At 41.0% G+C, this 287,113-nt stretch overlaps 13 protein-coding genes across 30 annotated transcripts; 6 read left to right on the top strand and 7 right to left on the bottom strand.

Moving 5' to 3' along the window:
- Positions 1 to 61,265: 61,265 nt before the first annotated feature.
- On the bottom strand, positions 61,266 to 71,802 carry LOC107392141 (microtubule-associated protein 1S). The gene is made up of 10 exons (XM_015969750.3): positions 71,617 to 71,802; positions 69,904 to 69,999; positions 68,419 to 68,501; positions 68,134 to 68,271; positions 66,917 to 67,427; positions 66,748 to 66,834; positions 64,117 to 66,593; positions 63,873 to 64,014; positions 63,576 to 63,793; positions 61,266 to 63,074 (listed from the first exon to the last, which is right to left on the bottom strand). Exons 1-10 carry the CDS (start codon positions 71,759 to 71,761, stop codon positions 62,919 to 62,921), a joined length of 4,053 nt encoding a protein of 1,350 aa, XP_015825236.3. The 5' UTR covers positions 71,762 to 71,802; the 3' UTR covers positions 61,266 to 62,918.
- Positions 71,803 to 71,992: 190 nt separating this feature from the next.
- On the bottom strand, positions 71,993 to 73,303 carry LOC107392142 (cocaine- and amphetamine-regulated transcript protein). The gene is made up of 3 exons (XM_015969751.3): positions 73,032 to 73,303; positions 72,763 to 72,843; positions 71,993 to 72,322 (listed from the first exon to the last, which is right to left on the bottom strand). Exons 1-3 carry the CDS (start codon positions 73,167 to 73,169, stop codon positions 72,215 to 72,217), a joined length of 327 nt encoding a protein of 108 aa, XP_015825237.1. The 5' UTR covers positions 73,170 to 73,303; the 3' UTR covers positions 71,993 to 72,214.
- A 1,657-nt stretch (positions 73,304 to 74,960) lies between these two features.
- Positions 74,961 to 77,957, top strand: yju2 (YJU2 splicing factor homolog). The gene is made up of 8 exons (XM_015969749.3): positions 74,961 to 75,115; positions 75,363 to 75,463; positions 76,123 to 76,267; positions 76,368 to 76,502; positions 76,583 to 76,764; positions 76,853 to 77,000; positions 77,276 to 77,441; positions 77,529 to 77,957. The coding sequence occupies exons 1-8, from the start codon at positions 75,092 to 75,094 to the stop codon at positions 77,648 to 77,650; spliced, it is 1,023 nt and encodes a 340-aa protein (XP_015825235.3). The 5' UTR covers positions 74,961 to 75,091; the 3' UTR covers positions 77,651 to 77,957.
- Positions 77,958 to 78,241: 284 nt separating this feature from the next.
- On the top strand, positions 78,242 to 86,949 carry shda (Src homology 2 domain containing transforming protein D, a). Of its 5 annotated transcripts, none has more exons than XM_015969745.3 (9): positions 78,242 to 78,463; positions 79,082 to 79,168; positions 79,246 to 79,441; positions 79,671 to 79,772; positions 79,937 to 80,099; positions 80,180 to 80,431; positions 80,517 to 80,682; positions 81,688 to 81,807; positions 86,011 to 86,949. In XM_015969745.3, exons 2-9 carry the CDS (start codon positions 79,086 to 79,088, stop codon positions 86,195 to 86,197), a joined length of 1,269 nt encoding a protein of 422 aa, XP_015825231.3. In that variant the 5' UTR covers positions 78,242 to 78,463; positions 79,082 to 79,085; the 3' UTR covers positions 86,198 to 86,949. The 5 variants fall into 5 exon arrangements, with proteins under 5 accessions (XP_015825231.3, XP_015825230.3, XP_015825232.3 ...); XM_015969744.3 differs by having other exon boundaries at positions 79,246 to 79,495; XM_015969746.3 differs by lacking the exon at positions 79,082 to 79,168 and having other exon boundaries at positions 79,246 to 79,495.
- A 7,664-nt stretch (positions 86,950 to 94,613) lies between these two features.
- spmap2 (sperm microtubule associated protein 2) lies at positions 94,614 to 98,854 on the top strand. The gene is made up of 7 exons (XM_054741716.2): positions 94,614 to 94,854; positions 95,123 to 95,193; positions 95,278 to 95,339; positions 95,418 to 95,475; positions 97,629 to 97,755; positions 98,303 to 98,462; positions 98,531 to 98,854. The coding sequence occupies exons 1-7, from the start codon at positions 94,777 to 94,779 to the stop codon at positions 98,785 to 98,787; spliced, it is 813 nt and encodes a 270-aa protein (XP_054597691.2). The 5' UTR covers positions 94,614 to 94,776; the 3' UTR covers positions 98,788 to 98,854.
- Positions 98,855 to 99,321: 467 nt separating this feature from the next.
- Positions 99,322 to 122,775, top strand: LOC107392137 (interleukin-6 receptor subunit beta). 10 transcript variants are annotated; one of them, XM_070546852.1, is made up of 16 exons: positions 99,322 to 99,432; positions 100,791 to 100,857; positions 101,393 to 101,522; positions 102,856 to 102,991; positions 109,240 to 109,397; positions 109,485 to 109,648; positions 109,807 to 109,972; positions 114,667 to 114,749; positions 115,057 to 115,288; positions 115,520 to 115,708; positions 116,252 to 116,353; positions 119,473 to 119,619; positions 119,731 to 119,862; positions 119,939 to 120,035; positions 120,136 to 120,217; positions 120,454 to 122,775. In XM_070546852.1, exons 3-16 carry the CDS (start codon positions 101,465 to 101,467, stop codon positions 120,973 to 120,975), a joined length of 2,268 nt encoding a protein of 755 aa, XP_070402953.1. In that variant the 5' UTR covers positions 99,322 to 99,432; positions 100,791 to 100,857; positions 101,393 to 101,464; the 3' UTR covers positions 120,976 to 122,775. The 10 variants fall into 10 exon arrangements, with proteins under 10 accessions (XP_070402953.1, XP_015825226.3, XP_015825225.3 ...); XM_015969740.3 differs by having other exon boundaries at positions 100,791 to 100,944; XM_015969739.3 differs by having other exon boundaries at positions 100,791 to 100,944; positions 101,383 to 101,522.
- A 1,895-nt stretch (positions 122,776 to 124,670) lies between these two features.
- plpp2a (phospholipid phosphatase 2a) lies at positions 124,671 to 144,772 on the top strand. Of its 2 annotated transcripts, XM_015969738.3 has the most exons (7): positions 124,671 to 124,770; positions 124,880 to 124,958; positions 140,876 to 141,027; positions 141,118 to 141,380; positions 141,501 to 141,558; positions 141,887 to 142,063; positions 143,916 to 144,772. In XM_015969738.3, exons 2-7 carry the CDS (start codon positions 124,901 to 124,903, stop codon positions 144,066 to 144,068), a joined length of 861 nt encoding a protein of 286 aa, XP_015825224.1. In that variant the 5' UTR covers positions 124,671 to 124,770; positions 124,880 to 124,900; the 3' UTR covers positions 144,069 to 144,772. The 2 variants fall into 2 exon arrangements, with proteins under 2 accessions (XP_015825224.1, XP_015825223.1); XM_015969737.3 differs by having other exon boundaries at positions 124,726 to 124,958.
- A 5,988-nt stretch (positions 144,773 to 150,760) lies between these two features.
- On the bottom strand, positions 150,761 to 161,003 carry LOC107392135 (TLE family member 5). Its single transcript, XM_015969736.3, has 7 exons — positions 160,631 to 161,003; positions 158,343 to 158,440; positions 157,547 to 157,610; positions 157,281 to 157,325; positions 157,133 to 157,195; positions 155,355 to 155,429; positions 150,761 to 155,164 (listed from the first exon to the last, which is right to left on the bottom strand). The coding sequence occupies exons 1-7, from the start codon at positions 160,655 to 160,657 to the stop codon at positions 154,925 to 154,927; spliced, it is 612 nt and encodes a 203-aa protein (XP_015825222.1). The 5' UTR covers positions 160,658 to 161,003; the 3' UTR covers positions 150,761 to 154,924.
- A 4,031-nt stretch (positions 161,004 to 165,034) lies between these two features.
- Positions 165,035 to 213,609, bottom strand: gna11b (guanine nucleotide binding protein (G protein), alpha 11b (Gq class)). Of its 3 annotated transcripts, XM_015969732.3 has the most exons (8): positions 212,745 to 213,609; positions 177,164 to 177,348; positions 176,692 to 176,846; positions 174,145 to 174,273; positions 173,197 to 173,325; positions 171,617 to 171,746; positions 171,341 to 171,494; positions 165,035 to 169,331 (listed from the first exon to the last, which is right to left on the bottom strand). In XM_015969732.3, exons 1-8 carry the CDS (start codon positions 212,878 to 212,880, stop codon positions 169,141 to 169,143), a joined length of 1,209 nt encoding a protein of 402 aa, XP_015825218.1. In that variant the 5' UTR covers positions 212,881 to 213,609; the 3' UTR covers positions 165,035 to 169,140. The 3 variants fall into 3 exon arrangements, with proteins under 3 accessions (XP_015825218.1, XP_015825221.1, XP_015825220.1); XM_015969735.3 differs by lacking the exon at positions 173,197 to 173,325; XM_015969734.3 differs by lacking the exon at positions 174,145 to 174,273 and having other exon boundaries at positions 212,745 to 213,602.
- A 1,462-nt stretch (positions 213,610 to 215,071) lies between these two features.
- On the bottom strand, positions 215,072 to 221,447 carry LOC107392133 (uncharacterized). The gene is made up of 4 exons (XM_015969731.3): positions 221,161 to 221,447; positions 219,925 to 220,473; positions 219,694 to 219,854; positions 215,072 to 219,431 (listed from the first exon to the last, which is right to left on the bottom strand). Exons 1-4 carry the CDS (start codon positions 221,323 to 221,325, stop codon positions 218,999 to 219,001), a joined length of 1,308 nt encoding a protein of 435 aa, XP_015825217.3. The 5' UTR covers positions 221,326 to 221,447; the 3' UTR covers positions 215,072 to 218,998.
- A 9,460-nt stretch (positions 221,448 to 230,907) lies between these two features.
- On the bottom strand, positions 230,908 to 234,796 carry tpgs1 (tubulin polyglutamylase complex subunit 1). Of its 2 annotated transcripts, XM_054741717.2 has the most exons (3): positions 234,428 to 234,796; positions 232,601 to 232,705; positions 230,908 to 231,663 (listed from the first exon to the last, which is right to left on the bottom strand). In XM_054741717.2, the coding sequence occupies exons 1-3, from the start codon at positions 234,766 to 234,768 to the stop codon at positions 231,012 to 231,014; spliced, it is 1,098 nt and encodes a 365-aa protein (XP_054597692.2). In that variant the 5' UTR covers positions 234,769 to 234,796; the 3' UTR covers positions 230,908 to 231,011. The 2 variants fall into 2 exon arrangements, with proteins under 2 accessions (XP_054597692.2, XP_015825216.3); XM_015969730.3 differs by lacking the exon at positions 232,601 to 232,705.
- A 5,996-nt stretch (positions 234,797 to 240,792) lies between these two features.
- On the bottom strand, positions 240,793 to 246,045 carry LOC107392131 (inositol-3-phosphate synthase 1-A). The gene is made up of 11 exons (XM_015969729.3): positions 245,887 to 246,045; positions 245,668 to 245,792; positions 245,421 to 245,582; positions 244,006 to 244,135; positions 243,717 to 243,910; positions 243,484 to 243,633; positions 243,176 to 243,391; positions 242,922 to 243,086; positions 242,732 to 242,845; positions 241,769 to 241,986; positions 240,793 to 241,696 (listed from the first exon to the last, which is right to left on the bottom strand). Exons 2-11 carry the CDS (start codon positions 245,779 to 245,781, stop codon positions 241,516 to 241,518), a joined length of 1,644 nt encoding a protein of 547 aa, XP_015825215.1. The 5' UTR covers positions 245,782 to 245,792; positions 245,887 to 246,045; the 3' UTR covers positions 240,793 to 241,515.
- A 2,664-nt stretch (positions 246,046 to 248,709) lies between these two features.
- On the top strand, positions 248,710 to 276,720 carry LOC107392130 (programmed cell death protein 10-B). Its single transcript, XM_015969728.3, has 8 exons — positions 248,710 to 249,147; positions 250,455 to 250,681; positions 263,356 to 263,409; positions 268,896 to 269,013; positions 269,114 to 269,240; positions 270,137 to 270,215; positions 270,299 to 270,381; positions 275,846 to 276,720. The coding sequence occupies exons 2-8, from the start codon at positions 250,592 to 250,594 to the stop codon at positions 275,925 to 275,927; spliced, it is 633 nt and encodes a 210-aa protein (XP_015825214.1). The 5' UTR covers positions 248,710 to 249,147; positions 250,455 to 250,591; the 3' UTR covers positions 275,928 to 276,720.
- Positions 276,721 to 287,113: the final 10,393 nt, after the last annotated feature.

Raw genomic sequence — 287,113 nt, 5'->3', positions numbered from 1 at the left:
ACCTCCAAACCTCTTGGCAAATGTTCACAACACAATTTCATTTCTCATTCATTTTATCAAATGGCAAATGCCTCAGTACATGTCTCAATTGTCTCAGTGCATCTTTGCAAATGATTAAGTACATGTAGCCTACAGTTATACAGTTAGCCCACATTTAGCACGTTTTCCAAATGAATAGATCTTGTGGAACTAAACTGATTAGTTTATTCTCAGTCTAATGATCATTCTCTCCAAAACATGTCAGCATGATTTCATTGTTTGAGTACTTGCATCCACAACTGTCTGTTCAATTGTCGGAATTAGTCAAGAGCATAATACCATGAATACCATATATGAATTTCTTTGAATATTTGATACATTGATGACAGTCATTGACAGTCAGGTGAAACTAGACTAACGAAGAGGGAGTGTCACACACAGGTGTTTTCCATGATCATGTGCTGCCAAATACAGATATGTAGAACTTGACCAACGCCAGTCCGATCTCTGAACATGGATAGACAAGGCCAAGCAAACGGACAAGAGAAAGTAATCCGCTGTGATGTGGACGAGAATCTGTGGCCAGACGGACAACAGCGTGTAAATAATCAGGAGGGTGAAGGCAGTGGACAACAGCGGGAGAATGCGTACAGCGACCACTGAATGCATCCTCGTTTTTTGATTTTGTGTTCATACAATTTACTGTATTACTGTAATGTACATTTTCTTTTTAAATATGTATGAAACTTTCTTTGCATGTGAATAAAAAATTGTTATAATTTCCTTGGTAGTATGAGTGCTATCTGTGATGTCAAACCTTGGAGGCTACTCTTTTCAGTTGTATATTGTTGGCCCTCTGCCATAGTGACAAAACATCTAAACATTTTGTATGGCAGCACTCACACAATGCTAAAGCGATGATGCATTTTGGGGGCACTGACTATTCAGATTAGAAAGAAATGTCGTTTTGACACGAGTGAACTGTTTTAGGAGAGATGTGAGCTTTTGCAGGTAAACCACGATGTTGTGATCAACCATCCAGGTTTATTTTGACAAAAGCACCAAGAATGATGACAATGTCCGATCTGTGTCAAGAAATGAGCCAAACCTATTGAGAAGGATCTTTGCCATTTTGGAGGCACTGACTGTTTAAATGAAAAAGGGATTTAGATTGAAGGCTGGGTGAACAGTTTTGGAAGAGACGTGAGCTTTTGCAGGTGAGCTGTAGTGTTGCGCTAAACTGTAAGAGTGTTTTGCCAAATGATCTTAGAGGTTTGAGAATGTAATTTCTGTTTCAAGAAATGAGCCAAACCAATGAAGGAAAAACTGTAACATCTGAAACGCTTGTTTTTGTTCTGGTCCAAATCAGAACTCTGTTCCTTTTCTGGTTACGCACCTCAATGGTTCTGATAACGTCGCAAACCGTGAACCTGCTGCTGAAACCCACCAAACCAAGAAAGCTTCTTACTTCTCCTGCATTGTTTGGTTCTCTTACTCTCTCCTCTGTAGGTCCAGTGCCTTTCTGTGTTAACAGTATGCCCATGAACACAAGCTTGTCCATGTTAAACTGACACTTCTCTGAGTTTAACGTTAGTCCACATTCAGACAGCCTCTTTATGACCGCACACAGACTTGTATCATGCATTTCCTGGTCAGGGCCGTGAATTATGACATCATCTGAGATGTTTGCAACTCCTTCAATGCCCGCCAGCGCGTTTGCTATTTCATGTTGATATTGCTCGCTAGCCGATGATACACCAAATATTAGCCTTTTGTATCTGTACACTTCGTTGTGAGCTGCACATGTAGTAATTTCTCTAGACTCTGGCGTCAGTTCTAGCTGATGATATCCGCATTTTAAGTGTAGCTTACTGAACACAGCAGAACCATTCATGTCTTGCAATATTTCATCCACGGTGGGGATTGGATATCGCTCCCTTATGATAGCTTAGTTAGCTTTTCTCATGTCCAGACGCAGTCTGGTGTCTTTGTCTCGCTTTGGTAGCATAACTACAGGATTTACCCATGGAGTGGGACCTTCCACTTGTTCTACAATATCTTTATCTATTAGTTCCTGAATCTTTCTCTCAACTGATTCTCTCAAATGGAATGGTATGCACCTGAGTGGTTGAGCCAATGGTTTCACGTTTGGATTAATGTACAAGCTGAACTGTTTTGTATTTAATTTTCCGATTCCCTGGAAAACTTCTGGGTACTGCGCCTGCAGTGAATGCTTAATCTCTGTGATGGCTGTCACGTTTTCACCTATTTTCAGCTCCCCTAGCTTTGTGGCTGTCTGTTTTCCTAGTAGTGGTTCTCCATTTCCTTTTATCACGATGAACTCTGCCTGTTCTGTTTTGTTGCCTATTTTGATTTCACACTTGAATGCACCTTTAACCTTTAGCGATTGGTTTGAAGAATATGCATATAAGTTTCTCTGCTCTTTGGGTACATAAGAAACACAACTTATGTTATTTTCTTTTAGTTTTTCCCAGACGTTTTCTCCCATCACATTACTTGTTGCCCCGGAGTCTACTAATATTTTTAGCTCCACTCCCCCTACACAGAATGTTAGTCTCTCTGGTGTGTCATCTTCTTTGATAATAAAGAAATAATCTGGCCTTTATTCTTTTACCACGTTCATATTTTTCTGTCTTGGTGCTTTCGTGCGACACACTTTTGCAAAGCGGTCTCTCCCTTGACATTTGTGGCATGTCTGTCCTCTGGCTGGACATTTGGGGTCTTTTCCTATATGATCCATGTACCCACATCTGTAGCATTTCTTTTCATTTTTCATATCTTCTCCCTGTTTCTTTCTAATTTTTGGTTTCACTGATTTTCCTTCATCTCTAGTGATGCGACTGATATTCTCCTCTTCTTTCTTCACAACGCCTGCACCTGCGTGCATAACTGACATCTGTTCCTCCACTCTTTCACACTGCGATGCCAACTCTAACGTGCGAGCAAGGGTTAGCCCCATGCCTTCCTCCAATAGTTTTCTCCGAACAGAAGCAGAAGTGCACTTACTCAGGGTAGCGTCCCTTATCTGTTTGTCTGTGTCCATCCGCTTCCGGCCGGTAACAAGATGGCGCCTGTGCTTGGCTTGGCCACAGTCACCGGCCACTTTTTCAAACTTTTCTCCACTAACCTCCTCTTTTCCACCTTGCTCCTGTCTGCGATCCTCTTCAGTAGTGTCCCTGCTACCATCTCCTATGATCGCCAGACTCTTTTGTCCTTCCGTTCATTCATGATCTCCCAAGATGCACCGAGGACATACCTCCCTGTTTGTTTATCTGAGTGGCGCACTGGCCCAGAGCCAAACGACGATTCCAAACAGGATGCCTCCAGCGATGTTTATCCGGTCCCGGGAAAACGTTGGAGGAAAAGAGGTAAACTATAGCAGAAATCCAGGTGAGAATAAGACTTCTCTTAAAGCGTGGTTTATCTAGTAAACATCGACGTGATCTTCTAGCTTCTTGTCCTTTGTTTGGCAACTTGAGCGCCACTTCCGCATTCCCGCCAGGCCGCGTTGTGGTTTCTCCGTCCTAGTTTTTTATGGTCGGTTTATCCTCATTCCTCAGTGGTTTCTCCTCCTGTTCCGTCCATAAGTGTTTTTTTAAACACCGTGGATCTAACCCTGCTAATTTACGTCCACTAACTCCAGCTGTTTCTGTAGTTTCTGATTCCTCCACCTCACTCAGCATGGCTCTATTGAACACCCGCTCTATTAACAATAAGTCCTTCCTGCTAAATGATCTAATTCTCTCTAAAAACCTGGATTTTCTGTTTCTGGCTGAAGTTTGGCAGGAAACATCTGATTATTCTGGTCTGGTTGAACTCTGCCCGAGTGGTTATTCTTTTCTTAGCCAGCCCCGGGGTTCTGGTCGTGGTGGAGGCCTAGCTGTTGTTTTCAGAGACCATCTTCCATGTAGCTCTACGACCTCTGGTCACTTTGCTTCCTTTGAACTGCAGCTGATTAAAGTTGGGCGTAAGGACCCGTTCTACTGTGCTGTGGTCTATCGTCCACCTGGTCCAAACGGTTCTTTCCTTCAGGAGTTTAGTGACTTTCTATCCTCCACTGTGAAGCTGTCCAGACTGGTGATTGTTGGTGACTTTAAAATCCACGTTGATGATCCCTCTGATCACTTTGCCATAAATTTTTCCAGCCTTATGGACTCCTTCAGCTTTACCCAGCATGTTTCTGGCCCCACACACACCAGGGGGCACACTCGGGACCTTGTTTTTACCCTGGATCTAAATGCTGACAGTGTTTGTCCTGAGGACGTTTATATTTCAGACCACCATTGCATTTTCTTTAACTTGTCAGTTTCTGCGTCCCTACCTCCTGCTCGCCGTATGGTTAGTTCTCGTTTTCTTAATGAGAGCACAGCTAGCAATTTTTCTGCTGCTTTTGATCCACCCTGTTCTTCTGATAACGACCCAGATTCCTTAACTTCTCAGTTTAACGAGCACTGCCTCTCCATTCTGGACAACATCTGTCCTGTCAGAACCAGATCAGTTCCTGCAGTGAACCCTACTCCCTGGTTTAATGACAGCCTTCGCAGCCTGAAGCGCCAATGCAGAAAAATGGAGCGCTTGTGGAAGAAAACCCATCTCCACATCCACCTGCTGCACCTAAAAGATCTTCTGACATCCTTTAACTCTGCAGTCAGAGACACGAGAGTTTCCTATTTTTCCAACCTGGTGTCCCAGAGCAAAGGGAACCCCAACCCAGCTAACAGGGAACGTTCCCATAACTTTCGCTAACATTCTTTAAAAGTTTTTTTAATGTTAGTACATAACGTTGTTAAAGTAATGTTTTCAAAATGTTCTTTGAACGTTATTAATGTTGCTGTAACGTTGACAGAAAATGTTCTTAGAAGATTGTTATAAGAACGTTGTAACAACATTATTTCTGCATGATGAAAGTTCTCATAACGGTGATAGGAAACGTTTTTATAACAACGTTCTTTGAACGTGTATATAATGTTTTTGTGATGATCAAAGTTCTCAACATGCTGAAAGAAAACATTCCTAGAACCATGTTCTTGTAACGTCTTTACAATGTTATTTATGGTTGATGAAAGTTCTAACAATGTTTGTAAGACAACATTCTTTGAACCACATTATTGGAACGTCGTAACAACGTTATTCATGACTGATGAAAGTTCTAACAATGTTTGTAAGAAAACATTCTTTGAACCACATTATTGGAACGTCGTAACAACGTTATTCATGACTGATGAAAGTTCTCATTATGTTGTTTGAAAACATTCATAGAACCTTATACTCGGAACGTTTTCACAACATTATCTGTGATAGATGAAAGTTCTCACAATGTTGCTGGAAAACATTCTTAGAACCACGTTCTTATAATGTATTTACAACGTTATTCATGATTGATGAAAGTTCTCATAATGTTGATAGAGAACATTTTTAGAACCACATTCTCGGAACATGGTAACAACGTTATTTATGACTGATTAAAGTTCTCTTAGTGTTGTTAGAAAACATTCTTAGAACCACGTTCTTATAATGTCTTTACAACGTTATTCATGATTGACGAAAGTTCTAATAATGTTGATAGAGAACATTTTTAGAACCAGGTTCTCGGAACATGGTAAAAACGTTATTTATGATTGATTAAAGTTCTCTTAGTGTTGTTAGAAAACATTCTTAGAACCACGTTCTTATAATGTCTGTACAATGTTATTCATGATTGATGAAAGTTCTCATAACTTTGTTAGAGAACATTTTTAGAACAAGATTCTCGGAACATGGTAACAACGTTATTTATGATTGATGAAAGTTCTCTTAGTGTTGTTAGAAAACATTCTTAGAACCACGTTCTTATAATGTATTTACAACGTTATTCATGATTGACGAAAGTTATAATAATGTTGATAGAGAACATTTTTAGAACCACATTCTCGGAACATGGTAACAACGTTATTTATGATTGATTAAAGTTCTCTTAGTGTTGTTAGAAAACATTCTTAGAACCACGTTCTTATAATGTCTGTACAACGTTATTCATGATTGATGAAAGTTCTCATAACGTTGTTAGAGAATATTTTTAGAACAGGATTCTCGGAACATGGTAACAACGTTATTTATGATTGCTGAAAGTTCTCTTAGTGTTGTTAGAAAACATTCTTAGAACCACGTTCTTATAATGTATTTACAACGTTATTCATGATTGACGAAAGTTCTAATAATGTTGATAGAGAACAATTTTAGAACCACATTCTCGGAACATGGTAACAACGTTATTTATGATTGATTAAAGTTCTCTTAGTGTTGTTAGAAAACATTCTTAGAACCACGTTCTTATAATGTCTGTACAACGTTATTCATGATTGATGAAAGTTCTCATAATGTTGATAGAGAACATTTTTAGAACCACATTCTCGGAACATGGTAAAAACGTTATTTATGATTGATTAAAGTTCTCTTAGTGTTGTTAGAAAACATTCTTAGAACCACGTTCTTATAATGTCTGTACAACGTTATTCATGATTGATGAAAGTTCTCATAACGTTGTTAGAGAGTATTTTTAGAACAAGATTCTCGGAACATGATAACAACGTTATTTATGATTGATGAAAGTTCTCTTAGTGTTGTTAGAAAACATTCTTAGAACCACGTTCTTATAATGTATTTTCAACGTTATTCATGATTGACGAAAGTTCTAATAATGTTGATAGAGAACATTTTTAGAACCACATTCTCGGAACATGGTAACAACGTTATTTATGATTGATTAAAGTTCTCTTAGTGTTGTTAGAAAACATTCTTAGAACCACATTCTTATAATGTCTGTACAACGTTATTCATGATTGATGAAAGTTCTCATAACGTTTTTAGAGAACATTTTTAGAACAAGATTCTCGGAACATGGTAACAACGTTATTTATGATTGCTAAAAGTTCTCTTAGTGTTGTTAGAAAACATTCTTAGAACCACGTTCTTATAATATCTGTACAACGTTATTCATGATTGATGAAAGTTCTCATAATGTTGATAGAGAACATTTTTAGAACCACATTTTCGGAACATGGTAACAACGTTATTTATGACTTATTAAAGTTCTCTTAGTGTTGTTAGAAAACATTCTTAGAACCACGTTCTTATAATGTCTTTACAACGTTATTCATGATTGACGAAAGTTCTAATAATGTTGATAGAGAACATTTTTAGAACCACATTCTCGGAACATGGTAACAACGTTATTTATGATTGATTAAAGTTCTCTTAGTGTTGTTAGAAAACATTCTTAGAACCACGTTCTTATAATGTCTGTACAACGTTATTCATGACTGATGAAAGTTCTCATAACGTTGTAAGAGAACATTTTTACAACCAGACTCTCGGAACATGGTAACAACGTTATTTATGAATGATTAAAGTTCTCTTAGTGTTGTTAGAAAACATTCTTAGAACCACGTTCTTATAATGTCTGTACAACGTTATTCATGATTGACGAAAGTTCTCATAACGTTGTTAGAGAACATTTTTAGAACCAGATCCTCGGAACATGGTAACAACGTTATTTATGATTAATTAAAGTTCTCTTAGTTTTGCTAGAAAACATTCTTAGAACCACGTTCTTATAATGTCTTTACAACGTTATTCATGATTGATGAAAGTTCTCATAACGTTGTTAGAGAACATATTTAGAACCAGATTCTCGGAACATGGTAACAACGTTATTTATGATTGATTAAAGTTCTCTTAGTGTTGTTAGAAAACATTCTTAGAACCACATACTTATAATGTCTGTACAACCTTATTATTGATTGATGAAAGTTCTCATTACGTTGTTAGAGAACATTTTTAGAACCAGATTCTCGGAACATGGTAACAACGTTATTTATGACTGAGGAAAGTTCTCTTAGTGTTGTTAGAAAACATTTTTAGAACCACGTTCTTATAATGTCTTTACAACGTTATTCATGATTGACGAAAGTTCTAATAATGTTGATAGAGAACATTTTTAGAACCAGATTCTCGGAACATGGTAAAAACGTTATTTATGATTGATTAAAGTTCTCTTAGTGTTGTTAGAAAACATTCTTAGAACCACGTTCTTATAATGTCTGTACAACGTTATTCATGATTGATGAAAGTTCTCATAACGTTGTTAGAGAACATTTTTAGAACCAGATTCTCGGAACATGGTAAGAACTTTATTTATGATTGATTAAAGTTCTCTTAGTGTTGTTAGAAAACATTCTTAGAACCACATTCTTATAATGTCTGTACAACGTTATTATTGATTGATGAAAGTTCTCATTACGTTGTTAGAGAACATTTTTAGAACCAGATTCTCGGAACATGGTAACAACGTTATTTATGATTGATTAAAGTTCTCTTAGTGTTGTTAGAAAACATTTTTTGAACCACGTTCTTATAATGTCTTTACAACGTTATTCATGATTGACGAAAGTTCTAATAATATTGATAGAGAACATTTTTAGAAACACATTCTCGGAACATGGTAACAACGTTATTTATGATTGATTAAATTTCTCTTAGTGTTGTTCGAAAACATTCTTAGAACCATGTTCTTATAATGTCTTTACAACTTTATTCATGATTGATGAAAGTTCTCATTACGTTGTTAGAGAACATTTTAAGAACCATATTCTCGGAACATGGTAACAACGTTATTTATGATTGATGAAAATTCTCATAACGTTGATAGAGAACATTTTTAGAACCAGATCCTTGGAACATGGTAACAACGTTATTTATGATTGATTAAAGTTCTCTTAGTGTTGTTAGAAAACATTCTTAGAACCACGTTCTTATAATGTCTGTACAACATTATTCATGATTGATGAAAGTTCTCATTACGTTGTTAAAAAACATTTTAAGAACCACATTCTCGGAACATGGTAACAACGTTATTTATGATTAATTAAAGTTCTCTTAGTGTTGTTAGAAAACATTCTTAGAACCACGTTCTTATAATGTCTGTACAATGTTATTCATGATTGATGAAAGTTCTCATAACGTTGTTATAGAACATTTTTAGAACCAGATTATCGGAACATGGTAACAACGTTGTTTATGATTGATTAAAGTTATCTTAGTGTTGTTAGAAAACATTCTTAGAACCATGTTCTTATAATGTCTGTACAACGTTATTCATGATTGATGAAAGTTCTCATAACGTTGTTAGAGAACATTTTTAGAACCACATTCTCGGAACATGGTAACAACGTTATTTATGATTGATTAAAGTTCTCTTAGTGTTGTTAGAAAACATTCTTAGAACCATGTTCTTATAATGTCTGTACAACGTTATTCATGATTGATGAAAGTTCTCATAACGTTGATAGAAAACATTTTTAGAACCAGATTCTCGGAACATGGTCACAACGTTATTTATGATTGATGAAAGTTCTCTTAGTGTTGTTAGAAAACATTCTTAGAACCACAATCTTATAATGTCTGTACAACGTTATTCATGATTGATGAAAGTTCTCATAACGTTGTTAGAGAACATTTTTAGAACCACATTCTCGGAACATGGTAACAACGTTATTTATAATTGATTAAAGTTATATTAGTGTTGTTAGAAAACATTCTTAGAACCACTTTCTTATAATGTCTGTACAACGTTAATCATGATTGATGAAAGTTCTCATAACGTTGTTAGAGAACATTTTTAGAACCACATTCTCGGAACATGGTAACAACGTTATTTATGATTGATTAAAGTTCTCTTAGTGTTGTTATATATATATATATATATATATATATATATATATATATATATATATATATATATATAATATATTATATATATATATCTATATATATCTATATATAGATATATATATATATATTTGGAACTTTTTATTTTTGAATTAGAACGACAACATTTACATGGAGATGCATTTGAGTTTCTTCTTCCCCTCTCCAGGGCAGTGTTTCCCTGAACAAAGTTCGAATTTCCTTGTGGCCATAAGATCTATCCAACTTAACCAAATCACCAATCAGTACATATAGTTCTGACAAGCTTTCTCTGTATTCATCTTATCTGCTCTCTAATACATTCTACATTTTACTTTGATCTAGCTAAATAACTCACCCAAAAGACAAAAATACATTAAAAAATTTATAATAATAATTTTCACATGAGAGTACTATCTTTCTAACATTTGTTTTATTGGTTCCCACATTTTTTCTAATTTCACTAGTCCCAGTCATAGTCTTGCATTAATTTGTTCCATTTTGTAGACCTGTCTAACTCTCTCTCTCCACTGTGCCACCCTTGGGGGTTCTGTGTCCAGCCATAAAACCTTAATTTACTTCTTGGCAGTCATAAGCAGAATTCTGATTATGTATGTCTCCATTATGTGTGTAAGAATTTTGGTATAGCATTCCCAGTACAAACCATTTTAACTTAAATTGTAATTTCACCTTCAAGGTTCTTTCAATTTCTCCCTAACACCTTCCCAGAATGGTATGAATTTAGGGCAGAACAAAAGTATATGTGAAAAGTCTCCCACTAGCCCGCATTTTCTCCAGCATAAATTTTAAACGTCGTCGTCGTCGTCTTCCTCCGCTTATCCGGGTCCGGGTCGCGGGGGCAGCATCCCAACTAGGGAGCTCCAGGCCGTCCTCTCCCCGGCCTTGTCCACCAGCTCCTCCGGCAGGACCCCAAGGCGTTCCCGGACCAGATTGGAGATGTAACCTCTCCAACGTGTCCTGGGTCGACCCGGGGGCCTTCTGCCGGCAGGACATGCCCGAAACACCTCCCCGGGGAGGCGTCCAGGAGGCATCCTGACCAGATGCCCAAACCACCTCAACTGGCTCCTTTCGATCCGGAGGAGCAGCGGTTCTACTCCAAGTCCCTCCCGAATGTCCGAGCTCCTCACCCTATCTCTAAGGCTGAGCCCGGCCACCCTACGGAGGAAACTCATTTCGGCCGCTTGTATCCGCGATCTTGTTCTTTCGGTCATTACCCAAAGCTCATGACCATAGGTGAGGATTGGGACGTAGATCGACCGGTAAATCGAGAGCCTGACTTTCTGGCTCAGCTCCCTCTTCCCCACGACAGATCGGCTCAGCGTCCGCATCACTGCAGACGCCGAACCAATCCGCCTGTCGATCTCCCGATCCCTCCTACCCTCACTCGTGAACAAGACCCCGAGATACTTAAACTCCTCCACTTGAGGTAGGACCTCTCCCCCGACCCGGAGTTGGCAAGCCACCCTTTCCCGGTCGAGAACCATGGTCTCAGATTTGGAGGTGCTGATCCTCATCCCAGCCGCTTCACACTCGGCCGCGAACCTACCCAGCAAGAGCTGAAGGTCAGAGCTGGATGAAGCTAGGAGGACCACATCATCCGCAAAAAGCAGAGACGAGATTCTCCTGCCACCAAACTCGACACACTCCACACCACGGCTGCGTCTAGAAATTCTGTCCATAAAAGTGATGAACAGAACCGGTGACAAAGGGCAGCCCTGGCGGAGTCCAACCCTCACTGGGAACAGGTCCGACTTACTACCGGCTATGCGGACCAAACTCACGCTCCTCTGGTAAAGGGACTGAATGGCCCTTAACAGAAAGCCACCCACCCCATACTCCTGGAGCGTCCCCCACAGGGTGCCCCTGGGGACACGGTCATGAGCCTTCTCCAAATCCACAAAACACATGTGGATTGGTTGGGCAAACTCCCATGCCCCCTCCATCACCCTTGCAAGGGTATAGAGCTGGTCCACAGTTCCACGGCCAGGACGAAAACCACATTGCTCCTCCTCTATCTGAGATTCAACTATCGATCGGACCCTCCTCTCCAGTACCTTGGAGTAGACTTTTCCAGGGAGGCTGAGGAGTGTGATCCCCCTATAGTTGGAACACACCCTCAGGTCACCCTTCTTAAAGATGGGGACCACCACCCCGGTCTGCCACTCCCTAGGAACTGCCCCCGATGACCACGAAATGTTGTAGAGACGTGTCAACCATGACAGCCCTACAACATCCATAGCCTTGAGATACCCAGGACAAACCTCATCCGCCCCCGGGGCTCCGCCGCTGTGTAGTTGTTTGACTACCTCAGCAACTTCTGCCCCCGAGATCGGACAGTCCATCCCCAGGCCTCGCCTTAAATTTTAAACGTTACTATTTAAATCAAATCACTTTTTTTGTCACGTCACATGTGCAGGTACACTGGTACAGTACATGTGCTTCACAGCAACAGAGTTATGCAAAAATACAGTAATGTAAAAACAAGTAAAATATAAAAATGGCTAATCTAAGTAATAATATGTATAAGTTGTAATGTATATACATTACTAAATGTTTATGCAAGTATATTATTATTATTTTTTTAATATATTGTTCTACGTGTGTGCGTGTGAGTGTGTGTATAGTGTGTATATACGTGTTTTACAAACGAATAAAGTAAACAATAAGATAAGAGATATAAAATATACAGAGGTTGGTATGTGCAAAACAGTGGCATTAATGTACAGTATGGAGTGTGTAATGTTGGAGTTTCAGTAGTGAGGGTGAGGTGTCTGCGCCGTGTTCAGCAGTCTGATGGCCTGATGGAAAAAGCTGTCTCTCAGTCTGCTGGTTCTGGACCGGATGCTGCAGAACCTCCTTCCTGATGGAAGTAGTCTGAACAGTTTATGGCTGGGGTGACTTGAGTCCTTGATGATCCTCCCCGCTTTCCTCAGGCACCGCTTCCTGTAGATGTCCTGGAGGGAGGGAAGCTCACCTCCAATAATCCTTTCTGCACACCGCACTACTCTCTGGAGAGCTTTGCGGTTGTAAGCGGTGCTGTTGCCATACCAGGTGGAGATGCATCCAGTGAGGATGCTCTCAATGGCACAGCGATAGAAGGTCCTGAGGATGCGGCGGCTCATGTCAAATCTTTTCAGTCTCCTGAGAAAGAAGAGGCACTGCTGTGCACTCTTCACCGTATTTTCCATGTGCACTGACCACGTAAGATCCTCTGCCAGATGCACTCCAATGAAACGGAAGCTGCTCACCCTCTCCACAGCGTCGCCGTTGATGGTGATGGGGGTGTGTACTCCTCTGCTCCTCCGGAAGTCCATTATCAACTCCTTTGTCTTTGTGACGTTGAGGGTGAGACGGTTGTCCTGACACCAGTGGGTCAGGGCGCTGATCTCCTCCCTGTAGGCCGTCTCATCGTCGTTGGTGATGAGACCTACCACTGTGGTGTCGTCCGCATACTTCACAATGATGTTGGAGTTTCTCGTGGCCGTGCAGTCGTAGGTGTAGAGTGAGTACAGGAGAGGGCTCAGCACACACCCCTGCGGAGCACCAGTGTTCAGTGTGACGGGGGATGAGGTGGTGCCGTCCAGTCTGACCACCTGGCATCTGTCAGACAGAAAGTTAAGGATCCAGCTGCAGAGGGAGCTGCTCAGTCCTAGATCCTGCAGTTTCCTGTCCAGCTTAAAGGGAACAATGGTGTTGAATGCTGAGCTGTAATCTACAAACAGCATTCTCACATTCGTGACATGATAAGTGGAGTTTTAAAGTATGCGCCTTCACCTTCCATTCAAATTCCCTCCAAGACAGACTATTAGTTAGTTTATGGCCTGCTTCAAGTGTTTCCTCCCATTCCTCGTCTGTCATCATTATGTTCACTTCCAGTTCCCATTTTTCTTTAATATCTGTATTCTTAACAGTCAAATCCTGTTGTAAAGCTTTATATATTTTGAAATCAGTCCTTTTTTTTGACATGTCCTTTCTGTTTAACATATTCACTTCCTCCATATTAAGTTTATCCTTGCTTGAATCTTTGCCTTATTTCGAAATAACTAGTCAATTAAGTGTGAGTATTGAGTGGTACTGGACTTCTGTAAAAATAATTTTCATAGGGATGAAGAAAGTACTCTGTCTGTCTGTCCTAAATAACATATTAAGCATGAAATTACGAATTATTGTGAAATTACACGCACAGGAAGTGCTTTTATTTTGTAGCATTTGCTCAGTCGGCTCTCGAAGCTTCTGGGCAGACCGAGAAGAAGAGCAGGGTCAGAGGTGCATTAACCGTCGGAGGTCACGCTTCTGTTCTGCACTTGACAGTCGCTGCTTCTGCACCACTGAGCTAAATGTAAGTAGCCACCATAAAAGTTGCTTAAATGTTTTTAAGACGGACATGGTGAGTAATGTTGGCCACGTAGCAAGCTAATATGCTAAGTCATCGTGTAAGTTAGCTGTGTTATTAACGTTGTGTGCGACTAAAGTCCGTTTATTAAATGAAACGAGCAGCGCTTTCTCATTATTGAAGGTTAGCATTACTTTAGATACTTTTTTATTAGACTTCTAGAGACTTATTCCCTCCATTTTTGTCCCCTCCATTGTATTTTTTTTTAAACGTGACGTTCTGAGAAAAAAATGAAAGCGGGAGCTCAGCACCACCAAGTCAAACTTAAACGTCCATTTATTAAAAGTAAATGAGCAGTGGTCTCTTGTTCAGCGATGAAAAATCAGTCTGTGTTGTAAACTATTTTCCCCGTAGCACCTGTGCCATAGCTTTGCAAGCAGCCTGCTTTTTTAACCGTAGAAGAGGATTGAGACCGCAAGAGACGAAGCGGTGCTGTATCTCGATGCTATATGTTCCCTCCTTCCCTCCATTTTTGTCCCCTCCATAGTTTTTTAAAACGTGATGTTCTGAGGACAAAAAAAAAAACTGGAAGTTCAGTTCGCTCGCGGGAGTTTGTCAGTTTTTGTGAAAAGTTTTATTTAATACACACATATACATCGAAATTTTGTTAATGTTTTTATCATCAAATTAACTAGTGCTCAGTTGCACATATCTTGAACCGCAGAACGCTGTTTCTGTTAATTTCACAGTATTTTTGTGTTGTAATTTTGTCCTTACTGTACGCTGTTGCTCCAGATTCTTTTCTTTAAATGTTATGTTTTAGCTTTGTGTGGATAAGTCAAATTACACTTGAATCTCCTCACATAGCTTCATATATAGTGGAGGACTGCCTAAATTTTGCTGACTAACACAGATCTACCTTGTGATTACCAAAGTTTTTTTTCTCTACTGATTATGCTTCCTGGTGTAGATGTGTAAATGTAGAGTATCTGCGTTCCTATGAGCTGTCGGCCACACCGGGAAGCCTGTCTATGAATCTGCAGTCAGACTTCAATGATCCAACCCCACTCTCTGCACACAAGATTGATGGCATGCTGCTGTTGACCCCCAAGAGGTTCATACAAGTGAGACAGAAGTAAGAACACTGGTGAGTAATTCTCACAATCTGTATTTTTGATGGCACATTCTAAATAACATGACTATATATGTATGTATGTATATATGTATACAGATTTGTCTTTTAAAACTGTCGCTTTGGCACAGAGGTTGTTATTCATGATTGTTAACATTCAAAAAACTTATGAAAGCCCTATGTTTTCTGTATTAAGGTGCTTTTAACTTAAATATCTCTTCATTTCTTTATTACAGTGATGGCGGCTGAAGCCCCACGAAACATGATCCTACTTGCTGTCGAATGTAATTAAATTAAAACTTGACTCCCGTCCGGCCTCTTTTGATGAACTGATTAAGATTTTAAAAGAAAAACTGGAACTTGACTGTGATTTCAATTTGAAATACGAAGATCCAGACTTTGATGGAAGGCTCACTTGCCTTGTTGACATAGAGGAGTTACCACAAAAATCCTGTGTTCATATTTCCCTTACACAGGATTCCCGTTCTGTTGCATCAACTGATACCTTTTCAGATGTGTCATCCCCAGAGCGTCTAAGCAGATGGCCCCCAGGTCCTTTTCAGATTCCCAAATTTCCATTTGACATTGAGCTGACACTTAGAGATGGGAATACTGAATTTGAAAAGAATGAAAGACTTCAGTTGTCAAGAGACCAAAAACATTGTATTTTAGAGAATCTGGCATCTACCATATATACAGTAGGTTCAAGGCTTACCCTAGTGACAAAGAAATAGCAATGGTCTTGTGAGCAAACATCATGTTTAAAAGAAGCAGGATCTGACAGTGGTTGGAATGGATGGAAAAACAGCATCAAGTTCAAAAAGGAAAATTACAGGACTAAGAAGAGAAGAGCTGGATGTCAGGAGGTCTCCATAAATGCTGGGAAAAGAAGCCAAAGAAACCCAGAGAATGAACCTTCCCATTCAAACATCCAAGCGTGCAGAACTTCCTGCCTAACTTTCCTCAAGGAGAAGACCCCTCTAGTCTGGGCTGTATGAGGCAGGCTGTTGTTGAGGAAGTAAAGAAGACTGAGAGAAACATATGTGTTATTAGCCGGATGATGCAGACAACATTTGCCTTGAGACGACAGACGAGTCATGTCCTGCCCTCCTGTGAAAGAGCTGATGGACCTCTGGCCTGCTCTTCATATGCCAGCTGAGGTAATGTGGATCAGCTCTTTCATCTGGTTTTATCTTTGACCATGCTATTTCACATTGCGTGTAGCGTTGCTGTATTTCATTCATCATAAATTAATAATTGTTTTTATTGTACTGTTCTTTCATTAATGCAGGTGTATGCAGAGTTTCAACGAATCACAAACCAGAACCGTCCTAACACCTTTTATGCGCAGCTAGATCAACACACTCCTCATTTGATGGCCTTATTCATACAGAAAGCTTCCAAAACTGGAAAGACTGCAAATGCTTTGGCTGACATTGTCAAAGCCCATGATGCACAGGTGAATATACAATTTACAGGCAATGTCTTTATGCTATGAGTATTGGAGCCACTGAAGAAAAAAAATAGAATTCTGAGAAAATAAGTCATAAATCTGAGTTTAATCTCAGAGTTCTGACTGGTACCTAAAACAAAAAAAAAAAAAGGAAATTGGGGAAGATTATGAGGGGGGATCAGAATTCTGACTTAAATCTTAAAATTCAGGCTTTTATTTTTTTGTTTGTTTTGATTTGGGTTTTTTTAACAAAAAATTCCTAAATAGTTTTTTGTTTGTTTTGTTTTAGGTTTATGAAAAAAGTCAGAATTCTGACTTAAATCCCAGAATTTTGAAAATATCTGAATCTTTTTCTCAATTCTTTTTTTCTTCTTCAGTGACTCTAATACTCTTAGGCAATAAGGCAGTATTAGGGCCACTGAAGGAAACAATTGAATACTGAGATAAATGTCAGAATTCTGACTTTATTAATTTTATTTATTTTCAGAATTTTTTCTTCTTCAGTGGCCCTAATACCCCTCCGTATTATGTAATGTTAAACAATTCAAGTTAACTTTTGAATTCAGCAGTTTATCATTGGATTTAGATGCAGATAATACTGTCTTGGAAAATTGGTCAGAGCAGTTTGGCATTGAGTTTGATTAGTAAACTTGACAGTATTTACACTCTTAATCTTCTTAGGAATTACATGATGTCCACACAAGGCGTACCACTGTTCTCCATGCCCTTCCTGTCTATCTACGTGAGGAATCCTCTGGATTTTTGAGGACATGTGTGGTAAGTCCCAGTATTGTAAATTTGAACAATTCATTCTATTTATTTATGCATAAGGACAACACAAGGACAACGCACATGAACATTTTGGAAAATGTGCCATTGTTTCAACTACAAACCTTTGACAAGATGTTTAAGCCTGCCACACACGAGAGCAATGAGCTGAGCAAACGGCCTCGAAGGACTGTTTGCTCAGCAGATTGCTCGCTGTGTGCGCCTGATTTTCACTGAGTTTTCTGCCTCACGAGACGTTGAGGTGAATATCTGACCAGTTAGATATTTTCCGCCTCACAGGGGTAAAAACTCGCTGTGTGCGCACTACTGAGCTGCTGGTTGAGCTGAAATATTCTAGTGGCCAACCAAAGCACGTTTTCCACTCACATGACCCCAAGATGTATTCAGATACAGCCCCTTACCCTGTCTGCGTGTCTGAAAAATAAACAAAACGGTACCTTGCGGATCGATGGGCCCACTGTTTCCATTACCCTTTCGGAAGGATTCTGGGTCTTCCAGGTGTGTCTTGGAGTAAATTGGCATAAACTCCTTGCCTGGTCCATCTTTCCAGCTACTGTACCCATATTTTCCTAACCTTGAAATGCCGGTGGCAGCGACGTTTCGTCAACAAAAAAAGGATAGGCATTTCCTCTGTTTCCAGCTCTTGTCTGTTTTGTTTCTTTTCTGACATGCAGACAGGGGGCTGCCATCTTGGGGTCATGTGAGCGGAGAACGTGCTTTGGTTGGCCACTAGAATATTTCAGCTCAACCAGCAGCTCGGTAATGCGCACACGGCAAGTTTTTACCCCTTTGAGGCGGAAAATATCTTAACTGGTCAGATATTCACCTCAGCGTCTCATGAGGCAGAAAACTCAGTGAAAATCAGGCGCACATGGCGAGGTATCTGCTGAGCAAGCGGTCATTCGAGGCTGTTTGCTCAGCAGATGGCACTCGTGTGTGGCAGGCTTGAAGGCACTGAGAAAAATCAACAATCACTGCAAAGAATTCAAGCAGCTTTCATTAGCATAACGCTGGCACACACGGAAGCCATCTCACTTTATTCATAAATGAGAGCACAAAGCAACATAATGAACAGGAGTAGGGCTGGGCGATACGGCCTAAAATCAATATCAACTTATATTGAAGATCTCACCTCGATAACGATAAGTAGGCGATAACTACAGGAATACGTAGCAACAATATTTGTCCACTAGATGGGGCTGTCTCATGTATTACATTGACTAAAATTTTACATGACTCAAGGTGCTACAGCTTCTTAAAGGGACATAAATGTGGTCAACTTACACATCTTTTCATTTTTTTATTATCAAATTTATTGACATGGGAAAAATTATCTGGATGAGAGACAAGAACTTGGATAACGATAAATCTTTGACATGTTGCCCAGCCCTAAACAGGAGTCTATCAGACTGCATTTATTGTTATTTACATGAAAATCTACTGAAATAAAAATGGCCACAGTCAGAGTTTCAGTTCAGATGTGATTAGTGTATGATCTCCCTTTCATTTTTGTAAGGATGATACCAATGAGCCGGACCTCGGATGCAGCAGTTGTCCTCCTGACAACCATCACCGATGATGCCGAGAGTCCAGTTACGTACGACCCAGTGAGAATCTGTTATCCTAGAGCAGTGGTTCCCAAACTTATTTAACCGCGCACCCCCTTCTATGTCCCGACCATGTCCTGGTAATGTTCGGCCTCATCTATGCCTACATTTAGATTATCCGAAGGGACTGACCAACACATTTGAGTCCATGCAGAAAATCTTACTTGGTCTTGATGAGTCTAAACTATCACCCAAGCTGCAGAGTCAAAAATGACCTGATGTTACATGTGTAACTCAAAATCTGAAAGAGTGATGGATTCAGATGGCTCACTCTGTTAGAGCATTGTCCACATCCACAATGTAATTTACTATTTGTCTGCTCTTTAATTGTTGATGTTAAAGTAACACACCACCATTTGGGCAAATATGTTCATTTTCCACTTCTCATTGAGTTAACCCTCCCACTGTCCTAATGGGTAGGACCCCACGAGGAAAGTTGACCATTGAGCAGGGTTGATGGTTCATCCCTTGGGTCCATATGGCAGAGGTGAGGAGTGAGCACCACCTCACCCCTGTCACGTGGACCTCAAGGGATAAACCATCAACCCTGCTCAATGGTCAACTTTCCTCGCGGGGTCACCCATAAAGACAGTGGGAGGAACAGTTGAGTTTTACCTTTTCTCTGTTCGTCCAGCCGTTCTGAGTCTGGCAATTCCATTTGTGTCTTTAGTTTAGCATGAATAATTGAATCGGATTAGCCCATTAGCATCTAATGCTAATAGGCTAATCTGATTCAATACTCAACTGGTTTTATGCCAAATGGCATAAAGTACTCACTGACTTACTTGATAGTGGTTAGTGTAATTCATATTTTGTTAATGTTGAATTGATGTGCATCCTGATGTTGCTTTAAACCAGGGATTCCCAAAGTGTGGTGCGCCAGGGTAACCGCGGGTCCTTAAAAAGTCTTAAAATGTCTTAAATTAGCTTTTCCAAATTTAAGGCCTTAAAAATCCTTAAAAATGACAAATAATCCTTAAATACAGTTTCCAAAGGTCTTAAACCTGTTTAGACCCAATAAACAAGATTATTTTATTTCTATGAAATTTTCATGAATTCCTAGTTAGTCTTCAGCATTTTTTGTGTGTGATATTGGCGTAAGTGGAACCGTACACATTCAGTTGCTTGTGAAAGGGGGCTATTTTTAGATGAGCACATTAGCTGGTTAAACTAGTGGGAGCTTGCGCCATGGGGAAGTGCAAGTTCGATGGTAACTGGGTGGCTAATGCCATGTTCGCAACGCGGTTAGCACCGGTTCCAGGCAATAGCTGGAAAATAAAGCTTAAATTTAATTATAAAAATAGCTTAAATTTGGTCTAAGTGGCCTTAAAAAAGGTCTTAAAAAGTCTTAAATTTGGCTCCCTTAAACCTGCAGATACCCTGTTGCGCGAGCTGCCGCTAGGGGGTGCGCGAGGTGAAAAGTGTAATGGCTGCGGAGCTCAGAGAAGTCTGTCATATGTCACCATTAGCGTAGAAACTCATTTGTGGGTGGGCCAAAGAAAAAGTAAGTGGGCACAATAAATGTAATTGAAAACAAGTATATGTTTGCGCGCGCGCGTGTCCTCCACATGTGCCCTAGCTTCATAATAACAATGCGCCGAGCTTCAGCACTCTGGCCTGCGCACGCCGATATGTTCCGTATTTGATCATTTTTAACGGTGTTGGAGGAATCTGAAGGTGGTGAGTCATTCTGCCAGATTGTAATTAACACCTGTCTCATGCAGGTGTTCTGACATTGTAAACCTCACACACAGAACATTGTGGATGTAACAAAATAACAAGAAATGATTCCCATTCAGGCTATTAACAGCGCGCTGAAGATCTGAAGTTCAGAGTGCGTCTGTCAGAGGTCAGACGCGTTCCGGCTGAACCACGGCTCACGGGTGCACAAGTGCGCACATCTGGGCTGGGCAGAAGTCATTTTACAACATTGGTTTAAATAGCGCGAGACGCGGTGACTTGAGCGGCTGTGCCGCACGCGCGCGCACACACACACACACACGCACACAGATGCAATAAGCACGCACGCTGATTTAACTCCGGCGCGCCGTCAGACTGAAGGCAGAAATGAACGCTGCCTCCACCGTGATAAAAACTTTTAAGAGGTTATTTTTCATTCAAGGTCAAATTAAGATCTTAGCTTCTGGGATGAGTCGGGTCCGTTCCAGCCAGTGACTCCGAACCTGACCACAACGCCTGTTACTGCAGCATTTGTTATTCCAGTCCGCGTGGCAGCGGATCGCAGATTCAGCCACACCATAAAACAGCAATAAGTCGGTCTGAGGCAAAAGTGAACATCATGGCTATATCTTGTCCCCTATAGACATGTGATTAATACGCACAAGTAGGTGATCAGTTCAGGTTTACGCAGAGCAGAAGGAAGGAGAGCGCTCTGGCCGCACAGGTTAAACGTTCCTATTTTAAGAAAACCGTTAAATTGCATTCTTTATGTGCTACCTGGGCACTCTAAATATTTATTTAAAATGAAATCAAAGGAAATTGTAATGGTATTGAATGTTTATTAATTACTATTTAAAAAATGAAAGTGATGGGGAATTTTTTTAACCCTGTCTGTTTAGCTTGACATCTGATATATATATACATACATATATATATGTATGGATATATAGAGCCATGCCCCGATGTGGGGGGGGGGGGGGGGGCGTCGACATGGTCGGGACATAGAAGGGGGTGCGCGGCTAAATAAGTTTGGGAACCACTGCTTTAAACCACCTACTCAAAGAAAGACTACACACTGCTGTTGTCCAGTTTTCAAAAGTGTTCGTTTGTAATTGTTTCTTTCAAATTTTGTTTTATTTTCTGTTTGAGTTGGCTTAATCGGTAACTTTAATTTGATTATAATTTGAAAATTTATTTAATATAAACTCCAAATATTTAAGTTTATTTATGTTCTGATATACTCAAATATCTGAGTTTATAAACTCAGAAAATATGAGGAAACTGATTGCCTTACATTTTTTGAGTTCTTCCTACTTATTCGGGTTTACAGTGTATGAACTGTAAAGATTTTGTTGTGTTAGAGTTCACCTAACAGTTCAAGTGTTCATTTATTTGCTTTGTGTGTTCACAGGGCATGCTCAGTTGAAGTTTCCCTCTCTGCGCGTTCAAGATGTAAGAAAAATAATACGAAAGAAATGCAACAATGAAAACTTCAAAAAGGCATCAACAACCAAGCAAGTGGATCCATAAAATGGACTGATTTTTTTAAAGGCATTTTTTAAAAAGTCTTTCAAAATGGACAGAATTAATGTGTTAAACATGTTCAGAACAGTTTGCGTTCTCATCTTTGATTAATCCTGGTAAACAGGTCTGTTTTTGTTCTGTTCTAATTCTCTCTGTTTAATACATTTAAACAAAATTACTTAGCTACTTTATTAACTTTTTTCTCTGCATAAAGACGAAGTATCAGTAAATAGTGGAAATTAAATGTATTGGTAGTAAGCAAATAGCAGATGTTAAATGTTACTTGCAGTATGTGTTTATAGAGAAAATAGAGATACTTAAATGTACTAAAAGAATATTACGTCAAGTTTACTGTAAAGTGTACTTTCAAAACTGTAAGTATACTCAATTATATAAGAAGTACACTACAAGTAAACATATATTATTACTTTAAGTATAATTTTAAGTATACATTCAAAGAGAAAAGTATACTCAATTATTTCAAAAGTACACTGCAAGTAAACGTATAATGTTAAAGTTTATTTTTAAGTATACTTTCAAGGGCAAAAGTACTCAATTTTATTAGAAGTAAACTTATACTGTTACTTTTAAGTATACTTTCAAGGAGAAAAGTATACTCAATTATATCTGAAGTACTCTATAAGTAAACTTATATTATTACTTAAAGTATATTTTAAGTATACATTCAAGAAGAAAAGTATACTCAATTGTATGAAAAGTAAACTTATATTGTTACTTTAAGTATACTTTCAAGGACAAAAGTATACTTAATTATATCAGAAGTACACTCCAAGTACACTTGTGATGTTACTTTAAGTATACTTTCAAAGAGAAAAGTGTACTCAATTATATCAGAAGTACACTACAAATAAACTTAAATTATTACTTTGAAGTATACTTGTAGTATACTTCAAGTATACTTTTAGTGGCCCAATTTAGACCCAAGGAGTATAATTCTAAGTAAACTTTAAGAACAAGTATGCAAATAAACTTATGTACACTTAAGTATACTTGAAATTAGATACTTAAAGTATACTTCTTTTTCGTAAGGGTTTCAGAAACTAAAGTTTTTGCAATGTTATACTAATGTTACTGCAAAGTAATATTAACCTTAAGATAACATTTCAGAAACATTAATCTTCTGTTCCATTATTGTTTTGCTAACCTTAAGATAACGTTCCAGAATCATTATGCTGATGTTCAAGCGTTGTTTTGCTAACCTTAAGATAACGTTCCAAATACATTATACTTGTCATGTTCTGTGTCCCTTTGTTCCCCATCCCCTCCAATTCCCACTCCAGGTTCTCCTTTTGTGTTTCATATCGCCCTCATATGTCCTTTGTCTGCATCTCATTTATGTGTCTCCTGTGTTCCTTTAGTCTTCTCCAGTCACCCCTCTGCAGCCAGTCGTCCCTCTGCAGTGTTTATAGTTTCAGCTTTTCATTTTTATTAGTCTCTTTAATATGTTTTGTCCCACCGGTTTTTGTAGTTCTCCTTCCCTTTAGAATTTTAGTTATATGGTTGCTTTTGTGTTTTTAGGTTCACTCTTAGGTCATGTTAGTTTCTTCCCTGATTAGTCATTGCTTTCACCTGGTCCTCGCCCCACACTCCACACACCTGCAGCTCATCTGCCTCCCATTATGCCCCAGTGTATTTAAGCCCTGTCTTGTCTCTGTGTCTTGTCGGTCCATTGTTGTTTGTTGTAATTCTGTCAAGTTCTTCTCGTGCCTCTAGTGCTTGGATCTAGTCTTCTCGTGCCTCTTGTATTTTTGGATCTCCAGATCTCTATCTGGATTTTTGGACTGTTGGCTCCCAGCCTTTTGGATTACTTTTGTTTTTTGGTTACTCCTAAAATAAAGGATTTCACTTTACATCTTCCCCAGCCTCGTGTCATCCTGGGTTTCAGCATATTTGGGTCCTAAACATCCCCAGATCGTGACAATACTGATGTTCCAGCGTTGTTTTGCTAACCTTAAGATAATGTTCCAGATACATTATGCCGATGTTCCAGCAATGTTTTGCTAACCTTAAGATAACGTTCCAGATACATTATGCCGATGTTCCAGCAATGTTTTGCTAACCTTAAGATAACGTTCCAGATACATTATGCCGATGTTCCAGCAATGTTTTGCTAACCTTAAGATAATGTTCCAGAAACATTATGCTGATGTTCCAGCAATGTTTTGCTAACCTTAAGATAACGTTCCAGATACATTATGCTGATGTTCCAGCAATGTTTTGCTAACCCTAACCCTAACATTCCAGAAACATTATGCCAATGTTCCAGCAATGTTATGCTAACCTTAAGATAACATTCCAGAAACATTATGCTGATATTCCAGCAATGTTTTGCTAACCTTAACATAACGTTGCAGAAACATTTTTCTAGCCTTTAGATAACGTTCTGGTAATGTCAGGCTAACGTTTTAGCAATGTTTTGCTAATGTTGCAACAATGTTGTTCCAAACATTAACAAAATGTTCCGGTAACATTGTAGCAGTATTGCAGCCATGTTATGAAAATATTCCGGGAACGTTATGCTAATAATCAAATAACGTTTCAGTAACCGTTCCAGTAATGTTATGCTAATGTTCTGTTAACATCACGCTAACCGTAAAATAACGTTCAAACACCTTTAAGCAAACATTCCAGCAATGTTTTTGTATCGTTAACACACCATTCCAGTAACGTTAAAAAAACTGGACATTTCTACGTTTTTACAACATTCAAAGTAAACATTCCCATAACGTTCTGTTAACATCATGCTAACCGTAAAATAACATCCAAACAACTTTAAGCAAACATTCCAGCAATGTTTTTGTAACGTTAACACACCATTCCAGTAACATTAAAAAAACTGGACATTTCTACGTTTTTAAAACATTCAAAGTAAACATTCCCATAACGTTCTGTTAACGTCATGCTAACCGTAAAATAACATTCAAACAACTTTAAGCAAACATTCCAGCAATGTTTTTGTAACGTTAACACACCGTTCCAGTAACATTAAAAAAACTGGACATTTCTACGTTTTTACAACATTCAAAGTAAACATTCCCATAACGTTCTGTTAATGTCATGCTAACCGTAAAATAACATTCAAACAACTTTAAGCAAACATTCCAGCAATGTTTTTGTAACGTTAACACACCGTTCCAGTAACATTAAAAAAACTGGACATTTCTACGTTTTTACAACATTCAAAGTAAACATTCCCATAACGTTCTGTTAATGTCATGCTAACCGTAAAATAACATTCAAACAACTTTAAGCAAACATTCCAGCAATGTTTTTGTAACGTTAACACACCGTTCCAGTAACATTAAAAAAACTGGACATTTCTACGTTTTTACAACATTCAAAATAAACATTCCCATAACGTTCTGTTAACGTCATGCTAACCGTAAAATGACATTCAAACAACTTTAAGCAAACATTCCAGCAATGTTTTTGTAACGTTAACACACCGTTCCAGTAACATTAAAAAAACTGGACATTTCTACGTTTTTACAACATTCAAAATAAACATTCCCATAACGTTCTGTTAACGTCATGCTAACCGTAAAATAACATTCAAACAACTTTAAGCAAACATTCCAGCAATGTTTTTGTAACGTTAACACACCGTTCCAGTAACATTAAAAAAACTGGACATTTCTACGTTTTTACAACATTCAAAATAAACATTCCCATAACGTTCTGTTAACGTCATGCTAACCGTAAAATAACATTCAAACAACTTTAAGCAAACATTCCAGCAATGTTTTTGTAACGTTAACACACCATTCCAGTAACGTTAAAAAAACTGGACATTTCTACGTTTTTAAAACTTTCAAAGTAAACATTCCCATAATGTTCTGTTAACGTCATGCTAACCGTAAAATAACATTCAAACAACTTTAAGCAAACATTCCAGCAATGTTTTTGTAACGTTAACACACCGTTCCAGTAACATTAAAAAAACTGGACATTTCTACGTTTTTACAACATTCAAAATAAACATTCCCATAACGTTCTTACAACAAATTTTTGTTAGCTGGGAAGGTGCTGTTTAACACCATCAGCAGCATTGTCTCTCCTGCCTCTTCTACAGCCTCCATCCACTCTGTTGCAGACTGTGAGAACTTTCTGTCTTTCTTTGTGGACAAAGTCAATAAGGTTAAATCTAGCATCTCTCCTTCAGCCTTATCGCTGCCTCTCCCGACTCCAACCAGGCCCATCATCCTATATAGCTTTGCTCCTGCTTCTTTGGCCTGAGTTAACCAAACTAGTTAACTCTATGAAGACCTCTGCATGCCCCCTCGACATCTTACCCCCATCTTTGTTTATAAGTGCTTTTCAGTCCATCGGTCCCAGCGTGCTCTCTATAATTAATGCTTCTCTGGTTTCTGGTCAGGTCCCTGCTTACTTTAAGAATGCTGTAATCTTAAAAAAACGAGTCTTGACCCCTCTCTCCATAGCAGCTTCAGACCCATCTCTAAACTTCCGTTCATCTCCAACATCTTGGAAAAGTTGTGGCTAAACAACTCACAGCTGCTCTTGATGAACATAACATGTATGATAGCTTCCAGTCAGGTTTTCGTGGAGCTCATTCTACTGAAACAGCTCTTCTTAGTGTCTCTAATGACCTTCTGACTCACAGTGATGCAGGGGACTGTCCTGTTCTGGTCCTGCTGGACCTGACTGCGGCCTTTAACACTGTTGACCATCACCTGCTACTGGAGAGGCTGAGAGACTGGGTAGGCCTATCAGGAACTGCTCTGGAGTGGTTCTCTTCTTATCTCTCTGAGCATTCCTTTTCTGTGGCTGTCTCCAAGTTTAGGTCCTCCACTACCTCTCTTACCCATGGTGTCCCACAAGGTTCTGTGCTGGGGCCTCTGCTCTTCCTCCTCTATCTGCTTCCTCTTCAGCACATCCTGAGCTCCTTCAAAGGAATCTCCTACCATCTTTATGCAGATGACATCCAACTGTACATCTCCTTTAAGCCCCATGAGATGTCTAAGCTGCAGCTGTTACACACCTGCTTAGACTCTATTGAAACCTGGATGGCTGGGAGCTTTCTTCAGCTGAATGAAGATACGACTGAGATCCTCATCTGTGCTCCAGACAAGCTGGTTCCCAAAGTCAGAGACTCTCTTGGTCAGCTTGCTTCTCACACCAAACCCTCTGTCAGGAATCTTGGCTTGACCTTTGACCCAGCTCTCACCCTGGATTCTCATGTCAGTTCTCTTGTTCGCTCTTCCTTCTTCTATCTCAGGAACATTGCTAAGCTGAGTCCCATTCTGTCCCGCCCTGAACTTGAGACTGTTATCCACACCTTCATCTCCTCACGCTTAGACTACTATAACTCTCTTTTCACGTGTCTGAGCCAAGCCCCCACAATGCGTCTCTAAAAATGGTCCCAACCCGGAAGTAAGAGAAATTGCAGTTCCACCCTCATCCGCTGGGGGCTGGTACCAGAAGCGAGCAAATCCTCATTGACTCCCATGTTAAAAAAGCCAATTTCACAGCAGAAATAAACATGTTTAACAGCCTGGTACCAGAACATGTTTTTTGTCTAAATTATCTAGTTTATACTCATGACAACTCTGAGGGGGGTGAATTTTTTTCTCACTCTTCTGTTTAAGTGTATTGAAAGCCTAAAATTCTGTATAATTAATGAGCATCCAACACACGTGACCGCCGCCTCAGACCCACGTGACCACAGAGCTAGCTCCGTGGAAAGGCCTCAGTACAGCCTCGGTCTCTCCTGTAAACTGTTACGGGATTTTGAGTCTCTGTGCTTGTGAATTCTGTTTTGGACATTATTGGTGCAATTGTTGGACAAAATGTCTTGCAGTGGTATTAATTGCACTAATAGAGCGTCCAAGGAGTCTCCACTTCATTTTTTTCGGTAAGTTAAAATCTATATTCGTATTTTATGTCACTGGCGCCTTTAAACTAGCTGAGTTTACCGAAGTAGCTAGCTAACTATCAGTTTAACATGTAGCATGTACTGTTTAACCATGAAATTTAAATGTAAAATAATTAATAGGGCATATTTTGATGGGTAAAAGGGTAAAACCCAGTGCATTTAAGATAAAAATGGGTTGAAATATGACGGAGCGCGCCGCTTGGAGGGACACTTCTGTGCTCCATTCTTTCATCCGGTAATCCCCAGCGGTCAGGCCGGGCAGCCTGACTGATGCGGCGCCTAGCTGCTGCGGGCTGACTGCTCGTGGAGCTCTCGAACTCGGAGACAGATCTGACCGGAGAAATACTGCAGCTCGGTGAGAAGTCTATAGGGCATACAGCGTTTCCCTTAAATCCCACCGCCACGCCGACAAGATCCCAAGTTTCTTTGTTTTTGTTGGCGCTGTTTACCGAAGAAGCAGCGGGAACACCAGCAAGTTTCATCAGACTCGTAAAGTTTGTTTTTGCTGGGGACCCCCTGTATTTTACCGCTCCCTCCTGCAGTCTTCCCCTATTAAAATTTAAAATGTGTAACTTTATGTATTGGGATGAATGACTAACATTCATGTTAAACTAAAACGTTAGGTATTTAGGGGGAAAAAAACAAAATAATAAACAATATACAGATGTCAAATAAATCAAACTGTAATTAAACTATATATTTTCAAAGTCTCGAATCTGGATAAAATCCAACAACATATGCTTTATAAATAAACACTACACATGGCTTTTACACACACACACACACACACACACACACACACATATGCATGCACACAAGCACATTCACTCACACACACACACACACACACACACACACACACACACACACACACACACACACACACACACACACAGTGATCTGGTGTACCAGTGTGTTCATGAAACCAAAGAAGTTCAATTGCCTTCTTTAAAAATCCATTTGATGTCATACTGAACAACTGTTGTATTTGACTCTAATTTTAATGATTCTGTTTCAGGTGGAAATGCTGTGTGATTCCTGTGCCATGTGGCCCATGACCTGTGTCAGCCTTGGTGAGTTCTCTGTAGCAAGGTTTTCTGGTGCTTGTGGCCGTTCCAGAGTGCACCTGATCCGGTCTAACACTTCACATCCCAGCACACGCACGAACACATGCTTGTTGATGTTTGTTGTTCATGATGTTTGTGGTTCATGGTTTACATGTTTATAGTTGTTCATCCCACGTTTTCTTGATGACTCTTAGAAATGTTTCTTCACAGGTGCAGCTGCTGGTTGCTGTTTTTATGTTGGTTTGCTAGTTGTATTAATTTTTCTCTTATTTACTTGTTTATCCTCTATCAGCAGTATTTATTCCAGATTGGTTCAGCATTTACATGCTGATGTGGCGATACATAACCCAAACCAATATTACTCAAGGGGAACCTCGTACACATTAAGGCTCCTTGTCATGAGGCGGGGTGAGTACTCCTGTTCTCTTAACCATCTGTGAGTCTCTTGCCAGGAGAGGGAGTGGCCCAGCTGTTCCTGATCAACAATCAGCGGGGTGCTTTCCTATTTGAGGTGGATGGTGGACACAATTTGACGCTGGAAGATTGCCTCAGTTTTGGTAGTAACCAGCCACTCATGTTACCTCTAGTGTTCCTAGGATTAATGTTATTTCGTTGTGTTTTTGCTCTTATATTGGATTTACCATTCTTTGGGATTCCTGTCGACCTCATTGGATACTGACCTCTACTCCAGGATTCTGATATTCAACACACGGACCAGGATTCTGATATTCAACACACGGACCTTATCACCAGCCTCCATAACCCACCTCTCATCTCACCCAGTGCCCCATCCACCAGGACGTCCCGCTTCTCTCCACCTCTACTCCCTCTCCTGCGCTTCCCCCGGCTCTCTACCTCTCTCTCCTCCAGCCAGCACATACACCCACCACAGGAAGTCTGCTGAACACCTCTGCCTGCCTACAATGGATTTTGAAACCAGAACCTATACTCACCTGTGTTCTCCCTCCTCCAGACGCTGAGCTGTTGTTGCAGTTCCAACCACAGACTTATCTGTGCACCTTTAAGTTCCTCCTTATAAATAAATCATTTTTTCCATCAGTTTTTGGTCAGTGTTGTATTCTGCATGTCTTGGGTTAAGTACCTTCCTCCAAACATGACACTCCTCTTCAAAGAGCAAATCTGTTCAGCACATTCTGACAGACAGACCACCATTCTTCTGTCATGTTGCTGTACAGGACATTTTTAGAGTTTTTCTTTTTAAAGATAAATAGGATTACATTTATAGTGCAATACTTTAACATTATCATTTTCCCACACTTTCTGTATACCTGTATTTTGTTTTTTTCAATAAAGAATGACAAATTAAGTTTTTTTGTTGCACACAAATTTATATCTGTAAGAAATATCTACAAAGCTAATGTTTACATAACAAGTATGATTGGGTTTTGCAATACGGCACTCTGTTTTATTTTAGTAAGATTTTTAAACCAAGTAAAGTTAGTAAGTAAAGAACACATTTCTATTGTCTGCTAAGAAACTGTAGGGATTTAAAATGGGCCTGTTGTACAACTAACTTGTAAATGATTATTCCTCACTTTTTTGTCACCAAAGAAATTCCAGTAATTGAGCAAAAACATTTATTTTTAACACTACATTTTATAAAACAGGGCGCAAAGTGTCGGCGTATGTATGTCGATGGTCCGCCCCAACCAAACCAGGAGACAGACGTCAGGGAGGCCAAGGTTGTCTCCGACGGTCTCTGCAGCTCTCTGGGCACCACGCCTCACGTAGCTGTCACCAATGATCCAAATGGCTATGGAGAAAAAATAATAGGTTTGTCATAATTGTTTAAAGTACAAAACCATACATGAAGTGGTCAAGACAGGTATTTGGAACTTACACTTGCTGCGTTGTGTAGCTGATGTTGGAGACACACAAGCTGCCATGGTGACCTTTTAACAGATCTAAGAAAAAAATGTAATAAAAGAATGAAACTTAAAAACTCCCAGACCTAATGTCATATTTACTAATCAGCTATGGCTGATTTATTGTTTGGATCACAGTGAGTTACACTAATTCTAATATATTTTTATTTCTATTACACATACATACTTTTTAACTGTTATTTTCACATGACTGTTATCAGGCTCTCTTGTTCTGGTTCTCATGATAATTCCGTGTCTTCCAGTAAGTTATCTTGTGCTTACTTCATCTGTAGAATGTCTCTTTACTTTTGGTAAATTGTAATGAGTCCAGAATAAAGGCTAGTTGGCTGTAAAAGATACAAACAAGTATTACGTTTTGGAAATATATGAAATGTATTTAGGCTGCTAATTTAGCTCGAATACTAATAACTGCCATATTTTCCGGACTATAACTCACACTTTTTTACATATTCTGGCTGGTCCTGCTACTTATACTCCGGAGCGACTTAAATAACAAAATATGTAGGCTACGGCTACACCGCGCTGCTGCAGGCCGACTCCGACCCGCCCAAGAATGAGTTCCCCTGTCCCGCTGCAAGGGTTTCAAAAACAGCCTTCCTCGACTGGAGAACGTGGCGCGCTGCTGCGAGCAGACTCCGACCCAAGAATGACTTCCCCTGTCCCGCTGGGAGGGTTTCAAACACCACCAGCATCTGTTGGAGCCTGTGGCGGGGTGCTGAGGGCCAGCTCCAGCCCAGGAATGAGCTCTCCTCGCCGGCCGGGAGGGTTTGAAACACCGCCATCATCTCCTCTGCTGGCTGAAGACCATGGCGCGCTGTTGTTCATTCTGTTATGGTTAAATTATAACTTACCGATTTAATACTTTTTAAATCCAGGTACTTTTCACGAACAGGCGCCGAAAATCTCCACCTAAACTTCGTGTGAGATTCAGGTCGATGGGTGTTCCACAGTTAGCTCTGGTTGGGTTGAAGCTAGGTGGCTACATCCGTTAGCTCGGCTCCCACCTCCGCGTTAGCTTTGGGTTAGCCAGGGTTAGCTTCAGGTTAGCTTGTAGCTAGATCGTCCGTCGATCCCAGCCTTACAGCCCCACCCTCAGCTCCTCCTCTCTTCCCTTTTATGGAATTGTCTGGGCTGGACGGAACCTGTGACACGGTCAAAATGGCGGTGGTGGCCACCTCCCATTATAGACAAAAAATGTGTTATTGGAGCCTATGGAATCGTTTTGTCCAGTATGTACAGTCTATTATCCAAACATCCGGTGATAGAACATGAAGTTAGTTGGTCACATGTATTCTGTAAATCATGTTATGTTGATGACAACTATATAGGTCATAAAGAGAAATATGTTTTGTGTTCTTTTGTCACGTTTTCAATGAGCACACAAAAATTACAGCAGCTAACCTTTACTTATGTAGCAGGATGAGGTAATCTGCTCCTGACTTTAATACCAGGTGTTATTTATTAAAATCAGGAGCAGATTACCTCATCCTGCTACACTTATTATTACAGTCATGTCTTCATATATAATATTTGATATCCACAAGCACGTGATGATGTTAACAGGCACCAGAATTAAAATAGAAAATTAAACAAGTGTGAACGCTAACGAGATATCTTCAGCCATCGTCACCCCCGAGATGCACATGCAGGAAATTTGTATCCGACTTATGCGCACAGCAGATCTGTTCCGTAACATAAGGAGCCATATGATTGGCTGAAAGCGAACAACCCTGGCAGAATCATATATTTGATTGACAGATTCATTAGCCAATGGTGACGTTTGTTGATCTGCGACATTAGGAGAGTCTCAAAATTCAGCGCACAGATTTCACTCACAAACGCAGAAAGGTTCACAAATGAGAAGCTGTTCGTAAATGCACGTTCAGCAATTCGAATGATCTGTGAGTTTATATTACAAGTGTTCTTACAAATAATATTTGCGAACCACAGAGTGTGAACTTCAGAATTAGCGTGTGCATTTGTGGAAAATGTTGCGTGACTTATTTTTTCACATTATATTTATGAGTCAAAGAGTGTGAATTTCCGCATGAGCGTGTGCATTTGTGTTCCTCCGAATTATATTTGTGAAACACAGAGTGTGGATTTCCGAATGAACGTGTGCATTTGTGGAAAACGTTGTGTGACTTAATTCTTATGTCACTGCTTCCGCTCCAGTCGGGGTTCTTCCCCCCTCTCTCTCTCTCTCTCCTCTTGCTGAGGAGGATCCACTCCCTCTTTCCTATTCACTCTCTCTCTCTTTCTTTACATTTTTAATCACAATTGTCTATTTTTTGCTCATTTTAATTTAATCATTTTCTAAATTCTTTTTTCTATTTTACATGTTTTGTTTTTGTGAAGCACCCTGTGATTTTTATCTTGAGAGGCGCTATAGAAAATATCTTTTCTTCTCTCTCTCTCTTAATTCATGCACTTAAATATTAATGTTCTGATTTTATTGAAAAACTTGTTCTGTAATAGTTCCTTTACTATTGTGATCAAAAACATTTAATCTCAACTCTGAGGCTGCTCTGTAAATAGTTTTCAAATAAACAACATAGCAACTTCTGATCAAACTTAAAATAACGTATTGATGTAAACCACACCCACTTCCGCTTAAATTACACCCACTTCCGGGTTAGGCCACGCCCACTCCGAGTACAGATACAGATAATTTAGATGGTTGAACAGATACAGATACAGATAGTGGTGTACTCGCGCATCCCTAATTGCCCCCCAAGGTGCTTCACATAACTATCTTTCGTTCATCCATTCACACGCTGGTGGTGATGATTAGCCACAGCTGGCCTGGGGCGCGCTGGCAGGCACCACCACCACTACCACTAGGAGGCAAGGTGGGTTTAGTGTCTTGCCCAAAGACACAACAGCAGTCTCTGGAGGGAACCGGTATTTAACCTGCAACCTTCTGATTACTGGACAACCCGCTCTACCTCCTGCTGCCGACCACAAACCCTTCAGATTATTTTGGGTTCAAATCCCAGTAAACCAGCAGGTTCTGAAATACTCAACCAGTACTAAGTTACTGAAGTGTCACGTTTTTCTCCATCTGATGTTCAGTTTGGAGTCCAGTAAAGCACCTACCTAGACGACTAAAGGCATTGACTCGCTGCCCTGTGATTGGCTGAGCAGACATGCTCACCTGATCAGTATATTTAGACCTTTAACTAAAACTCTTGTTTTGTGTCTGTGTCTCTAAGCCAAGCAGTGGTGATTGATCTGAGCATGTATGTATCAGGACAGCTGGGGATGGATCCGGTCAGCAGCCAGCTGGTGGGAGGCGGTGTTCAGGCCCAAACCAGACAGGTGTCATCGTCCATCTGCTGATTTCACACCCGCACACCTGAGATGTGGCTATAGTTACTTTAGTATTCTGGAAAGTAACTTTTTTAGCATGACTTTACTTTAATAACCAGTGTTAACCAGCAGCTGTGTGGGAAAACATTCTTTACAGTAAACCAATGAATGATGAGTGAATGAATGATCTAAAACAACACAACAGCTGCTCTGCACAGATGTAAAACTATCCAAACATTCAGCTGTATTAACAAAATAATCTGCTAAGTACGTAGCAGCTGCTCTGACTGTGCTTTGGCTTTAAAGTGTCACCAGGATCATGTTAGCTCTTCATGGGACAAAGTTCAGGTCCATGTGTTGCAACAGTCTGTTGTGTTTTATTCCTAGGCTCTCGTGAACATGGGGGAGATCCTCCGAATGGCTGGATGCACTTATGAGAACGGTGAGGCGATCCTCTGTGTAGAAGCCATTGTTCTGCAGATGTTCTTCATGCAGTTTACTTTTATTTCTGGCAGTTGTTAAAACCACCTTGCTTCTCGCTGACATCAATGATTTCTCAAATGTCAATGAAGTTTACAAGCAGTGTGAGTATGTTGGCTTCCCCTCTATAGATAAGAGCTGTTGTACAACCCTGACCGCTGGGTGTCAGCACAAACCAGCTATACCACAAGTCTCATTTATTTAGCATAAGGAGCCTTTAGATCTGCCCGCTTTGCCCATCTTTCCTTAGTTTACTCCATATATGTTTTTATATTCCCTACTTCTAAATAAAGTGATGTTATGTCTGGAAGAGTTTTTATGGCTCCATGCTGATGTGAGGAGAGAGCACCACATGTTGCATAAGCCAGTTAAACACAGAAACCAGAGATGATTCAATGTTACTGTAGGGTTACTGACCTAAACATAGGAATTAAAGGCTGTTGCTATCAGCTTATATTTTAATTCCTAAAATCAAACAAACTGACAAATGAGATTATATATGGATATATAAATATAATAGATATAAATTCATACACCAACTTGCTTGGTCTATGTTTAATCAAAAGATTATAATATTTATTTTTAAAGATTTAATTTAATAGCAAAGATTATTTGTTAATTCAGAAGATCTAAAGATCTTTGCCTGTTCAGTGATCAATGTACACCCACTCTGTGTTTATTTCAAGAAAGAGTCAAGTTTAAGAAGGTTAAGAAATTTATTACTAAACAATTATAAAACATGACAATTTATAAAAGACTTTGATATTAAAAAGACTTTGGTATTAAAAAAGCAACCCTGTGTTTGGATGAATCTAATATGAAGTGTTTGTTTGCGGGTGAATGCAATGTCTCAGAACGTGTCTGGCGCAGGTGTGTTCTCTGGAGGGCCCTCGGTCGACGCTGTAGCGTAATGGTTTATTGCTCGTTACAACTCGCAGGTGCAGTCAGAGATCAGGGTCAGCCAGTGTGGTACAAGGGTGGCATTCAACCTTCCCCCTGTGGTAGGCGAGTCACCAACGTCAGGTCTAGAGGTCACTAGTACCAGCTGTAGGAGTAGGGTCAGTGATGTTGTCAGCCCCCCACTTCGGCAGGTGGCATCCCCACCGCAAGGTACTGGGCTTCAGCTGGAGTCTCGGCGCCACCATCAACTCCCCCTTCGGCAGGTGGTGTTCCCACTCCAGTGTGCGGAGTCTCAGGTGCAGTGCCACTGCAAACTCCCCTAGGTTAATGTTGGTTCATGCTTGACGCATCTGCGAGGTTGCGTCATTTTAACAACCACGCCCCTCCACAGCGCCTCCGCACGGCCCAAAATTTCCGCACCGCGCACCTAAAAATTTTTCTAACCATGCGGACGGTCGGACGCGGAAAAACATGGCGGACTGGCAAGAACTAGTATGGAAGAGGTTCGTAAATACAGACATTTGTATGATTCAGCTCTCAAAGATCACCGCGATCAACACGTTGTTAATAATTCTTGGAGAGAAATAACTCGCACTGTCGGAAAAGACGAGGACGCTGTTAAAACATGCTGGAATGACATGTTGTGAACAACAGTAATTTTTACTTCTACTATGGTTTAGTGTTGGATGCATGCCGTAGAGCTCTATGCTGCCCCCTACAGTTTGGGAGAATATTAGCTCACCGCAGAGACAAGCCGCATGAACCTATAAACGCTGCAAGTTGTGAAGCGCGTTCCATCCGCGAGCCGCATCACCAAGCGGAAAGTGAATGCGTCAAGCATAAACCAAGCTTTAGGTGGTTTTCCCACCCCCGAGTGAAGCAATCTTGCTGCAGAGACGACACAGACTCTGTGGGTGTCACTGACCTTGGAGGCTGTGGATCGACTGGTCACTCTGACAGCGCCGTTGTAGTTAACAACACCTAGAGACGGAATGACACGAACACGAAAGAGAGCCCAAAGCTCAGGAACGGAGTCAAGCTTGACAGGAGAAGGCAGATGAGCTGTCGGATCAGAAAGGTACAGGATCATCCTGCTAATATCAGGGTCCTGGGACTGAAGACTGACAAGGTTGTTTTCAGAAAAGACAGGACTCAAAACCATCGGACGGTCGAGAGGTGGACGCGTTAACGGCCTGAGCTCAAGTCACGACACACACACGGGGTGGGTTTGACCGAGAAGACACACTGTCAGGGAGCCACAAGGGGTTAAAGGACCATGGGGTACCAACAGCTGCACCTTGTTTGGCAAGAGAGTCTGCAATCAGATCCTTATCAGTTCCGGGTACACGAGAAAGACCTTTGACTTCACGCCAATAGATCTGCATGTCATGTGATGTCGCTAGGGTTATCACAAGCCATGAAGAGGTCTTGATGTTTAACGGGCTTCCGGTTAGAGGTTAAGAACCTGTTAATTTTCCAAGAAGGTAAGGGAGGTGGTGGAGGACCTAAACTTGGAGACGGCCACAGAAAAGGAACACTCAGAAAGATAGGAGGAGAACCACTCCAGAGCAGTTCCTGATAGAACTGCCCAGTCTCTCAGCCTCTCCAGTAGCAGGTGATGGTCAACAGTGTCAAAAGCTGCAGTCAGGTCCAGCAGGACCAGAACAGAACAGTCCCCTGCATCACTGTGTCAGAAGGTCATTAGAGACCCTAAGAAGAGCTGTTTCAGTAGAATGAGCTCTACGAAAAACTGACTGGAAGCAATCATAGATGTTGTGTTCATCAAGAGCAGCTGTGAATTGTTTAGCCACAACCTTTTCTAAGATCTTGGAGATGAACGGAAGTTTAGAGATGGGTCTGAAGCTGCTATGGAGAGAGGGGTCAAGACTCATTTTTTTAAGAAGCGGGTGGATTACAGCATTCTAAAAGTAAGCAGGGACCTGACCAGAAACCAGAGAAGCATTAATTATAGAGAGCACGCTGGAACTGATGGACTGAAAAGCACTTTTAAACAAAGATGAGGGTAAGATGTCGAGGGGGCATGCAGAGGTCTTCATAGAGTTAACTAGTTTGGTTAACTCAGGCAAAGAAACAGGAGCAAGGCTATCTAGGATGATGGGCCTGGTTGGAGTCGGGAGAGGCAGTGATGAGGCTGAAGGAGAGATGCTAGATCTAACCTTATTGACTTTGTCCACAAAGAAAGACAGAACGTTCTCACAGTCTGTAACAGAGTGGATGGAGGCTGTAGGAGTGGCAGGGGAGACAATGCTGCTGATGGTGTTAAACAACACCTTGGGGTTCCCTTTGCTCTGGGACGTCAGGTTGGAAAAATAGGAAACCCTTGCATCTCTGACTGCAGAGTTAAAGGATGTCAGAAGATCTTTAAGGTGCAGCAGATGGAGGTGGAGATAGGTTTTCTTCCACAAACGCTCAGTTTTTCTGCATTGGCGCTTCAGGCTGTCATGAAACCAGGGAGTAGGGTTCACTGCAGGAACTGATCTGGTTCTGACAAGACAGATATGGTCCAGAATGGAGAGGCAGTGATCATTAGACTGAGAAGGTAAGGAATCTGGGTCGTTATCAGAAGAACAGGGTGGATCAAAAGCAGCAGAAAATTTTCTAGCTGTGCTCTCATTAAGAAAACGAGAACTAACCATACAGCGAGCAGGAGGTGGGGACGCAGAAACTGACAAGTTAAAGAAAATGCAATGGTGATCAGAAGTAAAAACAAGGTCCAGAGTGTGCCCCCTGGTGTGTGTGGGGCCAGAAACATGATGGGTAAAGCTGAAGGAGTCCATAAGGCTGGAGAAATTCATGGCAAAGTGATGGGAGGGATCATCAACGTGGATGTTAAAGTCACCAACAATCACCAGTCTGGACAGCTTCACAGTGGAGGATAGAAAGTTACTAAACTCCTGAAGAAAAGAACTGTTTGGACCAGGTGGACGATAGACCACAGCACAGTAGAATGGGTCCTTACGCCCGACTTTAATCAGCTGCAGTTCAAAGGAAGCAAAGTGACCAGAGGTTGTAGAGCTACGTGGAAGATGGTCTCTGAAAACGACAGCTAGGCCTCCCCCACGACCAGAACCCCGGGGCTGGCTAAGAAAAGAATTACCACTCGGGCAGAGTTCAACCAGACCAGAATATCGTGGGCGATCGTGAACAAACGGAAGGACAAAAGAGTCTGGCGATCATAGGAGATGGTAGCAGGGACACTACTGAAGAGTATCGCAGACAGGAGCAAGGTGGAAAAGAGGAGGTTAGTGGAGAAAAGTTTGAAAAAGTGGCCGGTGACTGCGGCTAAGCCAAGCACAGGCGCCATCTTGTTACCGACCGGAAGCGGAAAGAAGGTCACTGGCCGATGTTGTGTTTCAATGACGATGATTTTCTGTCCACCAATGTAGCTGGAAAAGTGTTTAACTGCCCACATGGTGGAAAGCAAAGCTTTTCACAGTCAAGAGTATTTAAACTCAGGACCGGACAAGATCTTACTAGCATATGCTACGACACGCCTGTCACAGTCATATACTTGATAAAGACCGACACTGAAGCAGTTAGATGAGAACACGACCTCAAGGTGGAACTCTTTGTCACAATCAGGAAGCGCCAGGCACGGAGCTGAGCATAATGCGACCTTCAGGTCGTACATGGCCTGTCGTTGCTGCTCAGTCTGAGGATGTGCCTTTCGAGTAGACTGAGCCATGCACCCGTGGCCTGTTGCTGCATGTCATTCCCTCTTTGGGTGTTGTTAACTACAACGGCGCCGCCAGGGTGACCAGTCTGTCCAATACCTCCAAGGTCAATGACACCCACAGAGTCTGTGTCGTCTCTGCAGCAGGATTATTTCACCCAGGGGTGGGAAACCCACCTGCCCTAGGGGAGGGAGGTTGACAATTGCAGTGGCACTGCACCTGAAGCCTGACTCATGCTTCTCCGTCTGCGTCAGTGCGGAGACACGCAACGTCCTTGCGGGCCCGCCGGAGAGCTCCGCAAGGACGGACGAAGTCGAGCTCTCTTTTCTAAACATCCGTCAGTCGAGACGGACAACGCAAGCTTGTGATTGGTCAGGACGCCGCTGTTGTCTACACCGCTACCATTGCGCCCTCAAAAGCATAAACAGAGCCGAGGATAACTAGCGGCAGACACGGAAAAGCTTGAAGAATACATTGCGACTTAACTCTAAAACATGAATGTTTAATTCCCCCGTGACTGGAGGAGTGAAAAGATACGCAGCAAGCGTTTTATTTGTGGACGGAAATGACAGGAAACGTGGGTTTAGAGGTGGCGAGCGCATGAAGAGGTGGAGGAGGATGAGAGACAAATTTGTCTGTTAAAAAGTCTCTTATATACAAAAAAACACAATATAAACGCACTATCTTGGACCGGATACATGACAGGATACCACAGAACAGCGCTACGCCCTCTGTTGTCCTGCCGGGCAATTGCTTTGCAACACTCCCCAGGAGACGGAGAAGTATGAGGGCAAAACGCTTCCATCAATACGTGCACGTCTGTCCCTTGCGGAGCTGACAGAGAAGCATGAATCAGGCTTGAGACTCTGCACCCTGGAGTGGGAACACCACCTGCCGAAGGGGGAGTTGATGGTGGCGCTGAGACTCCAACCGAAGCCCAGTACCTTGCGGCGGGGACGCCACCCGCCGAAAGGGGGGGGGGGGGGGGGGGGGGGACAACATCACCGACCCCACTCCACTACAGCCGGCGCCCGTGACCCCCAGCCGAGCCGGCGAGTCACCCACCGATGGGGTGGCCGAACGCCCCCCGCACCACCACCGGCCTACCCCGATCTCTATGACTGCACCTGCGCGTCAACTGAGGGCCCTCTGGAGCGCACATGTATCGCCCTGAATCAGTTCTTCCTCTAAAAAAACAGATGTGTCACTGTCTATTTCCTCTAATTTTTCATCAGTAGGAGACATTTCCTCCTTTTCTTCTAAAGAAAGTGATATTTCATCATTCTCCCCAAAGTTCTCCTCCATAATTGTGGAAAGACCAGCCTGATTCCCCCAAATATCCCTCTCTGTAGTCAGAGACAGACCAGAGTCCTCCCCCCATTGAGTCAAACACATCCAAATCTGACGTAGTTACTTCATCTGATGTAAAACCAGAAAGATGCTCCACCTGAGACTAAATCTGTAAGGCTTGTTACCAGCATTCAGACATCAGTTCTGTTTGCTTCACAGCCAGACAGGACACGGTAAATAAAATAAAATAAAAATAAAGAAAAGAAAAAGAAAGATTTTTCAGTCAGTGGTTCTGCGTCTTCATGGGCCACAGAGAGACTTGTTTGGGATCCAGAATCCTCTTCATGGAAAACCGATTGTTCGACGTCTCTGAGTAGACTAGTTGCTATCTCCAGGCCAATCTTCCGCTGAAACCAGAGATGTTTTCGCTTCTCCTTCCATAAAGCCTCTAAGTCTTTCAGCTCACTGGGAGCTTTAGAGCCAGAGTCTCTTAAGTCAAACACATCCAAATCTGACGTAGTTACTTCATCTGATGTAAAATCAGAAAGATGCTCCACCTGAGAGTAAATCTGTAAGGCTTGTTACCAGCATTCAGACATCAATTCTGTTTGCTTCACAGCCAGACAGGACACGGTACAAAAAAAAGAAAAAAAAAGAAAAAGAAAGATTTTTCAGTCAGTGGTTCTGCGTTTTCATTGGCCACAGAGAGACTTGTTTGGGATCCAGAATCCTCTTCATAGAAAACCGATTGTTCGACGTCTCTGAGTAGACTAGTTGCTATCTCCAGGCCAAAACCATGCATATACATACAAAAATGGACGAAGCTCATAATATTTATGTGCAATAAGCCTACATCAGTAGTCAGAATCAGCCTATCAGGGGACTCCTTGAAGTGAGCCATCAAAAGCTGGACAACAAAGAATGTTAGATCATCAGTTTCTTCTTGTGCCAGGATTGTCTGGACATTAGCAGTCTTGACTTTAGTGCGGAAGTACTCCACAATGGCATTAACAGACTCCTCAATTGACAGTTCCAAGGCACGGAGGATGGCAACATCAGTCAGCAACTCAAAGTGAGAAAAAATTCTACGTTGTGTAAACAGGTATGGCCAGCTGGTTTGCAGATCAGTTAAGGAGGGAGCAGGGATCCTGTTTATATGTTTGCGCTGAAGGCTAAATGTGGTGTTCATCAAATCAGTCACTTCGGGCCTATCCTGTCTGTTAATGCCATACTTGCTGTGAGTGCTCTGTAATCTTTGATGTTTCTCTTCCACTGTGTCATCAGTTTCCTCTGGAGGAAGTTCTGGCTGGAATCTTGTACATCCATACATATCAGTTGGTCCCCGCTTGCAAGTGATTCGGACACAATCACGCTGCCATCTTTTTATTATTTTTACAAAATGCAGGACCAGATCGAATATGGTTTGGTTAGAAAAATGAGACAGTCCAAATGTTACAGTTTTTTTCGATTGCTAAAACACGTTTTTCAAAACTGTACGTTTCTTTCAAAACTGCACACACAAAACCCCAAACATAACACACAAATTCCTAAACCGTGGCTTCCCTTTGCAACAAAACCCTGCCATCACATATCTTAACATGTTCCCAAAATGGAACACATGTTTTCATTGGTAAACACAGCCACATTTTCACATGACACATACATACCATTCATTGCTAAAACACAAGTAGCCTTTGGGTGAACACTACCAAGCATGGAAAGAACACTGAAGAGCAAAACTGAAAACACAATTGTCTAAATGGAACACAATGAATTACACACTGAATGTATGACAGTGCCCACTTTTCTCTGAGGCCTAGTCCACACATAGCCGGGTTTTTTTTAAACGAATATCCGCCCCTCCAAAAACTTGCATCCACACCACCTCGTTTAAAAAAAAACCTCTGTCCACACGTACCCGGATAAATATGTTGTTAAGCACATGCCAGACCTGTAGGCGGCAGTACTTCCCCCGTTCTTAACCTCGTCCTTCGTCTGTGGTCTTCCGCAAGGAGCAGTAATTCCGCTTGCAAAAACAAGCAAGCAAAAAGCGCTTGGACAATTGATAAAGCGAGCGCAGTTCTGAGGGCATCCATGCTGTCGGCTAGTGTAAACACAGGTCGCACACATGATGTCAGCATTTTTCTGTCACGGAAAGTGACGTTGCGGACCTTAAAACTCCGGTTTTGTCTGTCCACACGCAGACACCCAAAACGGAGAAAACACAGATCTTCACTTTGCCCGGAGTTTTTAAAAAGATCCATTTTCGTGTGAAAAAACTCCATTTTCGTGTGGATGACAGGCCAAAACGTAGAAAAATATCTACGTTTTGGCAGATCCCCGGCTACGTGTGGACAGGGCCTAAGACAAACATTAGACATCACACAAATTTTGAAACAAAACATTTTATTTTTACAGTTAACCCCCCACCCCCACCCCCTCTCCCATTCAAGCATAATCATGGGCATCATGCCTCCTGTCTCTGTCTGGCCAGAGGGCCTCATCAACATCACAGGCGATGTCCTCCTGGTCCAAATAGCGCTGGAAGTACTGCCTCGAGTGCCTCATGAAGCCCTGACAGGCCTCAAAGGCCACATCTCTACAAGCCTCCTCCATGGCTTGAAGCAGTGGGACCTTGCCCGGTGGATTCCTTTCGTACACCTTCCACCTCCAGGCTGATAAAAACTCCCCAGTGGGATTGAGGAAGGGGGAATAAGGTGGAAGGTATAAAATGGAAAACCGTGGGTGGTCCTGAAACCACTCATACACCTGGGTAGCCTTATGGAAACTTACTTTTATGCTGCAGTCCCTGATTGCAAATTGCTCGCCAGACCAGACAGTTTAGAGATTTGAATATTTGTGTGTTGTTGATCGAAGCTTTGAGAAATTATGTGAGAAGTGTGTGTAAACCTGAAAATTGTGTGTTGTGTTTTGACAGCAAGGTAATGTGAAATTGACATCAGAGTTTAAAGGAGGAAAATCAGAGTTCAAATATGATAAGGAAATCTTAAGTAGTGATAAACTGAGTCAAGCGATTGGGAACAGAAGTAGAGGTTGTGAAAACTGTGCCTCATTTTTGCTTTTTGAGTTTTAGCAATAGAAAAAACTGTAATAGGGCCACTAATAGCTTACTGCTATTATAGACCAGTCCGAAGTCGGCATAAAAAGCGTTGGTACCAAGCCCCCACAATGCGGCTCAAAAATTGAGGCCAACCTGGAAGTACCAAAAATTGCAGTTCCACCCTCATCCGCTGGGGGCTGGTGTCAGAAGCGAGCAAATCCTCATTGACTCCCATGTTAAAAATACCAATTTCACAGCAGAAACAAACATGCTTACAGCCTGGTACCAAAACAAGTTTTTGGTTTAAATGATCTAGTTTACACTCATGACAACTCTGAGGGGGGTGAATTTTTTTCTCACTCTTCTGTTTAAGTGTATTAAAAGACTAAAATTCTGTATAATTAATGAGCATCAGACCCACGTGACCACAGAGCTAGCTCCATGGAAAGGCCTCAGTAGAGCCTCGGTCTGGCCTGGAAACTGTTCTGGGATTTTGAGTCTCTGTGTTTGTGCGTTCTTTTTTGGATATTTTTTGTGCAATTGTTGGACAAAATGACTTGCTGTGGCATTAATTGCACTAATAGAGCGTCCAAGGAGTCTCCACTTCATTTTTTTCGGTAAGTAAAATTATATTTATGTATTTTAGGTCACTGCTGAGCTGAGCTTAGATTTTAACATGTACTGTTTAACCATGAAATTTAAATGTAATAGGGCAAAACCCAGTGCATTTAACATAATGCTGCACTTTAGAAAATGGGTTGAAATATAACAAGTTGGTGGAGCTGGGTTCCGACTATCGGCTTGTGGAGCTCTCGGGTATGGCAAGCCAAATGAGCATTTATTCTGATATCAGGATATCAGCCAGAATTGTCATGAACATGTAAGCCATTTCTGTCCACTAGTTAACTAGTTAGACATGTTTGTGTCAACTAGTTAAATAGTGACAGCCTAAATGTCAACTAGTTAACTAGTAAGGCCTAAATTCTCTCTAGTTAACTAGTTAAAATGTTTCATATCTTACTAGTTAACTAGTATTGCTCAGTGTGTTCACTAGTTAACTAGTGGACAGATCAATGTCCACTAGTTAACTAGTTAAAACACATTTAGTTTTTACTAGTCAACTAGTAAGGTACAAAAACTCGTACTAGCTGACTACTGAATGTAAAAATCCCACTTGTTAACTTTGCCCAATTTGGCCAGCCGCTTGAGCATTAATTCTGATATCTTGTCAACAGGTCAACTAGTTAACTAGTGAGGGTCAAACTGTACACGCTAGTTAACTAGTGAACACATTTTGACCTTCACTAGTTAACTAGTTGACACAAAAATGGCTCATTAGTTAACTAGTAAAGGCCAAAATGCATACCAGTCAGCTAGTTGAAGGTATTTGTGTCTCACTAGTTAACTAGTCAGGGTCAAAATGAGCCCACCAGTTAACTAGTGGGAGACGGAAATGTTCACTAGTTAACTAGTGAACACATTTTGGCTTCACTAGTTAACTAGGTGACACAAAATGGCTCACTAGTTAACTAGTAAAGGCCAAAATGCATACCAGTCAGCTAGTTGAAGGTTTTTGTGTCTCACTAGTTAACTAGTGATGGCCAAAATGTGCACACCAGTTAACTAGTGACAGAAGAAATGCCCACTAGTTGACTAGTGAACACATTTTGGCTTCCTAGTTAACTAGGTGACACAAAAATGGCTCACTAGTTAACTAGTAAGGGCTAAAATGCATACCAGTCAGCTAGTTGAAGGTTTTTGTGTCTCACTAGTTAACTAGTGACAGTTCAAAGTGTCCACATGTTCACTAGTGAAGGCAAAACTCCTAACTAGTTAAGTAGTTGGAGTAGGGCAGTGCCACTAGTTAACTAGTGAACCATTAATGACTCACTAGCTAGCTAGTTGATTGTAGCAGGCTCACTAGTTACCTAGTTGATGCATCCATTGTCCAAACTAGTTAACTAGTGAGGACATAAATGTATACTAGTAAACTAGTTCAAGCCTACATTCACACTAGCTAGCTAGTTGCACAGAAGTCTAATTAGGAGGCAGAGAATTTCTCAAATTGAGGCTTTCTATTGGCTCACTATGTTAAAATAAAATATGACAACCAATCACAGTGCGGAATTTTGCAAAATCCCACCCCAAACATTTGCATGCGGCACACAAGTTAACATGCTGGCCAGAGGAACCTCAGCTAGTAAACTAGTAGTGGCTTCAGTGTGACACTTACATGTAAACTTGTGAAGGCGGAACTGCTCACTAGTTAACTAGAGAGGGTACAAATGTCCACTAGTTAACTAGTGAGGTGCAAAATAAGTGTCACTAGTTCACTAGTGGGCCCCAAAACGCCCACAAGTTAACTAGTAAGGTGTGGATATGCTCACTAGTTAACTAGTGAGGTGCAGATTTGCTCACTAGTTAACTAGTGCACCCTTAAGCGCCCACTAGTTAACTAGTAAGGTGCAACAAAGCATCACTAGTTAACTAGTAAGGTGCAGATATGCTCACTAGTTAACTAGTGGGCCCCAAAACGCCAACTAGTTAACTAGTAGGGTGCAGATTTGCTCACTAGTTAACTAGTGAGGCGCAGATATGCTCACTAGTTAACTAGTGACGTGCAGATTTGCTTACTAGTTAACTAGTGAGGCGCAGATATGCTCACTAGTTAACTAGTGAGGTGCGGATTTGCTCACTAGTTAACTAGTGAGGCGCGGATTTGCTCACTAGTTAACTAGTGAGGTGCAGATTTGCTCACTAGTTAACTAGTGAGGTGCGGATTTGCTCACTAGTTAACTAGTGAGGTGCGGATTTGCTCACTAGTTAACTAGTGAGGTGCAGATATGCTCACTAGTTAACTAGTGAGCATATCTGCACCTCACTAGTACCTCACTAGTTAACTAGTGAGCATATCTGCACCTCACTAGTTAACTAGTGAGGTGCGGATTTGCTCACTAGTTAACTAGTTGCATCTAAAAACACATACAAGCTGACCATTTTTGTCCACTTGTTAACTAGTGGAACAATAGAAATTTCACCAGTTTACATGTGTGGCAGTGCAGCAGCTCACTAGTTAACTAGTGCCTGAAACACAAATTATGCATATTCTAATGAGAAGGCGGGCAGAAGACTCCTGTTGGGTATAAGAATCCCACCCAGTCTAAAACGTATGTGCTGTGGCCTCACAATCTGATGGGTGTCCCTGAGCGCCAAGGCTTGCACTCATTAGTCATGGTTTGACACCTACTGGTTGGTCGTTGCGGCGGGTTCGAATCCCGCAGATGGCATTCCGCAATTGCTGTAACATTATTTATTTTCTCTTTGTGTTGTAATGTTCAAAGTTTTATTGTTTTACTGCTTTTATTCCCCCCTCCCAAATCAAGTAAAGCACCTCGTTTGGTGTCGTGTAAGGGAGATCAGTTGGCGAGTTCAAGTCCCATTGAGGAGAATTGGAATTTAGTGTGCCAGTAATTTTATTGTAGTTCATTTTTGTTTGGTATTGAAAGTTTGGTATTGAAAAAGGCTATATTAAAAATAATTATTGATATATATATATATATATATATATATATCCATCCATCCATCCATCCATCTTCCCAAGAAATAGATCAAATGACACTGAGGGAAAAAAACTGTGGTTATTTTGGAGAGGGTGCTGGCTGCAAAACCACAAAGGCGGAGCTGCACCCCGCCCATTCACGCAAACTCAGCCTAGCCCACTGACTTCCGTTTTTGTTTTCAACTTTATCGCAAACTGACCTGACCCACATGAATTACGGCTGTTACTAGTTTACAGTCGTTAATGCTATGTTCTATACTCCAATTAAACAAGATAAATATAACTTGCTACATGACAAAGACTGAATATATCTCGAAATGAAAAGGTTTCTTTTAGCGAATATCTGCCTACAGCTGGTCTAATAAAAGTGGTTTACAACAGCACTTCAATCTATTGAACGGCCTCTGGTAGTCTAGTGGTAAAATTGTCTGAGTTGGTTTTTGCTTTCCCCTCAGCTGATGCTGGTTCGATTCTCGGTGGGGTCATCAGCAGTCTATTTAGCCACATTCAATTTGTTTATATTTTAGTTGTAATGTTTCTTTTCAGCAAAATATTTATGTCGCTAAAAGTTCTTTGAATTTGGTCGTTCCTAAACAGCATTTTAGTTGAAACTCTGCTCACAAATGGACTCACACTGGCTAAATAAACGAATAAATAAATAAATAAACACATTATATGTTAAACGGTATACCAGTAAATTGTTGTAAACATAGTACTGGCAAGTGTAGCTAGAAATGAAGAAAAGAGGTTGTAAACTACCTAAAACTTACACTACTGGGAGGCGAAACAGCATGTCAACCTGACTCCATAACCACTACACCACCACATCTGTTATAAATCAAGTGGCGTTACATGTAATTGTGCTGCCCAGTGTGTCTCTGAGATGGGATGTATGGTTTATTGGCGGTGTCTCAGTAGAAGTCATTTCAGAAATAATTTGTCAGAAAATTCACAGAATATCCAGATTTGAGAACCAAGACCAGACCCGCTTCGGGGGAGGAGACCAAATTGAAGCTGAGATGGGAGGAAAATGCATGAATGAGGCTAAAAATGGCTTTGGCGTGTTTCTTATGAGGAAATGACAATATAACATGATTAAAAGTTCCAAAAGTTAGATTTTTAATTATATGGAACCTTTACAAAAACTGTTCAATTAACTTCTCAACTCCGTCCTCAATCTCGCATTTTTTAGCTACAACACCCTCTTTGGTTCCAGAATGCTATCAAGTCTGACAACTGGAAGGAATTAGACTGACTCTAATGGAATGGGCGGGGCTGATTCTGGAATGGGCGGGGCTGACTCTGGTGCAGCTCCACCTTCTGGTGCAGCTCCGCCTTTGTGGTTCTGCAGCAAGCACCACTTGTTATTTTGAGCTAGTACCAGAAGACAGTGTAACCTTTTTTAGTTCTCTCCAGTCAAAACAAAACTTTAGACTTTTTTCTTTTTTAAATTTAACAGGGAACAGCAATCAATTGAACAGGGAACTGCAACCAGTAGTCACACAACAAAATAAAATCACACAAACAAAATAAAGTTACTCTCCTTTTTTCTTGGTGTCTGAAAAGGGCAGGGAAAACCATCAGACTCCAGTCACCCATCGAATGGACTCTTCACCCTCCTGCCCTCTGGGAAGCGCTACAGGAGCCTATGGACTAAGACTACCAGGTCCCGAAACAGTTTCTTCCCCACAGCTGTCAGACTCCTAAACTCTGCCTGCTGACATAACACCCCAAACCAGCAGCACCCTACATAAACTCTGTAGAAACAAGAAAGCCCTGGAAATTGATGCAGAGCGTCGCGGGATATGCCTGACTGGTCATATATATTACCTCTCATGACACTGACCTCTGACCCTATGAACTTGTGTATGTGATGAGTTTATTTACCTTTGATAGGGAGTTATGACCTCTGATTTTGTCAAAATCCTTCAACCCGTTCAGGAGATATTGCACACAAAAGCCAAATTTTCATATATACGGCCTCACACAACCTTGACCTTTGACCCTATGAGGTTTTGTACCTCATGAGTTTATTTACCTTAGATAGGGAGTTCTCACCTGCGATTTGGTCAAAGTATTTCAACCTGTTCAGAAGATATTGCACACAAAAACCAATTTTTCATATATACGGCCTCACACGACCTTTACCTTTGACCCTATGAGGTTGTGACCTGATCAGTTTATCTACCTTTGATAGGGAGCTATCACCTCTGATTTGGTCAAAATCATTCAACCCGTTCAGGCAATTTTTGATATATATATGACCTCACACAACCTTGACCTTTGACCCTATGACATTGTGTTCCTAATCAGTTCATGTACCCTTCATAGTAATAAAATACACAGGCGAGGGTCCGACTCTCTGGAGGACGCCATGTTGGATTCTATGTTTATTTAGCTGTATTTATGGTTTTGCTGGTGGTTTTTGACTCCTTTGAAAACTGTGCAACAACACTCTTCTTCTTCTTTTTCTCGTGTGTTATTTGGCGGATGGCACTCAACATAAAAAGATGCATTTCTCAAACAATTAATGTATTGGAGCGTGAACCTGAGTCATTAATCTCATATCCTAATTTGAGAGTTACAGCTAGAGTCCAGAGGGTTTTGTTGGCTTTATGAGCATTAGTTAGTAAGGTCCTCACTTGAACAAAAAATACAGCTTGTTTGCAGTGACTTTGGTATTTACTACCCCCTATTGCCAGAAATCTACACACTTTCCCTTTAAGCGCGTTGTCTCTTTAAGACTGGTCCTGGGTGACATTGGAGTTTACAGCGAGGCCGTAGAAATTCTCTGTCTGGATATTTATTGTGGAGATTAATGGACTAAAATGGGTTGCTGCACCGTGACTGTCTTCTCCTTTTTTTGGAGAGTAAAAACTATATTTTGGTTTTTAAATGCTGCCGCTGCACCGTGTTAAGAAATCATATTACTGGTTGGTTCGAAATGGGTTGAAATGTTCACATTTCTTCTTTGCTTTACATGCTGATCACTAAAGCGTGCTTTAATTAATATTGCGTTTTCGTAAAACGTAAGAGCAAACAAGGGGGATTTTAATTGACAAAAATAATAAAATCAGCACATTTCCAAGCCAACTGCGGTTAACATTGGCACGTCGGCTTGAAAAATATCTCCTTTTTGCCGTAAATAACACACATTTCATAGCTGTTGTGGGTTATGTATGTGTTCATCAGTGCTTGAGAACTGTAACTTTGGGGAGCGGGTCGTAATTGTGGGCTTTTAATGCGGTGCTGTCTGTGGCGAGGTGTTGGTAGGGTCTGATCGGAGCTGCAGCCAGAGCGTTTCTCCCGACCAGCGGCTGCTGGGAGCTGGTCCACGGTGAAGCAGCCCACGCAGCCGAACGAGGGCTTCCCGGCTAAGAGCTGACCGCAGCGGCCCCGACGACCGCGGGCCAGCGACCCGAGAAATAACATGGGGAGTCCTGCTGCTGCCTGCTGTTGTTTGTTTTCCGTAGTAAATACCTGAATATGCAGAGACTCAACAGGTCATTCAGTTGTGTGGTATCATTCAGATGATCAAATGAAATGTTGCAACATTAATATCAGTTTACCTGATCTTGATCAATAATCACATTGATGAATTGGTGCATGAATAACTACAGACCCTGCTTCCTGCAGCAGCTTTTTCTGCTCTAGATTTATGATCTGCTATTTGTATATTTCAACGAAAAAGACGGAAATGGCATTAATTATTTAGATTTATTTGTGGATTTTTTTGTCGATGTTAACCCTGTTGTGTCTCAGTTCATGAAGCTGTTTTCAATGTTTCCCGCGATGCGAGCAGCTGATTGTGCAGCAGATGGCCGCGGACATGATCAATTTCGAAGTGCTAGTTCTGGATCAAGAGAAAGCCTGCTGTGCTGTGCCGATGATTTTATTTTGCGAGGATGGATTGAGGAAGGGGGACACACATGCTTAAATATCGACTGTCGGCAATAATCAGATTCATACTCATAAAATACTTGTTTACATGTTTGTGTGTGTGAGTGTGTGTGTGTGTGTGTGTGTGTGTGTGTGTGTGTGTGTGTGTGTGTGTGACTCTGCCCACTAATCCGTTACGTATTTTGTTTCTTGTTGACATAAATACAAAAATTATGCAAAAGAAAAGAAGTGAAATAATGTACAAAACTAAAGTGTATGATCGAGTATCGAACCCGCGACCTTCACCATTGCAGGCGAACGCGTTAGTCACTAGACCACCAACACTAGGTGCTACATCTCCTCGCAAATTTATACCTTTAAAACACTATGAGTGCTGGCAGGCTTTACAGCAACGTATGTAAAATAGAGCCTTTTTTATTATTATAAACTTGTCGCTTCCGTACAAATGTGAAACAATATATCTGACGGAGATTTCTGCGGAGTTTCTGCACTTTCCTGTCAACAGAAACAGACATGCTGTCTGCCGCTGCCTTCCGCCTCCAGGCTTTTTCAGACTAATAACTGAAAACTAAAGACTGCACACGTTAACTGAACAAAGATTACAGCAATACACCACAACTTTCTCGCTACAAATATCGTCAAAACATATTTATGTGCTCAAACGATCTTAGTTTATCAAATTTTCTCTTAGAACAGCCTGAACAGAGTCCGCCATACTTTCTCTGTTTCTCAGTCCTACATGGACCAATCACATAGCTGTTCTGCATTTCTTCATTTGCATGTAAAGGCCGGATTTGCTCACTAGCTAACTAGTGAGCAGTACAGCGGTCGAACTAGTTAACATGTTACACAGAATGCCAGCCAAGTGTGTATTTATTCAAATTCCACAAATTTACTAGTTTTAGGGGCATTTTTCTGCAGCTAGTTAACTAGTGACAGTGTTTTGTGTTCACTACTTAACATGTAAGGCTCAGTTTGCCCTCTATAAGCTAGTGAGAAAAAATTATAATGCAGATATGCTCACTAGTTAACTAGTGAGTGCTTCCTGTCCCATTACAAGTGAACTAGAAAGGCCAAATATGTCAACTAGTTAACTAGTGAAGGTAAATTTGTCACTAGTTAACTAGTAAGAACACATTTTTACATAACAAGTAAACTAGATTGCTCCAAAAACAGCAACTAGTGTGCGTCTTGTGCGCACTAGTTAACTAGTGAGCATATCTGCACCTCACTAGTTAACTAGTGAGCATATCTGCACCTCACTAGTTAACTAGTGAGCAAATCCGCACCTCACTAGTTAACTAGTGAGCAAATCCGCACCTCACTAGTTAACTAGTGAGCAAATCCGCACCTCACTAGTTAACTAGTTGGCGTTTTGGGGCCCACTAGTTAACTAGTGAGCATATCTGCACTTTACAAGTTAACTAGTGATGCTTTTTTGCACCTTACTAGTTAACTAGTGGGTGCTTTAGGGCACACTAGTTAACTAGTGAGCAAATCTGCACCTCACTAGTTAACTAGTGAGCAAATCCGCACATCACTAGTTAACTAGTGAGCATATCTGTGCCTCACTAGTTAACTAGTGAGCAAATCCGCACCCTACTAGTTAACTTGTTGACATTTTGGGGCCCACTAGTTAACTAGTGAGCATATCTGCACTTTACAAGTTAACTAGTGATGCTTTTTTGCACCTTACTAGTTAACTAGTGGGCGCTTTAGGGCGCACTAGTTAACTAGTGAGCAAATCTGCACCTCACTTGTTAACTAGTGAGCATATCCGCACCTTACTAGTTAACTTGTGGGCGATTTGGGGCCCACTAGTGAACTAGTGACACTTATTTTGCACCTCACTAGTTAACTAGTGGACATTTGTACCCTCTCTAGTTAACTAGTGAGCAGTTCTGCCTTCACAAGTTTACATGTAAGTGTCACACTGAAGCCACTACTAGTTCACTAGCTGAGGTTCCTCTGGCCAGCATGTTAACTTGTGTGCCGCATGCAAATGTTTGGGGTGGGATTTTACGAAATTCCGCACTGTGATTGGTTGTCATATTTTATTTTGACACAGGGAGCCAATAGAGAGTCTTAATTTGAGAAATTCTCCACCTCCTAATTAGAATTCTGCGCAACTAGCTAGCTAGTGTGAATGTAGACTTGAACTAGTTTACTAGTATACATTTATGTCCTCACTAGTTAACTAGTTTGGACAATGGATGCATCAACTAGGTAACTAGTGAGCCTGCTGCCATCAACTAGCTAGCTAGTGAGCCATTAATGGTTCACTAGTTAACTAGTGGCACTGACCTACTCCAACTAGTTAACTAGTTAGGAGTTAAGCCTTCACTAGTTAACTAGTGTGCACATTTTGGCCATCAATAGTTAACTAGTGAGACACAAAAAACCTTCAACTAGCTGACTGGTATGCACTTTGGCCTTTACTAGTTAACTAGTGAGCCATTTATGTGACAACTAGTTAACTAGTGAAGCCAAAATGTGTTCACTAGTTAACTAGTGCACATTTATGTCTACCACAAGTTAACTAGTGTGCACATTTTGGCCATCACTAGTTAACTAGTGAGACACAAAAACCTTCAACTAGCTGACTGGTATGCATTTTGGTCTTTACTAGTTAACTAGTGAGCCATTTATGTGTCAACTAGTTAACTAGTGAAGCCAAAATATGTTCACTAGTTAACTAGTGCGCATTTATGTCTACCACAAGTTAACTAGTGTGCACATTTTGACCCTCACTAGTTAACTAGTGAGACAAATACCTTCAAGTAGCTGACTGCTATGCATTTCTGCTTTTACTAGTTAACTAGTGAGCAGTTTTTGTGTCAACTAGTTAACTACTGAAGCCTAAATGTGTTCACTAGTTAACTAGTGCGCATTTCTGCTGTCACTAGTTAACTAGTGGGCACATTTTCACCCTCGATATTTAACTAGTTGACACAAACATGTCTAACTAGTTAACTAGTGGACAGAAATGGCTTACATGTTCATGACAATTCTGGCTGATATCCTGATATCAGAATAAATGCTCATTTGGCTTGCCATACTCGGGAGACCGATGTTTTCCACCCGTCCTCCCCTCCCCGCAGCTCCGCGCATCTTTGATCGCGGCTTCTGTCTGCTGCGCGGTAGAGCCCTGCACGGGCCTAAAATCTGAGCCCGTGTTCGGCCCGGCCCGAGGGGGTGGAGCCCCAGCCTGACCCGGCCCGAAAAGGTTTTCAGGAGTCTCTGGCCTGACCCGAGCCCGACTTTTTTTAACCAACTAAATGAAAATAAAGTGCGTCAATCCTGACCAATGTGTTAAAAGACGTGCAGGATCCGATCAATTTGTTTTTCCCTCATTTACCGACACGTAGATAACAGCGCAGGCTCTGGTGGTAATCAAGTTAAATTTGATCTCTTTCCAACAATTTTCACAAGAAAACAGAACAGTTAAAGCAGGGCTTGTGTTGACCGGACAGTTTCCGTATTTGACCATTTATTTTGACGGAGAAAGAATAGAAAGAATTACCCCGACGCATGCAAGACGAACTGACATTTTATTCTACGCACATCGCAGATGCAGCTAAATCACCCAAGAAAAGATTCCCATCTGAACATCTGAGCTGGACACTGCTCAGCGCAGCTCGCTGTCAGCGCATATGTGCACAGCGAGCTGAAGTTGTGGAGATTGGCTTGGAGCGCGTTGCAGAACCAGAGCGCATGCGGGAAGCTTCCTCCCACTGAAGCGAGTGTTTTCCAAACCCCGTCTCTCAGAGAGACTTGTCACTTAGAAAATGTTCCCTGATTATGAAACTTTGGCTGAATAGTGCTTGTTCCTGTCTCCAATGTGGCGACACATCCATGAGCCGTCTGAGGAGAAGCCCAGAATCTCACATCCTCTTCAGCTATGATTATGCACAAGCATGACTCCTCAACCCGGTCTCACAGTAAGACTGGGTTGGACCTGTTCAGGTTTACGCAGACAATCTTTACATAGAATCATAGGCATCATTTTAACCGGGGACGCCGGGGACATGTCCCCGGCAAAATTTGTGATTGGCAGCTGTGTCCCCCCCACTTTCAAAAAAGCCTGCTGATGAGGATTTTTGTTTTACCAGCTCAGATCTTGTACCAGGGGTCAGCAACCTGTTCCCATCAAAGAGCCATTATTACCCATTTCCCACGGTAATTTTGGACGGACCTTAATAAGCAGTGACTTAATTGAAGCAGGCAGGTCGCGCTAGAAAATTTCGTTTAAAAAGACGTCATAAATGTTTTCCCCCGTCATTTTTACTTCTAAAATATGAAGTAAAAACTCACAGTTTAATTTTCATTCATTTGTCATTAATATGTAGTCTACACCTGTGCGTTAAGTGGACCATCAGAGAGAGAATTATAAGATACCTTTCGTCAAACTTTTTGACAGGTCTATTGTTCTTTGACCTTTCTGACCTTTCAGTCCTATTGTTCATTTGACCCTTGACCTTGCCCCCCCTTCCTATCATTAATCAAATGGACAGGTGTATTGTTCAATCTTTGCCCCCCCTTCCGTATCATTAATCAAATGGACATGTGTATTGTTGATCGTCCAGATGGCCTAGACCCCCCACGCCGCATCATCAATGGCGTATTGTTGAACGTGTCCAGATGTCCATGATTCCCCACGTCATAGGCTAATGTGTGTAATGGCGTGTGAAGTTTCTTATTGTGTTATCCAGCGGTTCCCACAGCCCCCCTCCCTTCTCAGTGTAATCCTATTGTGTATAACTCTTTAAAAGCTCAGATCTGTCCGAATGGTGAAAAGCCGAGCTCTAAGAAAAAATGAGTTATATCTAACATGACATGGCTCACTGACAGTGGATGAGTGCGGCCTAACTGCTGTGAATGACAGCCCCACACGCTGGTCAAGTACTTATGAAATGGTTGTACGTCTCCTCAAAGTTAAAGAATCTGTTTGTGAAGTAGCAAACAAGATGGGATGGTCTGCTTGCTCTCGAGTGAGTGGCATAAGCTGAAGTCAATGCAAGAACTTTTGCAGCCTTTTGCTGAACACACACAAACTCTTCAGAGTGACACATTGTCTATGTCATTAATACTCTCTTTGATTTACTCAGCCATCTGGCATATGTTCACGTTGGATTTCGTATGTTCAGTCTTAAACTTTGTGTTTAAATGTGTTATTTACATGCAGCTCACTGACACTTTTTGACCAGAACTAAAACTATTGTGTAAAACTTTCTGTCTAGCAGCACCTCAAATAATGGATGAATCATCAGAGGCTGTAAACACACACACACACACACACACACACACACACACACACACACACACACACACACACACACACACTTACACACACATTTAAAGCACTTTCCCCTTTCAGAAAATGTCTGACTCTCTCTGTTACCAACTCTAAACACCATTCATACATTTCTCTCACTTCAGAAAAGCAATGGTTTGCCATCCTAAACCATTTATGGTTCTGTTGTAAACCACCCTGCATACTCAAGCCTATAAGAATAAAAGTTGATCCTTACCTCAGCGTGAGCTTTTAGTCGACAACTCACAAAGCAAATTACTCTGTATTGTTCTGCAGGTGGATTTGTTTGAAAGAGTGTCTGGAAGTTGGTTCAACAAAGATCTGTTGAGCTTTCTTAAAGCTCATTCTAAACAATTTTACACGGCCAGCGACTTCTGACAAAGCAAATGACTTCCTTTTTTTTTTTGCAGGTGGCGGGGAAGTTTTAAAACAAAGATTTGGTTCATTCTAACCTAGTCGGCATGGAAACAATTCACAAAAGCAAATGACTTGCTATTGTTTCAAAGAGCTATTTAGGTGAACAGCATCTTTGGTTCGTCATCATCAGCAGTGAAAGCTTAACCATCGCCTCCTGCCTTTAGTGTCACATTTTGTTTTCACTGTCACACACACACACACACACACACACACACACACACACACACACACACACACACACACACACACACATTGCTTCCTGCCTCAAAGAAAAGATTTGATCCTTTTTGTAGGACCTATAACAGCTGAAATAAATAAAAAGCTGTTTATGAGGTTTGTTTTTTGGGAGGGGTGGATTAGTAAAGTCTCAGAGCAGACGTACCTCTGGTCAAACCTTTAATGTCATACCTCTCAGAATAGTTAAACTAAGGCACATGCATGTCGTAAACGGATTTACACACGAGCGAAGAAGAAGAACCGATGGATACGTGTTTTGAATATAGCCTTCCTCTGCTAAAAACAACGTTCGAATTGAGACATGATGAGATTGGCTTGACAACGCAACAGATTTTTCATAAGCGATTTCAGGAAGAAATGTCCGGTACAAAACCGGTCCGGTATTATTTTTTTGGATCTGCACGCACACACACACACACACACACACACACACACACACACACACACACACACACACACACACACGCACACACACACGCACACGCACACACACACACACACACAGTAAAAAGTAAAAAGAGTAAATAAAAATTGAGAGTAACGAGTGATGTGTTTTATTTAAAATGTACTTGCTCGTGTGTAATTTGGTCATATCAGATTCTGTGTTCAGATGCAAAAATAAGTTTCTTTCCAATTGAATAACAAGACATCTGTAAATAAACTTTTCAACAAATATTGAGTTTGGCCCGCAATTTTGTCCCAGTTTTTAATTTTGTCCCATTGTGAATTTGAGTTTGACACCCCTGCTTTAGGCTGTGCGTGCAGTAATAAGGAGACAGACACTGGCTGAGCCGGTGCATAAATGTTAGATTTTCTGGTGGTGTGCGATAGTTAAAGAAATATTATTATTTTTTTAAATAAAATACATCTTTAAATTTTGGCCAATGAGCTCTGGCACATAATAAACAGAAATACTGCTTCATCATTTCATGTACCTTTGAATCTACAGTTGGTCTTATTTAAAAATGTTTTTTTATTAAAACTATCATAGCTGGAGTGTTAAAAAAATAAAAGTGCCATAAGATATTTGGAAGTTGTTATTTTATTTCTATTACCCAACAGTTATCCAATTCATAATTGTTCTGTTTTTTTTTGTTTTTTTTCCTCTAGGAATCCTTGAGGCATGACATCCTTCAGAGGTTTCACGATCGACTGTCAAGCATCTTGGAGAGGCAACCTGTTGATGTGGGAGGGAGAGGATATACTTTCTGCTCTTTCCTATCTGAATACTATTATCCAGCAGGAAAGAGATAATCAAAAGACATTAATAACAGTACACGTTGAAAGAGGTTCTCGTGGCCGTCAACGATTGGCGGTGTCGCGAGAGGCTCTCGAACACCTTGTGGAAATGGGTCTGCCAACAAGTGTCATTACCAAACTCCTTGGTGTATCCAGAGCAACTCTATTTAGACGGATGTCTGAAGATAATATATTTATTTATATATTTGTATCTGCCACATACAGTAAATGCAGTGATGAGGAACTAGATTATTTTATCACAGTAATTAAGAGCAACATGCCAGATGCTGGGTACAGGGTAGTCCGAGGTGCTCTACTTGCCCAGGGACATAGAGTACAGTGGGACCGACTGTATGCATCCATGCATCGTGTGGACAGTGCGGGTGTACTTGCTCGAATGACACATCTGGGATGTGTAGTGAGAAGGACGTACACAGTTCCTTGCCCAAAGTATATGGTGCACATTGACACCAATCACAAGCTCATCAGGTAATGTCTGTGTGTAATTGGAGATGTTATTTTTTGTTTTGGGAGTTACATTTTTAATTGTCTGTGTTTTAACCAGAACCTCCCTGAACCGTCTACAGGTGGTTCAGAATGCCTGTGCTCGGCTTCTGACCAAGTCCTCCAAACACACCCACATCATCCCACTTCAGCTTCATTGGCTGCCAGTCAACTTCAGGGTTCATTTCAAGATCCTAGTTCTGGTCTATAGGACCTTACATGGACAAGCACTATCTTGCATTGGTGATCTTCTTAGTCCCTACACCCACAGCAGGTCCCTGAGGTCCAGTGATCAAAGCCTACTGGTTGTGCAGCGCACCAGGCTAAAGACCAAAGGTGACAGATCATTTGCTGCTGTGGCCCCCAGACTCCGGAACTCTCTCCCCCTGAGATCAGTGGACTCAGTGGTCTCCTTTAAAAAGCAGCTGAAAACTCACCAGTTCAGGCTGGCTTTTGTATTACCTTCTTCACCACTCCCTCTTTATTCTGCTCTCCCCACCTATTCCACCTTCCTCAGGATCCACTGATTTCCCTCTTTCCTATTCACTCTCTTTTTCTTAACATTTTTTTAATCACAATTGTCTACTTTTTGCTCATTTTAAATATATTTTAACCATTTTCTGAAATCTTTTTTATATTTGTACACTTTGTTTTTGTGAAGTGCCATCATTATTTTTATCTTGAGAGGCGCTATAGAAATTATATTTCCTTCTTCTTCATCCGGAAATCACAGCCCTTCGCAGCTTGTCTCAGCTGAGTACAAAACTGCTGCACGTTCTCCCCTTGTTTCTGGACCAACTTGTGGAAAGAATGACGAGAATACGGTGGGTTTACTTGGGGAACAAAATATGCATTAAGTGCATCCACTGCCGTGTTGTAGTCCTCCGCTCCTCCCGTGTTCAGTAGCGTGAAGAACACATCCTGAACGTCCAGTCCGGCCAGGTGCAGTAAAAGAGCATGTCTACGCTGCACCATCACATCAGACGTTCCGTCGGCGATGATAAGGCCTTTCCCGTCCGCATACAACTCGAACGACGCCAGCCACCACGTCCATCTTGATCCGAGAGTTGCGGGTTCTGTGTAGCATGCAAATGGATGGATCCGCGTCTTCTCCATCATGACCGCACCTTTTTTTTTTTTCAAAAAAATTCCTGTTTTCACACACTCATCTCCATTATCCTCGTTGCCATTGTTGTGTGTCTATCTTACTTCATTAATCAGATAGGACACTGAATTGAAACAATACTTGCTTTAATGAACAACTCCTGCTTTGTTACATGTTGCTTCCCGCCAGCCTCATCTCATTCCACCGCTTCCTTGTTCTTCTTCCTATGTCCCGTTACGTCATCACGTTCCCAAGACATGACAGACACGTCAAATGTCATCATGATGCCCCGTTTTATTTATTTATTTTTTTGTTTTTTGTTTTTTTTTTGTGTGTGCGACCCACTCCTTCACTGGGGTAGAAAAGCTGCTTGTATTCTAATATTACCATTTAATGGCATGGATAAAAGCATGAAGGACAACAATCATACTTTGTTCTGAATTTGGAAATGACCTCTGAATTCATCAAAGATATTTTTTCTTTTAAATCAGGAGTCACAAAAACACTTCTACTTTCATTTGACTTAAAAACACATAGAAACACATTTTTATCTTCTACAAATTTTACCATTATGTTAACAGAAAAAAAATGTCATTTCATCTATGAAAAATGTTAGTTTCTGTTTCAAATGATCAAAGTAAAGATTTAAACAACTCAAATAAATTCTGGATTGCTAGAGAGATTCATGTTTTCATTTTATATGAACATAATTCTAAAAGTTTATTATAAATACTAAAATTACCTTCAGTAAGAGTTTAGACATGAATTTCTGAGAGCGGTCTGGTGCATGTTCCTTGGGAATGAAACAAAAGTTGGTTTCACTTTTTATATGACAAACCGTTTTTTTTTTTTTTGTCTTGTCTTGCTAATGAAACAGCTTTTATAGAGATGCTATTCAGTTTTACATTTCAGCAGGAGAGCTGCAGGAATTTTACATTATGAAGCCTTACTTAAGTAATAACTGTTCATTTTTCCTTTAATTATTCAAAAGAAACGTCTTTACCCTAATATTTTACACCTGATAGCAAAATGAAATGTTTATAGTTTCACTTAACTTCAGTTTCATTGGTTAAGAATTTGCACTGAAGAATTTTCCACAACATTTGTGATACACATTCTTTTTTATTCTTGCATTACTCCTGTTTGTTTGTTTGCTTTTTACTCACAGTTTGATATTTTTATTAGAAATTAGAAAGTGAAAACATCTCAATAATCCACCTCTGTTCCCATTTCCCCACAATGTTTTTCTCTGTTTCTTTATGAATATCATGAATAAAAAAATTACAGGAAGTGTTTTAAAAATGAGTTTCACAGACTGGATGTTTAAATAGTTCTTACCCCAGATGTTTAGTTCAACCCTCAACTGTCTGTTCAAATGGAGATCAGAATAAAATAAAAACTTTTTTGGTTAAATTTAAACAGTTTTTATGACTTATACACATTGTGGTTTGCATCGGTACAAAAAGCTTTTGGGATTTTTCAGATTTTTGAAGCAGCACGTGTCCTCAGAGGAACCTGAGCAAATAATATATTTATGACTTTTTATGCTTCAGTAATGGGAAAAATGTGCATAGGTGTCAAAAACGGAAAGTTATGGATAAAACGGAAACTACTTTTTACAATCACATATTTTCATGAATATCCAAATAAAAATAAATCATCTGGATGTGATAAAACTCAACAGAGGATGAGGATGACAAACATAATAAACATGGGTAAATTGGATGCTCGCATGTTCAATCCAGCAAATGATCTGACCACTAAATTCGTTTAACTTAAATAATTCAGACAAAAAAAACATCAATACTATAAAAATGCAGACATGACTAATCACAAACCTGAATGATAACGTTTGATGTATCCCACTGACCTTTTGATCTCAGCACCTCTTTCACTTTCAGCTGAATTACTCTGTCACGTATAACAATCAGTTTGTTTATGATTTACAGCTTGTAAAGCTTACAATGACAAATCTGGGGTGCAAAACAAAAATTCTAATACACACTTTGTGATTTATTTTTGCATATTTACACCTAAAATTTGTTCGATCTTTAGTAAAGCATTTAAAGCATAATTCCTGGTTTGCATGACTATAAGCACTATTATCAGATTACAATTGCAGGACTATTCCCAGTAACACAATTGCTGTAATGCTGTTAAATGTTGCCCCTCTGATTAAGTGATATATCACTTGCTGGTGGCTAACAGGAAGTCACAAAGTCAGTTTTTCCAGCGTAACATAAAGGCCACAGTGACACAAAACCATGTAAAGCAGCTACAACACACAGCAACACCTTTTCTCACATCTGCTTACATCTGTACGCACTGTGGATGTGAATTTGTTAAAGGTAAATTGTTTTATTCAGTTTTCTTTAGCCGTGTCAAGTTTGGGAATCAAACTAAAGTGCAAAACTTGAATTTCTTTTTCATATTCATTAATACATTTTGCATCAGAGGAGACAAACTCCCACAACGCCTCAGTGAAAACCATCCTCAACCTATGATATTCTGAGTAGTTTGCAGCAGCATGTTTGTAGGCTGACATGCTTCCGTTTGCATTCAGTGTCATCCCCTCTCCTGTTCAGTACAGGGTCACCGGTGAAAGCATGCAATTCTCCTACTGTCTACAAAAGAAGCCCGAGTCATGGTAGTTTACCAGTAGGTGGCGTTAAACACTTCACAATCATCCACTACATCATTTACATGCAGAAAAAAAAGTCCAACAACTCTCTGTGTCAAACTCCCAAGCCCATCTTCAGAATTCAATCTTGCAGGCAGGGAAGGTCTCATCCTGCATGGCGACCGTGCTGTTGGATCCCAGGACCGAGATGCTGAGCTCCCGCTGCCTGCCCAGCGTGTGCTGGTACCACTCCTGCATCAGCATCGACTCAAAAGTGGGGATCACTGTCACCTGGACACAGAAAAGAACAGAAACCGCTCAAGGGTGCTCAATGTTTCTTAATGTATTACACACCATGTTAGTTTTTTATTACAAATTTTAAAGAGGGCATAAAGTATGAATGAATGCCCTGTGAGTCGTTCTCTGTAGAGATAAAGCTCTGGCAATTCTGTTACAGGAAGTAGGAGTTGGTAATAATCATTATATGCAAACATCTTGCCTCTGATTGCTTAACAGCAACGTGACTACCACCGAGTCTGTTTGCTTTGCAATGTTGATGTTTTATTGCCACAAATAACAAAGAGTTGAAAGAGTTCTGCCATCTTGTGGAGTCGCTAGCGGTTAGCTTCTACTAGCCGAGACATGCTCTGCTCTCTCCTGGCTGCAAGATAAAACCCACAGCCTTCCCTGTCAGGAGCCAAGATGGGGAAGTACATGAATCAGTCTGCATGTGAAACTCAAGAGTGACTGATCATATTTTAAGAAGTAACAAGGACTACACTGTGCTTCTACCTGCATTGGATCCGGCCAGGATGTCTTGCCTTCCAGCAGTGCATCCAGAGTTTGCTTCATCAGCTCCTCCCGCTCTGGGCTGTAGCCGCTGACAATGTAGCAGGAGGAGCGAATGCACCTGAAGAAGTCAACAGTGACTGTAGGAGATGAGGCTCCAGAGGGAATGTAGGCCAGGTCAACATACACACCCACCTCCCCAGCAGATGTCGTCTTGGAGCCTGAGGCAGAGACAAATGTCTTAGGAATGACACGTGTCTGGTTAACACCAACAAAGGTGAAACAGGATCAGAATACTACCAGGAGTGGGTGAGGTTTTTGCTGGTGCCGGTTTACTGCTGGAGGAAGAAGTACGAGCTGTGGAGATATTACCTTTTATTACTCCACTTTGGCTCCCCATTCGATTTTTCCCTGCGCTTGATTTTTGGGGACCATCTACAATCTGGTGGAACAAGGAGTACTTAGTGTATAAAGTGATCCTATAAAATAATGGTTGACTGGTTCTGAGGCACCACATGCAGCTAACTTTTGAATGGATACTCACAGCCGAGATTTTTTTGCCATTGTTTCCAGTGGTTTTTGTTCTCTTCAGGTGAGCTTCAGAGTCAAACTGAGGAACGGGCATCGAGGTGTCAGGTTGGGGAGGAAGGGGCGGACTGTCCCTGAGAGGAGCTGGGAGAGGGTCTGGGGGCAGAGGCTGACTGCCGCTGCGGTCACACGGGGAGTTGGACGGGTCGCTACACGACTCATCCGAGTCCGAGTCCAGAACTCCGTCTGCTGTGGTGGACGGGCAGTCCTCTGTGCAAGCAGGGGCATTTGACTCACTTGGTGACCTGTCTTTGGAGTTGTTGTTGTTGCCATGGTAATTTGGAGCTCCTCTGGACGAGTCGCTGGCGCCGGAGCTTGAATCAGGCTGTTTGAAATGCTTAAACTCACATGGAGAAACCAAACACAGATCCACGTCATGAGCCAATGCCTCAAAGTGCAGCGAGTTGGGTGCAAAAGGTCTGCCCATCTCTGAACTTTGACCTAAAGATCGGGGAGGCTGTTTCATTGGTAAAGGCATTCCCACAAAATATCCACCATTGGAGTGAGAGTGATAAACGCTGTCATCTCCTTCTCTCTGGCTCGCTGTGGTTGGGCCTTGCTCAAAGGACATGGACAGGGACTCATCTACTTCAGTGGACTGAGGCGAGCTCACCTCTGCTGGTAGTGAGTGAGTGGTGGTGGTTGTCACAGACGGAGAGGGCTCTGAAGATCCCTCTTTAAATGCACCCAAAGACAGGAAACTTAGATGTTTCTCTTTGGAGATTGAGCATTTTTCTGGAGTGCTTTTGGTTTGACAGGACGGGCCCTCACTTGGTCTGGCGCCACTTGGCTCAGAGCCATCGGCCACATCAAGGTTACTCATCTGGGCCTGTAGCCGGCTCAGAGCAGCCCTGTTGCACCAAACATCATCCGGGGACAGGCAATAAGGGGTGTGGCCTGCGCTGTTGGGACGCGAGTCAGGAGAAACTGGCTCCACTGTCTCCTCATCAGGGCTGTTAGGGGCTTGGTTCTCTGGAGATGAATGTGAGGGAGGGGTGTTTCTCAAAGCCCCATCCAGAAGCGTGTACTCCGTCGGGGTTATGTCCAGCTGGACTGTACGCTCTGCCTTTGCCGTCTTGTTCAAAGGAGAGGGAAATCCTACCACCATTGCAGGTTTGTTAGCTTTAACAAGCTCTTCTGGAAGTTTTTTCTTCAAATCTACTTCTCCTTTTGTACTTGTCCCAGGTTGCACCACATTGTCACCCTCTACTTTAAATATTCCTGAACAACCCGCTGCCTCCCCCTCTGGTCTTTCAGATGTTTTATTACACCCGTCTCCACTTAAGGCTCCAAAGCTCTTCTCACTTTTGAACGCACAGCTTTTCTGTTTTTCTTCATCGGCTCTTTCTACCTGCACCTCTTCCCGTTCATTTTCCTCTTGGAGCCTGAGAAAGTCCTCGGTCATTTCCTCAGGGGTAGACATCTTGGAGCCACGGAGGTCTTTTGTCTCCATCTTTTGATTCTGTTCGTCAGCAACAGAAGACCCTGAGTCTGAGATCTCCAACCTAACCCCAGTTTTCTGTTTCGTCATCGTATTTAGTTCAGTGTTAGAAGATCCTTTCTTACTGTTGTTTGCTTCATTCCCTGATAGTTTTTGTGTTTTCTTCTCTCCTGTTTTGGAATCACGTTTTACATCCTTCTTGGTCTTTGTTTTATTTTCGCCCTTCGGTTTTAAGGGATCCCTTTTCATCTGCTCAGGCTTTTTAATGTTGTTCTCCTCTTTCTTTCCACTCTTCCCTGCTCCTTTCTTTGAACTACTCTTTTCTGAAAAGGATGCTTTGTGTTTTAAACTCGTCTCTTTGATCTTGGCTTTATCCGTATCTCTACCACCAACTCCGCTTAACATCTTTCCTTTCTCCTTCAGCGGTACATCCTTTCCCTCTTCCTTTACTCCTCGTTCTTTCCCTTGCTTGGGCATTCTCTCCTTCCCTTGAGATCTTCCACTCTCCAAACTATCAGTCCTCTTTGCCTTTCTGTCTTCTTCAATCTTTTCAAGGTCTCCAGTGGTGACTGTGGGTTTCTGGAGGAAGTCCAAGCCTTTGAGCTTCTCCAGCCCCTGGAGGAGCTTCGCCTGTGGAGTTATGCCCGGTAAAAGCACCCGGACCACCTTCTCTTGAGGACACGCTGGATGCCACACAAGCAGGACAGAAACAGAGACTAGGGCGGTAAGAGGGAGACTTTGGGACTTAGACAATGAAGACGAGGAAGTCCTATCAGGCCAGTTCTGCATGAATGTCTCATATTCCTGGCTGCCTTTTCCTGGGCTGAGGATGTATAAGTCCAGCTGTCCCACTCCCATCTTCTGGAACAGGGTTAGAGGTTTTATGGGAACTCCTTGTGGGCGAAACATTGGTTGTGGTCTGATGTCCAACTTCTTCAACAGCTGCAGGCTTACAGCAGCCTGCTGCATGCCCGTCAGTACATTGTCCTCGCCTAAAAGAAGAGACTGAACTCAAATAATTTTTCTTCCTGCTGGTAAAAATCTACTTTTTGCATAAAGGATAAAAGTTGCTGTGATTGTATGACTTACGTCTAACTAACGAGGATACATGATGAGAGTGTGTGCATACTTTTTTGTAAAACTCACAAGAGTGTTGCTGCTCCTGTAGTGCGCCAGGAGCATTAAAGAATACAACTCCGAGTTCTGGAGAGATAAGCCTCTTAGACGAGTCATCTGTTCAGACAAAATGAGAACATTCAATCATGAGTTATATAATAGCGAAGACATTTGTTAGAGTTAAGATGTTTAATTCTACCTTTGACATCCGAGCTCAGCTCCTTCTCAGCAACCTTCCTCTCCAGGAAAGAGACGACCCCAGGAAGGTTCTCTGGGCCGATGTGCGTCAACAAAACTGCATCGATTCTGTCGAGGTGGCGAACCAGCTTCCAGAAACAGGCCTGAGAGTCCGAGCCGCCGTCCACTAGCACCGTAAACCCATTGACGGCGAAGAAGGTGCAGTCGCCACGGCCGGCGGGGAACACGTAGCAGCAAGGACGGGACAGCTTGAGGAAACCCACAGTGGTGGGAGGAGGCAGAAGGTCAAAGGGAGATGCAGGGGAAATGGTCCCAGAAATGAGGGAAGTAAATTCCCCCAGAGACTCCATAGCTGGCAGCACTTCTGGGGGGTTGATTTGGAGAGTGAAAGGACCCTGCAGGGGCGGGTTCCTCAAGAGGATCGTTCTCCACTGTCCAGTGTTGGGACAACTGAGGGTCAGACTGGTTTTGGTGGTGGGGGGACAGGATGCAGAGCTCTTGTGATCTAGAAACTGAAGACAAAGTTGTCCTTACTGTACAGAACAGGTTTCATTTTGACAAGAGGCTCTTCTGTCAATGATAAACTTAAATCAGTTCTTTCCATTTTTGCGACAACTTTCTTGGTTTACATTTACATGAACGCAAACAGAAACATTTAGACTGGTGTGCCGGGTAAAAAAAATGCAGATTTTCATTTGGACTCACGCTGAATTGACACTTAATATGAAGTTTTATATAAATCCGGTCAGGCATGACTTCATTTGCAAACAAAATGTTTTATTAATGTTTTTTTATTTATTTACCTAATTTTATCTACATTTTAGCAATGAAAGTTCATTTTATTTGCTGTGTGTTTGCCCACCCTTCTGACAGCCACAATTCTCTTACTGTCAGACAATCAGAGCTCAAGTAAAATGGGTTGGAAATGGATGTTTGATAATAATTTTGGGAAAAATTTCTATGGCTCATTCAAGAAAATTGATACAATTAGTAAAACACTCCAATGGCTAGAAAAGCGTGGGACACAGTTTTCAAAAGAAAGACAAAATAAGCCAAAATTGTAATAAAAATAAATAAATATAAAAATTAATAAATATCAACATAAATAATTGCTGCTTTAAGCTAAACCACACCACTTTCAATTCAGGAATGTTTTTAACAATAAATCTGAAAAAGTTAGAGCAGCAACAGAACATTTACAGTTGTGGATAATTATACCTGCTCTGTTATTATTTGTCTCAGATGATCTGGTGAAAAGAGTCCTCTGTGAAACAGCAGGTCTCCACTCTCCTCCACACTCAGCCCAGCCAAGATCAGCAGCTTATGAGCCGAATCCCTGGACAGCAGCGCAAACACCTGACGGTGACGCAGAGGAGGAAAATAATCCAATGTGTAATATCACTTACTAATTTAATAAGCTGCCGCAATTTAAAAAGATGGAAACATCCAAAGCTCTCCGTAACATTTTTTTGTTTGTCTTTTAGTTTTACATCCTGCTCTCACCTCTGAGTGAGCTACTTCCTGAGAGGGATTGATCAGGACCTGAGTGTCCAAGACTCTGGTTCCGTGGCGCAGACACTTCTGTCCTGAAGAGGTGGACGCAAAGAGAAGGAAAGAAGCAGAAATCAAAAGAGAAGCAAAAAGAGGACAGTCAGAGCTGAAGGAAACACGGGGATAACAGTCAAAGGGAACAAGAGCGGTGATAAATGAGCAGGCAAAAGGGACAAAAGGAGGAGGAGAGAAAGAACAGCTGAGTCAGAAAGCTGTCTGAGGGTGATGTGTGAGGTTTTCTCTGTAGCGGAAATCCAGTCTGAGGGGAACTGGAGGGAAAGTCCCAGATTAGAAAAACTATGAGCTTAATATGGAGAGAAGTCTGTTATCTTATACAATCCTGTGTTATGTGATTGCTATGATGCAACAGTTTGGATTTAAAGTCCTTATTTATTTATATTCAGTTTGAAATATTGTTGTAGTCTTGAGAAGCAGTTCTTTGTGCTTTTCTCCCAAACTTTGGGTGTTTTAATGGATTCTGATTAACTCGTGCAGGCACCATCGACATATAAATATGGCAGGCACATAAACCACGCCGTTTGTTCTTCATTTATGAGTTTGGTTACTTTTCAGATTCTATTCATCTGCCGTAAATAGCGTTCTTGGTCTCACACTTCCTCTTTTGTCCCCCTCCTGATCCAGTTTCCTCAGCATTGAGGAGCAAACTGAACGCAGTGACCAGACAGGCAAAGTTTTTCACTAGCTGCTCTTAAAATTCACTATTTTGTGGCTCAAAAACATATATTCTATTGTCCACCTTCGGTTTATGAAACCAACTAAAGAAACCAGAACAGATTATTAAATTATGTTCGTTTGCTCAAATCTGATTGCAAAAAACATGTGTAGTAAATGACTCTGCTGTTATTAGTTCATCATCTATAATATTGACTGACCTACAGTCCTTATTATGGCTGCTACTGTCAGCTAGCTGCTGCAGCCACCTTGAAACGATTTAACTCGAAACGGTAATCCACTGCAGACACACGTCTACTGATAATTTTCTGAGAATTTCATAAAAAATCCTGATTCATCCATTTGCCTTGAATAAAGACACCTCTTCCCTGGTTTCTGCTTCATATTTACAGTAAAGGAATGACTAATATTGATCATTGTGTCCTCCTACTGGCAAAAGAGCTGATAAGTGCTGCGGTATTTATTGGAGAGAGTTCAGACAACCTCCCTGGTGTCATCCTGTGCAGCTTAGAGTAAATATGCATAAAAATCTTTTAGTTTATGTTGGTTTTTATGTGCAAACACAAATCTGCAGGTCTATTGTTTTCTGTCCTGACCCACCCAACTGCTCCACCACTTTCCTTCCTTCCTTCCTCAGTGACCCCACAATGGTAACTAGACACATTACCATGGAGACAGTGATTATGTGTATAAGTTCAAGCCATCTGGATGTGAATGATAGCTGCAGGTGAAGCAGTCTCTTACCTGCACCTTTAAAAGATGCCGTGTGATGGGAGAGGAATTCTTGGAGAAACAGGTCCAGGTTGCAGGATTTCAGGTCCACGTCCCATGAGCGAATCCCTGACGCCATAAAGGAATTACAGTCACAAACAACCAACTTGTGAGGCTAAAACGTGTGTCTTTTTCTTGGTGTGAACATTAAAGGGTTATATGGATTAGGATTTGGGGAATATTGTGAATTTTTTTCAATTGAAAGTGGGCTCTGCAGCTGGATTGTTCTAAAATTATGTTTTAACAGCAAGTCACCCCCTACAAGAGACTTACTTCACTCCCACTTAATGTTTGAAAAATGCAACAAATACTGTTGCCTGGCAGACCGAGAGGGCGGAGCTGCTAACAAATACACAAACACGCAGGCTTACAATGGCATTGTGACATCATAATGTACCAGTTTACATCATAGATCTCAGCCAATAGCGGTGGCAGATTTAAATTCAAATACAGTGCAGAGTTTTTACCTGACAACGGCGCAACGCTGACAGTTTTAGGCAGAATATTTGAAATTTAACTAAAATGCACTGAAGTTCCAAATTATTGACTACACATGTCTGCAGCAGACTCTCGTTCATGTCCACTGGCGGCGTCCATGTTACATCTGCGTCACGACCAAAAACGACTCTGCCGAGTTCTACCGAACACCAACGAAAGCCTTTGGCGGTAGCTCCATCGCCCATCATGCTTCTGAAACAACGTCGACGCTGATTGGATACATTCCCATTCCTACCGTTTGATTTTCTTGTCAGCAATTGGTCGGCTGGTGCCGTCCTGTTTGGGCGATTCAAAAACAGCCTACAGCCTTTCTGTCGCCTCCACTGCTCGGCAGAGAGCTTCTCATCAATATAGGTATATAAATATATGATTTGTTTTTGTTACAAAACACACAATTAACTTAGAATATGTGATTATTGTTAATTTTATTTATTCTTTTTTTTTTTAAAATAAAAATTAAAAACACTGGGGAAAACTGGGAGGGCGGTGCCCTATCGCCCTCTACTGGCCAGCCGCCACTGTTCATGTCATTTATCAGCAAAAAAAGGTTGGTTTGGGGGTAGCTTGCTCTTTAAGTGAATATCATTTTGTTAAAAGAGAGAAAAACAGAAAAGCATGACCCCCCCCCCCCCCCCCCCCAACTTCATGAGAAGTAGGAAGTTTATGACAATTCAGTAGAATGTGGCTTCAGAAGGCAGTGGTTAAATGTTAATTAGCCCACATCTTGTGCTATATTTTTCTGACACCACCATGTGCGTGTGCACGCGCGCGTGATACCAGGCTGAGACCACACAATCACACATATTCTCTAATAAAGCAGCCGAAATCCGCACAAAGGTTGCAGGAAAATCGCTTTTAAAGGCTGCGCATCTCCTCCACCTTTCCCCCCAGGAGGATGCCCTCACATAACAACAAGCAGAGGTGAAAGACAAGCCCGTTCCAGTCTGGTTTTAATTCTAATGCACCCAGAGGGATGATGAGGGGGATGCTGATTTTGTTGTCAGATGACGCATCCTCGATCCTCAGGGTGAATTAAATCACACAACGCTGCAAAGTGTTCGGTGTTTCACCCCAGCCGAGGTTTTACACGCACAACTCGCAGGAATCTGTAATTCGTATCTTGTTTTTTTTTTTTTCTCCTAACCTAGAGAAAAAGCCAAAAGATCGCCGCTCTGGCCATGCACCTACCTCTTTCGACCTCCCTGCTGATGTGTTCCGTCTGTCCGTGGCGAGCGGTCCGTCCGATTATGATGAGCAGGGAGTATTTGTGGAGGCAGAAGCCGAGGTTTGCGGTGGCACAGACCTCCCTCTCCAGCAGCCGGCTGGACGCCATGTTGGAAACTCTTTGGGTGTGATGTCATTAAGAAAAAAAAAGCCCGACTGAGCCTTTTACAGCATTACTGAGTCTGACGATGACTGGAGCGCTGCCGCGGACAAGTGCGTTCAACATGCGGTAAAAACATCCCAACGTTTCCATCAATGGTCTTCATGCGATCAATAAGGAAAGTTTGGAGGATCAAAATCAAAGCAGCTCAATTTTTTAAAAGAAATGCGCACAATGCAATTTTATTTTATCAGTCATTTTATTGATTTTTTTCCTGTTACAAACACATTCAATTCAGTTTTCCCCATAACAGACTTAAAAGGACTAATATACACATTTATGACCACGACTGCATTTTTAGAAAAACAAAAACACAAAAAGATACATAGAAATCAACGAGACTTAAATAAATTTCGCATCTATTCTATTCTCCAACCCACCAAATTATCTGTCATTTCTACTTTATAAACATTTTAGGACGTAAAAGTTGCAGGCAGTCCCTCGAGGACAGCTGCAGAGCGTCCCAATACGCGCGCCTTTGCGCACGGCGCACGGCTCCCCTGCGTCACACTGCAAAGATAATACAATATTTAGTTAACCAGTAAATGTGTAAAATTACATTTTTGGTGCAAAAACCGTTACTCTATTGTTTTTATTGAGTATGTTATTGGTTTTAACCCTTTGATGCATAATGGTCACTACAGTGGACAGGTACTGAAAATTGTTATTTATTTGTTTTTGCTATTAAGCACAGCTGTTGAAGACTTTATTGCATTTGAGCCCCTCCATTTGAACTTCAGTAAGCCAAGCCAACATATTTCATGTTCAGATTGCACGATGTCCACTGAGGTGGACATGTAATAAATTATTTGTAAATTATAAAATTTTACAAAAAATCTTTGTTGAAATTTGTTTCATTCACACCTAAAGATTAATCAAAAAATTTGTTGAAAAAATCATGGTTGAAGATTTCATAATTCATGCATCAAATGGTTAAGCATTTTACTCACAGAAGGCAACCACCCAAGCTTCTTCTCCAAAGGCATATCTTTGTTTCTCAACTTTTCCAAAACTTCCTGCAACGCGTCGATCTGCACAGAAAAAACAATTCTTATACTTTTAATGAATATTTCCTTTTTCTTTTTATGGAACAAATGTAGAGACTCAGAAACGTGGATTGTTTTGGTCATTTTTGCATAATTTCCCAAAATTCTCAAAACGAGATAATTATGTAACACTCGTCTAACCTTCACGTTCACACACAGAACGAATCTCTCACCAGGTCTTTCTCCTGCTGTGTTTTCAGTGCGAAATCCAACGAGCGCGTCTCGAGAGAGGAGTCTTCATCAGCACGAGCGCACCACAGGTAAGCGCAGCAGCAGGTGACGATGAGGAGGAGAGTACGAAGGCTGACCATGGTGATGAAACACAGACAGGAGGTCCTTGGAGAAAACAACGAGAGTGAAGGATCTCCCGCCTAATGCAGCATCATTATATAGACACTTTGACATCAGCTAGACTGAAATATTCATTAAAACTTTGACTTTTGTGACACTGCGGTGCACCTTTGTATCTTTGAGAGGAAATCAAACAGGTTAAAGATGGGTTTACCCAGAGCTGGCATAGATAGATAGATAGATAGATAGATAGATAGATAGATAGATAGATAGATAGATAGATAGATAGATAGATAGATAGATAGATAGATAGATAGATAGATAGATAGATAGATAGATAGATAGATAGATAGATAGATAGATAGATAGATAGATAGATAGATAGATAGATAGATAGATAGATAGATAGATAGATAGATAGATAGATAGATAGATAGATAGATAGATAGATAGATAGATAGATAGATAGATAGATGGTGGTGCAGTTGTTAGCACTATTGCCTCGCACCACAAAGGTCGCAGGTTCGAAACTCGTCTGCGGCCTTTCTGCGTGGAGTTGCCTGTTCTCCCCATGCATGCGTGGGTTTCCTCCGGATACTCCGGTTTCCAAACAGATCACAACATGCCCTATAGGTTAAAAAAATTGTAAGTCGTCTGCTAAGCACATAAACAAAGATAGATAGCTTTTTTTATAAAAGGCTTTAAAAACAGCCCAAGCTGACCAAACACACAAGCAGCAAAACAACCAGTGTCTAATATTTTATGTCCCTGCTATGGAATGTTTAAAAGCAATAAACATCTTTATTATTTTCTATGATTGTCTCAGGGAAATCAGTCTCTATCCGACTCACTGATGAATCATGTTGATCACAAAGCTGCTTGTGACACAGACATAAAGCATCAAAGATATAATCAGTTATCTGGGCTTGAAGCAGGCGGATCTAAGCAGAGATGTTCTGTTTAGCTCTTCAAATACCCCATAGATTGTTTAATTAACATGAACTCTTTTAACCTTTTTAAAGCTTAAATCAGATCTCAGGTCCACACTGACACCAACCTGTATTCAAGATCCAATTTCCTTCTGCACAGATAAACTTTAACCCCTGAACAGTGTTTGACCACCAAACCATTGCAGACACCCCTATTTCTGATGCATAGGGAGAAGCCAAAGGTCATGACCTTCTTCACTGTCTCCAAACAAAGACAGATAACAGAAGGAAGCATGGTTTCTGTACATCAAACAATGACGCAGGCTGATCTAATGAGATAAAGTTTGTCCGATTTGTTTTGGGTGATTTATTTATTACCTAATTCTGAAATGTGTCTGACGTGCCTTTTGGGTACCCAGACGTATTCCAACAATTTGGGATGTGTTAAATGCTGAAATGTCGACATTTTTACATTTAATTTAAAAAAATCTTTAAATCCTTGTTATACGTTTTGTAAATCCCAAATAAAACACATTCTCTACACTCACCGAGGTGTTTTGCTTAAATAATCACCAAATGAAATTATTTTATTTCATGCCAATGCCAATCCGACCAAATTATCTTTCTCATTCCTTTTCCCCCCAATTTCCCTGATTTTTATTATCATCGTTTTGAATCTTTTATTTTGTTTGTTTCTTGTGAAGCGCCTCGTGATTTTCATCTAAGAGCTATATTTATAAAAACTCCTTTCTTCTTCTTCTTCTTCTTCTTCTTCTTCTTCTTCTTAGATATGTATATAAACGAGTAAACACGTGTTTGTAGTTTATGTTTCCATGGACATGATATCTATGGTCGTCGTCGTTCCACAAGGGGGCAGCATCGCCTTTTCAAAGGCGGAAGTGACTAAACAGAGAAACCGGAAGTTTACAGTGCTATCACTAATAGTCAACGTTGCGTACTAGTTTCTAAACCTTTAAGATATCTGTACTTTTTATCACTAACAAAAGTAAAAAATGTCTGAAAGAAAAGTTCTGAACGTAAGTAATCATAACAGAGTGATGTTTTTACAAAGTGGATCAGAAACAGAGTAATTTCCGTCTTAATAGATAACGAGAACAAGCTAACATTAGCAGTGTTGATAAATAAACGAGACGTGTTGACGTTTGTAACTTTTAATGAGCGTAACCTATAATGAGTTTTGGATTAAAAAGTTTTTTTTAGATTCATTACATGTTTACGGCTTTGTCTCTGATAATTATTTAACTTCTGCTTTTACTTCCACAGAAATATTACCCTCCAGACTTCGACCCGTCCAAAATCCCTAAACTTAAACTCCCAAAAGATCGACAGTATGTGGTCAGATTGATGGCTCCATTCAATATGAGGTAGGTGTGTAAATGAGTGCGTTTAGTTTCATTTGGTGGGACAATACAACCACTTTCAGAGCATGATTCCTACAGTTTGATTGTTTCTTCACACAAAATCTTTCTTGTTCACATCTTGACTGTGTTTTTACTCCTGATTTTGGTTACTATTGTTGTCACATGATGTTTTTATTGGTTTGAGGTATTTGCCCTGATTTTACTCATGTTGTACAGCGCTTTGTGATTTATATCTGTGAAAGGCGCTACGTAAATAAACTTTACTTACGTACTTACTTACTTACTACAAAATGTATACAATAAACTCAGTTGTTAAGATTAAACGTAAAGGTCTAAGTTTAATTTTATAAATGAACACTTTTCCTTCTGTGGCAAGGTAGAGAAACGAGGGCCCGGGTGGGATTCGATCCCCAGACTCCCAAGTGAGAGTAACGCACGCTAAACAGTCAGCCAAAGCCCTTGGTGAAGTAGCCAGGGCGCATGATCAGTCGAGACACTGTGACAGGACGCTCACACTGCCACACTTCATTTATTTAGTTTGTTCCCCTATACGTCTATTTAAATCAGAAATCCTGGTTCATTGTGTTTAGGTTAAAACCTGATTATGCTTTTTTATATCAGACTGAGGTTTCTTAATGAGATGTATGCATGTTTAAACGCAGGTGTAAAACATGCGGTGAGTACATCTACAAGGGGAAGAAGTTCAATGCACGCAAAGAGACTGTCCAGAACGAGCACTACATGGGACTGCCAATCTTTCGTTTCTACATCAAATGTACTCGATGTCTTGCTGAAATAACATTTAAGGTGAGGTATTATTATTGTCACAATAGCACTGTTGCAAGCTGCTTTTACTGTTAGTAATCTGCTAGTAACATATCCACATACGCCTATGTTTTGATTCTAGACTGACCCAGAGAACACGGATTATGCCATGGAGCATGGAGCAACACGCAACTTCCAGGCAGAGAAACTTATTGAGGAAGAGGAAAAGAGAATCCATCAGGAGAGGGAAGACGAGGAGCTAAACAACCCCATGAAGGTTGGTGTTTTAAATGTTTGTTCTTGTTTTTCAAATTAGTGTTCTGAACAGTTAAGTAATGTTTCCCTAATCCCCTTCAGGTGCTGGAGAATCGCACTAAGGATTCCAAGATGGAGATGGAAGTTCTGGAAAACCTCCAGGAGCTGAAGGAGCTCAATCAGAGGCAGGCACAGGTGGACTTTGAGGGAATGATTGATCAGTACAGAGAACTGGAAAAACGGGAGAAGGAAAGAGAAAAAGAAGAAGATGAGCGTGAAACAAAGTGAGTGAGAACGGCTCGTGTATCATTTGCACGTCTAAATGAAAAGTCTGTTTGCTTCTTTGCTAAACATTCAAATATTGCTTTGCAGAGAGATGTTGGAGCGGGTGCTCGTGAAAAGACTGAGAGACTCCGACTCTGATTCAGAAGAAGAAGAGGAGAGCAGCAGCCAGTCAAAGACTGCTGGTGCAGACAAGCCGACAGATATCCTCACCACTGATAAACACGAGGAAGCACAGGTTTGTACAGAGTCTCATATATGTAAAATATTGGGTTATGGCTTATTTTGGCTGTTTTTTAAAAGTTATTATATAAATATTAAAAGCTTAGTATTAAAATCTTCAATTTCTTTATGTAGTTAAAAAAAATCTAAGTTTGATTGTAGAAGGTTTTACATCATTTTAAAAGACTGACATGGGTGGAATAAAGCTTCCTACAGCTCAAAATGAACAAACATGACAAAAACCAAGCTGCAAGCAGCGAATAGTGGAATATTTGATGCATGTTTCCGCAGGGGTCCTCATCCGGGGGCGTGAAGAGGGCTAAGGTAGAGAGCTGGGAGAGGAGTGTTGGGACGCTGGGAGGCAAAGGAGCTCTCAGCTCTCTGGTAGTACGAAAGAAACCAGCAGCGATGATCAGAAAACCGAGTACAGAGGAAGCTCCCCCTGCCTCAAAAACAGGTAAAATTTTTGTGTTGACGATCATTCTAAAAGCTCAATAGCTTAATTATTAATCTTTTATTCCACATTAATGTAATTTATTCACAGGTTCAAAGACATCAACAACCGACACCACCAACGCTTCTAAAACCGGCGCCACCCCAAATGGGTCATCATCTCTCAGCCTGCTGGGGGCGTATTCAGACAGCGACAGCAACGAAAGCGAGTGACTGAAACCCGGCTGGCACAGAAATAATGCAACAGGGAACATGATGGAATAGAATTATTTAGTGAAATTGTGTAATTATTGGTGGGTGTGTATTAGAAGACATATTTACATAAGTTGGGTTGTCTGCTATCCTTTATTGGTTAAATCAAATTTAGCAGATTTCAGTTTGAAAGAGATGAAACGTTTTTTATTTTTAATTTTGATGTGAAATATGTGACAGATGTTTTATAAAAGAAATTCTGTGTGATGCAAATGAATACGAACTGTATAACTTAGCCGTTATTAAAATACACTTTGTGTGTATGCCATGTGTGGGTTTTTTTATTTTTATTTTTTGGTCTTTTTATAATTAAAAGTAAAATTTGCCAATTTGAATGTATTTTTTGAAAGAGAAATACTACTTAATGATTTCCGTGTGCCTTTTTGTGAACTCACTTGGGAAATGCATCAATGAAAAATGGGAAATGCATCAATGAAAAATAACTACATAAAATCATTTTCTTTCAGTGACATTTTTCAGCGATGAAACTTATAATAAATACATTTTAGGTTTTGTAGATTATTCCAGATGCTTTAAAGTGTCCCCAGTAAACAATGCGCCCTCCCCTTTAAGGCCGAGCTCCTTGTATATGTCGATGCAGCTCTACAGCCTGCTAAGGTCCAGCTAGCATAATCTAACTGGCCTGCAGGACTATTTTTTTTCTTTCAAATGTGTTTATGTTTTATTTTTAGGACGGACGAGAACCGTAAAAACACCGGATGATAACTTCAAAGACATAGCTTGAACGGGAGACCGCCAGGGCAAAGAGAAGGGGTGAGATTGAAAGAGTTAGCTTAGCTAACTTAGCTGTTAGTATGCTAAGCTAATGTTAACTAGCCACAGTTTTTCACGACTTTCTGATTTATTTATTGAAACGTGTGATAAATGCCACCACGGGGCTGGATTGCGTTGTTAAAGTGACTTCTTCCGTTGAGCAAATTTGACTAATATGGTTTACCGCTGCGAGGAGTTCAAAGTTTGACGTGTTTTGATTTATTTCTGCAGATGCCAGAATTGTTTCACTTCACTCAATGCTTGTGCCTTCCCCCAAAGAAACTCTAGATACATTTTACATTTATTTTTGTTCATCTACGTTTAAAATGCTTTTTAATGGAGTATTCCAGATTTGCTTCCATTTCTCCTCAAATACAAACAACACAAAAGCCAGAGAGTGTATTTGAGGTTAATGTTTTTGGCACATCTGACTTACATGTCACTGTATGGAGGTAGATCCGTTTTCAGACCCCAGGATCTAATTAAGTAGGGTCCAGTTTGGTTTCTGGTGTGAAATTATTTATTACAACATATATGTGTGTGTGTGTGTGTGTGTGTGTGTGTGTGTGTGTGTGTGTGTGTGTGTGTGTGTGTGTGTGTGTGTGTGTGTGTGTTCAGATGGATGTCCGAGGTCCTGGGTTTTATCCATCTTAGGACCAATCACCAAAAGATATGTTTGAATAATTTAATAATAATTGATCTAAGGTGAATAATTCCTGCTTCCATCAATCTTTTTAGCTCTTTACCTCCTGGTTTTATATCTCTTTGCCTTTTATCCACAGATCCATGGCAAAGTGGCTGAAGGATTACCTAAACTTTGGCAGCAGGCGTGATCCTCCACAGCCTCCAAGGCCAGATTACACTGAGAGTGAGATTTTAAGAGCCTACAGAGCACAAAAGGAGCTGGACTTTGAGGATCCATACCAACACTCTGACAAGGAGCACCAGAATGGTGGCTTTAGCTCTTGTAGTACGACAGTAAGCCTCCCTTCTTTAGCTGCGTTTGGTTCAGTGCTGCCCAACGGTGTGGAGGTATAACTGTTCTTGCATATTTATTTTTCTCCAACTTCCATGTAGCGCCACATCTTATGTTTTTGATAAAACTGACCTTTACTTTATCCATATTTTACATGTTTATTTCAGAGCTTAATCAGTTATTTGTTATTGTTATTGTTATTTTTATTTTATTCACGTGTGTCATGTTCAGGTGAAAGTTGTGTCACCAAAGCACAGACTAATTAAAGTGGACTCTCAGGAGTTTGGGCGCTGTAAGATTCCGCTCAGTCCGGTCACTGTTGAAGAAGAACCTGTAAGCACCGATTTTATTTTGCGTTTCGTTTTCTATTTAATTTCCCTTCGCTTCTTATCTACTTTCAGTTTTCACTAATTTTCACCCCCACCAGTGTCTATTTTTCTAAGTTCAGTTTTTCTTTATGTCATCACATTTATGATTTCCTGTTTCTTCCTGTGAAGGTAATTCCCTCTGCCCCGGCCGCGTCGGACACTGAAACTGACTACTCTGATCCCTTTGATGCACGTCCCGACCCGAGAGCCAGACCAAACTGGGAGCCCAAACCTGCACCGACAGACTGCTGCAGCTACATGGAGCCGTTTGAGGCCCAGCGTATTATTTCAGGTTTAGTACAAGAGCCGATATTTATTATTGCTGCGTGTTCTTGAATCGTCCAGCATCGCTGTGACTTTTGTGTTTTGCAGAACTGCAACGAAGCGTGATGACCAACAGGTCTGTGAGCCAAGACGGCGGTCAGTTGTACGATAACCCTTATGAGGAGAGGAGCCGCCACCACCACCGAGCCGCTCCGTCGGCTCAGCAGCAAACGCAGAAGGCTGACGGAGGACTGAACGAAAGCAAAGACAGCCGACTCCCTCAGGATGACGAGAGGCCGGCGGACGAATACGATCAGCCGTGGGAGTGGAAGAAGGACAACATCTCTAAAGCTCTCGCAGGTAAAATGCTTTCCCCTGTTGTAGGAAATATTAATTTAGCAGGTCTTTTTCACAAAGCTGCATGTTTTTTTTCTCTCGGCTTTAGTTCAGTTTGAAGGAGAGCGCTCATGGTCTCAAACGGAACAGAGCAGGTTCATCAAAACTGGCTCCACATCAGCAGCATCTGACTCAACGACACTGCGTCTGGTTGGTGACACCCCCCCTCTGCTGGGGGAGAGGGTTGATCCATGTCTGCCTCTGGAGAAACAAGTGTGAGTGGAAACCATCAACAATGTGTTTCTAATAAGATTTCCCCTTTTTTAATCAAAGCAGCTACATTTAATTTTACGTTAATAACCAGGGTATCCGCGGGTCCTTAAAAAGTCTTAAAAAGTCTTAAATTTGCTTTTCCAAATTTAAGGCCTTAAAAATCCTTAAAAATGACAAATAATCCTAAAATACAGTTTCCAAAGGTCTTAAATTTTCAAAGACCCGATAAACAAGATTATTTTATTCCTATAAAATTTTCGTGAATATCTAGTTAGTCTTCAGCATTTTTTGTGTGTGATGTTGGCGTAAGCGGAACCGTGCACGTTCAGCTGGTTGTGAAAGGGGGCTATTTTTAGATGAGCACATTAGCTGGTTAAGCTAGTGGGAGCTTGCGCCATGGGGAAGGGCAACTTTAATGGTAACTGGATGGTTAATCCCACGTTCGCGACGTGGCTAGCACCGGTTCCAGGCAATAGCTGGAAATTATAGCTTAAATTAAATTTAAAAAATAGCTTAAATTTGGTCAAAGTGGCCTTAAAAAAGGTCTTAAAAAGTCTTAAATTTGGCTCCCTTAAACCTGCAGATACCCTGAATAACTCCCACCTACTTGCATTAGTTATTTTATTAAGTTATCTCCATTTGTGCTTCTATTTAGACTTTTGAAAATCGTTTTTGCTGCTCTTGAACTTTTAACCAGAGCAACTTTGTTTGACCTTTAATCTACTTGAGCTTAAGTTGCATCACTATCTTAATAGTGCTTCCTGCCATTCAGGAACCTTCTATCATCAAGTTTTGCTATAGAAATTAGTCTCTGATCAAATCAAATAAAAAATATCTGTTACATCATTTGTTTTTTTGAGTGCTGAGTAGATAAAGCTGTTAACAAAGATCTGGTGTTCTCTGAGACAAAGCAGGTTGTTCATCACTTTTTCAGCCACAGATTGGTGAAAATCCTGCTGTAAACTTTCATTTGGATTAAAAATAGCTTTTCCTTGGATGGCCTGTAGGTGGTACCATGGAGCCCTGAGCCGCTCAGAGGCTGAATCGCTACTGACTCTGTGCAAAGAGAGTTCTTACCTGGTGAGGAACAGCCAGACCTGCAGGAACGACTTCTCGCTTTCTCTCAGGTAAACACTCCTGCTCAGCTTCTGGCCCGTTTAACCCCACAGGACACCCATAGGGGTGCATAGTCTTCACTGCAGATATGTAGAGCAAGGTTTAGAGTTGAACCTTGGACTAAATGACTGTGTTAATAACCATGTGTGTAAAGACCGAGTGTATGCAGGACTACTTTTGCACACCAATAAGCTGAATCTGAGTCCTGAAACCAAATCTAGAGCTACTATAAAGTCAGCAGCAGATGAAAGTATTCTGCCTGGTCAAAATCAAAGTAACCACCAAAGGAAAGGTCACAGCAGCACACATTCACTGTGACTTTGTTTCTATAACTAATGACGGGAGACTCCGACCACTTCTCCAGATTGGGGTTAAGGCTGGACTCTGGGAGCTGATCCATATGTGAAAATGATGTCTGATGTCCCCTGAGCCTCTCCTTCACTATAAATCCAGATGAATCCTGGCATTGTCATCTTGGAACATGTCCGTGCCACCTGGAGAGAAAATCCCTGTTGGTGGAATAATCTGGTCGTTCTGTATATTCAGGCCTTTAGCCGACCTCATTCTTTGGGCCTGACCAGCTGCAGCTACCCAGATCGTAGACCTCCCACATGATCACACCTCACCCTGATGGAACAGGACCATTCTGGACCCATCAGACCTTCTGCCATGGCTCCAGAGTCCTGATCTTTATGCTCCCTTGCAAACTGAAGCCCTTTTCCCAAGTTAGCAACTCGAGTTCTACTGGTTTCACTTTGATTTGGATTTGATGAACATTTGATCGAAACGATGGTTTCCCACTTTCTAGTTTTTAATGAAGCGTTGAACGGTTATTAGCCCATGTTTAGTAGTTCCTGTAATCCCCTTGTATGATTCGCTTGGTGCTAATCATCGGACCCTTCTTAAACAGACCGAGGTCCACATGGATGTTTAAGGAATGAGAAGCTTCTTCTCCTACCCTTTGCTTCTATTACTCTACTGCGTTCTCTTCTACGTTTGCACTCTTTCTACTCATCACCGCTGACAGAGCCTGACTAGTGTTCTTCCCTCTAACTAGTTTTTCATTAGCCTCAGTAATAGAGGTGCTGAAAAAAATCGATTCAAGTCTGAATCGGGACTCTATTATTTATAAAGGTTCAGAATCGATTCCAAGAACTGAAATATTTGGCATGTTACAGGTTTGAGATGCACTTTTTGGATCTTTGTTAGGAGAGTCAGTACTCCGTTTACTCATGTAACTTGTTTCTACACATACTTGAAAAGTATTTGACCGTATTACTTTCAAAGCTACTGTTAGGTAACTACAGATGTGTTATATTTTACAAGGTAAGCAAAAATAAATGTTGCCTTTTGGTCAAAAGATTGCTTCTGTTTACAGTTTTAGAATCACTTTATTTTACATTGTAAATTTGCATTTTTGGAGCAAGACCAGTTTAAAGTCGGATAAAAATGTCCCATAGCTTTAACTAACTTGTACAACAAAGTAGTTAATCCTGGAGCCGACACTCTTTGTTAATCCTGATTGTGAATCGATTTAAATTGAGAATCGAGAATCGATTCTGAATCGAATCGGCACCTCAAGAATCAGAATTGAATCAAATCGTGAGTTGCTCTAAGATTCACATCCCTACTCAGTAGGTTAGTGCAGCGTTAGACCCTAACCATAAACATACATCTCACTTTGGGCTGAATGATAATCCCCTATGAGGCAACAGGTGGATTATACCAGGTGGTGAGTTTTTTTGTGAGAAGGCCAGGCAGCGACCAACATTTGTATACATGTGGCTTTACAGTATGCAACACGTTTTATAAGGAAATGTAAATCTTAACTGTGATGATGCTTCTTTCTGAAATGAATCACAGTTGATGGACCTGAACATTTCCAGTATAGAGCACAAAGAAGCTGAGGAAGCTCAGCGGTGTTCTCACACCTTCAGACTGTTTACCTGCCAAAAAGCTGTTACTGAGAACATGAAGAGACTTCTAAGAAAGTGTAGAGGTTACCTAAGCCACACCCATTCTTTTTTGTTTTTGCTTTAGGCTTCATGACTAATGTTTAAAAAAAATCTAGAGAAGTCCTTTAATTGAAGGTTAAAATGATTTTCTTTGCGCTAAAGTAAGAAAAGTCTAGCTTTCATGAGAAATAACAAACTTTTTTTTCACTCTTGCTCTTTAAAAAACTAACTTGGCAAAATGAAAACTGTTAATCCACCAATCAAACCGCGTCTCTCGCTGCTGGAGCCGCCTGCCCACATTTAAATCGAGCATTAAGCTGCATTTCGAACAAAAAGACTTGATGTAAATTCTTGCTTTAGCAAAATGTGTCTGCGTCACAAAGAATGCAGCAAATGTTTTGTGTGAAATAATATTCGGTCTGCTCCGTCTTCAGGTTGTGAAACCTCTGGGAAAACCATCAACAAATACCCCGGTCCTCACGATCCACTACCCAGCATGTTTTTAGTTCCCTGCTTCACCACACCTGACTCTGTGGTTGGATCACATGTTCAGCAGGTGGTCAAGCTCTGCATAAAATCAGGTGTGTTGGAGCAGAGAAACAACTAAAACATGCTGGATAGTGGCTCTCGAGGCACCTCTGATCGGTTATGGCAACAAAACTGGCTGGCTGGAAAACCTGGTTCATCTCCTCCAGTGATGAAGCTTTCCCATCATCAGATGATCAAAAATGAAACGTCCTGTAGTTGAGAAGTTAAAGTCCTGGGGTCTCATTTATCAAACATTGCTTAGAATCCTTACTAAAACCGTACTTAAGCTCAGCAAAAAAATGTACTTACGCCAAGTAGGTTTGTGATCTATCAAACATGGAGTACGCACAGCTGCACGCAATCTCCGCTTCATAAACCAGAAACTATCTACAAATGTTCTCAGCTGCTTTTTAGTCACATCCCGCCCTCACCACGCCCACTTTCTGCCATAAATGGTCAATGCAAAGTTCCTTGTGGATCTCATGCATATACATAAGCCGGCTGTTGCAGCGCTCCGCCAATGACGATGGCGACCGTAGATCAAGACAGATCATTCACAGGCAGAAAGTGAGGTACTTGTGGGTGAGGTGGAGAAATGAAAGGAAGTGCTTTTGCAAAACAAATAAGAGAAAATCCACAGCGTTGCTGAAGCTGTCAATGTTGTGAATTCTTCAGATAGATCTGTGGCGGATATAAAAAAAATGGTCCAATCGGGATTCGATCCCCAGACTCCTGGGTGAAAGTCACGTGCACTAACCAGTCAGCCAAACGGAGATCTCCCCTGTACAAGTAGCCAGGGCGTATGTATGATCAATTGGGTCACGGTGACAGGACACACACTGTCACAGACGCATAACATTCTGTCTCAATCTGTCCCCCTGCTGATATTCTGCATTCCGTATTCTGTGCTTCAGGCTGTGTGCGTGTGTGTGCGTGTGGGGGGTCTTGTTCTGTGTGAAAACGAAGCAGTACAAGCGATAATGCTGCAGGATTTCATAATTTTATCCTTCTCAGCAGCAGCACTGCAGGTGCTCTCCATGTCCAACATGTGCGTAAGCCAGGTCCTTAGTCAACTTAAAGCTGCACACATTTTTCCGCTAAGTTTTCTTTCATAAATCCCAAAGTTTGCGTAGAAAGTTGCTTACGCAGTTTTCCGACCCCGTTTTGTGCGTAAGCAAGCCTGATAAATGAGGCCCCTGCCCATTAAGAACTGGAGATTACTAATAGTGATGGTAACTCTGGTTATTTAAGGAGAGCTGGGCAGTTCTTCAGCCAGGCCACTGGGAAACGTTACATGCTTCTCAAGATTTGAGTATAATCGTTAGTATTCATGTTATGCAAACATCTCATGTCTGATTGGCTAACAGAAATGCATCCCTCTTCTGCTACCTTTGCTCGCTTTTCATACTGGGGTAAAAAATGCAATATTGACATTTTATCTCCACAAATAACACAAGCCTGAAGGACTTCTGCCATGTTGTGTTAGCTGCTCTCTTCTGGCTGCAAAATCAATACAGCCTTCCACTGCTGGGCGGGGCAATGGTTTTCAATTTTCCCTGTGAAGTAGAGACTGGCCTTTTCTGACCTGAGCATTTTCCCATCTATTTTCTTTCAGCAGCTAATGCAGGCGATGAGGGTCAAAGACTATTTTCATGCACAATGGTTTGCTTTACTAAATGGTTTGCCCCTTCCGTCTTTTTTTATATTTATTTTGTTGTTTTTTTAACTCAGGAGCTGTAAAGGCTTCATGCACATGAAGTTCACCCCATCTGCAGACGGGCGTTACGTGTTGGGGGAGAACAGTCCCCCCTTCTCCACCATTCCAGAGGTCATCCACTACTACACCACGCACAAGCTGCCCATCAGAGGAGCCGAACACATGTCCCTGCTTTATCCCGTCATAGTACAGACACTCTGAGGCTGACGCCAAACCTACGGTCTCTCCTGGTGCTACTGAAAACTACTCATGCCTGCCTGATCCTTCATGCTGTTCCTTTCCACTGTTAGGTGCCAATTTCCCATTTTGTTACAAACTCCAAAAAGATCCGATTCAAACAGAAGAGCTCTGTGTCTCACAAACTTGTCAAATAATAATTTCACTGAATTCTTAATTTTCTGGAGTCCACGAGTAATAAGTTTGTCATCTGAGTACAAACAATCAAACTTCATTCCTGAAGTGTCTTTAGAAAGTAGAATACGTACATAAATACATTATTGCATGGTATCTGTTTCTGTCATGCAGGTGATCATGAGGTAAACAACAAAACTTGTGCCAGATAAACTTGTTTTCTCGTTATTTTTGTGATTTGCAGTAGACGTAGATGATTGAAAATGCAGTTGAACGCTTTCTGTAGCTGAGAACAATACTGTTATTACCCTTTAAGTATTTGTTAATGAACCAAATACGACATTAACTGGCCGTGTTTCGGCATTGGGGGACTTCTCTCTGTGTGTTTCCAGAGGCCTGTGAATGTCTTATCTGTTTACCTGCAGTGTTTATCATGTCAAGGTGTGAACTACAGAAAATGTCAAAGAAATACGACTTAATAAGATGCCTCTGCTATATTAGTTTAGAGAGTAAACTAACTGTGGCTTTGATAGGTTGTTCACTGTTCTGTTTTATACGATTTGAAGTGTTGGCTCTAAATAAAAGTGTCTGTTTTCAAATGATTTACGTATCTTTATTTATTTATTTTTTAACCAATAAAAATGATCAGCATTAGTCTTTTTAACTTTATGATTACAGGAAAATATTAGTAAATATAATTATGGATTTAAACTAAAGCTAAGTCAAAGCAGCTATTTTGTTATATAGACCCCTTGACCCAAGCACTCACCCCCGGCTTCTGGCCAGAAGAAGATGGCTCTCCCTTTTTGACCACTGTTATGTCCGTTTTCAATAAATTGAGCTAAATAATGGCATGATTAACACATAAAGCGCCGTAGGCTGCACACGTAGACAAAATAAGAGCAACATAAAATTTTACACTTGAACTAGCTCCTCCAAGGCGTTCCCTGGCCAGCCGAGAGACGTAGTCCCACCAGCGTGTCCTGGGTCTTCCTTTAGGTCTCCCCAGTTGGACGTGCCTGGAAAACTTCACCAGGGATGCGTCCAGGAGGCATCCTAACCAGATGCCCGAGCCACCTCAACTGACTCCTCTCAATGTGGAGGAGCAGCGGGCCTACTCAGAGCCCCTCCCGGATGATCGAGCTTCTCACCCTATCTCTAAGGGAGAGCCCAGCCACCCTGTGGAGAAAACTAATTTCGTCCACTTGTATCCGCAATCTCGTTCTTTTGGTCACTACTGTAACATCCAGGAATGGTCAGTTTTCACCTACAGATTGACCTACATGACATCAATCTGTCTCTGTGCGTCTCTTAATCTTCCAAGCTGCAGGAAAAGATTCAACACTCCCGTGTTTACACTCAGATTGTCAACATCATGTTCGCTTCTCAAAGTTCTTCTCTGCCAAGCCTGTCTGCTTATCTAGGCTGTCCTGCACAGAACAAAGGACTGAACCGTTATAATGGTAAGTAATCATATGGTCGAATGAACAATAATGGTTGATGAATAATAATAATGTTTAGATTACTCTTTGCTTAAATTAATAAGGTTGATTAATCTGTGCTTGAATTACTGAAGTTGAAATGAATATTATTACATTGAAATATTTATATATGATGATCAGTAATGTTTGATATGACAAGGTAATCATGATCCACTTAAGTTAAATGTCATTACATATGAATTTCTTATACACAAATCAGAGCTCTTATCTGAAGAAGGAGTGTTCTGAGGTTTGTTTGGTAAAACTTTTAATAAAACTAAGGTCACTTCCTGAGTGAGTCAGTTTTAGAGAAAGCTATGGACTGGCCATCCGGAGCAAAAACCTCTTTAACCCAGAGCATCTTTTGACAAGCTGTCAAAAATCTGCTACACGCTGAAGCTAACACAACAAACGGTTCCTGCAGAACAAAGCTGATACAGTTCTGACTCCCTAAGAGTCCTTCTAGATGCAAACTAGTTCCAACCTGTTGTGCCTGGAAACATCTCTGGACTGGACAGTCGGTGCTGCGGTAAATCTACTGAACCTTGGTGCCCAGAGGTCATCCGACCTTCCTGACCTCTGGATCCGCGAAGAGGGTCTCCAAAAAGGGTGAATTAGACACAGCATGAATTGTGTCTGATGTGGTTTTGATAAGAATCAACTTCCTACTTAATGCAAACCAAATTTATTTTACACCCAGGACTCAGTTCTTCTAGATACAAGGTTCTGAGAAACGCACACCATTCAATCACCATACACAGTGGCGGAGCTTGATATGTGCAGTATGTGCGGCCGAACAGGGCGGCAGTCTGCAGGGGGCGGCATTTAATTTCCTTTTTTTTTTTTTCTTCTAAAAAAATTGTTTTAAGCATCAACCAATACATAAACAAAACATAGAAATTGCATGTTCTTAATAATAGTGATGATAATAATACTATTTCTGTAATAAAAGCACAACAAAGTGTAACCCATATCAACTACTCCCTGTCACATGACCCACGTCAGCTGATGTGAGGTCCCTCTCCTGATTGGCTCCTTCCACGTCGCGGCAACAATGAAAGCTGGCTGTGGGGGAATACTTCCGGGCTAAAAACAAAGCGTTTTTCTCCCCTCAATTCATTTATACTTTCATTTTACCTCAGCGGTAAGTGTTCTTAACATCTACCAATAACACCCTTTTACTTGTCAGTGACCAGTCGATCGTTTTCGCTATAAAAAATGACCTTGTTCGGCGGAGTTCCCACCGCGAGCAGAACTCCGGTTCAAAAACGCTGTTTTTGAAACACTTTTATTTACTTAAGCACTTTAATGGGCTTAACTTAAAACCAAGAGCAATCGAATGATTATTGTTATGTGTTGCCTTGAATTCGGCTATGTTGTCTGTCAGACAGTTGCTTTCCTTTATTGTTGTTTTTGTATTTGTTTGTAGCAAACGCTACTGGAATGTATAGATTAAGCTACGTAGCCAAGATGACTAATAACTGACCTGTTGTACATTCGTGATATGTTTACCGGTAAACTGAATCGAACTTGATGTGCTAATGAACGTTTCTCTGGCCTACAGGTCAGGTTTTTTTCCCCATGTTGAACTGATCTTCTTCATATTGAAGTGGCGAGCTGGTAGGACCATTCTTTCTTTTTGGAATCGGGAAATGAGCTATTATTTACCCCATGAAAAACGAAGCGGCAGCGGGCTGCTGGAGGTGCCCTGCTAGTAAGATCCCGTTTAAACTGAAAACTGCCATAAAATAAAAACTATAATAGCTAGAGCGTTCTTTTTTTAGCTGAAAGTTGAGACTCTCGCCTTTCAGCACATCTGTACTGTACAAGTCGATGATGCCATCATGTTGCGTTAAGTGTGTCTATTTCAGTAGAACTTTGACAAGTGGTGAGAAGGTGGCCAGGAGCTGGATGTTGTATTCAGTCAGCAAACGTTGTTATATATAATACACTCCACGCAATTTGAAACAAAGTTGTAGGTGTAATGTTTTTTCTTGTGTGTGTGTGTGTGTGTGTGTGTGTGGGGGGGGGGGGGTCACAGGGGGATCTCGCACAGGGCGCCATTTAGGCCAGCTCCGCCTCTGACCATACATCACATCCCATCCACTTAGATTTATCCATCACAGTAGTCCTATTTAACTTGTCTTGTTTTAATGTGTTTAGAAAATAAATTCCTTGCCTTTTATAAACCTGACTGTCTGAATTGATACGAAGTGTGTTTGATCCTTGAAAAAGCAAAGTAGCCTATCTTCTGATTAACCATCCAAAGACCAAGCAGGTTGATATTCTATTTGTATATAGCATATCTTATTGGTCATAAGAAAAGGTAATAAATTAAGCTTATAAGCAACAATATTTACCTCTCTACACCACCCAAAGCTCGTGACCATAGATGAGGGTTGGAACGTAGATCGACCGGTAAATCGAGAGCTTTGCCCTCCAGCTCAGCTCTTCTGTAGATGTTTATAAAAATGTATAAATGGTTGTTTTTCAAAAGGTCCTGAAACAGTTGTAACAAGAAACAAGCAGTCATTGCTAACGATGCTGGATGATCAAAGAGCTTTGTGTTCAAGCACAATAATACAGAGACGAAGGGAAGGACAAGATGTGGTAGAAAAAAATGTACAAGCAATATAGATAATCACACTCTGGAGAGGACTGTGAAACAGACCCCGTTCAGCAATGTGGGGGAGATTGGACTGCAGCTGGAGTCAGCGCTTCAAGAACCACCACAGATAGACATACGCAAGACATGAGTTTCAGCTGTCGCATTCCTTGTGTCAAGCCACTCTTGAACAAGAGCATCTTGTCTGGGCTGAAGACAAGACTACTGTTGAATGGTCCAGAATTATGTTCTCTGATGAAAGTGAATTTTGCATTTCCTTTGGAAATCAAGGTGCCAGAGTCTAGAGGATGAGTTAATCCATGTTACTTGAAGTCCAGTGTAAAGTTTCCATAGTCAGTGATGGCTTGGTGTTCCATGTCATCTGCTGGTGTTGGTTCATTGTGTTTTCTGAGGTCCAATGTCAACGCAGCCATCTACCAGGTAAGTCGTACAATCTCTCCTGACCTTAACCCCATAGAACATCTATGGTATGGGGTATTGTGAAGAGGAAGACGCAATAGGCCAGTCCCAAACAATTCAGAAGAGCTGAAGGCCACTGTCAGAGCAACATGGTCTCTCATAACACCTGAGCAGTGCCACAGACTGATCGACTCCATGCCACGCCACATTGCTGCAGTAATCCAGGCCAAAGGAGCCCCAACTAAAATTCCCTTTTTTTGCATTGGTCTTTATTAGTATCTCAGAAAATTTGAATATCGAGTTTGGGATTTTAATTAGTTGTCAGTTCTCACAAAAGAAATAAACATTTGAAATATATCAATCTGTCTGTAATGAATGAAATATACGTTTTACTTTTTAAATGGAAATAAAAAAATAAATAAACTTTGGTGATATTCTAATTTTATGACCATCACCTGTAGATAAAAATAGACAAGTAAATGTTACAAAAAAGGCCTAAAAACTACAGATCATTTAGTTTTCTCATTCAGTGGTGTGAATTTTTGCCTCCTTACTGATTTCTTATGTTTCAGTTTTTTTCCTCACTCTTTAGGGCCTCTGAGCCAAGGGCTAGAGTCTCACTGACTCACACACACACTCACATATCTGGTAAGTCCATCCACAATCTAACTACAAAAGGCAGAGTGTGTATCACACAGCCTGATATGTATGGGGTAAATACTGAATGGTATGTTGTGTTTCTACCAAACTTTTCACATGTGGGTATGGAAAGAATCACCTCCTTTGAAAGATTTTAATTTTGTTTACATCCTTAAATGAAAACTCAAAGAAAATATCTGTGCATGCTTTACTTACCCAGTAACATTCTTTTTCATCCAACTGAAAAATATCATTATTACATTTCAGAAACATTTTCAAAAATAAAATCAAGAAATACTGAGATTAATAAAGGATGTTTTGCTTTAAGAACAGCCTTGAATCTGTTGGGATAATTCTGGTTCCTGAGCGCAGCTCACCGCTCCCCCAGGTGATGGGTCAAATGTGGAGAACGAATTTGCACACACACCAGTGTGTGTGACAACAACATTTAGCTTTAACTTCAAGTCACCCCCAAATACATATTTTTTGCTGATAAACTATATAAATTAGTGTCTAAATGTGCCGTATACTAGCCAGGCCTGCCAGACTCGTCCCCTGTTTAATTCTGCACAGAGAAAGAGTCTGGTAGCTCACAGGCAGAGAGGCAATTGAGGGGCGGGACTATGCAGCTTAAAAATAACCGATCAGAAAAAAGACGGAAATGCCGACTGTACCGCGCAACGCTGTAGTTTTTTAGCCGTAGTAATGAAAAGTGTCTGACAACGGCGCAAACATCTTAGTTTTTTTTAGAAGAAAGGCTTTTAGTGCTTCTACTTGTTGCAGATTTAAAGACGTGTCCAAGTCATTTAGAACAGAGGAAAGAGCCGCAGAGAACTCCACTTCAGTCGCCATTTTTATGACAAACTCTGCGTTATGATGTGTGACGTACGCTACTCAGCACCGATTGGCTCGGTTAGAATTCTCAGGGGGTGGGGTTATTTGAATAGGAGAGTTCCCAGACCCTTTAGCTGTTACTGCATCTTAGTAAAACATTTAAAATGTCTGCTTAAAACTGTGTGTTGCACCCTCCTCAGGTAAAAAAAATCAGTACTGTACTTGAATTTTAATCTGCCATCAATATTGGCTGTGAGGTACGCTATGACATCAGCTGGTACCTTATAATGTCACAATGCTGTGAGTGTGTATTTGTTAGCAGCTCCGCCCTCTTGGTCTGCCAGCCAACAGCATTTGTGGCCTTTTTCAAACAGGAAGTGGGAGTGGAGTAAGACTGGTTGGGGGTGAAATGCAGTTGAAGTAGCATAGAACCCTCAGACCATCACACTCCACCACCATGTTACATCAAAAATTTTTGTGACCTATGTGAAATGTGTCTTTGTGCTATTTTTTGTCAATAGAGGTTTTGGTCTTGGAGTTTGGTCCCGTTCTCAATTTTGATTATGTTCTGACACACAGGTTGTTCTGGTGTGTGTGTGTGTGTGTGTGTGTGTGTGTGCGTGCGTGCGTGCGTGTTTGTGTGTGTGTGTGTGTGTGTGTGTGTGTGTGTGTGTGTGTGTGTGTGTGTGTGTGTGTGTGTGTGTGTGTGTGTAATGTCCAGAAATTGTCAATTTTCACCAACAGATTGACCTACATGCCACTGGTCATCTGCAGACCTAATTCCACTCTCCAAGGTGGATTTTACACTCTATCTTCCTACAAGCCCAGAAGGATACTGTTGACATTTCAGGAGGAACACGATGTCAGCCTGTGTTCCCAAAACAAAGCCTTCTTTGATAACACCGCAGGAGTGCCCACTCACTGAATAAAGTGAATATTTTCATGAAATGAAATGAACAAATGTTACATGGATAATATTAATGTTTTGATTGATCTGTGCTTGAAATACTGAAAGTTGAAATGAAAGGAATTATTACATTGAATGATTTATATGGTAATCACCAGTAATGTTTGATATGACAAGGCAATCATTGCCTGCACTCAGACACAGGGACAAATTAAAGTTAAGTTAAACTCATGACACATGGATATTTCCTTACCCAAATCAGAGCATCCAGTATCTCAAAAAAGGCGTGATGTTCTGAGGTTTTCTTGGTAATATCCCTTAACATGGTGCGTTCCGATCGGACAAGAATTCATAACATGAGAATTTTAAGACAGAGCTCACGAGAAGGTGACTCAGTTCTAGAGAATGCTACTGAACGGCTGTCCGGAGCAACACCTCTGTAACCCAGAACATGTCTGGCAAGCTGCCAAAACCCTGCTAAAAGCTGCCTATCGCTGACACAACAAACGGTTCCTGCAGAAAAAAGCTGTATTGTTCAGACTCCCTAAGAGTCCTTCTAGACGCAAATGGTTCCATCCATCTGTTGTGACCCGGAAAACATCTCTGGACTGGAGAGTTGGTGCCCCCCCCCCCCCCCATTCCCACCCCCCACCCCCGGTGCCCAGAGGTCATCCGACCTCCCTGATCTTCGGATCCACGAAGAGAGTCTCCAAAGAAAGGGTGAGGTAAACACACAGATAGCGTCTGATGCCTTTTTGATAAGAATCAACTTGTCACGTTTTAATTGTTTGGAAAATAAATTCTTACTTTTTATAAACCTGACTCTCTTTTTGAATCAACCCGAAGTGATCTACAATCCCTGAATAAACAAAGAATCCTAGAATATTCTGATTAAACATCCAAATACCAAGCAGGTTGATATTCCATAATTATATACACAGCTTATTGGTCATAAGTAAAGGTAATATATTAAGATTTTAAAGCACTACATTTACCACTCTACGGGTGTGTGTGTGTGTGTGTGTGTGTGTGTGTGTGTGTGTGTGTGTGTGTGTGTGGCTGTGCCTGGTGGAAGTGAAACCAGCATTCTAAACATCATTAATCACAATGAATAAATTATTTAAAAAGGGGGACAATAACCTAAGATCATCTTTATTTGGCCAATTTGTTCCCTTAATTAATAAATTCATCTTTTAAAAACTGAATATTTATTTACTCTGGTTATCATTGTCTCACATTGCAAATTGTTTGGTAATCAGATGAAAAAAAGAGAAAGCAATACTTCTCCACATTTAGACTTGGTCTTATTGACAACTACGAGAAATTACATCAGTGTTGAACAATTTCATTTTTAAACACTAACTGCACATAAAAGAACTCTAGTGTAAAGTTTTCTGAGTCAAAGTTGCGTTTATACAAGTCCGCGTCATCCAGATGGAACAAGAACTAGTCACTGAAACATATATTTTAAATGAATGTAAAATGCTTGAGACATCACAAAGAGAATCGAGCTTACCTCTCTTTGGTGTAGAACATCTTTGGGATGCTGTCACATGATACCATAGCAACCAGCCAGTGTCCATGTCACCACAAAGAGGAGCTGAATCCAGGTACAAAGCAGGTAATTAGTTAAATGTTTTTATGTGCTTGCAATGATATTTAGTGAACTTAGAGAAACAATGTAGAAAATATTTTTAGTTCATAACTAAATATTTAAGTTGATTAACAAATGCATTTTGGATCATGTAAAAGTACGAATCTATGACTACGACACATTCGGTGGGTCACAAATGTATAAATATAGATGTATGTTGACATATTTGTGAACCTCTGTTGTTACAACTGACTCCTGCATCATTTCGTTCCTTTTTGTCATCTTTGTGCTTTAGAGTGTTTCCATGGCAACTCGAACACAGCAGCTTGCTCGTCCTAAACCCAACCACCTCAGATGTCCAGACCGGTATGCCTGACCAATGCCAAACAACAGAAACTTAATTTTAATTCTCTCATTTTCTGACTTTAAAGTCTCTCTACCTTCTTTTAGTCGGTCTGTGTATTGGTTGGATAAAATGCCACAAGACAGGACAGAATCCACCACAAGAATTGGTACAGTTTTCACTCTTTTTTGTCTCTTTTATTTTGAAATTTCACTTAAAAATAACAATTTTTTTCTACTTCCTGCAGAATTAACCTCTCGTTGGTCAAACATAGCCCAAAGTAAAAATTTCTACAATCAAGTCATGTAAATATAACTCTACTTATGTGGCTCATTATTTATTTATTCATTCAACGTTTTTAGTACATGTATGTGATTCAGTTTCCTGTTTCAGGATTTTACTAACACATTCCTTAAACTTCTATGCAGTTAATTGTTTTTATAAAGGTATCACGATATTTTGCACCTAACAGACCAAAGATGGTGAAGAGAGAGCTGAGTCAGAAGGCGAAGCTCTCAATTTACTTGTCGACACATTGAGAGGAACCAGTTGAGGTGGCTCAGGTATCTGAACAGGTTGCCTTCTGGATGCCTCTCTGGTGAGGTTTTTCGGGCACGTCCAATCAGGAGGAGAACTAAAGGAAGACCCAGGGCATGTTGGAGAGACTATGGGTGTTTGTCAATGTCAAGGCGCCTGGCCTTGCAAGGAGATGTCTTGCGAGGCCAGGCGCCTTACTTATGAGGAGACTGTCCTTCCTTGGTCAAAGAAAACGGTTAAAGGGAACAGACTTGCATCACGTGACCGCGGCTTCCACGGCTGTCACGTAACATCACGTTCCTACCATCACCTATGGTCATGAGCTTTGGGTAGTGACCAAAAGAACGAGATTGAGGATACAAGCATCCGAAATGAGTTTTCTCCACAGGGTGACTGGGGTCTCCCTTAGAGATAGGGGGAGAAGCTTGGTTATCCGGGAGGGGCTCAGAGTAGAACGGCTGCTCCTCCACATTGAGAGGAACCAGTTGAGGTGGCTCAGGTATCTGAACAGGTTGCCTTCTGGATGCCTCTCTGGTGAGGTTTTTCGGGCACGTCCAATCAGGAGGAGACCTACAGGACGACCCAGGGCACGTTGGAGATACTATGGGTGTTTGTCAATGTCAAGGCACCTGGCCTTGCGAGGCGATGTCTTGCAAGGTCAGGCGCCTTACTTACGAGGAGACTGTCCTTCCTTGGTCAAAGAAAACGTTTAAATGGAACAGACTTGCATCACGTGACCGCGGCTTCCACAGCGGTCATGTAACATCACGTGACACGCAAGATAACATTATATTTTATACGTGTTATTTTCAATATAAATATATAACGAGACTTTTACTTTTTAAATGCTGTATATGTTTGTTAAATGACATATATAAGTGAGTTACTACCTAATTCCATTTTTGGTTCTTTTTAAAACACAGGAAAGGTTTTTCTTTACCTTGCTAACGTTTCGTTTGCCGACTGCAGAACATCCTCAGAGCTGACGCTGATGGTGGCGTCACTTCCTACTCCGTTTATCCGCGGGCAGCAGAGGACGTTGGCGCCTTCTGCTGCCCGCTCTCTCCTCTCCGATGATGCAGTCCCATGCACGATCCAATGTGTACACCCCAGCGTCTCTGTTCATAGTCCTGCATCCACGTCTCCTTATCTAAAGAAAAACCTTTCCTGTGTTTTAAAAAGCACCAAAAATGGAATTTCAAACTAAACACAGTAAGAACACACCAAAGATGAGTTACTACCTGTTAGTCACCGAAGCTGCAACTACTAAGCAACTAACCAACCATAGATAACTTCTTTGGATCTAAAAAAAAAACTTTTTAAATTAGTTAACTTACTTTTAAATTTGAAATTTGCCCCTGAAGTAGCTGACGGCTTTTGATCCGCCATCCTTTTGAAAATACCGCGGTGTATTCTGGGAAATTTTTGACCAAGGCTAGGCTACAAGACACCTCCCGTGTATCCTTGCTCAGCTAGATAAATGGCTACCAAACAGAGAACACACGCCTCGGTAGAACACGAACATTGGAACACGTCTTGGCGGCTCCTGATGACATATCTCCTAGACAACCGGGGCGGGGCCAAGACATCAAGGCGAGGTTCCTTGGCATTGAGAAACACCCTATGTCTCTCGCCTGGCCAGGGAACGCCTTGGGATTCTTCCAGAAGAGAAGAGGACGCAGTAACAACCCAATCACTTGCAATGCTTCGAAAAATTTTGCAGAGCTGAATGAAAGAAGCAGCTGAGACAGAAACTGCATGTGTGAAGTCAAACACCACTTTGGGGTGTTTTCATGAGAAAATAATGAAACACATTCAAAACTCTAAAACATGGACTTGCCTGATATAGGACCTTTAATTTAGTTACAAACATTATTTTTTTCTGATAATATAGTCTCTTCTTTCACATTTCGTTCCCCAGGATTTCTCCCATTTGGGAGGTGAGTCAGTGGGCTCTCAGGGCTGTTCCATCCGAGCGATTGTGTTCGCTGGCTCAGCCTCGAAGACCTGTAGCTGACTGGCAGCCAAGCCGTCCTTTTCCTGCTCCTGTGAGTAAAACTAAAGAAATATAAGTATAAGTCATCATGCAAACGTCTGCCCTGTTAAACCTTATTTATTAATTAGCTGTTTGAATATTTCAGGCAGGATCAAAACATTTGTGTACAACTTTTATTTACATCACTTCTATGATGAGAAATGACTGAAATCAGATCAGATTAAGATGGCAGCAACACACTCTGGCTCTGGCAGCCTTGGACTAGCTGTTAGCTTATCAGTAAACTATTTCACCAAATGAAGGCTGATCTGTAGACGATTAGGGCCCCTTAAATGAAAACAAAGAAAACAAAAGTAGTTCTGAGATTTCTGACTTCTGAGATTAAAGTCAGAATAATTTTCTTTTCTTTCCAGTGGCACTAGTCCTCTTTTGTAGATCAGGAGGTTAAAAAAGGGAAGATAGAATTGAGCAAATTAAAAAAAAGGATATTTTAAAACTCAAAATCTCAACTCTTAAATTAGATAATTCCTGATAGCACACAGATAATGTTTTTGCCTTTTTTGTGTTTTATTATCATTTTATTTGATGAATGAGTGAAGCTGAGCAGAGGTGCGCAGACAGCTGTAGCTTCCAAGCGGATTTGCCAGCTTGCCCAGCCGAAGAGACGGCAGGTTCAAGTGGGGCCCAACAGCAGGTTTAAACCTCGACCTTTGACCCAAACTGCCGCTAAAACATCTGCACGTATAGCTCTACTAGCCAGTAAGTCTGACTTTGAATCACTGAAGCTCACCAAATGCTGTCATCATTCATGGCTTTTGTCTTTTCAGCCCCAAAACGAAACCATCCCAAGTATGAAGAGGAGCGCTCGGCGTACTGGACGGTTTCTAGAGCAGCCCAAAGCTGCACGGCCAGCTACCGGATTATGGAACTGTCTTGTCCCAAATATGAGAAACTGCTGTTTGATGACTACAACCCATACGTTGTTAGCCATGCAGCCCTCTCCGCCTGCCCTTCTGCTCGAGTTAAAGAACTCAGTTTGCCTCTGCCTCGCAAATGTATCTCAAAGGAATTTAGTGATAAATAAGAAATCTTATGTAAAATGGTTACATTTGTTTCTTTTGCTTCATCAGTAAACACATAAATTAATCATCCTCTATGTGTGCTGCAATATTTTCCAAACTCTGCCCCACATTTCCTCCTTTAACTTTTAATTAGCATGTAAAACCAAACTTTGCCACCATGAAACAAATCCAAACTTCAACAGTTTCCTGTCGACTTGACCCTTCTGCACATTGTTTAAATTCCAACAGTGTCATCCTGTATGGATGTGAGCATATGCCTCCATCTCTGACAACTCATTAGAGGAGAAAATAAAGCCTCTTCACCTGAAATTGCTTGGAGACTTTGTGCAGCAGGCGTCCTGTGGCCCATTCTGCGGGTCTCTGTGTTTTCTTGTCAGCACGATGGCTTTGGTGATATGTTGGATAATAGTCACATTTATAAAAGGAGTCACTAATAAATCTAAATATTGAGTCAGCCTTCCCTGACCCTTTCAGGTACCTCAAACCTTCAGTTTAGGACCCACCCCCGTCCTTTCATAGCTCTGGGGAGAATGATCCACGGTGGGGCGGTGCAGATGTGTTTGTCACCAACTCTGAAAGCGCACGTGTTGCATAATCAGAGCAGGAGAGTTCAGATAGATGTGTGTTGACAGAACAAGCTCACTCCGGTAAGTGGATCTTTGTATTTGAACAAAAAAGAAAAAGAAGAACATGCTTTATTAAACTCAGTGTGGCTAACGTGACAATCTTCAGCAGGTAAATGGATTATATGCTAAATTAATCTCTTAAATGAGTAGATTTATTTAGACGGCTGGCTGTTTTTAACCCCTAATGCACCGATTATTGAAAAAAAGGAGTTTGAAACCAACTCATTCAGCGTTTTGTGATTTATTTATGAGTGGAACAGTTTTACTAATTCTAATGCTGAAAGTCACATATTTCATCTAGATTTTGCATATTTACTTTATTAATTACTTATTTTGATGCATCTGTTTTAAAAGTTAATGGAAAAGTTTAAAATAATCAATGAAAGTTTAGTGCAAGCATTCAGAGTTATGGATTATACTCCTTATATAATCAATATTCAACCAAAATTGTTAAATCTCTATTTAACATTCATAAAAATGTATTTACATTTTTTTATTTGCTCCTCAGCAACGGAACACACAACTTCATTTATAACTATCAATGCTCACAGGTTCAGTTATCCATGCTTATCTTCTTCTGTCTGTCCTAAATGAGGATCCCAATGTTTTCTATCACTGTCTTGGAATGATTCACAGAAATCAAATATATACTGAAATGATGTGAGTCCAGTCCTGGTGCTCAGTGTCAAACAGCACGTTTGTCCAAATATTTTATCTAGCTGGGCTCTTATCATCTGGTTAACAAAGGTTTGTGGGTCATGGGAGTTTTATCTGGGCAGCAACAATTAAGTAAACACAGTATTTGAATAATTTATGCTGGATTTAACCTTTAGAATTTTAAAGAGTTTTGTCTACGTATTTTGGGAATATTTTATTAAAAACTTTTCATTGGAAATATTTTCATATACCATGAACTTTAACAGCTGTGCAGGTCTGCCAAACTGCTACCATTCACAAAAAACACAGCTGTGAACTTGTTTCAGGTGCTATGTTTCTTCTGCCTTGACAACACAGTGAGGTAACTATTCCACCATCAGGATTGTTGTTGTTAAGGGGCAGCAGCGGCTCAGGAGGTAGAGCGGGTTGTCCAGCAATCAGACATGTAGGATCAATCCAGGCTCCCAGCAGAGAACGCTGCTGCTGTGTCCTTGGGCAAGACACCATCCACATTGCCTGCTGGTGGTCATCGAAGAGGCACCTACGTTTGGTAGTCTCGCTCCCGTCAGTGTGCCCCAGGGCAGCTGTGCCTACATTGTAGCCAATCACCACCAGGGTGTGAACGTGTGTGAGCATGAGAGGATGACTGGGGGGGGGGGGGGTTCTAGGACTCTAGAAGGCAGTAAATAAAATACAGACCATTTGCCTTTTTTTTTTAACAGAAATGCCAAAAACAAGCAAGATTTGAGTTCTGTTCTAAATCCTAAGAGTCCGAGCCCTCACACATCGGTGAGGATCATCATCAGGATGGTACATACTCTAAAGTCATGTTTGTAAGTGAATGCACCTGAGATGCAGGTGAATTAGAAGGAGGAGGTAGGTGAACTAAATAAGTTAAATTAAACGAACTGAAGAGGAAAACATGAATCTGATGTCCAGTGAACAAACTGGGCTCTTTTAAACTGCAGGACTGTGATTATGAAACTTGTAAAAGTGAGCTGACTGATGAAAATCAGGTGTCCAAAATGAAGGGTGGGGCGTTTTAGACCAGCAGAGCGTGACAAGTAGTGCAGCGTGTGTTTTATGATTTGTGTCCAGAGCTAGTTTTCATACACACAGGTAGGAAAATCAAGTGGCCTTTTATTTAGAACACTGGCAGCATTTCTAACGGGCTGATGACTTTTTATGTTGTAATATGACACTGCCTACACATCCACATATGAAGCAATGCAAATATTGGTGCAAAACGTGTTTTACTGCTTGTTTCAAGGAAGCTAAAAACATCAGAAGATTGAGTCTTCTGAATCTGAAAAGCTTTCAACAGTTTGCAGAGGAGAGCCGAACACGAGCCGAAGTCTCCGAGACCACGATGGGAGGAAAGTGAGAGCGAGACCTTATGGAGCGGAGATCAGCTGCGGTGTGGATCTTCGTCCTGGGGGCCAGGCTCGCTCTGGGTAACTTCTCCTTCTTTTACGTCTCTGTGATCATGAGGTGTTTGTTCAGGAGGAGAATTTAATGTTTGAATAAAATCAGAGCACTGATTCTCAAAGCTTCAGTGCTGCACTTTAGCTAGTTTTTGAATAATTTTGGAAGGTTAAAGGTATGGAGCACCAAAAAATGATTTCTCTTTGAGATTTTCATGCAGGCTGAACAAGAAAATACTCTCCTACATGAAAATACTCTCCTACACCTATCTCCTGCATTATCTTCTGATAGAAAATAGACGATTAAACTCTGGGATTTTAAAAGCCCAACAGCTCAGTCATCACACTGTCACTTAACATTCATGAACTCACCCGTCTTGACTTGCGATGAGGAAGACTGTTGTTGGTTTGGCATCCAAGAAACAACAGAGAACAACTCGGCTGGCAGAAGCTAACCGTTAGCATTAGCTACTTCACCACACAACAGAACTCCTCCAGGATTGTGTTATTTGTAGAGCTAAAACATCAACGTTTCAAGTCAGTGGTAGAGTTGCGTTGTTCTCATTCAATCTGAGGCAAGATGTTCAATAATCAGGAAATAAGACTCCAAATTCTGCCATCTGAAGCTCAGCTGTGATGTGGCATCACTTCTAGTTCCTAAAAATGGTGCACTGGAGTCAAGACACTGGGTTAAGGCTAGAGGTTAAATGTCGGTGAATATTCTGATTAAACATCCAAAGGAAGGAACATATCATGTACGTTTTCCCACGGGCTTCAAAAAGCGACGCTCTGGCAGAGCTTGTCGCCACCCGATGCCTTGGGGCTCCTCGTGACCACTTGGTCACCCTTTGTCAGTTTTAGCCGCTTCGGGTGTGAGAATGTGCTGTTAATTCCTACTAGAGACCGCTGCAAATGTGTTGATTAAATGGGCGTTCAACATCTTTAAAGCTGAAAACAACATAACAGGCTCTCTCACTGCAGGAAAACTGACATTTTAAACTGTTGCTGTGAAGATGCTTTCAAACAGATCTTCACACTTTTAAGATGATGCAACTCAAGCTGAGCCACACATAAGATCATGTCGATAACTGCAAGTAGTCATTTACAGGAAATTGCATTGCATTACTTACCTCAGATATGTTGTAAAAGCTCAAGGCTACTGGCAACTTCTGACAAGCTCTTTGTTGACATAACATCCATTTCTTTTTACGCTTCATAGTAACAGACATTTGCTTTTAATCTTTTGAAAAAACATTGTTTTATTATTTTATTTTCATGCTTTTGAAGATTGATCATTTTCAGAAATAGAAATTCTAATGACTTGTTAACTCAAACTTTTCCTACTCCAACTCCTTTTTTTCAGCCTCAGAGGCCTTCCCCCAACCCCCGAGGCTCATCGGATGTGTGTTCATTATGCGACGTAACGTCACTTGCTGCTGGGAGCCCGGAGACACATCAGTGATCACAAATTACACCCTGCAGGTTCAGAGAAACACGAAGTGAGACAAAAGTGTTGTTTTCTTTAAATATTTGCATGCATCATTGCTGACGGGCAGGAACCCTGCATCTCTGCTGTTTGTCATTTTCATGTGTTTGCATAAAGCAACTCTATTGTTTACCCTTCACAACTTTCTCTGGGTTTAGAAATCACACGCCAATGCACACGACCCAAAACTATTGTGATGCCACTACCGTGAAGCTGTGTCAGACACATAGATTGGTGCATTATTCATATGTTGTCTTGTCAAAGCAGCAGACATTAAAAAGGGCAGGGGTCAAAAATGATATTTTTATTGATAATCTCTAAATTGGAATAAAAGTATCTGCTTTCAGATCTGCTGGTAGGATGTCTTATTTTCCGAGAAAAACATCTGCTTGTCAGCTCTGTTTTTATTAAGTATAAAAATACATCCAGTGGGTTAGGGTCTGCCTGTAAGGGAGGAGCGTTTGTGGTAAAATGAGCAACTCTTCATCAAAGTGTGCTTATCTCTCCTGAGGAGTACCACAGGGTTCTATTCTCACCCCTCTTTACTTTTCATATTTATCTGCTGCCACTCAGGGCAATATTCCACAAGAATATCAAGTTCCATTTATATGCTGATGACTGTCAGGTCTACTTTCCCCTAAGGCTAGGCACCATCGGATCAGTGCAGCCGCTCCTAATTTGACATTAAATTGGGGTTGGCTCTCAGCTTTTCAAACTTTAATGATAAGAAAACTGAGCTGATTGTGAGTCGGCCAAGTAGGAGAAATGGCACCCTGGACAGCACTGACATTTCCTTATTGGCTCCATTTGAGAAAGTCGTAATGGATGCAGCTCTAACTTTTGAAATACAAATAAATGCAACAGTCAAATCCTGTTTTTTCCACCTATGTTGGCTGTCAAAGTTCAAGTCACCTCTGTAAAATCCATATTTGGAATCAGTTGTTCACAGATTTGTTATCTCAGGGCTGTATTACTGTAATTTGTTGTATGCTGGGATCAGTCAGACCACTCTTGCAAGGCTACAGATGGTTGAGAGTTTAGCTGCCAGATTCCTGAGAGTAAAAATGGGGTGAGCATCTCTCTTCACTAGCTTCTGGTTCACTACCAGACCAATTTTAAGACTTTGCGTGATGCACTCACAGATACTTGTCTGACCTTTTGCAACAGTATGTTCCAAGATGTGCCCTCCGGTCAGCTGGACTGTGTCTGTTGGTTGTTGCTAGGGCAAAACTGATATAGAGGAGACGGGGCGTTTCCAGGTCATTGGGAAGTGCTTTAAAAATAAAATTTCATGATGTTGATGAACAAAAAAAGCTGGGTCTTCCTGCCTTCATTTATACTTCTATCATATCCAGAATAATTTAAGTCAGGGACCCCTAGAACCCTAACCCACAGAGAAAAGTCTAAAACAATAACCTTTTTCTGCTACCATTCTTTGGTAAAGACACTAGCACTGATATAGATGTGAAAATAATTTTATGATCATTATACATGATTATTGCCCCTGTTTTATATAAACCATAAACAAACATCTCCCCTTACTTTGTTGGTCTTACCACTCTACAGGTTTTTGCAGCTGCAGCAGTTTCTCTCCTCTCATTTGCTGAGTAGGATTTATCCAGTCATTATACTATTGCTGATATGTTCCTTCCTGTCATTTGTTTTTCAAGGTTTTGTAATTCATTTTGTGAACACTTCGATCTCTTTCGGGTGTTCTGCGGGAACTGGTAACAGGTGTTCATATTTTATGAATTATGTGATCTTCCAAGATTCTGAGTGAAAATAAATATTTTTGAAAATTGTAACAACAGAAATTCACTTTGGTTATGGACTACAATAACATTCTGGGGTTGAAATTTAAAAAATTAAGATATTTTAAGGAGTGCCCTATAAAGTGTTAAAGCTGCATTTTACCAGAAGCTGTTAGACACTAGAATAGTTGGCTGCATCCTGCAGGATGGGGCTGCAAGTATATGTTCTGGTCAGTTCTGGTGCATTTACATTAACCAGCATGCTATTAGCATTTTTGTCCGTTGTTCCAGAGCTTCTTGCAAATCCAATGTCAGTCACTGCAAGTGTGATTTGCTTAAAATTTGTGTTTACAGGTATTTTGCGAAAGTGGTTGGAAGGAAGCACGTTTTAACTTTTTGAAAATAAAAGTAAATTAAAAAAGCTAAAAGTAAAAAAAAATAAATTGTAAATGTCTAAACTTAACTCACACACAAAATAGTGTTTGACTCTTCAAAGTAAATCTATTTAGATTTTTTTTTTTAATAAAAGCAAATTAGGAGACAGAGAAAATAATTCAAGGAAAACAAGAGATTTTGGTAAATCAGGAACTGATTAAAAATGCTAAGTGTGTTGCTTTGGTTAAATATATCAGCTTCCACTTAGCATTCCGCAACTGTTTGCAATGCAAAGCTTCACTAACCACCTTGGTGTAAGTTACATTGCACCAGATATATATATAGCTAGAGGCTGGAAGAGACAAGTATTTTCTTCCAAATGAGACCAAAACTACCCGTTTTGTGGTTTTTACATGAACTGACACACTATTAGCATGTTAGTACATTTTCTCAGAATGTCCTGCAAGTTCAAGCTCAGTCACTGCAAGAGATTTAAATGTGTTTACAGGCATTTTGTGAATTGGAAGGAAAAACCATTTTACTTTTTGAAATTAAACCTAACTGTAAAAATTTAGGAATCAAAACTACTCCATAATCAGTCTGAGAAACAGCACTCCGAGGATTGATTGATTGAACAAGTTAATCAATGGTGATCATTTCTGACAAACATAAAACAAAACTACGAGAGAAGAAAGATGAAATACAATAAATAAGTCTACAGAACATGTTCAAAGGAAGTGGGAATAAGTGTTCACATATTAAAAGTGGTGCCCCCAAGGGGTGGACAGGGGTGGCCATGCCCCCCCCCCCCCCCCCCTAGAAAATAGCTGTCCACACCCAGGTAAATCGGTGTTCTTTAATAAGTCATATTAATGTTCACGCAAACCATAAATTTATGAAAATGAATAAAGGAGCATGTATTGCATCACTATAGGCTAAACTTTCCCAACGTTACCACAGGGATCAGTTTTCACTGGTCCCATGGCCACCCCTATGAAACTTTTTTGGGGACACCACTGCAAAAAAAAGTCCCCCTTCTTACACAATCAAAGATTAATAGGGTTTCATGCTGAGGCAGGAAGTTTACAAATGACAAATAATGTGTATGGTTATGTTTATGTCATCAGTGCTATAACGAACCTTGTGGACACAAAAGCTCCTCTCTTTCAGTAAGGTAATTTGAGAGCGGTGAGCTTTATTGACTGATGAACAATTTACGCCCAACCTCCACAGAAGGATAAAAAATCCACTCAGCATTTTGTTTCCCACATTAAAGGGCATGAGTTTTCCAATCAGATTAAGTCTACCCGTATTATTGTATCCATCATCAGTGTTGGTGATCCAGTCCAGCCTGTACAGGAATTAGCAGCTAGTAGTGGCTTCCACACTTCTTTATTCCCTCACTTGCTAAAAAGGTGTTTGGGAGCCTGAATGCAACATATTTTGTTGCATTTTGAACTAGCTATTTCATATTTTGGGTTCAGGTGTCCACGTTTTTAAGGTGATCTGCAGAGAAACAGTGGTGGGTGACATTAATGGTTTATTATTTGCATTCAGGTTTTCCTTTTATGGAAATGTTTACATCTGATCATTTCTTTATTTTTTCCCTTCCCATAAGCATTTGAATTCTATTAGCATATTGCATGTAATATAAAAGATGTTTTGATTATTCTGTTTTTCGGCTCTAAGTTTATTTCTTTATGATGATGATGATGATGATGATGATGATGATGATTGAAGGTTCAACATACATTTTGTTAAAATTGATAATTATTTGCTGCAGCAGGTCAGAGCTGGTGGGTAAACTAGAGGTCATTTCTTAAGAATGACATTATACTGCTAAACTTTGCTACTTAACATAGCTGCAGAACTCAGACACGAAACATATTTTCTGAAGTTTTTGAACCAGGGGCTTGAATGGCCAGATGCTCCTCTGAGGAGGAGGCTGTGAATGTTGTTTCTGCTGTATTTACATTAGGCAGCCCACCACAATCACAGAATTTCTTGTAAATTTAAGCTCACTCACTGTAAGAATGTAATTAAAATGTGTGCTTGCAGTCGTTGGTGTGAAAAATGAACGAAAAGCATGTTTTCTTCTTGTTTTGCACAATAGTAAAAGTCAGCTTGATGAAAACATTATCGAGGAATATTCATCTGCTGGTAGGAAGGAAACAAACACTGATGTTGTCTTATATCTGGTTCGTTTGGTCTGCGATTGATCAGCAAATTTTTTTCATGCATTTCCTCTTAGTAACAGATGCTCATCTCGTCAAACTGCCTTTTAATTTCTTGCCTTCTATTCAAACTTACCTTTCTTTATCTTAAAACTGACTAGGATATTTCAGTTAGACTGCTGCTTTATGTCTTTTGTGGATGTAAAATTTCCCAGTCAAATTGGCTTAGTCACATTTTGATTTAGCCATAGCAAATCAATGTTGCTTTTGTAATTTGGAAACGGTAATATTGTCTTTTGGCATGCTGTAGGCAAATGTAATCAACTTTGGATCTAACATCGGATCTTTGATGCTGTGATGGCATTATTGATAAGAGAGTCACAGTTTATATTTCCTGTTTTCCTTGGAGGAAATATTATCATCTCTTTTGCTGCCCTTTTTGCATCAGCATTTTATTTTAGAGGGGTAAACTAAATCACAAGTTCAAACTTTCCCTTTTTGACTTTATCTGATGTGAGGACTCTGCTCCATTTATTGTAAAAAAAGAGAAAAGGAAAGCTATTGCTAAACACTGAAAAAATGATCACACTCATGATGACTGGTGCTTCCTAACACAGGGACTACTGATAGCAAAACAACAGATTTCTGCAACATTTTGGCATTATTTATATCATAGGAAAGCCTAATTGGTCATATTAACTACCAGGTACAACTTATTAGGATGTTCATCTGTGGAGTAAGCAACACAGCTAAATGTGTGGATAATGTCCTAAAATGTGCCAAAAAGGCATTTAATGTTGATTTGTTTTGCCTTTTGGGTTGGATTATTTCACTGTTCCACAAAAATGTTTAAAACAGCACTTTCAAGTCAGTTTAACTGTATTCTCATCCACCACCTGCAATACATCATACTTCTATACTGGTTTACCTCATAGCTGACTGGCAGAACTGAGCATGTTGCCCTGGGCAAAGCATTGGAGCTCACCCATGATGACACCTGTGGAGTCCCTCAGGACTCTGTGTTGGGCCCCTCTGTATTCTCCATTTACATACTTCCACTTGGCAATATCATTAGCAAACATGGAGCGCATTACCATTGTTAGAGATTCAGGATAATTTCTGGGAGGGGTAAACTGACCGGGAGATATGATGGACCGCTGTTGTGTCTCCATACAATTTAAGCCCTTTCAGAACTTTGATAAGACATCGGTACGTCACAACTGCTTCGGCAGTGAGTGGTGACAATGATCAGTACCAAAAAGCATCCACTGTAACATTCATACCATTAAAAGTTTTACTCTGTCAAAGTACAGGATAATTTTGATCTATTCGGAGGACCGGGAGAGCAGCTGCATTATGTAAAATGTGGCATTCAGTAACCAGAAGAAGGTTAGATTTTACAGTGCTCTATGAAACAACAAGCCCTGTTTCACTCATCCACCAGTGCATACACTGCTATGCTGTTGCACTTTGAAATTGTAATACAAATACAATTCATTACTATTATTTTTACTACTACTACTACTACTATTATGTCAGTAGCATGCAGAATACATGTATACAGCCACAGTAACTTGGCTCCTCCTCCTCTTGTTGGTCATCAGTCTGGTCACATGTTGCTGTGGAATGGCATCCCATTCCCATTCCAAGAGTTGGTCATGTAAAACCAATGTAATGGTGTTGGTAACTTGGTCCTGAGTTTGGAGACCAGGGCTGACACAATGAATGTGTGCTAGCCATACACCCGTGACTGGAACACCTGGCAGCACTCAAAACAAGGAGAAATACTAATTGGAGAATATTGCAGGAGAGTACATAGGAGGGGCACCACCTACTTTTAGCTGTTTCTTAATTACACAGATGCACAATCTTTGTTGTACCTCATGGGAAAAGTGACGATCGTTCTTGTCAACAAAATAATTGACTGATGCAATATTTAAAATATCTTTTGACAACTTTAGTTCCCTGAAGACCTTCACCTGCACTACATCCAGCTCAAGGTGCACCGCCAACCTTGACGGCTCTTCTGTGAGGTTTGAGTTCTGCGTCACCATTGTAGCACACTATGAAAACGGGGACGTTCGATCAAAATCTCGCTGTCAGTCTGGTAGGAAAGAAGGTGAGTCCATACACCAGTACCACCAGTACAACCACCTATTTATCCCTACTTTCCAGTTCATTTTACACTTACTGGTTTTTTTCTCAGTAATCTTGCCTCCAGTGATTTTGAGCAGCGTGAAGCAGGTTCATGGTGCACCCAAATGTCTGAACATACACTGGAATCGCGATTTGTCGTCCTTTCCTGTGTCTGACCGAGAAATCGAGGCTGGAAATCTCAACTCTCAAATAGAAATCACCACACGGGAACAGGTGAAACTCTCCCAAGCAGAAAATGAACACATACAAATAAACACATCCATTAGCAATGATCTGAAACAATGAAAAGGAGAATATCTTAAAGTAGAAAAATCTAACTTTCAAATGATTTTCTTATTAGGTAATTGTTATTGTTTTTCTTGTTCATACAGGTGGATGTTCAGATCATGAATGTGACAGTGACCGGTTACAGCTTAATGGTTTGTTTCTTCAGACCTGACACTTCATACGTCATCAGGCTTAGGAACCGTTACCAGGGCCCGGAGAGCCCATGGAGCTCTTGGAGCAACGCACTGCAGGGGAGGACAGCAGAGGATGGTGAGGGGAAACATAGATTATCTACATCACTGAATAAATAGCCTGATATTAATATTATTTAATATTCACAAGGAGATAGTTACATTGATGTGAAAATATGAAAGTCATGACATTATGCTAGGAGGATTTTATAAGATGTTCAAAGGATTTTAAAGGGTTTAATTGGATTACTTTGTTTAAACTTTCTCAAGCGTTTGTATTGCCAAAAATAGATTACGTTGCTGCTGTGAACTGACAAACCAGTTTTATTTTCCATAAGGGAAACAAACCTTATCAAAACAGCTGATTGAGCAGAACAACAAAGGAACACTAATGCTTTTGGCACAGTTTCATCTACATCTACATTTCTTGGAAAGGCACATGAAATAAAGGAGTTAATTTTCATACTTAAAAAGCTGCATCAAGTAAATGATGTAGAGTGTGGTTTGTTTTAACCTTTTTTGGTAATATCTTGGTAAAGTGTCATAACAAGAATCTAGCAGATCTTACAACAATCCAGTGTCTTTGCAAAGGGTCGAGAAATATAATAAGCTGCATAAATGAGTCTGAATATTCTATTCACAGCCCCAAAGTTGAGCAGAAAAATACTTTGTACTTTTTTTTCTAATTGGGAAATGTCTAAGATCTAAACTAGCTCTTGTTTTATTACAACGTTCCTCTGTTACACATCTAGTTGTTGAATTTGAATGATGCAACATAATCATTATCCTTTTCCCAAATGCTTTTAAAGTTGATTTTAGCTGGTTTTATTTACTATTCTTGAAGGCTTTCAGCTGCAAAATTTTCTTCTTAAATTGACCAAAAGTCATATGTGCATGAAGCCCACCAACGAAATAAAAAAAAGCCAAAGAGCTAACCTTTCTTAACTAACTTGATCACAGTTTATCTTTCTATTACTGGCATGAAAATGTATTCGTGGTGAGGAAAGTCTGTTTAGTGATCAATTAGTCCAGAGGTTTTGGGGCCATAAAGCAGAGAAGGCGGAGCCTCCTTACAGCTCGTTGGAGGAAATTGTCTTTCAGTCTGCTGGTTCTGGTTCTAGAGATGTGGTATGCTTCTGAGTGGGTGGGGTCATCTACAATGTCCTTGCAGCCCAGCTGTTTGGTGTCCTGAGGGGCACAGGGGATCTTTGTGCACTGCAGTTTTCATCCCACACAGTCACACAGTTGGTCACAAATTGCGGTGGTTTTGTGATAGGAGCAAGCCTCCACAACGCAACTCTAAAATTGAAGCAAACCCGGAAATGAAATAAATTGCAGTTCCACCCTCATCCGCTGGGGGCTGGTGTCAGAACCGAGCAAATTCTCATTGACTCCCATGTTAAAAATACCAATTTCACAGCAGAAATAAACATGTTTACAGCCTGGTACCAACACATGTTTTGGTTTAAATTATCTAGTTTACACTCATGACAAATCTGAGGGGGGTGAATTTTTTTCTCACTCTTCTGTTTAAGTGTATTAAAAGCCTAAAAGTCTGTATAATTAATTAGCATCCGACCCACATGACCACAGAGCTAGCTCCGTGGAAAGGCCTCAGTAGAGCCTCGGTCTGGCTTGGAAACTGCTCTCTGTGTTTGTGTATTCTTTTTTGGATATTTTTTGTGCAATTGTTGGACAAAATTACTTGATGTGGCATTAATTGCACTAATAGAACGTCCAAGGAGTCTCCACTTCATTTTTTTCGATAAGTAAAATTATATTTATGTATTTTAGGTCACTGCCGAGCTGAGCTTAGATTTTAACATGTACTGTTTAACCATGAAATTTAAATGTAATAGGGTAAAACCCAGTGCATTTAACATAATGCTGCACTTTAGAAAATGGGTTGAAATATAACATGTTGGTGGAGCTGGGTTCTGACTATCGGCTTGTGGAGCTCTCGGGAGACCGATGTTTTCCGCCCGGTTCTCCCCTTCCCGCAGCTCGGCGCATCTCTGTCTGATCGCGGCTTCTGTCTGCTGCGCGGGTTGACGGCTTGTGGAGCTCTGGGATGGAAACCTTTCCACCTGGTTCTCCCCAGCGGCCGCTCTGCGCATCTCAGATTGCAGCGGTGCTTGTCTGCTGTGCGGCTGCTAGCTTGTGGAGGTCTCGGAGACCTCTGTGTTCCACCCAGTTTTACCCAGCGGTCAGCCCGGCGTACCTCTGACTCAGAAGCTCTGGTGTTGTGCACAGTTAACTCCGGTTGTAGCTAGGTTGCTATCTCCCTTAGCTTAGCTCCCACCTCCGCATTAGCTTTGGGTTAGCCAGGGTTAGCTTCAGGTTAGCTTGTAGCTAGTTCGACCGGGTGTCTTCAGTTGATCCCAGCCTTACAGCCCCACCCTCAGCTCCTCCTCTCTTCCCTTTTTTGGAATTGTCTGGGCTGGACGGAACCTGTGACACGGTCAAAATGGCGGTGGTGGCCACCTCCCATTTGGCCTCAAGAAACGTGATTTTGGAGCCTATGGAAAGGAGATGCCCAGTATATTTATGTCGATGGATAGGAGGAGCACTCTAGCTTTCCTCGGTGTGGAGGAAGTAGAGGTACTGCTGAGCTTTCATGGCCAGTGAGGTCATCTCTGATGTGCACAACCTGGTGCAGTTATTTTTCTGGTCTTCTGAAGTCATCTACAATCTCCTCTCTTTTCTCCACATTGAGGATACTAATGTTGCTGTACTGGGTGGCCAGTTTGGTAGTTTTGCCAATGAGAAACACCACAGTTGTGTGTCATCTCCAAACCCAATGAAGTGGTTGATGTTGTGGATTGGTGTGCAGTTATTGGTCTGTAAGGTAAAGATCAGGGAGCTGAACACACATCCTTGGGGGGTCTCCCGTGTTGAATGTGAAGGGGATTTGTGTGGTGTTGCATTCCCAAACATCCCAGTGTTTCTATAGACAATAAGTCAGCTATGCCGCAAATTCATCCATCCATTGTCTGAACCCGCTTTGTCCACGTAGGGTCGCGGGGGAGCTGGTGCCTATCTCCAGCGGTCAACAGTGTTGGGCAAGTTACTTCAAAACTGTAATGCATTATTTATTACTTGTTACCCTCATTTTAAAGTAATTCATTACATTACAATATTACTGATTTTAAAATGTAAGGCATTACACTACTTTTGAATTACTTTGTTACTTTCACCAGTACAACTTCAATATGAATCTGGTAATGTGATGCTCACTGAGCTCATGACATATATGTGGAAGGTGATGTGGTGTTTGAGCTAGGATTGCTGTTAAAAACAGTCAGATATAATAACAGTGCTTTAAAATGATTGTTTATTAAATAAAAGCAACAACAATCTGTACTCTCAGCACGCTGCCATCTTAGATTAACTGATCAGGGAGTGAGGTGGTGGGGGCTCCAAGCCTATTTGCCTTGGTCCCCAAATGCCTTGATACGGCCCTGGATGTGGGACTGACTTCTGGGGTGATCTGATTCTATCACATGTATAAATATTAAATGCTAATATATTATTGCTTTTCACTGGTAAAAATGTGTATTGGGGATAAATCTACCTACTTTTTTCTTTTTTTCTTGATTTTATTTGAATAATTTCCTGCCCTTTCTCTCTCTCTAACCTTCCTGCATGCTGCATGTTTTCTCCGTCTTCCAGAAAAAACTGTTTCCTAGACTTCCTACTTTCTAACGATCAGCCAAAGGGATCTTCACATGCGTGGCGCTCCAGCAGTAATGAGTTGAAATCACCGGGGCACAGATTATGAACTCAGCTGAGGCAAAGCATGTCAGAAAAGCACAAAATACCAGAGAATATGCGCTGATATGAACGATCGCAGGTGAATTATTTTGTTTTAGTGGAGCGATTTGGTGAATGTTGCAGCGGCCGCGTGCAGCTGCAGCTGAGCCGTTACCGCGGCGTCCACTCTGCCCGCAAAGCTGAGTCCATAAATGATGTAATATATGCAGATACCGGATCTTTCTTCGGGTTTCCCGCTATTTGAATTTTTACGGAACACATCTTGATTCTGGGTTTAAAAATGCATTGTAATTACTGCGTTACTGACAATTGTACCGAGTAAATATTACCATTTTCTTTCCCTGTAATCAATGCCTTACATTACCACATTACAGCAAAAAGCAATGCGTTACAGTAATTAATTACTTTTGTACCGCATTACTCCCAACACTGGCGGTCAATGGGCAATCAGGCGGGGTACACCCTGGACAGAGAGCCAGTCCATCGCAGGGCAACACAGAGACACACAGGACAAACAATCATGCACACACACTCACACCTAAGGTGTATTTAGACAGACCAATTAACCCAACAGTCATGTTTTTGGACTGTGGGAGGAAGCCGGAGTACCCGGAGAGAACCCATGCATGCACAGGGAGAACATGCAAACTCCATGCAGAAAGATCCCAGGCTGGGAAGCGAACCCAGGACCTTCTTGCTGCAAGGCAACAGCTCTAACCACCGCACCACTCCGCAGCCCTATGCCGCAAATTGTTTAGCCCAAATAGTTTCTTTACCAACAGCTGGGCAATCATTCTATGAACTATGAACAGGATCCTCATTTATACGCCTTTACTGAGTTGGCAGTGGGGGAGGAAGTGAAAATATTTCTGCTGTTGTTAATAAGCAGGAATGTTTTCATGTTTTTACTGCAGGCCAAAAATACCTTCATGTTCCGTATGAAAATGATTGGACATGTCTCTCTCTAATTACACTTTTTTTTTTACTTCATATTACCAGCCCCATCTGCAGCACCAATTCTCTGGAGGAAAGTAGAAAACACTAACAGGAATGGATCAAGGCTCATCTCCCTGCTCTGGAAGGTGTGTGCGTGTGTGCGTGCGTGCGCGCGTGTGTGTGTGTGTGTGTGTGTGTGTGTGTGTGTGTGTGTGTGTGTGTGTGCTATATTAGTTTCTCACAACTAATCATTTTGTACTTAAACATTTTAATCATTTTGGAATGTAATACATTTTTAATGACCATCCTTCAGAATAATTTCATTTGTAATAATGTCTCAGAATATTTTCATTCATTGCTTTTTGTTTTTCAAAACAAACTTGAACCTCAACAATCTCGTAGGTATCTAATCAGAGCATCAGATTTTTTCTCTTCTTTGTGTTTTGTTTTTAGCCCCTGCCTCAATTTCTGGCAAATGGCAAAATTGTTTGCTACAATGTGACTTGTCGGACAAAAGATGCTCAGGTTATTAGTGATCATGGAAGCTGCACAGATTTGCAAAATGCAGATGCTTTCTGCAGCTTGTCTCTCCCTGCTGGATGCTACTCCTGCTCTCTGACAGCCTCCACCTCTGCAGGAGAGTCACCTGAGGCCAGAATCTGGATCCCAGATTCTTCTAAAACAGGTGAGAGGGGATCTCAAGATGGATTTGAATAATGCACAAAGCAGCTGCCCTGATGTTTTGCTAATTTTGAACCTTTATGTAACAAGACATTGAATTTCTGTAGGAGGAAATAATCATTACTGAGTCAGACTTTTCTAAAGTTTTATGACTTTTGGGGAGTTTTGTGTCTTTTACCAACAACAAGAAGAGAAAAAGGTTTCTTGTTTCATCTTTAGTTTTTTATGAATTTAGTTCTACCTCCCCCGAGTCACGTCACTGCCACTCCTCTAAGTGAAAGCAGCTTGGAAGTTCACTGGACGGCTCCTTGCAATCGATCGGTGAGCGGTTTCGTTGTGGAGTGGTTTTCTGTTAGAGAGAAAAACAGCAGCATCCTCTACTGGGAAAAGGTGAATACTTCCTCCACAAAGCTGCTCATCACAGGTAACCAAACCTTTGTTTTTCTGCTGTAAAATGTTTTAAAGTGACAGTGTGTATTTTTCCTGGCAATACGGGGGTAGTAGATGCCTAAATCATTGCAAGCAAGTAGTATTTTTGTTTTGAAGACCTTTCCAACAGATGCCCATTAGGGCCAAAAAGCCCTGGGAAGTGCAAACCTCAGCAAAATGACAAGCATATCAGACTCCCTTTCATCACTGGCAGCAAGTGAATAGTTAAATCTGTAAAACAATTTTTATGAATAGTAAAAGTTTTGTAACTGTTAAGAATTGGTAAATTCATTTTGTCCTCATGGGCTCCAGTAGAAGGAATCATGGCATCCAATATGGTGCCACCCAGAGACTTAAACCTGCTCCCATGTATTTCAGACCTGATATTTTTGGTTAAATGTTACAAAGCCACCAATATTTTTCAATAACTGGGCATCATTCATTTTCAACATTTTGATGGATATTTCCAGAGATTTAACGGTCAAAAACGACACATTGTTGCTTTAAAGGAAAATATTAACTTCTTTTTTTTTTGTAGGAGTGAAGCCGATGGAACAGTATGCGGTTTCTGTCAAGGCTTTGTATGAAAATGAAGAAGCAGGAGAAAACAGAACGCTCCGCGTTTATACAAGAGAAGGGCGTACGTAAATTTTCTCTTCATGCTAATCTTAGTCTGTTTGAAAAGATCTTTAATCATGTGTAACCTTTAGGTCTAGAATTTTTGGCTACCACCAATAGCTCCTTCAATGGCCAATTAGATTCAACCTGCAAATGCCCGGTTGAACTCTTTTGATATCAGAACCACCTTGATTAGTGTCAGTTTAATGAAAGGGTTAGAAGCCGTCCTTGGAGGTTCTGGTCTATGTTAATAGCATAGCACAATTACATCCATGATGTGAATCACCCGTTCCACCACGTTCCAAAGGTTCTTGATTATATTGAGATATAGTTACTGCTCTCTAGAGATTAGCTCTTTTTCAGACCATTCCCTCTTTAACCAGGAGAAGGTAGTTGGTGAAAACCCTAGAAGATCAAAAATGTCTAAAACACTTACAGCCTGTCTGGCACCAACAGTGTCACTGTCGTGAGGCTTGTCTTAGGACCGTAAGGACACCAGAGCACAGTAGGTGGTAGAAAACTGTCTTTATTATCCTGAAGCTAAGAGTAGATGTTACCAGAGCAGAGTTCAGGTAAAGGCAGAGTCGAGCTCAGGCGTGGGTCGGAACCAGGATGATACAAAGCAGGTTCGAAGAGCAGGCGAGAGACGTGGTCGAAGACAGGCGTGGTTCAGAACAAGGTAGGTTCAGGACATGGTCAGGCGTAGGTCGTGGAGGCAGGCAGAGTTCTTGGCAAGGGTCAGGCATGAAACGAGGTCGGTAAGCAATGATCAGGCTGGATGAACAGGCTTGAAGATCTACTAGCAGGTACGTTCAACAATTGGCAGAGTGCTGGTGGTTGACTGTGGAATATAAAGCTGGTGAGGCAGGTGTGGCATGAGCTTGATGAGGGGGCCAGGTGTGATGCATGAAGGCTGATGGGTTGGATGGTGGTAGCATGGAGGTCAGGACATGGCAGGATCATGACAGTCACATTCAAAGGGACTTGAATCCTTTCTTCTGTATTCTGGTGCTGAGTTTAAACTTCACCAAGTCATCTTTACCAAATGGAGATGCCAAATCCCTTGAGTTGCTGCCATGCAATGGCATGTAATTACTCAAATGTATAGAATAGACTACAATAGAATAGAATACAATACAATACAATAGAATACAATACAATACAATACAATACCATGGTCTTAAGTTGGAAAAAGGTAAAATACCTTCTCCAGGTCAGGGACGAGGTCTTGTATCTTACGAGTGAGGGAAGGATGGAGGGTGAGATTGATAGACGGATTGGTGCTGCATCTGCAGTGAGGCGGGCGTTGTACCGATCTGTCATGGTGAAAAGAGAGCTGAGCCAGAAGGCGAAGCTCTCAATTTGCCGGTCGATCTACATGCGTACCCTCATCTATTGTCATGAGCTTTGAGTAGTGACCGAAAGAACGGGGTCGTGGATACAAGCGGCCGACATGAATTTTCTCTGCAGGGTGTCTGGGCTCTCCCTTAGAGATCAGCTGAGAAGCTCAGTCATTCGGGAGGGGCTCGGAGTAGACCCGCTGCTCCTCCACATCGAGAGGAGCCAGTTGAGGTGGCTCGGGCATCTGGTCATGATGCCTCTTGGACGCCTCCCTGGTGAGGTTTTCCGGGCACTTCCAACCGGGAGGAGACCTAAAGGAAAACCTAGGACATGTTGGAGGGACTATGTCTCTCGGTTGGCCAGGGAACGTTTTGGGGTTCCCCTGAAAAGCTGGCCTAAGTGACTTTATTGATCCCACCGTAGGGAAATTCACTTGTAACTTATTGTTGTTTTCAGTAATATTAACAAAGTGTGTGTCCTTTTTAAACTCTGTGTGTGTGTGTGTGTGTGTGTGTGTGTGTGTGTGTGTGTGTGTGTGTGTGTGTGTGTGTGTGTGTGTGTGTGTGTGCGCGCGCGCGCGCGCGTGGCGTCATATAAGTAAGTAAGTTTTATTTATGTAGCACTTATCAAAGAAAGAGAATCACAGCGCTTCACATCAAAAACAAAACGAATCATGAAGTCATAAAATCGCGATCACCTTAAAACAGAAACCAATTAAAATCAGAAAAACGAAGCCATGAAATTATAAAATCATCATATCATAAAACAAATGAAAGATGAGTATAAACAAGGCTGGATTATAATATGGGCAAACTGGGCACACCCACAGCCACAAGGGGGCCCACGCGAGCAGCAGTCTTTTTTTTTGTGCAGCAGTCTTAACGTTAGAGAAGAAAGTTAACAAGTAATTAAACTTGTGCCCGCATTTTCTAAGTTAACACACATTTCTGTTAACAACGGTGGTTTTTGCATCTTTTCTGCCTGCTTCAGCCCTCTCCCCCCTTCCCCTGCGCAGTGGCCGCAAACTCACTGATGCGCCTGCAGCCTCTCGGAGTTTCTGCTGATCTTAACATTGAAAGAATCATTTCATTTTCTGTTCCTCACTTCTGATTACCTTCAGTGGTGTCTGTTTGTTGCTACCAGGTACAAAAATGAAAACAAATAAGCTTTAAATAAAAGGGTCTTCAGTTTTTTTAAAGGTGTCTAGACTGTCAATACTCCGTAAGGATAAAGGAAGTCCATTCCAAAGTCGACGAGCAACAGCCTGGAAGGAGCGATCACCTCGACTTTTCTATCTGGTCTTTGGAACATCTAGAAGGTTTTGGTGTGTGAACCTGAGGGCTCGGGTTGGAGCATAAGGCTTTAACAGTTCAGTAATATAGGAAGGAGCTTGACCATGTAGAGCATTGAAAGTTATTGTCAGGATTCTCAAATGAACTCTAAAGTTAACGGGTAACCAGTGCAGAGACATGAGAGCAGGAGTGATGTGAGCTCTTCTGTTTGCTCCAATTAGAAGCCTCGCTGCAGAGTTTGATTTGCTGTAAAGTCACTGACACAATAAGTCAGTGACTCGTTGCAATCTGCTGGGTTTTCTTACATAGGAATCTTTTAACTAACTGGCATTATTAACTGAAGTCAGTGCACTGATAAGTAGAATCAAATGACATGTATACTTTGTTGAGGGCCCTAGTACCCTATCCCCCTTTTTGTGAACCGGCGCTATATAAATAAACTGAATTGAATTGAATGTTAAAACTATTAAACAGCAACTCTGATTTCTCCTAATTGCTGTCCCCACAGCGCCCTCAGCTGGTCCTCATGTGAAAGTGCAAAACATAAACGGCTTCTCGGTGGAGCTTAGCTGGACTCCTCCACCTGTGGAATTTCTTCATGGGTTCATTTCTAATTACACCCTTTTCTACAGCAGCAGACACCACCCAGCAAAGAGTGAGTGAGGCATAAACACTGTAGCACACATTTAGGGAGCTTCCCTTGCTTCTAGATCTTGAAACCTGCATGCTTGCTTCTTAAAGGATTTACCTTCTCCTATTTAATTAGGCGTTGTAGTTCCTGGTCATGTTTGCCGCCACACTCTGAAGAACATGTCACCTGGTATCTACGACATCTTCATGAAGGCTAGTACTGTCGCTGGCACCAGTCCAGCTGGGAACCTGGCTAATGTGCTTATTGGTAATGATGGAACCCTGAAACACACACCCAGAATCATTAAATGATGGATATTTAACTTATATTTCTTTGTGTTAAGGTTCTGAGGAGATGTCTATAGTCACGTATGTCCTTGTTCCGATTGTTCTCATGGCAACGGTGCTGATGCTGGTGGCCTGTCTGGCACAGACACAGATGTGAGAGATGAGCCTTAAAACTCAAGCCTGCACAATGACTATCTGCTATTTTGAAACTGGGTTACATGTGATTTTTTATTGTTTGTCTCTGTGATGTTAGGGTGAAACAAAAGTTGTCTCTAGGTATTCCTGATCCATCCAACAGCACCTTGTCTCATTGGAATCCTGACACCAGTTTGGATGTGAGACCAGTCTTTCTTTAATGATTTTTAACAGCAAAGTTTTGGTAAATCCTAAGAAAACACAATTTAAAATATTCAAATTTCTTTTTGAATGCAGTAATTTATCTGAAGTGTTTTTTCATAGAAAAACTGCAATCAGAAGGTTTCAGAATCTTTCTACTTAACCATTGGAAATATTTTGCCTTTTTGTGAATACACTTTATTCCTGCATGTAAAATGTTGTGTTTTCCCCTCAGACTAAGAGGCTGGTTGTGGTTCAGGCGAAGCCTGAAGACGATTACTCTGACATCATTCTGCTGGATAAGCTGCAGGACCTGGACAAGAACCGTAGCTGCCTGCTGCTCTCTCGTCCCCACAGTTACTTCCCCCTCCTCTCCTCTTCTCCCCCATTAAAAACATCTGATCAGTTGTTCACCAGGAACCGAACAGAAGAAGAGGGGATTTCCAGCAGCAATTTCTCTATGAACATCTACTCTAACATCAGCGACTGTCAGCCCCCACAGACAACCCTCCTCCCGCTCTATAAGCACCAGTTCTTTGGAAGTCCAACAACCATCTACAGCAATGACATCAAGTTCCCAGCAAATGAAGCCAGTGAGTCTCTTGTTTTCCAGCTGTCTCCATCTGAGCAGACCAGCGTTCCTTTGTTTCCAGAAGATCTTCAGAGTGGTGTGTCTTTACCAGACTTAAGTAGAGCTTCTCGTTCTTCTCAACCACCCAAACTCTGTACTGTTGCTAAAGAAAGATTCTGTCGTTGAAAGTTTTAGGATATAAGCTCCCCTTCTTTCTGTGGATTATTGTTATTTATTTTTATTTTTTTGTTGTTAGTGTTTTTGGATGCTTTTTAATTCCAACCAGACACGGAGTCAGAGATGAAAGAGAAAGGAAGAGATGTAAACCTGATGAGGAAATACAAAATCAACATTGTTTTACTGAGCAATCACATGATAATAAATCACAGTGCATTAAGTGCCAACCGCAGCCTTAAGACATGTGTTGAACATGCAAGTCCATACTTATGAGAGCACCATGTGAGCACATGTGTGCGTACATGCATGTAAATGTAAGGTTTCTCTATAGGAGTGTCCAATAGAGAGTGTGAGGGGCCACAGATCTGCCCCCAAAGATGCGTAGAAGACAGAGGGAGCTCCAAGCCCAAGAGATCCAGGAGCTGTCCCGGAGCGCAGGGACCCCAGGGAGACTGTAACCAGAAAAGCCCCAGTCCCCTCTGAAGAGGCGCAGAGGATTGCCCTGGGGGGTCACAACCAGCAGCCAGCAGAGTCCCGGGAGATAAGAGCAGCAAGCCCACAGGCCCGCCCGCAGCCTCCCACCTCCCACTCCTAGCCTCCAGCCCTCGGAAGCCAAGCGACAATGGAGTGCACCGTCACTCAGGGTGAGGCTGAAAGATCCCCCTGCCAAATGTCATTGAGTGTGCTCACTCCAAAGGCCCCAAGTGTGTTTTTGCGTGGAATGTCATTGGTGGAAGTGTTTAATGTGAAAATAAAATTGGGGGGCAGGTTGCCACAGGACTGCGAATATGGGATCCATACCCGCACCCCCTGACTTACCCACCCCCCAAGGTCCTTTGTGCATGTTTGTGTGATGATGTGAGGGAGCAGGAGGAGGAAAATGTCTGGGGACGGGGAGGAATGGCTGTCCCCTCCAGGGAGCTATCTGCCCCACTGACCCTGATAGGCACCTCCGTTCCCAAACTACTACCCAGGGCATGGAGACCCCAGCCCATCTGGCCAGGGCCCAAAGTAGCAGCACCGCAGAGCCCCATGGAGCCCGAGGGCAACAACCCAGCCCCACCCCAGCAGAATATCTACTCCCATCCCTGCATTTGCACAACTTCCAGAATATGTAAGATATGAGACATCCAGGCAAGGTTGGGTCCTCCTCCTCCTGGACATCCCCCTCCCCCATGATGGGACAGAAATGTTATTATTTCAGAGGAGCTAAGGTCCACCTGAGGCCCCTGAGTCTGGGCCAGGCACTGCCGCGTGTCCCTGCCTTGTTCCCGGCAGCATACAAGTCAGGACCCAATCCCTAAGGCCCCACCCAGATCCCCGCACGGCCGGCCGCCCCCACAGCCCTAGATCGCCACCCAGACCCACCCAGGGGTGATGCAGCTGTGGATTTGTCCTACAGCTCTGAGCAGCGTGGTCCTCCAACCTCCTCTGATGTGTAATTTGTGTTTTTTTGTAGTTATTTTTAGAATTTGCATGTGGTTGTTTTAAAACTGGATTATTTATCTTACTTTAGATGTCGATTGTGATAAAAATTGCAAAAGAACTGTGACCTTTACGTGTGAAATATGTTTTATTTTTGTCCAAGCAGGAGGAAAGATTCCTCTTTATTTCAAGGTTTTAAATGTGAAACCATAAATTATTGAAACGCTGTCAGAGACATGTGCATGCTGCTATTTTAACTTTGCAGAAATCTTGTGTCTGAATATAGAATTTTGGGTTTTTATTTTAAAACTGGAAACATGTTTTCATTTCTTCTTGTTTTGCTTACATGATGGTTGCACTGTATATTAAATGTTAAGCTATCAACCTCTTCAGTCCAGAGTCATGTCCATAAAAAGATCAAAAATCTGCATTCAGATGACATAAAATTAGACTGATAAGAAAAACATGGGAACAAACCCAAACAAAATAAAATGACCTAAAACGTTTTAAGAGGCGCTAAAAATCAAAATAAGATGAGTTTTAAAAACAAAGTGGAAATAATTCAACATTATGGGAAATGCAACAAGTAAAGCAAATTATGGTGGAAGAATTAAACTATATATTTGGACTTATTGTGATCTTGTTTCAATATGAGACACTTTAAGAGCTGGAAATGATCTAATAATGAACTCACTCAGGAATACAAAGTATGAACTAAGAAACAAAGCATAACATTTAGGCAAAAGGGGACTGTTCTCTGATGATGCAACTTGAAAAGCTGTAATTCCCAACAATATAAAATAGGAGGAAGTTTATTTGTTTAAACTATTTTAATTTGTTTTAACAGACCATGTTTATCTTCCTGGAGGGCCTCTAGCTGCTCTCCTGCTCCAACACACCTCGTTCAATGACTGATTCACCTCTTCAGCCTTCAACCTACTGGTTGTGCAGCACCAGACTAAAGACCAAAGGTGACAGATCATTTGCTGCTGTGGCCCCCAGACTCTGGATCTCTCTCCCCCCGAGCCTGAGATCATTAGACTCAGTGGTCTCCTTTAAAAAGCAGCTAAAGACTCACCTGTTCAGGCTGGCTTTTGTATGACCTTCATCACAAACCCTCTCCTTATTCTGCTCTCCCCAACTAGTATGCCTTCCCCAGGATTCACTTTCACTCTTTCCTATTCTCTCTCTCTCTCTCTCTCTCTCTCTCTCTCTCTCTCTCTCTCTCTCTCTCTCTCTCTCTCTCTCTCTCTCTCTCTCGCTCTCTCTCTCTCGCTCTTTCTTTGCATTTTTAATCACAATTTTCAATTCTAGCTTATTTTAAACATGTTTTTGATCATTTTCTGAAATGTTTTTTATATTAAAATTGTTTTGTTTTTGTGAAGTGCCTCGTGACTTTTATCTTGAAATGCGTTATAGAAAAGATCGTTTTCTTTCATTCCTCTTTCTTTTTCAGCAGATCCTCCAATTCTTCAGAAGACAGTTGAATCAAACCAAATTTGTTGGAGAGATGAGACGGCCCTTACAGAGGGACAGAAAAACAGGCCACATGACTATAAAAATGTGTGTGTGGGGCAGGTTGCTTTTACACAGGAATTTCAGGGCATATATCAATGTTTACTTGTGTTTTGTTTAATTTAATCTTTACTCACCTTCTAGCTAAAGTGTATGTCATGAAAACATCCCATTATCAAGCTGTGGATCCAGTAGACAATATTTTAGAAAATCCTGTAAAAAACACATAAATAAACCTGGATGTAATTCACTTTCAGAGGATTATTCATCTGCATTCATTGTTTTCATCTAATTTTCAAAAATGTTCAAGATTTAACAAAAAGTTGTCAAAATAGTCTAAATCCATGAAATTTACTTCCATCCTTAAAAATTCTGCTCACTAGGATATTTACAAGAGTAAAATCAGACAGAATTATGAATTTTCTTGGGTAATAAAAAATTAAACACATTCAAAAAGCAAATGATGCATTTAAAGAGCTGTATTGGAGAAATTGATCATTTCAGTCTGAACTTGTGACCTAGAAAAGAGTAGGCTATTTACTCTGAGAGGGCTACAATACACCTTAATCAGTGATTGTGGGTTTTGCTTTTAAAAGCAGTGTAATTCACGCAGTTAATTAAAATGTAAGTATTCTTTACAAAACAAGTTGCGTCATGAGTTGAATGAGAAAAAACTTGTGGAAGAGCTTTGAAAACATGGAGAAAACAAATGGAGAAAAAAATGAGTGATTTTCCTTTTTTCCAAGCCCCAGTGGGAGTTTCGAGGAGATAAATCTTGGGCTCGCGCGCACAGCCGCGCCCCGCTCTGGATAAAGGGAGGCAGAACGCGGCGCGCGCTCACCTGTGACATAGGCGGAGTGGCAGGTACTAATCATACCGGAAGCACGTTGAAGTCGGAGCCACCTTTTTCCATTCTCAGACACTTTTCTGGTGTCCCTCAAGCTTCATGTCTGCCGGTTGTGTTTCTCAACAGCGAGGCAGCTTCGGAGGAAACATGCCAGTGCAAAGAAAGCGGATCCTTATTCTTGTGGATGTTCTGTGTGTCTTTGTGGGTAAGAGGCTGCTTCTTACCTTCCTGCTGTAGCAACATGGCTGAAAACAATCATTTCCATGTTGTTGCCTTCATGGCTTTATTTACTAGGCAAATGTTTAGTGAAACTCTTAATGAATAACTATAAATTATTATCTTGTGACTCACGGGGTACTCGCTCGCATAACTTCAATTTATTTTGTTTTAAGTTGCTTTGCAGATCTGAAATATAGTTACCAACTTCTAATATGACCTTTACTCGAGGTCTGAGAGACATTTTCCAAAGTAAGACTTGGAGATTGCTCTTGTTCAAACTGGTCAGTGTTTCCCAACACTGCAGATGTCTTCACAAAAGACTTTATCTCATCAGTGATTGTGTTTTTGTTAAGTGCATTGGACTGTGTGTGTGTGTGTGTGTGTGTGTGTGTGTGTGTGTGTGCGTGTGTGTGTGTGCGTGTGTGTGTGTGTGTGTGTGTGCACTTTGATTTTTCTATCATGCTTGTTTTCAGGATTTTCAAATTAAGGGTGAACGTCAACAAATGTTTGAGAATCCTGTTTCGTAAGTGTGTGTGTGTGTGTGTGTGTGTGTGTGTGTGTGTGTGTGTGTGTGTGTGTGTGTGGGCGCGCGCGTGTGTCTTACATGTTCAAAACAATTGTTGCGTAATTGTACATTTCTTTTTTAAATGGTTACAAATGCATGGGCTGCATATGAGTTGTGCACAGGGAAAAAAAGTAGCCTGTTGCAACTTGTTTTCCCTTCATCAGGTTTAACACAGGGACATCAATGGGTGTCTTCCGGCAGTTTGAGTCAGTTTTCACATTTTTAACAAATCTTCCGCTGGGAATGTGATAGAAATTAAGATTTATGCTTGCTTCACTTTATTTTTTGCAGCTGGTTAACTATATTTATGTGTAATTTTTAAATATTTAGCTCAGTCCATTGTTAATTATGCCAGTTTAATTTAATTTTATTTTTTTACTTAAGGCGATTCTTGTTGCAAAACAAATTTTCCTGGAATAAAAACCATCAGGGAGTTAAAACACTAATAAATTCTTATCATTCAGCTGTAGAAATTGCCGTTCCTTAGGAAAAATCTAAGTACGGTAAATCAGATGAGTCATTTTAAAGGATGACTCTTACATTTTTTTTCAATGCAACAATTTAAAAAGTGAAAGCCTCTATCTGAACTTTGAAAGATGATGAATGCATTTTAAAGACAACACTCTTCTTTATAAATCATTACATTTCCTTCTAGTTTCAGATTTCACTTTTGTGCTGTCATCTTTTTCAGGTTTTTTGAATCAGCTCCTGTTAGAAATTCCACCTAACTGAGTGATCTTCTCCCTTTTTTAATCTCTAAAGAAAGTTTTGTGGCCTAAACTTAGTAAAGCAAGTATTCTGTTTTGTTTCGCCGACTCAGACTTCAGACTATTTCCATTTATCTCAAAGACCTGAATTACAGATTACACATTTTATTAAATTATTTCTGATTCACTTGACTGCTCTCATTCTGCAAGTAGTAGAATACAGAATAGTGTTGGTGAGCTCATGGACTGGGAAAATAAAAGCTGATATTTTTAGTTCCAGATTTTCAGATAAGTTATTAAGCCCAGCTTTATTGCCGTATGCACAGTAAGGAAACATGTTTCCCTGAGTGGTGCTAGTGGCAAACTCTGATCAGCTTCTTTTTGTTGCATCTTCAAAATGAGTGTTTAACGTTTAAATGATAAATGATAAATGACCCACACTTGTAGAGCCTCTCAGAGTAAGGACTCCAAAGCGCTTTACACTACAGTGTATCATTCATCCATTCACACACACATTCACACACTGATGGTGATGGTCCACAGCTGCCCTGGGGTGCACTGACAGAGGCGAGGCTGCCGAGTACAGGCACCACCGGTCCCTCTGACCACCACCAGCAGGCAAGGTGGGTTAAGTGTCTTGCCCAAGGACACAACAGCAGAATTCTCTGTCCGGAGCCGGGATCAAACCTGCAACCTTCCGATTACTGGACAACCCGCTCAACCTGTTGAGCTACTGCTGCCCCTGGCAAACAACATTAATCGCTCTCACACACCATTTGTGATTTAATTTAACCTGAATTTGCAGTTAAAATTGTTAAATTGTTGCTTTTATGCTCTTTTTAAACAAAATCCCCAAATTTTTGACGAGTACAAAAAGTTTCAATTTTCCAGATGTTGAAACAGGTTTTTTTCCCCCCAAAATATGGTAAGTCCGATCCATCTGATTTAGATCATTTTACAGACATAATAACACTAGCTAAGTTTACATGCACAAATTTCCCCTATGTGATTCAAATCTTCGTTGATCAGAAATCCCAAATCTCTGTTTACATGGACACTAACTGAAATGATCCGATTGTACCGTGAGTATACACGCACCAAGCATTCAATCAGATTAACCCTCCCACCGTCTTCATGGGTGACCCCGCCAGGAAAGTTGACCACTGAGGAGGATTGATGGTTTATCCCTTGAGGTCCACGTGGCAGGGGTGAGGTGGTGCTCACTCCTCACCCCTGCCAACCTCACCCCTGCCACGTGGACCTCAAGGGATAAATCATCAATCCTGCTTAATGGTCAACTCTCCTGGTGGGGTCACCCATGAAGACAGTGGGAGGGTTAAATAGGTAGAGCATGTCTAGAGTTGTTTTTCTCAGATTAAAAATAGTAAAAAAATAAATAAACCCACCATCTTGTCCACACGTATTTTCCCTCGCATTTTATTTTCATATTCTCTTGCTGTGTCCAATGACTTGTGTATTTCTCCCCCATTATGGACCTTCTTCGCTCTTTTACTTGTATGCATTTGGTTTAACTGATTTTATTTAATTAAATCTTATTTTATTTTTTTACGGGCTGGCTAGTAAGGATTGCAAAGTCAGCTGCAGTATCTATTAGGTATGTAAGAAAATATTAGTATGGCAGTATATTGTGATTTTTTTCCAGCAATATTACATTGACATTCAAAAGCTGTGTATTGAATTTTTGGAAGAATTAATTTGCAAACATTTGTATTTTCTTTTCTTTTTGTGCAATTCAAGCATCGACTAGTTGGCAGCATTGTGCAATGGTTTTTATTTCCACCATTGAAATGTAAACCCCTCTATATGGAGCCTAAGTCACACCCATCTACTTTCGGACCATGGGTCCCTGGAAGAACGAAAAAATGAATGCAAGTCAATGGGGCTAAAAAGGCAATTTTCTAATTCCGCTTGTTTTGTGCCATGGGTTTCACATATGATGTCTGTGAATTTTAAATACGCATTTTGATACCAAGAATGCGCTTATTTTCGAACGGGGGAAACATAATTTTGGGTTTTGTGTGAAATTACATCCAGGACTACAAATGTGCATCACAAAAGTGACGTCATCAAACCAGACACGGAGAACAACAGAGAGAAAATGGCTGTAAGGTCAGTGAACCTCAAATCCTTCCTTCGAGGGGAAAGAACCACCATAAATCTGGCCATGTGGTAAGTAGCAGCTATGCTAGAGGAGAAGAGATTCTGTGGTGACGTCATATATACGACATGCCGATGTCTAATTTGTAGTCATGCTAATTACAAACTTTTGCATGATGATAAATCTCAGAGTAGTCGAAACCCCATCATTAGTTTTGATTAAAACTGCAGTACAACATAAGTGAGATCCGGGGTCTGAGGCAAAGCGGATTAGTATATAGCTCTTTAACACTGTTGACTTGCATTCATTTTTTCGTTCTTCTGGGGACCCACGAGGCGACCGGAAAGGAAGGAGACTTAGGCTCCCTATCACGGTTCAGATACCTCGTGTTAAACACATTTCATATCAGTTTAAACTGTTTATATACTGTTTTCCTACAATAAATTCAGTCTAAAAATGCTAACATTGTCTGACTGAATGTATCAATATATCGTGATATATCGTATCATCTTCCCTGTATCGTGATGCGTATCGTATTGCCATAATTTCACCAATACACAACCCTAGTATCTGTATATAACATGAAGAGGTTTGCTTAATGGTGATCCTGCCATCTTCAAGAAACTCAAAGTTGGAGTCTTTGTCATTCTCCAGACCAACATTCATGCTGTTTATGGACAAGTTAGACAGCAATCTATTCCCCATCATCTCATCCATCTGCTCATAGAACTCAAAGCAGGGGGGGTCAGACTCACTTTAGCTGTTTTGAGTTTTTGCCTTGTAACACGTCGCTTTCAACCTTCTCCATCGGTTATTGATTTGGTCGATACTTCTGTGAATTTCCACTTCCTGCATCTTTAGATGCACTTGAGTGTATAACTTGGCATTTCTAGCCTTTGGGCTACTGAGATGTTCAGTAATATTGAGCTCCCTTAGTGTTTCCAGTAAAAAAAATTGTGTCTGCAACAGACCATGTCTGTTTACCTCCTGCCACGTTTTCAACCGCAAAGACAGACATCACGCTGAAGTTGCACACTTGCGCGTTGGGCAGTGTTTCACTCCAATGATCCATACGGCTATGTACATGGGCGTCAATCAGATGGTGATCCGACAAAACCACCACCTCAATTGTTCATTCCGATCGGGCCGGATTAGATCAGAGTATTCCGATTGACATATTTACATGATGAGTTTTTGATCTGATAGGGCATTCGTTCCGATTACTTGTGCCCATGTAAACGTAGCTAGTGTATCAGCGCTGCTGACAGTTATTTATGCAAAAAAGTCAAAACTCTTCAGTTTAGCATCAAACTAAACCAGAGTAATGTAAAATTTAGTGATGCACCGATATGAAATTTTGGGCTGATACCGATACCCGTTATTAAGATCACTGTTAAGGCCGATAACCGATATTTGCCGATACTGATGTACTGACATTAATGCTTCTACAATCAGCAGATTTTGTATAGAATGAAAATGATTAAAGCTGAATTATCTTATGTACACACACTACACACATTTATGCTTCTGAGATGATTACAATCATTGTCACATGACTAAACAAATACACATCACCCCCCTCACCCTCTGTAACAGATAATCAAATAGAGACAAGATGGAAAAAAATATCGGTTGTTAAAATCGGCCCAGTTTTATTTATCGGACTGATACCGATATTTTAAAAAATGACTAATATCGGCCGATACCAATATTGATGCCAATATATTGTCCATCCCTGCTAATATTTATTTTACAGTTTGGTTATGGTAAAAATGTCTGATCTGATCCAAATCCAATCCTAAAAAGAGAAAAGTAAAGAAACAAAAGGTCCCAGAGAGTCTAGGAGAGGCAGGAAAATGATGAGGAATAAGGAATTTAAATGCACACACAAAAAGTCCGATTTAACTAACCTTAGTCATAAACTGAGTGTTTAACCAGTCAAAATGTCACGACACGGCTCAGAAATACTTATTTCTTATCTTTTTGTTTCCTCCCACTCTGTGCATGAGTAAAATATCAATTATCGTTGTGTGTGTGTGTGTGTGTGTGTGTGTGTGTGTGTGTGTGTGTGTGTGTGTGTGTGTGTGTGTGTGTGTGTGTGTGTGTCAGGGCAAGAACATGCTGAGTATCCAAATTGCGACTGAATGGGTTAGTGTTTTATTCCTTCCTTTTCCTCTTTGCAGACGGTCCTCCATCCTGCGACTGTTATCTTGCTCCGCTGCACAAAGTTTGTACAGCAAATTCATAACAAGAAATACGAGTATAGCTGGTCATCACTTGCTCAGGCTCGCACGCTTTTCCGCATTCATTCATAACTTTCAAATTACACTAAGAAGAGCTTTTGTCCACTTACATCCTGTTTAATTTTCTCCATTTTTAGACCCTTTCCCAAGCTTCCCGGTTTTCAACACCCTAAATGAAAAACACTTCTGCATTCCAAGGTTTTCACTCATAGATTGATCCTCTAATGTGGAATGTGCTAAAAACACTTGGAAATGACTCACATCAGACCAGCTGACATGAAGACATAGGCTAGGCGTGTTAGTGTATTTTGACATTTTAGTACAAAAAATACAGAATTTATTGACTTGCAGGGTGTTGATTGAGCAACAAATGGGTTGTGGGAGCCTGATGTTTGAGCTGACGCATCATCCACAATCTTGTAAGGACAAGGCTCATTTTTCTAGGTAGATTATTTTTTGGGTTTATTCCTTTTCTTGGCACTACTTCGACTAATATTTATGTCTGTGGTCTTTGTTGCTCATATTCTGTCCCTCACTCTGCTCCATTCATGTGTGTGAGACAGGGAGGGACCAAGAGGCTGATTTACCATTGTATGTGCCAGATCTGCACAGAGCCGTAGATCCACCGATGACATCACACTGCAGGATTTGGTGGTTAATTTCATGTTGATGTAGAAAGAAGGTTCTAGTTGGTCCAGACAAATTGTAGATGTGCTCATGTAGCTAGATCTCCTTGGGCTTGTACGGATGATTTTTACAAATAAATACATAATTGTCTTTATCATTGTCACATGACTAAACAAATACACATCACCCCCCTCGCCTTTTGTAACAGATAATCAAATAGAGACAAGATGGAAAAAAATATCGGTTGTTAATATCAGCCCAGTTTTATTTATTGGACTGATACCGATATTTAAAAAAATGACTAACATCGGCCGATACCGATATTGATGCCAATACATTGTCCATCCCTGCTAATATTTGTTTTGCAGTTTGGTTATGGTAAAAATGTCTGATCTGATCCAAATCCAATCCTAAAAAGAGAAAAGTAAAGAAACAAAAGGTCCCAGAGAGTCAAGGTGGAGAGGCAGGAAAATGATGAGGAATAAGGAATTTGAATGCACACAGAAAAAGTCAGATTTAACTAACCTTTGTCATAAACTGAGTGTTTAACCAGTCAAAATGTCACGACACGGCTCAGAAATACTTATTTTCTTATCTTTTTGTTTCCTCCCACTCTGTGCATGAGTAAAATATCAATTATGGTTGTAGCAAAGGTGCACCTTCATTCTGATAAGCTGGTGAAGGTTCTCGGTCATCCTGGTCATGGTAATCCAAAATTGTTCAAATGAAGGCAACTGGATTTCTTTGGTTTCTTGAAAACGTTTCACTTCTCATCCAAGGAGTTTTGGATTAGTCAGATAAATAATCCCAGACTGACATAATCAGTAAATAAAAATACTTGATTGTTTTTATTTACTCCCATGTGAAAAATAATTTTAGAGGGATTATTATGAAATGGGGCACCATTTTAAAAAGCATTAATTGCCATTCAAAGTTCTTTACCTCAGACATGATTAGCTGCTTTAGAATAAAACACAGAGGAATAAAGATCCAACAGTGTATTTGTAATCAGTGGAGAAAAAGTTTCATCCTTGTGAAAACTTGAGTTGTGGAAAGCTGTATGGAAAGCTGTGACTTAAAATAATCATGTTTACATCACTGGGAGGCCATTTGTGCATTTATTGGGTGGTCAGAGTCATATGACTTTTGGACTCACCAAACTAGGAAACTTTTCTGTTTCCTAGTTTGGTCACATTTTGAAATGTTTTGATCACATTTTTTTCACATTAGGATATGTTACTTTTTAATTTTTTTCTAACTCTGCATCTGTTTTTAACCCTTCCACTGTCCTAATGGCTGTGACCCCACGAGGAAAGTTGACCATTGAGCAGGATTGATGGTTTATCCCTTGAGGTCCCCACATGGCAGGGGTGAGGAGTGAGCACCACCTCACCCCTGCCACGTGGACATCAATCCTGTTCAATGGTCAACGTTCCTCGCGGGGTCACCCATAAATACAGTGGGAGGGTTAAAGGAATTGTCTTTTACAGTAAGCAGTTTATTTCTGCTGTCCCAGATTAAAAGTAAGCATCTGTTCTGATCCTTTTGAATTAAGCATTTTAATTTATTGTCTTAATAAGAGCCCATGACCAGGTGTTGCCATTTGTGCTGCTGATGAGCAGTTTTTAAACATGGCTATATTTAACTTTACTTTAGTGCGTTTCTTTGGTTTTTCTAACCAGTTAATCCTGCAGAAAATAGAGAACCATTAAAAAAGTTTCAGAACCTGTTTTGAAAGCTTTACTACTTCCTCAGATTCACACAGCAGGGAAGAAGCATCAATCTTAAGTCATTTACCCAGGATATCATCTCTAATGGGGTCAGTGTACTTTTTGGTATTTGAAGTTTTGTTTTGGAAGCAAAAACAAATAAACAAAAAAAAGTGAGGATTTTCCTGAATTTTATATTTGATTAATGAATAAAATGAGGGAAGATGAGGTATTTTTAAATTCTATGGTTAAATAAATAGAAATCACAAAATTAAATTTCCCCTTGCTTTTGTGGATTTATTTGTGTTTTGAATAATGACAATGTAATTGCTCAAAAACAATTAAGTAGACATATTTTTGTTGTCTTTAACCAGAAGTACTTTAATGTGACTTTTGATGACATCATGTGCAAAGGTTCACTTCTCATAACAAAACGGTGTTGTGCGAAAAAAAAAAAAAGCATGCCTGCTGAGATTTGCATGCCCTGTTGTGGGAAGGCAACAGGGAACGTAAACCAGGGGTCCTCAACTAAATGAGTTACATAATGGCCAGATGCTCTTCTAAAATTAATTTCAAGTATTATTTATTAATTATTATTTATAGAGGTGCAGCGATACCACTTTTTTCCATTTCGATACGATACCGATACTTGGATCTGAGTACTCAATCATACATATTACCGATACTTCTACCACACAAAAAAAATGCAATGAATTGGAATACAGGTTTTATTTTCTTCTCTGCTTTCAACAGGAAAAGCCTGTGAGGTAGAATAAAAAATTAAATATATTAATAGAAATGACCACAAAACTAAAATATTGGGTGAACAGAAATGACAAGTTACAGTGAAGCCAATTTTAGGCAACTGCATTGGTATCGGCTAACATTTACCAATACCGATAATGGTATCTGTGCATCTCTATTTATTAATATTCAAAATGGCATTGTTTTCCATCCGAACAGTTTTGATTGTAGTTTTAGTTGTGTTGGGAGAACATAAGCAATTATTGATATTTGGGACACAAATTTTGCTGCTAAACTCCAAAGTCCCCCAATTGGAGAGCGTCAGTGCCCAAAGGTTTGGGGACCAGGTGGAAAGGTCTGGCGGGCCAGATGTGGCCCGCAGGCCGCCTGTTGAGCTTCACTGACTTAAATGATTAGAAGTAAGAGGTGCTTTTTATTACATTGATTCTATTAATGTGATTCTTATCCGTGTGCTTCCTTATTAATGATGGTTTATGGGCAGATAAATAAAAGAAATAATGTGTTTTAGTTCATTTCATTTGAACATATCAAAACAAATCTTTAAAAGTTTGTCAAAATCTTTTTTCTGCTGCCTGGTTTGTATTTTTGAGTCACATCCCTGCATTTTTTTAAACCAACAGCAAAATAGTTTAAACAACACATAGAAAAACATAAAAATATTCACTAATACATTTGTCAAATGATTTCATATTGTTTCTAAACAAAAACAAAACTTGCAGACGTGCTGAGTGATTGCAGCTGTTTGATTTTTACTTTGATTTTTACTAAAATTTTTAATTTTAATAAGATGACACTTGTCAGATATTCATCAGTCCATTTCCTCTAAGCGCTGCATCCATTTCTGCCAGAGCCGAGTAGAAAATGTTGACTTCTTTTATTAAATTGTTCCATATTCAACCTTTAAGTACTTCTATCTGCTTATGTCTCAAAGAAAAGCCCAAGGGTGTTTCTTAATGTGAAGGCACCTGGCCTTACAAGGCGATGTCTTGGGAGGCCAGGCGCTTTGTTCACGAGGACACTTCCTTGTTCAAAGAAAAAAGTTAAATTGAACGGACTCTCATCACATGATCGTGGCTTCCGCGGCAGTCACGTTACGTGACACGGGAGAAAACATATTTTATACTTGTAAGTTTCAATATATATAAGCCTTTTTCTTTTAAATTGTGTATGTATTTGTTAAATGAAATATGTAAGTGAGTTACACCTGCTAGCCACCAAAGCTGCAACCACTAGCATCTAACCAACCATAGCTAACTGCTTTGGATATTTAAAAAAAAGCATTTTAGATATCAGCCCAATAGCCACAGTTAGTTGACTTTCATTTAAACTTGAAATTTCCCCCCGAAGTAGCTGCCGGCTTCTGATCCGCCATACTTTCGAAAGTACCATGGTGTATTCTGGAAAATCTTTGACCAAGGCTAGGCTACAAGACACCTCCTGTGTATCCTTGCTCAGCTAGCTTAAACGGCTAACAAACGGAGAACAGACGCCTTGGTAGAACATGAACATTGGAACACGCCTTGACGGTTCCTGATGACGTATCTCCTAGGCAACCGGGGTGGGACCAAGACATCAAGGCGAGTTTTCTTGGCATTGAGAAACACCACAAGTCTAAATAATCCAAAGTTGAGCTGACGACATCTTTGTAGTTTTTCTGTTACAGCTCTGGCGCTAAGCCCACACAAAGTCTGTCTCTGCAAACATAGCGCTCTGAATGACCAGACCTAAAAGGTCATCATCACCAGGCATAGATATGTAAATGCATTGAGTTGCTGCTGTGTGATTGGCTGATTAAATATGTGTTGCACTCTAGGAATAAAATACCAGAGTTGTGTTAACTCCCAGTTAAATGTCAAGGTTTTATTGGATGTCATTATTTACATAAAATTGATCATTAAGAATTTGGTGAAACAGCTGTTGATAATCTGTCTAAATATGATAAACTACACCCTATTGAGTTTGGTTTCTTTCTTTCTTTTTTCCACCAAGACTGGAATTTCCCAGCTAAAATCCCCTGCCTCACAGGATGGAATGGTCATTCTTTGCAAGAACACTATCCCTGAATACAAGATTATCTCAAAACAAAGATGGCCTTTGTAGACAGAATAGATAAAACCATTTGAAACTTTACTTACAAAGAAAATAGAGAAAAGAACACACTGCTGCTCTCATTTTGTTCTTTCTGAGGTCATTTAATAAGAATGCAGTCTAGAAGAAAAACATGAAGCAATAATGTTTGGAAAAGTTACTCAGATAAACAGAAGGAGCCCTACAAGTTAAATATTTGTTTTCTGGCCATCTTGGTTGGATGAGGAACCCTCACAGGGATTTGTGACTGATGTTCAGCAGACTGATGTCTACCCAGACCTCACAGTCATCTGTTGAGCAAGCAAACCTTAGACGAATGTACACACACGCCGCTGCTGCATGTTTGTGGTCGTGTTATGTCCAAATATCTTTGGGCCCCGCAGTTCGGCCCCACAGCTTGTGCACTGGCCACTCTTCTTGAGAGCTGAATAACAGGAACACTTCCCTCATCCTGCTGGGTCAGAGGTCATGGGGGAGTAATACTTGTGTCTGATCCCAAATTCCATTATGTGGACTTTCTCAAAGTAAAATCAGGCTTGTGCTTTGTCCAGGAGAGATTATGAAAGCGTAAAACAATGTTTCCATCTTCCCTTTTCCCTCTTCTTGTGTTTGTTTGGATGTGAGGACAAAAAGGTCAGCATAAACTGTGTGTCCTTGATTTTAGAAGACTGCGATGAACCACTTTTTACATTTTTTGAAGATTGAAGACCTACTAATCCACTTTAAAATGTAAAAGTTAAATTGGACACTCATTCAATGAAATATTTTTTTCAAAGGTACTCTGATTTTAGATTTACATCTTAAGCTCAACAATAATCAATGACTATGATTAAGGATTCAAGTGGGCTAAAATTTGGTCTGACACAGTCAACTCCACTTTCAAATTGAAGCGTATCCGGTGACATCAATCTACAGCCATGCCTTGGTGTGTAATCAGGAGCTTTACGTTGTACGTTGTACGTTGCACAGCACAGCTCCATGAGCCGCTCCAGTCACCGTGTCTCGTTATTGGCGCTATTTAAACTAATGTTGTAAAATTACTTCTGCCCAGCCCAGATGTGCTAATATGTGCACCTGTGAGCCGTGGTTCTGCTGGAACGCGTCTGACCTCTGACAGACACACTCTGAACTTCAGATCTTCAGCGCGCTGTTAACAGCCTGACACGTTTAGAATGCTGTCCCACAGTCAGCGTGCTAATATAATAATGTAATAATGCTAAAATGCTCAGATGGGAATCATTTCTTGATTTATTTTGTTACATCCACAATGTTCTGTGTGTGAGGTTTACAACGTCAGAACACCTGCATGAGACAGGGTGTTAATTACAATCTGCCAGAATGACTCACCACCTTCAGATTTCTCCAACATCGTTAAAAATGATCAAATACGGAACATATCTTGCTATTGACAGCGTGCGCAGGCCAGAGTGCTGAAGCTCGGAGCGCATCATTATTATGAAGCTAGGGCACATGCGGAGGACACACACACACAAGCAAAATATACTTGTTTTCAATTACATTTATTGGGCCCACTTACTTTTTCTTAGGCCCACCCACAAATGAGTTTCTGGCTACGCTAATGGTGACTTTTGACAGACTTCTCTGAGCTCCGCAGCCATTACACTTTTCACCTTGCACACCCCCTAGCGGCAGCTCACCCCTGGGGGTGCGCGCACCACACTTAGAGAATCCCTGTATTAGGACATTGGAACATGTCTGGGAAGTGCTGGGAGATTGTCCCTCTAGAACAGAACTGGCAATGCCCCAGTAAACCCCAAATGGGCTGTAAGAGGTAGGGAGGAGGAGATTAAGGAGGGAGCCCTGGTCTGACTGCATCTACGTCAATTAGGTTCTGACTAAGAGTCAGTGAGTGGATTGATGGATGGGCAAAAATAAGTAATCAAACATCCATAAAATTCTATCGTTTTCATTAAAAAATAATTTCAGAAGGAATATTTAGAAATTTCTGCAGGATCTGTCCAACACTTTGGTGATTGTGGTGACATTTATTCTCAGTAATGATCATAAAATGCCTTGTAAAAAAAAAAAACAAGTAATGTAAAGTTTTATATAATAATGTGTCAAATGATTAATGGTCTTTCATCTACTGCTTAAGGAACCTGGGTTTGCCACCTAACCTTGAGCTCAGTTTATTAAACAAGTTGTTAGAATGATGTGTGTACGACCATTTTGAAAGAACACAATATTTTAGAAATCTTTTGATCTGGTTTTAAAACTCCATAGCAAAGAGAGCTTTGCTGAAGGTCACGAGTGACATTCTTCTAGTAACTGATAGCATCAGGCATATGCTGCTTGTTCTACTGGATCTTACTTTGCCTTTGAAACTGTGGACCCCAAAGTGTTGCTGCTTTGTCTTGAGCATTTTGTAGGAATTTCTGGCTTGACACTGAAGTGGTTTAGGTTTTGTATCTCACACAGATTGGTGTAAAAATGGCTGAATTGTCATCTGACTGAAAACCCGACAAAAAACAACAAATGGACTCAGACTTCCAGAAACTGAGCTGGTCTTTGATACAATTCCTCATAAACTGGTTGAATGGATTTGGTTTTGCATGTTCATCTGGGCCGTGTGTAATCTCTGGAGACTGGATTCAAAGCAGAAGTCTCTTATCTAAATGTTATCCCAGCACCCTGCAGAATAAACACTGGTTGGACTTCTAAGTGGAGTCAGTGAGTCGCACACTTTGACCTGATGGAAGAATGAACATGGAGATGGAGAGAGTGAAGGGAGGACTTCCTTGCATGAAAACAATTCTCTTTAATAAGGAAATGGAACATCATCAAAGGACATGTAGATGAGATGATGACAAATGTCACTAACACTTGAGCCTTTTTAGGACTTCCTCTCACAAGCTCCTACATGCTTCTCATTTGATGACAAATTAGGAGCTAAACAGTTATAATACATTGTTGTGGAGTGTGCTGTTTCACCTTTAACAAAATCCAGCTCCACCATTACAGCAGCTTCTAATCCACTGATTTTCTCTGATCATGTAGCGTCACCGTCTCCTTGATCAAATCAAAACCATTTGTAAAATGGATGAAGAAGAATTAATGTGTTGAGTAATATACCATTCCACAGAGTAGAGTGGCATTCCATGACTTTCTTCTTCTCCAAACATACTTACCCTTTCTGGGGGTAAGTCAACACTTAAAAGGAACCTTAACTGAACCTAAAAGCTACTGTATCATGTAGCAAATGTTTTTTTTAATCCCTGTGAAATTCTCCAAAGAAAGGGTGGCGCTAGACAATCCATTGATGGCTCTTAGTTGTGGGATGGGATCTATGGTTGTCCTTGAAACTGTCTACACACACTGTTGGATACCAAACGTGACGTACTCACAGCTACGAGGCAGTCCGCCATACTCCATCAAAGAAGATGCAAATACATCCATTTTTTAAATGAACTTAAGTACCTCTATCTGCTCTTGAGTCGAAGAAAAGCCCAACTCAAAATAGTCCTAAGTTGATGTCAAAGCTGTTTCAAATGAGCAGTCGGCATCTTTGTTGTTTTAGTAACATCCTACCTGCCATCAGAGTGCTGTGATTTTCCCACCAAACCAATAAAATGCAGTGATTAGATCTCTCTCTCTCTCTCTCTCTCTCTCTCTCTCTCTCTCTTTCTCTCTCTCTTTCTCTCTCTCTTTCTCTCTCTCTTTCTCTCTCTCTCTCTCTCTCTCTCTCTCTCTCTCTCTCTCTCTCTCCTTATATAGATAGATAGATGGATAGATATAGATATATATATGTATAACCTGATTCAAAAATTCTGTCAGTTTCAGTAGAAAGTTTTTCAAAACAATTGTAGAAAGTTCCTAAATGAGATCTTATAAATACACACCTCTTCAGAAGTCAACAGTTTTTTACTGCTGCTCTAAGTGTGTACAGACACGTCTTCAGAGACGAGTGTGTGTGTGTGACTCCAGCACTCTGTTCCCAGGCCCTTCACTGTGTAAATGCCCCTGATGTCAAACTTCATGGCTGTAGTGTCCGGCGCTTTCCGCGGTTACAGGAAGTTCCTCTATTGAGGGCAAATGTGACTTGTAGAGGTGAAGCTGCTGCTCTCGATGACAAATTAATCCACTTGGCAGAACTGGATCCTCTTCACAAAGCTGACAAAAGAAATGTTGCTGTGTTTTTAGCCGTTTCCTGAGCGGATTGTGCTGAGAGTAACCTGTTAAAGCTGCTTACGTAGAAAATGGAGAAAAAACTTCAGCTGTTTCAGTTCCTGTATCAACTTACAGAAATTACTATAAGTCTTTGTTACAGCAAGAGGACGTCGAAAAAGAAAAGTATAAACCTGACCACGGTGAATTTCCACACGATAGCTATAGACCCAGTAAGAACTTTTTCTTTTCAGCCCATTAATCTGTTTTCCTTGTGGGAACACGTTCTCATACGATCCCGCTGGGCTTTGCTGATTATTCTTGTTCTTTTTAGGATGTGAACAGAATAGCTCATTTTTTCCCAATTCAGCGCTTCTGTGCTCAAGTTTAATTGCATCAAAAATAAAAAATATTACAAATGAACGTTTAGCAAGAACCAGAATCGTAATTGCTCTTGCTGAAAAAGCTTTTATTTATACACGTATGCTTGAATGAAATCAAAAGAATTTAGATTCAGTCTCGAACCAAAATTGCATTTATTAATCAATGAATTGAAATAAAAGGTTGTTTGTTTGTTTTTTACACTTTTTTAAAAGACAAGCAATCTTATAAAGATCCATAAAGAGAAAGGAAGAGGAAGAATGAGACGAGGAGAAAGGGAGATTTGGATGGATGAATGCGTGGATAAAAAGCCAGAGAAATATAGAAATTCTAAGCTCTGTTTATATATTTATATGGAAATACTTGGATATTAAATAACTTAGGGAAGTCCTAAAAGACAAACTACATATTTTATAATTTGAGGCTTTCACCAGAACTTCAGTGTGAACTTGTTCTAAAGATGGTGTTTAAATAATTACTTGGCTCTTATTTGTGGATAAAATCATTGATTATTAACTGCTGCATTGCTTACTTGGTGTTTCTGACTAAAGATATGTTTGTTTTTGTTCTCCAGCATCTTTACCTTCAGCTATCCTCACCCTGCGGTTTAAGCCTTATCAGAGAGGAATCTACTGCAATGATGAGAGCATCAAATATCCCTACAGGAGCGACACAGTCTCTTATGCTACCATGGCTGCTGTCACCATCATCTGCTCAATAGTCATTGTGAGTCTTGCTGTGACCTCTTTTACCCATAGAAAAGTTTAAAGAACACGTCTAACAAAAGGCCAAAACTGTTTCATGTCTTTTTTGCAGATTACAGTAGGAGAAGCTTACCTTGTGCACACAAAACGTCTGCACTCCAACTCCACTTTCAACAATTACCTGTCTGCCCTCTACAAGGTGGTCGGCACCTTTCTGTTCGGGGCAGCTGTCAGCCAGTCGCTCACTGACTTGGCGAAGTTCACCATCGGTCGTCCACGTCCAAATTTCTTATCTGTGTGTGCGCCTGTGCACTGTGAAGGATACTTGCTGCAGATCAACTGTACAGGAAACCCACGCAATGTGACAGAATCCAGGTGGGCTTTCTTATTTCCACGTTTCTACTAAACCAGTGAGGAGCACGGATCTCATGGCAGATGCATATTGAACACTGTATGTTTCATTTCTAAAAATAAATCACCTGTTTTTCTTGTCAGGTTGTCGTTTTACTCTGGCCACTCGTCGTTTGGGATGTACTGCATGCTCTTTTTGTCGGTGAGTGTTTGTTACGGGACACTTGGTGGTGCAGCTGTGGATCAACTGTTTGCCAAAAAAAAACACAGAAATGAGCCAAAACAGGAGAAAGCGGTCAGGACGGATATCATCCTCTGGTTTAAAAACACCATTGTTGTAACAACGTGCACATTGCACAATGGCCGGAGAGTGACAGATTTATTAGTGTGTTCTTTAAAAGTGTGAAATGTTTGCTACATTGTTTTGATGTGACACTTTTATGAGGGCCAGTCTTCATCTAAAACGGCGATTTCACAAATAGTTTTTATACAATTTGACAGATTTTTATTATGCGTTTTTGCTTCTGCAGCTCTACATCCAGGCTAGAATGCAGGGGAAGTGGACCAGACTGGTCCGGCCCACCATCCAGTTCTTTTTGGTGTCGTTTTCTCTTTTTGTGGGATACACGCGTGTTTCAGACAACAAACACCACTGGAGTGACGTCCTGGTGGGACTGCTGCAGGGAGCTCTCATCGCAGTGCTCACTGTGAGTTTGCTTCTGCTGTCAAACCTGCTCTGTGCAGGATGAGATTATGAAAAATTAACCATTTGAAAAAAATGCATTCTAAACTTATCTGCAACATTTTCAGTTCAGAGTTTACTTCCAGTCAGGATTTCATACTTTTAAAATACTTGTGCAATGGAAAATGAACAGAAGTGTGAAGGATAATAAAATGGCATTTACTATAAAATGTTTAACCCTTTAATACTCGCTCAAAGAAAGAATAAATGTGTTTTATTTGCTTTTTTTACTTGGAGCATTTAAAGTTGCAATAATGTAAAGTTGGGATGTGTATTAGTGAAATTCAGGCGATACGATACGTATAATGATACGGGGAGACGATGCAATACATCACGGTACATTGCGATACATTCAGTCAGATGTTATTAGCGATTTTCTTTTGACTGAATTTATTGTAGAAATATTCAATAAACCAAACTGATACTTAACATGTTTGAGGTATCCAAACCATAATCTGGAGCCTAAGTCACGCCCACCTACTTCTGCATCATGGGTCCCCGGAAGAATGAAAAAATGAATGCAGGTCAGTGGGGCTAAAAACCCATTTTTCTAATTCCGCTTGTTATGTGACATGGATTTCACATATGATGCTCGTGAATTTTAAACAAGCATTTTGATACCAAGAACGCGCTTATTTTCAAACGCTATTTTGGGTTTTGTGTGAAAATAAGTCCAGGGCTACAAATACGCTTCACAAAAGTGACATCATCAAACCAGACACGGAGAAAAACAGAGGGAAAATGGCTGTCAGTTTAGCTAACCTCAGATCCTTCCGAAGGACAAAAAAACACCATAAATCTGGCCATGTGGTAAGTAGCAGCTACGCTAGGGGGGGAGGAGATTTTATGCTGACGTCATATATACGACGTGCTGATGTCTAATTTGTAGTCATTCTAATTACAAACTTTTCCCCCCAGTTCAAAAATAAGCACATTCCTGGTATTAAAATGTGTCTTTAAAATTCACGGACACCATATGTGAAATCCATGGCACAAAGCAAGCGGAATTAGAAAATAGTGTTTTAGCCCCGTTGACTTGCGTTCAGTTATCCATTCTTCTAGGGACCTATGATGCGGAAGTAGGTGGGTGTGACTTAGGCTCCCTATGGAGGGTTTACATTTCAATGGTGGAAACAAAAAAAATGCACACTGCTACCAACTAGCGGTCGGCGTTTGAAATGCAGCAAAAGAAAAGAAAATAGACAAATGTTTGCATGTAAATTCTTCCAAAGTTAGATACACGGCTTTGAATATCTATGTAATATAGCAGGAAAAAATACCACGATATATTGCGATATTGATATTTTCTTACATCCCTAATGTAAAGTCATAATGTAAACACAATAGTATAAAGTTCCTGCACACCAAAAATAATATGTGCATTTTGGCCAAAAATATACAAAGTCCAGCCACTGTAAAAGCTCCAACATTGTTCTCCACAGGCTCTGACAGCATCTGATGGTTTCTGTGTCTACATTTATTTTGGAACTGGCTCCATTGTGATTAGCTTTGAGCTCACAGCTAATATCTATTTCTCCAAACTTGGGCTGCTTTAAGAGCAATGTGGAACATGCAGGATATCAATAGTTCTTGGATTTTCTATGCATTTTGTCATGCCCTCCAAATAAACAATCCACTTTAAAAATCTAATCTAATCTAAAAAAATAATTCATGAGCTACAAAGGAGAAATGATTTAATTCAAAAGCTGTAAAAAAATTAAAGGTATTTGTGAAAACACGCCTGCCTGCCTGTAATGTGTTTATCTTTGTATTTTACTTTGAACCCTCTGAGTGCTCATCGCTCCCTCTGCTTCCAGGTTCGATACCTGTCAGACTTCCACAAGCAGCGGACTCCGCCCAGCTCACAACCAGAAACACCAGAAGACGAACACCTAGAGAGTAAACCAAGCCCCAAAGCTTTGGACCCAGAAAACAGAAACCACCACCACAACTGCTCTGGAACCGTATGAGCCCCTAGAACCAGACCCATCAGCTCTAACAGCAGCACCGTTACCTAAAGAACTATCAAAAACAAAAACTAAGAAAAAGTGTTGAAGCGCCATGAGGATTTTATAGTGTTTTTATGTGTGTGTGAACCATTTATATGTTTTTGGTGATTTCTTGTTTGGCAAGTGCAAGCTTACATTTGTGTGAAACTGAAAGTAATTACAAAACAAAAGAAAAAGTCCTGACAAATTTATTAAAGAATGTTTCATGTTCTCATAAAAGTTTGATGCAGACTAATGCCACACTGGAGCTGAAAGTATTTACTTATCCCTGACACTTTAATTCTCTCTGCCTATATTTTATAATCTTATAATGGTTTAAACTCACATTTTGAACACAGAATAGTGTAAATTTGAACATTTTGTATCTTGTTTGCAACCACGGTTACTAATTTTGTAGTGGTTTTTAAAATGATTCATCTGTAATCTTCTGTCGTGTGTCTTTTCACTCCCCCCCCCCCCCCCCCCCCCCACCCCCATTTCCTTTATAGACATTTTGTCCTAAAGAAAAGTTGACCACCTGCCAATGGAAACACGACAGGGGCGTATTTACCCCTTTTCTTCTGTGTCTGACAAAACATTTTCTCATCTCTGCTGTATACTGTGCTGTGAAACTGAATATTATCCTGTCTTTTTGTGCAATTTCTTTATAAACCTAAGCCAGCGTGTCGAGCGTCTGTGTGCTTCCTTCAACAGGAGGGGGACAGACATACCGTTGACTGACAAATGGAGAATGCATGTCATTTCTCTCCCCCTCCATTCTTTTCTGCATTCCAGATAGGATGCACAATCACGAAGTTCGTGTCTGAACCTGCTGCTGACGGTTGTGAGATTCCACTCAAAGAAAATAAATGGTGTGTTAAACCACACACATACAAACACGCAGAACAGACAACTGTAAATAAAGGTTTTCTCTTGAATCATTTCTATAATCCAGACTTGTTAAATGATTATTACAGAATTCAGTCTACAGAGAAAATCGTGTTGCACATAAGTGGGCTGCTACCTTATTGTGGTGGAGGGGTTTGAGTGGGACTTTATGCCATTGGTAGGGTCACCCATGGCAAACAGGTACTACGTGAGGCATTGGACAAAGTGCAGCCCAGACGGCCTTTAAGATGGTTTATATAAGGTGAAACTGTTTCCTTATCCTGATGCGGGACACTTGAGGCTCCTTTCTGGAGCCAGGCCTAGGTTGTGCATGTTGGCTATTACCTGGTGGCTAGGATTTTGGCCATTGAGTACAGATTCAGCCTGAAGGGGAGACATCTGTTATCATTCTCATGGGTTCACCACTCTTGGGAGGAGCCAAAGGGGTTGGATATAGCGCTCCGGGAGTTGACGTCACTTCTCCCGGCATGTAACAGTTCAAATCGAAATGGCACCATATTGGCAGGCAGAAGCCCGCAGCTGGACTATTTGTTATTGTCAGAAAACTCAAACGGGAAATATGGTAGATTCCTGTTGTGCCCCAGGATGCAGAACAGACGCGGACGACATAAGGAATGAGCCATCTACAGGATTCCCCAAGATCCGGAGCGCCGCAGACGTTGGATCATTGTAATAAAACGCACTAGTGACCGGGCTAAAATGAAGCTGTGGGATCCCGAGAGTAAAGGTTTTCGCTTATGCAGCGACCACTTCATATCAGGTACTTAAACCAACGTTTCCTCGACTGTGTATGGTATTTATTTAAATGCTTTTATTATGCTTCTTAGTGGGCTTCCTAAACTTATTTTGGTGTGGCTTTTTCGGTCTTATTACTCATAGCAACAAGTAAACATCACGTAAAACGTAAACGTCATGTAAAACGTTGCCTCGTGAGTTCTGCTTGCTGCCGTTTACGTGTCTTATAATCAGCAATAAACCAGCTAAGCTGTATTTAATTTTTAAGCAATGGTTGATCAATTGTCAGATCACACATAAAAAGCACTTTGGATTGCTATTATCTGTCTCACCGAGACAGATCTCAGACACATCCCGAGACGCTCCTGCCTGACATTTATTTTATTCACGGAAAAAAATCTGACTAGTGATTTCTCTTGGCGTTCAGTTTATACATTCAAACAGCACAGCACTCTATTTAAACTACTTGCATGTAAATCTATGTTATTTGTCCATCCATCCATCCATCTAGTTTCATTCGCTTATCCGGAGTCGGGTTGCGGGGGCAGTAGCGTCGAGAGGCCCAGACTTCCCTCTCCCCAGCCACTTGGGCCAGCTCCTCCGGGGGAATTCCCAAGGCTTTCCCTGGCCAGGTCCGGTAAGAATTCCGCTCCGACAGCTTCTGGCGTATTTAAAAAGTATCCCAGGGGCACGGTAAGGGTCGGAGATGTTTAGTCTATTTAATTTCTGACTATATAAAACAATTTCTTCGGTTTTAAAGTGTGAAGTAAACTCTGACGGAGTAAAATCCAAGCCGATCCCGTTCATTTTGTTTACCTTTGTTGCCTGCCAACATGGCGTCTACTCTCTGAGAGTCACATGACGCCCAGAGCTCTATAGTATGACATGGGCAGTGGGGACAATGGGGGTCAGATCCTTGGCTACAACTTGCTCTTGGTACGTGGAATGTCACCTCTGTGCTTATACTTTAGAATTTGCCCAAATGAATGAGAGGGAAGCCTCCCACCACCTACGTGTGGGGAGATGGGTTTTTTTGGTGTGTTTTTGCACCAAACAGGAGGTCAGATTGCCACCTGGGGAGGGGTGTTGTGTGCCGGAGAGATCTCCTTCCAGGAGACTCCCTTGTTTTGTTGGGGGACAGCAATGCTCATGTGGGCAGGAAACATTGAGTCTGAGTGAGCCATGTTTCATACCTCCATTGCTGAGGCAGCTGACTGGAGCTGTGGCCCCAGAGTAGTTGTGGCTGTAACCCTTGAACTGCAACCCTTGAATTCTCTAATGGGCAATGCTGGTGAGGGATCCTATCAAGCAGAATATGGAGTTCAACTGGGTAATTTGGCTAGTGGGACTCCAGAGGCAGCTAATGGGTACTGGCAGCCCAAGCTGAATGCAGCACAAGTGGTTGTTGAGACAAAACTATGGCATGGTAGGACTTTGGTGAGGCCAAGGAGACTTCCATACGGCTTTGAATTCTGGTCCACCGTCCGGCATCTCCAGAGAGGGAAGAGACACACTTCCAATGTTGTTTAGTGGGGACTGTGTGCTTTTGACCTCAACATGGGACGTCATGGACAGAGTGCTTCAAAGACCACCTCAATCCAACCAGCACGTCTTCTGTAAGGAAGCAGAGCCTGGAGACCTTTTTTGGGCTCTCCACGCTTGTGCTGAAGTCATTAAGGTGGTCAAAAAAAAAACTCTTCGGTAGCAAAGCCCTGGAGGCATATGAGATCCGGGCTGTCAGGTCTCTGTGTGATCAATGTCGGAGCCTGGTCTGCATTGCCAGCAGCAAGAGGTCTTTTTTTCCAGTGAGAGTTGGACTTTGACAAGGTTGCCCTTTGTCACAGATTCTCATCATAACCTTCATGGACAGGATTTGGTGCCGAGATATGTTTTGGTGGCCTAAGGATCAGGTATCTACTTTCTGGCAATGATGGATGTGGATGACACTAGCGACTTCAAATTTGAGACCATGGTCTTGAGCCAGAAAAGGGTAAAATGTCTTCTCCAGGTCCTGCCACTAGTGGGAGGATTGAAGTATCTCAAGTCTTGTACATGAAGGAAAAAAAGATGGAGCAGGAGATCAATAGGCGGATTGGTGCTGCATCTAGTCATATGTGCATAGTACCGGTATGTTGTGATGAAGAGAGCAGATCTGAAAGGCGAAGCTCCTGATTTACTGGTCAAACTACATTCCAACACTCATCTATAGTCATGACTAAAATAAATAAAGTGCAGCTGCAAGAGACCGAAATGGTTTTTTTGCACAAGGAGTCTGGGCTTTACCTTAAAGATGAGGTGAGAAACTTGGTTATCTGGGTGGGGCTCAGTAGATTCACTGCTCTTCCACATGAGGAGCCAATCGAGACGTTTTCCAGGCATGTCCAGTCATGGAGGGACTTTGTTCTTTGGCTTGCCTGGGAATGCTGTAGGATTCTCCCGGAGGAGCTGGCCCAAGTGGCTGTGGTGAGGGAAGTCCGGGCCTCTCTGCTTAAGCTGCTGCTCCCACGACCTGATCCTAGATAAGTGGAGGAAAATGGATGGACCAGAACCTTATGCCACAAAAACAGCCCCTTCCCCTCTGCTGTGAGACTCCTAAACACCAAATAACTATCACAACCATACAGATCTGAACTAGTCACCTATGTTTCTTGTGTATTTTTAACTATTTTTATGTAGCTTTTTTATGCTAATTCTTCACTTGCCTGACTTTTGTTTTATTTATTTAACCAGATGAGTTGAGAATTAATTCTCATTTAAAATGACGATCTGGCCAAGAGGCAGTAGCAACCGACACATTGCTTAACATCAAAGAACAGACACGATCAAAACAAACAAGATCAAGATAAAACTGTTAGACAAAGGACTGTTCTCATATACAATATGTACAAGCAATCAAAACCATCTATGTGATCTGATTTAACCCTCTCACTGTCTTCATGGGTGACCCTGCAAAGAAAGTTGACCATTGAGCAGGATTGATTGTTTATCCCTTGAGGTCCACATGGCAGGGGTGAGGTGGTGCTCACTCCTCACCCCTGTCATGTGGACCTCAAGGGATAAACCATCAATCCTGCTCAATGGTCAACTTTCTTTACAGGGTCACCCATGAAGACAGTGAGAGGGCTAAGTGATTAGAAACGATTGATTGCAATTGTTTCAACCATTCTACTGAAAACAAGTCCTGGTATTGATAACTCACTCACTTGGCAATAAACATAATTCTGATTCTAGAATTGTGAACCTTTTCACAATATTCAAATTTTCTGAGATTTTGAAACTGGGGTTTTCATCAGCTGTAAACTTTTATCATAACAATTGTAACAAAAATTTGAAATATCTGGCTTTGCATGTAATGAGTCTCATTTTAGTTTCACCTTTTAAGTTGAACTACTCAAATAAATTAACTTTTGCACACTATTGTAATTTGAGTTCCAGTTGTACAGGGAGTGCAGAATTATTAGGCAAATGAGTAATTTGTCCACATCATCCTCTTCATGCATGTTGTCTTACTCCAAGCTGTATAGGCTCGAAAGCCTACTACCAGTTAAGCATATTAGGTGATGTGCATCTCTGTAATGAGAAGGGATGTGGTCTAATGACATCAACACCCTATATCCGGTGTGCATAATTATTAGGCAACTTCCTTTGACAAAATGGGTCAAAAGAAGGACTTGACAGGCTCAGAAAGGTCAAAAATAGTGAGATATCTTGCAGAGGGATGCAGCAGTCTTAAAATTGCAAAGCTTCTGAAGCGTGATCATCGAACAATCAAGCGTTTCAGTTAAAATAGTCAACAGGGTTGCAAGAAGCGTGTGGAAAAACCAAGGTGCAAAATAACTGCCCATGAACTGAGAAAAGTCAAGCGTGCAGCTGCCAAGATGCCACTTGCCACCAGTTTGGCCATATTTCAGAGCTGCAACATCACTGGAGTACCCAAAAGCACAAGGTGTGCAATACTCAGAGACATGGCCGAGGTAAGAAAGGCTGAAAGACGGCCACCACTGAACAAGACACACAAGCTGAAACGTCAAGACTGGGCCAAGAAATATCTCAAGACTGATTTTTCTAAGGTTTTATGGACTGATGAAATGAGAGTGAGTCTTGATGGGCCAGATGGATGGGCCCATGGCTGGATTGGTAAAGGGCAGAGAGCTCCAGTCTGACTCAGACGCCAGCAAGGTGGAGGTGGAGTACTGATTTGGGCTGGTATCATCAAAGATGAGCTTGTGGGGCCATTTCGGGTTGAGGATGGAGTCAAGCTCAACTCCCAGTCCTACTGCCAGTTTCTGGAAGACAACTTCTTCAAGCAGTGGTACAGGAAGAAGTCTGCATCCTTCAAGAAAAACATGATTTTCATGCAGGGCAATGCTCCATCACACGCGTCCAAGTACTCCACAGCGTGGCTGGCAAGAAAGGGTATAAAAGAAGAAAAACTAATGACATGGCCTCCTTGTTCACCTGATCTGATCCCCATTGAGAACCTGTGGTCCATCATCAAATGTGAGATTTACAAGGAGGGAAAACAGTACACCTCTCTGAACAGTGTCTGGGAGGCTGTGGTTGCTGCTGCACACAATGTTGATGGTGAACAGATCAAAACACTGACAGAATCCATGGATGGCAGGCTTTTGAGTGTCCTTGCAAAGAAAGGTGGCTATATTGGTTGCTGATTTTTTTTGTATTGTTTTTGAATGTCAGAAATGTATATTTGGGAATGTGGAGATGTTATATTGGTTTCACTGGTAAAAATAATTGAAATGGGTATATATTTGTTTTTTGTTACGCTGCCTAATAATTATGCACAGTAATAGTCACCTGCACACACAGATATCCCCCAAAATAGCTAAAACAAACTAAAAACTACTTCCAAAAACATTCAGCTTTGATATTAATGAGTTGTTTGGGTTCATTGAGAACATGGTTGTTGTTCAATAATAAAATTATTCCTCAAAAATAACTTGCCTAATAATTCTGCACTCCCTGTATTATTATTTCCCCACTAGCTCTTTCTAACCAATCACACAGAGAAGCACTTTTAATCACAACTTTTATTTGTAAGGCACCAGAGGAGCTTCCTTACTGCTAAAAGGTTGATTCATTCTCACAAGTACACAGTTGCTTACATCTTTTTTTTTTGTTGACAGTATTTTAAAATGTGTTTATAAACACATGTAACAGTTTAGCACACATAAAAAAACATATACAAACTAGAATTAATGTTACATTTTACAACCTAACAAAAGAATGAGTAGAAGGACCCCCCTCCCCAGACAACTCATGGATTACAACGTTGTGCCTTTAGGCTTGTAATGTGTGCACTCACAACACCAGTCTGTCATGATAAGCACACACTTAAAAGCAGCTTTGAAACATACAAAAATGCTTTAAAAATATGTATATTGATATATCCACATGTATACAAATTCTCCAAACTTTTCCACGTCTGAGTTTAGCCCCCCAAAATAAACTTCAGAGTTTGTCATCAACGTATGGAGCAAGATGACGTATCGTGCTCCATATATTAAGGTCAAAACTTTTCACACCTTCCTAAAAAATTTTTAACACACCTGAAGGGCTTACCGAAACAAAACACTGATCTCAAATGTTCCGAGTTTAGAGGGGATTGCTAGAAGCTTTGGAAAGAACTCACGACACAGAAGGAGTGACAGAACAGGAATAACAGAATAGAATACTGGATGACAGCAGACAGATCTGGACTCCCTTTAGATTGATTCATTACACACAAGCCTCTAAGACTTCATGCTGAAGCTCACTGCTGCCCTCTGCAGTTCAATCCGACATGCTAGCAACATACAGGAAATTATGCAACATGCATGCCACTCGATGCACGTCGGTTAAAACTAAACTTTTAAAGACAAGTGCCAACGTAAATGACCTCTTTCATTTAGCAGTACAGGTGCATTTCTTTTGTGTTTTTCACTGAGGGGGGAAACGACTAGCAACCAACTGACTCCATTTCTCCTGAATACAGGCAGAAACACCAGGATTGCACACCTACAGCTCCCTGCTTGTTTTTGTAATTAATATTTAGGTGGATTCTGGGCTGTCGTATTTCAACTAAAAGAGGGCATTTAGCTCAAAGTGAAATTATGTTCCTTTAAGTGAAGTTTCAGAAAACTTCCCAACCGAAGTTACAGGAGTTCTGTGCTGATTCGACAAACATCAGACTAAATTGTTGGGATTTAGAGTTAAACAGCGCAGTGCACTAAAGACAGGAACAGACTGTTAGTTGGGCAAAAGTGAGACCAAATGAATTAAAGATAATTGTGGTTTAAAGGACCAATACCAACTGAAACATCTCAACTCTTACCTGCTAATACATATTTTCTCCAGTTATGATTGCTAGTATATGATTTTTCAAATGCCTGCTTAACCCCTAAATGAGGATTCTGAAAGTAGAGATGCACCGATTCCAATTCTTATGTAGCTCTGAGCGGCCGATACCAGTTTGGATGATTCAGATCTATCTCAAAATATAAACAGAATATTCAAAAAGGACTTAACCAAAATTCCTCATGGAAGTAGGACTAAATGGAGACAGATGATTTGCTGTGGTGACCCTTAAGGGAAATGCCAAAAGAGACACAAAGAAATTAGGAATTAAACCCATCATGCAGAATATTGGCCAATAACTGTGCATTTCTATGTGTGTGTGTGTGGGGGGGGGAATGTCTACATAGTCTGCTATTCCGAGTGTGGATAAGTGCTCATCTGAAGTGTGTTTAAAAACCAGGAAAAACTTTGGTATTCTTTTTATGTACACTGCCAGGCCAAAAAGATAAAAGGTTACATCACTAAATATTTCACCTTTAGCTCTGAGTACAGCACACATTCTCTGTGGCGTCGTTTCAATTAGCTTATGCAACAAGATTTATTTCCATCTGGTGTTGCGTTAATGTTTTACGAAGGTCTTGCATTGATGATGGTAGTCTGTCCACTGCACAGCCTTCTCCAGCACATCCCAAAGATTCTCACTGGGGTTAAGGTCTGGATTCTGTGGTGACCGATCCATGTGTGAAAATGATGTCTCATGCTCCCTGAGCCATTCTTCACTATTTTAGAGCCCGATGAATCCTGACACTGTCATCTTGGAATATGCCTGTGCCATCAGGGAAGATGGAATAAACTGGTCATTCAGTGTGTTCAGGTAGTCGGCTGAACTACTTGGGAGCACATCCTGTTGCTGAACCTAGCCCTGACCAACTTCAGTAACCCCAGATCATAGCACTGCCCCCACAGGCTTGCTCAGTAGGCACTATGATGGGTGCATCACCTCATCTGCCTCTCTTCTTACCCTGATGCACCATCACTCTGGAACAGGGTCCATCTGGACTCATCAGACCAGTTTTTAATAATGTGTTTGACAGTTCTTAATGCAATTTTAGTTGTGTGTCTGCAATCTCAGATGTTTTCTCTTCTTGATGCATGCCAATGATTTGACCTATCTCAAACAAACATCTTTTTCGCAACAACGAGATGTATCTGTCCACTTGGTTGTGGAAATGAGGTGATGAGCAGAAATGAGAAGAGACTCTTTGCACCATTTGGGTTTAAATAACTTGTTCCCAGCTGAAAGATAAACACCCATGCAATAATTATCCAATAGGAGGCTCTTACCTATTTGCTTCGTTAAATCCAATTGACAACTTATTTATTTATTTTTGTCCAGGCAGTGTATATCTGCTTAGCAAGTCTTTCTAAAGTCTTCAAAAAGAAAAAAAGATTTTTTTTGTTTCAGATCGGCCAATCTTCAATTACACCAAAACGGTGAATACCGGCGAGTTCTGACCAACAGACACTTTTGGTGTATCTCCAAAATCAATGCAAATAACACTGGTTTTAACATTTAAGTGATTTGTTTGGCAGCTCTTTCTGTTGAGTCCTATTAAAATCAACTGATGTTTTAAACAGAAGATAATCACACACATCTAAGAAGGGAAAACAAGTTTCAGAAAATGTTGGCATCAGTTGTCTCCTGTTTAGAGGACAGCTGATATATTCCATTTATTCTATATTGGCCGAACTTATTTTAAAAAGCAGATTAAAAAGAATAAATAAATCAGGCACCTGTGTGGCAAACTGCTGCCACTATTAGACCGAAGAAAGAACCCGAAAGACTCCAACACACCGATTTTTTTAATCTTTTGAGTTATTTTTAAATTTTTTATTTGAAGTTCAATAAGTATTAGATTTCTTGATTTGTTTATTAATATAGCAAACGGTGAGTGTTCAGTTGTCCTTCACAATCAACGTACTGCTAAAACGTATTCATATCGGCAATCGACAACAAAATTCTTTTTAAAAAATCGGTATTGGCCTTAAAAACAAACATATCGGTCCGCCTCTAATCCTGTTTATCGTTTTATGTCAGACTGGACCAGAATGGTGGCGGGACAAGAGCAGAAAAGGCAGTCTCAGAAATTTTCTACAAGGAAAATGTCAAATTAAACTTCCTTCCTGTTACTTGCACACAAACAACTTTTCAGGTCTGAAACTTTCATTCATGCCTGACAACAATATACTTTTTTCTCAGATTTTCAGAAGCTTTAAGCCCAGTGAACCCAAATGAAACCCCAAGCTGTTGGTTTTACCAGTTAGATACTTTTTTGTTTATCGGAAACACATCAGATTACATTTTATTCTGGCTTCAAACGCTAAAAACGATGTTATCAGCAAACCAAACAGCTTGAGGTCACTTATTGTGCTGGAGCATAGACAATGGCGGTGCTGAGTTTCAAATCTGAAGTCCAAGAGCAGCTGGATTTTAAATCTGCATACTGTGGCTGTCAGAGGACGATCAGAGCGACCAAAGAGGAAACGAACGCCAAATTAATTCAGAAAAACAAACCGAATCTGCTGTTATCTGTTCAACTTTCCAGCTCCCTCCTTCTTGATTGAGCCTTATAACTGCTTCAGCAAAAACAAAATCTATTCCAAATGGTGGTGCTTAACCTGGGTCTACGACCACTAAACAATAAAAACTTCCAGTTTCAGCCTTGGAGGATCTCTCGCACATCTAAAAATTTACCCATCACCCTTCCTGCTGTTTCTCCTCTACAACACTCAGCAGCAAGACTTGCCTTTACTATTACACCCCAACTTTGCCTTTTTTGACACTTGTGACAGATTACACCTTCCCCCACACCCCATCCATCCACCTCGTCATGTCTTCTCTAGTCTGACTTGTCTCCATCGTCCCCCCTGGGTGCTCTCTCTGCACCGTCTCTGGCCTTGTCCTCCTTTGCCGCCTGCGGTTGGCCATGAGAATAGTTGGCCAGAATGGAGGAGAGGGAGAGCAGGCCGGAGCTGGAGGAGACAGCAGGCAGGGAGGGTGGGGTGAGGCCCAGGGGCAGCGGGGTCACAGGCAGGGTCAGGCCCTGGAGCTGGGACAGGTGCTGCACCTGCAGCTGTTGCTGTAATACAAACAGTAAAGACACGAGAGGTTATAAAAGCACGTTAAGCCCACGTTCATTAAAGGAATACATCTCACCAGATTCCATCTAGTTATAAACAATCCATGATTTAATTTTATTTAATCCCTCCTCTAGATGATCAACTTCCCAGAAATGTCCCAACAGCATCTGGGTGTAAAGATGCTCTCACCCGTATGATGGAGTTCATCTCTGGAGGTGTGACCTGCTTGGCTCGCTCAATGGCGCCCATGACCTGCTGTTGGTGCTGAAACAGTGAGATTTAACACAAAATAAATGAAAACGTTTAATTAAAATTCTATATGTTGGGTTTATTCAGGGGTTCTGGATTCAGGGGTTCAGGAGGAGCAATGTGGTTTTCATCCTGGCCGTGGAACACTGGACCAGCTCTATACCCTTAGGAGGTCGTGGGAGTTTATCCAAACAATCTACATGTGGTTTGTGGATTTAGAGAATCACCGCGTCCCTCTGGAGGCCCTTTGGGGGCTACTTCGGGAGTATGGGGTACAAACGAGGTCCTCTGATATGGGCTGTTAGGTCCTTATATGACCAGTGTCAGAGCTTGGTCCGCATTGCCGGCAGTAAGACGAGCTTGTTACCAGTGAGAGTTGGACTCCACCAAGGCTACCCTGTTTCTGTTCATAACTTTTATGGACAGGATTTCTAGGTGCAGCCAAGGTTTTTGAGGGGATCTGTTTTGGTGGCCCTAAGAATTGAGTTTCTGCTTTTTGCAGATGATGTAGTCCTGTTGGCTTCATCAGACAGTGATCTCCAGCTCTCACTGGAGCGATTTATCAGGCAATCTATGTTCCAACTCTCACCTATGGTCACGAGCTTTGGGTAGCAACAAAAGAATGAGATTGCGGATACAAGCGGCTGAAATTATTTTTCTCCACACAGTGTCTGGGTTCACCCTTAGAAATAGGATGAGAAGCTTGGTCATCTGTGAGGGGCTCAGAGTAGACATGCTGCTCCTCCACAATGAGAGGAGCCAGTTGAGGTGATTTGGGCACCTGGTTAGGATGCCTCCTGAACGCCTCCCTGGTGAGGTTTTCCGGGCACGTCTAAATGGGAAAAGACCTAAAGGAAGACCCAGGACATGCTGGAGGGACTATGTCTCTCGGCTGGCCAGGGAACTCCTTAGGATTCCCCGGAGGAGCTGGCCCAAGTGGCTGGGGAGAGGGAAGCCTGGGCCTCCCTGTTTAAGCCTGATTTATACTTCTCAGTGAGCTCCGCAATGAAGAGACGAGCATGGAGTGTCAGAAAGGTTTTCACATTCAAACTTCTGCACAGGCAGCAGTGTTGCAAAACAATTCCCCGCCAGGACAACAGAGGGCGTAGTGCTTTTCTGCGGTATCCTGCCACCATCACACTCATGTACCTGGTCCACGATAGTGTATTTACTAACGTGTTTATATATTTCAGAGACTTTATAACACGGACAAATTTGTCCTTCATTCTCCTCCACCTTTTCATGCCGTCTCCACCTCTTAACCCACGTTTCCAGTCATTTCCATCCCGGTTTGTTTCATATTTTGTTTTCCTTCAGTCACGGGTCAATAAACATTCATACTTTCGGACTTTTTTCGCAGTGCGCTCTTCAACCTGTTCCATGTCTATCTCTAAATAACTTCTTGCTTTTTAACGGGGCAATGGCAGTGCTCGTGATGAAATTTACAGGAAGCGGCGTCCTGACCAATCACAAGCTAGCAGTCTCCGTCACTTTTGACGAATGTTAAAAATTTTGGGCATGTCTCCATCAACCTTGGTGAACCCGTCGGAGAGCCCTTGCACCGACGCATAACGGCGTTGCGTGTCTCTGCACCAGCGCAGATGGAGAAGTAAAAATCAGGCTACTGCCCCCACGACTGGACCTCTGGCATAAGCGGCCGAAAATGGATGGATGGATGGTTCATTTTGTTCAGTTAGATGTGGAGAGTCGGATCTCACCTCCTGCGAGAGGTACGGCAACACCTGAGCACAAATCCCATTCAGTCTCTTCACTATTTCAGCCTGCAAAGACGAATAAAGTATTATATACATCATCAGAACAGCAGATCATCCAAATTACACCATTTAGTGAGTTTATATGATTTACCTGTTTGTGCATTTCAATGTTCAGCCCATAGGACATTTCATAGTACTGTAACAGAAGGACAGATTTTATGAGCCTTTTGTAACCAAAACCCATCAGACAAACTCCTGAAGTCCTTTCTTTCTTCTGTTTAAACATGATTTGAGATGTTTTCTGTTTAAATCTGTAGTTTTTGAGTGAAACAAAAACTAGTTCAAAGTTACAAACATGTTTATTCTTTAACTACTGAACAAACAGCTACTGACGTCGAGGGTCGGCGCCACACTTACCATGATATAATGACGCTGCATCTCTGATTTTTCTGATGCCAGTTTATCGCACTCCAACTTCAAACTGGATAAACAAATTAGAGAAGTTACTGAAATACTGAATGTTACAGTCAAACAGAACTTTGAACTCTTGTGAGTTTATTTTTCTGCATCTTGACTGTAAAGCAAAGATCTACCAGTTAGAAACCGGAAAACTTGTTTAATAAATCTTAGATCATTAGAATAATAAATATTAACGATAACGTTCGTACTCTGAACATTTTACTAAGACTTAGAGAGATTTACTATATTGTTGGATTAAATACAATGCTTCACCTAGCAAGGAAAAGAAGAGGGAAGCACCAGTAGATCATCACGTTAGCGTGATTGGTCCTACCAGCAGGAGCACTTTGATGTTTTATAAGGTGTTGGACCATTGAAAATGCACCCATCTACTACAACAGTAGCTGACTGGAGCGTACTACGTTTCGCAGACATTACGTGTCTGTTGGAAAGGCTTGGTAAGGTGTTGCCCAGGACAGAGGGGGAAGGCTCTTTTTAAAATAATAAACAATCTGTCATTTTTATTTGAGCTAGAAATCAGGAACATACTTTATATGCTTTCAATTACATGTAATTCACCAACAATACATGTAATATATCATTTTGAATTTGGAAAAAGTAGTTTACGAAAAACTGAAATCAAAATCAGCCCTTCAATTTGCAGTCTGTGAATTTCTACTTAAAAAAATATAAAAAGAATTGTTTAAATTAAGCTACATCTGCATGCACATGTGTGCATGTGTGTGTTGTATACCTGTGGTACTGTGCTTGGAGGAACTGGAACTCATCCTTGATTCGGTCACAAGAATCAGAAGTGGTGAACTTCAGGGGCTGACTGGACTGAGATGATGCCTTGGTGGAAGAAAAAAAATTCCTGCATTAAGCTCACAAATCCTCTCAAACTTAAAGAAGCAGATGATCCTGTTGTTAATTTATTTTGTTCTAAAACAAGCCAGCAAAGGGCAAGAATAAACACTTTTTAGCCCACAGATATGTCCCGGTGCTTAGTGCATTTTAATCAACGTGTGTTTGAATTTGTTTTGAAACAGCAGCTTGACCTCTGAGATTAACCCCGTGAAAGGACAGCCAAGTTCAGCCTGTGCTCTGGACTGTGTGTGGAGCATAAAACAAGATAAGGAATGAAGTGTGTTAGATTTATGGCACTCGCCTAACACGCCGAGAGCACTGGACACCCTACAGGAACCGACATGAAACATCTGTGGAGATTTAACACCAGTCTTTATTCGAGGAGCTCCAGGTGTGTCCATCAAGAGCTGCTGATGTCAGACTGTATGAGAGGCTCCATTAAAAGTCTGGTTATGTGTATAAACCACCCTTAAACAATCAGCATAAAGCTTTAATCCAGGGTTTATCTAGATCCCTAAACCCCATTACTCTCTAAAGAAGTGGTGCAAAGGCAAGAGGTTTCCAGATGGATTATGGGATTTGATTAGAGGAGAAGGAGTCATTCGGTTAGAGGTTAAAACGCTGCTTCCCAACTGAAACTAAAGTAGTAACGACTCTGGTTGATCTGCGGACAATCCTGTTATGATAGGAATATTTAAAATTTTCTTCAGAAATGATCAGATCAACAGATATTTCAATATTTCACTCTTTCTGAAAGTGATCAACAACAAGGTTTGCTGCACGTTTCTTTTTACAAGTTAATATAAGATGATGAAGATGAAACAGGTGCTGCGTAATCGTCTGCTCTCATTTTATCAAGTGTTATAAATCAAACACACCCCATCCTAGAGTCACATTTCAACTGAGCACACAAAATTTGTAGTCTGTTAATTATAATGGCTTCAGATAAAATCAGCAGGCTGGTGCTTAGTTTATATATATCACATAAAAAAAGAAAGCACATTTATTAGCATTGAAAAAAGGGAATCCACTAGGGATGTAAGAAAATACTGATATGGCAATATATCGTGATATTTTTTCCTGCAATATTATATTGATTTTCAAAAGCCGTGTATCTAATTTTTGGAAGAATTTACATCCAAACATTTGTGTATTTTCCTTTCACTTGGTGCTATTCAAACGCCTACCGCGAGTTGGCAGCAGTGTGCAATGGCTTTGTTTCCACCTGAAATCCCTCTACTATGGTTTAGATACCTCATTTTAAACATGTTAACTATCAGTTTGGACTGTTTATTGAATTTTCTTACAATAAATTCACTCTAAAAATCTTTAATATTGTCTGACTGAATGTATCGCAATATATCGTATCGTCTCCCCTGTATCATGATACATATCGTATCGCCATAATTTCACCAATACACATCCCTAGAATCCACCTATAAAATCTTAAACAAAAACCACAAATTACCAGAAAGTTTAAAATTTCCATAAACATAATTTAAATCAATCAGAAATAAAATTATTTTCTGTTAATTATAGCTGAATTATATTAGGGTTGTAATATCTTAGACATAAATCGGCAAGTTGGACTCGACCAGAATCGGTGCATCTCTAAATAAAGGTTATTACACTACAAAGTTTAACATATTATTTAATAAACTTTCAAAATTGAGCAAATAAGCAGATGTGTCATTTAAAAAATAAATGAATGTTTTATTATTAAGGTTTAGCAACTTAAAAATAAACAATACTAGCATCATTATCAATGGCAATTACAAATAACTGTAGTCCTGTTTGATAATGTTAATTCATGAGCTGAAAATAAGCAATAATATGAAAAAAATCTTTAAAGGCAGCATGAGTGTGTGTGTGAGATGTGAGCACAAAGTTACAAGAACATTATCATCGAAGTTGGCAGGTTTGAGTTAAGCTAGCTAGACATCATGTGTAGCTGAACATAAACAAACGCAGCTGAAGTATCTTCAGGTTCTTTTAAAGGTTTAAATCTTTATAATTCGTCGGAAGAGACGCGGCGAAGTGCTGCGAGGTCGGGCATTGTTGAGGAAAGCTGACAGCTACCAGCAGCGCTGCTGTTTTGGATCAGCTGTCGGCTGCTAACTAGCATTAGCTCGCTTTGCTCCGTTTCTACCGGACATTTCCAAGCAGCAAACTTACCGAGTGCCTTGATGAAGGAAACATCATGTCACCAGCGCGTTTACCGTGTTTCCTCGGTCGAATCGAACTACCGGGCTAGCTGGCTAAGCTAGCAGGTCTCCAAATATTATTAATAAATAACCGGAGACGCTACTTGCACTTTGTACTCAGTCATCCTTTTAAATTAAGATTAGCTAAGCGGCGGGAGTCGAAGACCGTCTGGTCTTTATATTCTGTCGCACCGCCGTCTCCAATGGCCGACAAGCTAGCGAGAAGAATGAGCTGTTCCAGACAACATCGGGTATCTCGGGAGAACGTTAAACGCTGCACCTCCTAGGGGGGAAATCCTTGATGTTGACATACAAGCCCCCGACTTTCCTCTGCTTTGAAGGAAAGAGCAGCATCACCCGGAACACAAACCGAGCAGCGGAGGAGCGGGCGCCCCGTGTGACCATAGACTAAAAGTGCGTTCAGCCAGGGCCGGAAGCAGGGCGGCGAGGGCCGGGATCCCAAAAGCCACCTGCTGACTGTTCTAATAGACATACAAATAATAAAAATAAAACATCTAAAAAAGAAAGGAAGAAAAAGGCTCACTCCAGTCTTTCAATAATCTACTTTGTGTGTTTTGTAGTCAGCACTCACATGCATGAGGGGATACTAAAACAGCACACAGAAAAGCTCCAGCAGAAAAAAAGTCTTGATGTAATAAAACAAACTGCTATATCAATGTGATACCATTAGCCTAATCAATACACTTTCACAGGCTTTAACATTAAATTCATTTATTTATAAAGCACCTTCCTGCCATCAACCAAAGCAGCCCAATGTGCTGAACACAACACAACACAAATGCCAGAATAAGAAAATTAAACAAGTAAAATATTGAATAAAATGAAATATATATTCAATAAAACCAAGCAAAAGTTTTCTGTGCACACTGTTTGCCAAATGAAGTAAAGCAAAGCAACACTTACAAACCTCTACATTAAAAGCCAATTACATTAACTCGTATGTGTCCTTAGTGCACTTTTTGTGCCCAAACACCAGAAATATTCGAAAACTAAAAGGAAATATAAGGGTTAAAAACCATGTGTCAGCATGGAACAAAAGAAAAAACAGGCAAACATTAAAAATTAGATTAAAATATATAAAAACATCAGATCATGTCAGTACAATTCCAGCAAGTCACTTGAAAGACTGTGACCTCAAGTACTGATGCAGTCGGACTTTAAAACTCCAAATGGAGGTAGATTGATTTACATCACCAGGTAAGTCATTCCATAGTTTTGAGGCCATCACAGCAAATGCACGATCACCACCACATTTGTGCTAGGCTTTTGAGACCACCGGCAGGTAACCATCAGCAGAGTGCAGTGATCGAGATGGAACATGTCTCCTGAGAAGCACTGAAAGGTAAAGAGAAGCTGCACCTGCAAGCATTTGGAAAACTTAAACCAGATTTTTAAATTCAATGTGTTGCTTCACAGGTAGCCATTTCAGTGCACGCAGAGCCGGTGACATAGGATCCCACTTCCACAGCACAAAGATGAATCTCACTGCAACGTTTTAGACCATTTGGAGCCTAGAAACAGCTGACTGATTCAGTCCGGCGTATAGGTAATTACAGTAGTCAAGCCTTGAAAATACAAAGCATGTATCACAATCTCCAGGTAAAATAAGTAAGTAAAGTAAAAATCCACAGTTTGGTCCTATTAGTAATAGATGTTTTAGACAAAACTGGAAATGTGTAATCATTGGGAGCTCTTTCTTCCTCTCAAGGTCAAATTTCAGTCAAACGTCAAAGATGGAATGTGTCCACACCTCCAGCCTTTTACATTTGCCAAATGTTATTTGCCAATGTGAAAATATTTGTAGAACATTCATTTAGAAAAAGAAATAAAATGAAACACACACACACACACACACATATATATATATATACACACACACACACACACACACACACACACATATATATGTGTGTGTGTGTGTGTGTGTGTGTGTGTGTGTGTGTGTGTGTGTGTGTGTATAATATAATTTTTAGGGTGAGAAGACATTATTTTTATAAAATATTTTTTGCAGTTCACTGCAAAATATGACGGTGAGTAGTGGGTTATAATACTAGTCAACCTAACTTCTACTGAGCTGTGATTTATAATAAATCATTTCCTTCTCTACTTAATGTGTAGAAATACCTATTTTGTATGTTAAATAATTCATTGTGGTCTCTATTAAATGAAGCATTGCTTCAGTATAGAAATTGTGCGTTTATGTACATGTTTGTCATCGTAGTATCAAATGTATTAAATGACAGATGTTTGTTAGGGCTAGGTGATACCGCTCATAGGAAAGGTGAGGAGCCTCACAAATTGGAGGTTTGAGCTTAGAGAACACAAGTTCCCTGTACTTTTGGCTTCCTAGCCTATTCTGGCTGCCATCCATCTTCCTCCACTTATCTGGGGTCAGGTCACAGGGGCAGCAGCAGCCTAAGCAAAGAGGCCCAGACTTCCTTCTCCCCAGCCACTTGGGCCCGCTCCTCCAGGGGAATCCTAATTCTAAGGCATTCCCGGGCCAGCCGTGAAATAAAATCCATCCAGCATGTTGTAGCCTAAAGAAAGTCATGTAATGCCTGATGACCTTTGGCATGTACATGACTTTCTTAATGTGGAGAAGCATGCTGGAACTATGGTGATAAGCAGGAGTACAGGAGCCCCGGAGAATAATGGGACTTTTAAAGATCAGCAGGACAGTCTACAGAAGTAGTTGGCAGGACGATGATTAGCAGTGATGTCCTCTCGAACAGTGTGGACATCTGGCGGAGCCTAGGACATTGTTAGACACACAGTCAGGACACAGTAACTCCAACTAAACTGATGGTGTAATGAAATGTAAGAAACACTAAACAACCCTACCGTAAATCCAAAAATGCAGTAGTCAAAACATTTATATCACTGAATAATTAAGTTATTGAGTGATGATGCACTGCACTTAAAGTAGCAAATCACAATACCAATAATATGAAAAAGTATAAAAGATATACAACAAGTCAAATTAACGTCAGTATTTAACTTCCATAATTTAACCATCTATGAAACATAAGATAGAGATGGAGAAAGAGAGGATGAGGTCTGATCCTGAGTTCATTACTCAAGGTGGTGGTGGAGACACCGGAGGTCCAGTTCAGTTCATGGGCTTCAGAGCATCGTCCAATCGTCCCAAACCATGGAGCGAGGCCCCCATGGGGGTCAAATGTGCAGAGAAGTGACGGAAGAGGGCGTACGCCAATCCGAGTGACATTCAAACCTATAGTTAGGAAAATAACAGTTGGCAGAGGTCCACGTGTAAGTCACAGGCTGAAAGCTAAGTTCGGAATCGGAAGACAGCTCCCGCAGCACCTTGTCCACTGCAGCAACCCCAACTGTTGTTGGACCTACAAACGCAACATGTTACACCTTGAGCAGAACATATTTAATGCTACAATGTCCTGGTTTTTCCTTTAGGTCTCCTACTATTTGGGCATGCATAACCTGCCAAGGGAGGAGCCCCAACCAGATGTGCGGGCAACTCCAGTCGATGTGGAGGAGCAGCGGATCTACTCCAAGCCCCTCCCGGATGACCTTCTCACCCTATTTCTAAGGGAGAACCCAGAAACCCTGCAAAGAAAACTCATTTTGGCTGCTGTGCACGCAGGGGTGCCCAATCCTGGTCCTCGAGGGCCGGTACCCAGCACGTTTTAGTTTTAACTCTGGTTCAGCACACCTGCTTTCAATCAGCAGGTGATTAACAGGCTTCTGCAGAGCCTGATGAGATGCTGCACAGATGATTCAACCAGTTAATCAAGTGTGTTGGAGCAGAAAAAACACAAAACCCGCTGGATACTGGCCCTCCAGGACCAGGATTGGGCACCCCTGATCCACAGTATCATTTTTTCGATCGCTACCCAAAAGCTCGTGACCATAGGTGAGTTTAAAAAAAAAAGTGTTGAATTCTTGCTCATCAATTTTCAAGTATTTGGTTTGTGAACACATTTAGTTGTAATTCATTTTGGAGGTTTAACTGAGTGAATGAGCAGGCAGGACTTATCTGCAGAGTTCTGACTTTAAAGCAGTGCTGGAGATGGCATATGTTAGTTTTCATTTTCGACCAAATTGGTTGCCGCCTGACCTTCTCTTGGATTTTGTGGATACAGCAATGAAAGGTGATTTTTAATGAATATTTGAAATGATACCGTTACTAATTTTCTTTAGACATGTCGATGCATTCCCGAAGGGCATGACATGGCCACGCCAACCCCTGGTCTCTGGAGGACTGAATGCATAAAAATGTCCAAACTAAACACAAAGACCCAAGTCTGTTCAATGCATCAAGTAAAACCTTGTCAGTTTTGCTTGTCCACAGAGGATCATGAAACTCACACACACAATCTGCAAGTATAGGAACAATTTTATTTCAATTTAAAACAGATACCTTGTCATTATGTTTCTCTCTTAGAAGGCGGCAACGATCATAAGTCATGTTCATGTTTGAATGAGGATCAGGCAACAGTGGTTGAAACAAATACATGAAACACATAAAAAATATGGCAAGTTATGTAAATCAATATACATCGATAACAACAAACTGAAGGCCCTTCGTTAAGGGCTCTACTTCAATGAAAACATCCAAGCCCTCACTTCTGACAAAATAAAACATCACATGCAGTTATTACAGTTTATATTAAAAAAAAGAGCAGATTAGCATTAAAATTCAATTTTAAATACAGAATTAAATCTTTCTGTGCTAGATCATCTTTGCTTTTAGTGTGTGACGTGATTTAAAAAGGAGTGTGTGTTGGGGGGCTTCTCAAATGGTGGTCCCTTTGATAATGACCACAGCATTGGCACTTAGAGAGAGCCTGGCTCTAGGGAATGGGGTTGGCACACTCAGTATAATACATGGTTTACATTTTGGTTTACATACAAAATAAAGACCAAAAACAAGCATTTTTATGCACACCACTAATGATTGACCGTCAGGTTTCATTATCGTGAGGAAAAATTAATCAAGTGATCTTAACAGTGTTCTGGTAGTGTTCTGCACGGAAATATTACGCTTTAATATGAGTGTCGACCAACTCCACACTGATGTCTGAGATCGGCTGGATCCCAATTAGTTTAACAAGCTCGCAGGAAGGGGACGCGAAGAACGTGTTTATTCGAGGCAATGGTGATAATTGGAAAACCAATAAAGCTAATAACAGGCAAGGGGACAGCATTTCTGAATTTCTGCTCAGATAAGAACCAAACTGCACAACACTGAGATGCTAACACACGCACGCACACACACACACACTCGCACACATAGCCTTTCAACACGTGCCAGATTTGTAGTCAAATTTGTTAATGAACACATGCTTTGACACCGTTAAGTGAGCTGCACTCAATACAGAAAAATTATTACTGATAAACACTTGGGTCTGAGCACTGGCATTCTGATCCTCTTCCATCAGCAAGCAGTTAGTGTAATTCTCAGATAAGGTGGCAGTAACAGCATACTGGTGCTTTTTATACATCTTAACCTACATACATTTCAATTGTGATTGGCTTCCCATTTTAAGGTATTTGTTCTTATAGCAGAGGCTAGAAATTCGACCGATGAGGCTTTATTTCGGCATTTAGTGGAATCTTGCTCTCAAGACGGTTGGCCATTCTAGAGCACACTAAGCCAATCACAAAGCAGGAAAGAAAAGATAATCATTTTTAAGGTCTCTGAATTGTCTTATGCATCGTTAAAAGATTATTTAATTTAAGCGTATCTTATATTTGTCAGATAGAGAAAACTGTTAGAAAAAAAATCAGTGTCATTTATCGGCTATTTTTTATTTTTAATCCACATAATATTTCAAGAAACATCAGACAAAACCAGAATATGTAATGCAGTTTATTTCAACGATGGCAATTTTAACTTTATATAGAATCCCAAAATGTCACAAGAGCTGAAATTCATTTAGGTTAAAATATACAAAAAACCCACCAGGACGGCTTAGAACGACTTCTTGGCCAGAGCTCAAATACTTGGGGAAATGTGCAATACTGGTAGTTTTACTGTTTGGTGCATCTAGACCACAAATTATTACAGGTAACACTGAAATTAATGTAAAAAAAAAAAGAACTAAATGTAGTGGAAATTAGCGACAATCCAAAGGATCTAAAGAAATACTTGAAGAAAACTTTTTTTAGTGTTTGTAAACTGTCTGCGCACACACACACACACACACCTTACATTTGTCCTAACACCCTGCCTATACTGTTAATCTCTTTACACGAGTATTCTAGTGGATGACTTGGTTCACCATGGTCCTGAACTCCACTCCCTGCTGTCGGATGCACTATGATAGCCCTTAATGAGGATGAAGGGTAAATCATCGGTAGAAAAGGTCACATATGAGACCAAAAAATATATATATATCTGCACTTCACTGGCACTATTCAAAGCAAGCAATAAAATGTTGGAAAATAAAAGTAACTTTTTTAAATTTTAGTGTTAAGTTACAAACAGCAAGCATCGACCAGAGGGTCTTCAATCACCGGTAAAAAAAAAAAAAAAAAAAGAAAGTCCACCTATGTTTGTACTGTACAGTTTTCTAGGCATGTATTACAGCGCTGCATCTATAACCCAACGGGAGAAATGTGATTTAGAAATATCTAAAAAAATAAAAATAAAGAGCGAGGACTCCTAACAAAAACAAATGTGATGAATGGAAATGTGATGGAAAAGTACAACTGGAAATGTCTAAGAAATAGAAAGCAGAGATAAAGTTCTTATTATACCAGACATTCAGATTATTTTTTTAAGTTTTTTTTTTGTTTTGTTATTTTTTCTTGTTGTTTTTTTACAGCAGTTCAGACTCAAGTAGGCCCTGCCATGAAAGAAGAGGCCCTTCAACATGACAGAAGCACATGCAGTCAAATTATCAACACCTTCATCCTGGTTCATAAATTATATAAATAGAAAAAAAATTCTTTAATTACTCTTAAAATCACCTTACTGTGGAGATTTGTGAACCGGTCCTGGCTGTTTGGACTCTGGGAACAGAGTGATGTGGTGCTCTGAACCAATCCCACAATCACAGTATCAATACTACCATAGATTCAATGGAGAAAACTGTAAATCTAATGAAAGCCGACTCGTTCTCTTTTTAGTATTTCAAACCAAAGATGGTGTACCATAGAACGCTTTTGTACAGAAGTGTTTTGTGTTTAGATGTAGTACAAATATACTTAAACATTTGAAGACTTCTTAAGTGTTTTCTGTGAAAGGCTCAACCCCCCTTTTCCTCATATTACTCAATATCTTTAGTAATTAAACGTGACAAAAATAAAAAATAAAAGCAGCAGAAGCACACCCTGACGAAATAGGATGACAGTGTCGCATCAGGAAGTGCGTCTGATTGGACGGCAGGGTGATGCTAGCGTGACGTCGTCAGAGATGATGATTTGTTTTTCAATTTACAGATTAGTCTCGATTAAGCCCCTCCGACGACATCACGCTCCCCTCCGCATCCACAGACTGGGGCGCTGACCATCGACAGCCACGCCTGATTTTGCACGGAGTGCAGAGGAACCAGATGTAGCCGAGTGGAAGATTGTCCCTGTAAATCTATACAGAAAACATCTGGAGGAAGGGAAGCGTGTGATTAACGCAAACTTTGAAGGGAATTTAGAGCTGCTTGTTTTGCAGATTTGTATCAATTTTCTCTCAATTTGTTATCTCCACAACTTTTTATCACCAAATATGGACTAAAATAAATCTCAAAATTGATTTTCATGAATTTTCTCACGCCCTCGTACACCTTTAGCGTTTACTTCATGATATACATTTGTGGGTTAACTTATTGGGGGGCTCACATCGAGGGTACATTCACAGATGTGAGGTGGAGACTGAATCCTCAGCTCCGTCCCTTTAGTGTCTGACATTACATCCTGGCCTGGTCACTCTGAAGCATCTCTGATCAGCACCGCTGGTCCTTGGGCGATGAAGCTCAGTTCCTTCCACTCAGGCAGAAAAAGAGACAATGGGGTCGACTCTCTGGGGCGTCATGGGGTTTGAATATTCACCAAAACTGAACTTGTCGCCGGTAAAAGCTGCCCCAAATAGATACAAATGCCACAGAAACCCTTCCAGTCACTGTTAAGCCTGTGTGAAAAGGTTGGTTTGCCAGGAGAAATGTGAAAGAGCCAGCAGCCGAGACCAAATCTGACACACGCCGCAGCTTTGTGAGGGGCTGAAGACTCTGACACAACAAGCTGCCGAGAGAAGGAGGAAGAGGAGGAGACGGACGAGGCTTTGGTAAACGAGGGGGCATGGGGTGTCTGTAAATACAACGTACTGAAAAAGAACTAGAAAAAAAAAAAGCAGGAGTTCTGTTTGTGTGTGGTGGCGCGGGACAGCCGGAGTAGTGTGCTGCGTGATGCGTGTGGAGTTGGCGGCGCGCTCCCAGAGAGGCGTGCCTTTGTGCAATGGGAGAGGAGGTGTGCATCGTAAGTGAGCCCTCACACCAGGTTGTACTCTTTTAGATTGAGCTGTAGGATGGTGTCTTTGACAGCTGCAAACACGAAGCGGATGTTCTCAGTGTCCGTGGCACAAGTGAAGTGAGAGTAGATGATCTTGTCGCTGTCCGGGTTCAAGTCCACAAACATTTTGAGGATGAACTCCCGCGCTGCCTGGGCATCTCTCTGTGGACCTGAAACATGGACACAAAGCTGTTAACATGGGAACAACTCTTCAGACACAGTCTGGGTCAGGTTGAGATTCCTCCTATCGGTTCGAAGGATTCTCAGAACTGCTCTGAGTTTGACTTTTTATTTTAATTAAGACAAAAACACCCTTTTTCTCTTCCTGGCGCTCATAAAACATGCATGTTCAGTTACAACTGTAAATAACTTCAGATAAAAGCAGAATAAACAGATATAAATATTGCTGCACCATATATCATTAACTCATCATGAAAGAACGCTTGGATGTGATAAAGTATATATTACTATAATATAGGTACAAGTCATTTATCTGCTCAGTCAGACGGATCCTTTCTGCCTAAGATGGCAAAACCCCAGTTCAGATGGTTGAGGCCACGTGTTGTGAAACACAGCAGAAGAAGAATCAGAAAATAAAAAGGAAGAAACTGGAGGAGAAAATTCTAATGTCTCATATGAAAACATTTTATATTCATTTATGTGGTAAAGACTTTAATTTGCCAAAAGTACATTTTCCACACTAAAGACATGAATTAGCAAACATTAAAGTGATCATTTCTGACATTTTTAGTTGATAAACTCAAAGAAAAATAAGTTTACAAAAGAAACTTGTTTTCTCAGAATTTTAAGAAACTTATTTCCTAAATCCTAAAAATCCCATGAGACCAAATGGTACATTTACATGGACATTCTCCAAGTTTCATAAACTCTTCATCTTCTGATCATCTCAGTAAAACGTTTAACTGGTAAACCTAAAACCTGAATCCTGGAGTTAAAATTTCCTTTTATTTTTATGAGATTTTCCATGTTTTAGGTTTAAATTAACACCACATTTTCTAATTATTTCTTACACATCACCCCTTTAACTCATTCATTGCATTTTTTCCCCTGTGTGGGCGTCGGAACGAGCCCCCGCACCGTCAGAACAAACATCCCAGCTCTAAAGCCGATCTTCATCTGCGTACGTCACATGTCACGTGATCAGGAAGCAGAAAATCCATGTGTTGGGATTGTTTTGGGCCGCTGCTGTAAAAAAAGTGAGGCGCGAAGCAGAAAAGCTTCTGCCGATCACAATTCCACAACGGATTATGAAAGAACAAATAAAGCTCGAAATGTGCAGATTCTTCCTGATGTAAGTGGTGAGTCTCCTCTTTGTTTTGGTATTTTTGGCGTTGACATCATAGTGTGCAACGTTCTGTGACTCTTAAAAAAACCCCGGTAAAAACGGTAAAAACGCTGGCAGCAAAGGACATTTCGGCTGGCCGTGAATGAGTTAACAGGTGTGTTTTCTTTTTTTCCCTTAAAAACATTTGGTTCGAATCCACCTGACCCGAGTAACTTCAGCTCTATCTCAAAACTGCTCATCATGTCTAAAACTTTGGATAAAATTGTGGTTGAACAACTGACATCTCACCCAGGAAGTGTGAACATGCTGGATAAATTCCAGTCAGGGTTGTGAAAGCACCACTCAACAGAGACAGCCCTGGCGAGTGTTTACAGCTCTGGTCCTGTTGGATCTCTCCTCAGCTGTTGATACCATTGACCATCATGTGCTGATCAACAGTCCTAAAGAGCATTGGGGGGGCTGGTACTGTGATAGACGTAGTTGCATCCTATCTAAATGACAGGAGTTTCAGTGGTCTGGTAAACCAGTTTTTCTGGGCCCATGACTTGTGGAGTCCCACAAGGGTATGTTTTGGGTACCATATTGTTTTCATTGTACAACCTACCACTGGGACAAGTGATCCACCAGTTTGGTGATGTTTCTTACCACTTCACCTCATGGTTCACCTCCATTCCTGCAGTTTGTTGTCTTTTTATGAAAGGAATAAAGATGTGTCTGTTTTTACCTCTGTTTTACTGCAGATTTATGTTTGATGTTCTATCCTTCCCTACCGTGAAGCGCCTTGTGAAGTGCATTTCTGTGAAAGGCTCTATACAAACAGAGCTTGAGGTGAGTTAACTGATTATTCAGAACACAAAACATTAACTAACCCACCATCAAACTCAGGAAAGTAATCCACCAGGTGCGAGTAGGAGATCTTCTCCTCCAACAGGTCCTTCTTGTTGAGGAAGAGGATGACAGAGGAGTTTTGAAACCAGGGGTAGGTGATGATGGTTCTGAAGAGAGCCTTGCTCTCCTCCATACGGTTCTGATGTGAGAAGAAAGGAAGGACACTTCAATATGCAGAAAGCATCTGTTTGCTGCTGCTGGAGCAATAAACTCTGAGCAAGATCTTCTTACTCAGCTAATTCAGGTTTATTCTTCACTCACCTCGTTGTCGGACTCCACCAGGACCTGGTCATACTCACTCAGGGCCACCAGAAACATAATGGAGGTGACGTTCTCAAAGCAGTGAATCCACTTTCTCCTCTCTGACCTCTGACCCCCTACATCCACCATCCTGGTGGTGAAATTTAGACACGTTGGAATAAAGGCCTGGGTAGCTTTAATTGTGCTGAATAACATTCAAAAAGTTACAAAATAGTGATGAGCATCGGTTATTTTTGCTGTTTGGACAAAAGTTTTGAATCCATCTAGATTAATAACTTTATAACAATTTAGCTACACTTTGTGGATTTTTATCCTAGAAATAATCATACCATGTCTTAAATGGTCCAACTTCAATATGGAAATTCCCTACAACATTTTTATTTAATGTTCTAAATGGTTCAGTCCTGCTTAGCTAAAATAAGTCTTGATGGATTCAAATTCCCTTTTACTATTTCATTAAATTCACTTCAAACTTTCAGTCGGATGGAGGAAAAATAATCCAAAACCAAACCAGAATCTATATTTAACAGTCAAAATCACCCGAGTTGAGCTTAATTAACAAGAAAATATAGAAATGTAAAAAAAGTGTAAGCTCATCTCACCCTAATCATTCTCTGTGTGTGTGTGTGCTGAAAGTGAAGGTCAACGTGCACAGATTTGTCTGTTTTCCCTTAAGAGGGCAAAAACACTTTGAGATGAATGAGGGAAACGGGAGCGACATGAAACAAAAGAGGAGCTGAAAAGTGGGACACGGAACAGCGGGAGGACAGACAGGGGACAGAGGGACAAACTGGTGAAAGACAGAAGAAGTCAAATCTTAGTAGTCTGATTAGAGAGCATGCATTAAGCAGGGTGTCAATCACTGATGAACAAGCTGACATGCAAACTTGCATAAGAGGGTTTCAAAAAGCCTCTCCTTGACAACGTCCCTCCTCCTCCTCCATATCTGGGACTTCAGGTCCCAGTCTCATTATGTCTCCGTTTGTGACAAAAGGATTCCGTGAGAACTCTGCAGTCACAAAACTTTTTCAGCAAAGCAGATAATTAATAAAATGGGAGCAATTAAAAGGCTCGTTTTCTGTGAATTCTTCTTTTCTTCCACATTAAAGGGATGTCGGACTGAACACAATCAGCTCAATTGCACAATGCAATGCTGCCCCCTGGTGGTGGCCCAGTCCACCGTGGTCCACAGAGACCCTGGGCCAATAGGCCCTGCAGGACCTGCTGCCCAAAATAACATTCCTCCACAACGGAGAGGGTGACCTCGTTTCTTGTGTCAGCCGGGGAGGATAGGAGGAGAAAAGAGGAGGTGACCCACTTAGAGACCAACCGGGCACCAGAATGTAGGACTTGGTGTTCATTTGTGTTTGGGCACTAATTGTCCTAAAAGGCAGCAGGTAAGTGTTTAATGGAAATTTATTCTTTTTATTGCAAGAAAACATTCAGAAATGTAGACAAATAAGTAGTTTTCATAATGAGGGATTAGGAGATGGTTCAGCTCAGGTGGGGACGAAAATCATGAGTTGATTAAGTTGAAAACAAAAAATAAATGGATGAAGTCAGAACAGGCATCGCTCTACCTGAAAATGATGCTCTGCAAGTCGAAGGGGTACTCTATGATTCCTGTAGTGGGTATGCGCACTCTGAGTACGTCCTGCTGAGTGGGAAGATAGTTGGGATCGACAATACGATCCAGATCCGAAAGATAACTACAGGGAGGTGGTCAGGAAATAAGTGGAAATAAAAAAAGAGAGAGAGGGGAAAAAGACAGGAAAACAGTTATATAAAGCATGACCGGAAATTATAGCAACCCGATGCAATTCCAGGAAAACAATGATGTGTCCTTCAGAAGAAGTTCCACAGAAGAGCTACAGAAACAAAAAAGGTGTTAGTGTGAGCCACCAACGCTGTCTGCATGAACCCATAACATAACGCTGTGGAGGCTTATTGGGATTTGCCATGAACTGCTGCTTTGTTTTAAGCAGAAACTCATAAAACGAAGGTCCATTAATGGATGGATGTGGTGCAGACAGTGAAGTGGCATCAGCAGCAAAAACATCAGCGCTCCTCTCAGATAAAGGAGGACCAGACACATCTGACATCAAGGATCAAAGGAAGCACAACGTCCTCTACTTGTAATTTGAAATGGAAAACTTTAAATGATCGAAGGAATAAAGCAATCCTGAAGTATCCTTGAGGTCTTTGCCTAATCCTCCTTTCTCTGGTGTTCACTTGCTGCCCCCCACCCCCCCGCTCCAGTGCAGCACATCTGGCCCCAGGCCAACACGGTCATAAACACAAACCACTGACATTTGATCTGATTAAAGGCCTCATTTTCATTTATCCATTTATGACAACTCAGTCGAGTCAGAATCAGAATTTGAAGCAGTTAGAAGATTTGTGTTGCCATGGCAAAAAGCAGGCTCCTCAAGAGGCCCCTCCCCCTTGAGGCTGCTGGTTTCTGAACCATCAGTGGTTTATGTCGCCTACTCGTGGTGTTGCTGCACTCCTGGTGCTTAGAGCGGTACCTGAAGATGACGTTCTCCAGGTCAAACGGGTACTCTATTATACCCGTGGTGGGAACGCGGACCCTCAGCACATCCTGCTGGGTGGGAACGTATCCCTCCGCGGTCACACGGTTTATATCGCTAAGGTAACTGGAGATAAACATGAACAGTGTGGATAAGGCTGAAATGAAGACAAATTCAATACTCTCTCTCTCTTTCTCCCTCAGACACACCATTACAAGCACGCACACACAATCAGACTTGAAGCACAATTTAACTGCAGTGCAGCTAGAGTGCAGCCAGGGGGTGCTTTAGCTTGAGGTCACATGTTTGTTGAAATATTCTGACTGATGTAAAATGATTTCTGGTCACCAACTGTTACAGAGAAGAAATTACTTTGTCTAAATGATCAATTAGTTGATTATAACTATTTCTATTTTTTAATAGTAAACTAACATTTTTTAAGAGCAAAAAATAAAATGTTGCCTCTTTAAAACTCTTGTATAAAGAGTCATCTACAACATCGAAAAAAATCGAATTTCTAGTATTCATTTAAAAATTAAAACGTAAATATCAAACAGACGTTTCAGATTTAGTTTAAAATACCAAATACAGAGCTCAGGACGTCACGTGACTCTCTGAGAGTAGACGCCATGTTGGCAGGCAACATAGGTAAACAAAATGAACGGGGTCGGCTTGGATTTTACTTTGTCGGAGTTTACTTCACACTTTAAAACCGAAGAAATTGTTTTATATATTCAGAAATTAAATATATTAAACATCTCAGACCCTTACCATGCCCCTGGGATACTTTTTAAATACGCCAGAAGCTGTCGGAGGACTTCTTACCGGACCTGGCCAGGGAACGCCTTGGGATTTCCCCGGAGGAGCTGGCCCAAGTGGCTGGGGAGAGGGAAGTCTGGGCCTCTCGACTTAAGCTGCTGTCCCCGCAACCCGACTCCGGATAAGCGGATGAAAATGGATGGATGGACAAATAACATAGATTTACATGCAAGTAGTTTAAATAGAGTGCTGTGCTGTTTGAATGTATAAACTGAACGCCGAGAGAAATCACTAGTTTGATTTTTTTCTGTGAATAAAATAAATATGTCAGGCAGGAGCATCTCAGGATCTGTCTGACATCTGACTCGTTGAGACAGATAATAGCAATCCAAGGTGCTTTTTATGTGTGATCTGACAAGTGATCAACCATTGCTTAAAATTAAATACAGCTTAGCTGGTTACTTGCTGTGATCATAAAACACGTAAACGGTAGCACGCAGAAATCACGAGGCAACGTTTTACGTGATGTTTACTTGTTGCTATGAGTAGTAAGACAGAAAAAGCCACGCCAAAATAAGTTTAGGAAGCCCACTAAGAATCGTAATAAACACGTTTAAAATAAATACCACACACAGTTGAGGAAACGTTACTCTCGGGATCCCACAGCTTCATTTTAGCCTGGAGGCTAGCGTGTTTTATTACAATGATCCAACGTTTGCGGCGTTCCGGATCTTGGGGAATCCTGTAGAAGGCTCTTTCCTCATCTTGTCTGCATCTGTTCTGCATCCTGGGGCACAACAGGAATCTACCGTATTTCCCGTTTGATTGAGTTTTCTGACAAAAACAAATAGCCCAGCTGCGGCCTTCTGCCTGCCAAGATGGCGCCGTTTTGATTTGAACTGCTGCATGCCGGGAGAAGTGACGTCAACTGCCGGAGCTCTATTACATGATACTATAAGTATTATATATGCTTTTAGTTTGATTTGAATGTTATTCGTTGAGCAGTTAACATTTAAATCTACTTAAATCAGGATGGAGTAAAGCTTCTTAAATAAGATAAATGTTTTCCTGCACAGGCACACAGACAGCAATACATTTACTCAACGTGGGCTCAAAGTCTGCATGAACATTTCCTCTGATGTTTTATTGACTGGAAAATGTTGCATTATTTTGATAATTAGGACTACACAAGTGCCTTTTAAGTTTTAATGAAAATTAGTAGCCTTTACTTCTGTACTACCCCACCAGAGCAGTAACAGCACACAGATTAATGCAAATACAAGACAATAACAACAGATTTACTTACCTTAAAATCTGTGAATAACAAACTCAGTCAAATGTGAAACATGGAAACAAATAAACCACAGAGGCTTGAGAAATAAAAGTGGTTATTTGGTTGTTGCAAAATATTTTGGTGAAATTTCTCTTCAATTTTACCCAGCATGCACTACAGTCATCCTTCACACACACACGCACACACGCACGCGCACACGCACACATGAAAGGCTGGGTAAAGGTTTGGAAACAAACATTTTCATCATCACTTGTCACTAGATTTTCCTTATTTGTTACCATTAAAGGTTTTTTTTTTTGCAAATGTCTGATTTGTACAAAAATCAAAGTGTTTTTGCTGTTAAAAAGATAAAAACTTATTGAAGTTTCCAAACCAACACAGCCACTAAATGACATAACCATGCACAGACTATACACCATTCTTATATTCTGGATGAACATCATACCTTTGTCCCTGCACAGACAGACAAGCAGTAAAACGGACAGACGTACTACTTAGTGGAGTCAGAGAGCTGGTACTCTCTGCGGCGGTCATAGGCCTCCTGGATGCCCGGGTCGGCCCACAGGCTTTTAATAGCTGCAACGTAGTGCTGGTCAAACCCATTGATCTTCTCAATATCCACCTCCTTCACAACCATGGCATTGGCCTGGAGGGAGACGTGGGAGAAGAGGAGATGGAGCCACTTTTATTAGCAACCCAATAAGTTAAGAAAAAGCTACTCAGAAGTGTCATTATTCACAGCTGGTTCTGATGAGAACTGCAGTCAGACATGTTGACTAAATTGTTTATATTTGTGCCCTTATCAGGATTTCACTGGTTCTTCTTAAATGATCTGCCTCTACTTAATTCTTAATCAATTCACTTAACTGATTCCTTTGGAACAGAATATAAGATGCTGTGATTAACCATCAGAAGCAGCACAAAATATGATAATTTCTCTGATTTCCGGGTGTCAATTCTTACTCGGTTCTGTTCATATTTGTACGGGATCTTGAGAGTTTCCGTGGCACGAATCATGGCCTGCATGGAGGTGAAGATGTTTTGGTAAACAAGCCGAATGAAGCCCCTCTTGTCTTCGTCTGAGTAGCCAGCTCCATGGATGATCCTCATCTGTTTGATAAAGGTGCTTTTGCCACTTTCTCCTGTCCCTGAACAGGTAAACACGGAAACAGAACCAGAGTTATACACATTCATCCAAAAACAAATCATTTTTGACTGGTTTTTAATGCAAAGATGAGAACTCTTAAAGGAAATAAGTCTCTGCATGAGGATGTGAAACCAAAAAAATAAAGCTCTTTACAGTTTTAGAGTTCAGAAACAAATAAATAAACAAACTCTTTACCGTTTACTTCAACCACACGAGTCCTTGGACATTCAGAAATGTTTTTGTCAACGTCTTGGTTTCATAAGTTTCGTTTGTACCATTTTAAAACTATTTTTAAGCTGAACAATGAGTGATGTGTGGCAGCCATTTGGAATCTTGTCGTTTGGGAAAAATGCTTTTGACAGTTTAGGTTTAAAGAATCAGGAGAAATTTAGGAAACAGAAAAGTAGCTTTGGTTTTTCCTCTACAGCTGGGTCACTTGTTCCTTGGCCAAAACACCCCACAAATAGGCCAATACAGGTTTCACAACATAAAAAAGTAAATAAATAAAAACTACATTTATTAATGGAGCCAAGCCATGAGAAGCTATACAAGGGAATGTTGCATTAAAAATATGAAACATACAGTTTCACAGATAAGGAGCAACAACTTGGTGTCACATTAGTTCAGAGTGATGGACATCACATATCCGGTGCTACACATTGTCCCAGGTCAGGTTTAAATCATTGACAATGACAGCTAGACTGGGGTAGGGAACCCTAGCCTGGCCAGTCATGGCCTGAAAACACTCCTATTCAAAAACCCCACCCTCTGAGAATTCTAACCGTGCCAATCAGCGCTGAGCAGCATACGCCACACATTGCACCACTCATCAGTTTCTCACAAACAACGAAGACGGCGTCTGAAGCGGAGTTCGCTGCGGCTCTTTCCTCTGTTCTAAATGACTCTGACGTGTCTTTAAAACCACTACAAGAAGCTTGAAGAGCCTTTCCTTAAAAAAATAAATAAATAAAAGAAATTTGCGCTGTCGCCAGATATCATCTTTGCTAAAGCGTCACGGGATACAGTCATCATTTCCACGTTTTCTCTGAGTATCCAGACTCGTCCTCTGTGTGGAACAGACAGAGGATGAGTCTGGCGGGCCAGGGTTAACACTACAATTTTACATATACTAAAAGCTGGCAGTACAAACATTTTTATATTTTTTGTCAAAAATCATTAAAATCATTGTAAACAAGCTCGTATAGTGGGTCACTGCCAACACTGGTTGCTAGACAGCAGGATGTGTGTGAGGGTAAGAGTGGGAATAACCTTAAAAGCTAAACTGTCCATTGTCACAGCCGCTCACTTCTGTCTTCGCAGTAGACGAAAGACCTAGCTATGTACACCGGTAGGGATGTAAGAAAATATCGATATGGAAATATATCGTGATTTTTTTCCCTGCGAAATTATATCAATATCATGCTGTGTATCGAATTTTTGGAAGAATTTACGCGCAAACATTTGTGTAGTCTAATGAGCTTTGAAAGAAAAGCGTCTGGACTTGTTGGAGTTGCTTGAAGACGTTTCACCTCTCATCCGAGAGGCTTCTTCAGTTCTAAGGTCAAATGGCGGAGAGTCTAGGTGTTTATGTAGAAGGTCATCAGGGGGTCTTTTGTTCCCTCTTCGGGGGGAAACTCCCACTGGGTTTAAATCTGGGACTCTCCACCTTTTGACCTTAGAACTGAAGAAGCCTCTCGGATGAGAGGTGAAACGTCTTCAAGCAACTCAAAGAAGTCCAGACGCTTTTCTTTCAAAGCTCATTAGACTACAATGACCTGGATGACTGAGAACCTTCACAGACAAACATTTGTGTATTTTCTTTTCTTTTGGTGCAATTCTAAGGCCGACCGCTAGGTGGCAGAAGTGTTTAGTGGGTAGGGATGGACAATAAATCGTCATCAATATCGGTATCGGCCGATGTTTGCCATTTTTAAAATATCGGTATCGGTCCGATAAATAAAACTGGGCCGATATTAACAACCGATATTTTTTCTATCTTGTCTCCATTTGTTTATCTGTTTCAGAGGGTGAGGGGGTGAAGTGTATTTGTTTAGTCATGTGACAATGAATGTAATCATCTCAGAATCATAAATGTGTGTGGTGTGTGTACATAATATGGTAAATTCAGCTTTAATCATTTTCATTCTATACAAAATCTGCTGATCGTAGAAGCATTAATGTCAGTATATTGGTATCAGCAAATATCGGTTATCGGCCTTAACAGTGATCTTAATATCGGATATGGGCCCAAAATTTCATATCGGTGCATCTCTAGTAGTGGGTTTTGTTTCCAACATAGAAATTTAAATTCCTCTATTATGATTCAGAAACCTCATTTTGAACATGTTACGTATCAGTTTGGACTGTTTATTGAATTTTCCTACAATAAATTCAGTCTAAAAAAATCGCTAACATTGTCTGGCTGAATGTATCGCAATATATTGTGATATATCGTATCGTCTCCCCTATACCGTGATACGCATCGCCAGAATTTTACCAATACACATCCCTGTTCACCAGATAGGCTTGCCCATGACTTTGGAAACTGATTCTGTCAGTAAGTTGAACATAACATTACTGGAGCTGTACGTTCTTGTCCCTGTGTACAGTCTTGGTTTAGCGTAGGATTCACTCTTGGTAGCTGTGAAAAAGGGAAAACCCAATCTGTATCCCAAAAAATCCCCAAAAACCTCTAATGACTCAAAATTAAATCAGTATCAAATGTTATAAAATCCCTCTAATGAAATTCCAAGCTGATTGACTAAACTCGTTATGACGACAAAGATGTCAAAGCTTCTTTGTACAAAGTTGGGAGGTCTTCCTGCAGGTTGGACGGTGGACAAAATAAAATAAAAAAAGCTTCTATGAAGCAGGTGAGAGAGTTGATTTGGGGGTAAATATGTACCAATTATATTAGGACAGTTAATGCATCATCCGGACATGAAACTACTGAAACATCTGAACTAATGCCTACTTCCTAGATTAATTCTTTAAGTGCTATGAGAAATTGATTTCAGAGATTTTCATGTGAAAATAAGCTTTCCATTTAGCTAAAGTGATTTTAAAGTAGTCAAGATTCATACTGGTTCAATGGCTCTACATATTGCCTAAAACATCACCCTGAGGTTGAAGAGAAATAAAAAAATAAAAGCTGATGGCACGTCCGTCCTTTACCATAACAACAGAGATCCAGCACATCCATAATCTGTGCAAAACCAAAAGGGAAAGATGAGGTTGGAAAAAAAAACACTCTTCTCACCACCACCTACATTCAAGGTTTTTGAAGAGCAGCCATATTTCTGTTACCATAGAAACCCTCCTCTGTCTCACTCGCTTTTTCGTTTCGGTGTCTTTTTTCAAACCCCTCCCATCCGCCCCTTCTCTCTCCTCTCTTTCGTCGCAGACAGTAAATATAACCGAGAGCCCCTCAGGCTCGCTCTGTGCTCTTCCATCTTTTGGTGTACCACAGTGAAGAAAGGCCTTAGCTCCTCTAAGACTCTGAAAGGGGGAAGGCTGCATCGAGGCCAGTAGGCATTTAGCACCACCTCTGTTCATGCAAAAATGAATACTTCAGTCTCAAATATGAAGTTGCAAGTGACCCTTTGAAACCATTTTGTCCAACTAAATTGCCTGAATGTATCAATGAAGGCTACACACAGGGGCCTACAAAGCATTAAACCCTACTAAAACAGATCAGCTTGCAAAAGAAAAAAGAAGCCAAACACAGAGTGTGTGTGTTCTCTGGTAGCAGCTGTAGCCTGCTCCAAGTGAGGAGCAAGAAGATCACTCCTCAACTTAATGTCTGATTAATTTCTCGTGACCCTGTCACAAGATCTTCCTCTGCTGCGCTCTCGTAACCACTGTGTCCCCCTTTGACCAGGCTACACACTAAATGCTTCTGTCTTTTTTTCCCCCTACCCCATTTCCCACTAGCTACAACCATTTCCATGCCCTTACCGATGCTCTCCAACAACCACCCCTCCTTTCCATTTCAACACAACCCCTTCTAACCTCCCTAAGGCAAGAAACATGCCTCTCCGATCTCACCCCTCTCTGTCAAGATTTTTTGGATATTCATAACTAGAATTCAGCCGTTCTTTTTTGGTAATGCCCTAGAAAAAGGAGGTCACCTTTTAATAGCTCACACACTACTTTGGCTTGATAATGCTTTCTGTCTGAGCAACCAGGAGTGTGCGAGAGAGAAAAAGAATAAGCTGAGATTATGTCCCAATTCAACAGTGCACTGCACGGTATACTTTGCAGCCCACACACTAGGGATGCACCGATGAATCGGCATTTGATCCCAATCGGCCGATAGCGCCCCTATCGGTTTTGATCGGAGTTTTCAAAATAGATCAAAGCAGACCGATCAGGTAGGGTTGTTACAGTAACCAGTGTAGCGGTAAACCCCGGTAAAAAAGATGACAATAATAACAGTCTTGTTAAAAAAAAAAAAACATTATCTCAGTGGGTTTACCGTGGCTGCGGTGTAGGGCTGCAACAACGAATCGATAAATTCGATGAAAATCGATTACTAAAAGCGTTGGCAACGAATTGTGTCATCGATTTGTTGTGTTGCACAACTCTTCCAAAAGCCCCCTCCCCTCCCACCCGCCGTTGCGTGCAGACCAGAGAGCCGGCAGGTGTTTGGAAGAGGAACATGGCAGAAGCAGCGAGACCCAAAAAAAGTCAAAACTTCTAAAGTTTGGGAGCATTTTCAGTTAAATCAGGCGAAGACATTCGTTACCTGCAACGTTTGTAGGTCAGACTTAGCATGGCACGGGAGTACTACGGTGATGATGCAGCAACTTAAATGCAAGCATGTCAGAATCATCAGCGAGGAAGGAGAGAGCTTGGTGTTCGGGTAAGTTAAAAACTTTTCAAAAGTGATTCACCCAAGCCCCGGATTATTACACAGGCTAGACATGCCCTAAGCGAGTAAAAAAAAAGTCTATAAAATTGTAAGCGTGACACTATTAGATAGGCGGGGGGGACTCGCGCTGCTGCGAACCGGTTCCGCTGTCACATTCCCGCAGAAAGTGGTTGATCACACCAGGGCCAGACTACTAGCATGTGGTTTTACAACCAGTGTCCTCAGAAGCGAAAACGCTTTTAAAAGGGAGGGAGGAGTCCTAACTGTTGCTGCAGGCGTGTTGTGTGAGAGTGTAGTTATACTGTATATGTATACTGGTTAATATATTTTTGGGTTCAGTTGCTTTCATGTGGCCTAATGTGAGTCTATTTGGGATCATTGGAATGATCAGCAGCATTTCTTGATGTGACTTTACGGCAGTTGCCCAGGGCATCATCGCAAGGAGGATGGCATTCATTTACTTTTGTTTTATTTGGTATTTTTTCAGTCATTTTTGGAAATAGTGATTAATTTTGATTAATTCACAGCCTATGTTTAATTACATTTAAAAATTAGTTGTTAGACATCCCCAGTTATAATAAATGTCTACAGATGAGATCAAACAAAACATGAGAATTGCCCTTAAAGAGCAAGTCACCCCCAAATAAAACTTTTTTTTGCTGGTAAACTAAATAAACGAGTGTCTAATCGTGCTGCAGACACGTGTCGTCAATAATTTGGCACTTCAGTGCATCTTAGTTAAAATTTAAATATTCTGCCTAAAACTGGCAGTGTTGTGCTGTTGTCAGGTAAAAATTCTGCACTGTATTTTAATTTAAATCTGCCACCGCTATTGGCTAAGAAGTATGCTATGATGTAAACTGGTACATTATGATATCACAATGCTGTCGTGAGCCTGAGTGTGTGTGTGTATTTGTTAGCGGCTCCGCCCTCTCAGTCTGCCAGGCAAAAGCATGTGTTGCATTTTTCAAACATGAAGTGGGAGTGGAGTTACCCCCAAATTCCACTACCTCCGCTCCGCTCCGACACGAACGCCGGAGCAAAAATGGTCCCGTTGTAGTCAATCAGAGCTATTCCACTACTGCGGCCGTGCTCCGGCAGTGCGGCGCCGTGCGCCACCCTCTGTTCCGGCGTCCGGCAAAAATAGAATCAATCCTATTTTCGCCGGACGCCGGAGCACCTCCGCAGTAAATGGACAGAAATCAAAACCGCCCAACAGGAAAAGGAGCAAGCACAACTTCCATTTTTCACAATAAATCGATAAACAAAAGGCGTTTTTTGTTTCATATGCACAGGTTTAACAACTTTTAACAACTATCAATGGCGGCTGAAGTTTAAATGCACAAAAGTAAGCCATAAATACAGTTTCTACTATCAAAGTAGTCACACGTTGTTGATCCAAACACTGCTGATCTCTCAACACAAATGATGGGCAGATTAAACAGTTCATGCCGATGCTTCTCCCACACAACGGGTGTTTGGATCTAACTTCCGCGTTTATTGCTCGGACTGTATCGCAAGATCTTGAAAATCCTGCGCATGCTTGTTTGCCCACCTCAGGTCTCCGCACCGGAGCGGAGCCGTTGTAGAGCGGGTACCAAGAAAAATTGAGTTCGGAAGCGAGCGGCTGCGGAAGGCGGGGGCGGACCGGAGCGGAGGTAGTGGAATTTGGGGGTTAGACTCTGGTAGGGGTTGACTTGCTCTTTAAGCTGTTTAACTTGGACCAAGCATTTTAGGTCACAGATGGGTGTAGCTTAGGGTCTCTGTCTATACACCTTATAAGACAATTTAGGTGATGGCATGTTGTTTTTCTGCTATTGAACTGTTTTCTAATAATGTTGTGTTTAATAAAGTGAAGGAAGGAGAGAAATAACATTTCCCTAGCAGTTTTTAAAAATGTCCCTATGTAATCCGATTAATCGATTAATCGTGTTGAGACCCCATCCGATTCATCGATTATCCAAATAATCGTTTGTTGCAGCCCTACTGCGGTGTAGGCGCGGTGACCCTTACCAGCCACCGTATCATCAGCTGAAGTTGCCAGCGGCACATGTGCGCTTTGTTGTTTACAATCAAAACTTTCTTGAAGCTAAAGCTGAAATAATGGCCAAAGGAGGAGACGGCAGTGCTCAGGAGGACATTTTTTATCCCTCAAAGAAGACAAAGTCGGAAGTACGGGCATCTTTTGGATATTTGAAGAATGCTGAGGGACAGTTGATAGAAGATGGCTATCCTGTTTGCAGCACGTGCAGAAAAAGTGTCTGTGAAAGGCAGCAATGCTTCAAATCTCATGACACATCTGCGTGACCATCACCCACAACTCTACAGTCAACGCAAGGCAAGCTAACGTTAGCGTTTTAGCTAAAATGCGTGATCCAAGGATTTGGGTTGAGGGAGAATGCAACGAGTCGCTATATAAAGCAACCGCAGCGCCGCTACCTGCATATAAACCGGACACCCCCGTATTGAAATGACGCTATGCATTACGGGGCTCCCAGGGGCAGATAAGAGTTGGTCTCTCTCCGAGAATAATTATGGATTTAACAATGATTACTGCCCGATGACATTTTCCCACATCTGCAAAGCTCACTGGAAGGACACAAACCGAGGACAATATTTTCCTGATATAGGGATTATTACTCAAGTAAGGGTAAAAAAGTATCCGATTAGAAGGCTACTTGAGTACTGAGTATCACCTGATCTAATATTTTTAAAATGATGACATCAAACAGACATAAAATAAGAAGTTATGGGCAAATATTGGTATTTTAAAGACTAAAGGGAAAAAATGTAAACAAATAAACAACATAATTACAAAATAACACATTTTAGGCAAAATTTAGACACAAACTGAGGACAATATTTCCTGACATACAGGGTTTATTTAATTTTGTGAAAATGTAGCACGTTTAAAAAAATACCGCAATAATACTGAAAACCGTGGTAATTTTGGTCACAATAACCGTGAGGTTAAATTTTCACACCGTGACAACCCTAATACAGACCATTTTAGATTAGGTTACATTTCCTTTATTCCCAGATCATGTAGTTTGTAGCACTCATTATAATGTAGAAAATTTCTGGCCAATCCACGTGATTGGTATAGGTGACCGGTATCAATGATCAGCATTCTTTGATATCGGTATCGGTGATCGGCAGCAAAAAACCTGATCGGTGCATCCCTACCACACACAGAGTCTTTTGTACAGCTGAAGTGTTTCTTGGAACGATAAAAGTCAAGAAAGAACTTTACAACAACAAGGTTTCAATTAAAACCTGTTTTGAATATCTAAATTAAGAACTAAATAGGATGGCTATCCATCATTCAAACCATTTCACCTGTATCCTCCTCTCTGAAGGTAGCTTTCATAAGCCTTTACATAATAAAACTGATGTTGGTGTGTGACACGATACCTGGTAGAGTAGTAGCATGTTAGTTCTGGTAGAGTCCAAGTTGGTAGAGACTGGACAAGGGCAAGCTTATGGTGTCCTTGTGTGTGCACAGACGATACATCTTTACTGTAAGCTCAATTGCAATATTTTTCACCCTGCTTCCAAAGGAAGGCCTGACTTACAACAATGCTCAACCTGCATTTCCAGCTAAGCCTGCCTTTCTTGATGGAGATAATAAAGACTTTCATTAACAAACAGGAATAAGGAATCTGCATGCAATTACAATGGGTTTATGAACTACAGCGCTATGTACGGTATTTGCTCCCTCACATATTTCTTATGTTTTTCTGTCACACAAACATTTCAGATCACGAAACAAACTTCTGCAGAACTCAAACAAGAAAAACAGAGGATTTCCAGGTAAGAGGTTATGGTCACGATACAGATGGCAGCAGTAGTGTTTCTGAAGAGGCCCAGACAGTAGCACTTCCATCACCAAGTCTGACTGCTGGCATGATGCAACAGAACATGCACCTTCCAGAAAGTTCCACTTTGATATTTTCCCCAAACTCTTAAAATTACCAATCCTATTTGACGAACAAGTGATCGGTCTATTGCCACATAAGTCTTCCTTGTATGCTATTTGACCTCAAGTGGGAGACCACCATCACCTCCGTCATAAAAAAAGCCCAGCAGAGGATGCACTTTCCAAGGCAGCTGAAGAAATTCAACCTTCCAGTACAGTCGACGAGGCAGTTCTAGACAGCAATCATCGAGTCTGTCCTCACTGCTTCAATCACTGTGTATGATACATCACAGTATGCTGGAGTTACCATCAGAGATATGAAGAGACTGCTGCGTGTTGGGTGCTCTGCTGAGAAGGTCACTGGCAGCAAACTTCCCTCTATACAGGACCTGTGCACCTCCGGGACATTGAGGCGTGCAGGTCAGATCACAGCTTACCCGTCTCAACCTGGATACAGTCTCTAACTTGCTCCCATTTGGCTGTAAGTATCCATTTGACCCAGAAACTCTTACCACAGGAACAGTTTCCAACGCTTTGCAGTTGGACTCATGAATGACAATCCTAGGACTGCCTACTTGGTTTGTTTCAGTCACTTGACCCTGTGTTGTGTTTGTACCTGACTGTTCCGCCCTGATCAGTACCTACAATGTCTTGTATATATTAGTTATTTCTCTCAGTTTTGCTCCTCTACATTATCATGATTTTATTGGTGTTAGATCTTATTTTTGCACCAAGTACTGCAGCATTTTTCTAATGTTGTAAACCTGTTCACACATATGACAATAAAACACTTCTGATCAGAATTTTCAACCAAGATGTTGTTCTAGGTCCTTAAGTTCTTGAATTTCTTTAGAATGGAGGATGATAGGTTGCTAGTTGAGATATTTTGGCCTACTCCATGTTGTCAGACAGCTTCTATTGATGTGGTTTATTTCAACAAGTCTAATCAGGCCTAGGTGTGTCTAGTTAAGCTGAACCCAAACAATGTGGTCACAGTGAATTAATGATTTAACATGTAGGGAATTACTTTTTCACATTTTGCCAGGTGGTTTGAATACCCCCCATATATAAGTTGAATCATCATTTTAAAAAGCAGTTTGTACTTACACAATTTATCTGTGATACTGAAATTTGTTTGCTGAGCTGAAACATTTAAATGTGACATACTTTTGCACAGCACTGTAGAATTTCAGTCAGGACATGACAATTTAATCTCAGCAAGGGGAGCAGAAAAATGTGCATTAACTCAGAGGTTAAAGTGACAGTGTGTATTTTTCCTGGCAATAGGGGGCAGTAGATACCTAAATCGTTGCAAGCCAACAGTATTTTTGTGGTGGAGTAAGACCTTACCAATGGATGCCCATTAGGGTCAAGTGCATGTTTGCTAATGGTGCCTTGGAAAAATGTTGTATGAGTCAGGGAGAAACAAGGCTCACTAAAGTATAGCGTGGTTCCTATTCTTTTACTAAAATCATTTTTAGGGATGTCCCGATCAGGTTTTTTTGCCCTCGAGTCCGAGTCATTTTGAGAATCTGCCGATACCGTGTCCCGATCCGATACTTTCGATACATGAAAAAATAAATAAAGAAAAGGAAGAAACAGTTCCAGAATGTTCCTTATTTTTTATTTAATTACCTTTTATTTTAATTTTTAACAACAGATCACTTCTGTGAGGTAGCTTGAACAATCAAGTAACAAATAACATAAATTCTTCACTTTTGGACTTTAATGCAAATATAAAAAGTCTAATATAAAAACAGATAGCACTTCAACTTAAAATACCTGGCAGGGGTCTATTTTGCCTCGGCCCCAAAATGCTTAGATACGTTCCTGGGCATGGGACGGAGTTTTGAAGATGATCTGAATTGTATCAACTATATAAATACTACATGCTGATAAATTATTGCTTTATACAGGTACAAATGTGTAGTGGGATAAATCTACCTACATTTTATTTTTTTAAGAACTTTGTTTTGTTTTCTTGGTTTTTATTTTCTTATCTTCCTGTCCTGTCTGTCTCTGATCTTCCTGCATCTCCCAGTCCTCCAGAAAAACTCCTGTCTGCTTCCTTCTTTTTCACCTCACAAGTAACTTTTTAACCAGCAGATCAAATTGATTTATTGACCGCAAAAAATGCGGAGTGTGCTCTGCGCTGCCCGGCTGCGCCAGTGACGAGCGCTGCAGCAGGGGCAGCGCGAGCGCGTCCACACATCACGCTCAAATACAGACAGAACTTACCAGAGAGAAAATGAACGGACACGAACGACTGTGTGTTAATTATATATATTTTTGGTGACGCCACTTAGAAACTTGGAAAATTTTACTGTGGCCGTGTGCAGAACGCAGCTGGAGTTCATGAATAATCAGCGGTCTGCCTGCCGCTCTGCATCTCTGCTCAAAAGAATCCCCGCTACACCGAGTCCATATAAATAATATAATATAGGTAGAAACTGGATCTTTTTTGTCCTCCTTCTGGGTGTGTAATGGGCCATTCCCATCTGTATCGGGTCGGCCCGGGCCGGGTAGCGTACATTGTTTACATATCTGGGTGGCCTGGTATTTTTCCGGGCCAACCAAGGCTCATTCTCAGCCCTCTTCTCGAGGGGGTCTGCTTCAGGCCGACCAGGGCCAACACACCCACTGCTGACAGCAAATTCACACCTTCCATTAGAGCAAGCCTCTGATTGGTGGGTAGAATCAGCCCACATGGGCTTAAGACAAGGATGTGTGGAATCAACCGGGCCAGGCTGGGGCCGACTGGGGCTACCCGGCCCGGGCCGACCCGGTACAGATGGGAATGGCCCTTCAGTTAAGGGCATCAGGGGAGCCTGACAACCTTTAAGGAGAACCAAGTTGCTCTCCTGTAATTCAAACCCAGTATCAGACTACGGATCGGGGCTTGGATCGGGAAGTAAAGCCAGAGTCCCAATCGAGTCTGAAACCACGTGATCGAGCCGATTTCCGATCATGTGATCGGATCGGGACATCCCTAATCATTTTGGAAACTAGTTCCAAAAAGAGACCAAGCCAAGTTAGCTCAAAGCAACACAAGACACCACCTGCCTAACCAAGCACAGATTTGGACTCTGTGGTCAACCTCAAGGCATGGATACTACCCCCACTGAAATGTACAGCTGGGGGTAAACGATTATTTTTAAAACGATTATTCTGACGATTATTTTATCGAATAGTCAGCTATCATAATGACTATTTAGACAATTAATCTAATGATTATTTTTCTATTGCACAGTTAATAAAACCCAAAAAATCTCAAATAAATTCCTCAAAAATGGATAAATTGTTACTGTAAGAGAATAAACACTACAGGCCTTCCGTTTTGTATAACACTGTTTTTATTGTGTTGTGGTTGGTTATGTTCTGGTGGCATGTAGAACTTGGGAGAGCAGGCTGCTGCCTGAGAGGTGGTAGAAGACGGAGTGTCTCCATGCTGCTTTGTTTTGGTCACTTATGTGCGTGAGGCGAGTGGTGTTACGACTCTTCCTGGGGAGTTTGGCTCGTGTGCAAAAAGGAAGGGACAATAACGGGATTTAAAAGTTAAAATGATGATCAGGTTTATTTAGAACTACAAAAAAAAAAACCCATAAATCTTTCCATCCACAGGTTGGGAATAATAAAACTAATTCTGCCTGTGGGGAATTAAAACAAAAGTACAAATCACTAGGAATGTCACACTGGGCAAAATTACTGGGTTCTGGACCAAAATAAGGATCTCTAAAGGTCCAAACTCTAAACTGGGCGGTTAAACCAAACTCAAGGTGATATTTTAAACCAAACCGAAAACCCACAACACTCTAAATGTAATAAAAGGAAGATCTGCACCACAAAAAATATGAACTCTAAATCAAAACGTAACAGCTTATCCAAAAGCAAGAAGCTGTTAGCGAAAATGCTAACAGTAGCTTTACCAACGTTAAGTTCAAGTTACCAAGTTTAAATAAACCAAAAATACCAGCAGCAAACAGACCAGCACGGAGGAGAGACTGCTACCACCAAAACAGCTCTCCTAATGTCTGAAAGAAGCTCCTTTATGAAGGGAGAAACGCTCCCGGTGATTTTCTACATCTGCGGTAGACGAAGCAGCGCATCTGACCCCGGAAGTTGTTGTCCGTTGCCGGGAGACGAAAGCGGGCAAAACAGGAAAGGACTCTAGTAGCGGACGGACGTTGTTCTGGGTCTTTGGTATTTGGTGGAGATGTTAGTGAAGGCGGAGAAGAGGGCGAGCTAGAGGGAAAACAGGCAGATTCCTCCTCTATTTACAAACTCCTGGGGATGCAACAAGTGGGCGTGGTGTGTCGACTACCGGATCTGACGTTAAATGTTTAGAATCGAGCCGTCGACGCTTCGCTACAGCCCTACTGAAATGACCCATTTCTTACACTCTTCCTGCCACGGCCTATGCCACGCAGACTGCACGCGGCTTTAAGAACACACACATAAAGAAACAGCAGAGGAACTATTGCTGCTGTCAGAGCCTATTGTGTTTCTCTCAGTCTGGATCTGCCGCTTTGTGCTGATGTCTGCATCCACTGAGCGCTTTGTGTGTGGGTGTCAGAACTGTAAATTGAAGATACATGCTGTAGCTTGCACCAAAGACAGTACACACAAACGCGCACGCACACAAACTTTTATGTCGTTATTGGATCACCTTAGGACAGCCTTGTCCGCTGAGCAAGAGTGTGTTGAGTGTCATTCTGCTTAAGTGGGAGTGGGAGCAACAGATGAGGGGGGGGGGAAACCTTTCTACAGAATTAAGATGAGCAGCAACAGCATGTCTGACTGCAGCACATAATCTTAGCTCAGCTGCTCACACCAGAACTAGGCGGTCCTTTAAAAGACTTCAATCGTTTCTAAGGCATCTTTTTCTAGAATAACAAAAATAAAAACAGAAAATATAATACAATCACAGAAAAGCGTGGGCTTGACTGTGGACAGCAGCTGGTGGAAACGTACATGTACAAGCATGCACCCCCATCATCACCATGGAGAAAGCTGAGGATACTGATGGTGAAACTCAAGCGACGTCACCGTCCTGTCTAGGGACCAATGTAACAGCAGTATATGGGGCAGTCACCATCCAGCCTCCATAGAACAAGCAGTGACCCTTGTAAAAATATAAGTGTGAACTAAAGACAATATCAATTCAAACTGGTAGTACTTGTTGGTGTGGCTGGTTTTTAACGATGCTTTTACCTATTCTTATACCGATTTTAAAGAGACTGCAGACGAATAGAATAGACTTTATTGTAATTTCTCATGAGCAACCAAATTGCAGGTGATCCGCCAGCAGTAGTGCACAGTACATAAGGCAAAACAAGAAAGTTGAAGTAAAACTGTGTAAAGATGTACAATTTTAAGTAATACTTCTGAGTATGTTGTGTAGTGATAGTTCAGATATGGGGGGGAGGGGGGGGGTATGGTTTAAAGGGCATCTTACACATTAAATACATGTTGAAGCCCTTATTTTGTAACAGGTCTAAATTTTAGATTTTCATTTAAAAAAGGATGGCATCTGAGGAAAAATATGATATTGCTGTCTAAAAAGATCGCATGAGAGCCCCTTTACTACTTTCTCGTAACGCTCAAAAGACAGGAGTGCCACATTCAAATAGAGAACAGAAATAAAAGCAGGTCTACTTTGGAAATCAATACAAATGTACTATTTTTATGAAACAAACAGCTAGTTGCCACGAGAGCTGAGAATGAGATGAACTGAAAATGAAATATGTCATTAGCAACATTAAGCGCTGGAGCGTTACCATTTCGCTGCCACGATGGATGGGTCCCTCATGCTCCAAAACTTAATCGGAGCCAAAGCTGAGTGAGCAACTATGTGTTTTTGTGCAGTCTACGGTTCCAACAACCGGCGTACTACTGAAAACAGATTATGTGGGATTACTATTGACTTTTTTAGATCGGCCCGCAGTTACACCAGCGACGATAGAAAGCCCCAGCCCATGTTGCCTCGACATTTATATGAGTTTATTTTATGAGGAAATCAATGAATGTGATGTCCAGACGAACAGGAGTTTGTACAACCCCAACATACAAACATTAACCATCATAAAACTAGTAGAATCAGCGTTACCTCAGCAACTAAAAATAACTGGAGTCAAGCATGTTTTCCTCTACGTTTTCCTTGAAGTACGTAATGTGTCACGTGATTCCAAAACCGCACATTTTTTAGGGAAGACTGCCCACTTCTCTTGATTTTGTATTTTTAAATGATCAATGATCCGCACTTGTATAGCGCCTCTCAGAGTAAGGACTCCAAAGCGCTTTACACTATAGTGTATCATTCATCCATTCACACACACATTCACACACTGATGGTGATGAGCTACGATGTAGCCACAGTTGCCCTGGGGCGCACTGACAGAGGCGAGACTCTCACCATTTAAACACCTGCTAGTTATCTGAAAACCTGGATGGATGATTAAAGTAACTTTTTGACCTTAGATTATGTTTTTCTATCATCTCAAAGAACATTAACGTTGCTCTTTAATGCTGGTTGCATTTCGTATGACCTAGAGAAAGCTGTGAGTCTGGAGGTGTGTGTTCTAATTGTCCTGTAACAACATCCTGAAGGTATCAGGTCAAACAGCCAGTGGGCTGGGTGATTGGGATATCCAAGGTTTGCCTTGATTTTTTTAGGCAGGGAACAGCCAATGACTCTCTAGGCTGTAATGAGTATGTGAAGGTACTAGACTGATCATTAAAAGAAGCAGCAGCTTCTGCTGCAAGCCACACCCTCTTAAGAAGCAGAGGAAATGGGGCTACTGCTGGGCCTTCTTCACCATGGCCCTAATGTTGACATACCAAGAATGATCACAGCAAATAGTGATACCCAGGAACCTGACAGAGGAGAAGCAATCCACACGTTCACCATTTATGATGAGAGGGACATGTGTGTGGCTGTGTCCTGAAGTCCAGAATGACTTCTTTTGTTTTCTGTATGTTTAGAATCAGGTCGTTTTCTGAGCACCACCTGGGTTGGTTACAATCTCTGCCTGGTATGTCGTCTCATCCCCCTTTGTATTGAACTCAACCACGGTGGTGTCATCCGCAAAGCAGTTTTAGGCCAAAAGAGACTTTAAGTTAGCAACAGACATTAAATCTGACTATATACTGAATTCAATTACAGTTTATATTTAAAAATATATATTTTAACCACAATAAATGTTGAGTGAGGTAGTTTGATATACCTTTATGAAAGCTGAAGCTGTTCCTGAAAATCTTTGCTTCATATTGTTACCCATCTTTGGGAGTCAAATTTATGACTGATGGAGTGTTAGATTTTGTCCCAGTGTGATTTTACCAAAAACAAGATTGAAGGACCTCTATTCATGCACGTTGCTCCTTGACTGTTGCCTATATCTTGACAATGACTTCATATTACATCTCATACAAGCAAGGGGAAACCAATCGGAGCAACTTGCCTCCAGCTGTGGAGCATCTCCTGTGTTTATACTTGTACAGCACTTTTGTAAGTCTGAAGACTCCAGAGTGTTTTGCCATACAGTCATTCAGCCAATCACACACATTCATATGCCAATAGTGATGTTACATTGTAGCTACAGCTACCCAGAGGTGAGGCTGTCACACAGACATTGCAACTGATCCCTCCGACCATGCCACACATCGATGGGCAGAAAATGAAGCCTGCATTCCACCTGGAAACTCACCGGTTGCAGTGCAAACTTTTAACGCACAAATCACAAAGTCACCTGGACAAATATTGCTTAAAACAAATCCTAAGTAAAGTGTATCATAGAAGTGTGACAATGTCTTCATCATTAGACACATTTCATTAATTCAATGTTTTCCAAAACAATAAAATTGATGATAACTAAGTGATAATTAGTAAATAAATAATAAATTAAAAAAATGAGAAAGATTATTTCCCAATCTAAGCAAAAGATGCCCCACCACCACCACCACCACAGTTACAGAAGACTAAAGACGACAACAGTAGAGCAACTGAATGCACAGAAAGTGAGAATATCCCAGCAGAATATTTCAGCAGTTCCTCTCAGTGGTGCAAAGTACAAAACTGACTAATATCAAACAGACGAGGCTACATCAAATTAGACTGGGTGCAGAGCGTAACTCGCATGCTAAGAATTACTATTGCTAAACATTGGTCCAACTTCTCTCAAAGCATTTCATTTAATCTTTAATTTTAACAACACTTTAGAAATCACAATTTGTTTCAAAGATTACAAATAAACTAAATTAAGATTTGCTGTCAAAAGTTAACACTGGTTAGATGCACTGCAATGCAGTGATGAATGACACTGCATCAATGCAGCGACAGAACATAACTAAGTTTGCAGCCTACACACAAAGTATAGTAAACCAGAGGCTGTAAAAGTCTCAGTGGAACAATAAAAGTAGCATAGTTATGTTGCGGCATTATGTTCAGCTGCTACAACACTCTGGAGAAGACGTGATTATTTTAGGTACCTACTGTGTGATGCCAACATTCCTGTGATGACAGAAAACAAGAACTTGGCGAGTAGAGATCTGTTGTTTTTGTAGTTATGACCACATGACGCTGATTTCTCTAAAACTCTTCACTTTATTGGGTTCTGTGGCCTAAAAAGCTTTTTAACACCAATAGCTAATCAGCCAATTACACGGAAGCAACTCAAGGCATTTAGGCAATAGGAGATAAGTCAACTTGCCAAAGTCCAAACTGGAGAAGGAAGGGAGTTTGAATGTGGCATCAATAGGGCCATTTCTACTATAGGACCTTGAAGGTCATTTTACCGGAAGTTCACGGCAGAGGTGTGACCAAGTCACTGCTTTGCAAGTCACAAGTCATTCCAGTCAAGTCTCGAGTCCAAGACAAAGACAACCAAGTCAAGTCCAAAGTCAATGATGTGGAAGTCCAAGTCAAGTCCAAGTCCTTAACTTTGAATTTTCAAGTCATAATCAAGTCATCTGTCTAACTTCAATTTAATGACAACGATAATAAATACATTCCAGGAGTAAAGCTTCTTAAAGCTTCATTTATTTGCTCAAACAAGCAGAAAGTGCAACTGAAATTGATTATAAACAAAGTGCTGCTGCATTTAGCAGTACAACATAAAACCCAGACTTTTGTCCATGTCGGGCCACTTTTGTGCTAAAATATCAAATATGGTCAAGTCATCATCAAGTCAACAGATGCATGTTGATTCAAGTCACAAATCATTGGCATTCAAGTCCAAGTCAAGTCGTAAGTCTATAGATTTTATCAAGTCAAGTCACAAGTCATTAAAATAATGACTCGAGTTTAAGTCATGTGACTCGAGTCCACACCTCTGCTTCACAGCATTCACATTTCTCCACTTCACCGGGCCAAATTATATAATGATTTTCTGGGCCATTTCTGGAACCAACCTCATACCTGAACAGGGGTAGGTACTTGGAAATAGCCCAGTAGAGTAGCTAAGTGGGACTTGTGGTTAACGCATGCCAATTAGTTGTAGCTCAAAAGAAAATTGTCATTGACAGACATCACCAAAACAATGTTGCTAGGCTGATTCTGGTAGTGTAATGGTGACAGGGCGATTTTCTTCAAAAACCTAGTACCAACTGGTTTTAGGCTGTGGTTTAAACACCACATCCTACCTGAGCATTGTGACCACATCATCGCTTAATGACCACAGTGGACACATCTTCTGATGGCTACTTCCAGCAGGATAATGCACCAGGTCAAAGCTCAGATCATCTCTCACTGATTTCTTGAACATATTGGCGAGTTCACTGGATTTCAGCGGTCTCCACAATCACCAGATCTCAATTCAGTCCAGAATCTTTTGGATGAGGTGCAACGAGAGATTTACATCATGGTAACTATAAACTGTGATGCTGCTATCGTATCAGTATGGATCAGAACCTCTGAGGAATGTTACTAGCACCTCGTTGGATCTATGTAAGGAAAAGTCATGGAGGTTCTGAAAGCAAAAGGAGCCCAAACCAGTACAACGGTGAGAGCATGTACACATTCATGCAACAGAATTATTGGCCCTTAATCTTTTGCTTTCTCTTTAAATAATAATAAATCCTTTTAAAAAAGGAGCATCAAATAGCTGTGCAAACATCTCTCTGTAACCCCTCAACTTCAAATAAATTCCAGCGGAGTCTAACATAACAGCCAGAAGGAAAAAAAAACCTCAGTGGAAAAAGTTTGGAGTAAAAAAAATGAAGAAAACTATGATCTAATGTTAGATCTGTTAGGCTGGTAAATCCTTCATTAAGCCCAGTATACTTACATGGCTATCTGCAAAGATGAGAGGCAGCAGACTGTATGAAGAAAATTGGAGATGGATTTTGGTTGAACACCACAAACATCTACCCTAATCCAATGATTTTTAGAGAGTCTATGTCCAATGGCAACCTTTGTTTACCAAATGCTGCTCTCACATAAAAAGCATTGTGTGTTGTGCTCATAGCAGAGGAAAGGCATCAAAGCTGAGAGGAAGAGCTCACAGGCACATCCTGCACCCAAGTTTGATGAATGACCTAAAAGATATGAAGATTATTCTTTTTTCCCCAATTCAGAATAGTGTTTGGATTTTGACCATGGTTGGAAAGCATTTTTGTTACCAATGGGCCACAGAGATAAATTAAAGATGTGGAACACTGAAAAAATATATTTTTTTAAAATCTTGATTAAAATCGGTCACTTTGAGTACTTCATGCAGGCTGAACATGAAAATGGTTTTCTACACCTAGCTCCTGATACAAATTAGACAGAAAAACGCCAAGATTTGTAAAGCCTGACAGATCAAAATCACGCTGTCACTTAACATTCATAGACTCACCCAAATTGACTTGCGACAGGTAAGCCTGTTGGTTTAGTGTCCAGGAAACAGCAGAGTACACTTTGGCTAGTAGAGTCTAACAGCTAGCATTAGCAAATTCACAACGTGGCATAAGGGGAGACTCCCTTACTTGGGGGTGTCCCTCAAGGTTTCATTCTTGGACCGTTACTGTTCTCCCTCTATTATTTGCCCTTAGGAGCCATTTTTAGACAGCATGCAGTTTCATATCACTTACATGCGGACAATGCCAAATTGCCATATACTTTTTTCTCAAACCCACTGACTCCTCTAAACCTCTGCTCAGTTGTCTTCATAACATCAAAGAGTTAGCCTAGTGACCTAGACCAAATGTGTGCTTTGCCAAGTTTGGTTTAGGAACGCTCAATTGGAACCTCTTCAGCCTCTAGCAGCATTCTGGCATTGTGACTGGTCCACAATGGTAGGCCAATCACAGAGCTGCATGGTGGCGCAGATGTTTGCACTGTTGCCTCGCAGCACGAAAGTTGCAGGTTCGAAACTCGGCTGTAGCCTTTCTGCATGGAGTTGCAGGTTCTCCCCATGCATGTGTGGGTTTCCTCTGGTGGCGCAGATGTTTGCACTGTTGCCTCACAGCACGAAAGTTGCAGGTTCGAAACTCGGCTGTAGCCTTTCTGCATGGAGTTGCAGGTTCTCCCCATGCATGTGTGGGTTTCCTCTGGGTACTCCGGTTTCCCCCACAGATCACAACATGCCCTATAGGTTATAAATTGGAAGTCGCTTTGGATGAAAGCGTCTGCCAAATGAATAAGCAAACAAACAGAGCTCTATCCACTTTGTGGGCCAATCAGGGTACTCTCATCATCTGGTGGGAAAGATGATGCAACTGAGTGAAACAAGATAGCGACAGCTTGTTTGAAATGCCTTTTCATGAATTTTGTAATATTTGGATTTGGGCTTTATTAGAACCAGGAGCCTATGTATTTAAGTCCTTTATTTAGAAAAAAGGATGTATTTTTGCCTTCTTCAACAGCGAACAGCCTTGTTTACAGACATCCGTTGCAGTGAGTACGTCACACTCTTCATTTTCCAGTAGTGTGTGGAGATCATTTCAAAGACAACGGTAGAACCAGCCCCATGATGAGAACAGTAAATGGAGTGTTGCCTGGCTTGCCAAGCAATCAAAGAATGGCTGGCTGAAAACTTCTTCTGAATGACTCTAAAACCGAGGTAAATGTTTTCAGTCCTGACAATGTTAGAGCGGCCCCACCACCTGACCTCTGCTTTCTCTTCTATGTAGTGCTGCCATGACTAGTCGATTTGTCACGAAGACGTTGACAAACAAAACAGTCAACTATAAATCTAATAGTCAATGCCATTTATTCTTTGAGCATTTTTTTTATCTCGCCTGCTGTGGCACCTTCGGTGGCTTCTTTCTTTTGGTGGCTGTGCAGTAGTGGCCCTCTGGGTCAGCCGCTGCTTTCATCTCAAGGCAGATGTGCAATAGTGGCCATCCAGATCAGCCTTCCAATCAGAATTACCGGAGAAAGAAGACCTAATGGTGAGTTGGCAATGTAGCTCAAAAGTTTGGGAGCATTTTATAGAGACAAGAGACGCACGTATAGTGCACAAAGTGAAACTATCCTTTCACCGGAGCACATCAGCGATGCACGAGCACCTTAAAATGAAGCATGTAATGATGGAGAATGAAGTACCTCTGTAAGCCAATTACCTCTTGTTAGCTGCTAACATCAAAAGAGTTACTTATATACATAGGTGTAGCAGAAGCAGCACTGATGGCAATTGTATTACCTTTAGAACACATATGTATGTCAAGTATTTGTTCTAATGTTACAAACGCTGATGATTTCTTTTATTCTGCTATGTTAAGTGCTCCCACTCTTCAATAGACAAATTTGTTACAAAGCCAAAAAAGACTATTTTAGCTGTATAAATTTGTGAGCACAAGTCATTTTTGTGTACAATTTACTTTTGGTTTTAGGTGCCTACCTCCATTTGACTGTGTAGCATTTGTATTAATAGGTTACAAAGTTAATTAAAAGCTATTTGATAAGCTATAATCTTGTTTTTATAATTAGATGGCCCATAACTGATCATACTTTAAACTAGAAGCTAATGATGAGTATTTTAAAGCATCCTGGTGCAATAAGCTGTACTTTTAAGCATGACACGATTAGTCAACTAATCGTCAACAAAACTGGTGATTAGTCGACTATTAAAATAGTCGTTGGTGGCAGCCCTACTCATATGACCTCGACTGTTTCCAACCTTGGAGTAAAAGATAAAAGCTCAGGTTAATAGCAGTTAAATCCTGTTTCTACCATCTTTAGTGATTTTCTAAACTCAAGCCTATTCTGAGTAAACATCACCTAGAATCTGTGATCCACACCTTCATTATATGCCTTTATGGCATTACCAAAGCTGCTCTGTCCAGACTTCAGCTGGTTCAAAATGCAGCAGCAAGGTTCTTGACCGGAGCTAATAGAAGACACCACATTACACTGATTCTCTAATCTCTCCACTGGTTGCTGGTTCAATTTAAAAATCTTCTGTGAGTTTTCAAGTCTTTAAATGGTCAAGCCCCCTCTAATTTGAGCATGTTGCTCCACAGCTACCACCCTCCTCATGCCCTCAGGTCTGCAGATCAGCTCCTTCTCACTGTTCCTAAGGCAGGTTTCAAGACCCATGGTGAAAGGGCCTTCTATGTGCACCAAAACTCTGCAATGCTCTGCCCCTCCAGGTCAAATCTCATGTGAAAACAAACTTCTCCTTGGCTTTAAACTCTTAAGCCTGGTTTTACTATTAAGTTAGAAATGCACAATATATCGGCATCAACATCAGCTGATGTTAGTCATTTTTGAACATATCGGTATCGGTCCAATAAGTAAAACTGGCCTGATTTTCAGTCTTATTTCGGTTTATGTATCTGTTTCAGAGAGTGAGGGGGGTGATGATGTGTAATTGTTTAGTCATGTGACAGTGATGGTAATCATCTCAGAAGCAAAAATGTGTCTGGTGTGAATATAATAAAGTAAATATGTATACAAGTGTACACACACACACACACACATATATAGTTTGCACTTTATAGAATTAAATCAAGAATTCAGTCTATACAAAATCTGATGATTTCAGAAGCGTAAATGTCAGCTTGTATAATTATATCGTATCGACAAATATCGGTTATCGGTAGGGGTGGGAATTGATACGTTTTTATCAATATCAATGGCATTGTCGGTTCAGTCTATTGATCCAAATCCTTATCAATTCTAGAGTAGTTAACAGGTGGCAAAAAACTAATAGCACACGGCCTCCTGCATTATAACTGACAGTTTATTTATGATAAATAATCAACTGTACCTGTATCAGTTGGAAAGACCTTTCCAAATGTTCTCCTTTTTGCTCCCTGTGAAGGAGCAGTCGTCTTGTTTGGTGCAGTGCTGCTGTAGCTTTTGCAGAATGGGAAAAATCTCACCACAGGTCAGACCTTTGTCACTGAAGTCTGCTAGTGTGGAGGTGTGTATACATAAAGTAAATGACATTAACATGATAGGAAGTGTTGGTTGTCAGTTACCTGCAATAATAACAGGAGAGGACGTGCGAACATCACCGCTGCTGCTGCGTTTAAATACACTAGTCCGGAGCAGGTCAAAACACATCATTAACTCTAAGTTATTGCGTATTTTCTGCCCAAATGCTTTTTCCTTCCCTCGATGAAATGTCTCCTATGTAATTATTAGGGCTGGGGGTAAACGATTATTTTTAAAACGATTATTCTGACGATTATTTTATCGAATAGTCGACTATTCTAATGACTATTTAGAAAATTAATCTAATGATTATTTTTCTATTGCACAATTAACAAAAACCAGAAAATCTCAAATAAATTCCTCAAAAAAAATTGATAAATTCTTACTGTAAGAGAATTAACACTACAGGCCTTCCATTTTGTATAACACTGCGTTTATTGTGTTGGTTGGTTATGTTCTGATGACATGTAGAACTTGGGAGTGCAGGCTGCTGCCTGAGAGGTGGTAGAAGATGGAGTGTCTCCATGCTGCTTTGTTTTGGTCACTTATGTGCGTGAGGCGAGTGGTCTTACGGGTTAAACCAAACTCAGGTGATATTTTACAGTAAACCGAAAACCCACAACACTCTAAATGTAATAAAAGGGAGATCTACACCACAAAAAAGATGAACTCTAAACCAAAACGTAACAGCTTATCCCAACGCAAGAAGCTGTTAGCGAATATGCTAACAGTAGCTTTACCAACATTAAGTTCAAGTTACCAAGTTTAAATAAACCGAAAACACCCAGCAGCAAACAGACCAGCACGGAGGAGAGACTGCTACCACCAAAACAGCTCTCCTAATGTCTGAAAGAAGCTCCTTTATGAAGGGAGAAGCGCTCCCGGTGATTTTCTACATCTGCGATAGACACGAAGCAGCGCATCTGACCCCGGAAGTTGTTGTCCGTTGCCGGGAGACGAAGGGGCAAAACAGGAAAATAATCTAGTAGTGGACGGACGTTGTTCCGGGTCTTCGGTATTTGGCGGAGATGTTAGTGAAGGCGGAGAAGAGGGCGAACTAGAGGAAAAACGGGCAGATTCCTCCTCTATTTACAAACTCCTGGGGATGCAACAAGTGGGCGCGGTGCGTCGACTTCCGGATCTGACGTCGACAAATTTTTAGAATCGAGCCGTCGACTTCGTCGAGGCTTCGCTACAGCCCTAGTAATTATTACAAGTTACCCTGTTGTAATGCTTTCTTGTAAAGTATAACCAAACTTTCGAGCATTTGTGCTGCTTAGACGCCATGATTCCTGCTTTCGTAAGCTCCACAACGTACATGGTGACTTCATTTGCACTGACTGGAATTAATAAGGGGAATCGTTTGCAAAAATTCTGAACAATTCCTAGGAATTGAAACAATAGAAATGAACCGTTTTTCAATTCCCAACCCTAGTTATCAGCCATAATAACGATATTAATATTGGATACCGGTATCAGCCCGAAAATTTCATATCAGTGCATCCCTGTATTAAGTTTATAGGTTTTCCTTCCTTCCATCTTGATAAACATTTGTGTATTTTATTGTTTTAATTGCCTGTTTTGTTTGTACTCATTTATTTTTAACTTTACTACCCATGTAATAACTTAGCTTGTTTTTATTGTGAATTGGTCAGCTGTAACACCATGTTAAAAGTGCTTAAATCCTCAGCATATTGTGATTATTGATTTTAGGCCATATCGCCCAGCCCTACTAAACACCTATAGAAATTATGTTGATAAATAGAACCATAGCATTAGGACTGTAAAATGAACTCTTTAAGCGCCAAATGTAATCCCTAATGAAGTTTTACCTTTACACCAGAAGATAGTGGAGATGTGTAACTTCAATCTGAGCAATAATTTGGGTGTGTTTCTATAGAAATGTTCAGAGTTTCTAGAGTTTGAAATCTGAGGCAGAGGGCCAATATTGTTATATATTAGAGAGGAGAAACTTACAATACAGACAAAGCTCTTAAGTCTGGTAATGGCTCACTCTGACGACTAATATTCACCCTCTGATGAAGACATTTGCTTATCCAGTGGGAAAGAAGCCGACACTGCACCTGGGCAGCAAGAGTCTCCATGAAAGTAAATACGCTTCACACACATGATCCAAAGCTTATTCCAACGTGTTCAAGACACGGTAGGTGTAGAAAGATGGTTGAAGCACAGCTAATAGTGATAGATGCAGCAGGAATGTAAGAGAGGAAAAAAGCTGGGCAGACGTGTTAAGATGTGAAACTAAAAGTAAAAAGTGTGTCACATAATTGATATGAATATTCCAGCGATCGTAATTAAACAGCATTATTAAATGGGGAAAAACTTTACTTTTGAAATCGGCACAAATGTACAATTTTCACCAGAATTTGGTTTCACACACAGGTCAGATTTGCGTTTTTGGTGCCGAGGCGACTTTTTCTCAGACCATCTCCCCAGCGGTCAGACTGGGACAGAGACTGATTGGCCGGCTGAAATTACACCTACTGCCTCCGATCTGCGAGAAGAATGAGCCTGTGTGTGTGTGTGTGTGTGTGCTTTTAAAGCAAACAGTCACACAGACAGGAGGAGAGACTCAACAATAAACATTTTTGTTAATCGAATTGCAACCTTGTAAATCGTAAAATGAATCAGAATCTTAACATGCGACACATTTAATGTATGAGTATTTAAAAGTATTTTTAGTTTAGCCTGGTTTTGCTGTCACAATTTAACTAACCTGTATATACCATGTTTGTGCTGTTTCAGTAAAAGCCTGAATAGGGTTTAATTTACATTTCCTAGCCTTTGGGCCATCTGTTGTCATAGTGTGGCTTATAATACTTTCAAAGAAAATGTGGCTAAGTGTTGTGTGTGTGTTGGGGGGGGGGGGGGGGGGCCTCGTTGCTTCTTCCATGTCATTGATGTCCGAAGGTGTAAGAACACATAACCACACAGTAAAGTTCATTTTATTGGGATCACACAAGTTCAGCCGAGGTTTGCATGTTTACTGCACAAACACTGACAACATCTCATGGTTCCAACAGAACTTAACCAATGATTAAAAATGTTTGGAGTCAACAGTGTTTTCTCATTTTACTAGTATTCTTCATGTGCAGAACCAAACTACTACCAGGCCATAGTCTGAACTGAGAGGGTCACACACTCAATTTAAATTCACTTTTAGGTTGAACTTAAGGAAGAACACAAACTAGACATAAATATATAAAATCTTCTCCACACATTAAATCTACTGATAATTCAACTAATCACCATGTTAGTCATTTTTACCCTGGAATAATCTCTCCAACTTTTAGGAATGCAAAAGAAACGTACAACCGTCCAACAAAGGAGACTGAAAGAACGCGCACATAAGAAATGTAAACATAGTAGTGTTTGCTTTGTGTTCTTTGATAGGATCACTCTGAGCTGCTTGCGACTGAATTTTACACCTGCTTTTCAGCTTCTTGCATTCACATTACTTAAGCTCCTGTTCAGGGATTGTTTTTTTATGAGAATACTTTTGACTGCGTACTTTTTGAAGTATGCTTTTTTCGTGATCATGTGGCTTTTCAAAAGGTTTACAGAAGGTGGAAGCTGTAGTCAGGCTGAGCTATAAATTTACTGTTAAGTAGAGCTCTCCGCAGGACTATTTTTCTGAGTTTGCTCCCACCTACTCATACTGATTTTCTGACCATTACCACCTGTTCAGATGTCTGTGAATCTTGTAAGGTTCTGCAAATTTGAATGACACCCAATCTCCAGTCTAGGGCTGGGCAATAAATCGAAAATTTATCGTTATCGAAATTTCTGACTCTTATCGTGATAATGTTTCCCATGTCAATAAATCTCACAATAAAAACATGAAAAGATATGTGTAGGTTGGCAGTGTTCATGTGAAGCTGTACCACCTTGAGTCACGTAAAAATGTGACTCAACTAATACATGTAACAGCCCCATCTAGTGGACAACTTTTGTTTCTGTGCATACCTGTAGTTATCGTCCATTTATAGTTAGAGGTGAAATCCTAAATATATTGTGATATTGATTTTAGGCCATATCGCCCAGCCCTACGCCACTCACAAACCTAATAATTATAAAACAAAAAGATGTACTTTACAATCAAATATACCTACATGTAGATGAGTGTTTTATTTCAGAACTGCTTTACTGGATTTTCCATGATTTTCTTTTGTTTTAAACTTGCCTGGTTTTGACTTTATTACCAACATCTGTTGGTCGTCCATCTTACCAATGGTCTTGGGACCAGTTAGTCACCCACTTCTGCCCATAAACGCCTTACAACCATTCACTCGTGCAAGATTTGAGAAAGGTCCCAATGCAGGGCTCTAGTATCGATCATGAGACCACCTGAACTGGTAAACACATGAATAAAAATGACACTTGTTTTTGCTAGAATGCCCATCCTCGTTTACTAAAAAGTCAACCACTCTTAGTTATGCAGCTTTGCTGGGTTACTCAAACAATAATATATGTGTTGCTTTTATCAAAATGCCGCTCGTCTCTCTTTAGGGACAAAATAATAAAGATCAGCTGTCAATCATAATCAGATGAATTGAAGAAAGAAAACATAATCTCGTAGTCTCTATTAAGACTGAGAATGCATTAGGACGGACCCAACCGCTACTTCCATGAGTTTTAATTCAATATCGCTAAAACTTTCTAAGTTGTAACTATTTCTGTGTTTGCTAATGTTAATTTTCCATGGTAGCCAATAGGGCTGTCACGATACTAAAATTTCAAACTCGATTCGATACTTGAAAAAAAACTCGATACTTGATTTCGATACTATTTAAAAACACCCATTTATCGAACAAGTTTATTCAAAAAATAACATTCCTCAATTTATATTACAAAAATTAAATGTTAAGAATTAAGTGTATTAAGTGCTTACACCTTTCAAGTATCAGCATTTTTTAAAACGTGCATACAAAAACTGGTGAAAGTTAACACTTTAAATCATGAATTGTCTCACTATATATTCTCTATTTGCAGAGTGATGTTTCGCTGCTTAAACTCTGTTTAAGGTGCATTTTTGTCATAAGATGTAATGCCATATGTTTTGTTCTGTACTTTTGAACAACTCTGTTGGTCAATAAAGGGAGAAAACGAATTTCTCCACAGTAGGACAAAGGTACATCTACTGGTAATCTTAATAAAAACAGACTGGCGCACGGCAGTGACGTCATTAAAAGCGCCGGTTAGATTAGCCGCAGCTAGTCTGTTTACGCCTAGAAATCCCAGACCAGACCCGCTCCAAACGAACAGGGGAATCACGTTAATGATTCCTAACAAAACCTTTCGACATGAAGATGTTTTGGTGCAGATAATGTCTTATTTCGAGGCTGCACCATGGATGCCCGTCCGCATCCGTTATATGGATATACGCTGACGGCGATTCGGCGATGGATCTAAATACCCCGGGGGATCCAAGTAGCACCAAAGTTGTCAGCGTGAGTAAACAAACGTACTGCATGCTAGAAATTAAGTCCGGGTTGCAATAAACGGGAGTTTCCTTTAAGCACATAAGTGTGAATATACAACTACGTGCCGGACTTGGTATGCTAATTAAGCTGGGCTGTGAAGCGCCTCCCAAATTCGCTGTTTATGTTTTTGTTTATTTATTTGGCAGACAAAACTTGGATTGGAGACAACTCGCGTGGGAAATTGCAATGTAGCCATGCGGCGTCTTCTGTTTGTCCGGGAGGCGGAGGCTGCTTTACGGCATCTGGCTGTCGTGCGTGTCGGTGTACTTGAAGAAGGCTGTGTATAATAGTCCATAATATCGATACCACAGGGATGGAATATCCAATTTAGATACCACTTTTAGTATCGATTTATATCTGGGTATCGATTTTTTTGACAACACTAGTAGCCATTAGGGCTGCACAATATATCAAAAAATTATCGTCATCGCGATAATAGGACGTGCGGTAGGCCCATCGCAAAGCACGTCAAAAACGGCGATAAATGTTTGGTTCAAACATTTCCATCCGTGTCATACATCAACTTTTTATAAACCAGCTGCTTTTTAAGCGGAAGTATTATTTGACCAATCAAATGTAGCCCTTCTGATATGCGGCCAATCAGATGGGTCCGTTCACGTAATACGCCCGCCCCCTACGTAGACCCTTATGGAAGAGCTGCCCCGCGCTGCTCGGCTGTCTCCATCCAAAGGTTGAGATGTTTGCCAGCCACCGCTCTTGTTTTCGGCACCACCACTTCCTCCGCGCGCCGACACCGGAGCGTCGGAGACGGTGCTGCCGAGCGGAGCTTCCCGGGCTGCGCTTATTTTGGGCCGCCGTGCCGCCGCCTGATTCACCCGCTCCATCACAGACTGTATCCCCAAAATTCCACTATCTCCGCTCCGCCCCCGCTTTCCGCTGCCGCTCGCTTCCCTTGTTCGTCATGCTGGCTTAACGAACGCACTTTGTGCTGAGGTTTCAGGCTCCGGTTAGCTTCCGGCTAAAAGGCTACAGCACTCTCCTCCCAGTCCCACCCTGCTAAAGACGGCCTGGAAAAGTTCCCCCACACATCAAAGTGATTTTTCATTTATGAGCTTTTATAACCTGGTTAATCAGGATAGTTGATTTGCTGCTGCACATAAACCGTCAGTCAGAAGCTCTGCTAGCCGGTTATCTTAAGAGGAGCTAGTTCAATTTGTTAGCTTGTTATCAGAATCATAGTTGCAGTTTCATCATCTGAGCTGCTTTTTAAGATCTAGGTAAACTTGTTCAATTTGGGGTTAAAAACAAACGTTTTCACATATTTTCCATGTAGTTTTGTTTGCCAGTTCCTCTTCTGAAAGGTAGACAATTGTTTTTCTCTTTCCCTCAGAAAATCTTAATATTCTCCTAGTTTGGCCCAGCACAGTTCACTTCCCAATAGCAGCAACAGCCTTATATCATAACCACATATGTGGAGAAAATGCTCAGTAGCAATGAGAGAATTTGCTGTTGCATCTAAGTGATGTTAACTATTATTTAACATTTAAACTTATTTTCTGATTTTATTTATTCAAAAACCCTGGTAAGGGATGTTTTTCTGTATTTGGAGCATCAGAAAAAGTTTCATGGTGGAGGTGATGTTTTAAAGTCACTGAGAAACTACATGCATGCAATTTGTTGTTTTGCTGCTAATAAAGTAGCAGGTGCAGCTGCATATTTTTGCAATAAAAATGTTATGTTGTAATGGAATTCATGCATTAGTTTTTGTTTGCTTTGAACCCAGAGCAGACATCACACACCAGACGACATCAACACTGCATACTTTAGTATTTGTTCATTTATCGTGAGTAATATCGATATCGCAATATTAAGCACTGTTATCGAATATCGCAGGTTTTCCTAATATCGTGCAGCCCTAGTAGCCATCATGAATAGAGCTGGGTCCAAAAGTCAGTTGTAAAATGTTTCGTCCTATTTTTTCTTTCTCAGATTGATTAAATCTGTCCAATGGCTCAAAAGAACTTTTGAAACACTACAAACATAAATACACAAATAGAGACAAAAGTAAAAAACCAACCCAATCTGCCAAGGGGGTGACTCGAGACTTGCATAGTACTCCAAAAATGTTCATGGGTTGGATTGTGACCATTAATAGAGCACATCTTAATTCTAAAAATGACCCATTTAAACATTTTGTGCACATTTTTTATATTAATTAAATATTTAATTAATTTCTCTTTACAGACTTGTCCCTGCTTAAGGAACTGGTGCCCGCCTGTAATAGTCATCGAGAGAGGGGCAAAGTTACAGTTAAAGATTTATATTATTTGTATTAAGCACATACTTCAGATTTTATAAGCGCTTTAAAAATTAAATTTCAACTACATTCAATTAACACGATTATTTTTATATTTCAAAATGTGAGATCTGAGCAGATTCCAGTAATACCTGACCATCGCTCCAATTTTAATGGCATTAAAGACAGACACACACACACACACACACGAAAAGAATTGGAACATCACATCCCTACTGCCATATATGATCAAAATAAGACTGCTTGGCAAGAGAAGTGGGGTCAGCAATAAACATCAGAGCCTAACCTCTTCACCTCTTCCTGGTTCAATCAAACCGTTCTTCTAAAAACCTGGAAACAAGATGTTCTGCTGACACAAGGCTACAGCTATAAAATCATGAACATCTCAAATGATTTTTTTTCTAATGATTTCTGAGACTATGTTTGGAAACAGATTATATAACAGTCTTACCTTCCTCACCACTCCAGCAGCTCATTTACCCAAGGCAGCAAAGGCCGCCGCTTCTGGCTCGCTGTGTTTTGACCAAGTAGAGTCAAACCAGCGGCCTGTGGAGCAGGATTTTGTCACTATGACCTGATATGGCACATACAGCTCAGACTGTGGGCACTGCAGCAGCCCGGACTGAGCAGTTACTCAGAATAAGTGGATAATATTCACTCACTCTGTTTTGCTAGCAATAAAGAAAAATATGAAGGGTGTGGTAATAAACAAGTCTTTAATTGTGATGTCAAGACATTGGTTTTCTGGCACAACATACAAGGCCAGATAAACTGTGCCAGGAAATAAGAGTAAAAGGATGGGTGGATCTGACAAAGAAGGGAAAATGGTTTTAGAAATGTAGCAACTTTTTCCCTTTTTTCTTATGTAGAACCGTAAACTTGACAAAAGAAGCTAACATTTAGGTCATTTTAAGTACAGATTATTTAATTATCATCAGCTTATTGATTTTAGCTTCACCCATTCTTTATTAAATCCAATTTTAGTGTGAACGCTATGGCAGTCGGCAGCAGCATATTATGTTCAAACTGTGCATACTTAACTAGATTAAGCTGTTGGGTACACACTTGCAAGATCAGCTAAAATGACGACAAACTGTATCTCCTGTGCCTACACTGAGATGCTGACACTATAACGTTAGAAAAGCTCAATATTTACCCAAGATGGAACTTGATACTAGAAGTTCACTTACACAATGATTAAATATGGGGATCGTGAGAGAACGGGAATGTTTTCAGTCCCTGGTTTTGGTCAAAACATCTAATCCTAGGGCTGCACGATATATCGTAAATATATCATTATCGCAATATCAGCATGCACAATATGCATATCGAAAAGAACAGATTAATATCGCAATGAATGGTCAGCTCAAATGTTTGCTACACATAATGCATTCTGTCAGTCAAATGGAAGCATGACGTTTATTAACAAATCAAATAGAGCTCTTCACCCATTTGGCCAATTGGGTGGGCACTCCTAGGTCAGATGCCCACCCCCTGAGGCGGATGGCATCTAATTTTGATGGTTAACAAACACCTGAGTTAGCTTTGTTCTGCTCTTTCTGCTTTTCCCAGGATCCACAGATTTTTTCTTGTTCATTTTCTTTTCCTTTTCCTCACATCTTTTGCTTTTCTCATTTTTATTTCTTTGTTTTTGATCATTTTTGTTCCCGAGTTAAATTTTTATTTATCGCAAGTAATATTATCATCACAATATTTATCACTGTTATCGAATACCGCAGGTTTCCTAATATCGTGCAGCCCTACCTAATCCCAAAATGTTTAAATGGTCAGTCTTACATGGCAGACTGCCAGTTGGGCGCATCCACAACTACGCAGAGCTATAAAAGTGGTGCCACTGTGGCGCATGCGGTTTAAAATTCAGAAACAAACATCGTCTGCCTCCTCCAGTGAGGTGTGGAGAAGCAAGCGGCTCACCAAGGTTGAATAATGCCAGAGGATAATAGTAGTCGGTGACATCTGAAAGTCTGAGCAGCAGATGTGTTTAACCAAGCCTATTAAAACCTGGACTAATCCTGCCTTACACGTCCTTATCCAGGCACACGCTAATGGACTTAACTTCCACAGAACCATCACTTACGTCATGGCTAATTGCAGCTCTTCCTTGCTTTCTGTCTTTCACACGGACACTTTCAGAAAAGTCCCCAAGATCAACATAAGGGTCTCTTTGGCAAAGTGAAAGACTAAAACAAGAGTGTTTGGCATGCAAAAAGAGTCCATCCAGCTCTTTACTGATGATCCAGCAGAAGAAACATTACTGCTGCACAAACATTTTCAAAAAAAAAAAAAAAAAAAAAAAAACAAGCAGCCTTTTCTACACGTTCACCTTGGCAGCCAGACACAAACGTGTCACAGAGATAAATTATGTAATGACATTAAAGAGAAAACGTCCCATCGATGATATGGCTCTAGTGTGGCCTACTTTGCTGAGTTGAGGTATTCAGCAGGGAAATAAAAAGGAGACACATGTCAAATATCCAGGGCTGCTTTTGGTGGGTGAGAAATGGGAGCAAACGTTTTGAAACCAAGGATGCAACCTAGATAAGTTTAATTGTCCTAAAAATGGTCACCTGCTTCTCCTACCTCTCCACCAATAAGCTTTTACCTCAGAAGCTCTGAGCAGCCGGTGGATCGCCATCATGAGCACGAGAATCTGTGACATCAAGTGTCAAAAATTCCAGAAAGGAACACAATTTGTGCAGAACCGTGGCCGACTGTTCCTTTTTGTGTCCACAGAACTATGAATCAATGCAGTACAGATCAACTTATTCAACAGCAGCTTCCACCTGCCCACACAGCGGCTATAAAAATAGCTAACCTACTCAGCTAGACTCCAAGATGAGGGGGCAAATCCCTCAGTATCCTTGTTTTCTGGAAGGGTAGATTTTTGAAAAAGCCTACTGAGCAAAAAGAGAAATGCAGCAGTTATTGATTGAACACCAAGCAAAAACTCATGAGGCATCTAAAGGAATTTTCTAGTCATTCATATGTTGTGCAACTTGGTGAAAAAAACCCAATGGACCTGCTTTTTTCTATTGTTCCAGAGTCCATTAGGTGTGTTAAAAGTATGCACATTTGTCTATAATGGCTGGAAGTTGCACAAATAATACAAAAACAAACTAAAGGTTCATCAGGAATAGTGTGCAGAGCTTTAGTGACGTTAGCTGGGCTCAGAATGTAGGTTACAAATCTAAAGAAACGATCTGACCACACATTGTCAGTAAATCAGTAATGGAATGATACTGGGGTGATAATCTGCGCATAAATGCAGCCTAATTGCCTTAAGAAAAGTCAAAGTACTGAAGCCATGCTACAGTCTGAAATCATACCTGCTTCTTTGCTTGAAGAAGCTAAGGCTTAAGATGCAGAAAAGCTATCAAATAAACAAAATACCTCAAATCTACAAATCTTTTAAGAATAGCTTAAATTGCAATGAAATATGACATAGGTGAAAATTTGACAACATTCTAAAAATATTTACATTTAAAAACTTGACACAAAGTATAATAATGATGATAAAATATAAAAATGCCACTTAAATTGATTCTCTTATTATTGCAAGAAAGTACAGATTATTCAAAAATGCACAATCCTACTTTAAATCCACATTTTAACTAAATTTGAACATTTAGAGCAAAAATGTACTGACTGAGTGGGCAGCTTTAAAGACTTGTATACAAATATCATCTTAAACATGTTAAATACATAAATGCAGGTGTTCGCTGTAACTACTACTGCTGTATAGATTTAAACAGGTTAAATTGAGTTAGTCACCAAAGTAAAACAGTTATCGAATTTACCAACGTGCTTGTGCAATTTCAGACATTAAGTCTGAAAGGCTCTCAGCATGTCATTAAAGTTTAACTCTGCACTCAATTAGGATATATGGTGCAGATTTAGGTGATCGAACACATTAGCTGTGCTGCTGTCTCTGCAGTGGTAATATCTGTGAGCAACTGTTAAAGCATTTGAAAAAATGCATAATTTATACTGCGACTCAAATATTCTCATATTCAAGATTTGAATGGATTAAAGTACAATGAATAAGTAAAACATTTTGTATACAAGAATGACATAACAGCAGATCCCACAAATAAAAATCACATCTGGAGGTTCAATAATGTGTTTTTTCATGTTTGCATCAGAATGATTGGTTGGAACGAGGAGTAACTGGGCCCCGTTGCTCCACTGCCCGTCCCTGATGCTCGCTGCTACGCACCTGGACGAGCCAAATAAGTAACATAAAAACAAAAATGGGGGGAAACACGACACTCATTTGTTTAAAAAATATCACACCAGAATGTCTGTAATATGTAAATCAAGCTACCAGCTAGCCAACCTCAGTTTCATTAAATGCTAGCATTGCCAAGAAGGCCCAAGACGGTTAGTTGTCCACACAGCAACACGACATATATTAAAGTGTTTGAATATAATCGCACAACATACCAAGTAGTAGTAATTTCAGTTCTCTCCTGGAGTCTCGCTTGTCTCGGCGGAGTTGTTTGTCAATTTCTGCATTGATTCGTTTCGACTCCTTCGCCTCCTCGCTCAGGCAACAAGCCATCATGGACTCCAGAGTCATCCTCCCTGGTTTTGGCAGCCCGGTTTAAAAACGGGACCGGACCAACACCTCAGCTTCACGGTTCCTGCTCCTCTCCAACCCCCGAGTTCGAGGAGGCTGTGGTCAGTATTACAGAAACGGACGGCGGGGCTGGGGGAGGGGAGACAAGCCAAGGGGCCTCGCTGTCAAGTTGTCCCCCAGCCGAGAAGAGCTGCGACTTCACCCGGATGTTCACCGCAAATCACGGGAGATGGAGCCGGGAGAACGAGTGGCTTCTCCGAGTTGCAACCTGCAGTGTCGCGGCATCCAAACCAGTGGCAGCTGTCTGAGCAGTGTCCCCAAGCTTAGCCCAACATCAGCCAATTTGAGCTAAATTACAGCTAGAAAGGCAGCGCTGCTAACCCGCTAGCTCACCAAACGGCGCGTCGACTGATGTAGTGTCCGCCTGCAGTGATTGAAACAGCAGGCTGGTTGAAGGAATTTGTCCGCCTAGCTAACAAAAACAGGACAACACCCCCAGCGCATCCTGATTGTAAAACATAAAGCTATAAATAAGACGTAGAAAATAGAGAAAATGCGGCGGTTCTTGCTGTTGGTATAAATCACATCAAAGAGAGGGATGGTCGCTGGAATAAGGTGGGCACACAGCAGGATGATGCCAGCCGAGGCGGAGGAGGGCAGCGTGGTGCTGACTGACAGACGGCCGACTGCGTGAAACAGGTTCGGGCCAGACCAATTGAATGAACGAGGCGGGTCTCTGGGTGGGATCTGTACACCAGATCCCTTTTGGGTCGATGAGACACACACACACACACAAAAAAAAAAGAAGAAACCTCAAACTCATATGTTCCATTTCGTTCCATCTTAAAGGTCTTACTCAGAATCAATGAAATATATTTTATTATACTTAAATCTGAATAAAGTCAATACAAAAGCGGACAATTATTAGATAAACAACACAAATTTCATTAAAATTAGCATAACACAAGCGCCGCATTAACAGGTTGGACTTGTTCTTGGACAACAGCGGCATCATGTGGCCAAATGTTATAACTGCAGAACAGGGAGCCTCCTCCCTTTCCGGTCGGCTCATGGGCCCCCGGAAAAACGAAAAAATGAATGCAAATCACAGTTGTTTTTTAAATGAAATTATGACAATACAGCGTAAACAAAACTTTAGTAAACAAATGTATATATAAAAGGATAAGAACTTATCAGTCATCAAATAGAGAAAAAGTAGTCGATAAAGTGTATCAGAACATGTCAATAAACAGAAGGAAGAGGGAAAGAGAAATAGATAACAACACATTTAAGTATTGTTACGCATTTGTAAATTTTAACATTATTCACAAAGCTGTTTCAAAAATTCAAATAGGATATGTGTTTTGTCTAATTTGCAATGTTTTAATGATTATTTCAAAAGAAGTACTTCATTTTTAAAAGCAACAAAAGTTGGGGAGGTTTTCAAGAAACGACACTTACGGATAAAATATTTAGCCAATATAATCAAATTATTAATCCCAAATTGTAAAGTTTTATTATCTGTTTGTAAACCAAATCTAATAGTTTGAAATGTTAACAGGGGGAAGTGGATATTTTTTTGCATTGTCCAGTGCTGAAAAGCTAACCAAAAACATCTAGTATTATCACACCAATAGAAAAAGTGCTCTACTGTTTCAACATCATTAGTGCAGAAAGTGCATGCATGTATATCGATATTGAACTTCTTGTGTAAATAATCATTGGACGGATTAATGGCATGCAAAATTTTGAAGTGGTTTTCTTTTGCTTTAGGTGGAATTGGGAGGGAAATGTATTGAATCAAAAAGCTGGAATTATAGCCTCTAAGTAGGTGCACTGTAAACCCCAATAAGTTCAGTCTACTTAAAAAAACCAAGGCAACCCGTTGCCTTGAATTTTTTAAGTAATGAAGAATTAGTTGAATTTATGCAGCTGAGTATGTTCAATGTACTTAAGGCCTTAATGGGATTAAATTAAAAGATTTAAGTTGAATATACAAAAAACAAAAGTTACATTAACTTAAGATAATTAGTTTAACCAATGCCCCACCATCCATTTAGTTAACTCAACTTGTCAAGAAAGCCTTACTCAATTACCAATCAAACTACATTGTGTATTCTAACTCAACAAACTTAACTTTTATAATGCATAAAAACCTAAATATAATATTCAATCCCAAGAGCCAAATAAATACATACAACATATTTTATTAAACATTTAATTCTCAAATAACACATTTGTCCATGGAATGACAATAGAATAAAGAATTGAAGGGTAAAAAAAACTCCCAATTTTATTTATTTTTTTTACACAAAGAGCCCATACTCTCCCCTCTATGGTAGAGGATTAGGCACACTGAAGAAAAATAAAAAGTATTCTGACTTTAATCTCAGAATTCAGACTTTTTTATTCTGAGATGAAAGTTTAAAAAAGTCAGAATTCTGAGATTAAAGACAAAATTCTGAGATAAAAGTCAGAATTCTGAAATAAAAGTCGGAATACTTTTTATTTTATTCAATGGCCATAATCCTCTTCCGTGCCCCTCCACCTCCTCTCAACCCCCCTTCCTCTTAACATTCATGAATAGATGAACATTTAATGAACTCTAAATTTAAAAAAAGCATGTATGGGCGTGATAAAGTAAACTATAAAAAAACTAAAAATAATTTTATTTTTGAACACAAAGAGCCCATACTCTCCCCTCTATGGAGGAGGATTAGGGACACTGAAGAAAAATAAAAGGTATTCTGACTTTAATCTCAGAATTCAGTTTTTTTTATTCTGAGATGAAAGTAAAAAAAAAAAAAGTCAGAATTATGACTTTTTTCCTCCGTTAAAGTCAAAATTCTGAGAAAAAAGTCTGAATACTTTTTATTTTTCTTCAATGGCCCTCTTCTGTACCCCTCCACCTCCTCTCAACCCCCTTCCTCTTAACATTCAGGGATGCATGAACATGAACCAAAAGTTTCTCTAAATTAAATTTAAAAAAGGCATGTATGGGCGTGATAAGTTAAAACTATAAAAATGACGATGGAGTTTACTCATTGGCTCGCTCATGGGACTGCATCACTGGAGAGGGGAGATCGGGCAGCAGAGGGCGACAACGTCCTCTGCTGCCGCGGATAAACGGAGTGCGAAGTGACGCCACCATCAGCGTCAGCTCTGAGGATGTTTTGCAGTCAGCAAAGGAAACGTACGTCAGCAAGGTAAAGAAAAAACCTTTCCTGTGTTTTAAAAAGAACCAAAAATGGGACTCGTGTCACGCGGGTAAAGAACCTCTTCACCAGAAACTTCTGCTGCATTAAACGTTGCTTCACAAGTATACTACAAGTCTTCTAGCCCAGTTGCAACACAGGACGCTAAATAATGGAATTTCAAAGCTAGTAAATGTAAAAATGTTCTTAACCTATTTAAAAATCCCCTTAGATTAATAAAATTTTGTAGACCATGCCAATTTATGTTTAGTTTGGTAAATTAATGATTGTTTCATAATTTTAACCAAATTACCACCAAAAATGGGGCTGCATGGAGCACACGTACCTCAAATCAAGACAGTTGCAGGTTTAAATCCCAGCTGTGGCTTGCTTTGTGTAGAGTGAGCGTGTTCTCATCACGCATGCGTAGGTTTTCTCTGGGTGCTCCAGTTCCCCCTACACACCATAACTATGGCAGCTTAGGTTCTTTATTAGTGTCTGCATTATCCCAGGTGTGAGTGAGTCAGGCTCCCTATTTGGGAAATCAATCAAACTTTATTTAAAAAGTTGTTATAACACTATAACAAATAAAGTACAAATAAATATCAGTAAAAATGAAAATTACTTATAGATGCAATCATTCAAAAAATAATAAATGTAGTAACTAATTACAAAACAAAGGGCATTGATGTCAGAATAATGGAATTTTGGGGAAAAGCAGAAGAAATAAAACAGTAAAAAATTAGGTGATGTAAACTAGTTATAAAATGAGAAACAATACAACCAAATGAATGACATTTAAATAAAATCAAAATAAAAGCTACTTTTGTTTTCTGAAAAATAAATAATTGCATAGAGGTATAGATCAAATACAGGGAGTACAGAATTATTAGACAAATGAGTATTTTGTCCACATCATCCTCTTCATGCATGTTGTCTTACTCCAAGCTGTATAGGCTCGAAAGCCTACTACCAATTAAGCATATTAGGTGATGTGCATCTCTGTAATGACAAGGGGTGTGGTCTAATGACATCAACACCCTATATCAGGTGTGCATGATTATTAGGCAACTTCCTTTCCTTTGGCAAAATGGGTCAAAAGAAGGACTTGACAGGCTCAGAAAGGTCAAAAATAGTGAGATATCTTGCAGAGGGATGCAGCAGTCTTAAAATTGCAAAGCTTCTGAACCGTGATCATCGAATAATCAAGCGTTTCATTCAAAATAGTCAACAGGGTCGCAAGAAGCGTGTGGAGAAACCAAGGTGCAAAATAACTGCCCATGAACAGAGAAAAGTCAAGCGTGCAGCTGCCAAGATGCCACTTGCCACCAGTTTGGCCATATTTCAGAGCTGCAACATCACTGGAGTGCCCAAAAGCACAAGGTGTGCAATACTCAGAGACATGGCCAAGGTAAGAAAGGCTGAAAGACGGCCACCACTGAACAAGACACACAAGCTGAAACGTCAAGACTGGGCCAAGAAATATCTCAAGACTGATTTTTCTAAGGTTTTATGGACTGATGAAATGAGAGTGAGTCTTGATGGGCCAGATGGATGGGCCCATGGCTGGATTGGTAAAGGGCAGAGAGCTCCAGTCCGACTCAGACGACAGCAAGGTGGAGGTGGAGTACTGGTTTGGGCTGGTATCATCAAAGATGAGCTTGTGGGGCCTTTTCGGGTTGAGGATGGAGTCAAGCTCAACTCCCAGTCCTACTGCCAGTTTCTGGAAGACACCTTCTTCAAGCAGTGGTACAGGAAGAAGTCTGCATCCTTCAAGAAAAACACGATTTTCATGCAGGACAATGCTCCATCACACACGTCCAAGTACTCCACAGCATGGCTGGCAAGAAAGGGTATAAAAGAAGAAAAACTAATGGCATGGCCTCCTTGTTCACCTGATCTGATCCCCATTGAGAACCTGTGGTCCATCATCAAATGTGAGATTTACAAGGAGGGAAAACAGTACACCTCTCTGAACAGTGTCTGGGAGGCTGTGGTTGCTGCTGCACGCAATGTTGATGGTGAACAGATCAAAACACTGACAGAATCCATGGATGGCAGGCTTTTGAGTGTCCTTGCAAAGAAAGGTGGCTATATTGGTCGCTGATTTGTTTTTGAATGTCAGAAATGTATATTTGTGAATGTGGAGATGTTATATTGGTTTCACTGGTAAAAATAAATAATTGAAATGGGTATATATTTGTTTTTTGTTAAGCTGCCTAATAATTATGCACAGTAATAGTCTCCTGCACACACAGATATCCCCCTAAAATAGCTAAAACTAAAAACAAACTAAAAACTACTTCCAAAAACATTCAGCTTTGATGAGTTGTTTGGGTTCATTGAGAACATGGTTGTTGTTCAATAATAAAATTATTCCTCAAAAATACAACTTGCCTAATAATTCTGCACTCCCTGTAGATATGTCACAAAGTAATAAAAGACAATAAAGGTGTGAATTGTCACAGGGAGGCTCTAATGAGGATAAAAAGCATTTCACTGTGAGTAACTGATCATGTTTGTTAAACGGTGCATGCTAGGGTTCTGTCACACCTGTTTGGGTTAGCTTCGTCTCTGGGGAGCTTTCTAACATCGAATGAAAAGCATTTAGTTCCAAAAGCTTTAAATTATTTCAAGTTTTCCTTAATATATGCAAACCAACTCAACTCACGGAGATCACTCTGGATCAGGATAAAGGCTTTAAAATAAACAATCATTTGAAACAAGTTTTGACATTTTAGATCAAAAGCCACAGAAATGCCACCTGTAGAAAACTACTAGAATCTATTAAGTTCTGCAAATTTTTCAACATTGCTCCTTTTTTAGTAAAGATGCTGTTTGTGCATTTTTCAGACATCCTGGTGTTTCAAATTTGCACCAGGATGTGTAAAACCAGCTGATTAAAGGGCTTCCAAAGATTCAAGTCAGTTGCTTTGAAGCTGGAAATAGTCACAGAAGAGGCTCCTGACCTGCTCGGCGTTTCTCTGGTCCATGCAGGTGGAGAGGAACGGTTTGTGATCGGGGCGAGGACTCTCTGCCTCCGACACCTCTCCCTGCCACTCAGCTTTAAAGGCGTCCCCGTGGGACTCGCACAAGTTATGCAGAATGCAGCAGGCCAGAATCATGGTGGGCACCACATCCAAACCGCAGTCGTTCCTTTTGCTCAGGCACTGCCAGCGCGCCCTCAACCTCAGCAGCGCCTCCTCAGACACACGCAGCGCTCTACTGAGCCGACGATTGAACAGCTGCTGCGGCTCCGTCAGCGCTCCGTGACTCACCCCCCGGCTCTTTTCCTCAGGATAAGCCTTCATCAGCCAACTCTGGAGCGGGTAGCAGGCCTCCCCCAGCAGCACATACCTGGAGCCAGACGATCAGCAACACAACAAACTCACAAGCACCAACAGATGAGTCTTTACTTCTGAGCATGAATAAAAAAAATACTCAGAATAACATCAAATGTTGCAGATGGGGTTTTTTTTACGCTTCATCTGAAACGGATCACTTTGTGCTCATTCACTTATAGTAACTCCCTCTGACGTTACTCTGCATCTCATAATTATTGTTTTTAAAACCCGAGGCAGGTTGGAAACTTAACATAAATTTCTCTTAAGAACTCCACCTGAGGGGTTTCCCCATGAAAGTAGGAGTTGAAGCTGGAGACAGTCCACCTTCTGCAGCAGTGACCCACAGCGATGAGTTCTCTAAGATGTCTGCTGGATCGGTCCCACCTGGGAAACTGGCGCAGACGTCCCAGAAGAGACCTCGGCCGCTGACGACCACCTGCAACCGCACAGTCAGTCTGAATCTGAACAGAACAAAAAAAAAAAAAAAAAAAAAAAGCTCTCCCTACCTGAGAGAAGACGGAGAGCCAGCCAGCAGGGTTGTAGTAGTCAGAGGCGTTGCTGGATGGAGTGATGATGGCTGTGTGAAGTGTTGCTATGGCAGCAACACAGTGAGGGAAACCCCAAAAAGACCCAAAGAGCTGAGCCGAGTCCTTCAGCTCCTGTTCGCTGGGAGGCCGCAGGTAAATGGAGCTGAGGAGGGCCACGATGGCATGGCACATGTCTCTAACACACCTACACACGGTGGACTTCCCCACACCAAACAGGGCGCTAATGGTGCGGTACTCAATGTTTGACGCAAGGCGCCACAAGGCCACGGCAACACGTTTCTCCACTGGCAGCGCCTGGCGAAAGCTGGTGTCCTGACGAGCCAGACGGGGCCTCAGCTTGTCACAGAGGTACAAGAACGTCTCTCGGCTCATTCGGAATTTATCCAGCCAATCACAGGGCTGGAATTCTGTCATTACCACCCGCTCCCACCAATCAGAGCTGGGAGTGGTGGTCCAGGGACGTGTGCGGATGTGGACACTGGAGCGGAGGCCTCTTGCTATCATCATCTGAGGGCAGAAAATACTTTGTAATTTATTTGTAATAAAATATTTGTAGATATTGCTAAAAAATATATGAATATCCAAACAAATAAAAACAACGTAGAAAAATATCTTCAGCGTTAAATATCTTTTTCAGATTGCAGTCATTGGAATAAAAATGAAAATTACAAAACGTTGCAAATAGAATTCTGTGAAAACCCTGATGAGGTGTAATTTTACAAAAATAAATAAATACATTTTATAACTAATTAATTAGCAAAAATGATATTGGGGATATCTGATAATATTTACATTTTAAAAATCCAACAAGTTTGAAACAGTAAAAACACTTTCAGATGTCTGAATGTGAAAATCCTGGGCAAACATGGATGTGGAAAAACCGTGTCTGAGGAAAAATAGCATTTAAGGATCCTGAAATATTAGTTATGGAAATAAAAAAAGCCCCTGTAAATACCTGACGTGTTCTTTTTAACAAAGTACAACACATTTATAGATATTTACACTATGTTTTATAATAAGACTAACCCTTGAATAATAAAATAGATTTATTCAAAATTACTCTATGGTTGTTTTTTTTACTACATTCCCAGTTGTGGATGTCGATACAACATTTCTATTACATTGTAATAGACGTTTTAATATAGTGTGCTAATATTTCAGTGGGTTTACCCATAGATGTCTGGTTTTACTGACCATGAGCATCCTCCTCTGTCTTTGGAAGAAGTACTGTCGGTGGCGGATGCGTCTCTGGATTTCATCACGTCTCTGGATGTTGGCGCTAATTAAATCTCTCCTGCGCTTCAACAGCAAATAAGTCGTGATAAACATCAACGAGCGAAGCTGTTCGTCCTCTACCATTCTGGCAGATTCAGTTTAAGAGAGAAAAAGCACGTAAGACACAAAGTTACAATGTGACAGGATCATGAATGTCTATCACAGCCACAACAAACACAATAATAAATAGCCTACTAATCAACTTCCGGTTTAGACGTTGTGCCGCTTTTCGTTGTACTGCCATCTAGTGGCCAGAAGTATGCACTTCTACAATCTGGACCCAAATTATTGTGACTGTAAAGTAAAAGACTCGAGACCCCAGATTTTTCTGGTTTAGCTATAGAGATTATAAAAATGTTAAATTAACAAGATTAAACTGAAAACACCAACAACTGACACTGATACTGCACTATTTAATAATTTATGGGGATTATTTTAAGATTTTGCATCAGTTATAGTGAATGAAATAAATGTTTGTTGAGTTGTTAGATATCTAGACATAGTGGACTTTTGTCAGGTTCTATTGTTCTAACATGTAAAAAACACTTTTATTTTCTAACCTTTACATGTTCAGACTGTTGACAGCAGTGTTTTAATTTTTTTTCCAAACTTTATTTCCAACTTGCAGCAGAATTACAAAGAGGATAAACAAGCAAAAACAAATTAGTGACATAAAATATAACATGAATTAACAGGAGGTGCCAGGGGTTTGTTGACATACAGAACCTGATATTTACTCATTTTGGTTAAAATAAATAAAAGAAGAAAAAAGAATAACGATACATGTTTTAAGTTGTCGAGGTCAGAGCAAAGTCATTATGATATTATAATCAGAACATATTTTCAGTGTCTTTACAGCGTTAACTTCCTTTTTGAAAATGCAGAATAAAGGTTGGGTTTTCAGCATTTTGCATTTATGAACATAAAATTTAGCCAAAAGTAAAAACAAATTAACTATAAAAAAGCAGGTTCATTTTTTTTCATATTTTGTTCATCCAAACAGCACATTTTTATATTGAAGTTGGAAGGAAGGCAGAATTCTTTCTTTCACAAACAAACAGAAAGCCTTCCATAGTCCTTGAGTAAATGTACATGACCAAAATAAGTGAGAAACAGTCTCTGGGTCCGAGTTGCAAAAGGTGCATCAACGTCTTTTTTGTATAGTAAGGAAGGATTTAGTAGGATAACACCAACGGATGATCTTATATGACGTTTATGTTTGTTTATGTTTATTCATTTAGCAGACGCTTTTATCCAAAGCGACTTTCAATTTATAACCTATAGGGCATGCTGTGATCTGTGGGGGAAACCGGAGTACCTGGAGGAAACCCACGCATGCATGGGGAGAACACGCAACTCCACGCAGAAAGGGCACAGCCAAGCTGAGTTTCAAACCTGCAACCTTCGTGCTGCGAGGCAACAGTGCTAACAACTGCGCCACCATGCAGCCCATATTTCTTTAACTTTGTTGGTCAAGAAGAACCTGTTTGGAAGTGTCCATGTTCTATTCCAGTCAGTATCAGGGTACATGCTGTTCCAATGTGCAACCACAAAAAAGATACAGACACAGTCCATCTGAAATAAATTACGAATACTTCTGTTCTTGTTGCAGGAGTCAGTTAAACACAATTTCCCCACAGGTGTATCCAGTGGATCCAGAGATGAAAATCGAGTTGTATGTACAGAGGTATAACCTTTGAAAAGTATCTGAACCCCTCAAGGAATGGCATCAAAAACAATTGCGTATTGTTTAGGTGTCACTGGCATATTGTATTTATCAAGGAACTGAGTATAATTCTTATCAAGCAGTTGTTTCACCATTAAAATATTGTTCCTAAACCAGTTCTCAATATACAATGATTTGTTCTTGTAAAGCAAGCCCCTATTATTCCATATAAGATACTTGTTTGGAGAAATATTGTGCTTGTAGATAAGTGACCATGCAAGTAATGCCTGTTAATGAAAGTTAGAAAGAGCTACTGGAATCCGTTCAATATTGTAATTGCATATTAAAAAGAATTTTAATTCACCAATTTTAGAGAATACATGATGTGGGATGAAATGCCATATCGATGGGGTTTTTTTTCAAACAATATCTAATCCAGTTGACTTTCAATGTGTTATTCAAAGTGGTGAAGTCCAGAAAATTTAGACCGCCGTTAGCATAAGTATTCATTATTACAGATTTTTTAATGTAATGGATTTTGTTTTTCCAAACAAAATTAACAAGAATTTTATCAATATCTTTACATATCCCTTTATCAATATCTAATGAGATGGCAGCATAATTAAGCCTGGATAAGCCTTCAGCTTCAGATACTAATGTTCTGCCTTTTAATGATAGGTCTCTTTGAAGCCATGAACAAAACATTTTTGGGGGTCTTTTCTAATATTGGCATTAGGTTCAACTTACTCCTGGTACAATGGTTTTTAGAGACAACTATACCCAAGTATTTAATAGTTTCTTTAATTGGAATATTACAAATTGAAGACAACACGTTATCTTTGACAGCCATTAATTCACTTTTTTTTATTGAGTTTAAGTCCAGAAGCATCTGAGAATTTTTTAATAACATTTAATGCTACAGGAATCTGGGCGGAATTCTTTAAGAACAGAGTTGTGTCATCAACTAACTGACTAATGAGAACATTTCTGTTTGCGACACACATACCTTTCAACTGACTATGGTTTGGATGGGTGGCTAAGAGTTGAGCAGAGAGAAGAAACAAGTAAGGAGAAAATGGGCAGCCTTGACGTATGCCTTGTTTTAGCTCAAATCTGTGAGAGGTACCACTTTTTAATTTAATTCAATTCAAATTCAATTCAAAAATGCTTTATTAATCCCAGAGGGAAATTAGAGTTTCAGTACACACAATTCTGAGATCAGACATACATACATAAACACATGACAAGAATTGGTGACTGTGGTCATTCGCAACCTGAGTCGCGCTACCGTAATAGATCAAGAGGGTTTATATGAGGATAGAGTCGGGGGAGGGAAAAAAGGCACTTCGAGTTACTCTCACAGAGAGGGTAGCTTTGCTGTGCAAAAAAACCCCACCTCAGACAGATATGCACACAGACTTCAGACATTACACAACATAAGTGTCCACTAGGTGGGGAGGTAGGGTTGGGCTCTCCTCACTTCAGAGCGTGCAGCCGCATGGAGCAGCGCTCATCACCTCCGTTTGGACAGGGGAGGGAGATAATGGGTTAGAGGGCACATTGACTCCTAGATACGGTTCCACGGCCTTCACCGGTCACAGTCCCGCCCAGGCTGGGATAGGGGAGAAAGAGTTTCCATAGTGACTGCAGCATTCCACATTTCTTCTGAGGGGGAAGTTTTTACTTCAGCCTCAGAGGCTCAAGGGCACCAGATTCAGATAAGAATTGTTTTGGGTACAGACAGAGATCATTTCCTCTCTGCCTTAGTGTTCTGCTGGTCTTCAACCCCTCTAGATCAAATAATGGCATAATTAATCTATCCCAATCCATGCTGATCCATCAACTCTCTCCTTGATGGAATCCACCTTCTGTGCCAGAGCCTCAATCTCAGCCAAAGTTCCAAGCTTACAACTCATCTCGACAATTATATGAGTTTGTGCATTCATAGCGCAATGCATTCCATCCCTGAGCTCCGGGACTGAGCCAATTTTCCTTGAAAGCTCGTGAATTTTCCGGTAAACCAGGTAACCGCTCAGGCCAAAGAGCAGGAATCCTGACACCAAAACGACGAATATCCAGACATCTTCAGAATCCTCTAGAGACAGTTGAGAGAGGCAGATTATGTTCCACTGTTTCCAGGAGTCCATGATATACCCAGCTGGCTCTGTCCCAGAGGGGCATCCGGGAGCCCCTTCTCCCATTCTCATCGCTGAAAAAATGTTGTCAATCACGCTGAGACCAACTGACCAGATCCATTTTTAATAATTTCCAGTTTCCAGAAAAAATGCAGAAAGCGTTGCGCACACAAGGCAGGACAAAGAGCCTTGGGATGAGGAGGGAGGGAGAGGAGAAAAAAAAGTGTCTGTACTCTCCAAGAGCCGGAAGGAAAAATAAATAAATAAATAAATAAATAAATAAATAATAGAACTGTTTCCATTGGCATTCAAAGTATTAGCTGCATTACAAAAAATTCGCCAAATCCAAATAATTTTAAAACTGCAAATATAAATTGATGTTCGATCGAATCAAAAGCTTTATAAAAATCTAAGAAAAAATGAAACTATTATCATCAACTAAATCAAAATAGTCAAGAATCTCCCATACTAGCCGTATATTATTGGATATATGTCTGTTAGTCATGAAACCAGACTGTGACGCATCAATTATTGAATCCAAAGAAGTTTTTAGGCGTTTTGCAAAAATGGCAGCCAATATTTTATAATCATTGTTTAACAAACTAACTGGACGCCAGTTAGTTATTTCTAATAAATATTTTTTGGTTTAGGAATAAGTGTAATCAAACCCTGTGTCATAGTAGGAGGTAAAAACCCTTTCATTAGACTTTCATTAAAAACTTGTAGTAAAAATGGAGCAATATCATCAGAGAATGCCTCATAAAATTCGGAGGTAAGACCATCCGTTCCGGGAGCATTATTATTTTTTAGTTTGGTAATTGAGTCTATAACTTCTTGCAGGGAGAGTGGCTGATCACAATATTCTTTATCAGCATCGTCAATTTTAGTAGCATTGTTTTCCAGAGACTCTATGAAACGTGCAGCTGCTTCTTCATTGTAGTTAGAGCTATAAAGATCTTTGTAAAATTTTTAACAGAAAAGAGCAATTTGATTTAGGTCATTGCATACATTCATATTTATTCATAGTTGACTAATGGTATTATTGGTAGAATGAAATTTTTCTAACTTAAAAAAATAAGCTGAGTTTTTCTCCCCCTCCTCCAACCACTGCCTTCTAGATCTTACAAATGCTCCTTCAGCTTTAGCTTGATAAATAATGTCTAACTTAAGTTGACATTCACTCAAAGCCTCTTTCTCCTGAAGGGACAACTTATTTGGACATATAGAAGTTAGGCATGTGATCAGCGAAATTATCTCATTTTCCTCGGTTTTCTTTTTTTTAGCAGCAACAATATTTCCTAAAGAACTGCCCTACTTCAAATTTTAGAAGTTCCCATTTCAGACCATACGAGCCTTCCTTTAGTGCCTCTGACCAAAAGGAACTGATTATGACTCAAACCTTATTTTTAACTCCCTTGTGGCATAAAATCGAATTATTCAGTTTCCAGTAAGCATTGGTAAAGCAATTAGATTGAGGGCTTAGGAAATTTTTTGACTCGATCGCTTTATGGTCAGTCAATGGTGTGGAGAGAATATTAGCATTCGACTTGTTTTTAAATTCTTTGGGGATAAGCCAAGTCTATACGGGATAAATGAGATCTCTGTTTATTGGCCCATGTGTAAGATTGTGTATTAGGGTTTGTTTCTCTCCAGATGTCTATTAAATTAAACCTCTGCATTAAAAGCTTCAGGTCCTTACTGGCACTGCTAGTTTGCCCAGATAGCCGTCCGTCTAAGGCATTATCCAGAACTACATTAAAGTCTCCACCTAATAATAAGTAAGCATTAGGATTTCTGGTTGTCCAAAGAAGTATTTTTTCTTCAATTTTTTCTAGTAAATTATTGTTATCAGCAGTAGCATTAAACCCATAGATATTAACGATTATAAAAATATTATTGCATAAAACCATTACCTGACAGATAAAATGACCATTTGAATCAGCATCTGTATGCAAAACCTGTCCTGTAAATAGATTCTTGAATGTACATACCCCAGCTGAGTGTTGAGAACCATGAGAAAATAAAAACATCATTACCCCACTGAGTTTTCCAAAAAGACATATCTTCAGCAACAGAATGAGTTTCCTGGAAAAAGTATAAGTCGGTTCTGCACTTTTTGGCAAATAAAAATAGCGCTTTGCACTTCAAACAATTCCTCAAACCCTTGGCATTTAACGAAACAATAGACAAAGACAGTTGGACTTTCAGAAAACGATCGATAAAGCCAGCAGATTCTAACAATAAATGTCTCTATTTCTTGAGAACGGCATCCATGTAAACATCAGCCTTAATGGCAACTTTAACATATATTTAACCCATCATAAAATATATTAACATGACGTAATGGAACACATGTCAGCCAGAAAACATCTCATGACCTACATTTGGGGTAAAACTTCTTTCTTTTCAATGAAAGCATGACCACCTACAAAATAGGCAGCTTTTCCTTCCTTTCGAGCTTTCTCCACAAGAGGCCAGAGTTTCATCCTGTTTTCCTTGTCAGTTTTGCAGAGATCCTCGGTGAAGCACAGGTGGTTATCTCGAAGAAAAGATGAATTCTTCGCAGCAGCCCATATTTCTGCTCTGCTGTTCCGAGAAGAAAACTGTAGCAAGACACTTCTAATATTATTGGATTTCTTGGAACCAAGACGATGAACAATATCTGTGGCTTCAGGGAGCTTTTCGAAGGTAGATGGTGGGATATTGCAACATATCTGGATAACCTTCTGGCGAAGATCCTTGTCTTCAACGGTCTCGGAGATTCCATGCAGCTTCAGGTTCCATCTTCTAGAATACCTCTCCATTTCAGTGACACGAGACTCTACGGCACTAGAACTTTCTTTTCTTTCTCAAAAGAATCTTCGAGACGTGTCACTTTAACCTGCACCTCCGTCATGTGTTTGCAGACGTTCTCCACCTCACATTTCAGGTTTAGGATTTGAGCTGCATTCAACTGAATCAGACTTTTTAGCTCGTCGGAACATGTGTTAATTAGCTTGGAAAGCGCTCCAACAATATCGTCAGATGATTCACTTTTACCTTTTTTAGTAGGAGGCTTCACTGGAGTACAGGGGAGAGGAGGAAAGTCCTCAAAATCATCTGTTGTTAATGTCATGGAGCTGACAGCAGCATAATTGTGGCAGTTATCGAGTAGAGCATTGACGGTGTCCTCGCCAGCAGCAGCCGCTATCAAGTCTGGTTTCCTAGCGCTATTTCTTCTTTTCCCTGTGGCTGACATGTTGTAAAAAGGTCTTCAAAAGTTATATAAATCAGCGGTCAGTTTGAAAAGGGTCAAAAATTCTGTGCACAATATAGCCTTTCAAGTTAACTGCACTTTGGATACCGAGCACAGAAAAAACTAACCTCTCACGTCACCATCTTGGACCGATCTCCTGTTGACAGCAGTGTTCCTCTGACATGTTGCCAGGTTTTGATGTCAGCAGATCTGTCAGGTCCACCAGGTTGGCCTCACCCACCACTGACAGACGTATTCTGGAGAATTGGATCCCAGATGTGGAAGAGCTGGATGGTCCCCTTGTCCCAGCTGATCATCCATTGGGCTAATTTCCTGCTCTTAATTGCCTTTTGTAATCTAGGATTGGTATCTGGTGTTTTCTGATTGTCCCATTCTCTCAGTCCATAATGTGATCACTTTTTTTTGCATATGGCTAAATAGAGGTTTTCCCATTCTTTTAGGTTAATTTCTTTTAACATTCTGTTTGATGTTCTTTCTGTTCCTCTCATGTATATTTTATTCCAGGAGATGCAAATTATTCAATCGATTATTTTACCCAAAGTGGAAAAACAGCTAATGGAGACAAGTTGCATGCCACCTGAGGAAGACCACTATCAGCAACTAAAACATCCATCATCTTAACCTTTTCATCCTCAGTAGAGTTACAAAGAGCTGGTGTCTATCTCCAGCAGTGATCAGGCAAGAGGTGGGGGACACCCTGGACAGGTCGCCAGTCCAACACAGAGACAAACAACTAATAACACATTCGCTCACACCTAGGGTCAATTGAGTCATAGACCCAATGCCAATACTCACACTTCCACGCTTGCAACCTTCAATTGCGTGATCCCGGCCAGGGGTGTGAGTTCATAGTGTCCCGATTCTCAAGTGCAGAAGTTGATCATGCCCCTTTTGCACCCTTTATTTGCACTTATCCCAAGTCCCCATCGATGCGGACCTTGGGTGAAGTGTATTGCCCACAATCCATTGCTGCAGGAGAAAAGGCTCAAGTGTCTTTTCTGAAAATATGTATTTTCTAATGAAAGCAGTTGATTTTAGGGCGATTAGTTGATACTCTGAATGCTTTAGACAAAGCAGCAATTAATGTACATTTATTTCAAATTATTAAGTTGTTGTATGAACGTTAATAAAAAAGGTTTTGAAAAAAAAGTAGCACAGCGACCAACGTCCCAGCATGCTTTGCAGTCAATAACGCAACGCTCCCTGTCCCAATTTGGCAATTAATTGCACACTTGTGTACCACGCATTTGAAGCCTTACTGTACACTTCCTCCAATTGTACTTCACAGAAGACCGTAGGATGCAGTGAAAGTATTGGGATTGGGCCATTGATCAACCTGACATGCACATTTTAGGCCTGTGAGAGGAAGCTGGAGCACCAAGAAAAAAAAATCAGACAATGAGGAGAACATGCTAACTCCACACAGAAAGGCACAGGCAGGTTTTGAACCTGCAACTTTCTTGCAACATACATGTCTGTAGAGTATGATAGTATTTAATCAAAATAAGAATCCTACATGGTGCATATGCTATACAAAAAATGTTTTGTCTATTTTAAACAAAGACCTCAACTAAAGGCATGCTATGCGACATTTTTGTATTTTAAAATTTTCTTGAGCTAATGTGCTAAAACGACCCTTTACAGGGTTAATGAAACCGCTCTTGTAGAAACTAATGAAGGCGGAGGAGACATTTCAGCAGTTAGATTAAGGTGTTTAAAAGACAAAAGCATGTTGAGGAAAGTTTCAAGTTTGCTTTTACTAACGGACACTAGGGGGTGCTAAAAGCAAGTCAAATTTGCATAATATCACATTATTTGGGCTATCTCTAAATCATCTCAAGACTCCAAACTTAGTGCTTTGGGACCAAAAAAAGGGGCATTGATCCCAACTTAGAAAACTACACCTTTGGAACCTTTGATCATGTTCAAGGTTATCAGTTACATTTTAATCTGTGTGTTAACACTTTACAATAAGAGTCCTTTTTATTAACATTACTTAATACATTACTAACCATTAATAAACTACTGAATAACATATTAACAACTGCTCAATCTTAATATTAAAATTAAGTAATGCATTACTAAGCAGATACCCCCACAGCCCTTTGTCCTAAACGTAAGGACACTCAGTAGTTATTAATGCTTAATGATGCACTAGGTGACGTTTATAAAGGAATCCTTAATATAAAGTTTTACCATCTGTGTAATGGTAGAAACAATGCAGTCAAACTCACACAGGCCATTGTGAGGTTTAAAATAAAACACAAAACCAAGAAGACATCTGTAGCACACCTGAATGTCCTCTCTGTGCTTCCATCTTTGACTTTAGGTCCTCCATGTTGCTCCACGTTGACTGTGTGGTCAAAACAGATACTAAAAGGAATGTCATCAATTACCATTTTGATCATTTCCATTTCATGCCTTTAAAGATGCTTTTCACAGATTGAATAATCCCATTTAATGTATTTTTTTAATCAATAAAGCAGACAAAATGTCGACCCATGCTGAGATGGAGTTTTAGAAATTAGCTTTAGAACTAATACAAATTCCTAAGGCTTGAAATCTTCTAGAAAAGTTGCTGCAAAACACATTCAAAAACATTCAGCCAATCTGGATCAATGTTTGTTTTATTTGCTTGTTTTGGCAGCGGTCTGTAACAGGTAACTTCATAAACTACTACACAGTGTGGCTTGTTATTTATTTAAGAACTAAGTTAAGATACAAATTTGACTCGAGCGATGAACAGCTCTGCAGCTGCGTCTTCAAATTCCTTTGCGTCCATGTCGCCACCGGGCCCCAGCGTCTGTGCTCCAGCCATAGTCTGGGCCAGCCTGAGAGGGGAGATCTTGGCACTGGCCTGCAAATAGCGGATCGCTTTCAAATTAGCCTCCAGAGATGTATTAGCTTTAGTGTTAGCATTAACACAGTAGTAAGTGTCGCAGCCCTGTGAGGTTTCCAAGGCTTCCTTTAAGGTCCCCAGCACGTTCAGGCACAGCCTCCGAGAGGCAGGCCCCTCAGCTGGGCAGCACACCTCAGCGTAAAGCCTCTGAGCCTGTCTGATGTAGTCTGAGAAAACAGCACAGGTGAGCACGCCGTAGCGGAAGACATCGCAGGGGACGGCCTCATGGTCGTGGCAGCAGAGCCTCCGGAGGAGTGGAGCGAAGGTTGAGGCTGGGACTCCACCCTCACTGCAGAGACACTGTAAAGTCTGTGTGTAGAGTCCTCCTCTTACTCCTCCTCCTGCACTAGTGGAACTGTCTGTGGAGGAGCCATCCGAGCCCTCAGGAGCCTTGTCTACTTGTTTTTTACAGCCAGTGAGGTTTAGAAGGTCATAGGCCACACGGACGTTATTGCTGAAAGCTGATCTGGGAGGAAAATAGAGTTGAGAAAACAGGATTATCATTTCTTCAATGTCTTGAATTTTAAAAAGAGCAACAAAGGGTTTAAATCATATTAAGGCTGTGCACTTAATAACAATTATATTTCAATATTGATTTCAGATCCAAGCAATCATGAAAACGATGTACTTGACTAAAACTGCTATTAAACTTATTTTGTCACAAATAACATTTTGCACGCATGTGTTTATTCTGACATGCATTTAAAATGTAATGAAGGCTAAAATCACACACATTATGTTTTAAAAGGTCTAGAGTAGGGATGCACCGATACCGATACTGGTATCGGTATTGGTAAAAGTTAACAGATACCAGTAACTGATACCAACGCAGTTGCTTGAAAGTGACTTCACTAACTTGTCATTTAGTTTTGTGATCATTTATATGAACATATTTTACTTTTTATCTACCTTACAGTCTTTTCCTATTGAAAACAGAGAAGAAATCGGTAATCGGTATCGGCGAGTACTCAGATCCAAGTATCGGTATCGTATCAGTTTGGAAAAAAGTGGTATCGTTGTATCCCTAGTCTAGAGTAAAGATGGCAGAAGGAGGGCAAAACCCACTGACCGTGTGTGTGCCGAGTCAATAAAACACACACATTTACGAAGCCGTGAAGTGGACTGACGCTGCCTATTGGAGCTTGCTTAACAGTGGGCAGCCATCTTGGACGGGGTCCTATTCATTCCTTGTGCATTTATTTCTACTGAGCAAAATGTTTAACACCCCCCCCCCCCCCCAAATAAACATATAATATGCTTTTTCACAAGTCAGACATACAGTATGGCATGATGATAAAAAAATAATAAATATTAAATAAAATAAGCAAAAATAAATGCCAATAGTAACACCATGTGATCTGTTTATACCACAGACTGCACAAAAAACAGGCATAGTTGCCCACCCTGCATTGACTCCAGTTTGGTTTGGAAAGTGAGGAGACCCATCTAATATGGCGGCAACACCTTGATCCTCCCCAGCGCCCAATGGCTCGTCTACATATTCATGTCTATGAAACAAAGTGGAGATTTTTTTCCAATTATGACCCCAACATGCTATATGGAAAAATGCTCAACAATATTTGTCCGAATGGTTCTGGTTTAAAACTTTAGATGCTCCAAAAGAAAACTTTTTTCCAACTTCCATTTTGCACAACTGGACAAATAAATGTTTACATATGATCAGTCAGATCATGCATCCATTTATTTTCTGAACCCACTTGTCCACATAGGGCTGCGGGGGGCTGGTGTCTGTCTCCAGCGGTCAACAGGAAATCAGGCGGGGTACGCCCTGGACAGAAAGCCAGTCCATCGCAGGGCAACACAGAGACACACAGGACAAACAATCATGCACACACACACACACACACACACACACACACACACACACACACACACACACACACACACACACACACACACACACACACACACACACACACCTAAGGACAATTTGGACAGACCAATCAACCGAACAGTCACGTTTTTGGACTGTGGGAGGAAGCCGGAGTACCCGGAGAGAACCCACGCATGCACAGGGAGAACATGCAAACTCCATGCAGAAAGATCCCAGGCTGGGAAGCAAACCCAGGACCTTCTTGCTGCAAGGCAGCAGCTCTAACCACTGCACCACTGCACAGCCCTCAGTCAGATCAATCAAATCTAAATTTATGAAGTTACACGTAACTGTTAGTAACTATTAGTGTAACGTAAATCAAATATTTAGCAAATATGCAGATTGTCACAAAATATAAGTTGATTTCCAAAATAAGATCAGGTAAAGCAGATCCCCTAAGTCCCCAAAGTGCTTAGATCAGTGGTTCCCAAACTCTTCAGGTGCAGCCCACTAAATTGAATATGTCAACACCCAAAGATGCCTAAAGTTAAATAATTCATGACATAATAAAATACCACTTCAGCTCATGTTCACTTACATCAATTTATGACTAATTGAGTTTTTGTAACAATTATGCAGAAATTTTGAATTATTTTCATTTCTAGAAATCATCTGAAGACCTCTGATGTAGTTGACCCACAGTGGGGTCCCCCGACCCCATGGGAACTACTGCCTTAGATGGTAGGCATGTGAGTTCATGTAACAATACTCATGTTCTGCTGCAAAACAGACACCTGACTCTGGTTCTAAGACTTTGGACAGGGAGTCTATTCACCCTGCTTTTATTTTGGTAAGTTACTTCTGTTTTAGACAATCTGAAATTGTGAGCAAAACATTTTCATTTAACCCTTTGATGCATGAATTATGAAATCTTCAACCATGATTTTTTAAACAATTTTTTCATTCATTTTTAGGTGCAAATGAAACAAATTTCAACAAATATCTTTTGTAATGTTCTGCTAATTTGCAAATAATTTATTACATGTCCACTTCAGTGGACAGCGTGCATTCTGAACATGAAATATGTTGGCTTGACTTACTGAAGTCCAAATGGAGGGGCTGAAGTGCAATAAAGTCTTCAACAGCTTAATAGCAAAAATAAATAAATAACAATTTTGAATACCTGTCCACTGTAGTGACCGTTATGCATCAAAGGGTTAAACCACACATTTCAACCTTAGCATTTAACTTTCTGCATTAAGATATACTTTCAATTGTATCATTAAAAGCTTAAATAGGTAAAACAGCTTTTAATTTGTAATCTAAGCCCCATTGGTCCAGGCAATGAGCCAATGGTCATCATTGTGAAGGTACAAAGCCGGGAATTGGCGCAGACCTCTGAGAGTGATGTGCCAGCCTCAGGTGCCAGAGCGCCCGGTTGAGCCGCTGCTGCTCCTGTGCGCCTGCGCTGGCCGAGCCGCTGTTTTGCGGGTCTTCCTCGCCGCATCCAGCTGCTGAGCCGCTGTCTGTTACCGAGGCCAGGTTGCAGAAGTGGTCGGCCAGGAACCCGATGGGATCGTCCGATCTGGCCTCGACCATCTTCAGGATGGCTCCGAGAAGCAGGTCTCCCACGCCGGCCTGCGCCAGAAAGTCGTGGTCTCCGTCCGATTTGACGGATTTGCCCGTGGGCATCCCCGAAGGAAGAGCTGTGGAGCGCCGCTTCTCCTTGTCAGACATTACTGTTGACGTCCGGTGTCGCAGCAACGGCAGCGGAAATGATGGAAAAGCCGGTTAAGGAACCGGAAGTATAGGGAATAAAATAAAGTAAAATAATTTAATTTCATTTCATTTAATGCAGGCTCCAAATGAACAACTGATGAAACAATATAAAAAGGAAGATAATTAAAAGCTCTGGGGTTGAACGGGAAGTGGCAGGTTTAAAGAAAATTAAACAGGAAATTGGGATTGAGCTGACTGAACTGAAGAGTGGGAAGCAAAAAGCCCTTTTACAAAAATAACATGAACCGAGGACTTTATGCAGTATGTAATCACAAAACACGAAAACAAACCTTCACACAGGGTGGAGGAAAATATCAAAATTAATAATTAAAAGATAAAAAATGTAAGTTTGCCAAGTATAGTGTAGATTTGTTTTTAAAGAAAAGGAAAAATCAAACACTTGATTGGAATAAAACCATCTACGGCCAAAACGAATGGCGATCCAAAACAGCATGATAAGATTAGTTTGACTCCTCCTCAACTGCATAAGTAACTGTTTAAATGTATTTCAGTCTAAGTTATGAATGGCGTGTTTTATGTCATAGGTGGTTATAATCTTGTGACCTATGAAAATGTAAGAATAAACTAAACACAGGTTCATATGGTTCACATTTTCATTACTTAAGGTGACAGTCTGTATTTTCCCAGACATTAGAGGCAGTATTACTGTTGCAAGCCAGTTTGCCGGACTAGCTCCACTCTTAATTAGATGTTTTTAAAATTTCAGGTTTGGCCTGCAATCAGAGTAGTGGGCGTGACATTAATTGCCAGTAAACACCCATCACTATGTAAAGAGACGATTAGCAATCACTGAATTACCCAGGGCTTCTAATTCTGACCAATATACGTTTAAGTGGACACAAGGAAGACTTCAATTACACCCGTACACTCTCTCTAATCCTTCGGCTCATGAATGCTTCAGGTAAAGATAGCTGGCCCTTTAAGGTTGGTTTATGCTTGACACATCCATGAGGTCCGCGCTGCGAAATTGCGTCATTTTAACAACCACGCCCCTCCACCGCGCCTCCGCACGGCCCAAAATTTCCGCACCGCGCACCTAGGAAATTTTCTAGCCACGCGGACGGTCGGACGTGGAAAAACATGGCGGACTGGCAAGAACTAGTATGGCAGAGTTTCGTAAATACAGACATTTGTATGATTCAGCTCTCAGAGATCACCGTGATCAACATGTTGTTAATAATTCTTGGAGAGAAATAGCTTGCACTGTCAGAAAAGATGAGGACGCTGTTAAAAAATGCTGGAATGCCATGCTGTAAACAACAGTAATTTTTACTTCTACTATGGTGTAGTGTTGGATGCATGCCGTAGAGCTCCCCTACAGTTTGGGAGAATATTGGCTCACCGCAGAGACGAGCCGCATGAACCATAAACGCTGCGAGTTGTGAAGCGCGTTCCGTCCGCGAGCCGCATCACCAAGCGGAAAGTGAATGTGTCAAGCATAAACCAAGCTGTAAGCTGAGGAAACAGCTAGTTTAACTGTAGCAAAGGATGGTTGTACCAGCTAATAGCATTCAAACCTTTGGAATGGGATACCGGGAACCAGCGCCTCACCTTTCTCGTAGATTACAGACAGAGGAGACCCCCAGAGACTGTGGATTCTTTTTAAGTTCCTTGCAGTGAGAAATGAATTTTATTCCACAGACAGATAAAAAAAAATGAAAATCCCATTGCAGCGGGTCACACAGACAAAAATCAGAAACTCCCTTCCCCCAAAAAAGACACAGCTCAACCCCCACTCATTAAGCCTCTCTCCTAAAAACTCTCAAAAGCCTCTCTCCAAAAAGCTCAGTCCATGACTGATTGACTCTCACTCATCCCATCAAGCTCATCCCGAACAGACCCAGTATCTCCCTTTTATTCACTCTGTCCATCCTCCCCTCTGCATTCTTTAGGGGTTGCATCTCCATGGCAACACCCCCATCCTGCTTCTGGAGCTCAACGTCTGGTCACGTGTTTCCTCTTCTCCTTGCGATTACATCATCTCCTCCAGCAGGCTTTGCTGGCTGTCCAGAGTCTGCCCCTCTCGTCTCTCCTTGGCCTCTGGTGACCTTAGCCCAACGTTGCCCCTCCTTCTACTCTTCTTCCTCTCTCGGTCTTGGTGAAGAACAATACATCTTCTCCTTCATGCTAGTTATTGGGCTTATCAATTTTAAGAGTACATGATCTGCCAATAGTAACACCTCCTTGAACCGTCACCTTATCGTGGTGGAGGAGTTTGAGTGCCCTAATGATCTTAGGAGCTATGTTGTCTGGGGCACTTAGTGCCCCTGGTAGGGTCTCCCATGACAAATTGGTCTTAGGTGAAGGGTGAGACAAAGAACGGTTCGAAGGATCTTTCATGGCGGTTAAAACGAAGAGTCGGAGTACCCGGCCCGGAGGGTTACCGGGGTCCCACCCTGGAGCCAGGCCTGGGGTTGGGGCCCGTGAGCGAGCGCCTGGTGGCCGGGCTTTCGCCCATGGGGCCCGGCCGGGCCCAGCCCGAACCGGATACATGGGCTCGTCCAACTGTGGACCCACCACCCGCAGGAGGAACATGAAGGGTCCGGTGCAATGCGAATCGGGTGGCAGACCAAGGCGGGAGCCTTGGCGGTCCAATCCCCGGACAAGAAAACTAGTTTTTGGGACATGGAACGTCACCTCGCTGGCGGGGAAGGAGCCGGAGCTTGTGGCAGAGGTTGAGCGGTACCGGCTAGATATAGTCGGACTCACCTCGACACATTGCATTGGCTCTGGAACCCGAGACCTGGAGAGGGGTTGGACACTCTACTTTGCTGGAGTTGCTCCGGGTGAGAGGCGGAGGGCTGGGGTTGGCTTTTTGTTAGCCCCGAGACTCTCTGCCTGTGTGTTGGGGTTTACCCCGGGGGACAAGAGGGTAGCTTCCTTGCGCCTTCGGGTCGGGGAACGGGTCCTGACTGTTGTTTGTGCTTATGGGCCAAATATCAGTTCAGAGTACCCACCCTTTTTGGAGTCCCTGGGACGAGTGCTAGATAGTGCTCCATCAGGGGACTCCATTGTCCTGCTGGGGGACTTCATTGCTCACGTGGGCAATGACAGCTTGGCCTGGAGGGGTGTGATTGGGAGGAACGGCCCACCTAATCAGAACTCGAGCGGTGTTTTGTTATTGGACTTCTGTGCAAGCCGCAGTTTGGCCATAACGAACACCATGTTCGAACATAAGGATGCCCACCGGTACACTTGGTACCAGGGCAGCCTAGGTCACAGGTCGATGATAGATTTTGTAGTCGTATCATCTGACCTGCGGCCGTATGTTTTGGACACCCGAGTGAAGAGAGGGGCGGAGCTGTCAACTGATCACCACCTGGTGGTGAGTTGGATCAGATGGCAAGGGAACATGCCGCGTAGACCTGGCAGACCCAAACGCATAGTGAGGGTCTGCTGGGAACGCCTGGCAGAAGAACCTGTCAAGACGGTCTTCAACTCCCACCTCCGGCAGAGCTTTGACCACGTCCCGAGAGCAGTGGGGGACATTGAGTCCGAGTGGGCCTTGTTCCACTCTGCGATTGTCGAGGCGGCTGTTGCTAGCTGTGGTCGTAAGGTGGCCGGTGCCAGTCATGGTGGCAACCCCCGTACCCGCTGGTGGACACCAGAGGTTCGGGGAGCCGTCAGGCTGAAGAAGGAGGCCTACAGGGCGTGGCTGGTCTGTGGGTCTCCGGAGGCAGCAGACAGGTACCGGATAGCCAAGCGGGGTGCAGCAGTGGCAGTTGCCGAGGCAAAATCTCGGGCGTGGGAGGAGTTTGGTGAGGCCATGGAGAAAGACTATCGATCGGCTCCAAAGAGGTTCTGGCAAACTGTCCGGCGCCTCAGGAGAGGAAGGCAGCAACTCGCTCACACTGTTTACAGTGGGGATGGGGAGCTGCTGACGTCAACTGAGGCTATAGTCGGACGGTGGAAGGAATACTTTGAGGAGCTCCTCAATCCCACCAATGCGCATTCCGAGGAGGAACCAGAGCTGGGAGGCCTGGGGATGGACTGTCCGATCTCGGGGGCAGAAGTTGCTGAGGTAGTCAAACAACTACACAGCGGCGGAGCCCCGGGGGCGGATGAGGTTCGTCCTGGGTATCTCAAGGCTATGGATGTTGTAGGGCTGTCATGGTTGACACGTCTCTACAACATTGCGTGGTCATCGGGGGCAGTTCCTAGGAATTGGCAGACCGGGGTGGTGGTCCCCATCTTTAAGAAGGGTGACCTGAGGGTGTGTTCCAACTATAGGGGGATCACACTCCTCAGCCTCCCTGGAAAGGTCTACTCCAAGGTACTGGAGAGGAGGGTCCGATCGATAGTTGAATCTCAGATAGAGGAGGAGCAATGTGGTTTTCGTCCTGGCCGTGGAACTGTGGACCAGCTCTATACCCTTGCAAGGGTGATGGAGGGGGCATGGGAGTTTGCCCAACCAATCCACATGTGCTTTGTGGATTTGGAAAAGGCTTATGACCGTGTCCCCAGGGGCACCCTGTGGAGGACGCTCCAGGAGTATGGGGTGGGTGGCTTTCTGTTAAGGGCCATTCAGTCCCTTTACCAGAGGAGCGTGAGTTTGGTCCGCATAGCCGGTAGTAAGTCGGACCTGTTCCCAGTGAGGGTTGGACTCCGCCAGGGCTGCCCTTTGTCACCGGTTCTGTTCATCACTTTTAAGGACAGAATTTCTAGACGCAGCCGTGGTGTGGAGTGTGTCGAGTTTGGTGGCAGGAGAATCTCGTCTCTGCTTTTTGCGGATGATGTGGTCCTCCTAGCTTCATCCAGCTCTGACCTTCAGCTCTTGCTGGGTAGGTTCGCGGCCGAATGTGAAGCGGCTGGGATGAGGATCAGCACCTCCAAATCTGAGACCATGGTTCTCGACCGGAAAAGGGTGGCTTGCCACCTCCGGGTCGGGGGAGAGGTCCTACCTCAAGTGGAGGAGTTTAAGTATCTCGGGGTCTTGTTCACGAGTGAGGGTAGGAGGGATCGGGAGATCGACAGGCGGATTGGTTCGGCGTCTGCAGTGATGCGGACGCTGAGCCGATCTGTCGTGGGGAAGAGGGAGCTGAGCCAGAAAGTCAGGCTCTCGATTTACCGGTCGATCTACGTCCCAATCCTCACCTATGGTCATGAGCTTTGGGTAATGACCGAAAGAACGAGATCGCGGATACAAGCGGCCGAAATGAGTTTCCTCCGTAGGGTGGCCGGGCTCAGCCTTAGAGAAAGGGTGAGGAGCTCGGACATTCGGGAGGGACTCGGAGTAGAACCGCTGCTCCTCCGGATCGAAAGGAGCCAGTTGAGGTGGTTTGGGCATCTGGTCAGGATGCCTCCTGGACGCCTCCCCGGGGAGGTGTTTCGGGCATGTCCTGCCGGCAGAAGGCCCCCGGGTCGACCCAGGACACGTTGGAGAGGTTACATCTCCAATCTGGTCCGGGAACGCCTTGGGGTCCTGCCGGAGGAGCTGGTGGACAAGGCCGGGGAGAGGACGGCCTGGAGCTCCCTAGTTGGGATGCTGCCCCCGCGACCCGGACCCGGATAAGCGGAGGAAGACGAAGACGAATGATCTGTTTTTATAACTATTAGCTGGTGCACCTGGACTTTCTCCAGGATAAGCCTCCTTGCTTCCTCCACTTCTCTGAAGGTCAAAAGGTTACCACAGAACCATGAGACCAAAACAGCTCAGAATATTTACGACCTCAGGGTGAGGAGCACAAGTCTTTATCAGTAATACACACACACAGTTAAAGGAAGCAGCCAGCATGAATTGGTTTCACAATAACTGAGAATTAATCCAGACCTGATCTTATATAGTTAACAAGTCTGGGATCAGTCTCAGTTCCTCACTTACCTAAAGTATTGCAAGCATTATTTTTGCGTTTCAGTAAGACCTTACCAACAGATGGCCATTAGGTTAAAAAATCCCTGGGAACACAACCTCCAGCCAAATAACATCAGATTGTCTTTCATCACTTGCAACGAGTGAAGATGTAAATGTGTAAAACAACAAAGTTTATTAATGGTGAACATTTTGAAACCATTTGTTACAAATCAGTAAATGTGTTTTGTCCTCACAGCCTTCTGTAGATGGAAACATGGCATCCAATATGGCGTCGCCCAGAGACTTAGACCCGCTCCATGTAGATAAGAACAGATTTTTATGGTTATATGTTATAAATCTGCTATATTTTTCAACAATTGGGCATCTTTTAATTCATTTACAATAACATTTTGATGGACGTTTCCAGAGATTAATGCTATAAACTAAAACATTGTCACTTAAAATAGCCAATTTAGTGCTAAACCTCCCCAAAAATTCAGAATATAAACAGATGGCTAACAAAAACGTATTAATGTCATTATTATTGCACCCTTTTCATTAAACCTGTGTGCTTCAACAGCAATTATCACACTCACAGGTTTGCTAGTACATAAAAATATACAGTACAGCATACAGTTGCAGTTTAAATGTGCCTTAAATAAGGATTCAAATGAAAGCATAAAACAATCCAAATATTTACAAAGCTGAAATGTTACAGGTGGTTTTCAGATATTAAATAATTAGTCCTTAACTAAGGGCTGAATCCACATTTGAGCCGTTTTTGTGTCCAGTTCAAACTTTGATCACTGAATTCTTTGTTTGTGTTGAACAATCTGTACTAGATTACCGATCACATTAATGTCCATTTTTGGATTTACATAGCACAAGTTGTATCACTCTAGTGTACATACGCCGTTTATTAGAGGCACAAGGGTGTGTTTCCCATTGGTCAGGGCCACTTTCTTCACTGAGGCCACGTCGTTGTTGATAAAGGACGTGTGCGCAGTCAGGAAGTTCTTCTGCAGCTTGTGCTCCAGCAGCATGTGGCTCTGAGGAGGGAGTCCAAGGCATGCTCTAAAGATGACAGATTGATGCAGGTTACATTTTGATGTGCGTGAAATTCAACACTTAAAAGTGATCTCATACCTCATGATGTTTTCTATGCAGGCTCTCTGTCGGAAGAAGGCATTGATTACTGGAGACCCTGGTGGGACCAAAGGGGCCTTGCAGAGGAAAGAGAGAAGAGCGAGGACACTGTGGAAGGACTGGAAGTCCTCCTCTCCCTGAGGCTTGATGGTCACACGCTGACAAAGCTCTGTCAGGATCACCAGGTCCAGAATGATCGGGCTTGCCAGCAAAGAATCCTATGAAAGGAAACAGGAAAAAAGTAAGCATTGTAAAAAAGGACAAATTCGTTGCACATGAAGTAACTGCTCATATATTTTGAATTAATTCCCAAATACACAGAAAAATGTATCTAAAGAGCTAAAAATAAGTATGAAAAACTTGTGGAATTTATTACCATCCCATTTATTTTGATATGTCGTATTCAAACATAGGGAGAGCTTGTTGTTAATTTTCACCACTAGAGGGGGACGTACATTAACTTGTGTTATTGAAGGTCATTTTAAGACCTTTTTTTTTAAAACCTTTACAGTTTTGTTTAACCTTCTCTCTGGAGGCAGGCGTTGCAGATTTGCAACGTTAAACCTACCTACCTGGTTACTCCACACACTATTTCATGAGCATTTTTAACTCAGAAGTACCCCTGAAAGACTTAGTTGCTTGGCCTTTTATCAAAACTTATTTAGAGCCTGAGAGGGTTAATTCTTATTTATTAATTTGACCCTTTTTCAGTTTAGGTTGCAAATCAAAGGTTGCACAATAAAGGCCTGGATGCAAATGAGCTGCTGTGTATTAAGTGGTGGGATAAAGCAGTCGGAATAACGTCAGGCATGTGAGTGACCTACGTGTGTCTCATTGTATGAGCTCTAAGGCTCTCAGAGACAGATTAACAACAGGTTCAGTTGCTCCTGACCCTTCCTTTCCTCAGATACTAACACCTGACCCTGTTCTCATGGTAAGTGACTGAAAGTGAGTATCACTGACCTCACAAGTGTGGTGCATTGCAATAGTGTTGATCCCTCCCATCATTATTTCAGACGTGTACTCATCCATGGCACGTTTGCTGTCTCCCACATACGGGACATACTTAATCACGACCTGAAATGAAACGAAACATTTAAAAGCATTTGCCCCCACGTGAGCTAATATTTGTCTGTTAGCATTCTCCACTCACACAGTGGTCAGGTTTCTCTCCAGGCTGGTACAGAACAGAGTTGGACTGCACCATGTCATCTACCACATTGCTCTTGGAGATCTCTTTGGAGCGGAACTGCTGCGGAGCCGACAGGTTTTTCCCGTCGTTGTTGCCAAGGTGGTTGTAGCTGACGATAGACGTTGGCTGTTTGGAAAGTAAAGTGATATTGTTTGTTAAGAGAGTCGTTAGTCCTTGTTCACTTTGCTGCTGCTGCCATACAGCCTTTCTACTACCTTGATGCCTGCGCTGACCAGAAAGTCTACAAGCACCGACTTGATCTTCGTCTGGCCAGACTTAAAGTCGTCGCCGCCGATGAACACGCCTCTCTCCACGGCCAGCTCTACAGCTCCAGGGACGAAGGTGTTCTGAGGGGACCCGTTGATGAAGGCGCAACCTTCTAGTATGCTGGCCACTGCAAACAGGGTGGAGGGAGAAACCTCTCCTCCATTCTGATGAAGGCAAGGAAACAACTGTCTGTTACTGAGAAAGAAACAATACACCACATTGACAAAATGGACTTTTTAATGCTTACTAGACTCACCTGGATTGTAGCTAGCAAGTTCTTGGCTGTGTCATTGACCCCAGGGGTAATGTCACAGAAGCGCTCAGTATTGGCCGTCCACAAAACAATGACTTTGTCCACACCGCTGGACAGCTTAAAGTCCCTTATGTCCGCTCTGACTCGCTCCATCTGGAAGATCATTCATCTTTTTAAGTAAAATTGCATCAAGAAGTTGAGGTAAGATCAAAATGAAGAGGGGAAACACTTATTACCTGTTCTGCCATCGTCCCAGTTAGTACATTATCTGCCCGACTGTCTTGGTTTGCAGCAATGAAGTCTGGGATGCTGATGGATGGTCTTGGTTTCAGGCAGCACATGTATGGTCGTAGCTGCTCTTGCAAAGACCAGTCGAGCACCTGGGCTCGCTCCATTGCTCTGCCCAGATCCATTGAGGAGATATCCCAACCTAGAAAATAAGTTAAGGACAAACTGTTCAAAGATCCAGTTTTGCTGCCGCTGTTTGCCTCTTACATACACACTTTAGAGGTTCAACTTTCATACCATCAAAGATTATGTCATTAGGGTGCACCATGGGCAGGAGGTCACAGAACGGTACATTGACCTCACCCTCCGAGCCTGATCCCAGACAAACAGTAGAAGACTGCAGGAAGGAGCCGAAGTAATTTGCTTTCTAAGAAATGGGAAGGACAAAAAAGATAAACACACTTTAATGGTTGTACCTCGTGGAACTTATTTGCAGTAACATAAACACACACACACTAATCTGACATCAGTGAATACAGTTCAAAAACCATAGATTATAACTGTATTTATTAAAAAGAGCCCGATATTAAGATGTATGTCTGCAGAAAGAACAAGACCAGCCTGGTAATCTGCTTAAATGAGCTAAGTCATTTTTTTTCAGAATGGTGTTTATTTATTTGGTGTCTGAAGGTTTGAACTGTGACTGCACCAAATTCAGCACCATTGATTCATGACATCACATGGATTTGAGCCAGATTTGAAAACCTTAATATCTCACATATGAGAGGATTAATATTTACTCGAAAAAGTAACATTAGAACTCCTTTAATATGAATGAGTTGCGTTTGCTGCTAGTTATGTGAAGCATACATAGAAACATTCATACATTTTGGGAAAATGTTCCTGTTACTTTGTAATTCATATACAAGTTTGGCCAAATGGCTCCATCCATCCATCCATTTTCGGCTGCTTATCCAGAGTTGGGTCCCTCTCCAGACCCACTTGGGACAACTCCTCTGGGGAATCCCAAGGTGTTCCCTGGCCAGCTGAGAGACGCAGTCCCTCCAGCGTGTCCTGGATCTTCCCTTGGGCCTCCTCCCGGCCGGAAAAACCTCACTAGGGAGGTTTACTGGAGGCATTCTCATCAGAGGCCCGAGCCACCTCAACTGGCTCCCCTCGATGTGGAGGCGCAGCGGGTCTACTCCGAGCCCCTCCCCAGAAGACTAAGCTTCTCACCCTATCTCTAAGGGCCACCCTGCAGAGAAAACTCCTTTTGGCCACTTTTATCTAGGATCTCATTCTTTCGGTCACTATCCAAATCTCGTGACCATAGGTGAGAGTAGGAACGTAGATCGACCGGTAAATCGAGAGCTTTGCCTTCTGGCTCAGCTCTCTCTTCACCACGACAGACGGTACAACACCTGCTGCCGAAATCCCAAATTACTTGTTTAGTATAAAATTTTAAAAGTTTAGAACAAGAACATGAGTCAAGACAGTTGTGACTTGTGATGACTTAGTCCAACTTCTTTGCTAATGTCTATATGAAAATGTCCCAAGAACTGGAAAAGTTTTACTTTTAAGAAAAACATAATAAAACCAGTTTATAACAGATAGTTGGGAGCATGTGTCCATAACACACCTGGCTTTAGGTTCTCTTATTCAAACTGGTTGAGGGTAGATAGTTAAAGCAGACTTCTTCATTAAAACCGCACCTTCTCTCCGTTCTTGGTCCTCCAGGTAAGACCCAGCTTGTTTGCCAGCACAGCGGCTGTGACAGTGGTTCCGTTGTTGCCTCCCCAGCCCACAAGCATCACACCAAGCCTCGGAACGTGCCGCTCGGTTCGGAAAATCATCTCAGTTGTTCTAGGGGTCACCTGCATTCCAGAACAGAAGCGGTGTGAACCGTAGAAACTTTACGCGTGCGTAATTACGCACCAGAGTGAACATTTGTGAACTGACCGTGAGTTTATTCCCTTCCTGGTGCACTGATGTGGTTTGATAAGAATACTGCGCCTCTATGTGTGTGTCTGTGTACTTCAGGTTAGGACTGTTGATGAGGATGTTCGCGGACATGGCTGCAGAATCTGCACACAGACACGTTTGAATTTATTTCACTTAATTTCAAAGAAAGCGTGAAAAAGCTCAACACTACCTGACTGGCAATGAAGGATCCCTCACCTTTCGAAGAAGATTTCTTGTCTTTCTGTAAGTTGTCCGCTTGGAATTTTCCACTCTGGCGCGTCTGCTGGTGCGGATGACTTCTCTTGGGTCAGTTTCACACCGTTACAGGCTAATCGTCACGTCCCACCGCTTTATGAAGCCTGCGGGAAGCAGACAAAGGACGCCGCGTGGCAGCAACAGCCAATGGCAGCGCGTCGTTCCACTCCAGCATCGTCGGAGAGGAGGGACCACTGCGCAGCGAAACTAATCCGTTCTAGATGTTTCAGTACATAAAAAAATAGAAAAATCTTCCATCAACGTTTTATTTGTAGATATTTCCAGATTTGCAAAATACAAAGTGTCTGTGATAAATGTGTTTACCATGTAACCCAATTCGACCGATCTTTGACTTTTACGCAGCATTTCCCTTTTAATCAGCATGGCAAATAGTTATATAAAAATATTATTTAGGTGGTCGTTTTGCTTTTTGAAACTAGATCAGTCAACTAGATCAGTCATGGGTGCACAATAAAACCTGAACAGCTATCGTGGAGGTCAGAGATTCAATTGCGAATGGATAATAACATGTCACATTAACAAACTAATTTACATTTATTAATTAGTTTCAGTGCAAATGAGTGGTAAAATCGAAGTTAATTATTGATTTAATTAAGATGTTGCATGCATAACAGCAGTATGCATAACAACAGTGATTCTCATCCTAGAGTGGAAAATTCCAGCGTCTGCTGTCTTTGTCCTTTCAACCCGACTTCCAAAGTTGTCGCTTTTTAAAGGAGAACACTGTTTTTGAACGTTTTGAGACCAAAACTACTTATTTTGCTGCATTTCTTCAATTTCTTTGAGTCTTGTTTCTTTTGTTTATTCTAAAAAAATACGATGTTTGTTTATATGCTTTAGAGGAGTGTTCTAGTAAAACTGTGTTCTGAGTCCCCCCCCCCCCCCCTATTTCTGACAAGCATTAAAGACGTTTTACATTTTACATCTTTCTGGGTGTTGTGTTCAGCCAATCATATCGCCCTCAAGATAAAACCTTACTGGGGTTTTACTCAGACATAAATAAATAAGGCATCTACTTTCATCTGTTGCTATAAAGTGGAGTCAAACGGTCCTGTTTCAAGGTTGGATGTGGGGCTAAAACTGCCCATACACAATCATTGTGTTTTTAAAACATGACGTTTCTATTTTGCAAAATAAGTTTAAAGAAAAAATAAATAAATAAACATACAAGCATGCAGCAGAAAGGTTTGTAAAGAGTGAGGGGGCATTTGGGCTTCAGTTTCGTCCTTATGTCCCTGTCTATGGATTGGACATTAATAATTTACTTTTACAATTTTTGTGTTTATTTAATGTAAACTTCAAGCATAGGAAGATTGATGCCTATCCTGCTGGTTAGGATAGCATCATTTTGTTTCTAATGAATTAAAGACAAGTATTCTGTCTCCAGAGAAAAATGTGCTCTGAGGTCATATGTACCTGCAGGCTTCAGAAACCTGGAGCCTGACCTCACATTTCAGTGTGTCACTGTCCACAGCCTTTTACATTCCTTTAAAACAAGATAAGTAAGAGATTCAAGATATTTTTTTAACCAACACAAAATTACATAAGAAGATATTGGCCTGGCCAGCCAGCCCCACGCTTCCCTATGCTTCCTTATAGTTCTCTGTGTAGAATTACACAGTGAACAAGTCTGGCAGGCCAGGCTAGGGATAAACGTGACATAATGGGAATGGCCTGCTGGAATTTACAACAGCTTTTAACAAAACATGAAAAACTGATATGCATCTTGCTAATGTATTTTTTTAAACTTCCATTCAGTCTATAACTGAAACCAAACAAGACTGAACAGAAGAAGCATTATTTGCATTCATTGAAACTTTAACATTGGGTGTTTCGGTTTTAAAAAAATGTCATTGGTGCATGCATAAAGTTGGCTATTTTTCATTCAGAATAGAAACAAATTCGTTCTTGAAAATAAATGCATCGTCATGATGTGAGGGTGGAGATGGTGGACCAAGTGTGGTGGAGGGTTCCAGGAGGCAGAAGAGCAGGCACGGATGAAATAAAAATGGTTTAATTGTAGAATGGGAGAGACGGACAAAACAAACATGAACAAACAACAATGATCCGATGAAGACAGCAACAAGGAGGGAGGTATAAATACACAGGGAAATCAGGAACACATGGGCAGAGTAATGAGGGACAGGTGAGAACAATAAGGTTAATCAAGGCAGGAGAGACACAGTCAGGGAGGCCGGGGCGGATCATGACATGCATAGGAGATGAGATATTTACATTTTTGCACAAAACTCAAAAATTAATGTTTTTTTTAACATTAATGTAATCCAGCGGATTCAGCCTTTTACTATATTGCAAATATTTCAGCAAAATCTCATATTATTAACCCTTTGATGCATGAATTATGCAATCTTCAACCATGAATTTTTTTCCATGAATTTCATTCATCTTTAGGTGTGAATGAAACAAATTTCAACAAATATTTTTTGAAACATTTAATAATTTACAAATGGATTATTACACGTCCACCTCAGTGGACAGCGTGCATTCTGAACATGAAATATGTTGGCTTGACTTACTGAAGTCCAAATGGAGGGGCTCAAATACAATAAAGTCTTCAACAGCTGTGCTTAATGCAAAAACAAACAAACAAACAAACAAACAAATAAATAAACAAGCAAAAAAAAAACTATTTTGAGTACCTGTCCACTGTAGTGACCATTATGCATCAAAGGGCAATGTAGCTATCCCTTCCTTCAAATGATCTAATCAGTACTGTATTTCTTCTGGCAGTCCTTTTAAAAGGTATTGTCATTAGAATGTGTTACTGTAATAAGAAAAAACACTGATTAAAAACATTTTCATGTATATATGTGACCTCTGTTGTCTCTTTTGACCTTTATATTTGCTGCTATGTAGAAAATTGGAGAGCCATGTTTTTCTTAATACAACTAAAAGCTTTTATTTTCTCATAAACAAATCTTAATTAAACACAGAACAACTGTAATGTGCCTACGTAAAGCTACGTTTTCATCATACTTACTTAAATAGGCTACCGGCTTACGTCACGGTTACTTTAGCCTCCCCGCTCTCTGATTGGACAACGTGTGTTTACGTAGCAACGGTCCGGAAGATGTCGCTCGGGCCAGTCCTAAAAAACTTCCGCCTTAAGTTGTAAAGAAAACACAGCAGCTAAAAGCCAATCGACGGGAAAATCATCTTATTTAAGAAGTCAGCCCAAAGGTAGATACGAGTACGCCTTTAGGACGCACACATAAATGCACGTATCCGTCATGAAGCAGTTTGTTGACGTGTTTTAGCGCGTTTGTAAAGACAACCCTACACATTACTTGAGCTAGCACGGAAGCTAACGCTGTTCACTGCTACCATCGATCTAGTCGGCTAGAGGCCTCGAGTGAATATTATAAAACCGCGTAAAGTATGTAATGTTACACAGACACTTGTTAATTGATTGTAGTACCCCGATATCACAAATAAATCGGGTTACTCTGTTTTACCCAACACCGTTTAGTTTTCCGTTCCATACTTCTACTAGCTTGTAGCATTACCTTAGGCTATCATTTGATTTGTTTAGCTTTCCAGTAAACCAGCAGTCACTTCAGACACTCCATTAAAAAAAATAATATGTGTCATTTTCTCCATAACAAACCTGGACAATCACAAATACACAACATGCTGAAAATACATCAAATTCGTATGATTTACATTCAGCTCTCCTAATCTATTCTGTCAAGTATTTGTCAGTTTTAACTCATTTGCCTACGATGCTATAGTGTGTCCAAATAGTCCCTGTTGTTCAGAGTGAAGTTGTTGTGTAGACATTTAATCCGTGCTGCCATACATAAAACGTATGATTGTACCACTCCCCTCCTTCAGATTAAACCAGAATACAAAGGATCACTTCCTCATTATTAACCAGAACAGGATAGATTAGGCGGTCAGTACTGGTGAGTGTAAAGATGTATGTGAGGGTGTGTAATGACATGTTTGTGATAAACTGACATGATTTAATTTTATGGATGTTCTAATCGTACATGTTGATTGCTAATCATAAAAATAATTGATTTAAGATTATTATTGATTTTCATTCATAATCTTGTTATTGAACAATCACATCATTAGAAAGAGCATATTTAGATTGTATTTTTTTAAAGCCTGGTTTATCTGCAGCTTCTTTTGCAAATGTTTTGTGTTCTATTATAATGAAATTTATCTGGGTGAGGAAGTAGTGCTTATTTTTGTGTTTGAATAAGATAAATAGTCAGGGCAGTCGATTTTCAAGATTGTTGCAAAATCATGTGACATATCCAGTTCTTATTCAAATTTAAACGTCTAACTACAATTATCAGGGATGTGTGATCATCCAAACCCATGTTTAAACCGAACTGTGACAGATTAACTACTGTGATTTAATTCAGTCACATTGTAACTGATGCATGTTCTGCATTCCATCAACGTAAAAAGAAAATATGAGCAGATATAACTTCATTCATTTCCCAAAAATGTCCTTTTTCTATTTTATTTTTCAGGCTCTTATCTCTGGAACTTGCTTGGTTTCTGAGTGTGTGTGTGTGCGTGTGTGTGTGTGTGTGAGAGAGAGAGTGAGTGTGGCTGAGGAGCAGTTTCCTCTTCATCATTTTGACAAGAGCTACTCCTCCACTGGAGGATGACAATGGAGGAGATGAAGAATGAAGCGGAGACAAACTCCATGGTATCCATGACGCTTTACGCTGTGATGTATCCCGTTTTTAAGGAGGTAAGCCTTCCAATGTCAAATATGTTGCTTTATTTAATAAAAAAAAACGAATATGATGAGTGACAGAATTTAAGGTTAATGTATCAGAACAATGTGGGCACACCTGAAACAATTAGATTATTATGAAGCAGTGTAATATATTTTGTCACTCATTTCAGAAAGCGAAGCACCTAAATAGTCATTTCACATAAAATGAACCATTTCAAGCCTATAGTTCTTGTAATTTTGATTATTGTCTCATACAGATAATAGAAACCTATATTTCAATGTCTCCAAAAATGTGAATATTGCATAAATATTACACCACTTTTGGCAGGAAATGTCATTTGTTCTTTATCACATCAAGTCAATATGAGTGTACCCGTCGTCTAATTCCTACTGAAATGTAACCTTGCACTGCAAGATGAATCCTCGCGAGATTTGGAGTTTTCCAAACTCAGGAGAATCCATCTTGTACCGTTCCAGTTCAAACCGTCCGACCTCCGGCCTAAAATAGGCCGGACCAATCGTGTGTCAGCACTACGGCTGAATAATTAATTGCATATGCAATTAAATTGCGATGTGACAAAAGGAGATTTTCTAATCGCAAAGGCTGCGATTTGACTGGCAGCAAGTGGTTAGCGCAATGCTAATATACATAGAAAAGCCCATAGGGATGCTAATGCTAATATTGCAGATTACATTCTTACAAATTATGGCTTAGGAACGTGCCAAATATTTACATTTGGACACTAATAAAAAAGTAAAAACTGCCATTAATCAAATAAGTACAGACAGATATTTTAGTAAAGCTCAAAAAACTGTAAGAGACTTAAACTCCACAGAGTTTTGGCTAGCAGCTATGAACGTAGCTGAACTATGGAAGCTCTGCATGGACCAGACGTCAAAAACTGTAAACACAAAAGACCAATAAATGGGACACACTTCTTTCCTACAAATCAATTTTCACAGTTGATGCTAATACCTATGCTCCTACAAGGGATGTGCTCCTGGCTGCAAAGCATCGCAACTTCAAATGCAAAATGTTGTTGTTACTTGTTAGTATTTATGTAGACAAATAAACTTGTTGATATGATATGTAGATATATATGTAGATACATAAACTTGTTCATATTCAGTGCAAGTTACATAGGGTTTTTTTTGCTTCTGTTGAAAAATATGAGAAAAGCCCCTTGAGAAAATAATTGTGAATTAAATCGCTATTGCAATATAGAAAAAAAATCACAATTAGATTATTTTCCTAAATCGTTCATCCCTAGTCAGTACTGTGCTGTAGGGTGGGACTTAAGTTTGGTTTAAGCTTGACGCGTCCGCGAGGTCCGCACGGCCCCACGCGGTGAAATTGCATCATTTTAACAACCACGCCCCTCCACCGCGCCTCCGCACGGCCTAAAATTTCCGCACCGCGCACCAAGGAAATTTTCTAACCACGCGGTCGGTCGGATGCGGAAAAACATGGCGGACCGGCAAGAACTAGTTATGGCAGAGGTTCGTAAATACAGACATTTGTACGATTCAGCTCTCAAAGATCACCGTGATAAACATGTTGTTAATAATTCTTGGAGAGAAATAGCTCGCACTGTCAGAAAAGATGAGGACACTGTTAAAAAATGCTGGAATGCCATGTTTTAAACAACAGTAATTTTTACTTCTACTATGGTGTAGTGTTGGATGCATGCCGTAGAGCTCCATGTTGCCCCCTACAGTTTGGGAGAATATTGGCTCACCGCAGAGACATGCCGCATGAACCATAAACGCTGCGAGTTGTGAAGCGCGTTCCATCCGCAAGCTGCATCACCAAGCGGAAAGTGAATGCGTCAAGCATAAACCAAGCTTTAGTTTTGACGATAGAATCAAGCGCTCGGCTTAGCAAAACAAACACAGCGTCGGTTGACGCTAACAGCAAACATTAATCACAACGGCAACGTGGTGTCCACGGCTAAAAATGGTTGCGGTCGGACGTCTTTAATTTGTTAAAACAAATGTAACAGAAAATTCCCTTAAAATCCATTTAGATATAATTGTACATGTCTACAGTTACATGTATAAATGTTATTTTGACAACTAGATACGTGTAGTTCAACATAGAGCATGTTGTGAATCAGTTGTAAGTGTACATCCACTAGGTGACTTCATGTACGTGTCAAAGCGAATGTCCACTAATGATATTCTATTACAGTAATGGTATTTATTAGATTTTTTTACAGTAATAAACAGCCTAAATTTTAATTATTAAACGTCCAAATGATACTGACTGAAACACGCTTATGTCACGGCCAGAAAAGATGTAGAGTCAACTTTGTAACGGAATGGAATAACTAATTTTGGAACTATGATGGAATGTTCGAATAACATAACCGTGTGGCTGTAAACATCCCAGAAAACTTGATAAGCTTCGCGGGCCGGATAGTGAGAGGGGGGGGGTCGGGGGTTGCTACAGTTTCTCGTTGGTATCAGCAGAGGGGAGGCTTGCGGTTTGTTTCACTGCCGTCTGTTGTCCGTGTAAGTGGAGAAGTTAGGGCTGGGAAGAGGGGGTGGAGACAATGCATAGCCTGGCTGGGGAAACACTGCCCTTTGTGCACACATTCTTCTTGCAAAACCGGCAGAAATCACTCAAAGACAGGGTAACTGCTGCGTGAGTGAATGAATGAAGCTTGAGCAAGTTGTTGTTTTCCAGGCACGCATGGTAAATTCGTCATTTGAGCTGTTACTGTGATTGGCTAAGGACAAAATATGGTAACGCATCCTCCAATCAGCTCTAAATATTCTACCACATAGCCCTCCCTCTTTCAGACGGTTTCTGCGGCAGAGATTCCAGATCGAAACGTGTAGACTCGACACGGGGCGAGGCAACACATAGAGATCTGGCTGTTGCCAGGCTAACTGAAATTAGCTGGTTGCAGGAAACCCGAGTGATCAAAAGCTGCAGGTTCACTGTGATTACATTGTGGTGGGTCGACCGATTAAACATGGGCCGACCCGCTTATAGGTCCGTTATAGGGAGTCTAAATTGGATGATCAGCCAGTCATCATCATGGTTGGACATAAGGCATGGCATGTTTTTCGTATCAGTCATACTGGTTTTAAGATATTTATTTTTATTTTTTTCATACAGGACTGTTGTTATCCACATTATCTTCTGAAAAGAAAAGAATTACTGCAGTTGATTGGCTTTAAAAAGCTTATTTTACTGTCATATGAACTGCATCATTTTGTTTTTTTCCATGTCTATATGGTAAAGACATAATCCCTTGAATATTTGGTCTGTCATTTCCTCCTGTTTCGACTGCATGGCGGATGCGCCGTGCTGCTGAAATGTTTACGCTTCAGCAGGACATAGCTGGGATCCAAAGTTTTCACCATCATCTTGAAGCTGCCTTTCTCTACTGCTGGGATATTCAGTTCTAGGCCTGGAGAGCTGGTGTCCAGCCTGTTTTTGTGGTTTCTCTGCTCCAGCATACTTGATTTAGTGCTTGAATCACCTGCACAGCAGCTTATCAGGCTCTGCAGAAGCCTGTTAATTACCTGCTGACTGAAATCAGGTGTGTTGAAGCAGGGTTAAAACTTAAACGTGCCGGATACCGACCCTCCAGGCCCGGAAGTGAATACCCCTGCTCTACAGCATTTATATGAATGTCATTCTTGACAAGGTGGAATGTGATTGTGTTTGTTGTTTCCCCCCATTGCTTGCTTTTTGTCTCACATGCAGTCCCTTTAGTGAACTTGTCTGGGGTGACAGCTGACTGCTACTTTTAAATTTAGCATTAGATTAGAAGGGATACGGATCTTAGTTTTAAGACGTTCTTGGTACTCGTGTTTTCGCCTATGGTGATGAATCAGTTGCTATCTTTCCACCGGCCAAAGTTAAAGTCACATTGGTCGTCTCACACACACACGTGGTGAAATGACATCTCTGTGTTTGACTTATCCCAGTGGAGAGCAGTAAGCTGCAGAAATGTCCACGCTTGGGAACTTTTGGTGGCCATTATTTTGCCAGGGTTTTTCCTGCATTCAAATTTGCGTGGCGGCTGCCTCTAGCTAATTTTGTGCTGCCCCAGTCTGATTTCATTCTGCCCCCAGCTATATTGATGTTATTTTAACTGCAGTTGCAGCGTTGCACCACTACAGAGGCGCTGTATCAGCAGCGGCGCACCGAAAAGCGCCAAAACCGCTGCAGAAAAAGAAGATCAAAATTGCTTTTCTCGCTAGTTGGTACTTGTCTATGGTTGGTGCTATTTATGTCCTGATTTTCCCCCAGGCTCTTCCATACCAGAGCAGGGCTGTACAGTGCGACAAAAAAAAAAAAAAACTGTGCGCGTGTCTGTCTATTTTTAAACGTAACACTGGTGCAACATCTTTGAATTACTATTTTCCCCAGAAATGTATTGAACAAAAGTAAGTTACGTGTAAAAAAAATGCTTTATACTGGCGCACAGTGTGAAGAAGAAGAAGAAGAAGAAAGTATCATTCCTATAGCACCTCTCAAGATAAAAATCACGAGGCGCAGACGTTACAGACATGACTCTTCATTGGAATGAGTTCTTCTGGGTCAAGAGCGTGCATTTCCACTTGACAGCTCCCTCCCAGTCATTCTTTGTTCAAAAACTTTCCTGTAAGCACCTCGTGTGGTCATCTGGATTCAGTGGAGGAAAATAAAGGAACCAGCAAAGGCACAAAGGCAGAACCGATCCAAAGTTTGGGATCAAAAGTGCAGCTACACGCAGATTGGCTAATCCTAAAGCTAACGGGTAGCAGTCTCACGATCAAGTGGTGCACAGAAAAATATGATGATCGTAAAACTAAGAAAGACTAGACTCTACAAGCGGATGAAAAGCCCCACCATCCTGTTTATTCTGCAGCACTATGGATCAGAACCGCTGCAGATGCGAGTCACATTACTGCTACAAGACTAAGGCAAGTCGTTGTAGTATATAATTCACAAACGCTTCTATCTTTGAACATAATTTAAACTGGATTATTGCCAACCCGTACATAAAAGACATGCCACCATTACATTGTCAGCAGCAGAAATGTTATTACCATTTCCAACACAAATCCATGTTAATCAAATGCATTATATTTTACTGGATATATTTCTGTGTTATTTTGACTAAGATGAGTGTTAATAATACAAACCTAAAATGTAGGTCAAAAATTAAAAAAATATTTTTAACTATGAATATCAGATGGGAAAAAGGGAACTAAACACCAATCTAATGCGTATTATTGAGCCTTTTATAATAAGAGTCTGTTATTTCAACCTGATAATTTTGTTGTTTTATTTCATTTTTTTTAGCTGCAAACCAGTTTTGTTTCACTTAAAACGTCAAATGGAATATTCAATTAATCAACAGAAGCTTAGATTAGAACACTTAACGTATGCATGTGCTGGCGCATGGTCAGGATGGTACTACCTCTGCCTCAATTTGAGCCAGGAAAAAACCCTGATTTTGCAATCACATTTGCTCAACAGCATTTGCAATAGATAGTTGTTTTGGTCCACGTTTGGCCTTTTAGAAAAACTTCCAAACCACAGACGTGACTCTTCATTGGAATGAGTTCCTCTGGGTCAAGAGCGTGCATTTCCACTTGACAGCTCCCTCCCAGTCATTCTTTGTTCAAAACTTTCCTGTGGTGTTTGTGTTCCCACTGAAACACTTTTCCACTGTGACCAGTCTGAACATTGTCTGGGTTATAGTGGTATATTAAATTTTCATGTCATAACAAAAATAAACATCAGTTGTCCAAACCAGTATACCACACAGGCCTGAAATTGGACCAGAAAATCTTTTTGTGTTTAAAAACTCCCAAACTCCCTCATTGATGTGATCTTTAAGGAGTGCCACTGCAATTTAATGCACCAATAAGGGCAGTGTCCTATGTAATTTGAAGACTTTCATATGAACATGCTGTTATTTCTTAAATTAATTTTTATTCTATGTTCAGAGACCTGGGTGGCAGTTGATGGTTCTCACCATCTCACCAGTTTCCCAGTCTTCACAGTGTGCTTGCACCAGGGTTTGCCTCAAGTTGCACACATTTTCCTGTCACGTGTATTTCTGTTATCACATAGTTTGCATAGACATTTACCTACGTGGTTTTACAGCTCCTTTTTGTGCATAAACAAGCTTATAAATGATACCCCATTATTTTTATTCTTAGCTCAAGTAAGATAGTTCTGTTGTTTTGTCTAGGGCTGCACCGATCTATCGGCCTCGATCTCGGGGTTTTTTTCAAGACCTGTGATCAGCCAAAAACTGCAATCAGTGCACCTCTTGTTATTGTTAAAGCAAATAAAATATTTAATTTGGACAAGTGCAAGGTTTTTCCTGGCTCAAATTGAGGCAGAGGTGGTACCATCCTGACCATGCACCAGCACATGCATACTCTGTGCATGCCTCACCATTTTAAAGGCAAAATAATAAAAAAAAGGCTCAATAATATGCATTAGACTGGTGTTTAGTTTCCTTTTTCCCATCTGATATTTATAGTAAAAAATATTTTAAAATAGTTGACCTACATTTCAGTAACATTTTAAGTTTGTATTAATAACAATAACAACAACTGAAGATGTGTCGCGCCGGTTTCACCACGACATCTATGGCAAAGCTCACTCCACCAACTTTTCATTCGATTGTTGTGCTGAAAGGGATCTTTAACAACCAGTCCTAGGAAAATTCTTAGTCAAAATAACACAAATATATCCAGTAAAATATAACGCATTTCATTAACATGTATTTATATTGGAAATGGTAATAACATTCAATTTCAGCTGCTAACAATCTAATGGTGACATGTCTATTATGTACGGGTTGGAACTTGGCAATAATCCAGTTCAAATTATGTTCAAAGATAGAAGCGTTTGTGAATTATATACTACAAGTCCAACTAGCCATTCCCCCCATCTCCACACATTTTTCTCCTCCTGCTCCCTCACATCCTCACACAATCATACACATAGGACCTTGGGGGTGGACAAGTCAGGGGGTGTGGGTATGGACCCCATTTCCGCATTCCTGTGGCAACCTGCACCCCAACTGTTTTTGCACATTAAACACTTCCACCAACGACATTCCACGCAAACACACACTTAGGGCCTTGGGAGTGAGCACATTCAACGGCATTTGGCAGGGGGATTTTTCAGCCTCATCCCGAATGCCGGTGCCCACTTCCAATTTTAAACTGCACTTAAAGAGCAAGTCACCCCCTACAAGAAACTTACTTCATGTTTGAAAAATGCAACAAATGCTGTTACTTGGCAGACCGAGAGGGCGGAGCTGCTAACAAATCCACACAGGCTCACAATGGCATTATGACATCATAATGTACCAGATGACATCATAGCATACCTCTTAGCCAATAGCAGTGGCAGATTTAAATTCAAATACAGTGCAGAATTTTTCCCTGACGACGGCGCAACACTGACAGTTTTAGGCAGAATATTTCAATTTTAACCAAGATGCACTGAACTGCCAAATTATTGACGACACGTGTCTGTAGCATGATTAGACACTCCTTTATGTAGTTTATCAGCAAAAAAAAAAATGTGATTTGGGGGTGACTTGCTCTTTAAGGGCCATTCCCATCTGTACTTGGTCGGCCCTGCCCGGATAGCTCCAGTCGGCCCCAGCCTGGCCCGGTTGATTCCACACATCCTTGCTTAGGTATGCAAGGAATGCAGTCAGAGACATTTTCAGCTTCTAGGCAATCAGCATGATAATGAATGATAATGAATTGAGCATGCCTTAAGCCCATGTGGGCTGATTCTACCCACCAATCAGAGGCTTGCTCTAATGGAATGTGTGATAAGCCGGCTTATCAGTCAGCAGTGGGTGTGTTGGCCCTGGTCAGCCTGAAGCAGGCCACCTCAGAAATGGGCCACTCCCATCAGTACCTGGTCGGCCCAGCCTGGATAGCATAGCTTGCTTACATATCTTGGTGGCCTGCCTTTTTTCAGGGTGTAACAAGACTGTTTTTCAGCTCTCTTTCTGAGGTGGTCTGCTTCTAGTGAGAAAAGCAATTTTTGATCTTTGTCTGCAGCGGTTTTAGTGCTTTTTGGTGCACTGCTGCTGATTAAGCGCCTGTGTAGTTAAAATAACATCCATGTAGCTGGGGGCAGAGTGAAATCTGACTGGGGCGACACAAAACTAGCCGGAGGAGGCCGCCATGCAAATTTGAATGCAGGAAAAACTCTGCAAGTGTGTCAAAACGGGTACAAAAGTTTTGTTTTCAAAATTAGAAAAATTAAAGTCTAAAGGAACAAATATGATTTTGCAGTTCAAACAGCAGTGCTCAATATGTTCATTTATTTTTGAGAACATTACCTCATGTCCAGTTGAAACTGGTATTGTTTCATGAGTATTCATGTTGGTTTTCTCAATAAAAGGAAATTGAAACATTGACGTAATCGGTATCGGCAAGTCAGGTTTTTGGTGCACCCCTACTGTATGTCTAGCTAGGTCTGTAGAGGTCTGACGCAAGGAATAGAACATTTGTAGCTCATGTGTAGAATTGGTTGGTCCTAGAGGCTCTTGATAGTCAGACTCCAGCGTCAGCCTACTCCTTGTGAAGCTCCCACAAAATCTCGAATGGACTTATGTCAACAGTCCTCTCCAGGCTGTTCTCCCAGTTGTTGGCACGTATTTCTACCACTTTCACTCACCTTTCTATAAATCTGCTTGAATACAGCAGCTTCCTTAGCGATGACCTTTTCTGACATCCCCTCCTTGTGGAAGGTGGCCATGACTGTTGTCTGGTCAGCAGTTTTCACCATGATTGTGGATCCTACTGAGCCATATCTGAGACCATTTAAATGGTCGGGAAACATCTGCAGGTGCTCGAGTTAATTAGAGGATTAGGTTTGGACGCCACGAGTTTCCAAAATTTTAACCTTTTCCGGATTTTTTTTATACTGATTTTTTGGGTTTTTATTACCTGCATATGGAAGCGTATGTGTAACACAAATCCTTTTATTATGCAGTAGCAGAAATTATATTTCATTTTCATGTTACCACTGCCAAATTTGACTCATAAGTAAAATTAATAAGCAATCTTCCAAACAGCTTTTTAATTTTCCTCTTCATCATTGCTTATTCTGTGACTTAATGAACAGTATAAAGAAAAAAAACATTTAAGATTTAATTTTAAAATTACGCTCCAGCAAAAATGTAACAAAATGCAATTAGAAATGTCAAATTAGAAAATTAAACTGCATTAGCAGAAATGCTATTCACTACACAACTGCTTAGTGTGTCTCACAATTAAAATGAAAAAGCATTTCTCAAAACTGCTTTTTCATTTTCTTCTTCATCATGCTTATTCTGTGACTACATGAAAATGATAAAGAAAAAGGCATTTGAGAACTAATTTTCAAATAACACCAGGGTTTCCCTTACATAGGCGTAGCCGTGGCGGCCCGCCACGGCTGAAATCCCACCGCCATGCCTACAAGATCCCAAGTTTTTTTTTTTGCGCTGTTTCCCGAATAAGCAGCAGAAACTACTATGTTGTCGCTTGTGATCACAGCCGGCGGGCAGCAAGGAGCAGGCAGGGCAAGGTGAAGTTACAGCATAAGTTACTGAGTTTAATATTAGAAAGGTAGCAGTGGATATAATGCTTTGTGGTTTACATGTTTCAATAGCATTAAGATAAACGAGTGTTGACGATCTTGACAGGGTTTCTTCCAGTGCTTATTAGGCCAGGTTCTCCTCCCCCCACCAGGCTAATCATCACTTGCTCATGTAAAATTTATTTATTTTTTCATGTCTGACTTTAACTGCATCTAATACTGTATTACGGCGTGAGCGCAACAGCGACAACTTAGGATCGATGTGTGAGCAGCGTGAGAGGTCGGGTGTTTCATCTGAACCCTTAAAACCCCCAGCAGGCTACGTTGCACTATTGAAGAAGAAAAAGAAGAAAATATAATTTCTATAGCGCCTCTCAAGATAAAAATCACGAGGCGCTTATTGACGCGTTAGCGCGTGGCGCTAACAACTTAGCGATGTGACATGTCTCGGAGAAAGCGTAAAAACACGTTGGACGCTTCTTCTGAAGCGGGAAAATAACACTTCTTCTTAAGCATAGCACGACGTCGCCTCGGCTCGTTCACGGCCGAGCCGGTGTCGGTACAAGATCTTCTCGGGTGCAAAATCGGCTCGGGGTCCGTTGACTGCCGATGACGTCTAAGTAGTTGATTGGCTGAACATGAACCTTACGGAATTACGTAATCACGTTACGTTGTTATCACGTTACGTTGGTCCAGGCAAATCTTTCCGTTGGAAAGATGGACAACTTTTTCAAAGAAATCCATCATTACCTCTTTGAAAATACACTTTTAGCATAGAGCTGCATGTATATTAGGGCTGAACGATTAACTGCATGTGCAATTAAATTGCGATGTGACAAAAGGAGATTTTCTAATCGCAAAGGCTGCAATTTGGCAGCGAGTGGTTAGCGCAATGCTAATATACATGGAAAAACCCATAGGAATGCTAATGCTAATATCACCGATTACATTATTACAAATTATGAATTAGAAACGTGCCAAATGATTACATTTGGAGTCTAATAGAAAGTAAAACTACCATCAATCAAATAAGTACAGACAGGTATTTTAGTAAAGCCAGAACACTTTTAACTCCAGAGTATTGGCTAGCAGCTATGAGCGTAACTGAACTACGCATGGACAAGACGCCAAAAACTCTAAACACAAAATACTTCAATAAACGGGACACACTTCTTTCCTGCAAATACAATTTCACAGGTGTTGCTAATACCAATGATTTTTCAAGGGATTTGCTCAAAGAGGAGTTCAACATTATGAATACAATATAGTGTTTTATTTTACAAATACCATTATAAACACAAACTTACGTCGTAAGAAACATCATTTTAATAACAAAACTGCTAAATTCTTTCCAACAGTATAGATGTGTAGTGTATTTTGTCCGAGTGGGTTTGCCGTACTTTGACGTCATCGGCAGTCGAAGGACCCCGAGCCAATTTAGCACCCGAGCAGATCTTGTACCGACACCGGACTGAGCTTGATAACATTGACCCAGCACAGCCACTGGGTCGTTGGAGCTGCCCCGTGACTGCCTGATGGAAAACCAGCGGGTTTGATCAGACTCGTAAAGTTTTTTGTTTTTGCTGGGGACCCCCTGTATTTTACCGCTCCCTCCTGCAGTCTTGCCCTATTAAAATTTAAAATGATTCTGTAAATTCCGTGTATCAATAGAAACAATCTCTGCCTCTGCCAGCTGCAGTAAATGTAGTCTCCAAATAATAAATAAGAGGTGCATTCATCTGTGTATCTCCTTTGGTCCGCATTAGTGATATTGTCAGCACCAGAACAGTGAAGCAAAGAAAGATTCCTGAGTTTGTTAGTAATTTTATTTATTAGGTACATCTAACCTGTTCTATTTTTCTCTGAAATGAGATCAAATCAGTGCTTCTATGGGTTTTCTCCAATCTGCACTGGAAATTTTTACTTTATTTATTAGAGACTTGTCATAATTTCTCAAAAAAGCCCCCCCCCCCCCCCCCCCCCCCCCCCCCCCGCCATAGCTGGAAAAATTCCTAGGGGAAACACTGAACACACCAACAAATGTGTAACAAAATTCTATTTGAAATGTCTAATCTGAAAATTAAAATCCATTAGCAGAAATGCATTTTCATTTTCACTTTACAACTGCTTAGTGTGACTCACAATTAAAATGATACAGCAATCCTCTGAACAGCTTTTTAATTTTTTTGACATTTCTAATTGAATTTTGTTACATTTTTGCTGGAGCGTTATTTGAAAATTAAATCTGAAATGTTTTGTTCTCAATACCTTTCATTAAGTTACAGAATAAGCAATGATGAAGAAGAAAATTAAAAAGCAGTTTGGAAGATTGCTTATTAATTTTTATGAGTCAAATTTGGCAGTTCTTAATATGAAAATGAAATATCATTTCTGCTACTGCTCAATAAAATTATTTATGTTACACATATGCTTCCATACATTTAGGCCATACTTATTAAAAATACAAAATATAGGCAAAGATGTGAATATTTCACTCTGTAATATATGAGTTTCTCCTTCTGAAATGAGTCACTAAAATAGTGAACTTTTTCAGTCTTCTTCTTTTTAGATGTACCTTTATGAAAATTCTTAGTTTTTTACCAGCTTCTAAAATTATTCAAATCTAACTTGTACATACATACAAACAAAGCTAAGCAAACAAAGTTGGTGGTAGAGTCATGTTGCTGTTAGCCAATCAGAGGAGAGATGTTCAGATATCAGGAAATAATGAGTTAGACTCCATATCCTGCAGTTTTCTGCTCATCTTTAGTCTGGCTAACCTCTAGTGGCTGAAACAGGAGCACAAGAGCATTTTTTCCACAGAGGTCGACTCACAAGACATTCATTATAATAAACAAGTGAACTTGGTCTTTAACGTCCCACCGCAGCATTTCAGTCCACATCACGGGACTGTGATGTGTTTGAGATAGTGAGTTGTTTATTGAATAATAAGCCCTGGCAGACCCCTCAGCTCAAATCCCTGCTGAACCCAGTAGAACAGTACTGTACCATGTCATGTACTGAAAACACAAAGTGACTTCACCACCCCCAATGTGTTTGGTTCTGACTGAGACATTCACTCCTCACTTGTTTTTGTCCTTTTTAGCTGGAGAGGATCAACCTATCGGCAGCTCAGACGCTCAGAGCAGCTTTCAAGAAGGTGAGCTGGAACTTACACTAATAACGTGACCTGCATGCTATCTTTTAGCATTGACTTCCACTTTTATGCAGAAAGAACGACAGTTTTGTATGTTTGACTCTGACTTGATGTATGTTAATTTCCCGTTTAGAAATGACAGCAGAACAACTTTGCATCACATATTCCTACAAAGAAAACAACTTGCACCAATCAAACCATGAAAAACTAAGCTTAACAATTTTATTTAGACATCATGTGTGCAGTATTAGAATGCTAGTAATGTTTTGATGTTTAAAAGAAATGACATTTCATTTCAATGTAAATTAGTTATTTATTATTATTACGATTTTCAGTATCGGCCTAAATTGTGAGTCCTAATTTCTTTTCTCCATTCATGTACTTATTCGGCCACTAAGGGGCAGAACAGCTGCATGAATGTGTTCGTTTTTACTTTCATCTGCAGGAAATGTATTATTATTTTTTTTATCTGCTCACTCAAATTGAAATACACCTTGCACTAGTGGTTCCTCTAATGCAGTGGTACTGAATAGGTGGGCTGCGAGCAAGACGGTATCAACTGGGAGCTCAAAAATAGCTAGGAAGGGGTTCATGCAGACCTGGGTCCTGAGAGCCCCAGAAAGGACAGTTTGAAACTGGCCCCAGAAGCTACGGGGTTTCTGACATGACGAGAAGAAGAAACAATCTTTTATACAGCGCCTCTCAAGATAAAAATCACGAGGCGCTTCACAAAGACAAAACAAAAATGTAAAAATATAAAAAAGCATTTAGAAAATGTTTCAAAATATATTTAAAATGAGCAAAAATAGGCAATTGGGATTTAAAAGAAAAAATGTTAAAGAGAGAGAGTGAATAGGAAAGAGGGAAATCAGTGGATCCTGAGGAAGGTGGAATAGGTGGGGAGAGCAGAATAAAGAGAGAGTGGTGAAGAAGGTCATACAAAAGCCAGCTTGAACAAGTGAGTCTTCAGCTGCTTTTTAAAGGAGACCACTGAGTCCATTGATCTCAGACTCAGGGGGAGAGAGTTCCAGAGTCTGGGGGCCACAGCAGCAAATGATCTGTCACCTTTGGTCTTTAGCCTGGTGCTGCACAACCAGTAGGCTTTGATCACTGGACCTCAGGGACCTGCTGGGGGTGTAGGGACTAAGAAGATCACCAATGTAAGATGGTGCTTGTCCATGTGAGGCCCTATAGACCAGAACCAGGATCTTGAAATGAACGCTGAAGTTGACTGGCAGCCAGTGAAGCTGGAGGAGAAGCGGGGTGGTGTGGGTGTGTTTGGAGGACTTGGTCAGAAGACGAGCACAGGCGTTCTGAACCACCTGTAGACGGTTCAGGGAGGTTCTGCTCAGACACGTGAAAAGAGAGTTACAGTAGTCTAAGCGTGAGGAGATGAAGGTGTGGATAACTGTCTCAAGTTCAGAGCTGGACAGAATGGGACTCAGCTTAGCAATGTTCCTGAGATGGAAGAAGGAAGAGCGAACAAGAGAACTGACATAAGAATCCAGGGTGAGAGCTGGGTCAAAGGTCACGCCAAGATTCCTGACAGAGGGTTTGGTGTGAGAAGCAAGCTGACCAAGAGAGTCTGACTTAGGGAACCAGCTTGTCTGGAGCACAGATGAGGATCTCTAGTCTTATCTTCATCCAGCTGTAGAAAGCTCCCAGCCATCCAGGTTTGGATACAATCTAAGCAGGTGTGTAACATCTGCAACTTAGACATCTCATGGGGCTTAACCCCCAGAAACCCAAATTTAGAAACCATCTGCAAAATCTTTTTTTAACCTTTCACATGGGCCTATTTACACATTTTAACAGCCAATAGTGTTGCAGAACTAAACAATAGGACCTATTAGCAATTTAAATGTGGTTTTAAAAAGAAAAAAAATGGGGAAGGTTTATTTTTGTAGACTTAAATCTGATGTTGTAATATTACAACCGTGGGTCTTTGGGGGTTAAAGGAGATGTACAGTTGGATGTCATCTGCATAAAGATGGTAGGAGATTCCTTTGATGGAGCTCAGGATGTGCTGAAGAGGGAGCAGATAGAGGAGGAAGAGCAGAGGCCCCAGCACAGAACCTTGTGGGACACCATGGGTAAGAGAGGTAGTGGAGGACCTAAACGTGGAGACGGCCACAGAAAAGGAGCGCTCAGAAAGATAAGAGGAGAACCACTCCAGAGCAGTTCCTGATAGGCCTACCCAGTCTCTCAGCCTCTCCAGTAGCAGGTGATGGTCAACAGTGTCAAAGGCTGCAGTCAGGTCCAGCAGGACCAGAACAGAACAGTCCCCTGCATCACTGTGAGTCAGAAGGTCACTAGAGACCCTAAGAAGAGCTGTTTCACTAGAATGAGCTCTACGAAAACCTGACTGGAAGCTATCATAGATGTTATGTTCATCAAGAGCAGCTGTGAGTTGTTTAGCCACAACTTTTCCAAGATCTTGGAGATGAACGGAAGTTTAGAGATGGGTCTGAAGCTGCTATGGAGAGAGGGGTCAAGACTCGGTTTTTTAAGAAGCGGGTGGATTACAGCGTTCTTAAAGTAAGCAGGAACCTGACCAGAAACCAGAGAAGCATTAATTATAGAGAGCACGCTGGGACCGATGGACTGAAAAGCATTTTTAAACAAAAATGAGGGTAAGATGTCGAGGGGGCATGCAGAGGTCTTCATAGAGTTAACTAGTTTGGTTTACTCAGTCAAAGAAACAGGAGCAAAGCTATCTAGGATGACTGGTCGGGTTGGAGTCGGGAGAGGCAGCGATAAGGCTGAGGGAGAGATGCTAGATCTGACTTTATTGACTTTGTCCACAAAGAAAGACGGAAAGTTTTCACAGGACTTTAATATCGCCAACCATTCCCATTTCATTAAGGTGCATCCATATAAATGGCCCACCCCGTATATCTGCAGGAAAAGTTGTCAGACTAAGTAATCACTTGGATATAGCCTTTTACTCTAGCTTGTAATTAGTTTATGTTCCCTGGTTTTTATTTTTAGTCACTCATGATGAAGGTAAAAAAAAAAAGGTTAATCACACTGCACATGGATTTATCTCTAGCACCTGAAAAAAGAACAAAAAAAAAAACAATAGTCAAGTTTTTTTTTTAGGGAGTAACAGATCTGCCCTTACATTAAGCGGGTTCGTCCTTTGTCAGTGCAGTATATTTACCCCAAAAGTTTAAGATGTGAAGCTACACTGGTCTCACAGGCAAGTTGGTTATCACTGTAAAGATAACTAGTTTTTATGGTATCAGTTATTTCCATATTCTTCTAAAGCAGTTTGACATCAAAAGTCTTATATTTTCATGTGAACAGATTTAAAATGGTGTTGCATTGAAATATTTCTATACAGGCACTTACAAGGGCATCTAAGCATTGTCTTTCTGTGTGCTAAAAACTACAGACTGCTGGTGCTGGTAGCAGATGTGGTTACCCAGTAATTGGAAAGTTGCAGGGTCCATCCTGGGTCCCATCAGATAATTCAAAATTCAATTCAAAAATACTTTATTAATCCCAGAGGGAAACTGATTAATTAATGCTGGTGTTGAATCCTTGGGCAAGACGCTTAACCCACCTTGCCCTCCATTGGTGGTCAGAGGGATTGTGACGCAGGTGTATTGCCATTTACCATTTATTTATTATAAAGAAAAATCTCTCCAAATATAGCTAATAACAAACATGCTAAACTCTTTCCAAAACCTCTACATGTGAAAGAGCAGAACCCCCAAAAAGACATAACCCAAACTGTGACCAGCATTTCTTATCTGTACCACTAGAGGGCGCTAGAGTACCATTATAGAGAAGGACTGTTTCAAAGTATTCATTTGGTCTACTCTCGGTTTGAATATTTGTACTATTCCAACTAGATTTAGATGTTGTTTGTATAGGATGGATGGAACGAATCAGAGCCCACACAGTCAAACATTTTGCCTCACGGTTTTTATTCAGCAAAACTAAATATTTTCAAATTTACTGTTAATTGATAATCAAATGAATCATCTTTGCATTACAGTGCTGATCTAAAAGATTTTATCGTTTTATCAATGTTGCTCTATGTTCTATATATCACCTTCAAAATGCTGCAGGTGTATTTGCAGCATGTAGATAAGAATTTAATAAAGGAGAGACTGCATCCTGAAGTAGGAGATCATTTAGTTGCTTTCTTGTATTTGTTTATTTTTATTTATTAATTTATTTATTTTTAGGAATTTTATACTAAAGTAATGAAATAGTTTCAGGTTTATATTGCTCATCCTACATTAGGGGTGTAACGGTACACTAAACTTGTAATCGGTTCAGTGGTTTGAAGAGCTCGGTTCGATGAATTTTCGGTATATTATTATTAGATTATTTATTTAATATCTGAAGGGGCTCCTAGTGAGCAGAACCAGGTGTCATCACAGGCTGCTAATCTAGCATGATGTATTTAATTATTTCACAGGTTATTAGCACCACAGACATATATACGTAGATGCCCTGTGGTCTGGCGCTGTCTTTTGGAGATGCCGTAATGGCCGACTGCCATTTTAGATAGATTAGCCCCCAGTGCATTCATTTCAACTGAGCAAGGTGCTCACCCAACTAAAAAACATGTTTTATCAAGCATTTTCACAAAATCAAACACAAGGTACGGCATCATAATTAAAATATAATTAAATAAAAAAAAAGATTAAATATAAAATCTTATCTGGTAGACTAGAAAAGTCACTAGTAATCCCACATGATCTGTTTTCAATAGTACGCTGCTTGTTAGGCTGCACAGAAACAGGCATAGTTGCTCACTCTACACTGACTTTGGAGAGTGAGGAGACCCATCTAACATGGTGGCGACACTGGTACACTCTCCAGCACCCAATGGGGCGTCTACGTATTTATGTCTATGATTTGCACAGCTCATTCTCATACAGACGAGTGTTGTGTTAGACATGTTTTTATTTCTTAAAAACTCGCCTCACACCTCCCAGAGTTTCTTCTTTAAAACTCGTATTAAATAACGAGCGTCCTCTGCGCCAGATTTTTCATTGTAAGATGAAATCTGTACATTAGTTGTCACAGCGGAAAAGTTCAGCAGACATGTTTGTTTACATGTTTGCCTCTGCGTGTCTGCACACTGTGAGAGAAGGGAGGGAGAGGCGACACAACGCTCCGTTCAGAGTCTCTACACAGACTCCACAGTAGCAGCGACAGTCAACTGGTCTGATCCGCTCTGAAAGACATTGATAAGAATTTGCAGATCACATTTTAAAAACGGAGACCGGGCACGTGCAGCCACCATGCGTCACTCAATACAGGGTCCGTGCGGAAACTCGCCTAGGAACTTTTATCTGCTGCACTTAAATCATGCAAATGTGTGAAAAATTCATTATTTAACATAAAAAATAAACCGAAACGCTACGCAAGAGGACCGAACTGAACTGCCCGAACCGAAGCGGTTCGAATAACCCCCATGAACCGTTACACCCCTACCCTACATGCATGTTTGACCTCGTTTACAGGCGGAGAGGGAGAACCCTGGTCTCACACAGGACATCATAATGAAGATCTTGGAGAAAAAGAACGTTCAGATCAACTTCACTGAATCTCTGCTGCGCATGGCGGCGGATGATGTTGAAGGTAAGTTAAGGAAACGATGTTTTGGGTTTTCTCGCCCTAATTTCATGTTTGTTTTTTTGAGCGTGTTGATAAATGTATCTGTGGGAATGTTCTCCTGCAGAGTTCATGATCGACAGGCCTGAGCAGGAGTTCCAGGACGTAAATGAGAAGGCCAGAGCACTGAAACACATCCTTAGCAAAATCCCAGATGAGATCAATGACAGAGTACGCTTTCTACAAACTATCAAGTGAGTGTCTGCAACTTAACACACGGGTTTTTAAACCATCTAGAGCAGGGGTGTCAAACTCATTTTAGCTCAGGGGCCACATTGAGGGAAATCTAGTCCCAAGTGGGCCGGACCGGTAAATTAAAAAATACTTCAGATTGTTTTCTTTGTTTTAATACAGTCAATATAAAACAAGGCTGGAGCCTGAGGACAGTGTAGTACAAGTACAACACCTGAAGTGTACTTGAAAATTTGAAAAAAATTTAAAAATCAACAAATAAAAACATTCCTTAGTGATCCAAAGAGCTTACAGATCACATGGCAAGATCAGTTTCATGCAGCACTTAAAGTATATTTGACTCATTTTACTTTACATCTTTTAGCTTTCACCAGCACATCAATATCAGAAGTCACATCCCGAGTGGCAGCCAACTTCAGGATGTGACTCAAGTTCTTGTGTGGGCCTTGAGCACAGCTTTGTTTTATTTATACTCATTACAGAGAAAACTTGCTCACAAAGATAAGTTTATTTTAACTCTACATTGTAAAGTATGAAAATAAAGTTTACACATCCGGCCCGCGGGCCGCATATTTGACACCCCTGATCTAGAGCAAGAGTATTCAATGCCGGGCATAGAGGCTCCATAGGTGCTTCGTCCACTAAATCAAGTATGTTTGAGCAGAGAAACCACAAAAACATGCTGGATACCGGCCTTCCAGGCCCAGAATTGAATACCCTGATCTAGAGACAAGTTACCTTAAATATCTTGTGGATCAGAGAAATCAGTTCTGAGGTTCTTCCCAAGTCGATATCAGAACACTTTTAATGATTGTTATGTAAACATAGAGCCTCGTGTTTCATTCTGAGTAGTTGGTTTGAAGTTCTGTTTCTTATCCAAGTTGCATTCTGTTCACAGAGACATAGCAAGCGCCATAAAAGACCTCCTGGACTCGGTCAATGCTGCCATTAAGAGACACCAGTACCAGACTCGCAGAGTGAGTAGTGGAGCATGTCTGTTAATGTTTAAAATCTTATCTTTGCTTCTGCTAATCATTCCTTACTTTTAATGCTCATAAAGCCCCTGGAGCACCAGAAAAAGGAGTTTGTGAAGTACTCGAAAAGCTTCAGTGACACCCTCAAAACATACTTCAAAGACGGAAAGTAAGTGTGACCCCTGATGGTATGGAAGAGAACAGGAGAAGATTTGTGTTTATTGTGTAAAACACACATTACCTGGCTTTAGACCCTCGAGTCAGTCCAGTTTATGCTGCTAAGTTGAGCTTTCTTGTTCAGAAAAGGAAATCTAGTGAATTAGCTAATTAATGTCTGATGACTGATTTTATTTTTAGTGAACTTTTAGTGAACTTCCCCCAAAACACACACCAGAGCAAAAAATAAAAAGAATTGCATCAGCACAGCTAAAGTTATTCAAAAACACAACTGCCTGCACAGAAAAATGCACGAGGGACCTCTAAGGGTCAAATTTACAGTCAGGTCCATAAAAATTGGGACATCAACACAGTGCTAACTTTTTTTGGCTCTATACACCACCACAATGGATATCAAATGAATCGTCAAGATGTGATTTAACTGCAGACTGTCAGCTTTTATTTGAGGGTATTTACATCCAAATCAGGTGAACGGTGTAGGGATTACAACATTTTGCATATGTGCCTCCTACTTGTTCAGGGACCAAAAGTAATGGGACAATTGGCTTCTCAGCTGTTCCATGGCCAGGTGTGTGTTATTCCCTCATTCTCCCAATTACAATGAGCAGATAAAAGGTCCAGAGTTCATTTCAAGTGTGCTATTTGCATTTGGAATCTGTTGCTGTCAACTGTCAAGATGAGATCCAAAGAGCTGTCACTATCAGAGAAGCAAGCCATCATTAGGCTGAAAAAACAAAAGAAACCTATCAGAGAGATAGCAAAAACATTAGGCGTGGTCAAAACAACAGTTTGGAACATTCTCAAAAAGAAGGAACGCACCGGTGAGCTCAGCAACACCAAAAGACCCGGAAGACCAGGGAAAACAACTGTGGTGGATGACCAAAGAATCCTTTCCCTGGTGAAGAAAACACCCTTCACAACAGTTGGCCAGATCACGAACACTCTCCAGGAGGTAGGTGTATCTGTGTCAAAGTCAACAATCAAGAGAAGACTCCACCAGTGTGAGGGTTCACCACAAGATCTAAACCATTGGTGAGCCCCAAAAACAGGAAGGCCAGATTAGAGTTTGCCAAACAACATGTAATAAAGCCTTCACAGTTCTGGAACAACATCCTATGGACAGATGAGACCAAGATCCACTTGTACCAGAGTGATGGGAAGAGAAGAGTATGGAGACAGAAAGGAACTGCTCATGATCCTAAGCATACCACCTCATCAGTGAAGCATGGTGCTGGAAGTGTCATGGCGTGGGTATGTACTGTATGGCTGCCAGTGGAACTGGTTCTCTTGTATTTATTGATGATGTGACTGCTGACAAAAGCAGCACGATGAATTCTGAAGTGTTTCGGGCAATATTATCTGCTCATGTTCAGCCAAATGCCTCAGAACTCATTGGATGGCGCTTCACAGTGCAGATGGACAATGACCCAAAGCATACTGCAAAATCAACCAAAGAGTTTTTGAAGGGAAAGAAGTGGACTGTTTTGCAATGGCCGAGTCAGTCACCGGACCTGAATCCGATTGGGCATTCATTGCACTTGCTGAAGACAAAACTGAAGGGAAAAGGCCCCAGGAACAAGCAGGAACTGAAGACTGTTGCAGTAGAGGCCTGGCAGAGCATCACCAGGGATGAAACCCAACGTCTGGTGATGTCTATGTCTTCCAGACTTCAGGCTGTAACCAGTGTTGGGCAAGTTACTTCAAAACGGTAATGCATTATTTACTACTTGTTACCCTCATTTTAAAGTAATTCATTACATTACAGTATTACTGATTTGAAAATGTAAGGCATTACACTACTTTTGCATTACTTTAAGCTACTTTCAGCAAAACAACTTCAGTATGAATCTGGTAATCTGACGCTCAGTGAGCTCATGACATATATGTGGAAAGTGATGTGGTGTCTGAGCTAGGATTGCTGTTAAAAACAGTCAGATATAATAACAGTGCTTTAAAATGATTGTTTATTAATTAAAAGCAACAACAATCTGTACTCTCAGCATGCTGCCATCTTATAGTAACTGAGCAGGGAGTGAGGTTCAAAATTCAATTCAATTCAAAAATACTTTATTAATCCCAGAGGGAAATTGATTGCTGTAGTAGCTCAGGATAATAATAATAATCAAGTCGTCAAAGAGTTATTGTATATTACAATGGCTGTTGGCAGGAAGGATCTCCAGTAGCGGTCAGTGTTGCATAGGGATGGGTACCTTTGACATTTGAATCGATCCGGTACTAATTACCGGTACCTAGGAATCGATACCGGTACTTAACGGTACCAATTTTCGATACTTTTGAGTGTTTATTATTTTAATTCTCTTTTATAATTAAATATATATTTTTCTCAATATATAACAATATTTGATAAATATCACGATAACATACAACTGTTTGTATTTTAACATTGTCCTTGTAGTTTTATAAGCCCATAATTAAACTGAAGCAAACATCTTTACTGTGAACTAAATTTACTGTGTATCTTCATTCCTTTTGCCATCTTTTTTCATTTGATTTTTGCTACTGGGAAGTTAGAATTTCCGAGGAGAAAGCGAACGCACCATTAGCTGATAACAATGGTGGCAATGGAAGCTAACATATCAAGCTAACGATATCTTAAACAGTTTATTTAGCTGCTGGAGCAGATTAAAACGATGATGCCTCACACTTAGATCGTCACTGGTTTCGTCTTCACCCGTCACATTTAGTAAAGTGAAGCCAAACTTTAGAGCGCGTTCATGTTGTTCTAGTCGGAAATTCGGAGTTCCGAGGAGAAAGCGAACGCACCATTAGCGAAACGGAAGCTAATATATCAAGCTAATTATATTTACCTACCGGAGCAGATTAAGATGAGGATGTCTCATTTAGATAGTTGTCGCTGGTTTCATCATCCAGTTACCCATCACATTTAGTGAAGTGGACCCAAGCTTTAGCCTGCGTTCTCTCTACCATGCTGCTCTGTTTACAACTGGTTCACAGCAAGCGACGACAAAACGCTCCTGCGCATGCGCAGCTGTCTTGGCAAGTTCTCGTTAGGATGGACGGGTACCGAAATGAGGCACCGTTTGAAATGACGTGAATCGGTGCTCGGTCGGTACTATGGAATTCGGTCGGTACCTTAAAAAGTACCGAATTCGGTACCCATCCCTAGTGTTGCAGCGAAACTGAAGAAGCCTCTGACTGAAGACACTCTTCCGTTGTCGGACAGTCTTGTGAAGAGAATGCTCAGGGTTGTCCATCATTTTCTTGATTCTCTGGAGAATCCTTCTTTGCATGATCTCCTCCAGTGGTTCCACAGTCGTCCCCAGAACAGAACCAGCCTTCTTTATTAGGCTGTTGAGCCTTTTCAGGTCCCTGCTGAAATGGGGTGATGACAGGTGATGGGGGCTCCAAGCCTATATTTGACTTGGTCCCCAAATGCCTTGATAGGGCCCTGGATGTGGGACTGACTTCTATCACATGAATAAATATTAAATGCTTATATATTATTGCTTGTCACTAGTAAAACTGTGTATTGGGTATAAATCTACCTAATTTTTTTCTTTTTTTTTTCTTGATTTTATTTGAATAATTTTCTGCCCTTTCTCTCTCTAACCTTCCTGCATGCTGCATGTTTTCTCCGTCTTCCAGAAAATCTGTTTCCTAGATTTCCTACTTTCTAGCTAATCAGCCAAAGGGATCTACCAAACGCAAAAATAAATAAATAAATAAACAAATAAACGCTTAATATGCGCTGCGCTCCAGCAGCAATGAGTTGAAATCACCGGGGCACAGATTATGAACTCAGCTGAAAAGTACATGAAGTACGAGAGAGTATGGGCTTATATAAACGATCACAAACAAATTTGTTTTGGTGGAGTGATTTTGTGAATATAACAGCGGCCGCGTGCAGCACACTGCTGGAGTATTTGAGCCATTACCGCTGCGTCCTCTCTGCTCATAGAATGCCCACAAAGCTGAGTCCATAAATGACGTCATATATGACGTGGATACTGGATCTTTTTTCAGGCTTCCCGCTATTTGAATTTTTAGGAAACCCACATCTTGATTCTGGGTTTAAAAATGCCTTGTAATTACTGCGTTACTGACAAATACCGAGTAGATATTACCATTTTCTTTCCCTGTAATGCCTTACATTACCACATTACAGCAAAAAGCAATGCGTTACAGTAATTAATTACTTTTGTACCACGTTACTCCCAACACTGGCTGTAATTGACTGCAAAGGACTTGCAACCAAGTATTGAAATGTATACGTTTGATTTACGGTTCTTATTCTGTCCCATTACTTTTGGTTCCTTAACAAGTGGGAGGCACATATGCAAACTGTTGTAATTCCTACACCGTTCACCTGATTTGGATGTAAATACCCTCAAATAAAAGCTGACAGTCTGCAGTTAAAGCTCATCTTGTTTGTTTGATTTGATATCCATTGTGGTGGTGTATAGAGCCAAAAATGTTAGCATTGTGTCGTTGACCCTGACTGTAGAAATTCAAAGTGAGTTTAAAGTAACTGAACTGTGTGCTAGATGTGTTCTTAGATTATTTTGTGCATCAAACAAATTTTTTGTTTTATTTCTGTGGACCTATTTCTGTTGACAATCATGTAGCAATGACAGCTTTCTTTGATATTCAATATGTTCCAGTTTAGAAATGTGTAAGGGAGCAAGAGTGCTAGAACAGCTCCACCCAGGTGGATGTAAAGCCCCCTTCAGACAGGCCATGAAAAACGGAAATGTTCCGGAATCTGTCCGTAAGACCTTTCTGTCTGAATACAAACATCCTTTATCCGGACGAAGCCCCTAGTAACAGGTCCGGACTTGTTATGGACAGGTTGGCTGCTTCAGACTGGTGAGGTAAAGTTCCGGACAAGGGGGAGGGGACCGGGGGACGCTGTGTGCACCTAGATAGCCCGCTGCTGTAGCATGCTGCGAACCACGGCAGCTCGCCTCCTACGGTACCGTCTAGACGAGCGGCGGAGCGCTTCACACCGCTTCAGTGCTTCCTTTAACCATTGAGCTTCATCATCCAGGTCTCTTATGCATCTTCGTGTGCACAGAATTATGCTTAAGCACCTCGTGATTTTTATCTTGAGAGGCGCTATAGAAATTATATTTTCTTCTTCTTCTTCTTCTTAACATGAGTCCGATTCCCCCCCCACCCACCCCACCCCCCGCCGCCGTCAGACATCTGGAACTTTTCCCTGCTGTGTGAACGCAGCCGAAAGGACAAGTTCCGGTACAAAAGTGGTGTGTCTGAAAACACAGTTCCGATTAAAAACCGGATTGAATTGTCCGCAAAAGTTCCAGAATGTCAGTCTGAAAAGGGCCTTAGAGTAGGCTGGTCTGCCTTTGAGTGACTTGGAGCATAAACGACTTGGTAACATATTACCCAGGTGTTGAAATGTGATCCCCTGTCAACTTTCCTAACGTAACATTTCGTTGTGTGTTTGTTTGCAGGGCAATAAATGTCTTCATCAGTGCAAACCGGCTCATCCACCAAACCAACCTCATACTGCAGACCTTCAAAACAGTGGCCTAGCCCGCGCAGTCCACTACCCCCCTCCCCCAGCTTGTGGGGAGCGTGTGCTAAAGCAGCAGAAACCTTAAGAGCGCTTCACCCATTTATGTAAATTAGAGTTGATTTTAGGGTCGGGGTTGATTTCATTGGAGTCTAGATTCCAGTTCAATAGACTGAAAAGTGCCATTTGTTTTCTCAATGAGGATTTTCCAGTCTTGAAATGGAACTGAATGGGCCCAAAGTCTTGGTTAAATTGATTTTATTTGGAAAGTTTTAATTTATAACCCTGGTCTTGTTGGGAGGTGGTGAGGTGAGGTGTTTATCAAAGACTAATTGCCATTTTTCTAATATATTCATGTTGATCATTTTACTTTTAGCCTTTCAGTCACATCTGAGACCCTGTTCAATAGGAACGAGTCTTCGTCTTCTGTACTGGTTTCCTCTTCTCGCCTCGTGTTTTTTTTTTGTGTGTGTCATTTTGCCACCGTGTGTTTACGCAGGATTGGCAAGAAAAATCAACAAAAATGAAAAAAAAAAAAAACACCTGGTTGCAGGTGAAATGTTGCAAGGAGAAGAAACTGTGTTGGACATTTGAGAGGCAGACTGGGATTTTGTTTCTCGCAATTATCAGAAGACAGAACGCCAAATTGCTTCCAGCACTGTGTGCGCCTTACAAAGTCCGGTAACATTCCCTCCTCTCCGAGTGTAATGAAGTGGAACCAGTCCATGCTGTTAGGGGATGTAGAGAGTTAAGATTCTTCTGTATTTAACTGATATCTGGTTGCAAATGTTCAATAAATAGTTTCCAAATGAAGCCTTTATTAACTTTTGTGATGATTAGAAAAACTCTTAGATTAATGTAATGTAGCAATGGAGAAATCATCATTGACTTTAAATGCATTTCTACAACATAAAAAACGAGCCACTAATGTTATTTAAGCAATATCACGCTCGAGTTCGTGCATTGTTGCAGATTATCAGCACTGGTGAGATTCGGTCGTAGATGATCACACCTGTACAGAGGCAGTCATCTTCTTGTTCTGTGCAGTGTTGCTGTAGCTTTTGCAAAATGGTCAGCATCTCACCACAGGTCAGACTTTAGTTGCTGGAGTCTGCTAGTGTGGAGGTGTGTATATAAGGTCAATGACGCTAACATGATAGGCAGTGTTAGTTTATTAGTTACCTGCAATTTTAACAGGAGAGGACGTGCAAACGTCACCGCAGCTGCTGCATTGAAATTCACCAGTCCAGAGGGGGTCAAAAACATGACAGTCACTTGAAGTTATTGTGTCATTTGTACGTAAATGCTTTTGCAGATTTGTGTTTCTTCCCTTTGATGAAACATCTACTTTGCAAGTATTGCAAGTTGCCCTGTTGTCATCCTTTTTCATCAAGTAGAGTGGGGCAAAAAAGTATTTAGTCAGCCACCGATTGTGCAAGTTCTCCCACTTAAAATGATGACAGAGGTCAGTAATTTTCATCATAGGTACACTTCAACTGTGAGAGACAGAATGGTGATGTCGTTCCCGCCGACTGGATTCGATAAGGGAATTGTTTGCAAAAATGCGAACAGTTCTAGGAATTGAACCAGTGGGAACCAGTTCTGAACAAGAAGGTAAAACAATATCTAATCACTATTGTGTTAAATAAAAAAAGAAGATGATTATCAACAATAAGCAGTTTCCCCTGGACATTAGTACACATTCATTCAAGCAGTTTGGAAGCTCCCATGATAGGTGGACTGTTGTCTCTCTAAAACCAGCTTCTTGTAAAGAGTTTTAACACAAACTGAATCTGTTCTGTTAATTCATTGTTCTGTTCCATGGGTCCCCAGTCCATTCTTTTTTGCCCATGCTCAAGTTTCAGGTCCATTCCCAGTGTACGGGTCCTTGAACAAGTACTTGGGATTGTTCTCTTAGCTGCTAACACCCACCAGTATTTTTATGACACAGAATGTGTGCTCTTTAACAATCTTACATTTGTTCCAGTGGAAATTTAAGTGCATCATAAGAATTATTTCAGATTTTAGCATGATTTGTGGTGTTATTTTTATTCTGTTTGATTAGAATATGAAGACCATAGAGAGAAGAAAAATAATAAAAGTACATGCATGTACACATAGGCAGTAGGCCATTATTGTAACATTTTACCACAAAAAACCACAAATAAAAATGAAACTTGGGTTCCAGAACTATGCAGCATACTGCAAGGGACACAGACACGTAAATCTGTTGTAGGTGAAATCCGAGGTGAAGAAAGGGGAATAGAAAGAGTGAGAGCACCAGTATTACAAACAACTACCTCAGAAATGCAGTTACGCAACCTCGTGTACTGTGGCCTGTTGGTGAGGTAGTTGTTCACTCCTTCACCCCCTTATCTTCTGCTGCAGTAAAGATGGCTGGATGATGTTGAAAGCACTTGAGAGTCGAAAAACATGATTCTCACAGTGCTGTTTTGCAACTCGAGGTGAGTTAACACCTGGTGCTGCAGGTAGATGATGACCTTTTCCACCCCCCAAGTTTGGTTTGTATGCAGACTGCAGAGGGTCCATCTCTGGGCTTACCACGGAGCTTAGGTGTGTGAGGATGAGTCTCTCTATGGTCTTCATCAGGTGAGAGGTCAAGGTGATCTGGTTTCCTGGGATGTGATGTCTTGGAAACTCACACAGGAGGTCTTCCACAGGATGGGGACCTGCTCGAAGGTCACGTTGAACATGTTGCGTGACGACTTCACAAAGCTGATCTTGTCAGATTCTGCAGCTTTCCTGCTCTTAAGCCGCCTCAGTTTTCTCCAGTGATGTGTAAGTGAGAGGAGGGAGTGGGGGAAGGGGAGGGGTAATTGCGAGGGTAGAAGTTGTGGAGTGGTGTGAGTTTAGGGGGAGACTAGCTGAGGTCGTTATGGTGTTTGGGGGGTGGTGGTGGTGGTGCCTGTTACAGATCAAATCACTTTATTTAAATAGCACATTTAAAAGTGCTGTACAATAAATTAAAGCTAAAACAACAAAACATAGAATTTATAAAATAGATTATGCAATAAGAGTCAAAAAAATTAAAGGGATAAAACCACTTACTATTTAAATAAAAACATTTTTAAACCAGTCAGATTTACATAAACAAAAGCATCCAGCAAGATAGAATACAAAATTAAAATGGTTAAAAACAGATTTAGATCACCCAAATGCTGAAAAACATAAACGAGTTTTCAAATTAGACTTAAAAATAGCTGTGAGGTGGAATCTTTGACCTAGAAAGGAAGACTGTTCCAGAGCTTTGGTACTGCAAATCCCCCTTTCTGACAAGTCTGGATGATGGAACAGTTAAAAGTAATTGATTAGCAGATCTAAGACACTGTCCATTATTATAGGGGGAAAGGAGTTCTGTAATGTAAAAGGGAGCCAAGCCATTCAGAGCTTTTAAAACATATAAAATAAATAAAAATTCAACACGAAATTTAACTGGGAGCCAGTACAGAGACTTAATTATTGATACTTTCTCTTTTCTTTGTACCTGTTATCAGTCTAGCTGCAGCGTTGTGCACCAGCTGTAGATCAGAGCACACTGAGACAATCCAAAATACAGGGAGTTGCAATAATTGAGCCTGTAGTGACAGTTTTCAGGTCATGGAGAGAAAGGAATGGCTTAATTTTGGATACTGTCTTTAATTGAAAAAAAAATTAAGATTTGACTACTGAGTTAATTTGTGTATCAAAAGCTAGATTTGAGTCAAAAATTACCCCGAGGTTCGGTATGCTCATGAACATGTACAGACAGCGTTCCGAGGTTGCTGGCCAACTGTCAAGGGATTGTTGTTGAACCAAAAAAATAACCTCAGTCCTATTATCATTTAACAGAAGATAATTGTTTGCCATCCAGCATTTAATTTGTAACATCCACAAATGATCAGTTTTTCATGTACAGTTTGACCTCTTCAGTATCTGGTCATATGGAGACAGGAGTCTACATTTGTTGCCTTTAATCTGCCGGATCCTGCCATTCCATCGGCTGAAGTCCGGGCCTTTCTGCAGCTCTGACCACATGATAACGTATTGTCAACATCACGTTCCCTTCTCAAGGTTCCTTTCTGCCAAGCCTGTCTGCTTATCTACAGGGAGTGCAGAATTATTAGGCAAGTTGTATTTTTGAGGAATAATTTTATTATTGAACAACAACCATGTTCTCAATGAACCCAAACAACTCATTAATATCAAAGCTGAATGTTTTTGAAGTAGTTTTTAGTTTGTTTTTAGTTTTAGCTATTTTAGGGGGATATCTGTGTGTGCAGGTGACTATTACTGTGCATAATTATTAGGCGACTTAACAAAAAACAAATATATACCCATTTCAATTATTTTATTTTTACCAGTGAAACCAATATAACATCTCCACATTCCCAAATATACATTTCTGACATTCAAAAACAATCCAAAAACAAATCAGCGACCAATATAGCCACCTTTCTTTGCAAGGACACTCAAAAGCCTGCCATCCATGGATTCTGTCAGTGTTTTGATCTGTTCACCATCAACATTGCATGCAGCAGCAACCACAGCCTCCCAGACACTGTTCAGAGAGGTGTACCGTTTTCCCTCCTTGTAAATCTCACATTTGATGATGGACCACAGGTTCTCAATGGGGATCAGATCAGGTGAACAAGGAGGCCATGTCATTAGTTTTTCTTCTTTTATACCCTTTCTTGCCAGCCACGCTGTGGAGTACTTGGACGCGTGTGATGGAGCATTGTCCTGCATGAAAATCATGTTTATCTTGAAGGATGCAGACTTCTTCCTGTACCACTGCTTGAAGAAGGTGTCTTCCAGAAACTGTCAGTAGGACTGGGAGTTGAGCTTGACTCCATCCTCAACCCGAAAAGGCCCCACAAGCTCATTTTTGATGATACCAGCCCAAACCAGTACTCCACCTCCACCTTGCTGGCGTCTGAGTCGGACTGGAGCTCTCTGCCTGTTGGGTATTTTTATAAATGTACCTTTTTGAGACCTAAAAGATGCCCATTACACATCATGAATCTCTGTGTTGGTATGTTCATAAAAAGGTTGAGCAAAGATGTTAATTGAGAGAACTCTGTAACTTGAGAAGGTCCGCCTTCTCCCCCCATCCATTTGGTGAATAAAGCCCCTGAAGAACTGGGAGCACAGGGGAGTGATGTGGGGGAAGCCTCGGAGGAGGTTTCTCTGCGTTAACTCTCCATGCATTTGGAGACTCAGGGTAAAATGTCTTCCTTGTTGTCATGTGGGTTTATTTCAGGTTCCAGGGTTATGGAGGTTAAGTATTATCTACCAGATAATTGCAGAATGCAGGTATACAGAGCAGGTGAGGATAAAGCTTTGAGGCTGAAGCAGAATGGGGCCTGGTTGAGCTACACACATGGACATTACAAATAATCAATTTACTCTCTCTCTCTATCAAAGGGTGTGTCGTCCTTTAAGGTAATATGGGATAAAATCAAATTACCTAACAAGTGGTGGAGAATGCAGGCAAGGCAGAGCCGTCGATGGGAAGCTGGCTTCGGGGAGCCGTACAGGCGCCACTTACCTCATCAAAGCCCGGGGAACTAAAATTGTTTCACCGGCCGGCTTTTTAGCCTTGCAGGCAGATTCCCATTCAAGCTCTCGCCTTCCCGAACTCAGGACGAAATTACCACGGAGAGTAGGTTAATTCATTAATTCATTAAGCTAATTCAGTAATTTGTGTCTGTTTCTTTAACCACTGGCAGTGTGGTTTGAGTTGATTGAGGAGGGCCAGTTGCGGCCGTGTGTGTGTGTGAACCTCTTGAGTGTATGAGAAAGTTGATGACCGGAAAAAGACGTGTGAGATTGTTTTGGCTAAAATTGGTTTGAGTCTGTTTCTGGTAAGGGGAGACTGTGGATCAGCTCTGGTGAGCTCTGGAGAGCAGAGTTCCGGTGGGAGTTCGCTTCGCAGTCTGGCAGCTGAATAGCACACTGGGTGAGTAAAAATTAATTGCACTTTTTGTTTTTAACCGTTGGCAGTGTGATTTAAGATTGATGGTGGTGACTGACATTCACGCACAAAAAGACGTTTTTGTGTCCAGCTAGGGGTTGCACATGTAAACCGTGGGGTTGCATTGAAACGTGAACCGGGCTGTATTCCTGCCTTGAAGAGGAGGTTTTAATAAGTCTTGTGTCTGCGTGCACAGGGCGTCCCGCAGAGCTGTGGGTAGTAATTACAGGTGAATGTTCAGGTGCACCTAAAACTGTTGCTAAACCAGCGCTGCATTAAAGCAGCCGCGGATGGTTAATACACGCAGCATGTAAGTGCTGGTGTCGATTGGAGTGGTTTGATGCTGAAATCACACTGCCGCAGGGAATTGTTTAAATATTTTATGGTGCAACAAGGTACACAAAATTTGATTGGCTTAAAAGATCTTAAATCGGTCTAAAATTCCCGGTCTGTGTTATTTGTGTTGTGATTTTTCTGGTGCCATGGGGCTGCGTTCCATTTTTGTGGGTGGACTTGCCGGTTTCCGTGTTGTGTATTGTTGAAAGGTGACGCTGAGGACTGGCATGTTAATTTCTGACAGAGTTTTGCTCCATCTGTGTATGAGTAAAGGTTTTGGGCCTAACCGGATCTGGTCTGATCTGGGGGGGTTGTGTCCAAGTTCTGAATGTGTGTGAGTGAAAGCCTGCAGGTCAGTTTCTGTGTGTGTGTGAGTGTGAGAGAAGTTTTGGGCCGAAGTTCTGAAGCCTGAATGTGTGTATCTCGGCCAAGATCTCTGAATGAATGAAAGGTCCCATTACATGACAATGTGTGTGACTGAGGCTTTGAGCCTAGTTTGTTCTGTGTGAAACCTGCAGATTCTAGATGGTCTATGTTCTATGTTTCTGTTTTGTTCTGTGTTGTCTTGTTCTTTATTCTGTACATGTATGAATAACACTAACATCCTGTGATGTGTAAGTGTGGGTCAGAAGGCTCAGGTGTGTGTGTGTATGTGGTTCCTAAGAGAAGCTGGAGAAATAGAAGAAAGGAAAAGGAGGGGTGAAGGTTTGAGGGGGTGTATGAAGAGTCAACGAAGTGTTATGGGGGATGGTTTTGATAAGGCTGCAGGCCACTAACTGTTTGATGGTTTGGTTAGGAAGAAATGAGAGGTTAGCAGAGAAGGTTAAGGAAAAAAGCAGACAGATGGAGAAAAGACAGAATTAAAGAAATGGTTGAGGAAAAGAGAGAAGGCAAATAGACAGTTTAAAGAAATGGTTGAGGAAAAGAGAGAAGGCAAAAAGGAAGTTTTAAAGAAATGTTTGAGGTGTGATGATTAACTAAATACTATCTGAAAAAGTCATTGCTTTTATCTGCATGATAACTCGTACTGAACTAGTAAACAAAATGACTTACATAGATAGAATGTTAAGGAAATACAGTTAAGCAGGGATAAAGACATCCATCCTCTAACTCCTTCAGCTTCACAGGCTGAATGGTTGCCCAAATAAGATGGAGATGATTCACGCGATTGCCTCAAGTTAAATTAGATATTCTGGTCTACAGGCCTTTTATTATTTTATTAAAATAAATAAATACTCTTTCTAAAAGATCATGTAGTTAGACTTAAGTAGTTCCCCTAATCATTTATTGAGGAATTTGACCCCAAATTACAGAATTAGAAGGGAAAATTCATGATTTTGTGTTTTAAGAGGCACATAACCTTATAACTAGCTTATGCCATTTTAAAATGACAGACTCTTTGCTTATAGCTCTGGTAGATTAGCTGTGCAGCAGCTACTCTGGATCCGACGATACCTTTTGCTCATGAACCAAGATTAAAAATACAACTTTTCAGTTTTACTTTAGTGGGTTATGATCTTAGGTAAATAGAATTCTACACTATGCAGTAACAGTTTTTTATCTCAGCATTTTATCATATGACTAAATCATGTTAAACTTGGTGTTTCTGCCATAAGACTGGCTTTACAGGAGGGTGTTTAGATTTTTTATGAACCGTAAAAACTTCCCGTTAAATGTGTCTTATCGACCATTGATAGATTTAATTTAATAACATGATTGAATCAACACGGTGCTAGATTTTTCCTGTATGCTATTTCTATGCAAATCTTGTTTGAAATGTAAACATCAACTCAGCCCCTACAGACCATAATGCTGATCGTAGTATGTTATTTTACTCAACAGTAAGGCTGTTTTGTAACTATTTCAACATTTGAGCTATTACCATCATTTATTTTCTGTTTGGGTTATAAGGTTTAATAAATCTGAGTGACTTCCTTTTGATTAATTTAGATCCTGTAAATGTGTGAGAACCCTACCTCCACAGGAGGGGGTGGTGTAACTGATAAAGTTTTGATTACCTTACAAGGTGGAGATGGGCTGGTTCATTTAAATTAGAATGCCTTTTGCCTGAATGCAAATGTGTGAGCCTAAGCAGCTAAATCAAGGCTAGACTAGAAGACTCTAGGGTCCTTTTGTGAAAAACCTCTTTGAAGCTCTGTGACGTGATTGTGTAAACTCCGCCTTAGTGTGATAGAATCTCTGATTAACTCCTTTTGAGACAAGCTAGTTTTAAAGAATTTGGATGTGTTTTATTTTGTTTGTGAAAATTTAGGACAGACCATATCTGACTATTTTCATGCTAAACCAGACATCAATGTTTATTAATTTAAACAATTAGGCAGCACAACTTTTGGGTACACTGTTTTCCTAAATGCAAATTGTTCCCTAGGCAAGACAGGCTGGGAGACTCCTTGATTTGTGTCCTGCTGTGATGTGATGATGGGAACTCGATTAACAGGTGATAAAGATCAGTGGCTGGCTGCATTGGTTCCTGCAGAAAACATCAGAGGACACAGATCGGGGACAAGACGCTTTGTGCCCCATTGACCCTCAACAACCAGGAAGGTATTGTGATTGCAACACAAGATGGTTTGCTATGTCCTGTCCTGATACTCTCCGAATGCAGGAATGGCTCAGACTCAGGAGAAGAGTGTCGATGAAAAGACTTCAGAGGATCTGAGTTCCTTTGAGCAAGCAGCTGTGGAAGTTGAACGCATGTCTAACAGAATGCAAATTGGTCTGTGCCTGTGGCATCCTGCTGTGGGTCTTTGAAACGTTTGTGACTTGTAGGTGTGTTGAAAAGGAGGTGGAGCCCACAATCCAAGATGGAGGAAGCACGAAAGACGTGGCTAACTGCTGACTTGCAGTCCAAGACGGAAGTGATACAAACCACCGTCACCGGCTGAGCTAATGTTAAACCACAAACCAAGTGGATCAGTTAGCCCAAACCGGTACCAACCTGTAAGCTGATGTAAAACCACAAAACCCGCTGTGGGCCAGTCAGCTCTCTCAGGAAGTGACCTGCGTCGACACGTCAGCGGGACGACGCAAAGCTGAGAGCACAGTGTGACCGAGATATCACACCTGAACTGGAGATGAGGTGCAGAGGTCAAACACCAACTTCAGGAGGGAACCAGAACTGCAGGTCAGCCAGCCACAGAAAACTCAAAACCTGTGACACCTGTTCAGTCCTACAAGCGATCGATTGCAGCACAGGAGGTAACGACGGATGTGGAGCAGAAGATCCACAAGTGTTTGATGACAAATGATATGGGTTACTTTAATAAAGCTAGGAATTCAAGATTATTATGTAGGTTTTGGTGTCTAGATTATTCATTCCTAATTCCAGGTTTTAACTCTTGCTCTGGGTTTTGTTGACAGGATAATCATTGCTCAAAGGTAGCATTCAGGGGGGATAAGTTAATGAAGCTAGAAATACAGGATAAAATTGGGTTTGATGTCTGGTTTAATGTTGAAATAAAATCTGATTGATTAATTGGTCATTTCAAATTCCAGGTTAGGTGTTTCCTAATTTCATGTTAATGTTGTTTTATTGGTTTAATCTTTTATTGCTCAAAAAGTCACATCAGGAGGGAATGTTGGGTATTTTTATAAATGTACCTTTTTGAGACCTAAAAGATGCCCATTACACATCATGAATCTCTGTGTTGGTATGTTCATAAAAAGGTTGAGCAAAGATGTTAATTGAGAGAACTCTGTAACTTGAGAAGGTCCGCCTTCTCCCCCCATCCATTTGGTGAATAAAGCCCCTGAAGAACTGGGAGCACAGGGGAGTGATGTGGGGGAAGCCTCGGAGGAGGTTTCTCTGCGTTAACTCTCCATGCATTTGGAGACTCAGGGTAAAATGTCTTCCTTGTTGTCATGTGGGTTTATTTCAGGTTCCAGGGTTATGGAGGTTAAGTATTATCTACCAGATAATTGCAGAATGCAGGTATACAGAGCAGGTGAGGATAAAGCTTTGAGGCTGAAGCAGAATGGGGCCTGGTTGAGCTACACACATGGACATTACAAATAATCAATTTACTCTCTCTATCAAAGGGTGTGTCGTCCTTTAAGGTAATATGGGATAAAATCAAATTACCTAACACTGCCCTTTACCAGTCCAGCCACGGGCCCATCCATCTGGCCCATCAAGACTCACTCTCATTTCATCAGTCCATAAAACCTTAGAAAAATCAGTCTTGAGATATTTCGTGGCCCAGTCTTGACGTTTCAGCTTGTGTGTCTTGTTCAGTGGTGGTCGTCTTTCAGCCTTTCTTACCTTGGCCATGTCTCTGAGTATTGCACACCTTGTGCTTTTGGGCACTCTAGTGATGTTGCAGCTCTGAAATATGGCCAAACTGGTGGCAAGTGGCATCTTGGCAGCTGCACACTTGACTTTTCTCAGTTCATGGGCAATTATTTTGCGCCTTGGTTTGTCCACACGCTTCTTGCAACCCTGTTGACTATTTTGAATGAAACGCTTGATTGTTCAATGATCACGCTTCAGAAGCTTTGCAATTTTAAGACTGCTGCATCCCTCTGCAAGATATCTCACTATTTTTGACCTTTCTGAGCCTGTCAAGTCCTTCTTTTGACCCATTTTGCCAAAGGAAAGGAAGTTGCCTAATAATTATGCACACCTGATTTAGGGTGTTGATGTCATTAGACCACACCCCTTGTCATTACAGAGATGCACATCACCTAATATGCTTAATTGGTAGTAGGCTTTCGAGCCTATACTGCTACCTGAGTGAAGTTGGCCCCCCCACCTTCTTCAAATCCAACAAAAGTGGTATCAAACGTTTGTGCTACGTTTGTGCTGGTTTGTGCTGCTAAAATTTTCGTTTGTGCTGCTGTCATTTTAAAGATATTAATAAAAACTTCTAGAGGTCA

Source organism: Nothobranchius furzeri, chromosome 18, assembly GCF_043380555.1.
Source record: "Nothobranchius furzeri strain GRZ-AD chromosome 18, NfurGRZ-RIMD1, whole genome shotgun sequence".
Classification (NCBI taxonomy): Eukaryota; Metazoa; Chordata; class Actinopteri; order Cyprinodontiformes; family Nothobranchiidae; genus Nothobranchius; species Nothobranchius furzeri.
This window is presented reverse-complemented; position numbering and strand designations above follow the sequence as displayed.

What these genes read in the sequence shown, in the direction of transcription:
- spmap2 (XM_054741716.2), top strand. Translation starts at nt 94,777, where the DNA reads ATGCTGTCACATGATACCATAGCAACCAGCCAGTGTCCATGTCACCAC. An exon ending in GCCGTCCTTTTCCTGCTCCT is followed by an intron (nt 97,756 to 98,302) that starts GTGAGTAAAACT and finishes GAATGAGTGAAG; the next exon opens with CTGAGCAGAGGTGCGCAGAC. An exon ending in ACGTATAGCTCTACTAGCCA is followed by an intron (nt 98,463 to 98,530) that starts GTAAGTCTGACT and finishes TTGTCTTTTCAG; the next exon opens with CCCCAAAACGAAACCATCCC.
- LOC107392142 (XM_015969751.3), bottom strand. Translation starts at nt 73,169, where the DNA reads ATGGTCAGCCTTCGTACTCTCCTCCTCATCGTCACCTGCTGCTGCGCT. An exon ending in CACAGCAGGAGAAAGACCTG is followed by an intron (nt 72,844 to 73,031) that starts GTGAGAGATTCG and finishes TTTTCTGTGCAG; the next exon opens with ATCGACGCGTTGCAGGAAGT. An exon ending in AGCTTGGGTGGTTGCCTTCT is followed by an intron (nt 72,323 to 72,762) that starts GTGAGTAAAATG and finishes TTATCTTTGCAG; the next exon opens with TGTGACGCAGGGGAGCCGTG.
- LOC107392135 (XM_015969736.3), bottom strand. Translation starts at nt 160,657, where the DNA reads ATGATGTTTCCTTCATCAAGGCACTCG. An exon ending in TGCCGTACCTCTCGCAGGAG is followed by an intron (nt 155,430 to 157,132) that starts GTGAGATCCGAC and finishes TCACTGTTTCAG; the next exon opens with CACCAACAGCAGGTCATGGG. An exon ending in AGATGAACTCCATCATACGG is followed by an intron (nt 155,165 to 155,354) that starts GTGAGAGCATCT and finishes TTTGTATTACAG; the next exon opens with CAACAGCTGCAGGTGCAGCA.
- LOC107392141 (XM_015969750.3), bottom strand. Translation starts at nt 71,761, where the DNA reads ATGGCGTCCAGCCGGCTGCTGGAGAGGGAGGTCTGTGCCACCGCAAAC. An exon ending in CAGCAGGGAGGTCGAAAGAG is followed by an intron (nt 70,000 to 71,616) that starts GTAGGTGCATGG and finishes TTATGGCGTCAG; the next exon opens with GGATTCGCTCATGGGACGTG. An exon ending in GCTGAGCTCGGATGTCAAAG is followed by an intron (nt 66,835 to 66,916) that starts GTAGAATTAAAC and finishes TTGTCTGAACAG; the next exon opens with ATGACTCGTCTAAGAGGCTT.
- shda (XM_015969744.3), top strand. Translation starts at nt 79,086, where the DNA reads ATGTCCGAGGTCCTGGGTTTTATCCATCTTAGGACCAATCACCAAAAG. An exon ending in TGCTGCCCAACGGTGTGGAG is followed by an intron (nt 79,496 to 79,670) that starts GTATAACTGTTC and finishes TGTCATGTTCAG; the next exon opens with GTGAAAGTTGTGTCACCAAA. An exon ending in TCACTGTTGAAGAAGAACCT is followed by an intron (nt 79,773 to 79,936) that starts GTAAGCACCGAT and finishes CTTCCTGTGAAG; the next exon opens with GTAATTCCCTCTGCCCCGGC.
- gna11b (XM_015969732.3), bottom strand. Translation starts at nt 212,880, where the DNA reads ATGACTCTGGAGTCCATGATGGCTTGTTGCCTGAGCGAGGAGGCGAAG. An exon ending in CTCTCTGACTCCACTAAGTA is followed by an intron (nt 174,274 to 176,691) that starts GTACGTCTGTCC and finishes GTTTATCTCCAG; the next exon opens with TTACCTTAGCGATATAAACC. An exon ending in CTGGAGAACGTCATCTTCAG is followed by an intron (nt 173,326 to 174,144) that starts GTACCGCTCTAA and finishes ACCTCCCTGTAG; the next exon opens with TTATCTTTCGGATCTGGATC.
- LOC107392130 (XM_015969728.3), top strand. Translation starts at nt 250,592, where the DNA reads ATGACAATGGAGGAGATGAAGAATGAAGCGGAGACAAACTCCATGGTA. An exon ending in TCAGAGCAGCTTTCAAGAAG is followed by an intron (nt 263,410 to 268,895) that starts GTGAGCTGGAAC and finishes CCTCGTTTACAG; the next exon opens with GCGGAGAGGGAGAACCCTGG. An exon ending in GGCGGCGGATGATGTTGAAG is followed by an intron (nt 269,014 to 269,113) that starts GTAAGTTAAGGA and finishes GTTCTCCTGCAG; the next exon opens with AGTTCATGATCGACAGGCCT.
- LOC107392137 (XM_015969741.3), top strand. Translation starts at nt 101,465, where the DNA reads ATGGAGCGGAGATCAGCTGCGGTGTGGATCTTCGTCCTGGGGGCCAGG. An exon ending in AAATCACCACACGGGAACAG is followed by an intron (nt 109,649 to 109,806) that starts GTGAAACTCTCC and finishes TTGTTCATACAG; the next exon opens with GTGGATGTTCAGATCATGAA. An exon ending in CGTTTATACAAGAGAAGGGC is followed by an intron (nt 116,354 to 119,472) that starts GTACGTAAATTT and finishes CTGTCCCCACAG; the next exon opens with CGCCCTCAGCTGGTCCTCAT.
- tpgs1 (XM_054741717.2), bottom strand. Translation starts at nt 234,768, where the DNA reads ATGTCTGACAAGGAGAAGCGGCGCTCCACAGCTCTTCCTTCGGGGATG. An exon ending in CTGGCACATCACTCTCAGAG is followed by an intron (nt 232,706 to 234,427) that starts GTCTGCGCCAAT and finishes TTTGTTTCATAG; the next exon opens with ACATGAATATGTAGACGAGC. An exon ending in CAAACTGGAGTCAATGCAGG is followed by an intron (nt 231,664 to 232,600) that starts GTGGGCAACTAT and finishes TTTTCCTCCCAG; the next exon opens with ATCAGCTTTCAGCAATAACG.
- LOC107392133 (XM_015969731.3), bottom strand. Translation starts at nt 221,325, where the DNA reads ATGGTAGAGGACGAACAGCTTCGCTCGTTGATGTTTATCACGACTTAT. An exon ending in GACAGAGGAGGATGCTCATG is followed by an intron (nt 220,474 to 221,160) that starts GTCAGTAAAACC and finishes TTCTGCCCTCAG; the next exon opens with ATGATGATAGCAAGAGGCCT. An exon ending in GGCTCTCCGTCTTCTCTCAG is followed by an intron (nt 219,855 to 219,924) that starts GTAGGGAGAGCT and finishes GTGCGGTTGCAG; the next exon opens with GTGGTCGTCAGCGGCCGAGG.
- yju2 (XM_015969749.3), top strand. Translation starts at nt 75,092, where the DNA reads ATGTCTGAAAGAAAAGTTCTGAAC. An exon ending in TTGCTGAAATAACATTTAAG is followed by an intron (nt 76,268 to 76,367) that starts GTGAGGTATTAT and finishes TTTTGATTCTAG; the next exon opens with ACTGACCCAGAGAACACGGA. An exon ending in GAAGATGAGCGTGAAACAAA is followed by an intron (nt 76,765 to 76,852) that starts GTGAGTGAGAAC and finishes ATTGCTTTGCAG; the next exon opens with AGAGATGTTGGAGCGGGTGC.
- plpp2a (XM_015969737.3), top strand. Translation starts at nt 124,853, where the DNA reads ATGTCTGCCGGTTGTGTTTCTCAACAGCGAGGCAGCTTCGGAGGAAAC. An exon ending in CGCAATGTGACAGAATCCAG is followed by an intron (nt 141,381 to 141,500) that starts GTGGGCTTTCTT and finishes TTTTCTTGTCAG; the next exon opens with GTTGTCGTTTTACTCTGGCC. An exon ending in CTCTCATCGCAGTGCTCACT is followed by an intron (nt 142,064 to 143,915) that starts GTGAGTTTGCTT and finishes CTCTGCTTCCAG; the next exon opens with GTTCGATACCTGTCAGACTT.
- LOC107392131 (XM_015969729.3), bottom strand. Translation starts at nt 245,781, where the DNA reads ATGTCCGCGAACATCCTCATCAACAGTCCTAACCTGAAGTACACAGAC. An exon ending in GGACCAAGAACGGAGAGAAG is followed by an intron (nt 244,136 to 245,420) that starts GTGCGGTTTTAA and finishes CCCATTTCTTAG; the next exon opens with AAAGCAAATTACTTCGGCTC. An exon ending in TGGTCAGCGCAGGCATCAAG is followed by an intron (nt 243,087 to 243,175) that starts GTAGTAGAAAGG and finishes CTTTCCAAACAG; the next exon opens with CCAACGTCTATCGTCAGCTA.